The following is a 256,024-nucleotide window of genomic DNA, read 5'->3' on the forward strand; positions in this document are numbered from 1 at the left end:
AAAAAAAAAAAAAAAGGAAAGAACCAGCCCGCTAACTTTTTGCTGCTCGTCCAAAGTCGCGACCACAAAACAGTCCGCCACTGTCAGTCCTGTCCAGTTCAGTTCAGTTCAGTCCCGAAGACGCACCTGACTGCCTGCCCTGTCCTGCCCTGTCCTGCCGGGTAACTAAGTGCTCACTCACCTACACACTTTATTCTCCCCTCCTCGCGACCCATCGCCAACTTCATCGCGACGGGATCGGTGAACTACTCCCCTTCATCACGTCTCTCCCCTCCACCACCAATTCTTCTAGTTCACCCTGAACCCCTTCCATTCTTCCGTATCATATCAGTTGGGTCTCGCTTCAAAAACACGATCTAGTCTAAGAAGAAAAAAACAAGATATAAAAAAAAAGGATAGAATTTTTTTTTCTCCTTCTTCGCCTAGGTCATCGTCGCGACATCCATCTAATATCGATCAAACCTTTTCATCATCATCATTCTTTCCTATTGACGGGCGTGTTTCGTTTCTGTCCATTCCTTAATTTCCCTCTTCAAGTCCAATTAATGCCCTAGGGACCTGCGTTCGTATCTCTCCCTTTCACCGTTGCAGTCCGACACGTCGTACAACGCTTCGTCGTCTCGTCTCAGCAAACAGCCTTCCCTGTAGGGCTGGGTTGGCGGGTATAACTCCTCCAATCGCTTTTTGAGATGATGAACACCGGCCAAATCATGGCCACCCAGGTCCACCAGCAGCCTCACCAGCTGCACGGCAATGGCGCCGCTCCCCATGGTATGATGGGCCTACAACAGCCCTCGCGAGAACAGGTCCAGCAGATCTATCAGGTACGTTTCTCATATCCTCTTCATTATGTCTCGACATATGCCTACCTTTTGCTTGATCGGTCATATATCGAAATGATCTGCCGTATATTAATCACCTCAATTTCGCTTCACAGAGATGGCAAGCAATGAAATCTGCCGGTGCCACCGATGCCACAAGCCCAGAATTTGCCCAGATGTCCGCCTATCTGAGAGCGCTCAGCAGTCAGCAGAATAGCATGAAGCAGCAACAGCAGCAGAAGATGCAGCAGGCCCAGCAGGCTCATCAAGCCCAGCAGGCTCATCAGGCCCAGCAGGCTCACCAGGCCCAGCAGGCGCACCAGGCCCAGCAAGCTCAGCAAGCTCAACACCAACAGTCCCTTCAAAACCAGGCCAATGGCGTACCAATGCAGGCCAAGGGCAACGGAGTCCCCGGCCCAGTTCTCAACCACTCATCTCCTAATAATGCTAATCTCCAAAAATCACAACAGTCGCCACATCCTCCCGTTACACCTTCAAAACCAGATTCTGCGGCTTCTAACGCCCCCGGTCATCCTCCTCAGACACCTGGAAACCCTAAAGCTCCTGGAACCGCCAATCCTTCGCCATGCTTCACCGGAGAACAGCTGAATACTCTCAAACACCAGATTATGGCGTTCAAACTCTTGACCAGAGGCCAGGTGATCCCTCCCAACCTGATGGGCATTATTAATGCTGCCTCTACTGCTGGCAAGGTAGCCGCTTCCATTGCTGCAACTCCCACCCCTAGTACAGACTCTGCAACAAAACCGCCTGCCGCCGAGAAGACCGATGGTGCTCTTGTTCCCGTCAGAACCGGATATGAATCATTCACATCTCCATATACTTTGTTCCTACCGACAATATCGCATTCTGATCATGGAATCCGCGCCAATCGTCCCCTGATCCCCAGTATCATGCCTACTGGTATCGAGTTGGGGCGTCTCAAAGAAGAACGTGACAAGGCCATTGCCAATAGGATCCAGGCTAGGAGAGCAGAGCTCGAGGCTATGGATATTAACATCGCCACCATTAACCGGACGACTCTCGAGACTAACGATACCGAACGTGCCCGTCGTATCATCGAATACAAATCGCTCGCCCTCCTGGACATGCAACGTGAGATGAGAAAGCAGATGGTTCAGAATATGGTTCACTATGACAGTCTTGCCATGACCACGAACCGTTCGATGTTTAGACGTATGAAGAAGCAGTCATTGCGCGAAGCCCGCATCACAGAGAAGCTGGAGAAACAGCAACAAGAACAACGTATCAATAGGGAGAAACAAAAGAGAGACGAATATCTCAAGGCGGTTCTCACCCATAGCAAAGATGTTCTCTCCGCCTCTACCACCGGCACCAAGGCCCAGAAATTCGGGAAACTCATGGCTGCACACCATCAAACCATGGAGAAGGAAGAACAGAAGAGAATCGAGAGAACTGCCAAGCAGCGTCTACAGGCTCTTAAAGCTAACGATGAGGAAGCCTATCTCAAATTGCTCGACCAAGCCAAAGATACGCGTATCACCCATTTGCTCAAACAGACTGATGGTTTCCTTAAGAACCTCGCTCAGGCAGTTAGGACGCAGCAACGAGACGCCCGCGAAAAATATGGTCGTCCTGATGGATACATTTCTGAAGAGGAAGAGAGCGAAGATGAAGAAGACGAGGAATCCGGCAAGAAGATCGACTACTACGCTGTTGCTCACAGAATCAAGGAAACAGTTTCAGAACAGCCTAGCATCTTGGTTGGTGGCAAGCTCAAAGATTACCAGCTCAAGGGTTTGCAGTGGATGGTTTCCTTATTCAACAACAATCTCAACGGTATCTTGGCAGATGAGATGGGTCTCGGCAAGACAATTCAAACTATCTCTTTGGTTACTCACCTTATAGAAAAGAAGAATGTCACTGGACCTTTCTTGGTCATCGTGCCATTGAGTACGCTGACTAACTGGACTCTGGAATTCGAGAAATGGGCACCGTCCATCAAAAAGATCGTCTACAAGGGACCTCCACTCGCGAGAAAGGCACACCAAGCCCAAGTTCGATCCGGTGACTTCCAAGCTGTCCTCACGACCTACGAATACATTATCAAGGATAGGCCGGTCTTGTCGAAGATTAAGTGGGCTTACATGATTGTCGACGAAGGTCACAGAATGAAGAACAGCGAATCTAAACTCAGCTTCACTCTTACCACCTACTACATCTGCCGCTACCGCCTTATCCTGACGGGTACTCCACTCCAGAACAATCTGCCTGAATTGTGGGCCCTTCTCAATTTCGTCCTGCCGAATATCTTCAAATCTGTCAAGAGTTTCGACGAATGGTTCAACACCCCCTTTGCCAATACTGGTGGTCAAGACAAAATGGAACTCACAGAAGAAGAGGCATTGCTTATTATCAGACGTCTTCATAAGGTTCTAAGGCCTTTCTTGTTGAGACGTCTCAAGAAGGATGTCGAGGCAGAACTTCCAGACAAGGTCGAAAAGGTTGTCAAGTGCAAGTTTTCAGCACTACAGGCCAAACTTTACAACCAGATGAAGCAAAGCGGTGCGATTTTCGTCGCCAGCGAAAATCAGAAATCAGGGTATGTGCTATTCCTATTTGCTTCTGCAAATTAATGAATCTGTCAATCAATGCTAACTCACATTGCTTGTTTTCTAGTCGTGTTAGCATCAAGGGCCTGAGTAACATGCTTATGCAGCTTCGAAAAATCTGTAACCATCCGTTTGTCTTCGAGGATGTTGAGAATGCAATCAGTCCCGGGCCGCTAGCAAATGACTTGCTGTGGCGTACGGCTGGTAAATTTGAACTTCTCGATCGTTTGCTTCCAAAATTTTTCGCAGCGGGCCACAGAGTAAGTACCCAAAAAAAAACAAAAAAAAAAACAGAAGAAACAATCTACGATTGAAGATATAAAAACTAACATTTTTTCATAGATTCTCATGTTTTTCCAGATGACGCAGATCATGAACATCATGGAGGATTTCTTGAATTTCAGAGGCTGGAAGTTCATGCGGTTGGACGGCTCAACGAAAGCCGACGATCGTAGTGTAATGTTGAAGGACTTCAATGCTCCTGGTTCGGACTATTTGATTTTCTTGCTATCCACCCGTGCTGGTGGTCTCGGTCTTAACCTTCAAACTGCCGACACGGTCATCATTTACGACTCCGATTGGAATCCCCATCAGGATCTCCAGGCCCAGGATCGTGCCCACAGAATCGGCCAAAAGAACGAGGTGCGAATCTTGCGTCTTATCACCAGCAATTCCGTAGAAGAGAAGATTCTATCGAGGGCACAGTACAAGCTCGACATCGATGGAAAAGTCATTCAGGCTGGTAAATTCGACAACAAGTCTAAGGACGAGGAGCGAGATGCTCTTTTGAGATCTTTACTTGAAGTCGACGAAACTGAGAAGGATGACGGAGATGAACAACTAGATGATGATGAGTTGAATGAGGTCTGTGCTAGAAATGACCAAGAATTGCAAATGTTCAGGCAGATGGATAAGGACCGAGAGGCAAATTCACCATACGGAGAAGGCAAGGCATTGGCTCGACTTATGGAAGAATCCGAGCTTCCTGCTGTTTACCTGCAGGAAGATATCGGCCCAGAAGTTGAAGAGATTGTACCCACAGGCCGTGGTGCACGTGAGAGGACACAGGTCAGATACGATGACGGCCTTACGGAAGAACAGTGGCTCGATGCTATGGATGATGACGAGGATACCGTCGAGGACGCAATACGCCGGAAGCGTGAGTCTCAAGCTAAACGAGCTGCTAATAAGGCTAAGAAGCAAGGGAGCGGGGAAGGCGAAGAAGAAGAAGAAGAGGAGGCACCCCCGACACCAGAGGAGATTCCTGTTGCGACACCTAATAAGAGAAAGCGTGGTCGTCAACCGAAGGCTGAGAAGCGTAAGAGGGAGGAGGAAGTAGTTGAGGAAGCACCAAAACGCAAGCGTGCAAAGGGCAAGAACAGCAACGCAGACCCATTGACTAATAAGGAACGCGCCAATCTGCAAGAGGCGATGGTCAGAATTCATGCTGCGGTGATTGATCTCCCCGAGGATGAGGAGTCGGAACGAAAATGCTCAGAACACTTTGTGGTTCTGCCGAGCAAAAAGTTCTACCCAGACTATTATAAGATAATACTCCGTCCGATATCGTTTGATATGATAAAGAAGAAGATAGACCGGGAGGATTATATGTCTTTGAACGACTTCAAGGAGGACTTTTTGCTTATGTTCAGGAACGCTAAGCTTTACAACGAAGAGGGCAGCATGGTTTACGAAGATGCTGTTGCTATGGAGGTAAGACAAGCAAAAAATCCTTATATATATAAATGAAGACGCTAACGAAGTAATTCAAGGATGAATTCCGCTCACAAGCCCAGAAAGAGGCCGAGAAGTACAATATGCCACTCGACCTTTCTGACCCAGTGGAAGTTCCTGCAATCGACAGCGCCCTACTCGGTGCCATCGCCGGTGAAGCTAAAGACGGATCCGCTGCTCCGACTGGATCTGTCAGCGGGACGCCAGCAGCCAATCCACCACCTGTCACACCTAACATTAAGCTCAAGTTCAGCGTCAGCAAGAAACCACCCCCGGAGGAAGAAGAGGAAGATCATGGAGATAGTGGTGATGAAGGCGAGGACGACTAAGACCCGTCAAACCCATCTTCATTTCCCTATTCGGATTGAAAAGAAAAAGAAACAAGGGAGGCCTTTTTTTCGATTCCTTTTTGCAGACTTCAAAAATATTTTATTTTTCTCTTTATCTTTCCTGACGACTATACGTTTAATGATCAGACAGGGCTCTCTCCCTGCGTGTTCCCCTCGAACGAAATTCTTTTCCCCTTTTTCTCTCCGGATATCCCGTACTCTTTTTTGAAAAACAGACTACTACTACTCTTACATTACCCTCGCCGAGTGTGTTAATATTCTACATAACTCTCCATTATTTGTTTTCAGCTCGTGTATTGCTATTGGGCGAGGCGTTTTCCTTTTCCTACTACTATTACTATATAGTCCTCCTCCTTTCAATTCGCTGAGACTTGCAATTGCTAGCTATTAGCAGTCTTTGTCCGTTTCTCTTCCCCCTTTAACTTCTCTTACCTTTGAGATCGGCTTTGTTCGTTTTTTCTTTTCCTTTCAAGTTTGTTAGAAATATCCCTGGGAGAGAACAAGAAAAGAATTCTGTGCTTCTTTTGCTTCGCTTGTCTTACTGTTTTTTTATTTTCTCGTTTTCGCCCTAGGCTATATATATTACTCACTAGTAGCTTACAGCCTCGTTAGCTTTTGGCGTTCTTCGTTAGTATGGAGAAGTAAATAAAGAATCGTGGTAATTAGTAATCATATCGTCTCTTCCAATCGACGTAGATTCTCAAAGATGTGAGGCCGACATATATTGAGCCCCAAGTAGCAGTACCCCTGCGGGTTTTGCGGGGCCGAGTTTGAACGTTTTGCAATTTTGGGGTCCCGACCTTTTTTTTGGCGAAAAAGGTTTAACCATCCCACCTTTCACCAAAAGACACACCCCGCTATAGTTATAACATTCTCACGCGCCGCGACGACGACGACGACGACGACGACAACCATTCTAGTACCTCCAACAACCGGACATACGAAACGAGAACGACGTGGAACGAATTTCGCTGGTATCTGAACTTAAAACACAAAGGCTTTGCTACAGCAATTCGCTCAAATTCCCAATATCCCAACAGCGTAACGAAGAGAGGGGGGTTGGATATAGTAAACCCACAAAACCGCCAAGATGGGTATTTCGGAGAAGATTAAAGAGTATGAGAATTTTTGTTTCCTCCTGGGGTTTTCAGCTGGGCGTATGGAATTCCGGAATTGGATGCTGACGGGGATTGGATTCGGTTGATAGGATTGAGGATGAGATGAAGAGGACGCAAAAGGTATTGTTTCTTTCTCCCTTCTCTTTTTTTTTATGATCTTTATTTCTTTTTTATTCAATTATATCTTGGAGTTTCTGGGTAGAAGGCTAATATATGTCATGGAATGTTTAGAATAAAGCCACAGGTTCGCTATTACTCCTTAAACCTACTATGTTACCCTTCTCGCTGGTGGGAAAGACGGGATTGAATAACGATTTATATTCGAGAGGATAGAATATCATTTGGGTCTATTAAAAGGGTAACAAAACCCCTCTCTCTTACCTACGAGAAGACCAAAAATGAAGATAAGAAAAGAGAGGAATCTAACGGATAGTACCTTTTTTTTCTTTCTTTCTTCACAAGAATAGAAAACTAGCACGACTGAGAGCGCAATTGTTGGAACCTGGTCCGGGATCTGGAGGCGGTGGTGGGAGTGGATTCGATGTTAGTAAAAGCGGAGGTACGATATTGTCAATTACCCCGGAGTTTTTTTTATCAAGCAATCGCAGGGTAGAAGGCTGATGGTGTATGATGATATATTATCACAGATGCAAGAGTATCACTCGTCGGTTTCCCGTCTGTCGTATGTCCACACCTCTCTCTTTCCACCGACTACCCCCCAAGGATAATAATAACCTAATGGTGGTGAGAATACAGGGAAAATCCACCCTCCTAACCAAAATCACCAAAACCCGTTCCGAAGTCGCCGCCTACGCCTTCACAACCCTCACCGCCATCCCGGGAGTCCTCGAATACGAAGGTGCCGAAATCCAAGTCCTCGATCTTCCCGGAATCATCGAAGGAGCCGCCGAGGGCAAAGGTCGAGGACGACAAGTCATCTCCGCCGCAAAAACCTCAGATCTAATAGTCATGGTCCTCGATGCCACAAAAAAGCTAGAACAACGTACACTACTAGAAAAGGAATTAGAAGCCGTGGGGATCAGATTAAACCGAGAACCCCCGAATATTTATTTAAAACCGAAGAAATCCGGAGGCATGAAGATCAATTTTATGAGCCCCCCCAAGTATTTGGACGAAAAGATGATTTATAATATTATGAGGGATTATAAGATGTTGAATGCGGAGATTTTGGTTAGGGATGAGAATGCTACTGTTGATGATTTTATTGATGTCATTATGGCGCCGAATAGGAAGTATATTAGGTGGTATGTATTATCTTCCCCCCCTTTTATATATTGGGAAGGGTCTATGGAGGCTGATGATTCTGGTGGATGGGTAGTTTGTATGTGTACAACAAGATCGATTGTATCTCAAAGACATACCTCAACCAACTAGCCAGAGAACCACATACCGTCGTCATGAGCTGCGAGTTGGATTTGGGGATTAAAGACGTCGTAGACAGGGTCTGGGAGGATCTGAGGTTATTGAGGATATACACCAAGAAGTACCCACCCCCCGCCTCATTCCATAATAAACCCTCGAAAAAATCTTTCCTAATCAGTGTTAACTTCTTTTAACATTATAGGAAGGGAAGCGCCCCAGACTTCTCAGAGGCATTGATCGTGCGAGACGGCAGCACGATTGAAGATGTGTGCGATCAGATCCATAGGACTATCAAGGAAAGGTTTAGATATGCGCTTGTGTGGGGGGCTAGTGCTAAACATTCGCCGCAGAGGACGGGGTTGAATCATTTGGTTGCGGAGGGGGATGTTGTTTCTATTTTTACGAAGTAGAGTGTGGGAGAGGTCTAGACTTTGTAAACTGTCTCCTTTTTTTTGTTATTAGAAAGAGAGGCTGGTTTAGATGGATCTCGATGTCATGGTTCTCTTTTTCTTCTTCTTCTTTTTTCTTGCATAGCTGTATGTATTACTTATGATATTTCTTAGAGCGAATTTGAATGTTAATGTGGATTTGATTATGTGTCATTGTGGTTATTTTGCTTCCCTCTATTTGAAATTCCTTGGGCTTTTCCTATCTCTCTATTTTGTGTTTATTCTATTTTACATGAGAGGGGAGTAGACAAGAGTTAATAAAACTCGTAACTATGGAAAGTGTGCTGTACATACAAAAAAAAAGAGGATCAATAGTTTTATGTCTTAAGAAGTCAAAAAACATTCTTAAACAAGTATCGATAACATAAAATTTGCTTTCTCTTTTTTTTTTTGTTAAACCCCATTCTTCAACTGTTTTCCCTTCCGAGAGATCGAAGAATATAGGAAGCAGAAGATAGTTGAATCAATAAAGGTTGCTTAATGCTAGTCCTTGTTAGAAGAGACATAAGCATTTTCAAAAAAAAGACGAACTATATTGATTTTAACATTTGTTTCTTTCTTTTCCTGCCCTTTTTTCCCCGACTCCTTCTTCTGACGTTGAATATTCGATTGTGGAGGAGATGTTGAGGATTTGTTTTTGGAAAAGAAGGAGAGGAGTGGTCGTGATAGGCGTAAGTCGGAAGAAGTCGTCATCGTCGTTGTCGTCGTAGAAAAAAGGACATCATTGAAAAGGAAAAAATTGTTCGTTTGTTCGTTCCTCCTTGAAGATGGGTATTGATCTTCGAGAAAGGGAAAGAAGTATTGTAGAAGAAAGGAAGATATCTTGTGATGAAATTTTTTCTTTCTTTCTTAAAGCTTGTTGAATTTTTGCCCAAGAAAAAAAAATCAATCCCAAGATGAAGGAGGGGGGATAGTAGAAGGCAAGGCTAGGAGGAGGAAGTAGACAGGATGGAGGGAATAGATTTGCCTTGTGATCGAGGAAAAGAGGTGAAGGATCATAGGAAGTATGTATGATCCTGCAATTATGTCGTTTTTTTTATAAACAACATTTTGAATAGCAGCTTTTTCTGTAGATAAAGGTGCTGATAGTTCGCAAAAAGGTGTAGTGGAGTGGAGATATATCAAGCTGGACATCAAAGGAGTCCTGTGGTGTGAGAAAGATCCAAGGCAAAATATCTCTCTCATGTAGTCGGAAAAAAAAGAACCAATAGTAAACGATAAAGGAAAAGAAAGAGTCGAAAAAACAAGGGAATGCAAGCAATGATAAGAAAACAATACCACAACTGGTATTGCAAATAGAAAAAAAAGAAAGATACAAAGCCTTTTGATCAAACGTTGAGGATTGTTGAATGTCTCTTCGTCTTTTTGTGCTTCTGAATAGTTGGAATGTAGGCAAAAGGAAAAACTAGTGAGAAGAGAGAAAAAACTCACTACTTCAACAGGAAGTTGAAGCCGACACCAATGGCAATACCAATAGCTAGAGTCATAATGTGTGGGAATAATTTGAAGTTCGATTCAGCTCTCTCTCGTTGTTGGAGGAGGCCTGGGGCTTCTTCAAATATGCCGGTCTTTTCAATAGACTTGGGGGGAAGCTCGTCGTTGGCCTCTTCGACTGTATCAATGTTGTCTATGGGCTCGAGGAGAGGTTTATCGTCAACGTCCTGGGTCTTGATTTGAATCTCATTCTTCCTGGCTTCGAATTGGTTGACCTTGATGTCCTGGGTCTTAATCGGGACCCTACTCTTCCTAGCTCCGAGTTGGTTCACTTTGGTGTCCTGGGTCTTGATCAATACTGGAATTCTAGTTTTCCTGGCTTTAAGTTGGTTGACCTTGACGTCCTGGGTCTTGATTGGGATCCTGGTCTTCCTAGCTCCGAGTTGGTTCACTTTGGTATCCTGGGTCTTGATCAATACCGAGATTCTAGTCTTCCTGGCGTTAAGTTGGTTGACTTTGATGTTCTCGGATTTCTCTGATCCGTTGGATGATTCGGATGATGATTCTTTTTCATCGGAAATTTCTTGTGAGGATTCGGATGATGATTCCGCGTCGTAGAAAATGTCTTCTGAAAACTCGGAAGATTCTTGATCTTGGGAAGATTCGAGTGAGATTTGATCAAGGGAAAAATCGGATGACTCTTGATCCTGGGAAGATTTAAGTGAGACTTGGTCAAAGAAAGGTTCGTATGACTGTTGATCTTGGGGAAATCCAAGTGAGGCGTGACATTCATCGACGTTTTCATCGTCATGCTCCTCTCCTTGAAATTCGTCGTCCGTCTCGTCGTAGTCATCGTCATCGTCATCATTCCCATAAAATTCATCGAAATGTGCTGGTAATCTAATCGGTGCCATGATGATACCGTGCTTTTGACGAAGCTCTTCTTTGATCTGGCTGTACGAGTCGACCAAGGCTCTCAAACTCCTAATTTCTCGTCCCATCTTGCTGTTTTCTTCACGTTTGAATTTCCGAAGTTGTACTGGATCGTTTCCGAGGATGTTTATCTCAAGCCACTCTGTTTCTTTCAACAGTAGTTCGAGGATATGAGAAAGAATGCGAATATCTGGGATGTTGTTGTTTTCCGCGTGGACACCAAAGGTGGTTAGAAGGTCTTCCGGAGTATCTCCAGGGAATTTCTCGATGTAGATAGAGAGCGTGCCAGCAAGGGTCAGGCGATTGAAACGAAGGTTAGCTAGATTGATGTCAGTAACTGATTCTTCTTGTTCGTTAGAGTTAGTGTCGTGAGAAGATGTGGAGGAAGGGGTGATGGGGTCCTGAGGGTTCGGAATCCAATGCTACAGAGGCCAGGGAATTGCGAGAACAAGATGGAGAACCATGAGGAGCTTCAGGAGCCTGAAAGGGCGATTGAAGCTCGTAGTTCATGATCCTGGCTCTAGCTCTCAAACTGTTGATTTGAGATTCCGTGAAGAGGGATGTATTGATGGGGGTAGGTGCAGGTTCTTCATCCTGGGCATATTGAGGGATTCGAAACGCTTCAGCAAGGAGAACAGAAACGGGCTTGTCAGAAGGAATGTTTGGGGCCATGATGAAAGGGTAGTCCAGATGACGGGGTAGTGATAACAATGGTTAGATGCTCGGAGAAGTGTAGGTGGTTGATGGAGACGTTGCTGTGTTAGGACGCGACTTGGGGGAATCAATCTTCGTGTACCTTCGAGTCTCAAGAACGCTGGTGCAGTTGAAGGATAGAATGTTACTTTGTAAAGAGAGAGATGAATAGAATGAAGTTTGTTTTATTGAGAATGGATGGATAGATGAGAGGTTGACGTGATGATTGTGATTGATTGTGATGATGGGTTGGGAGGTGGATGAGGATGGATGAGGATGGAGGAGGATGTTGATGTCAGGAGGATGGAAACAGTGTGACGGCCCTTTTATAGTCAAGTTGATTTCAACATACCCCGCGTCCATCCTCGACGCCTTATAGCTTAGCAAATGAAACAACCCTTCATTTACCCCCAAACCACCACTATCTTCTCGACAATCAATCGAAACAATTGTAAGTACCACTCCAGCGAGCTAGATCCTTTGCTAAAAACTAAATAATAAAAAAGAGAAACAGGGCATTCGAGTCCGGATCAGATAGCAAAGAGAGTAAAATACACCCATATGCTGAGCCGCGTTTAAACAACAGTATCATCTCCTTCCCCAGAACCATCACCTCCTTCTCCGGAACCTCCATTGTCATTGCCATTCTCTCCACCATCGTTAACACTACCTTCGCCCGACGCTTGCAAAGCAGCCATAAAATGTGCAATGTCATTATTGACAGAGGCGAGTCTTCGATATTCGCCCTCGAGACGCTCAATCGTGTTATAGGCGAGCTCCGCTATCTCGATAATACGGTTCATATACTCATGGTACATGACCATCTGATCAGCTAAGCCAGGTGGAAGAGCTGAATAGACGGCATCGACATTTAAAGGTGATGGGGTGCGGGTGGCGTTTATGGTTGGGCTGGCTTGGCCTTCTACAAACTCTGCGTGCTCTAGATAGTTGTCTGAAGCTTGGCTGGCGGGTCTATTAGGGAGATCTTGGCCGTTGGGAGTGTCTAGATTGAAGTTTACTCTATTAGCGGTATGCTCTCTATTTATAACCATGGGTTTACAAGTATAGCTTTGGCGGGTTTACTTTGATCAGAATAGCCCTGCGAACTGATAGGATCCATGATTGATTGGTTGGGATAGAAGGATGGTATGTTTCTTCAGACGAGTATTTTCAATGATATGACGACCTTCTGACAACAGCTTTCTGCTTCCTAGCTGAAGACTTTTCCGTGTTTGGTGGTTTGAGAAGGAGGAGTGAAGGGAACGGAGCAAAGAAAGAAAGTTAGAAATAATTATGGTGATCGAGAGAAAATATTCGTGGAGGGTGTTCACAGCGTAGAGCGTACAGACAAGGGAAGCAAACTCTTCGAGGATTCCACTATGATCAGGAGCGCTCTAACTGTATCGCCATATTTACAACTGAAGATCAGTAGTCACCCGGACGGCATCGCGGTACCGGTTTGGTCTTAGATATTATCAAAGGCTATATGCCTCAGTGATAAGAGATTATACATGTCATCTATATTTAAAGTTTATCTAAATATCTTTACCCAAAAATGTCTAGACAAAAGGCAACTACATTAATTTGGAAAGGATACTTCGAATACTCGATATCGTGAGAATTACGGGGTCGGCGTGTTGTATGAGGTTGCATCTGTTGCATTTTTGTGCGTGTTCCACAAAGATATAAACTTGGGTATTTGGGGACGATCGATGTTACACAGTCTTGGTCTACAGGGGCTGGAAGATTAAATTATAATGTTCGAAAGCTACGAGTCTTGATCGGGATTATTCAGGGATGTTCAATTTAGAGACAGAATGTAGATATACATTGCAAGAAACGCCGTTCCAACGAGAGAAGGATAGAAAAACAACCAGCTAAAAGAATGAAGTTATGACGCCGAATTGGTCAATATTGTATGAATTGACCATTACCCCCCAGAAAAGCGCCCAAATTAAGATCAAAAGTCGTTTGTGCATGTAATATAGTATGTAAGTACCCGGCCAAACCGTCTTGCGAAAGAAGCAAAGTCCCTTCACACAATATTACACATTCCCTTCTTCTCCAGAGCACTAATCCGTTCATTCAAGGTTTTGACTTCCTCATCCTTCATTCTCTTCTCATCCCTCAATGTTCTTTCCATATCGCTCAAAAGTTTGCCGTAGTACTCTCTAAGTGCTTGAACGGCCGCTTCATTCTTTTCCTCCTGGCTCTTCATAATCATTTCCTTCATTTCCGTCATCTCTCGTTGATGCTGTTCCTTAACTCTCGCCAGCTCTTCCATGATTTCCCTTCCCGCAGAAGTGTCCTTGAGGGCTTTATTCCCTTTCCCCATCTCCTCTTGCAGTTGTAGATAGAATGGTTTATTTTCCATCAACAAACCTGCAACTTCCCTGGCTGACTCCGAAGTACCCTTATACTTGATAGTCTTAGCCTCAAATGCCAACAAAACCTTCCAGAACTTCTCTTTCAACTCCCTCTCCCTCCTAGCACCTTCTTCAGCAGTAACTTTATCCCACATGCTAGTCGTCAAAACCACGTTCTTCAGATTTTTCTCCCCCGTGAGTTTCCTGAACATTTCCAAATTCTTTGTAGCAGGGTTTGTCATTCTGTTTTCAGAGATAGGGTGGAGGTAAATGATTCCGTGAAGCTTCATGTCTTTACTGTATGCAGCGGCGAGGTAATCCGCGATCATCTCTAGGACTTCAGTGTCCGAGAGATAAGTATCGCTAAAACCGGGGGTATCGACGAAACGAACTGTCGTTTCACCGATTTTCGTCTCGTGAACTGAGACCTCGCGAGTGCAAGATTCAAGGCTGTGACCAATTCCGAGATCGGATTTCCCGGTGACTTTGGAGATGAAAGTTGTTTTTCCAGCACCGGTCATTCTATTCGTACCATATTTAATTAGTATAAGTAAACTCTTAACATAAAACGCAAGCGCGTGTGAAGGTGTGGATTTCATACCCCATAACAGCAATCAAAACGACTTTCTCCTTGTTCCAACCAATATGGCTTTTCAACGATCTATAGGCCTCCTTGCCACCAGAGTAGAACCCAAACCCTCCTTCAGTATTCTCACTAGCATTCCCCATCGAAACGAACGAATCTTCCAAACTAGATTCTCCCATTTTCTGCGATATGGAATCCATCTGTGGGACGTAGCTTGCAGGCTTTGGAGGAATAGGTGGAACTATTGGGTCTTTCTCTCTATGGGTAGATTCGGAGAGTCCTGGAGGATTCTTATCTGAGACGACAGTGGGAGTGTCGGAGGTAGAAGCAGAAGAGGAAGGAGAAGTCTGCGTTGGAGGTGTTGGTGGCGGGAGTTGCATTTCAGTGGCGTCGTTGTCGATGATGTCGAAGTCGTCCTCGTCTGGAGTGGCGGTACTGTACTGGGGGGCTACTGGATTCCTGGTCATCTTGGAAGAATCTCTTTTTCAAAAAGAACTTAATTCTGGAAACACCAGAAACGGAGAAATCTGTGAATCTTGTGTAAGTTAAGTACTAAGTAAGTAGGTAAGAAAGAAATGGAAAGGAAGAAAGGAAGAAAGGAAGGGAACAGAAGAGCTTAAGAGAAACAAAAAGGACTGGCCTTACTTCTCTTCGCCAAAAGCGTGGTGGCCGTGTGGGTTGGTTTACAAGTGGCGAAGATGTCCCGCATTTCAGCTTGGCGGGGTCTTTTTGAGAGCTTGCGTGTCGACCTTGCACCAATAACATCCACACCATCCACGTCCACTCTCATCTCAGGGAAGGCTGCGGGAAAGGGAAAAAAAAAAAAAAAAAGGGAAAATGGAGATTGACACTCAGCCACCCGTCGCTGAAGTACCGGCAATTGCAAAGGCAAAGAAGAAACATGGGGAACAGCGATTTACGGTTCGAAAACCCGAGTGGCAATATCTGCATCTGAGAATGTATGTATACGTTTTCTTCAATTATTATATTACACACGAACATGGACTAATATAATCAACTATGTTATACAGGACCTTCGATCCACCCCATCCGCCAACATATTCATCACCATCCTATCCTCCCGACCTCCTAACCTGGAAAACACATCTTTCTACTGCTCTAAACCAGTTTTTGGGAATAGCTGGCACTGCCATCTCCGTTGATTTCCTGCACTTGGAAGGACCAGAAGTCTGGATCCGACTTCCAAGGGAAGACTCGACAAGGTTTATAGCAGCAATCGGCGGATGGGGATCGGAGGTTGAAGGCCGAAATGTCGGCTTTAGAGTCCTAGCAAGCACTGAGTTTTTAATGGGAATCGTGGGTGGCGATGGAAGGGATGTTTTTGTGTGAATTCTTTTTTCTTGTTCTTTCTCCCTTTGGCCTCTTCGTCTTCTCTTTTTTTTGACGACAAGTTACGATGCAAGGTCATATTCTTCGACAATTGGGGTGGTGTGTGATTATTGCGATTGGTATTGAATTAAATATCCTATCGTACAGACATACAGAGACCGCCACTCCATCCGGGACTAGTCCTTCCCATCCGACTTATTCTTCCGCCATCGAGCAGCAGCAGCAGCCTCTTCAGAGTCTATATTGGAGGACCCAGAACTTCGAGCCGTGGTCTTCGATTCATTAGCGGGCTTTCCGGCGGCCGTAGTGGTGGTAGTGGAGGATTCTTCACGAGGTCTCGAAGCCGTATCCGGCGGCGTGATATTATCCGCCGACATTCGCTTGACTATAGTTAAGATAACCCCCACGGTTAGCCTCCCATATCAAATATCAGAAACACTCTGTAAGAGAGGGAACGGAGTAGGATAGGACATACTATCCTGCCCGAAATCCAGAAGGTCGCTATTTGTTTTTTGGGACATTGTGCTTGTGTGATCCGAAGTATTCAATAGAATGTAAACTTAGGTGTTTTTGCTACTAAGCTACGTATATCGTAGAAATGGGTTATCAGTATAATATAATAATTTTTTGTTTAGTAAAAAGGGATCCGAGGGAAATAATTACAAGCAGTGTCACGTAACTCCCATCAGTTTAATATCTAAGTATTTACTAGTAGGTATATATATATAGATTTGCTGTTTGCCTCGAACTTTGCGAGCACATAGCTATCTTCGACGTCATATGCCGCATCATACCGCCGCATGCCTTCATGGCCATATGAGGCTTAATTGGATAAAATTGGATCACTAACATCGGAGACGTCATGACTACATTAAATTATATAATCCCCCAGACTGGTTCACGCGGTGATCTCAGGTGCTTTAGATTAGATCTCATTAACCTGCTTAATTAATACATGTACATGTACACTTCACGTACTTATAGTAGTCAAGTTGGCCCGTTAAGCCAACCAACGCATTGTGCCCATTTAAGATTTTAATTTATCTAATATAGTAACTCAGAAAGACGAGCAAGGAATCCATAGTTTAGTATAATTATAATATTTAGGAGAAAATATATTGAGGGACGTAAGGAAGAGTTGTTTGAATTTTGGATAATGAGCGATATAAGATCATCAATTCATATATTGGTTCGTAGTCAAGTAGGTTGTAGTTGAAAGAAACCGAAAGAGAAAAGAAAAGCCTGTACTCAGTATGATATAGAAAGTAGTCCAGGCCACGAGCTCAAGGGAGCGCAAAGGCATCATCCGTGTCTTGTCTATTGGGAGGTCGACAGGCGGAGAATAAAAGAGAATGCCAACCAAAGAAAGTTGCTAAAACGCAGGAAAGAAAATTGAAGAAACGTCAAAAGGAAGGTGTGCTCCAGCAATATATGCAATATATGTAGACAAAGTATGTCAAACTGAAAGAAAGAAAGAAGGGAAGCAATAGAAAGCTAGTTTCGTAGGGTAGCAGTACTCCGGCCATTTTGTTCGTGCAATTCGTATTTAACTAGAAAAAAAGAAAAAAGCAATAAACTGGTGATGATAATCACATGATATCCATAATAAAAACAATTGAATGCAAAATGATTTGCTTGTAGTCTCCCATCATAGCCTTTTAGAATCTCGAGGTGATTTCCTAAGCGACGACCATTTTCATAAAAGGGAACCCAAGGAGTTCTTCAGCAGTTGGGCGCTTAGTATGATCGATGATGAAGGTCTTCTCCAAGAAGGTGGTTGCCTCAGCAGAACACTTGGCTGGAATCGTCGGTGTCACTGACAAACTTCCGATCTTGAAGATAGCCTGGAATTGTGAACAGCCAGGGAATGGATGGTCTCCCGTGAACATCTCCACTATGAGACATCCGAGGGACCAGATGTCGGCTTTGCGAGTATAGGCTGTCTGTTTGACGACCTCAGGAGCCATCCAGAAAACAGATCCTTGCATCGACGCCCGGTGGCTCATAGCCTGCGACATCAAACCGGATTCAACTTTCTTACTGATACCGAAATCGGAAATCTTAATACCGCCGCGGTTGTCGACAAGAACATTGGCGCCCTTGATGTCGCGATGGATGATATCCTTATTGTGGAGATAATTGAGTCCAGTAAGAATCTGACGAACAAAGTTGCGGATCAAAGGTTCCGGGAGAGGGCCGTATTGGCTAAGCATGGCAGCCACGGATCCACCTGGAACGTACTCAAGGAAGATATTGAGGCAATCGGGTTCAGAATCGGAACCAAGGTATTGCACAATGTTCTCATGTTGAAGGTCCTTGAGAAGCGCAATCTCACGTTCCAAGGACTCCATCATAGACTTCTTCCTAGATTCTCCGTGTCCGGCATTCGAGGGGACTTGTTTGACCGCCATCAGGGCTCCACTCATAGCATCCAGAGCAAGGTAGACGCTTCCGAAGGAACCTTGACCGATCAGAGCACCCCGGATCCAACGCATGCCATTCGAGCTGGTGTGAAGATTGTCATCACCTTCGCCCTCGGCATCTTCATCATCATCTTCATCATCATCGTCGTCGTCATAGTCATCTTCATCCTCCTCCTCCTCTTCCTCCTCATCGTCGTAATCGTCTTGAGCACTCGATACGCTGAGCCTCTCAGCAGCAGCATCTGGAACATCATCTGACTTAGCGGTAAGTTTCTTGATCGTATCGGGACCAGCAGTATCCTCGTCTTCTTCATCATCGTCCTGAGCATCCTTGTCCTCGTAGTTGAGGAGCTGCATAAGAAGATTGTGGTGTTGCATAGGCGAGGTCTTAATCACAGGTGGAGCAGGTGCCAGTCCACCAGCCCTTGGTTCTTCGGGTTCTGTATCCATGTCGGTGGTGCTGGTGTTGTCGCTCTCATCCAGATACGATTTCGAGTCGTCGGTATCGGCCTCGGAAAGCGTAGTACTGAAACGTGGGCGCAGAGTCTGGCTTTTGGGCAGACGAGGGGTCACCACTTCCTCTTCAAGCATGGACAAACTTCGGTCAACCGAATAGTTCGAGACCGGTCGTCTAGACATCGGTCGACGCTTCTTACCACCAACATCAACTCCAGCACCGCTCTTCGAGGCATTGAGCCAAGCATCGCCGATACTCGGAACAGGTGGGGCACCATTAATAGAATCAGCAAAGCTCATGGTAGTGGCAGTGCTCATTCTACTAGCGGTGCTCATTCGGCTCATTCGGCTCATGTGACGTGAGTGTCGCATGGAATTTCGAATAGTCTTCTTAAGGACCTTTGAATCCTGATCAGGGAAATACTCAGCCAAGTTGGAGCTGATGAGTTCGCTGGGTGGTCTTTGCCCAAAGAAATCTTTGAGTGGTTTCGGTACAGCACTATCCCGAGAGGCGTAGGAGAGGGCAGGTGATATGGGACGGGAGTTATTGGCTCCAGGTGGTTCCAGTAAGTTTGATTTCGAAGATTCCGACTTCAATGCGCCCGGAACGTCATTTTGAGATTGTTGGGTGTCATAGTCGACGATCTGCTGTTGCAATACCTGCTGCTGCTTCGCAAATTCTGCTTGTTCCTTTGCGATCTCTTGTGCCCTTTGATATTCGGGAACTGTGGGTGCTGATGGATAACCATTTTTCCTGGGTCGGAGAATCAACCGTTCACGCTCTGGTCGGCTGACATCGTGGCAGATCTTGACAAGTTCTGCATCGGAAAGGTATCTTGTGCTTTTATCGGCTGTAACAAATACAGACCAATTAACTGGATTTTCGTCATTCAACCCAAACTTCTTCAAGGCTCTTTGCAAGATCAAATCGGCTGTCTTAGCACCACTGATGGCAACAACTCTAGTGCTGCCCTCAGAGCCAATGAATTTTACGTAATTCTAAAGTCGCCATCGTTAGTCATGACCAGCAGACCAACATAGAAGACTAATAAGAATCAAAAGGAGAGCAGTACGGGTTGTACGTTAGGCATCTTCATGATACCGCCGTCGATACTAGGCTTCGTCCCATGCTTAGGGATGAAACTACTGGATTGAGTAGCGGATGCAAGACCGGCAGACTTCTGTCCATCGGATATAGCGGTTATCGGTCGAGTAGATCCTGTCACCGAACTAGCACTGTTTGGTGCATATTTATAGGTATTCGAGCGGCCGAGGTCTCCCTTGGACCTGCTGGATCGGAACTTGTCATCTTTCGGGCTCTCCTCAGCAGCGTATGGGTTTCGTCCGAGACCAGGAGACGAGCTGGAAAAGCTTCCAGTTCTCGGGGCTTCGTAGGAAGGGCTGATAGATGGGAGAGTAGCAATACTATCGAGGGCAAGAAGTGTTTTCTGAAGTTAAATTCACTGTTAGCGCGACCATCCGAACTCTCGTTCTTTGTAAGCGAAGAAGCGAAGCTTGTAAGACATACTCTATTTCTGTTCTTGATCGAGCTCGCTGTGATCTTATTTCGAAGGGCCTTGATCGCAGCATATATACGGACTCGGTCGCCGACCTTTGTAATTCCAAGCTGCTTGAGAATAGCCTGGTCGACGTCAAGCAAAGTATCACCGGTGATATTGTTTCCTGGAAGGAAAGGGAAAAAGAGAGCGAGTCAGCAACACAATCGGGTCCGTCCATGTGGCCGTGCAGGACAGCATGTATGCCATGTATGCCCCACTCCAGGCAAAGCAAAGGACGTTACAGATACAACTTACGTCGAAAGATGCCTTCGTATTGAGCACAGTTAATAGTTCCTAGCCATTCGCCGACTCTGAGTTCGTCCCAGTTTCTGCGATGAGATGATGATGTGATGAGTTGAACTGTCCTTTTTTTTCCAGGAATTTTCGGTGAGTAAACCAAGCAAAGAAGGCCGACATACCTAACATCATCTGGGTTATGGAAGTGTTCTGAGAACTCTGAATTTGTCGGAGACGGTCCTGACGGATGATACGGAACGGAAACATATGTAGGATTGTGAGTATATTGCGATTTCGAGGCGAGTAGCGCCATGGTGTGCGTTCGTCTGAAGGGAGTAGGTATTTAGAAGTATCTAGTCTATAGATACAGGTTCCAGTGCTGGTGTTGGGGAAGAATGGGAAGGAGGTCGGTGTGGTGTGGAGCAGTGTGTTGTTTATGAGTTGAGGAAGAATGTGATGAACAAGAATGAGAACAAGAACGAGAGCAAGTCCAGCTGGCTGGTTCTAAGAATAAGACCGGACTAGCCTATACAGTGCCACTTAAGGGACCGGGATTGACGGTATAAGATATATTAAAGACGACGACGACGATGGCGACGACAATCAAGAAAGAAAGAAAGAAGAACCGAACGAAAGAAAGAAAAAAAGATGGGTGGGTTCAAAAATATAAAAAAAGAAAGGCCTCGGGGGCAGCCAGGGTCTTCGGGGTATGTATAAGTCTGCAAACTACAAAACCGGGTCTCCAACAGCCAACATCCTTCTTTTTAATATTATATCCTGGGACTTCTAAGCATAGATCGAATGCCTTTTGGTATGTGTGTGTATGTCTGTATGTATGTATGTATGCTCCTTTCCAACCGAAGCACTTTCAACTAATGTGGGATTATATGATATGTAGGTAGTATCCCCCCTGTTTCGTTTCTCAGGAGCAGATCAATCAACTCCGGGTGAAGATGCAAGTATCGACGTGGTTGCAGTAACGTTGTGGTTGTATGCGGTTGTATGTGATTGTAATAGGTACCTGTGCTGTCCTGTATTATATTGTGCGTATGTACTGTACTCTTAATACACCTTCATCTGATGGACCCTGCAGTGCCGTCCCTTTTTATTTATTTACTTGGTATGTACTGTACTAACAAGTATTCAGGTAATCGGATCAGGGACTTCCAGCTGATGAACGAATCGCAAAATGAAAACCAAGAAAGAAAATAACCCGAATGGCCTAGACAAAAGAAGGATCTCCAGTTTGAACCCAGCAAACAGGTGTCATGCGAATGGGAAACTCTCCTGACGAAAACAAAAGGTCCTCGCCGTCATCTTATTATCACTCCCCCTGGTGTCGAGCAGGTATTGGTGACCTGAACGTTACCTTCTCACAATCGGGGTATTCGGGGTCTTCTGCCTGTCTTGAAACGACCTTAACTAATACGGATGCGGGAGGCGAGTAAGCCTACCTTCAACGAAACCCCGAGGCACCTAAAGGCCCATTCAATTCGCCTTTTGGGGCCCTTCATGGTCTCAGCTAAGGTATCAGCTTGCAGCTGGGCCCGCCGCGCTACTGCATGACTGGCTGTCGTCAATGGCTTTTTGGCTTTAGCGGCCTGGGGCTGTCAAACGACCACTGGAAGAGAAAGTGGGCCAAAGGTTGCAAAATGGGTCCATCCTTGTCTGCGTTCGGGATAGCGCAATCTCAGCCAGTCACAGAGGAACTGTAGCCGCTTCATCTCACTGGTCAGTTGCCTCATAATTACATATAATCTGTCCAGGTCCAGACGAAATTATCGTCAAATCTTCTGAAGCCCGAAGGCAATCACTCCGATAGCCGGTTTATTGCTACCGTACCGCCCGTATTCACAAGTGGTCGAGATGAGCGATCAGGTCTAACCAAAGCCAAAACTACCCAAGATTTATCCGAGTTAATAGGACGATCGTTCCTACGAATCCGACGGGTTCCTCAGCAGTTAAATTGGACATCGTAAAGATGAGACAGGGCCTAGCAACAAGGATTGATTCCATTTTCACAGGCGAATGCCACCAACGAACTCCGAACGAACAGCAAAAGCGAGAGCATGGCAGAGTTAACCATCGGGCGACTATGCTTAAGCACCAAATGCTGCGCCGGGCCGTTGCCTTGCGACGGTTAAATTTGACAATGGAAAGAAAGAAAAAAAACTTACTCGCCCGCACTTGCATTAACGTTCTATTGTTTGCTGTTCCGTGTTGACGCATTCAATTCACGAACTAATTGTCTCCGCAAGATCATATGTCTCTTGGGAAGCCTTGTACTTCCAGGTCGACTGTACCGTCGGTACAGTCGCTGAGGGATCTTCATTAGTCACCCTTTTGCAATTGCCAGTTATCCCGAACCCTGCGTGACAGTTCCAACTGCCTGTATGCTTCTGAATTCCTAAACCAGATGCTGCAACAAACTGCTACCTTGGAACAAAACCACAATCAAGGCCCTAGGGAAACGTTAGGAGCCTCAAATCCTTTCCCTCTCCTTTCATTTGAAATTCGTAGCAAAAAAATAAATAAACTATCTCCATCTTTGCCTCGGGGATCGGTTTCTGGTCTTAGAGAATCTGTTTCCGGACGGAGCGGCCCAAACGCTGAACTACTCTAGTTGAATAGGATTAACATTTCTTGGGGAAGAAACGAAACGGCAGCGAGACAAAACCTTCAATTGATATTCCTCAAGAATCTCCGGATCAGGTTACTTTTATACGAATGATAGTATTCCCAAAATTCGGTTTACTACCTAACTCGGATATACTTTTCAAACTTGGATATTTTCTCTTTTTTTCTCTTCTGACCTCTTGTTTCTTTCTCCGTTACGTTACTAACCTCCTCGAAAGTACGGAGGCAATCAGGGTAGCCGTTTCAGTTTCAGTTCACCGTAGACAGTATTTCACCCTCTTTCAACACATGCTTTAGGTATGGTTGGTTTGCGCGTGTGTGTGTGACGAACGCCGCATTTGCCGGACTCGTGGGGGACGGGGCAAAGCCACAGGTTTCGGAGACTCGGTTGGGGTTGTATGGCGTTCAGTGGATCCCGGGCCTTTTCGTTGGACTCCACTTATGCAAGTGCAAGTTCACGATGAGAAGGTTGAAGCGGCAAATACCTTGACCCCTTCTTGCTTTTTAGTTATAGGAAAAAAATCCTATAGAGAGACTTTCTTAGGGTAATCGATAGAGGAGAAACATGGCTTAGGGAAACGGTAAACTAGCCGTTGATGTGACTTAGAGCTTAATCGATCATTAATTTAGATTAGGGATGTTTGTGGTAAAAGGTTTTGGGAGATTCCTAAATAAACCACTAAGTATAGCATTAAACAGTTTTTATCTGGCGAAATAGCGGAATACTGATCCAAGGATCGATATGCGACTGTTTAATGCCAAGTGGCACGTGGGGATATATATCTCGGATAGCAAGCAAGAGGTTGGTCGAAGTTCGTATGCGCATGATTGAGGCTTGTTGCCTTTGTAGGAAGCTGTATGATATAATACTGCGCCACTTGATGCGTTTGCGCGCATGCGGCAATTGTGACATTGGTTTGAAGATACCTGAGTTGAAAGAAGCTCAAGGTAGGCTCTGTGAACTTTGAATGATCATGCGTGTACATACCTAGCTACATACATGTTGGATTCACATATTTGATGTATGAAGATTAGGGCGCCGGGCGAAGTATGCATATTTTGTGGGTATTCGAGTACCTATGTCCTTAAGGCCTTGCTTTGCTGTATACATGTATGTCAATGCAATGCCTGGTTAATTGCTACCAAGTACAGGAAATGGACGCCCGAGGTGGTACACGATTAAAAGAAGGTCGAGCCTTGCGTCTGGATTCGTTCGAGCCAACTTCAGTATCAATTCTTGAGTCATGTCCGGCTACGATATTAATATATTATAAGGTAAACTCCAAAGGATGCAGCGCTGCAACCTTTAAAATCTCAAACGACCAAGAGATCCACAAACTCGATTATGAGAAGTACCCAGGTACTTAGCTGCTTTTAGTGTTTGGTATATGTCCAGCCGTACAATTGTACAAATAGCCGCAAATAAAATGTTACGAAAGAACGTTTTCCAACATAACATCACTACCTGATGGTTCCAAAATTGACGTGCATGATTCCAACAATAAAAATCTGAAACCGAGGTCGAAGACCAACAATTCTCCAAGGCACAGGATTTGACAGCCAAAGAAATGTAACAGAGCGGTTTCAAGTATACGTATTATATATAAGCCAGCGGTTTGACAGGGTATCTGGTATCCGAGTAGTTTCTGATTGTGAAAGATTAGGCGGCGGGGGTAGTGTTGACGTTGTATATCGATAAAGTTATGATATGGCTTGGTTAATCAGCCACCATAAAATGCCCCGACAGCCAAAAGGCTACGGTTTCGTATACGAGAACGTTGGAGTATCAGATGGGATGTGTGTATCAGGTTCAGTTAACCCCGTGCTAAGGCTAGCAACGTTGGATGGTTTTATAAGCACAGCGGCTGTCATAGCTAGCTTCAGAAAAAAAAGTTTTGTGTATGAAGGCGATGTTGACTTGTTCGTGATTCTAAAGAATAGCTGGCTAGATGCGTACGTAAAGGCTATATATAAAATACATAGACTGTTGGGAGGCTGGGGAAGTGCTTTGTGGTGAGCTCAGAAGACAGACTGTTGGTGGAGTCGAGCAGCTAGTGAAGAGCTTCAGGCGAATTAGTGGGGACATCTGATGATGTCGAGATATCACATTCAATAGTATACTTGGGCTTGGGGCACCTGCTTCGGGCTTTGGATACTGTAGAGCTTATAGTAGGTACTAGTAGTTAGGTAGTAACTAACAGCCGAGTTACAGTAACGATATGTGTATGTTCACCCAGTACCCGTGTACACTTGACCGTGCTGGAAATGACACAGTCCTTTATATATCATATTTTGGTTCATCATGGTAACCAAACGAGAGTCCCGGAATGACCAGTTGGTCAAGCGTGAGCTTGATCACTCATCAGCTCGAATTCCTCCCAGGATAACTGATCGCGTAAGGTAGTCTAGGGGGTCTGAGTTCGAGTTACGCTACGGGTTCGTGGTCGCTTTTTTTTTTTTTTTCATTTTTTTTTTTCAATTTGGGTACTCTGATATTCTAAAAAAGGAAAAAAAGGAAATTGGCGCCAGGTCTGTTCGAATTCGAGACTATGTTTGTCTGTGTATATAAGATTGATATTCGATTGCATAGTAGTATTGCTATTAGCAACTGCCCTATGCCTTTAGTAAACCGTCTGTCGTCGTCAAACAGCGAGGAGGATATGCTTCCCTCAGACTACTAGTTATCGATATTCTCTCAAGATTGCTTTACAACAAAAGGAGTCGTACTATTTATTTCGTTTTTGAAATCCATTGAGCAATACCTTTTCTCATAATCTTTGTAATGAAGCAGCCATAACCTTCGAAATATCTTGAGACCACTTTATAGCCGGATATGGTAGTTTGTCGAGTTTGTGGTATTCTGGATAATATTGTGTTGGGGAGACCAAGCCGACGTTTAAGCGACGTTGGTGGAGCGTGACATCGTCATTGCGCACGCTGTTTCCAGGTGGCGCGTCCACAAACTGCAGCTTACGACTTCCCCACAGTCTCATCAATCAGAATAGCAATGCCGTAATCTCGATCGCAACTTCCCATTCTCACTATATCCGAGCTTCTTTCCTTCCAAGATGGCGTTCAACCCAGACGATTTCAGGGCCAGCACTGCCTACGGTTCTGGATTCGTCGCACAAACATCCACGACGACCGGTCTTGAAGACCTCGAAGACCCTAACTTGCCAATCTTCCGGGTGGAACACGTACAACTTCAATTCCCGATAGCATCAGACTTTGTTGCAGCTCAGGTTGCGAATAATGTCATCGTGCTAGCTTTGGCTTCCGGGAGATTGCTTCGGATTGATCTATACAATGCAGCGGACATTGATGGTGAACCTCAACCTTTTCTGGCTTTATTAAGGTTGAATGGGATTTAAGACTAATTCTGGAAGTACTTTGGAACTAGAATAGACATCGATTTACCAAAGAAAGTAAACGAAGTTGGATCCATCAGGAAGCTGTTTCTTGATCCTACCGCCAGCCATCTCCTCATTAGCACTACCCAGGGCGAAAACTTCTATCTTCATCAATCATCACATAAAGTTAAGCATCTTGCTAAATTGAAGGGGATTTTTATCGAATCTGTGGCATGGAATCCAGCGCTACCATCGGCATCTACTCGAGAGATTCTCATTGGTAGCCAGAATGGGGCCGTCTATGAGATATTCATTGAACCGACGGACGAGACCTTTCGAAGAGATGAACGGTACATGAAACAAGTTTATCGAATGCCAGATGGACAGCCGATATCAGGGTTGTTCGTAGAGCTAGTTCCTGGGTCGTCGGATATGCGGAGAGTAATCTTGACCACACCAACAAAGATGTTGCATTTCATCGGAAGGGTTGCACGGCATGGTTCTTCAGATGCCACCTCGATATTCTCAAGATACTTTGAAGTTGAAGCTCCAAGTATGGATACCCATCCATTTATGACGGATTTTAAGGGTCCATGATTCATAAACTGACATTGAACAGCTTTCCAGGAACATCCGGGGAGCACCTATAGTACACTATCGATATCTCCAGAATCGGAAGATGATATTGACCCTGAAAGAATATATGCATGGTCGCATGGTGTCGGTGTCTCGTATGGTAGACTGTATTCCGCACCTATTACATCGGAACTCGGAGACCTGGTCTTCAGAGAGTCTAAAATCTTACCAATCACAGCACTTCCTCATGGCGGAAGGGATATTACATCCATTGCTCTCACTCAATACCATATTTTGGCGATGTGTAAGGGTGTGCTTTACGCAGTAAACCGGTTTGACGAGTCTATCGTTTTCCAGGATGTTATCGTAAGCGGTCTTGATTCCCATATTCATATAGTCTGAAGACTGAACCTTATCGCTTTTAGGGTAATGATGACTCTAAGATACTAGGTATCCGAGCAGACCAAAAGTTAAACACCTTTTGGGTCTTCACAACCGACACGATATTCGAGGTTGTTTTAAAGGACGAAAATCGTGATGTTTGGAAGATTATGCTCAAACAGAATTTGTTCGACGCAGCTATGCGATTTGCTTCGGTATTATACCTTGTGTGTAAATCGGGTCTAATATATACTGACAAGATCTCTAGAATCCACGACAAAAGGATCAAGTCTCGCAAGCATCTGGCGACTACCTTGTATCCCAGAAGAAGTATTTCGAAGCCGCCAGTGTATACGGAAAGAGCACAAAGCCTTTCGAGGAAGTTTGCTTGATCTTTCTTGAAAGCGGTGAACATGCGGCACTTAGGAAATATCTCCTAGCGAAGCTTAATTCCCTCCCTAAGACATCTATAATGCAACGGATAATGGTTGCAACATGGCTCGTGGAAGTCTTCATGTCTGCTTTGAATACATTAGACGATAAGCTCTCCGCAAAAACGGAAGCGAATGGCGAACAAGTTAACAATACAGCCAGTCAACTTGACTCTGTTCGGGACGAGTACTATGAGTTTATCTCGAAGTTTAAGAATGAGCTGGACAAGAAGACAATATATGACGTCATTAGCAGCCATGGTCGAGAGGTCGAACTGCTGTACTTTGCGTCGGCTGTTCAGGACTGGAGTTATGTTTTAAATTATTGGGTCCAAAGAGAGAACTGGAATGAGGCTTTGACGGTTCTTAAGAAGCAGGTGGACCCGGATATGTTCTACAAATATGCTTCTGTTCTCATCTCGAACGCACCAGCAGAAACCGTCGATATCTTGACACGGCAATCCAATCTCGAACCGAAGAAACTGATTCCCGCCCTGTTGACCTATAGCGAGAAGTTCGATAACGTCCCCCACACCGATAACCAAGCCGTTCGTTATTTGCTCTATGCCATTGATCGCCTCGGTAACACCGAGACTGCGATTCATAATGCGCTTCTCAGTCTCCTCGCTGTCTCGAAGTCCAAGGATGAGTCTCAGTTACTGTCTTTTCTTCGCCAACACGAAGCAAATCCCCGCTATTCGGTCGACTTTGCTCTCCGCATATGTATCAAGCATGAGCGTGTCCAAAGTGCTGTGCACATCTACACTCTCATGGAGAAGTACCAAGAAGCTGTTAATCTCGCTCTTCGTCACGGTGACACCGAACTTGCGAGCATAATCGCTAATAGAACGGAAGATGACCCGGCACTCACGAAGCAACTTTGGTTGTCTATTGCTAAGACTGTCATCAAGCAAAGCAATGGGGCTATCAAGCCTGCTCTTGAGGTTCTCAACGAATGTAAACTCCTTAAAATTGAGGACCTCATTCCTTTCTTCCCGGACTTTGTCGTTATCGATGACTTTAAGGAGCAAATTTGCAATGCTTTAGAAGACTATAGTTACAAGATCGATAGACTAAAGAAAGAGATGGATGATTCCGCCCGAACAGCTGAGAACATCAGACATGATATCGAGCTGTTGGATCGGCGTTATGCGATCATTGAACCTGGGGAAAGATGTTATGTCTGTCAATACCCTCTGCTATCAAGGCAATTTTTTGTATTCCCCTGTCAGCATGCCTTTCATACAGATTGTTTGGCCAGCTGGTTGGTAAAGAAAACAGGGACAGGGCTGGGAAGACGGATCACCGATTTACAAACCGAGATTGCAAACGTTGGGGCCGGGTCTGGACGAGAGAAGCTGATAGAAGAGTTTGATGGGATTGTTGCTGCTGCTTGGTGAGTTAATATCAGGTTTTCTTCTGGGTATTCATGGTGCTAACTACCTATTTTCATTCATCAAATAGTATTTTATGCAGCGATGTTGCGATCAAGCAAATTTCAGAACCATTTGTTACCCAATCTGATGATAAGAGCGAGTGGGCTGTTTAATTTTGTCATCCTAAGTCGATTTGCCACATACTAAACATAGCGTTTTCACTGTACGATACCATGTTTTCTGCTAGTCTTCAATGTACGCGGTATGGATTATGCTTTAATACTCATTGTCCTTCCATGTTCCTTTTTGAGGATAACATCTGCTACGATTGAATTTTTAGGCATCTATGATTTCTTTGTGATGTACATACACCTATAATATTTGAACCTTGAGGTTCATTAATGACTAAATAAGTTATCAAGAAGTTGAACTGACTTTGGCTATGTTCGGTAATCTCCGTTCTGTTCATGGGTTAGTATTGCATCTACAAATGGCATTAATATTGATGATGCGGTTAAGTTGATGAACTTACGATGGTTACGTATCTATATTATTCAGAATTAGAAATTGACACGTACGGAGCAAAATTGGAATGGATTATGACTTACTCATGAGAAAAGTCGCAAGTGTAATATACTGCCTCTTGACCACCGCCAGTGCCCAAGCTGACTCTAATTTCTAGGTCTTCCATCTCGAGGATCTCGCTCTGGGCGTTGGTTAGCACTCTGTATTTTAAAAGTAAAGGGGAAGAGCTCCTACTGCTCTGGCTTCATCAACATTCTCGGGTTCGCCGTTTATCAAAAGTTTGAGTTCTGCGCTCCCGTCTGTTGGAATGAAGGAAACATTCGTTTTTGTGGGTTCCACAGATGAAACACCAGCGTACCCGGTTGCACAAAGGATTCGGCCCCAATTTGCATCACCTAGGATGAGGGTTATTAGATCCCACTAGAAAAAAAGATGGGGGTTGGAGCTCATACGTCCGTAAAGTGCAGTTTTTACTAGTGGTGACCTTGCAATTGTCGAAGCTACTTGTTTCTAGACGAGGGCCACATATCAGTTTTCCATGCTAATTTTTCAAGGTTTACTTTTGGATACTCACGGCATCCTCGAAAGCTAGGGCGTCGACGACTCTAACGGTCACAAACTTGGTAGCACCCTCTCCATCCCTCACCACAAGTTTTGCCAACTCCTCCGCGAAACCGGTAACTATGTTTCTCAGTTCCTCGAACCCAGGACCGTTAACATCGATCTTCTTCCCGTCTTTTGAAGCGGCACCGTTAGCCAAAAATGCTACAGTGTCGTTTGTACTCATATCTCCATCAACGCTGATAGCATTGAAACTCCTATCAACAGCGTATGTCAATATTTCCTTCAAGGCCGCAGGTGTAACCGGGGCGTCGGTCGCCATGAAGCCCAACAATGTTGCCATATTGGGATGAATCATTCCAGCTCCCTTTGCCATTCCAGCGATTCTATATTCCGCTTCATCTCCAGGGAGCTTAAAGCTCTGCGAAGAAAGTTTTGGAAATGTATCAGTTGTGCAGATAGCCTTAGCTGTATTCAACCAGCCTTCATGGTCTTGACCCAAAAATTTGAATCCAACTGGGATACCATCCAGTATCTTTTTGATAGGAAGTCGTTGACCGATAACACCGGTGGACATGATGAATGTACTCGGTTGCGATTCTCCCAATAGCGTATCTACAGCTTTACCCATCGCCTCGCCGTCTTCCATCCCACCTTTTCCGGTTACAGCATTCGCACAACCGCTATTTGCAACTAACGCACGGACACCATCGCCATTTCGTGCTTCGAGCATTTGTCGCGATAACACAACTGGAGCAGCTTTGAATACGTTCTTGGTAAACACTGCAGCGCCAGAGGCTGGTAGAGAGGAAGTGAGTAATGCAAGATCGAGGGATTTTCCATCTTTCTTAACACCGCAGTGGCTTCCGCCTACGGAGTATCCTTGTGGGTAGGTGCCCGATTTGGGGACATATTTCCATTTTGGATTTGATTCTGAGAGAACAGTGGCAGCGTAGGTTCTACGGGATGATATGCTGAGGTATTGGGATGTAATAGGGCGGTAGGTTGCCAGACGGTGGAGGGAATGGCGGGATTTGGAGACTAAAGACGACATTGTGCAGCGCGTGTTGTTTGTGTGGTATTTTTAGGGGCGAATTTGGAGGATTTTGGCCGGTGCTGACGGGCTATCAAGTCAATGTTGGTAGACGAAGCCGTAGATTTAAAATATCCGAGCTTAACTTAGTCAATTGACCGAGAAGATATCGTGAATTGCCGGAATAGTTCGGCCTCACTCTCGAGTTCAAAAATTTGATAGAAAGAATCAAAAAGCCTCAGTCCAATTGGAAACAAGTCAATAAGTTAAGAGTATGAATCACACGGACTTGTCGCGCTCTGCCTTAAAAACCAACTGCAACCGCAACTGCTAAACTCAATTGATATCGACCGATATCGAAGCGACCAGTTTGGTGGAGTTTCGAGCGAGACTGATCCTTGTTCCCCGGTTCCGGCCCGGTGCCCAGGGGTAAGATGCGCCAGCTCGTCCCCGGACTCTAACCTAAATCAACAACCTTGGAACGAATACCAAGGTGTAGCAACCAACTGTACCTGAATGCGCGAACTCAAAGACACATTATTGGATTCCGACTTAATTTATCAGCAATGAAACGCAAACGCGAGGATATACCGCCTCCACCACCGCCAGATGCTACTCCATCTCGTCGGTCGCGAGTAAGAGATATCACCGTTGATCCAAGCACACCTTCAAAAGCCAATGGCACGCCGCGAAAGGCAGTCTCGTTCCTTAACGAGCCTTCAGCAACAGAGCTCGGCAGGTCGCCGCGTACACCCAGACAGAAGCAGATAGACGCCAACGATGATGGCACTGCAGACCCGCCGATTGTGCGGAACGCGAATCGTTCTGCGAGGAGAAAGAGTGTGAGGAATATGATACAGAGGAGTATTCGTGAGGATTTAATGGACGAAGAGGATGGATTTGAGGAAGAGGATAATCTTGCTCAAAGGATTTTTGACGATGAGGACGCTGGGAGCTCGGAGAGCGAATCTGATGATGAGAAGAGTGCTGGAGCTGGTACCTCAACGCCGGCGAAGAAACCGCGTGGGAGACAAAAGAAAAAGAAAGAGAAGTCTCCACCACCCGTGGTGGCAATCGAGGGACCGACTGCATACTTTGAACAGAACAGAGCCAGGGCGAGGCCGTCTTCTACGACTACGACATTACCACCGCTTTCGCCAAAGACATACTTTCGACTTCTGGAGCAACACGACGATAAGCATGCAGCCGATATCGAACATTTGAATTCATTGCACCAAGCCAATTTCGATCAATGGGTATTCGAGCTTTCCCAGGGGTTCAATATTTTGTTATATGGATATGGGTCGAAACGGAAGCTATTGATGGAGTTCATTAAGAAGGAAGCTGCATTAGGGAACCATGTTGTGGTGGTTAACGGATACGTTGGAGGTTTAACAATTAGGGATATCGTCAACATGGTTGTCAATGCCGTATTAGGCATGAACCACGGTGTGAGGTTCGGAGTCAACGTTAATGAAATGATGGATAGTGTCCTTCAAATTCTTGACGAATATCAGGAGAAGGATGAAGATAAATCGGTCACACTATTGATCCATTCAATCGATGCCTCAGCGCTACGAACATCTCAAGCACAAGCTCTCCTCGCACAATTATCATCACATCCAGCAATTCGACTAATCGCATCATCGGATAATATCCTCTCCTCTCTTCTCTGGGACTCATCAACATTAACACTTTTTAACTTCATTTTCCACGATGCAACCACCTTTGTTCCCTATGACCTCGAAATCTCCGCTGCAGACGAGTCAGAAGGCATAGTTGATGTTATCACGGGAGGAACCGCGGGTAGGAGTGGAAGAAGTGGAGCTAAGGGTGTCAAATATGTGCTTGCCAGTTTGACGGGGAATGCGAAGAATCTGTATAGGATTTTAATTGCTACACAGTTGACAGCTATGGAGGACGATGGTGCTGGGAAGGATAAAATGGGAACGGAGGCTTATGGAATTGCTTATCGGACTTTGTATCAGAAGGGCCTGGAGGAGTTTGTGTGTTCAAGCGATTTGGTATTCAAGACACTCTTGAAAGAGTATGTTCCGTCTCCCTTGAGAAGACATATCCATGCACATATGCTAATGTACTACCACTAGATTTTACGACCATCAGATGGTGACTTCGAGAAAGGACTTACAGGAGAGCGAAGTATTATGGGCACCGTTCCGCAAGGAAGAATTGGAGAGCATATTAGAAGACATCATGCTGGGTTAAGCCTAAAAGTATGTGTCGGTTGGTGTTTACGTTTTTCAGTCCTGCAGTTATCTGCATGGATACAAGTTACTAGTCAAGTCATGTATTTTGCATAAGCATTAGCGGTAGCTATAGCATATCCTACATATCATAATTTACCCAAATTAATGACAGCAACGATATACATATCTTAAGTTCACTCTGCCCTGAATGGCAGGATTTGAGAGGTGCTAAGTTACATGTTACATTGATCGGAGATATAAATCCGTGGAACCTAGAAGAACTAGCCGACTTAGCCTAATTGTTTTTTAGCGTCGGTCCCAGAAATTATTAATCCAAACCTTGAATGATGTATAATAAGCTTCGAACCTCGGACTGAAGCCGGCTATAATAGGCTTAGAATCAATTGGTTTACGAAATATGGTTTGCAACAGTCGGCTAGACTTATTAGTATGATCTAGCAACTTTAATTGCAATTGAGCTACCTTCGTGGTATATGTCCGACGCGAGCTGCATGCTATGAGAAGAAAACGCCTAGGCCCGCGCGCCTATAGCTAGCGCAGTCCAATCCAGATAGATATCTTATAGATATTGACAAAGTTCAGTCCATTGAGAGAGAGAGAGGACATGTCGTTTGAATTCATTGCGAGATCTTATTTCAACCCAGATTGCGATAACGATCCAAATGCTTCTATCCCTCGCACAGTCTGGCTTGCGCCAAACGAAAGAAACTCTCCTCAATACGCACTGCATATGCGCATGCAAAACGGTTGGCGTCGACCGCGACCACCACCAATATAATATTCCTTTTTATTGCCCAGCCCTTTCGCTTCTTAGTTCTTTCTTTTTTCGATGATCATGATCAATAGACAAGAAAAAGTAAAAGCGTGGGATGCGTTATTATCACACAAAAGCAAGTTAAAAGTGATCTCTCGCTGTTGCTTTTTCTTGAACCCAGATTCCCACCGGTTTGGTTTCGCCGTTCAGGTTTTACTTGTTTTTTTCTTGCTTTTACACTTTCAGCCAGTTACAAGGGTCATGAGAATCGAGAATTAACCCCCTCCATTACAAGATGCCATGTGGAGGGAGATTTCATAGTATTACATATAAAACAAATGGCACTGTATTGGTTTCAGGAAAGCAGGAGGAGTGAGAGAAGGAAAGCAAGAAGGAAAGAGATTTAAAGGGAGGAGGCGTGCGCAAACGAAGAATTCCAAGGCGACGCAAGTTGCATAACCAGAATTCGAGTAAAAGGAAATTTTGTTGAAGGAAAGTCAATAAAACGAAAAAAAAGAAGAAGAAAGAATCGCTATGAAGATTGCTGTAAGAATAAGATGATAATGTAACATTCGCTCAATTTTGCGTGTATCATAAAAAAAGAGACTGTCTAACGGATGATGTGGATAATGCCCGAAAGCCTTCAGTCGGCTTCAAAATCCAACATATTCGACCGTATACGAAGCCAAAGGACCAAAAATATAAGTCCGAAATTTATATGGGAACTTTCCCCCTAAAACCTAGAATTCCAAAAAAACCTTGTGAAAGCAAAAGACGAAAATTCCAAAAATATAATACCGTCCCAATGTAAAAGCAGAATCAAAAAAAAGAAATCAAATCCGTGGATCCCTTGCCTCCTCCATACAATTGCAATTGAATCCCCATCTCATTAAGAATTAATACGGATATAAGTTCCATCATATTTCGACGTAGAGTATCTAAATTCCCTCCAAAAGGAAACAACAAAGCGCACAGACTTCCGTAAGCCTTCTGAAAAGAAAACGGTCATGGCAGAAGCAAAAAGCAAAAGAAGAGCAAAAGGCAATCTAGTGAGCATTTCCATACCGGTTCGGCTGCTGTTGAAACTGCGGATTCCTCGACGCAGATGCCGAAGACGCAGGTCCCATTTCTACAGCTTCATCTACATTCGATAACCTCGTCGATCGGAACGCCGTGTTGACGTAGTACGATTGTTCGGATGGCTGGGCTGTTATGGGTGATATCCCACCGTTTGCAGCAGTCGGACTGGTGGAACCGTTTGTATGGATGGCAACGGGTTGTTGGGGTGGTGAATGGCTGACAGAGGTGATTCGAGTAGTGCCAGATTGATAGTATCTACTATCATGGCGAGCCGGGTAAGCAATTTCGGGATCCGGGCTGGGTTTCTTTCGGGCTGGGATGAATGTAAACCATGTCTTGAAGTCTCGAGAACGCTGACTTCGGGGACGAATGGCGTAAACGGCTCCTAGGACTAGGATCAAGGCAACGATGCCACCGAGGATTCCACCAACTATAATGGCTTTAGACTGTGTAGGGTCGCTCCCCGGTTGGAAAGGTGTTCCTGGGGGTACAAGGGCTTCCTTGTCGACAATCGGTGGGATCTTGCTGTACGACGCGGGAAGTTTGGATGCTCCAGTTCCCGAAATTTCGGCATCATTAACGCCGACTTCTTTGATGGTGGAACCGGTAGCGTTAATTACCGCCGGGGCGATAAGGGTTTGTCTATTTGTGTAATCGAAGACAGCATATGCCCCTCTAAGAGTTATGTTAGACTAGTTTTTTTCCTCAAGTATATTTCCCTTAAAAACAGCCGTTCCACTATGTCCCCAAAGCCTTAAGAATAATGAGATCCCCTGAGACCTACCTTAAAAACGGGTCCCCGAATCTGAAGAATGGAGTGCGATCGTCGTAATTTTCAGTGACGTCAACAGCGAGGAACCGAGAACACTTGTCGCCGTCGTATTGTCTGTGAGATAGCAACTGGCGAGAAGATATGTTATAGAGAACATTTGCAATATCGAAATGGAGGAACCCAATGTCGATGTCTTCATTACAATCCACCCAGTATAGCCCATTCCTCTGTTCCGTGGGAAACTTCGCGACAAGTCTATCGAATGCCTGTTGCGGTAGCCCGAGAAATCTGTGTCGTTGTTAAGTTAATACATCAACATCTGGAATCTATCAACCGTTTCTCGATCTCGGGGTACCAGCCGAACTTACGTAGAACCAAAGGATACGCTACTGGTGGATAAATATTCATTATCTTCCCGATTTGACTGTACCAGCGATCGAAAAGACCCGTTCCGAAAAGACCACCATGCGCCATTAACTGGAATATGGCTTTCTAGCCCGTTGTCCAGGTTGTTGAACCTTTGAAGGTTTCCGTAGAACTTCGTTTCATCGACGGCACCGAAATATATGTCTCCTGTTGAGTGCATGTCGTTCAAATAAAGGCTGTATGCTAGAGAATTTATTTTACCCTCAGCTTGGAGATGCTGCAGGAAGGAATTGTGAGGGTATGCGTCTGTGTCTTCTGGCATCCCGACTCCAAGGGATGGAGATGTCTGAAAGCTATAAGCTAGGCCCACAGTCAAATCAGTTATTGTCAGTTGATTAAGCTGTAAAGTTTCTGTGCCGAATATTCCTCGAGTCTATAGATTCAAATAATTATGTTAGACCCTGTCTTCTTCGAGATTCTGTCAACCGTCCCAAATTTGAATTCGCTATTACCTCTGATTCTCCATAATTGATCTTCAACTGCGGGCTTTCCGTAAAATTTGTGAAAGTACTTGAATCCAACGGGTTATCTATGAATCGTGTCAGGATTTCTTTCCCAGGGCCATCTCAAGCCTTTGCATATTGAAGATCCAGTCTGGTCTCGAAACTTACATAATCCAGAGATGTTGGCAAATTTGCACATTTCGCCGTTCTCAGCTTCTGGATACCGCCTGGCGCAGTCGTTCAAGTTTGTTATCCTCGATAGCCACGGTATCCATGTTTCGCCTCTATCCTCAAGTCGTAGCTTGAGCTTCTGCGGTGGATTGCCTAGAAGATTTCCCGAATCAATTTTATAAACTTCAACAGTTCCCTTCGCATTTGCGTTGTCGGCTGTTGGCGGTTTGAAGCACTTACCAATATAGACATCGACGTAGTACCAGGGAGTTTCCGATACCTAACACCAAGCCCAGGCCATCGCGATCAGTTCACCTGCCCGATTCTTCTAGCCCTTGCGCAATTGACCGCAACAGCCCATAGGGCGCTTACATGTAGTATGTCCGACGATGCGAAGTCTCTTCTGCCCAGATTCGACCGGGCTTCTATCGAATTCCTTAATTCAAGGTGAACATGTCCAGCGGTAACTGCCTCCACTGCCAGCAAAATCGCCGCCCAGAAGTTCGCAGAGACCGAGTTCGTGAGCATTTGTAATATGAAGCCTCCGAGTCCTCTTTCTTTTTCTCTCTTTATTTTTCTTTTTCTTTCTTTTTCCTTTCTTTTTTTCTGCAGCTATGTCGGAATCGATATTGTGCAAAAGACGGGTACCGGATGCTGGTTGGTTATATGACGCCCTTCTCCTCACAACGATACATGAATATCGACTTTCGTCTTGAGCAAGGTCGAAGTTCTACCCTATGGAAGAGGGTCACTTGAATATATCGATAAGTTGCATTCTCGCAAATATGATACGACTTTTTTAAGAAAAAAGAAGGAATGGAGGGCGGAGCCTCGCTTTTATTCACTCCCTCGAAACACAAGGGTCCATCGACGGGGACACTTAGAGGGTGGTTCCGAAAGGCTGGGAAAAAGCACCACTGCTACCGCTGCTGCTGCTTTTTTCTCCTACGGCTGTAATGCAATAAGTGTGGGAAATTATTAATATCTGGCTCTCATCTGTGTTCGCTCCAGCAGAAAGAACGACCAGTGGGTACTAGCGGCAATAGCATATGCGCACCTTCAACATCACGTCCATGACAAAAAAAAGTCTTGGGTGATTTTGCCGTGACTACTGCTCCGGACCTTTCGCATAAAACCCATCCACCCAACCCGTGTGGTGGGTCTCCACCGCCATGCCGGGTCCCAAAATTCATCTGGGCGTTTTCTCAGCCGTTTTCATTGTGAGGTCGTGACATATATTGAGCGTCTTTATTGGAGGATTCCAGAGTTGAAGATTCGCAAGCTTGCTTTTCACTCGGATTTCCTGCGCCTGCAACCGCCACTACTTGATACACTCAGACAGTTCTTGGGTCACCTTCGAGTGGATCATTAAGCTACCCATCTATCGGGCACGGCTTGAAAGGTCTTGAGCTTCATCTGCAATTACAGGTGGACATCACTGTTACGTTTCTTGCATCAAGAATGGGGCTATCGTGACCTGTTGGGCTAGGCGTAAAAACCGAAGTTTCGTAGGATTTTGGATACATGAAAAGTACAAACATAAGGTTCTTGAGGGCTTACGGGATTGACGACTCTATCATGTCCGTATATGCAATAACAAGAATCTGAAATCAATCGGATTGTATGACAAAGTTGGCCGGAATCCGTATCCATGCTGTGTGATAAGAACCTAGACGGAAAATCCTAGTAATACAAAAGCTCATATTGAATCCGCACATATGGAAGGATACCCTTGAGTTTCCGAGGTCTTTGCCGGAATTCAAAAAGTCCTGATATTTTTTGATAGATGAGCGACATAAACCCTCCTGAAACTGACTTACCTGGTTTTCCGACGGTTTTTGTGGTGGAGAATCTGATAGACCAGTAGATTTGCTCCCCACGCCCACGAGGTCCTGCGGTTGGGTTCTTGGCTTACCTAAATTGTCTTAAGGTGTATGCGCGCGTGGGGTTTTTTATTTCGCGCGACAGCGGCCTCAACACCCGTGCTATTTTTTGTTCTAACTTGAATTGATCCGGAGAGTTGGCGAAATTAGCGGCATCAAGTGGAGGCATGTAACTACGGTACAGTCTGGTCCATCATGAACGGATTTCGTTGCTAAATCTGGACAACAAAGCACAGCATCAGAGGCGGAGCAAGTGCTCTGCTGAGAATCTTAAGATACATTTTGGCTGCAGGGTTTTTGTATCTTTAATATAGCCCTTCGTGTAACCGTCGAGATTCTTGTAATTTCTTAATGCCGGTTAAATATCTAGTGTGTCGGTAGAGTTCTGAGTGAATGAATGTCGAAAGCCTTCAAGACGCGGGAGATATGCTTACATATGCAGCGAGCCTCTGTCAACTGCAACTGTAAGTGTGCATGGTGCCCCTTACCCAAACCTTAGGATTGTGAATGAAATATATCCGAGGCATGTCAGTATGCAGGTGGACTGCAGTCAGATTCGAATATTGAACACCCAAAAGAAAGTTCAGCAGGATCATACCATATCAAGCAACAAGGACCACGGGTCAGAATAAGACAATTATGTTCCCGTCTGGTACATAGTAGAGTATAAATGGGCTTCTGAGCGAAAGGGTTTGACACCACGTGGGGTTCGAGTCCTGATACTCTTCTTCCTTGTCGAGGTTCTTGCTTTGACCCCTGGCAGTTCACCGGTTCCGCTGATCAACCGTTTGGAGACATACGGGGCATGGTTGAGGTCCGATTCGACGCCCCGCTTTCTCGGTTCCAAAGGCGAGTTATTGAGGATCGAGATCCGGGACCGTGGGGCCCTATCGATATCAAGTTCGTCGCTAAAGCTCCAATGAAACTGCAGGACAGGCCCAGATAAGATCGGACGTGCACTTGGCTGCCTGAAAGTGATACCGACAGATTATATTAATATGGTATCATGTTCGTATGTAGCTTGGGGGGTTTATTATCGTATGATTTATATATATCCTTGTAGAAATTTTATCTTTTTTTAGGGCCCGAAGTTCCTGATACAACCTGATTTGTGTGCTGTCGATGGGCTTGATTGTATGGATGTTAATTCGTTTGTGATTGATGGGCCGTTTGGCATGCATGTGAACTGGCCAGTTTCAAGGCATTTTTCAGATTCCCTACGATCGGTGGCTTGAAGGCTACCTGCGTCCTAGGATCTTTGGGTCTTTGTACTACATATAGCCTCGAATCCCTATGAATTTGAGGAAGTGAGCTTGATCGACATGGTCTTTTGTGTTCAGCAACGCCCCCGAGCCGCTGGGGTGGCCTCGACCGAATCGGATCCAAAGGCTCGTCCCTGAGGCTCGAAAAATGGAGGTATATTGCAAGGAACGCAAAGCTCGCCCTTGGGCCAAGTATTGCAAATTGAGTTCATTGATATACGGTAACATCGAGCAACCATATGCCAGCCTGTTTCGAGATTCCGCATTCCTTCATCTCCGACTCTGTTGCACCTTACCAAGGGCTCAACAATGGCCGTTAAACAAGCTTTCATTCACCTCGATAAGGCTTTCTCACCTGCCAAGGATGGAATGAATTCTAGAAGGGGGGCAGAAAGTAGGATGCTGAGCCGGAAGTGAATACCTCATCCACGGAAACGGGGAATTGTGTATCCTTGAGACAGATATTTCATACCTGCCTATTTCAACCCATGGAGAGATCCACCAGCGATAGGCCTACAGCTTCATGATGTAAAATAGCGGCTCTTCAACTTTGACTCAGCAGGCAATGGCCGACGTACGAAGGAAATAGCAAACGGAGAAGGCAAAGCTAAGCTCAAGTGATACCGATTCTGAGTCACTTATCTTTTGGAAAGGCTGGGATCAGGTATAAATTTTGGTTGTTGATCGTGTGCAAGATTACGTTATTCGTCGGTGGGACGAAGACCCGGTCAATGCTGGATTCGAAATGATTGAATTTGATCCGCGAGTCCGGTCTAGGCTCGCTACAGTTGCAGTGTGCAATGCAATACGCAGTGACGGGTATATCGACCATGCAGATACCTCCTATGGTAACATATGCCAACTTGCAGGAGCTCGGTGATATTTTTTTATTAAATTGCATGTTGTTTGGACATCCACTTTGAATTGGGATCGGGTATCGAATTCTTGTATCCTATACGCATTTGCAATCGGCTCTTGTTTTTTCCCTTTCGTGATACTGAATCCTGATCATGATACCCCATGCATCGAAACCCTCAGGCGTAGACTTTCCGCTAGTCTGTCATCTTATCGATCAAGATATCATGGGTGAACCCCACAGCGGGCTTGTTAACGTTCGTTCGGCCGACCGAGCTCAGGACTAATCCATGCGATTGTGACAGATGCCAGGGTTTCCCGCCTGCAGGCTAACCATTTGCCAGCAAATCCGCACCGTATTGAGCCAGACCGTTGCGACCTGCTTAAAACTTTTGGTTTCTCTGATTCATAAAAAAGCATGCTAGGAGGGCCGGAGGGAAATGTAAACGGCCTAGAATTGTCCACATTCTGGTTAGTGACCCGTTTCCCTTGAGAATGCACCTGAATAATATAATGGTAGAGGAGGAACGCGGCTCTATTAGATCTATAAGAACGAAAGTGCAGCCTCGATGTAGTCTGCGGACTTACCTTGCCTTGCCTTGCCAAATTTCTTCGATGCCTGTCTCTTCTGTTCGCATTAGCATAATATTAAGATTGTAGAGGTGAGGTCATCCTACATACTTTGTACTAGCTACTAGTACAGACATCACTCGTTTTATAAAGCGAAGCACCACGAAACGAAACGGAAAAACGGGGCCTCGCCGGCACGGCGTTTTAAACCGCGAGACATAACAGAAAAACTAAGAACTTCCTCTTCTTCCACCTCCGCCATCGCCATAAAACCCTCCACGACTGACGGAAACCAACATTAACGACCTTCTCCTTGCCAGTCTCTTTAGAGACACCGGCTTTTTGCGATGCAACGACCTTACGGCAGCCAGATATTCGTTGCATCGGCTCTTGCCGACGACAAGCATGAGCCTTTTCTGCATTGTCGCACGCCGCTGTGGGACATCGATAACTTTACCACATGCTTCAGAAAAGAGTAGGAACCCGCCTCCCTTACAACTGGTTTAGGGCCTCCTCGAAGGATCTATGTTTCTTTCCTTAGTTCCCATGCTGTTTTTGAGTGTGATAACTAATTTTATACACTTCTTTCTTTCTTTAGCTACCTCCAGGTTCTATTTCCAATAATCATTATCGGCTCTTCCTTACTTATCATCTTCTTCGGATCAACCCACGTTTTGTACCAGAAATGGAAACACTACCGTCGAACGCCACTCGCACGACGAGGCTCCACTCACCATGACGACGACCACTCCGATACGAGTTCTAACACCGACAGCAGTGCTGAACTTTTGGGTTCTGATTCCGAGAATGAATTTGAGGAGGATGATTTGGAAGACCACTTGGCTCTGACTAGGACGATGAGTCGGGCTTCGGTTCAAGAAACCAAAGTTGACCGCCCGGTGGGAGAAGTCTGGTGGGTTGCATTGGAGGAAATCGCTGTTATGGCCCAGATTGGGCTGCATTTGACAACCTACTTGCATCCAACCACCGATGACTGGAGATTTGGGAAGTTGCCAGCTCTCGTGGGAGCAGTTGTTTGGGTGAGTACCTGTGATCAGGGTGTTAATGGCCTGCCAATGACCATAAGACTAAACTAATTCATATAATAATAATAGGGCTATACATTAATCCTAACTACGCTTCGTGTATCTCTCCCGCGAACCAAGCTGTACCCAATGCCTGTTCTATGGGATCACACCGCAGCTATATACCTTTCCCAATTTGTCTTATATACCGTTGTATTCCGAACCGTCCTAATCTACGACCGACCATCTCTCAACCGTGCTATCGTATTCGCAGAATTCTCCCTTGTATCGCTGCTATCGGTTATTGTTCTTACTACTCGGAAAGGGAATAAACCCGTAAAGCAAGAAATCATAGATGGACTCGAACCTTCCCACGAGCCTCTTGCCAGCTTGTACTCCCTTGCCAGTTATAGTTGGATCGATCCGTTGATTTGGGATGGATATAGGTCGCCACTTGAGATGAAGAGGGTGTGGAACCTTCGTAAAGATGACCGTGCAATGGTAGTGCTGACTAGCTTCAGACAAACAAAGTAAAATACCCCTCGGGATCGTGTATAGCGATTGAATTTGACTAACCGTATGTATAGGAAAGTAGCAACGTTGACCTGGAGACTCATTGGCTTCTTCAAGGGCCTACTTGCTGCGCAGTTCGCCTGGACAATCTTTTACTCTTTCCTCACTTTCGCACCTACATTGCTTCTCAGAGCCATCCTCGAATATGTTGAAAACCCAGACAAATATCCTCGTAATGTAGCGTGGCTTTACGTTGGACTGCTTTTCGTCACCGGTATTGTACAAACGACAGGGTCAGGTGTTGCACTCTTCATCGGGCGCCGCATTTGTATCCGGCTTAGAGCCATCATCGTCGGGGAAATCTATTCTAAAGCTTTACGTCGTAAGGCTGCAGCTGCTGAACGTACACTCGGCCAGAAGGATGAGAAGAAAAAGGAAGAAGATCCAAAGAAGAAGAAGAAGACTACAGATGAAGAGCAACCTGCCTCTAAGGAAGAAGAAGAGAAGGATGAAACGCAAGCAAACGTTGGTGCTATCATTAACTTGATGGCTGTGGACTCTTTTAAGGTGGCCGAAATTTGTGCTTACTTGCATTTCCTTGTCGCCTCTACTCCTGTCCAGCTTACACTCGCTATTGCATTGCTCTACGGAGTCATGGGCTGGAGTTCTATTGCTGGTATTGGTGTTATGATCTGCCTGTTCCCGATCAATTACAGCATATCCAGAACATTCAGCAAGATTCAAAACAGGATTATGGCTATCACCGACAAGCGTATCCAGACTACGAACGAAGTTCTCCAAAATGTTCGAATCATCAAATATTTCGCATGGGAACAGCGTTATGAAGGTGTGATTTCGGAACCCCGAGCTCTTGAACTAAGGCAATTGCGAAATCGGTACATTCTCTGGGGTGTTGCGGCAAGTTTGTGGTATTCTACTCCCATTATAATCACCTTCGTCTCGTTTTGGCTCTACACTGTTGTTGAAGGGAAGGAATTGCGAGCACCCATCGCTTTCACGGCTTTATCACTCTTTGCGGTCTTGCGAACACCTCTCGACCAACTCGCAGATATGCTCACAAATGTCCTTCAAAGTAAAGGTATGATTGTCTCGAATGAATCAATAATCTATAGGGCATTACTAATGGATCTGGCTTCTAGTATCGATCGATCGTGTCCAAGAGTTCCTTGACGAAGAGGAAACCGAGAAGTACAAGCAACTAAAACCTAGTGACACTAATGAGGATCTCCTCACTCCGGCTATCGGTTTTAGAGATGGTCATTTTACATGGGGTAGCAAGAGTCTCTTGGGTAAGGAAGAAGGTGCAGGCTCATTCCAGCTAGTTAATCTCAATCTCGAGTTCGTTCCTGGCGAGTTGAATGTCATTGCTGGCCCCACAGGTTCTGGAAAAACTTCGCTTCTTATGGCTTTACTCGGAGAAATGACCCACGTAAGTGGGCGTGTGCACTTACCTGGATACCATTGCCGAGAGGATCTCTATCCTGATGAAAACGGTCACACCGAGAGCGTTGCTTATTGCGCCCAACAACCATGGCTAGTCAACGACACGATCAAGAACAATATCATCTTTGCTGGAAAGTACGACGAGGAGCGGTACAAAGCTGTCCTGTTCGCTTGTTCGCTTGAAAGAGATCTTTCGATACTTGACAAAGGTGATTCTACCGAAGTTGGAGAGAAAGGTATCGCGCTTTCCGGTGGACAGAAACAGAGAATATCTCTTGCCCGAGCTCTTTACTCGAATGCCAAGCATGTATTACTCGATGACTGCTTGAGTGCTGTTGACTCCCACACCGCGAAATGGATCTACGACTACTGCATCATGGGACCATTGATGCAATTCCGAACTTGTATCTTGGTAACCCACAATGTAGCCCTATGCGTCCCACGAGCCAAGTTCGTGGTCGCGATGAAGGGTGGAGAAGTTCAAGCGCAGGGAACACCGGAACAAGTTGTCGCATCTGGTGCCCTTGGAAAAGATGATCTTTTGAAGGGTCTAACATCACGAAGCCAGTCGGCCGCCGTTTCTCGTGTCGGGTCTACCACGAACCTTCGCAAGAATACCAACGCGGATGGAGAAATCATTACCGACGAACCTGTCAAATCCCTGGTTACCGCAAATGGCACTGCGAAGGCAGATGATGCTAAACAGAAGGAGACTGGGGGATCAAGCAATGAGGAAACTAAATCTGAAGGTGCGGTTGATTGGAACGTCTATAAGCTGTACTTGAACATGATGGGTGGGTGGTTCTTTTGGGTGATGGTCGTCCTTGCTATCGTACTTCAACAACTTGGTTCAATGGCTACTTCGATTTGGATTCGCCAATGGGCTCTCCAATACCAAGACCAGGATATCAAGAGAACAGCATCAACCCATCATGCTGTTAGTAGTAGGTTTGGCGGACTTGGCTCTAGCAATTACTGTTCCGCATCTGGAGTTTGTGCCTGGAATTTTCCAATTGGCTCAGAATCCGTGAACGTGAGCACCCTCAACGGAGGCTCAGACCAACCACACCACGTCAATGTTATGTATTACCTGAGCATCTATGCACTCTTCGGTGTTCTCTATGCCCTAACCTCCGTTTTCAGAGAGGGTGTCGTTTTCGCTGGAAGTTTGAAGGCCTCAAAGAGAATGCATGACAGGTTGCTCCACAGCATTTTAAGAGCCAAGTTTAGATTCTTTGATTCTACCCCATTGGGCCGAATTATCAATCGTTTCTCAAAGGATCTCGAAGCTGTCGATCAAGAAGTTGCCCCGGTAGCTCTCGGAATGATCCACTCACTTGCCTCCGTCATTTCGATCGTCGTTTTGATCAGTGTCATCACTCCTGGTTTCCTTTTCGCTGGTGTGATCATTTCGATATTGTATTGGTTGATTGGTATCTTTTACCTCCGAGCATCCCGAGATCTCAAGCGACTAGAATCTATCCAAAGAAGCCCGCTTTACCAGCACTTCGGCGAAACGCTTGCAGGAATCACTACAATCCGCGCCTACGGTGACGAGCGACGCTTTGTTAGGGAAAATCTGCATAAAATCGACAATGCTAACCGCCCATTTTTCTACCTCTGGGTCGCGAATCGATGGCTCTCATGGCGAGTGGATGTAGCTGGTAGCTTGGTATCTTTCTTTGCTGGCGTATTCGTAATTTGGAATATTGGAACCATTGATGCTGGGTTAGCAGGTCTTTCTTTGACTTATGCCATCAGCTTCAACGATAATGTCCTATGGGTTGTGAGGCTTTATGCTATGAATGAACAAAACATGAATTCGTAAGTACTCTCTCTAGAATCACAAAATCCATCGAATCCATCATCTAACAAATAATGTCTAGGGTTGAACGGCTTAAGGAGTACCTCGACATCGAACAGGAAGCCCCAGAAATTATCCCAGAGAACCGCCCAAGCGGTGATTGGCCATCTACAGGTGCTCTTAGCTTCCACGAATATTCCACAAGGTATCGTGCGGACCTCGATCTCGTCTTGAAGAAAGTTAGCTTTGATGTAAACCCATGCGAAAAAGTTGGTATTGTGGGTAGGACTGGAGCCGGGAAATCTTCTCTTGCGTTGGCGCTGTTCCGTGCGCTAGAGGCCACGGAGGGCAAGATCTTGATCGATGGGACTGATATCAGCACGCTTGGATTAAAGGATCTTCGAGAGGGAATTACGATGGTTCCTCAAGACCCAACATTGTTTACCGGAACTATTAGGAGTAACCTTGACCCCTTTGGTATCCATACCGATGAAGAGATCTTCGCCGCACTTCGAGAGGTTCAGTTGATCGGAGAGGATGAAGAAACTTCATCTCAAGTCACAGTGACCCCGTCCGATAGCCGATCCGAAATCTCTATTACACCTGGCGAAGAACCCACATCTCCCTCTGCCACGATAGCAGCTGCATCACCAACTAGTCCAACAACCAGACAGACAATAAACAAGAATATCTTCCTGAAAATTTCCTCGAAGGTAGCTGAGTCTGGTAACAACCTGTCCCAAGGACAGCGTCAATTACTGTGTCTCGCCCGAGCACTTCTTAGAAAGCCAAAGATCATTCTCATGGACGAGGCAACTGCCTCCATTGATTACGCCACAGACGCCAAGATCCAAGAAACAATCAGAAGCTGGAACAGCAGCTCTGTCATGACAATTGCGCATAGATTGAACACTATCGTCGACTACGATAGAGTTCTCGTCTTGGACCACGGCCAGGTCAAGGAATACGACCACCCATACATCTTAATACAAAAAGAGGGCGGTCTATTCCGAGATATGTGCGTGGACAGTGGAGAGATGGAGACCCTAGAGAGAATGGCAAAGGATGCGTGGGAGAGAAAGCATCCGAAATTAGTGGATGTCTAGAATCTTCTTTTTTGGATTGCGCATTGGAGCGATTTCTGTTTTTCTTGTTATTATTATTATTATCGATATCTTGGGGCTTCTCTTGGTTCCTTCGAGACCGTTTGGATATTCCCTGCTCTACCAAAAGTAGGCTTTTGGAGCTGTAATATAAAGCGTTTAGACGCCCAGGCGCCTGTGTAAACGATATGTGCGGTTGATTTGAATCGAATTTGTACATTTATGTAATGGGTAGTTTAACAATCTAAAAGTGTCTATAGTTATAAAGCGGATCTAAACTTGACCTCGAGACTAGATCTAGAGCGTGACTTACGCAATTGCGACTCGACCCACGAGCTCACCGGACCCATTCTACCTAGCCAACTGGTAGCTAAGTAGCAGCTAGCCGTTAGTTCGATGAGCGAGATGTTGTATTTTTCACGGCAACAAATTACTATATTCAGTTCAGTTTCCTGAGTATGTACATGCATTAGGTACTTATGTACAACATATTGTAATGTCAGAGGCAGCATCGTTACTGATAATATTAGTATAGTATTAGAATAAATGCCGATTGTTTCATAGCACCGTATTCTATAAATATTATTTTGATATCAGTCAATTTGATGATTTCATAAGCTTTCCCAGAATTTGGTCTTCCAGGCGTAATTCGCAGGCTATAGTACCATGCATTGTCTGGCTAGTTAGGATGGAGAGTGTAGTGGGAGGGTCTTTCTAATATTCCTTGGGATTAGAACGTATAGCTATATAGGTAGAAATCTTGTACGAGTTTCTAACTCCTTGTATAAGCTTATATCCATCTTATTCAATCTATTTTTCAACAACCTCACCAGCGCTGCAGCATCAAGGCTTCCTCTCCGATTTTCGATCTCAAGTTATCGAAGTTTGGTATATATATAAAATCATTCCCGTCCTCATCTAGGACTCTCAAAATGTCGAACAATACGACCATACTAGCTACGAAAACCGACGATGATGATGTCTGGCAGATGCAACTAACCCTAGTGGCCCTTCTGATAGCCATAGTGGCTCTCTTCATCGCATTCTTCCAAGTTCTCTTACAATACCTCAGTTCCCCTCAACGTGACAAATGTCTAACTGGAGCAATCGGGACTTGGTCGAACTTCACCAGAACTCGCTGGGACCTCTCAAGATGGAGGATCAGAGTCAAATATTCAAGGATCAATCTCTCACCATGGATGATAATTCACATCAGACAATCTCAAGAGGCGGAAATCCTCAAATGGGTACAAGAACAAGGCCGAGACTATCATCACACTTCAATTGGTGGCTCTGGCATTGGAAGGTTCGATTTAACCCACGGATCCCTCGTTCTACACTATCCTGATGATCCCCAAAACACATTATCATTCTGGATGCTACCCTTCAAAGAAAAGGTAACCTGGACCTACTTTCGCATATGCCACTGGAGATCATGTCCAGGATTTGCGAGAGCAGGTTGGGTCAACATTCTATCCGCCTTGAATGTCTGTCCCGACAGTCGACTCATGGATGGATTGCAAGACGCGGATATCATCCCTTCCGCGGTCGACGCTCCATTCCAAGTTGTGGATCTGAACACCCTTGGTCTCCTCTGTTATATGCTCGGTCTGCGAGATGTTAAAATCGACGAAAGTTCCGGAACAATCGATGCGAGGAATGCATACCTTCGGGTGCAGACCTTAACTATCCCCGCCGTAGGTCAAGTAGTAGCCATCGATGGTGATTTTGAAAGTCTTCGGAAACAACTACATACCGTCAACTCCGAAGAACTCATGTCGGTGTTAAGATCGGCAACGGGGCATATTCATGTAAACATGTTTCAGCCAAGTATTCACTTTTTTGATGAAGGTGCAGGACTTTATGGACTCTTCTATCGTTGGAATAGTGATATGTGGGAAAGTTACCGTATATGGGTAACCACAAACTTGATTGTTCAGAACCCCAGTCATGAGATAGCCGTTAAGGCTTCCCTAACTGCCCAATGTACGGCGTACAAGAACGAAGCTGCCCTTATGATTCAAATCGAGGATTCTTGGTCTGCAATCTGGAATTCCTTGATTGGAAGTGCAACCCCCACGATCATCAAGTACATGGCATTTCTACCATTCATGCCCATATGGTCAGCTCAGCCCGGGGAGTCCTTTTTTGCTGCCTATAACAGCTATCTGAACAAATCCCGCGCCAACTATATGAAAAACCTTGGTCGGAATTTCGTCCCAAATATCGAATTCCACGCCAAAGTGGAATTTATGTTGGCAACGAACCGTGTACCATTTATTCGGCCAAAGTCTGAATTCCTGTTAACGAAGGATACAGGAGCAATGCCTGATGTTTCTAGATCATGGGCTATAGAGCCTAGCATCCCAATTCTTAGGAGCTGGCCCGGTGCGTGCGACGTGGTTGATCAAATCCTCAACCCAAATCTCCCTCTCCCTCTCCCCAATGCCGTCATCCAACTCCTCAAGGGAGGGCCTATGCAAGAAGTCCGCACGGGGCTAGAGCAATACGTCATGGAAACCGAAATTGCTGGATACACTCTCGAGAGTACCATCTATCTAGCCCTCATGTTTCTCGACGCCCGCATCCAGACCTTGTGGTGCAAAGTAGAGGGTGCAGATGACGGCCCACTAACCGGCTTTTACAAAGTCCCCGAGGTGACACCTTCAGAGCAGTGTAAGCTAATGGACCACATTCGATTCCACCCATCAGCTGCAGTCGTAGACTTCCTGGGATGTTGGATGGATGTCTGTACAAAAATCGATGCAGTCGGTGATACCATCCTCTTAATCGAAGCATTCCACGAAGTTTTGGGCGAGTGGACGACCGGAGACGAACATCTCTGCTACTCAATCATGGATGGGTTCGTGCCAGACCCATCTCCTGAAGAGACAATGCGTGCCAGCTATCAAAGGATCGCTATCAACGATCGCGACCCTAGACAAAAACATATCAGTCAGGTATTATCAGGAAAGTGTCGATCAGGCCAACCGATGACGAAATCAAAATTCGCCGAATGGGTTAAAGCAGACGAGAACAGACTCCGAGAAATGGAAAAGATTCTGCCGTTGCTTCAATTGAGGATTTGGTTGATGCAGCTATGTTATGGGTGCTATGCGGACTCTCCAATGGTTTGTAAAGCAAGAATGAGGAGGGGAACAAGGGTGGAAGTCAGGTTGATATGAATTTGGAGGGGGGTATATGGCGATTTATATTATACAGGCGTACTTTCCATCAAACATTTATACTTTCGAGGGGAAGAGCGTGCAGCATATTAGGGCTTACAATGTATTTATGTTTGATATGCATTGTGCTATGTCTAACTTCGAGACTAGTGCCATGTATAAAAAGAGGGTTTGGTTGCACCCCAGCTGAGACTTCTCTGTATTGATCGTGGCCCCGGCCACCAGACTAAATTCTGATCTATATAAACAGCGCCTCCAGATAGAAAATAAGGTAAACCCCATAATGATGCTCCGCTAAAATATATACTTGGTAACTCCATGGTTTTAATGAAAGAAAAAGACAATGTTATACAGAAGAAAAAAGAAGTAATAAAAGCAGTTAATACCTTTAGTATACAAATGAGGTAGAGGGAGGGCGTAGATATGATCCTTCTTTCAGATTCGCTCACTCGCCGATGTATATTTTTTCAAAATACAACGTCGTCCCTTCCTCCGAGACTAAAATCATCCCAATCTTCGACCGGCCCGAAAAAACCCTCCAGCATAGCCCCAAGGCCAGGCGGAGTCTTATCCAACATAGAATCTGCAGCCAACAGATCATCATCACCATCTGGCAGAGCCCAAGCATCGAACTTCGCTGACACAGAATTAAGAGCCTTCGAGACATGGTCAGTCGCAGCCTTGACCTTTCTTCTCTTCGAGTCGGTAATTTCTTCTATCGATATCCGTTTCTTGAGCTTCTTTTCGTGCAGCGTCGTTTTCTTAGATTCATCCTCGACAGTCGGCAATCCGTAGATATGTGCTGGCGGTTTTTTGAAATCCGTGTACCGTCGTCTCTTCACAGTACTTTTATTCTTAGAACTACTCTTGTCCCCATTATTTGGGGTTTCACTCTTCAATAGTAGTTGCGCCGTTAGAAGTTCGTCCAATGCGTCTAAAGATCGTTTTCGGCGCACAGATGAAGTCGGCTCGTCGATGACAATAGAAGAAAGCGCAAATTCTTGTCTCGCTTCTGCCGCCTCTGCCGCCTCTTGTTCCTTTCTTGCCTCGATGCCAAACTCCTTCACAACCTTGTCTAGCATCTTTAAATCTGCCAGTTCTTCTACTACCAGAACCTTTATCTTGACTTTACCCCCTCTTTCGAGTTCAAGCGTGCCTAAAGCAGATCTTATATTCTTTATTTGCGCTTTCCTCGATGCGCCTTCACCTGTATATGCAAGCACCAGAACCTGAATCTTGCCTTCTGGAGGCTTCTTTAGTGCATTTTGAACTGTTCGATGTAGCACACCCTTGTCATGCGCCAGTATCTTCTTCCATCCCCTGCTTGAACTCGTTGCCGTGCACCCGAAGATAACCCCCCCAATCATGCCATCCTGTCCTCTCATATGGGAACTGGCCACATGCTCGTCTTGATATGTATCCTCTCCATCCCTCTTCACTAACCCCCCGAATTTATTCATGAACCACTTCAATGATTTCTTCCTTTCATCCGCACAAACAATCTGCAGCTGCCATGTATTCGGCGGGCTCGCCTCCAAAAGTGCTGGTATCCCATTAGGATTACATTCCGATAATTGAAGCTGGTGCCACGCAGAGTTCTTCAGTTCCTGACGTAGACTAGCGAGCTCCGTGATGTCGGTATATTGGAATTTACTCAGGGAATCTATTCCTGGATACCAAGGTTCGGCATCACGTTTCGCATCAAATTTTCGGATGAATTCATCTGGGATTGGCCTAATTACGTCGCGCCATGTCAATGCAGTTGGAGTTGGAAGATTTTCGTCTTGTACCTTGGCATCCTCAGGGATGGGAAGCCCTGATGGTGCCAGCCTCACCCTTTTCGGCGGTGGGACTTCTTCCTCGGTTGAATCTAAATCTTCGATAATCTGTATTAGGGGCTTGGAGGTGTGGGATGGCGGCTGATCTGAAGTTAGCGGCTCCTTTGGTGTCGATTGTTCGGAAGTCACTAGAGGTTTCGGTACAAACGGTGTCTGAGTGGTGTTCTCAAGTACACTTGAGCTTTTAGGTGGAGCTTGGTCGAAAATGGATGTTCCTGGGGGAGGAACCTGCGGAGTAGTCGTTGGTAGTGCGGGTGGAAAGAACGACGGCGGCGGAGGAACCTGAGGTGTGCTGGTTAAAGCTGGGAATTGTGGTACAGCTAGTTTTGACGCTTCGATTTCTGGTGCACTCGAAGGAAAGAAGCTGGATATGGGCTGCTGCGGTGCTGTGTCGAATATCGATTTGGGAGGTTCTCTAGCCGGAGTTGTGGAAAATATAGACGGCGCTGATGGCTGTACTGGAGGAACAGTTTTTGCTTCTGGTACTGGTGCCGGAAAGAAGCTTACAACAGGCTCTTTAGGCGGCTGCGAGTCAAATATCGACGGGCCAGATTCTTGGGATGGAGTTGGCTTAGGTGCATCAAACACTGAAGTTACAGGAGGTTTAAAGGCTGGTGCCCGGCTTGGAACAAATGACGATGCCCCGGGGTTGAGAGAGGAAGTGTCTGCAAATGCTGATGGCGAACCTTTGGCGATAGCGTCCGCGAATAGCCCTTGTGATCCAGGTTGGCCTGTAGGGACAGCGGCTTGTTTTTGATTAAACAAAGATACAGGTGTGGGTTTTACTTCAATATTTGACGGACTCTCTGCTGACTTCAGGCCAAAGACTGGTGCATCTACATGAGCCGTAGGCTTAGTGCTGAATACTGACACCGGCTGCTTTTCGGAACTTTTATCTAATGGTTGGGCTGGCTGCTGTGATGCAAAGGCGGAAACCGGAGGCGCCGGTGGGTGGAATGCGTTTGTAACAGATTGGAACACGGACTGGGGAGGTGGCGTGCCTGACGATGCGGTATTTGGATTCTGGCCAAATGCCGGGGCTAGCGCCGCCGCGCTCTCAGGCAGCTTCTGGCCAAATCGAAGGGGGGCTGAAGTACCAACTGGTTTACCAAATGCAGGAGGTTTCTCTGATACTGCAGTGCCAAACGCAGGCGGAGGAAGGGCCGCTGGTCTCGGTCCAAATGCAGATACGGGTTGAGCCTGCCCGCCAAATGCCGAAACTGGAGCACCAAACGCAGATACTACGGGGGGCCGAGTACCAAATGCTGATACAACAGGAGGTTGAACAGCAGGACTCGACTCCCGTGTCGTTGTTTGGGATGGGAAGGCAGGCGGGGCCACCGGAGCTTTGAACTGGCTGGGGGGCTGATGTAGCGGGGTTGGAGCTGTGCTATTACTCGTAACCCCGGCTTTTGTAAATCCTTGGAAGGGTGATTGCTGGCGCTGTGCCGGTTGTCGTACTGGTTGTTTCACAGTTCTAGCCGGGGCTGTCCTATTATTTTAGCAAACATTGAAATTTAAGTCACCGGGGATCAAGTATACCTTGTGAAAATGTATGCTTTCCGAATTTCTTTTTCTTCTTCGCCATTAAAGCGACTACATCTTGGGCTCGGTTCGCTGGAACTCTGCCATTCCTGGTATTGGTTATCAAGTCAAAGAGGGCACTCTCTGCATAGTCTTCATCCACCACATCCCGGGGGTCAGTCACAAAGGTTCCAACCGACTCCCAACTAGACGCAAATTGCACAATATGCGCCGGCCCATCTCTTGCCGGTTCTTGCGCCACTGGGTCATTGTATTTAATGTCGACTTCTTCCTCGCACAGCTGGCTAACCACACGGCGATAGCACCCTGGTTCATCGATGAAAAACTTAGCGGGAACGAATTCTCCATTCGCATCTTGTCCTCTCTTGATCTCAACAGTCAAGGGAAATGGCGGTGTGATCGGCGGGGGTTGTGCTAATTCTATTAGCATAAGTATTTAAATGATGATTTTGCGATAAAGATTACCTATCCATGTAGATCGCTGGCTCTTCCGCGGACATACCATGAAGACAGCCCCGTCATGTTCAGAAGTCTTTAAGCCATATCTCTCCACCGCACTTTTGATATCTTGCTCTGACGAAGCGTCCACCAAATTTTGTAGAAGGGTCAAACGACTAGCTTTCTTCTGAGGTGGGAAACCTCTTTCAAAGGTCTTAATAGCACCTTTCTTGACATTCATGAATTCGAGGGCTGCTAGACAGCCTAGGAGATATGGTGTCGATGGATCGTATACCAGGTCAAAGAAGTGAGAGGACCAATTGAGTGTGGTCCCTGACTTTGATGTATTTCCGAACAAATTTCTGTCATCGTGATTCGCCCTCTGGGCATATTTGAACAGCAAAAGGGCGATTCTAAAAATTGGGGTCTCGAGTAACCTAGGTGGCAGTTGAAGGGCTCTGGCGATTTGTAGTGGGTTGTAAAGATTTGATACAAGAGTGTAAGCCCGGAATTCAGATTCGAAGTCAGTCTCGGCATTGTACTGCCTCTTCCCTTGTTTGATTAATCGCCTCCGGTCATCGTATAATTCGTTTAACGAAATCAATGTTTTCGACAATTGCTCTAGTTCCTGCCCTCGCTGGAAATTCTCGTTATGTGACAGTTGCTGCAACGAAAATATATGAAAGCGTCCTATCCTCTCATAACATTCTATCACAGCATCCGAGTTCAAGCCCTGGATCGAACAATCCTGGCGAATCGACCTTGTCCTATCCCAAACAAAGTTTTGACAGTTCGAGAACGCCCATTTGTTGACAATATCGTGCACAAGGTAGTCCATCGTCTTCATCAAAGTCTCTTCGGTTCGGAGGTCTTCAGGGAGGTCCTCTGCATCCCCGGCGGCAGGGCGATGCCAGGACTTGACAGCTCGGGTTTCACCAAAATAACCATTTTCGTCTACTTCGTATGTGCTGATAGCGGATTTATTGTTGGCGCGGCGTAGGCGATCCCATCGAGGGCACATCTGAATACAGATTCCGACCAGCTCTTTATGGCCATCGATGATCCGTCGGGCCGCATTAAGGCGATTTCGTTCTCGTTCTTTGTCATACTCCTCCACTCGTCGTTTTCGCACTTGTACAGCCTTTCAGAATCCATTGCGAAGAGGGAGGTAAACATGGTCGCGTTAACAATCCGTAATATTGTAGTAAGAGGCTTCGACTTGGAAAAGTAATCGCAGCCGGTGGTGGTAATCAGAGGTTGTGGTGAGTATTATTATCTTACATCCTTGAACATGTCCTCCTCCGATATATTCGGGTGCTTTAACTCATGTCGGAGAGTGGAGAGGTTTACTGGCGGTTTTGCAGGCCGCCGTACTTCGAGTTCGTGTCGTTGTTGAACTGAGGCCGACTGTGTCGCCCGAACCGGCACCAGAGCTATGAAATCGCTATTTCGCATGCCTTGCACTTCCCGCTGGTGAACGGCCGTAGGCCAGTCTTCGTCGAGGCCCTTCATTGTCGCCGACTATATAGCGAGTTCCAGTCAGATACAATGAGCAACAGCGACGTTATGCAAAGTTCCACCTTACAGGTTGTCGTGGAAGAGGGTGCGGTTTGACAATATGATGGCGAACCCACCGAGGTGGTCCTCAGTGATGTTGCCTTCGCTATAAGTTCGGTCTCATTCGGCTCCAGTTAGGCCGACGGATTGATTCTATAGAATTTAGTCTGAAAGGATCGTCAGGTTTGAGGTAGGTTGGTTTGATGTATGTTGGATGATGGTGATGAGGTCGTGATGTGAGGGAAGGCGAGTTTAAAGGATGGTGAACGTGGTTAGGAAATGTTTAGCGAGGGTTTAGATCGCGTCGGAACACCATTCAACGGCGACACCAGGTCAGACTTGCCTCGTGATAGCGGAAACGCCAGCGCTCAGACAATACACCACACTTTCCTGAGAAATAGAACAAAAAGGTACATATGTATTTACGGTGGCTGGCGGTTTAAAAGGTTTCATTGCTATTGAGTATTGTTATAGAGCGGCGAGAATAATAAGACGCTACGAAAAACAAGAACGTTGCTACCAGGAATCCAAACTACCCTTCCATATAATACATTCCGTCCCACCGCAAACTTTGCAAAAAGGCCGGTTCCCCAAAACGCCATGATATCGCATTATCCGAGAAGTTACTAGCTTTGGATAGAGGTAACGTATACAGTCCCCTCGATATTATGAAATAAACACTTTTCGAACATCTGCCCTTTCAAATTCTTCGCCCGAGATCGGGTCTCTGTACTTCCCACTGTCGAGGCCAAGCTTCCCCGCTAAGTCCGAAAGTCGTTTTGTTCCATAGACCCTTCCGTTCGGCAGCACTATGAGGTCATGGTCTACCCAGCTAGTAGTATGATGCCCATATGGTACCGGTTTGGCCAACTCGTTGAGTTCCGTAGAACAAATTGGGCATAAACTCGTAACGCTACAGGCAGTATTATGCCTTGTCGATAGAGTAGAATGGCAACTTGGAGTTTTCAACGATGATAGTCCGGCAGCAAGAGCAACATGGAGTAGAGGTTCTTGGGGTAGGTTGTAAAGGCTATGGTGGGTCGATACAAATGTTTTCACCAAATGGTCCCAGCGACCCTCAGCGTATAGGGCCTATCCCAAATCATCGCATTAGCAGAGCTACCCCGCCAATGATGCAATATGGTAACTTACTTTATATGGGCCAGGCCTTTCAGGAGGAAAAGCCAGTATGCAAGACGCGCGAAGAAATTCTGTAGTGTGGGTGTCGCAACTGCCAGAGAGATACTTCCGCGAGTACGTAACTGCTTCTTTTAACTTCCGTTCCCTCACATATTCGATGTAAACCTGCAGACGCAATTCAAACTCAAGGGTACTCTTGATTTTCTTTAACGAGTTCTTGTTCTCCGCGCACCAAGCTAGGCACTCGGTCGTTTTCTTATTCCTCAAGCTCTCCTCGATAGTCCAGCATTGGACAAACACGTCTACATCCACCAATTCCTCAATACCCTGCTTTTGGGCTAATTGTTTTGCGCTGTTGCTGTATCCATTCCGTAGCATGTAGTCTACCATAAACCGGTCTAAACGGATTTTACTCCACGATTCGTAGCCATCTTCTAGTAATGACGAAAGAGAATGTAGATCATTTAGATGCGAAACACGTTTCCGAGATTGTGCGTGTACGACCTTTTCCTCTTCATGAAGAGTTTCCATCTTCCGTTTGAGAGTTTGCATGCGGGTAATCATAGCGTTGAGACTCTCGAGGGACGCCTCTTGTGAGACCTGCGGGGCTTTGGCACCGGCATCTCGGGCAAGCTCGGTAAGCTTTTTACCATCGTTCTCGATGTATCTCTGGGAGGACTTGAAGATCTTTCGGAGAACCTCGAGGGGTAGTCGAAGAAGAGGTTCTTCCTATATGCCATCACCAATGTTGGGTGTTAGTAAAAGTCGAGATCCACTCAAGCTTAGACTGTTGGGAACATTATTGCCACTAACGAGGAGAAGGTTATTATCGGCACTTAGAATCGCGGCGGACTTTGTCGTCATGTTGGGCTAGTGGCTCCTTGATGAAAAGTCGATGAGTGATATTGGTAGGTTTGATCACAGAGGTATCATCGTATGGCTGGATAGCTTAGTGGCCTGGGATGGTGTCGGGTGATAGTGGAGCGGGATAATGGCGACGGTCAGCCAAGCTCAGGTCTGGGGTACCTCTAGGTTAGCCTGTTTTGGGCGCCGGGTCGCATGGGCGCCGACAACACAGTTACCATGTTGCATTTTCGTCCGCATTTCTTTCTTCGACGGATATTCATGATCCTCGTGATATTCAGCTATTCAGGGCTCTTAGTTTGATCGGAATGATAGGCTAGGTAAGCTAGGTACTTAAGTAGGTATTTAGTTAAACTATCTTAATTAGCTTAAGATCTTTGTATCAGGTTCATTTAATACAAAAAGCTCTTACGAAATACCCTATACAGTTTAGTAAACTGGTAATATTAAAATATCATAATTCTAATATTCGAATTCGGGTACCATCGACCAGTACAGTACAGTTCATCTCGTAAACCAGAATTAATTGCTGCTGCGACGTGTATAATTAATTTCCGAATCCACTAGTCTCGGGGATAAAACTGGACTCGAATTATTTTTTCTGGCCCTTTCCTATACTATAACAAGATTATATACGCATTCCCACCATACGAAAATTAATTTACTTTTGAATTCACTAATACAAATCCGCCGAACTGTTTCAATTGTATTTATTACAATCCTGTCGCATATATAGCCTCAGGCTTGTGTGCCCTAAAGTTGAGGATCTTTACTCGGTGAAAGGTGCCGTCTGTTTAGGTCAGAGGTTAACATTTGTTACATACCCGAACACGGGCTTATTTAACCTACGAGTGTGGAAAACTCCCCAAGTTAAGTATTAATATATTGGTTATATATAGTACTAAGTACCGGTCATGCATGCATAGCGACCAGAGCTTTATTCAGATGATGTTTGCAAATTTAACAGTAGAGTAGTAGAGTTATTAATATTATAAATATTAGACCTCGGCCCCATGTTCCAGTGAGGTGGAGCTTTGGTCCCAGCCTTGAATTCGAAGTCGGAAGCATTGGCCTAACTCCGGCCTGCTCGAGCGTTTCCATGGAGCTTTACAGCGACAGCTAAACTAGATTCATATCCCTTTGGAAGAAATGATGCCAACTTTTGATCAAATATTGCAAAGAAAGAGGTTAAATCATGAAATTAAATTAACTAAATTAGGTATAATAATACCAATCATTTGTCTCGTACCCAGTAAAAACCTTAAAAACTTTAAAAATAATAAAATGATGATTAATAAACTCTAATCTACTTGATTAATCGATTTCTATATATACGAAGCTAGGGAGAATTCACAAGTTTACCTAGTACCAATTGCCTTGGGAAGTTTGGGTGGTGTGTTAATGTCTGGACCATTCTCACATCCTATAGCCCTATCCAGAGATTATAATATTAGGCATTTAGTATTCGCGGCTATATTAATGTTATAATAACACCGATGCCTCTCAACATACCATTTTAGGAAATTTCCGGATATTTAGATATCTCGGTACGAATGTTGTAGTAGGATGGATTATATATTGGTAGACAACGCTGGGCACCACGCTACTGTAACTAGTTCCAAGACGATTACCAACTAGCTCGCGTGGCATGATAATGGAGCAAATTCATATTAACACGCGCACACGTACGCCTCTACTTCCAGAGACAGACTTATTTCGTGTGCAAAATGCTCCTGTGAATGGCGCATTCTAGATGATGATATTGAAGTTAAGGGTTCGAAGTGTGTATCACGTAGCAGGAGTTTAACAACGCCGAATATGCAGTTGTCTGTGTTGCGTGTGTGGTAATTGTCACGATGCATTGAATATTTTATTCTGCCACAGTATCCAATATAGTATCGTGATTCAATTCTGCAGTGCGATGAAGTAAATATCCTGTCCCCGGAAAAAAAAGCATGAACTCTCCCTATTGAGATATGAAGCCGTTCAGACGTATTCTACGCGATCCTACTGGACAAAGATTAGATAGTGTACAAGATTCTAGAAATTGTGAACGCAATCTGGCGTTCGTTTCGAGCGCCCAGAACAGCAAGAGGCAGGCCACAGGACAGGGTATTGTTTAGGGCGCCCAAGCACACAAAACAAGTAAAACGAGTTACCGTGTACTCAACTACAACACCTAGCCAACCCCATTAAGAGGCTGCCTTCATGACAACATTACCTCGTCCGACAGTCCCTTAACCTTAACCTTAACCTTCACCCTCTTCCACTTCTTTCTTTCTCACGACTCTTCTAATAACAATAACCCTTTACGACGACAAGGACTGGGCGAGCCATTGTCGACAGCCAGACCAACGATACTCTTATTCACCAGGCTTCACTGCAATTGAGGTGCAGGAGCCGAATTCTCTCTTCCTCTTCATCCTCATCCCGCCACCTACCCTGACTCCTATATCGCCACCATGAGTAGCTGTACGTCTCGAACGACCATCTGGTTTCATTTCTCTTAAAGGATATCTTCTGTAACTGACCATGCGACTGGCTTCATCTAGTACGATTTCTCGATTTAATTAAACCGTTCTTGCCCCTCCTTCCGGAGGTGGCTGCGCCAGAGCGAAAAGTAAAGTTTGAGCAGCGCCTGATGTGGACAGGTGTAAGTAAACGCTCATGCCCGTCGAATACGAGGCATTAATGTATTAGAGAAGAGATCGAGGTTCCTGACCGTATTTCTGGAATAGTTGACACTGCTCATTTTCTTGGTCATGAGCCAGATGCCGTATGTCACCCATTTCCCCACAATATTGCACATAACGTGTATTTCAGATGCGTAAAGACAATTGACTAACTGTGATGGAATATTTAGTTTATATGGTATTGTCTCGTCAGATGTTAGTACAATTGGCACGAAGCCTAGAAAATCTATACAAATAACACGCTCTAACCGCTCTCTAGACATCGGATCCCTTATACTGGCTCCGTATGATGTTGGCTAGCAATAGAGGTACATTGATGGAACTCGGAATTACACCCATTATCTCCTCCGGCATGATCTTCCAGGTATGATAGGAACGACATTCAAATACAAGTTTGAGGCAGTCGCTAACAGACCCTTGGTAGCTCTTGGCTGGTACCCACATGATTGATGTTAACCTCGACTTGAAGTCTGACCGTGAATTATACCAAACCGCCCAGAAATGTTAGTCAAAAGCTTGATAAATATGTGCACGTGGCTTCTATTATCTATAACACCCTGCTAACTATGATCCATAGTGTTCGCTATCATCCTGTCACTCGGACAAGCCACTGTCTACGTTTTGACTGGTCTCTATGGTCAACCAAGTGATCTTGGTGCCGGTATTTGCATCCTCTTGGTCGTCCAGCTTGTCGTCGCCGGTCTCATCGTTATCCTCCTCGACGAACTTCTTCAGAAAGGCTATGGATTGGGATCCGGTATCTCTCTCTTTATCGCCACCAACATCTGCGAGAGTATCATCTGGAAGGCTTTCAGCCCTACCACTATCAACACTGGCCGTGGACCTGAGTTCGAGGGTGCTATCATTGCCTTCTTCCATCTCCTCTTTACTTGGCCAAACAAGCAACGTGCTCTTCAGGAGGCTTTCTACCGCCAAAATCTCCCCAACATCATGAACCTCCTCGCTACTCTCGTTGTTTTCGCCTCCGTCATCTACCTCCAGGGATTCCGTGTCGAAATCCCAGTCAAGTCTTCCCGCAACCGTGGTGCTCGTGGAACTTACCCAGTTCGTCTCTTCTACACCAGCAATATGCCAATTATGCTTCAGTCCGCCCTCTGCTCCAACGTCTTCCTCCTCTCTCAGGTTCTTTACTCCCGTTTCTCGGATAACCTCCTTGTCCGTCTTCTCGGTGTTTGGGAACCAAAGGAAGGCTCCGCCCAGCTCTTTGCCACTTCAGGAATTACCTACTACATGTCCCCACCCCTTAACATCACCGAGGCTCTCCTGGACCCTATCCACACCTTGATCTACATCATCTTCATGCTCACCGCCTGTGCCGTGTTCTCGAAGACCTGGATTGAAGTCAGCGGCTCTAGCCCACGTGATGTCGCCAAGCAGCTCAAGGAACAGGGCCTCGTTATGTCTGGACATCGTGAGCAGAGCATGTACAAGGAATTGAAGAGGGTTATTCCTACTGCTGCCGCTTTCGGTGGCGCATGCATTGGTGCTTTGTCTGTTGCTTCTGACCTTTTGGGCGCTCTTGGAAGTGGTACTGGTATCTTGTTGGCCGTTACGTAAGTCTTTTCCACTCGGTTTAACAAATCTGACGCAAACTAACATACGTTCTAGCATCATCTACGGTTATTTCGAAATTGCTGCTAAGGAGGGAGACGTTGGCAATCAGCTCGGCCAGATGATCGGTTAAACGATATTAGCTTTCTAGTGGTGGGGAAAAAAGGGGTGGATTGTTGCTCGGAGGTTTATCTTTCAACATTCGCAGCAGCGGATAATAATATCTAAGTGTTATGTTGCTCGGAGCAATAGTTTGGATACGAATTGTCCAGAGAATATGTGGAGAGAGGGAGGAGTGATGGATTATCCCTCATAAAATTTCATTACTTGGTTTGTAAATTAAATTAAAATTATTCTCTTTTTTTTTTATCATTGTTTCCTTTCTGCATGTCTCCTTTTACTTCTCGTGCACATAATTTGCTCCGGTTTCTATACTTGTTCTGTATGGCTACTTTCCCCCCGATCGTCGGAATTGTTTTTCTTTAAAGCCTTTTCGAACTAAAAAGAAATACAATAATGTCATGGTAACTTTCGTAATGTATATCCACGTGTATAAGGGGCCCTTTGATCTTTTTCGTCGTATATGCGTGACAATAATACCGGTACCGGTACCGGTCGTCGTCCCCATTTTGAGGTTAACAGGGAGGGTAGGCGACCTGCAGGCCTGGTGAGCAGATTCCAGATCCCTTGAGCCAGTTTACAGGACGCAAACGTTAAGCATCAATGGCAATTATAGATTTATAGCTATAGAGCTCGAGCCTTGAAGCCAGACGCGCCGAAAGGGGAATGTATATATTATATGTGAGGAGTTTCTAATCAATAATACCGTTGGTAGTTATACATGTTGGCTCGAGGGTATATCGATAAGGATGAAGATGATGTCACCCCAAACTACGGCATGCGTATTCCAACTTACATCGATATTAGCAGTATTCATACCAAACGTATTTTGTCGGTTCGTTAGATTCACCTGGGGAAATGGGCTCAAGCCGTCGCTTTCATATACCGATATCTATGATATCAATCCGGGATGGATGAACACTAAGTGTTTAAACTTCCCAACTCCAGATCCAACAAGGGGGTTAATCGCTGTGGAGTATTATTCTGGACCTCCTATAAATCGTAAGACGCTAGTCAATTGCAAGCTATTAGTTAACATATTATACAACTTTTCCAAAAAGTAATTGACATACTAACCTCACGCTAATACCACTAGCATACCATCCCTACTTCCTAAAAGCCGTTATCATATTTAACGTCCTTGACTGTCCACCTCCAAGTGCCAACCCTCGTCTGCACTACCTTCCGCTCGAGATACTAGATGAATCTGAATTCCCAAAGCATTCTCGTTCAAAATGGCTTCAAAACACAAATGCTCAATACCTCAATCTTGATCGGGGCGGTGAGGAGCCCGGAGTAATTGCTCCAGAGAATTGGGAGGATCTGCAGAAGTTTAAGGCACCCGAGGGGTTTGAACAAGAACCGCATTGGATTGATTATAGCACTTCCGAAGCATATTCTATTGATATTGAAAAGATGAGGACGGGGGTTTCGAGGGTTAAAGGTGATGAGTATGTTGAACAACTCGCAAGGTCGCTACAGGATGGGCAAGCCGGTGATCAGATACATGAAAAGGCAGACTCTTCAGAAAACAAACCCAAGAGCTATAGAGAATCTATGGAGGATTCTCAGTGGAATATTGTATATATGCAAAATGCTTTTGAAGACAGTAAAAATCAGTTTTTGGGGAATGTTAGTGCGCTTTTGGTACCGGATTATAGGTACGCGCATGTTATAGGATTGGCAAGAGAGTTTGATGAGTATGCGAAGATTGGGGAGAGAGTTGAGGGGTGGAAGCCCCCGGCTGAGTGGAAAGAGGAGATGGAGATGGAAGATGAAGGGTTGACGGGGATGGGGTCACCCGGGTGGGATGGAGAAGAGATTTGACCGTTTAGTCGTTCCTCACGACTTCAGTTCTTTTCACTCTTCTTGTATTGGTACTGCTATGCCTCTATATAAAATAGCCTTGTCTCGAATGTCTGAATATATTAGGAACGAGACTAGCGAATTCACGACGTCTCCCGAATTCGAATAGACCTAGACCCCGAGAGATGATTGATGAGTCCAGAAAGTAGGTGCAATTTGAACTGCCATTTCGGGACCTCGGGCCTCCGGCACAATCCCTGGATTACCTAGCTAATTAGCTCCCCAAGCACGACTACCCAAGATGCATTAACGTAGCTAATACAATATGATTCTGGCAGTTGGAAGAGCATGCAAGTGTTCAGACGAAAAATGCAACACTAGGCTGCGTTGGATATCGGAACCATAGCCGATATTATATAATGGATCGGGCTGGGCGTCCGCGGGGTCCCTTTCGCTTTCGGCACCGTACTGCAAACGACGAGCTACAAGCTACAGCTAAGTCTTGCAGCAGATGTACGACGCGATGGTGGATGCAATGCAATGAAATGCAATGAAATACAAATAACAAAGGCCACCGACCCCTCATCCTCGTCTTTATCCTCACCTTTATCCTCGTCCCCATCCTCGTCCTCCTCGAAGCAGTAACTGAACAGAGAAATACAGCACTGCTTTAAAGATATTGGCGCTGGGTCGGTGAGGACATGTGTCTATAGGCCGGCATTGGGCCTCCAGGACGGGCTTGGCAGAGTTCTTGGCCTTTCTTGGTATCGTATCATGACATTTTCCCTTCGCACAGGCTCGCTCGATGGCGGGCAACTGGAGCTCCCAAGAAGGGAATCCGATGGATGGGGCCGGCTGTATGGACGGACAAACACAGCCTCGTTTTGTTTTTCTGTCTGAGTGAAAGTATAAGTAGAGGAATTAGGGTCCGAGTTTCTTGGAAGCCGAAGAGCTTAGGGAAATAGGTCATGTACTTACTTTAGTCCTTACTTACCTACTTACTTATGCTGCGAGGGTGGTCTTTCCTTTACATACGTATGTAAGTACATGTATGTAAGTACTTAGGTAGGTAGTACTTAGTGTAGGTCAGAGGGATCGATTGCATGGAGGTAGCTAAGATCGAGCTTCAGCTTGCAAGTCAACAATCGAATCATACTACATCAGCACTACAATGCACGCACTCGCACTGCACTGCACCTGGAACCGAATCACTAATTAATCAGATCAATCAAAGCCCGGGCCCTTCTCTGGCTACCGGCTAACCTTCTCTCTTCTTCTACTTCTTCTTCCTCTTCCTCTTCTTTCCGCTTCCTCTTATTCTCCTTCGTCTTCATCTCTGTATACAAACTACCCCCCATCGTCGTCTTCGTCTTTTAGTATCAGAAGCATCAGCGGTTCTTGCATTGTTCCCGCTTCGACTTCGCTAATCGGATTTCTTCCTTTCCACGCGGGCCAGAGACATCTTGTCTTTCAATTTCTTGACCTGTTTGCCGCTTACTTAAGCCACTACACCAAAAAAACCTAGCCAACCTTTCCACAGCTGCACAGGGACTTAGATACCCAAAGAAACAAAGAAAAACATCCCGTTTACCGAACAGCTAGGCTTACTGGCTGTCAAATCATTCATGAGAATATGGTGCCTGGCATCACCGACGACGATGCCCCACCCCCGCGGTCTATAGAGGAGGTTGAGGGTCTGATCAATGCCCTGTACAGCCCCTCCACAACACCGGACAACGTTCACGCTATAAACCGAGTGCTGCAGAAGCTCCAGCGTTCCCCAGAAGGATGGCTCTTGGCAACCTCCCTCAGTAATAGCTCCAATGAACATGTCCAGTTCTTCGCAGCTTCCACTTGGATGGTCAAGCTTAACACCGACTGGTATGTCCTGTCTTTCTTTGCTATCTGTTATGGCGAAAATGGTTTTGAGCTTCTATTAACTGTATCTTGCCTTTTTGCAACTTTAGGCAGGGACTGTCGGAACATGACGCGCTCGCACTGCTAGACACGCTAATAACCTGGTTAATACGGGTTGTCGACGTCGGATTCAAGCCGTTTATATGGAGAAAGATCTGTGTCACGCTCGTCAACTACTATATCCGATTTCCTTCGTTATGGACATACTGTATTCGACATCTCATTTGTCGGTTCGCTGGCGTTACATCCGGGGTACAGCAAGAAGGACTTCATAATCTTCCACCCACGTCCACCCTACTAGCTACATTCAGCAATTTGTCAAAGACCGTCATTGTGGGTTTCACTCGTACTTTGATCGAGGAAGTTGGAAAGATTGAGTCTCGGAATAGTAAAGGGTACTTTATATCTTTACCGTCGCTACTATGGTCCCTAAACTAACAGTACTGGTAGTCATAAATATTTCGAAGGAATGAACTTGAATACGCCGGATGCAGCTAGCGTGGTAATGACCGTTCTCATGGAACCCGGTAAGTGGTCGCACGAATTATGGTTTTTGTTCTGCATCCTAACATCTCGATCCGCCCAGGTAGTCCGTTAAGCCAGCTTAGTGTGGAGCAAGTTACACTTGTCGAGGAAGCTCTAAGATGCTATCAGGTATTTGCTAACTTCTATTTGTGAATCTATTTTCTAAGATATTGCTGACTTTTCCCAGTCTTGGGCGACGTATTCAACCCGCGAGGCCAGCGAGGCTCTACAGGTTTTCCAACCAATCACAAGAATCACATTTGAATGGCTGGAGAGCCCACAGATATACCGGATCTCTGCTGAAACGGTAACAGAGATGTTGACTAATAGCTTCTACTTCTACACCGCCGAAGACAATCATGTCCTGGCTGAAAGGATATCTGGCACATGGGGTCAAACGAAGTTTTCGCAAGTGGTACCGAAGGAGCATGATGATTACGATAGCGAAGAGACAGATGCTTTCGCTCATCTGCTGGTGGCATTTGCAGAATCAAATCTCAAGGGATTAGCTCTCTCGGTGGACTCGCACACCTCTACAACTATCCTGGAAATGCTTCATGGCTTACTACGATTGCCAGGGTACCCGATTGCCGATGAAGAAGTTTCCAATCTCGAATTCGAATTCTGGTCATCACTTACCGAACTTATGACCGATTACTACTCCAAAGAGGATGAGCAGAAGCCACCATGGTGGAATATTTGTCGTGGTCATCTGCTTAGAGCTGTCCAAGAATACTGGATGAAGATTAGGATCCCTCCTCCAGATGTCTTGGCAGAATGGTATAAGGACGACAAAGATGGGTTTCAATCATACCGGAAGGACTTCGCAGATCTGGTGGAGACGGCGTATCCTGTTTTACAGGCTGAATTATTTGTGGAATTGGTCCAGCATGCATTAAACCAGGTCAATACGCCAACCCCCGACTGGCAGGAAGTAGAGAGCTGCCTTTTTTGCATAAACGCACTGGCAGATTGCCTTAACACAACAGATCCACAGGAGTACGCATATCTATCTGCATTGTTCCAATCCCCTCTCTTTTCTATCCTTGCAAACCCGGAAAACTCTGAGCTCTCGCGGACAAAGCTGTCGGCCATTAGCGTCATTGGTATGAATATCGTTGTTACTTCTTGTGTATATTGGGTCCACTAACGAGTCTACAGGCAGCTACTCCGAATATTTTGAGAAACATACCGAACTCCTCCCCGGTGCTCTCACATTCCTATTTTCTTCCCTCACTATTCCTAAACTCATCAACCAAGCCTCTAAATCCATTCTCTCTCTGTGTTCCTCATGCAGAACTAAGCTCGTCTCCGAGCTTCCCGCCTTCATCCAACACTATCAAATATTTGCTTCTCGCCATCCCAATGAAAGCCTTGGCCGTGAACGGGTTCTTGGTGCCTTAGGCTGCCTAATCCAAGCCCTTGACCGCGAAGAAGACAAAGTTGGTGCTCTCGACCCCCTCCTCACATCAATTTCTGGCGACCTTTTCGCAGCAAAACAACTTTTGTCTGCTAGATACGAGGAAGAGGCGAAGGAGCGCGCTTTACTCGCACTCAGGTGCCTTGTTAGTCTTGGCAAGTCTCTTCAAGCACCCGACGACGGTCCCATAGTTATCGATGAGATTAGTGGCGCACATAAACCACGGACTATATGGGACGACGGGCCTGGCCACCAGCTGCAGATATTCCTTGCCCAAACCGTCGAGGATATTTCAGGTACTTTTCCTAAGGACAGGGAAGTTACAAAGGAGGCATGTGATGTTTTTCGTTGTGGGTTCACAGAGACATCTCCCGGGCTGCTGGTTTTCCCGCCTAGTCTGGTAGTTGGCTTTTTGTTGTCGTGCGGTGCGAGGTCGATGTTCTACGATATTGTCATCGGAACAGCAAGTGCTTTTGTCAACTGTATCAGCCCGGAGGGATATGATGAATGCAGGAGATTAACTGGATATGTGTTTGGGCTTATCCAGAGTTTAGAAGGTATGTCATATCGAAATTGATGCTAGATGACTATTATTGACTAATGAAAAAAAATATAGGTCCCGAAACGGATCCAGAGCTAGCGCATAATATCCTTGAATACGCTAATAAGTTATTAACAAAGCATCTACACCTATTCCTGGAAGTCCAAGAATCAGTCCTGGGGCGAGTTTTGTCCCTTGCGCTCACAAGTCTCGTTTCTAAGGAACAGTTCCCCAAAAAGACAGCATGCACGTTTTGGACAAATCTTATTACAACAGCTGGCGACAGTGAGGAGCAGAAGATGATGATTGAGATGATTCTACAGCAGACCGGAGAACTACTGGCGAAGAATCTCGTCATGGTAAGACCTTTTTCTCGAACCTTATATAGTCAAGGTTGATCAAGGAGCTAATCTATACATGCAGGCGATCGGTGGTGGTGCGGCACGCAGTGAACTCGACAATGTTACCGAACCCCTAAAAAAGATGGTATTCAAACAACTCCATGCTCGTAAATGGCTCGAGAATAGTATGTTCTCCAATGGCGACGCCTTCCCCTCGCAGAAAATTAGCGTGGAGGATAAGTCTATGTTCCTCAAGAAATTATTCACTTTGAGAGGCGGGAGAGGAACGAATGCTCTAGTCAAAGAGTTCTGGCTGGCGTGTAGGGGGACCGAGTTTACTTATGCGTCATAGTACGACCAAAAAGACTTGAATGACGACGCGCTGTTGCCGGAGAATCTTGATGATCAAGATTGATGTGATGGTGTTTCTTTAAGCCTTTTCTTTCGATTTTTTGTTATCCGGAATCCTTTTCTTCTTTTATTACTCCTTTTTCTTCTAGCATAGGGTAGACATTGATCTTTGGCTTTAACTATGCATTTTACGGGGGTCTCAATGGGTATGTGATTTTTAGCATGGTGGGATGGAGGAACTTTTCTATCGTTAAGAAGGAAAGGTTCTACATGGATATATGATGGGGCATTAACACCGAAAAGAAATATAAGATCCCCAATTAACGGGATTACGATCAGATCATTGAATTTATTCAAAAAGAATATCTTGCGCAAACTGTAAACTATAGCTGGTAAGACTCTCCCAAGGGTATCTCCTCCAAAAACGCCAGGTTCAAGACTTTTTAAAACGTAAAGGAAATCGCAGGTAAAACAACCTTCTTTACTCCTTCTATTAAAGATCGTTATTGTCTGAGGTATGCAAAATCTTCTATACTTCCCATTACGACCTCACCGCTATCGCCACTCTGTTTTGACACGAACTTCCCCTTGCCTTTCTTGCTCCTTTTACTAGAGTGCAGGTCGGGTTGATGGCTGACTGTCGTCTCCCCATTGGCTGCCTTCGCTAATTCGGCCAGAGCTGCTTCGTTCCTTTCCTTTGTCAAAGCACTATTTTCTGCTGCGGCGGCCTCCATCCCTTTCTCATGCTCTTCTCTAATCTTCCTTAGTTGGCTCTCTACCTCTTCCACATCACCAAACTCCCTAGCTGCCAACTTGGAGTACTCCGCCATATCGACAGGGACCTTTTTCTTCAAGGCCGCAGTGATTAATCTAGGGTTCCTCCTCTCTTCCACTACAAACTTATTTTTCAACATCCGCCGACTCCTCCCCATGAACATCTTGCTCATCATCTCAAAGTCCGTTCCGAACATCCCTAAAGCCTGATAAAATCTCTCGGTCTCTTCGTCGTCCCATCTTTCGGTCTTCTCGCGCTTACTCCATGTCGCAGAGTTTACCCGCCGTGTTAAATTCGATTCTTCAATAGTTTCCAAAGGTCCATCGGCGCCCACATCTCTTTCTCTTCTATCGACCTGCACGGAAGTTTCATCCAAGACAAGTTGCCCATTCACAATTCTCATCTGCGGCGCCATGCCACCAGCGCCCCCTCCACCTCTAGCAGATGAATTCTCCCGTCCTAAACGATCGAGCCTCTGCTCGACAGTTTCAAGTTGTACATCTTCACCAGCGGCCCGACGGGCTTCGATTTCTGCTTTCCTAGCACGTTGTTTTTTCACAACATCCAACCAATCAATTTTTTCGATTTCCTCGTAGAGTTTCGATTTCTTCCCAATGAAGGTGTCCCGGCAAAGGTCAGTCATGCGAACAACTGTGGGTTCGATTTCAAGATTTTCGGCATTCTGAGGAGTCGTTTTGGGCTTTCGGCCACGTTTTGGGCGGGGGTTTGATGCTGCAGCGGGGTCAGCGGGGTCGCCTTCGGGGTTGTCGGGTGCGGGACGTTTCCGTTTTCGAGGTTTGGTAGCTGATTTTGCGGTGGTAATAGTAGTGTCGGTACCTGGTGCATCTGGAATGACGGTTTCAAGTGTCGGAGCTGAAGCTGGTGCAGAATGAGAGGCCTTAGGAACAACAGGCGAAGGTGCCGTTGGTGCTTTCTCTTGGCTGACAACGATAGCGGGGATCGGAGTTCGGCTCTGATTTCTCGACCTAGTCTCTTCAGAACGTTCGCGACTCGGTTCTCGAGGCACGGGTTGAATTCTATGCACTTCTGGAGACCGTGGGCGGGTAGCTGGCATAGATATTGGGTTTCCACGAGATGCACCAGGCATGGATATTGGGATCCCAGCGGCTCGACGAGGTGCTGCAGGTTTTGGCCGCTGTAGCTGTGGGCTTGGAGGCGGATTTGATACATCTCGTCTTGTAATTACGGGTGATAGGGATCGACGGTGCGGTTGTGTATCTGGGGTGATTGATGGGGTGGGAACGGCTGTAGAAATAGCAACATCTTCGGTTGGAGGGAGGGGTTTTGTGGCAATTGTTATCGAGGGTTTAGCTGGCGATGCTCGAGGCTCTGGATGCAATGTAGTAGATGTGGCAAGTGCTGGAGGAGCAGGAGCAGGGGAGGCTGTATGTTCGGTGGATGACGGGGTGGTCGAGGAGGGATTGAGAGAACTGGCACCGCCGCCACGATTTTGTGGCTTCTTGGGAGCGACTCTTTTGCTGGATTTATCTAGAGATATCGTGAGTACTATGGCGACGACAATGACGATGGATCGGGCGAGGAGTATGTACTTATGAAGCTCATGGTTTGGGGTCATCCATGGTCCTGGTAAAAAAGAGTAGAGGTTGATGTTTGTGATGAGAAGAAGAAGAGGAAGAAGAAGGTGAGTCGGAGAAAAGTCGCTGCAAACCAGGCTAGTTACTGGGTTGAGTAGCCTGGTGCTAGGGACTTGACCTGTTTGGGTTAGTTTGATGCCGATCTTGATGAGACCAGGACGTGTTGATTTCAGCCGAGGTGCGCGGGGGGCCACAACACAATTGGCAACACAAGAAATCCCTGACTAAGACAACCGCCAAACAGTTGCTTACTACGGACGGACGACTTTTGAAGAACACCAACAAAAACCACCTTCATCACCATCACCACCTCTCCTCCTTTCTCCCGTTCACGACACCTATTGCCCTCACTTCATCCCCCGACTTCCTCCTCAAATCGCTGCTCGAATTCTTTGAATTTCATTGTAGCGTGCTCTTTACGTATTACTAGCTCTCCCGTGCCGGCTAACGTCTCCTTCAACTTCTCCTCCGACTTCTCTCACGACCAGATCACGTCCTGTCACGACCTCACACGGCCTCTACTCTCTCCCTTCAATACCCATAACCGTTTTCTGGATATCATAGCCCCTTATATTCTCCTCTACCCTGTATCTGGTTCTTTATACTTTCTATCCCCTTTGGATTCTCCTCTATCATCTGTGCTCGCTTCTTCTATACGGTCTCTCTAGACCGTCCCATCACGAATTCATCATTACCCTCGTATCTCTTCTTTAGAGGCCCATGACGGCGGCTATCGCCGATTGCAATTCCTCTTTGGCAGCTCCTTTACGGAAGCAGCCCGTGATGGAGGACCGTAAGAGGCCTCTCGTTGACGGTGCATCCGACGAAACCCCCCCAAGTAAACGACAAGCCATGACGTCTCCAGACGAACCTCAGAACCAGGAAGAGGTTGTGGTAAGTTTATAAGTCTTTCTGATTTGGCTGGCTAGGTTTTCCATTCACGCCAGCTTTGCATCTCCCTGGTGTTGATGGGTTTTCTTGGCCGGGTGGCAAGGCTCGCTAACGTCTTGATATTCAATGTTTAGAACTTCCAAAAAGAGGCCATTTATCGTCAGATGAAGGCTTATAAACGGGAGAAAGAACTTACCGAGACCCGACTTGAAGAGTTGCAGAAACGTTGCATCTACCATGACGACCATATCCGTGTTATTGATGTTTGGCTTGACCAGGTAGGATATAGGAACACTTATATTTCTTTGGTAGATGTAGTGTATCTGATGTTAACGATTCATGGTTGGGGAATAGTTGCTGGATGAAGTCCGAATTATGGTTGACGCTGACCTTCTAGAAATGGAACATCAGCAGAACGGAGGTAGGGGTCTTCTTTAAATGGATAAAATGCCGAGAGCTATATTGACATTATATGATAGAGAAAGAGACACCTGCTCGGATTCCTTCGTCCCTACTTTCTGCCAATGTAGAACTTTTTTCCGAACACCTTGATAAGAAGAGGAGCTTGATTAAGGAGTCATTGGCGCCATTGCTGAAAAGAATTGGGGAAAGCAAAAATGATGCTTCAAATGATAAGACTATTTCGAAGCTCAAATCTGAGTTATCCAAGGCATTGGCAGCCCACAGAAACAGTTCTGTTGAATTGGAACGCCTCCGACAGGATAAAGGAGAAGTCGACGCGCAACTTACAAATGCTGCTATTCGTTATCTCACGTCTGAGAAGAGGTTGGATCGTCTGAAGAGCCAAACGGTCGCCAAAATCGAGCAACAAGCAGTTGCGACATCCTCATCCTCGAACGGTGCCTCGCAAAAAGACGCTAACTCTTCGAAAGCGAAATTCACCGATGGACAACTTGCCGACGCCGAGCTCGCACGAAAAGAGGCGGAAGCGATTGCCAGCAAACAAGAAAAGGAGATCAAACAGCTCCAGACGGAAATATCTCGCCTCCAGGAGCAAGTTACGAGTTCCGTCCTCAAGGTCAGCCAAAAGATACCAACCCATACTCCCTCCCTTTATACGTACGCTCTTTCGGGAACCGAAGACCTCCTTCGCGCGAGAGAAAGTTGTTTGTTTGCTCGATACACGCAATATCTACAATTGGATGAAGAATGGGATCTGACGTGTGTTATTTCTGGACGCCAATAGCTCGGCAGGTTATCCGAGGAGGACATCCAACAATGCGAGACATACAAAAACGCAAAGTTGCGACTTGAGGATGTTGTTGCGAAATTCAACCATATTGAGGCCCATCATACAGCTACTCAAAGGGATAATGAAACTTTGCAAGCAGAAAGGACGGCGTTCAAGAAGTTGGTCATCGATGAACAATCTATAGCTATCGCCGAGGCTCACACTCAACTCGCGAAGTGTGAATCGGATTTAGCACGCATTAGAGCGTTCCGCGACCAACTCCATGGCGATATTCACGCCCTCAAAATTGCAGCCGATAAACCGGGTATCACCGATCGCACCGAAGAACTCAGAAAACTTGTTGAATCCCAAGTACAAAAGATAGCATCTTTGGAAGGCGAGGTTCAAAGGTTACGATTGGAGGCCGGGAATAGTTCGCCACTCCCTGCCTCCGAGGATATTGCCGGGTTAAGTCACGAGGAGTTAATCGATGGTATGACGAAACTCAGAGCTTCGCATAATATCTTGGAGAATGAGTTTAAATCCATCGAAGAAGCTTGGAAGAGCGCCCATGATGTCAGCAAGGCCAAATTTGACGAGCTCAAGTCTCTGCAAGAGTTAGTCATCAAAATGAAGCAAGATGTAGGGACTCGTCCTGTTTGGGAAGTTTTAAAGATCACGTGCTGACTCAGGTGACTATCATAGAAACTCAAGAGTGAACAAAAGGCATTCGAAACCGGCAGATTAAAGGAAGGTGCTATGGATAAGGCCCGAATGTGTCAAAATCAACACGATAAGGCTTCCGAAATTATCATGAATTTGAAGAATGCGGACAAAAAGCAGACCTCCCTCATCGCCAATCTTGAAAAGCAGCTTGCGGAATTAAAGGTTATTAATAATCAAGCCATCCTTTCGCAAAAGTCTGCCCAAACGGCCCAAGCGGAGCTCAAGAATACTGTTGAAGCGTTGAACAGACAACTGAATAATCTGAAGGAGAATATTAAGAGGTCTGAGGATGCGGGCAGATCTGAGAGCAACAAAAGAAGAACTGCCGAAAATGAGTTGGAGAAGGCACTCGTTCGTGTCAATTCGCTTGAGCAATCAGTCAAAGCACTCAATAATGAGGAGGGTGACGATACCGCGCTGGAGGGATTCAGGGTATGTTTATCTTATCAGAACCTTTGACTGATTACCGTTCGATACTAACGCTGCGTTTATAGTTGATGGTTCGATGTGGAATTTGCCCCACAGCCCGTTTGAAATCTCGAGCTTTGAAAACCTGCGGGCATCTCTTTTGCAAGGAGTGCATTGACGAACGTATCTACTCTCGCAACAGGAAGTGCCCAAGCTGCTCTCGAGCATTTGCTGCCGCCGACGTCCTTCCAATTGTTCTTTGAAATGGATTTAGCCGTGTGTGCCCATTTTTTTCCTTTTCTCACCATTCCCGGGCGTCATCCCTTTACATTATCCTGGACAAAATTCCCTTTTAATAAACTCTTCACCTGAATAAATTTCAAACCTTTCTCCCCTAATCATACAAAAATCCTGTACTACTGGCTAGAAAGTTAGCTGATCGCCAATGTTTTTCTCTTCTCTGATTCTGGGGCTTTATCCCTCTTTACCTAATTGTACCTGCTGGGTAAAAAACAAAAAACAAAAGCAAAATCATCATCGGCAACACCTTTTCATTGTTCTCTCTCTCCCTCTCCTCGCACACTAACTTTTTATTATTATCATCATCGACCTGGCGTTCATGGGGCTTACGTACTTAACGCTTTTCTTGTTCTATGCTTTTATGTTTTCTCTTTTTCTTTTTTTAACGACGCACGTTTTTTTATTTCTCCTTCGAAGGCGAAGCGAAAGACTCTTAATGTCTTTTATTTTTCTTTTCTCTGAGTAAATACTTTTTTCTTGTATGAACAGACAAGGTTGAATGAGGAAAGAATAACATTATTAAATAATCCTAGTATACTAGTATGGTACACTTTGAAATTTATCGAAACGGTTGTAGATGGGAAATATAATTAGAAACGGGGGTATACTAGAAGTTTCTCCCGAATATGCAAAGTATACTAGTATCTACTTGTGTACACTTAGTGTGCTGAGATTAGGGCAATGTTCAATCCGACGTCAATACTGCAACTTAGATACATAAATTTTCAGCTTCAGTCCCTCTTTACGACAGATCAACTAACTTATAACTTTAAATCTTGTACTATGAGTACTCTTTACTATACGAACAAAAAATTTTGGAAGTTTAAAAGTCTTCCTTCGGCATTACATTCCCAGTTTGAACCAGAATAGCATCGTTTTCCTTTTCTACCTTTAGAATATATTCTGTAACCTCCTTTTCGTCCTTCTCAGAGATTGCGTCTTCTGAACTTTCGAGGAAATGATAAAATACTTCCCTCTCAATATCCGCAACCGCTTGTTTCATCGACCCGGCGCCCTCATTAGGGATATAAGATTTAGCTATCGTTCGACAATGTTGGTAGTCTTTCTCCGTGACTAGTTTTATGTTTCCTAGAAGATTTCTCCTGTGGCCATTTGCGAGGCTAATGGGTCTGAGGAGTCGAGATCGAAGTTTCCAGAGGGCGCGGTGGGCTAGGGCTAATTGTTCGTCTTCATCGAATGGGAAGAATGGGATGATTGAGTCGACATAGTCGGCGAATACTGACTACAAATGGAGGGGCATTGTTAATTTATCTTTGAATACGTAACGTCCTCCATCTTGTTCGACTTCCAGGGTCGCTAATATAGGGATTGATACTTACTAAGCTTGTAGTACCTGAACGAACGAATTTTTTCATTGCTGACATCAGTGCTCGACTTTCTTTCCCCGTCATTTTTTCGGGTGTCAAGGGTCGATGTTCCTCGTAAAATTCTGTGATCATAGGGTTAAGGATGTTTGTAGTCACCACCCATATCGTTTTTGTAAGATCGCGGCAGGTGAATCCATCTTTATTCGCCTTGATTGGTCCTATTTCGAAAATGGGATTAACAAAGTTTACAAGTTTACTTCGTGTATACAAAGTCTTGGTGACTTACCAGTAAAGAGCGAATTGAGGGCGCCACTACTCATTTCTTCAACGTTTTCCAAAACTAAAATGCAGAATTCGCTGACTTTGTCAGTTTTGGTATTGTGTCCTGCTTGTTCATCTAGCAATGATTCTAAAAGGTTAGTTTTTCCATCGGGATCCGAGCATAGAGTATGATCTAATTCACTGAACGGGAAGAATGGAATTCCGAGATTGTGTGCAATTTGAAAGACCATTTTTGATTTCCCATGATCTTTTGGGCCTATATATGTACCAAGTGACACCATTTAGCTACGTATATCTATAGATATCATATACTGCAAGACTAACTGCAACCCGGGTTCTAGACTGATATGAATTTGTTGCGAACTTACCAGCAAATATAAATACGGTAGGACGAGTGGATCCACAGGACGATGAGCTACCTTTCCTCTGCACCTTCTGTCTTAACAGCTCTTGGATAATCTTTTTGACGGCCAAATCCTGTCCTATAATATCAAAATGAAGCTTGAATAACGGTGTGTAATCCATTTTAGACTGTGGGTCTTGGGCAAGTTGCCTCTGCCTTGCGGTTATCTTGAAAGTATCTGCCTTCTGGAGGTCATATCGGATGGATAGATTTGTCGCCAGTTTGAGACGATTGAAAGCTACGGCGTCGGTACACCATTTTGTTGCCTCATCTTGAGAAATTTTTTCAACGAATTCTTTCGTGATCCCTTCTGGAGACTTGGAAAGACGGTATATAGCAGGCTTTATAACGGGAAGTCTGAGGATACCTGGAATCACTAATGGATTCGCTCCGAAGGTTAGGAGTAGTCGGACAATTTCCGGCTCCTCCAGGAGGATGGCAAAGGCTAGGAGAGGTATTTTGACCGGGATCGGTTTATACCCATCTTCCTTGGAATCGAAGAGGTCCTTAAGGTCAGCAACCGACTTAGGATCCGCTCCTTCTTTGAGCCATTTCTTAACCTTTCCCGGATTTCGAGAGTATACAGCATAGAATATTGTCGGGGTGCCCTTTATTCGGCTATCTCGATAGGCAATTAAAGGTGCCTGAACTTCGCAATACCCAGAATCTGCAAAGCAGGGGAAGGATAGTTGGTAGGCGACTTCTTTGACTGAATCATCGTCATAGATGTTGTAATAAACTATGGTGCTTGAGAGAATCAACCTATTTGAGAAGAACCACGGCAACCTGCTTTTTCCCGCCGAGGCCTTGGATTTCTCGTAATCGCGACGAGATTCGACTCCGGGTAGCTTGATCTGGCGAGTTTTGTATTCCTGCATGGTCGGGGGGTTTTAGATTAACGACACGGATATACGATTAAATATTAAATTATAATAGATATTTTTTCTTGCGAGTAGAGTCGATATATACTCACGGCGATGGACCGGACCTCAGTGTCGAGTTCATCTTTCTCCGGCTCCTAAGCGTTTTCGTTAGCTAAGATAGAGAAGATGGGGGATCGCCCAAGAACATTGGCTTACCACTAGTCTCTGATTTGGCCATGATAGATCTGTACTAGGGGCTAGCGGATCCCTCAGATCACTGGTGCATATGGTGGTTGGCGAGTTGGGGGGTATACGTACTGGTTCGGCGGTTGTTTTCGAAGTATACCCTTTCTTCTCTCCCTTAACCCTCTTTACCATTTTGTTTGTCTCGCCGCCAGACTCCTCAACTGTGTTGGCCATATTGTAGAATATTGCTAATTTCGGTTGCTCGTTTATAAGGTACCTAGGTATGGGATTGTATATGTATATTGGTAGCGGTTACTTGTCTAGTTAGCAAATACTACGTGTGCAGATTCGAGAATCGGGGAAAGGTATTTATCCATGGCGGGGCTTTCTCTAATCCTTATGGCGATGCTCTGCTGCACGAATTCAATGCGGACGTGCATATTTAATTCAAATCGTGCCTGAAATCCATCAATTGTCATCGCCTTTAAATCCACTAGCACACTAAGCGCCTAATTATGTATCCTGTATAGAAAAATAGGTGAGAGGCACATTAAGAAACAACAAACGATTTGGAGAGTAACATGGATACTTAAGTGTTGGATCTGTTGGATTTCCATAAACACTTTTACAACATTTACAACACTTATTTGAGAGTCTTAATAATTAACTTTGAATCTGCTAGCTGCTGCTAACATGCCAGCTGTACTTTTGTACCGGAAAAATGCTCAGTTTAAGCTTGTATTAAGTTATTAATTTAAATAGTTTTATGGCAGTAGCCCCCCCTTTCTAGGCTAATATCAGCGCTAATCTAATATGGGTAGGGTTGGTATTCGTCCCATCCATTGTAAGCTAGTCTGTTTGGTGACGGTCCAGGGGATTTGACCAAGCCCTTCTGAGAGTAAGTAATGAATAAGCTGTGAATATTGAGTGGGCTCTGCGAAGTAGTCCTGCTGCTGATAAAGTAAGCCGCAAGGCCTGCGACGTGGGGCGAGGCCATCGAAGTTCCATTGTCCAATCTGGATGCGGTGTCCGAAGTAATATCCGCACTAAGAATATTAACCCCAGGAGCAAAGATATCGACTATGCTGCCAAAGTTTGAGAAACGTGCTCTGGTATCGGTTTCGTCGGTCGCTCCGACGGTGATGGCGCTGCGTGCTGATGCTGGGGAAGAGAGGCCGGCATTTTCCTAAAGAGTTAAGTATATTAGAGACTGACGTGACACGGCTCAGACAAAAAAGTAGGGTCACATACGTTTTCGTTACCAGCGGCTGCTACAACGACGATTCCCTTTTTGTAGAGGGCTTCTACGGCAGCATTGACGGCTTCCGATTTCGGTCCACCAATGGACATGTTGACGACGCTCTTGCCAGGTTTAGCGACCTTCGAGACTACGTGAGTAATTTTAGTCAGTTATGTTCATCGACTGTAGATACTTGTATCCAAAATCCAAGTACTAGCTTGACTTCGTTACTTACTATAGTTCAACCCAGCAAGCGTATATGAGTCTTGACCGGTTCCATCATCGCCAATGACCTTTACGGCGACGATTCGAGCATATTTCGCAACTCCGTATGTTTTTCCAGCGGCGGTACCGGCGACATGAGTACCATGGCCGTGATTATCCGTATTAGGGCTGTCGGGGACGGCGTTATAGCCCCAAGTAGCTCTTGCTTCGAATTCCTTGTGTGAGATACGGACACCGCTATCGACAATGTAGATGGTAGTCCCTCTCCCGCCCCATGTATTCTGGTAGCGATACGAATATGGCGCCTTGGGCAGAGTTTTCCACGAAATGCGAGAGAGGCCCCATGTTGAAGGTTTTTGTGTTACCTGGACCTTTGTCTTGCCTTCTTGTTCGACATATTGGACCTGATCTGTTAGCCCGATGCTAGGGTAAAGCATACACATACATACGCATACAAATATTGATGGGAGGCAGAGGGGATATATGTATTTCTTACTTCTGGGGAGGTAAGGATTTGACTCAATGTCCCATGGTCACACTCAACAGTGTACCCCTTAACGCTCTGAATATCAAACTGTTCACGAATACCAGTGGTCACACCACGCTCTTGAAGGCTTCGACGGGTATGATAATTGCTGATTCGCTGGGTATGTTCTTGAACCTGAGCCTGATTTGTTGAAGGTTTAAGTACAACAATATAGCTGTTTGGGATTTTATCCTTAGATCCAGCACCGAGGACAGTTAAGTCAGCGGCGACTTGGAGGATGAGACCCGCAAGGGGAAGAAGAGAGGCAAGAGGTATAAAGTGCATGATGTAACAGAAAGAAAAGGAAAAAATCCCCTGCTATAGAAAAAGCAGTTCAAGATATAGCAGTATATGTCTTGATCGAATAATATTTTGTGACACTCCAGACCGGATCTTTATATATGGTACATTATATGGAGGCTGGCCTGCTTCGGGCTCAAATTTTGCGCTTTCTAGGCTCTGCAATGAAAGCGAGTGGGCTCATACTGGACCCTAGTGATGCCCTTGACTAACTAATCAGGCCACAGGCCGACTCCACGGTCCGGAGCCTTAATTGCCTCGAAGATTTTTACTCCGGACCCACAGGACAGAATCGTATGTATGCATAAATGGCAGAATGATGCATATTACACAAGCAAGACTAACCGCGGTTAGCCAATGAGATCTTAAGAAACTGTGCGGGTGTTAAATCCGGTGTCCAGGGCCTTCCTGAACCGTGGATTTCACTCGTATTTTGTAGGCCATGCCAAGTTTTGATGTCACATTTGGATGAGGTGTCGAAATTTGGGCGTTCAGGGTCCTGTCCGTGGCGTCGAAGTTCACCATACATGGTGTGCGGCTGAGAGCTCGCTCGCGGTGATACAACTAGCCGGGAGGAGGAGACAAATGCAGATAAGCGAGGCACTGAGCACAAATCAATCGTGATGATTGCTTCAGGGGCATGCAAGATCGTGGGTTACCTGCAAGAGTTATGATATTGCTAAATGATAATTGGTTCGCCAATACTGTCTGAAAACTTACCATGAATTGCGTTCAAAATCGACCCATGTTCCTTGTGTCAGTGACAACGGACACATTACACATCTTTGTTAGGTAAAAAAATGGTTGGATTAGTTGAGGTTGGCTTAATTAGTGATCTATTGAGTTCATAATATTCGCTTATAGCGAGGTAAATTTTGTGAGACCCTGGAGAAAGCTTAGTCTGGTGGGTCCCAAGGCCTGCCCTGCATGAGAAAGCTTATATCCGTCGACACATTGAGTATAGTCTTTAGTACGTATAGCCGACGCAGTTTTTGGAAAACTTCTTGGCATGCATGCCAAAATGTTCTCCGAGTGAGTGCTTTTCTTGCATAGAGACTTTCCGTTGACATGTGTGGATGGTTCGAAATTTTTGGCACCGACGTATGTGATAGAACCCTCAAAACACTCTGCTACATAGCAGTCTGCCAGCCTCGGTGCGAATTAGCAGTGTTTTATAGGTTATAGCTTCCGGGTATTAAGTTTATACTTTTCCGAGTAAAGCATATATTATTTTAACGTTATAACATACCTAGCCCACATGTTACATTGTTTCTATCTCATATGATCATTAGATTTAATTTAAACCCGTCCTTGTTCCAGGGTAAGTCACAGTATGCTAGCTAAAGAACGCGTGGAAGATGATAATAACCAGGAACTCAGTAATATTGATAAGATTGATTGTTAACGACTCCTACTCTTCTTCTTTGCTACTAGAACCAATCTATTATCTTTTCATTGGTTGACTTCAGCAATGCAGTACGAGTGCGAGGTGTACTGATACTTGTCAACAGACTAGTTAGCTCTACAAGAAAATACTATGACACCTAAGATCCCAATCCAAAAGATTGAACCATAGTATCATTGTGTGCGTATATATATATCCAACTTTAGAATCCAGCATCGTCATATAATGAGAACTCAAATAATATAGACAAGCGCTGGCCATGGGACCAAATATGATATTGGAATGAGTTAAAACCTCCACCATTGTAGTGTACACATATAGATGCTAAACTCCGTTCTAGATTAAGGTTATCTAAAAATTCTCAGATCGATAGGGTTCGGGTAAATCGTACAGCTGCAAAATACATACTCCGAGTAAGTTGGGATTTATGGGGAACTCGGGATTCCGGGGAGACCGCGACAATGACGTGTTTACTTCTAAGCCACAAACTGGCCTCCCATTTAAACAAAAAGAGAATTTCCGCATCTATAAATTTGCGAATGGACTGACCCATCATATGTACGAAGCATTAACTACACTACATACGGAGTATTACTAGGATATTTGATGCCAAGAGTCCTTTCCGCGGAGAAACATGGCCAAGAGAAATGCAAACGAGGCATCGATTCGAGGCTTCGGATTTTGAACGCTGTGTGAGGCTCCGGGTTTTTTGGGACGATACATCCCAAACCAAAATTTTTGCAGGGTCCAACGGAGTAGATTAATGGCCCAAGCTAGGCAGTTGTTGCATGGGTACTCGTGTGTCTTCGCGTAATTAATTGCCTGAAGGCAAAAGACTATACGTATACTTCAATAGGACCTACCGAGCCAATGGTCTAGCGAGGTTTCATCTTAGTATTCGTCCCGAGAGGGCTATTCCTAACAAGGAGAGTACTGCAGGAGTTCCTCGCTGAGGGTCCTAAATATTATTAATATTCTATAGAATTGGTCTAAATTCAATTTTTGAATACAAGTATTATTTGCTAGCTACACAACCATTGGCTGCAGGTATTGATTTTTGAAATTTTTGGTATAGAATTTGATTGGGCTTTTAGCGTACCGCAATTGAGGGAAACTTTACGGCAGTTGCATGCGGTAACTAGCTAGCTGTAAGATTATATAACCGTGCTGGGAACCCATATATGCCGTGACTGCAAATACAATTCCTTGATTTCAAATCTGTGGCGTTTATAATGTTTTGGTACGCGGCGCGCTGGCGCCTGGCCCTGAGACTAATGGTTTGGCAAATATGCAAATGCAGATAATATGTAACTCAACAGGGGGGATAAATTCAAAATATTGGACATATCGCCGCCTTAGTTTTCCAAGACAAGAGATACAGTCGGGGTTGCATTCTAGTCCCCCCATTAATTAAGCATGTATACTTAGAGAAGACAAGTAGTGAGGATACTATATTAAGTGAATTCTGTAATAAGGGAACTTGAATAATATATGAAGTGAACTTCATCGCTTATGCCTGACGGATCACCGGGTGTTTTGCGTTCAAAGAGGAAATCCCGAATTACCAATCTAACCGAAACCCCAAATTTGCAGGGAAAGGGATAGTGCCACCAAATTTCTCAAGGCTCAAAGTAATTAAATAATTATGCCCACCCATCAGGATTTAATCTTTTTCTGTCACTCCGAACTCTGAGAATGGATTCGATCATTAGCAAATCCATCTCGCTTGGTCACAGCCCCAAAGATGATTAATAACACTTACCACCAAGGACTTCTTTCAATCCAACACCTCGTTCATCAGCAATCATTCCTATAAGATGTAGTCCCACATCTCTGATTTCGTTGAAATCGTGGAGGAGTTTTATATGTTGTTTTATTGTTGCCTTTGGAGGGTTTCTATTGAAGTCATCAGAACCATCAATTATGTTCCGCCAAAAGGGCAGAATAAAAGAGAGAGAAAAAAGGGAAATATAGGAGCTTACTCGAGTTTTTCAGTGGTTGAAGAGACTTGGGAGTTTAGGCTTTCTAGTTGGGACTCAAGGGTGGAGATTTGGGTGATGAGTGAGTCCTGTAGCTTCAATCGATCATGCGCCATGATCATTTCAGACTTCAGCAAAAAATTTCTTGATTGTTGCACTATTATATGTCGTTAGTAGGAAAGGAACATACCCGGTATTTTAACTCCTTTGCGGACAACTTGGCATCTTCAGAAGATGGGACCGAAGGCGGGGACTGTTGGGATGCCATTGTAATATATTTAATGCCTACTGGATACACGCCTAGATGCAATGCAATGGAGTGAGTTCGTGAAGTTCCAGTTTTGCGTTGGAGCTGTTATCATTTGGTCAGGCACAGTGTCTTGCTGACTCAGCCGGACGGACATTCTCGGTCTTCTAATTCTAACTATTTCGAAATTCGCAACTTCAAAAAAAAACTTCCAAGTTGAATTCTCTAGTCTCCGTCGACTTCCAAAAGACAGACCATGCGATGAAACATAAAAAGCACGTCCAAGGCAAACGAAAGCCTTCACATCCACTAAAACCTCACCATTCCTCCAAAGTCGCAAAATCTTCATCCAAAAATGGACCGAAACCAAAATCTTCGTCAGCGACTTACTCCCATCGTCCGATAGTCCCATTCTCACCAACTTCCTCCCTCCTCTTAATCGGCGAAGGCGACTTCTCGTTCACAAACTCCCTAATAACCTCCACTTCACCGCATATATCCCCTTCAACAGTCATAACCACCACCACAAATGACACCGAATCCGTAACATACGAAAAATACCCATACTCCGAACAGACAATCCAAACTCTAAAATCCTTAGATCATAAAACCCACTTCTCGATAGATATCACAAAGAAACTTCCAAAGTCCTTATTAACAAATAAATATGACTGTATAATCTTCAATTTCCCTCACGTCGGCGGCCTATCTACCCATCTTGATCGTCAAATCCGTTCAAACCAAGAACTCATTCTCGCATTTTTCAAAAGTTGCATTCCATTGCTATCGGTAGATGGGGGTATGGATGATGGATCGGGGAATATAGTTATCACTTTGTTTACGGGGAAACCATATGATGATTGGAATCTCAAGGAGTTGGCTAAAAGTGTGGGCTTGGAGTGTATCAGGAGCTTTAAGTTCGATGCTAAGATCTACGAGGGCTATAAACATGTGAGGACTATTGGGTTTCGCGAAAGAGAAGGGGATTGGAAGGGAGAGGAGAGAGGAGCTAGAAGTTTTATTTTTGGGCTTAAAAATGTTGGAAGGAGGGGGAAGAAAGGCGGAATTCCTAATAAGAAGGAAGGAGGAGAGAACAAAGGCGGCAATAATGGTGGAAAGAAAGGGAAGGGTAAGGATAGTGACAACGACGACGACGACTATGATGATTGATCGTGAACTCTGTATCATAAAAGTATTTACCTGGGCAACTATACTGGAGTTACGTGATGCTGGTGGGCTATGGGATTTCCAATGGATTTGTATAATAGAAACTAACATTGCAATGGTTGGATTGATTTCTATAAAACTCTAATAACAAGAGTTGTGGGGCGAGGGTGAAATATTTACAAGAAGCGGCTGTAGCCCCAAATCCAGCTTGATCCATAAAGTCATCCCCCCGTCATTCATGGACCCGAAAGAAGTGGGGAAAGGGTGTATAGGAGTAAAACAACATTGAATTTTTTTCATTACAAAAAGCATAATAGTAACGTAAAGTGTAGAAAAAGGAGAAGAGAAGTGGCCCGGCTGCTAATAGACAGAAAAATAAGTTCTGTAGAAGCTGACTGCAGAGGTGATCTGCTGAATATTAATATAAAATATGCAAGATGTATTCTTGTTCAAGGGCAATAATGAGAAAGGGGAAGAAGGGGAAAGGGGGAAAGGGTTAGAGGTATCATATGGCTGCCTATCCTACTCCCAAAAGTAGATTCAAAAGGCATACGCTGGTGTAAACACAAAACGACAAAAACGCTAAACCTCATCAATGCCAATTGCAAACTTTGTGCGCGTGCAAGACTTTTATTACAACGTTAAAGCAAAAGTAAATCGCCATCTTGTGATTCTTTTCAATTCTTCCATTCCTCTTTTTAGTTCGTCTTCCCCAGTCCTTGCAACTTGACCAACTCGGCATATCGTCCCTTGAGCGCCATAAGTTCTTGATGTGTTCCGGACTCAACGATTCTGCCTTGGTCAAAGACGTAAATGACGTCGGCGTTCTGGATGGTACTGAGTCTGTGGGCGACGCAAATGGTTGTCCTTCCTGCGCGGGCGTTGTCGAGGGCGGCTTGGACGACCTTTTCGGATTCACTGTCGAGTGCGGAAGTAGCTTCGTCGAGGAGACTATCATAATGTTAGCATTCTTGTTTGTACAAACTCCTAAAAAATTTCGAGGGGAAGATGAAACATACAGAATCTTGGGGTTTCGGATCAAAGCTCTGGCGATTGCAATTCTTTGTTTCTGGCCACCAGACAACAGAACACCTCTAGAACCACAAACCGTTTGGAACCCGTCTGGCAGAGACATGATAAAATCATAGATATTGGCATCTTTGCAAGCTTTGAAGACATCTTCATCTGTGACATCATCTCGGAGAGCTCCTAGAACGATATTGTGCCTGATTGTACCTTGATACAATGTTGGTTCTTGTGATACCAATGCCATGTGAGAACGGAGATCCTTGATGTTGAGGTCGGAGATTTCTTGGTCGTCGAGAGTAATTGAGCCGGTGAGGGGGTTGTAGAAACGTTCAATCAAACTGATCGTAGTCGACTTTCCGCAACCACTGGGACCAACGAGAGCGACGTATTGACCTGGTTTCACAATCAAAGAAAGACCACGAAGGACGGGCTGAGTAGGACGGGTCGGGTAACGGAAGTGGACGTCGGTGAATTCGATTGTTCCTTCGACATGTTCGAGTTTCTGACCTGCGTCGGACCAGCTGTCGATTTCAGGCTTGCGGTCGAACAACTCCTTGAGAGTCTGTGCTGCGTGCTTGGCTTTGCCCATATCTGGGGAGAAAGAGAAGATTGTACCAGCGGATTGAGCACCGAAGATGACAGCGGTGAAACAGACGAAAAACTGGAAGATAGTTAGTTCATATTTGGAGATCAAATTTCCACCCCACCAGAAACCCAAGGCGACGCAAAGGAAGACAAAGGACTGGGACATGGCGTATAGGGAAGAAGATTTGAGTGTGTTCTTGAAGGATCGCTTCTCTTGGGCGACAAGCTGGCTATGGTAGTTTTTGAGGACATCTTGTTCACGGGTCAAGGTAGCCACAGTGCGAATGCTAGAGGTAGCTTCACAGGCGTAGCTAGCACTCTTCTCGTAGGCAGCTTTGGCGGTAGACTCGAAGCGGGAAAGAATCCAGAAGCGAAAGAAACCACAGGCGAGCAGGATAGGAACCGTAGCAATGACAACAAGGGCGAGTTTCCACGCAATGGCTAGAGAGAGAACAAATGAGGCAATCAGCGTAGTCAGGACGATACTGATAGTCCCGAGTGTGGCGCCGGAAAGGCCTGCAAGGAAAGTCGTCTCAGTCGAAAGAAGAGTGGTAAGGGCACCAGATGTATGGCGTTCGTCGTCAAAGTACGAGATGTCCTGGCGCAAGAGGGTCCTGAAAGCTTGGGTACGAACACGCTTGACGAGTTTCTCGGAACAATACGCGAACGCGACACCTTGACCAGTGTAAGAAATGAGCTGAGTAGCAGCAAGCATGATATACATTGCAGACCAGAAATTGATTTCCTTTTCAATCTTGTCTCTTTGTGTCTTAGGATCGAGGGAGAGAGCGCCAATAGACTTTGCAAAGAGGACAGATTGTACTGGGTAACCACCACCAGCGATGATACAAAGGAAGACACCAACGGCCATGAGGAGCTTTTCAGTCTTGTTGTAGGAGCCAATAAGTTTGATCAATGTCCAAAGGCTGTATTGAACGGTAACTTCGTCTGGCTTGGCGGCAAGGGCGGCGCTGGCGGCAGACCTGCTGGTATCAGCACGGTTCAAACGGTGGGCCATTTCGAGATCATCAGGGTCAACTTCCGCCATGCTAGCCTTAGTACGGGTGCGCTGGAGCTTAAGTTCTTCGGCAGCCTCAGCAAGTTTTTCGTCGTCTTCATCCTCGTCCGGTCGGCTCTTGGTTTCCTGGAACTTCTGGGCTTCGACGAGCATGTAGTATGGTCCTTTGGCTTCCAACAATTCATCGTGCTTGCCTTGTTCGACAATGCGGCCTTGGGACATAACGACGATGTTGTCTGCGTTTTTGATAGTGGAGAGACGATGTGCAATGATAATAGATGTACGATTCTGAGCAGCCTTGTCGAGAGCAGCCTGGACAATACCTTCACTTCGAGTATCCAAAGCGCTGGTAGCTTCATCCAAAAGCAAGATCTTAGGGTCACTGACAATAGCACGGGCGATGGCAATACGTTGCTTCTGACCACCAGAGAGAGAGAAACCACGTTCGCCAACATTAGTTTCGTAGGCTTCGGGAAGAGAGGTAATAAACTGAGCAGCATTGGACATCTCGCAAGCCTGTTCGATAAGTTCGCGCTTCTTTTCATCAGCGGCATTTTCGTACGGGGTACCGATGAGACCGAAAGCGACGTTGGCATAGATAGAGGCGTTGAAAAGAACTGGTTCTTGTTGTACGAGCGAGACGTTTTCTCTCAACCAACGAAGATTGAGAGTCTTGATATCGTGGCCGTCGAGAAGAACTTCTCCCCCAACTGGGTCGTAGAAACGCTCAACGAGACCGACTATAGTGCTCTTTCCGCTACCAGATGCACCGACAAGCGCAGTAGTCTTCCCAGCTGGAATCTTAAGATTCATGTCCTCAAGGACCACAACCTCAGGGCGGGATGGGTAGATGTGCTTGATACCGACGAGTTCAATGTCACCTTTGAGGCTCTCGATTTTTCCGCCATCATCGGAACTCGAATCCAATGGAGATTGACGATCGATAGTTCCATAGATTTTAGAAGCAGCAGCGACGGCAGTAGTCATAGCTTGGACATGTGGAGCCACACCACCCAAGCTGAAGGCACCGATAATGATAGCCATCAACACGTTGACGACATCGTTGAGTCCAGCGTCACCTCTGATGTAGAATCTCGAACCCTGCCAGAAAGCAAGGCCATAATTGAGGTAGATAATGGTCATAAGGGCACCCAACATGAAGGCGAGGATACCTTTGTGGCGCTTACCCCAGTGCTCTGCGACATCGAGGTATTCTTCATACTGCTCTGCGAGCTTGCCTTGGGTGCCAAATGCGACAGCATTTCGAATAGAGGAAAGAACTTCTTCGGCTACAGTGCCACCTTTGGCGTAGGAGTCGATAGCCTTCTTGTTGTATTTTACCATAAACTTGCCAGCAACACCAAGGACCAAGTTGATAGCCACGACGGCGGAGAAAAGAATGAGCGTGAGTTTCCAGCTTCTAACGAAGGCGATAACGAAGGCCGAGACAAAGGTGGAAAGAGAGTAAAGAGTCAATGAGACTTTCTCGGAAATACCAGCGTTGATAAGAGCAACGTCGGCAGTAATTCGAGTAGTAACCTCTCCGGCACCGAGTTTGTCAAAAAATCCGATATTCTGACGAAGGATAGCAGCAAGGAACTGCTGACGGATACGTCCAGCGATTTTTTCGCCGACATGGATGGAAATCACGGTGGCGGTGTAGACCAAGAAAAATTCACCGATACCCATGTAAACGAAGTAAAGAGTCAGTCTTTCGACAGTATCCATGAGTCTGCCTGGAGCGCCGGGGTCTGAGATAGGATTTGACATGAAGAAGTCGGCGAATTCACCAGCGAGATTACCAAAGACGACAGTCATCAAGGGGAGAACGGCACCGGCTGCAATAGAAGCAAAATGGCAGATGAAAAGGAGCGTAAGGTCTGATCTGTTAGCATATCGGTAAAGTGAGAAGTAGTTTATCTTAGGTTCCGGAATGGCGGTCTGTCTCCTGATAATTTCGGCCTCATGAGGGGGAAGGTGAGCCAATGGGTCTGCTTCCTCCTCGGGTTTGACAACATATTTAGAGTCGAGCTTGTCGAGCTTTGGATGTTCGCCGGAGTTTTTAGCCGGAGCAACAGCTTTTTCGACATTGTCACCAGAGACAGTAGGCGTATTAGAGGAATTTTCGCTGCCCGCGGTTTTGGGCTTTTCGTTTGAGGAAGACATGGCTTCCTCGTGAAGTTGATATCAAGGCAGAGAGAGTAGAGCGGCGATATCTCAACACAGGAATCTATTGTGGTAAATTGTACTGTTAGCGTATCCTTGCCACTACGACAAATCGAGAATTCAACAAGACAAGCCAGAAGAGGGAAACGAGAATGATTCGAAAGAGGTACCAAGAGGTATTTAGATGTAATAAGGATGGCTTCAAGAAATATATACTCACAAAATTAATTTAGTGTGTTTCTATAAGGTCATATTAAGTTGTAGTGGCCAGTGGCGAGTGGTGAACACGAGGTTTTATGAATTGAAATGAAGGCTGAAGTTGGTAACAAACACTTTTCAGGTCGTTTATATTTGTTACTGTCCCCACCACCACTACGAATGAAGCGGTCTGGTCTACGGCGATGATGATGAAGATGGTTACGATGAGGAAGAGAGGGAGAGGGAGAGGAAGAAGGAAAGCCGCGACGACAAAACGGCTGCCTTTATATTAATATTAAGGCCGAATCGAACTGTAAGTTAGTATAAAGGAGGGTGACGAAGACCAATGACGGCCCTTTTCTTTTTGTGATTCCTCCCCGGTACCAAGAAGTAATTATAAGTGCCACAGCAGGGAGAAAACCGACGAAGCACCAGATGGAAGGACTTCTGACAGGGATGCGTATATCTGGATCCAGAAATAAGATACGGAAAGTCAATATGGCTTACGTCTATGGGATGATTAAGCAGCGGGAGAGAAGAGGTTTTAAAGAGCCTCCCCAATCACGGCGCACGTCAAAAACATCGTCGGCCAGATAGGTGTGGATTATACCCCGGACACTACCTAACTTGACCGGATTTCATTTGGACTAACGAGAACCCATGCCATTCCATCGGCTTCTCAGAGATCCGGTCAACTTTAACCACCTGAATGGACCTCTTTCCGTCGCAACGTGCCTTTGGATCTAGTCAAAAAGCGGCTAGTGAGATAACAAAGGGGTTCACCCCAAACAGAGGTCGGAGGTCGGCTGAAAATCGAGACCGGCATGAGGACTGCCCAGGAATACGACCAAAAGGGGGTTCAGGTTTTCGTTAGGCCCCGAACAGCACTGAAGCGCCCGAGCATGCTATCGCTGGCAAGCACATCGTGAATTTGCCAACCGAATGCCGACTTGGCCCCCATCTCAGATCCAGACAAGCTTTTTGGGAGAGGGGTCTCGGCCATCCGTGGGTAGCGAGAATGACTCTTTCAGATTCTGTCCCAGTCATCGACGGAATGCATGATCGGGGTAACGTTATGCATAAGGGTATCCTTTATCGAAATTTGGAAATAAAAGACAGGAGGCTTCACCCGCGGACACCGTTATTACTTTTTTTCTTCTTCTTCCCATTATGATTCATTTAAATCATGGACACAGTAAGCCAAATAAGCCAGTCTTGAAGCCGTATGTATACTTACATGTACTGTGTATGTACTCCCATAAGCCCAACGATCGCTGGATGTTGTGATATCATAAGAGAAAGTTTATCGGAATTCGGAATGTCGCTGCTTATTTTCAGCCGTCTTCAGCATATGTCTATCGACATTTCATACTTGCATACAATGTTACCCAAGAAAACCAGAACTAGTCATCTTTGGAGAGCCAATAATACATCCAATCCAAGACTTTCTATTCCAATTCAACAAATGCCGTTTTCCCGGAGTTGTGCCCTCCTTGCAGCAGCGCAATGACCAGATCTCATGTGGCCACATGTGGCCCGGGCCGCCTAGTCTCGTTGGGGCCCAGAGCAACATTCCTTTGCCGTACCACGTGATTGTCATGCAAAGAGTTGTTTTAACCTCAAAGTGTTGTTTTCCGCTTGTGATGTTTGCTCCGGAACTAAATTACCGTATTCGGAATGAGGGCTCGAAACCTATCTGCTTGTTTGCCTGTGTTGCTCTCGCTAAGCCTGCCACTACACCGAAATCTTCACTCACATACTAGCAGTACCCTCATCATCAATCTCTATTCGAAGAACCTCTGTATCTCGAATTACTCGACAGACATCATTCACAATGCCAGTACGTTACCGACACCCTATTATTTCGACGATCTTAGCTGCTCGGAATCGCTGTAAATGAGAAGAGATGCTGGAAATCACACGACATTGAAGATTGGACAGGAAGGACTTGAGATGATGGTACGATTCTTGAGAATCATGGAAGACGGGGCAACATCACCACCGACGGGACAACCTCTATTCCTATCTTGACCATCTCCAACCTTTATTTACAGCGATTTCCGGGTTTGCTAGGATCGGTCGAGATCCTAGACCTCTAAAATGACGGATCTGGAGTAAAATGCTGATACCGACGGTGAATAGAGCCAAAAATCCTTCCGCACAAAGGTCAAGTTGGCCAAGGCCAAGAAGCAGAACAGACCCATCCCACAATGGATCAGATTAAGAACAGGCAATACCATCAGGTGCGAATTGGAAACCATACTCTCGCTCAAAAATAAGTTGAAATCCGAAATCTAATATCAAACCCCAAAAACTCAGGTATAACGCCAAGCGTCGACACTGGAGAAAGACCCGCATCGGAATCTAAACGATCTCCGTTGCGATTGCTTTTTGCTTTTACCCATCGTCCTCTTGTCCAATACCCAGTATCCTTCCTATCCTCCCCGGAAGAACACCTCTCAATCGAAAAACCAACCATCATATAATAATTCCGACCCTTTGCCCTTTTTTTACTCGCCTTCATAAACATTTCCGACCTGAAAGCATTGAAAACCGATAGAAGGATTTATGGTGGAAGCCGGGAGCAGGGAGGTTGGCGATTCGGATTTTACTTTTTCCTTTTTTTTTACTTCATTACTTCGGTGTATTTATGAACGAACTTCCTCCTTTTTTCGAATTGAAATGGGCATGAGACTTCTGTGCAATGGGGCCATGTCGTCATGAAACGAACATATACGTACTTCCACGTTTAATCCCTAGGTGCATGGGGTCATCCATATTACGTTACGAGAGTCAGACTTTTCAGTACCAAGCTGTCGGTCAAATAAACTGCGCATGCTCTAGATCTGCGGCGCTTATATCGCTACGGTGATATAATTTAGAATGCTTCTCTTAATATGTGCATCAACCAGCATCTTGACACTCCATTAACCCCAATCGGTGTTGGTATACATGGCCACTATTTTATAGTCCTAAACCTACAACGCTAAAGCAGTAAGACCGCTTTATAAAGATTTGAGGCATTCCTATCTCTGGTCATTTGTCACTAACGTAACATTAACCCCAAACCATAGACCGCTACGGTCCCGTAACTAGGATCGCTACAGTCTTGTAGCTACAATCCCTATCGTCTATTTGAATGAACAATTACCCCGCTATTATAATCTACTCTACGGTAGTAACGAATAGTTTTTTTAATGGGAAATCCTCAGATATATATATATAGTATGTATATATGTGACTACTACAGAACTTTTGGAAATGTATGAATACGAATATAAAATGTCTTATTTGTTAAAGCTAACATTGCTTATACTTCTGATGCTAATATATTGATATTTTTTAATTGTAGAATGTTAATTTCTAACGTTAACTTGCTATAGCTGCCCGCCAATAATGCAATGGCACTAACGTTATAACTGGGTACGAGACCAACTGAACCGAAGGGATGATTATAGTGTTGTTGCTGTTGCAATTTGTCTTCTACTGATTACGGCAGCTACCAAGATTATTAAGGTGGATTCCTTTAAATGAAGCTGCACGACTCCGTAAAAGGACTAACCCGCGATAGTTCTTCAGGCTAGAAAATTTCACTCGGTGGCCTCCTCCAAGAATTGCCATGTCGAGAAGACAGGCAAAATGTCAGTTACTGTAGGTTGCACATGTTTGGGGGTCAGTTAATTGGGCTTCGGATCCAGCGGGTTTGGGCTTGGCAAGGTCAGCGACCAGTCAGAACAGCCGGGTTTCAGTTTAAGCATTTGCATTGCGTTCATTCAATTCCGGAGTTACATTTCTCCACACTCTTTTTTTCTTTCTTTCTTTTGGTTTTACTCAGCGGATGCTTGAATTTTCTGTTCTTCTTCCTTGTTCCTTTCGTCTCTTCTTGTAACTTAACCTCTTACCCTGTATATAGGTATTTCGTGAGGAGGTAGTTCAGCCAGCTCTTTGGGAGCCCTTTGCGACGCTCGTTCACTCGACTGTCTGTGGGGGTTATTTATTACTCTCAAAATCCTCAGCGCTCAGCCCTAACCACTACATCTCCCAAAAAAAACCTCACCCGGTATTCGCCCTCGGGAGTCCTCGGAGTCTTCCCATCCTCAAAAAATGGGTCGCGTATACCAATCAATAGCTTTTCTAGCATTGATAGCCTTAATCCCATTCTCCCACGCTCACGACCACAAGGGCGACGAAAGAATCAAAGATGGCGAACATATTTCTTACGAACCGATCGATACGATCCTCTGGTTGCACATCCTATCCATGATCCTCGCCTTCGGCATCCTTTTCCCGCTAGGAATGGTATTAGGTCTCACCCGGAACCGGTTTCATGTTCCCGTACAAATCAGCGCGACATGTATTGCGATTATGGGATGGTTTTTGGGTCATGGACACGATGGTAGGCAGTTTGAAGATTGGAATATACATAGTATCTATGCGCCTTTTCTGGGACTGCTCGTGGTATCTCAAGTCGGCATGGGGGTGTATTTGAAGTTACATTTGGAACGTGGGTGGCATGGACGGGTAAGAGGAGTTGTGGTACGGATTCATAAAGTTATTGGGATTATTATTCCGGTTGCTTCGTGGGTGCAAATGATATTTGGTGGCATTACTGCGTATGTATTCTTTTTTTTATATTTTTATATTTTTAAATTTATTAAGAATGTGTATGAATTTGGGGGGCACGCTAATGACTTTTTGGGTATACCCAGGCTCGGATTCTGTCATACACATCATTTGGGACAATGTTTGGCCCATTTTATTATGGGAGGATCATTTATTGCTTATGCGATTGTCATGACTTTGATGACCTTAGTTGGACAAGCATGGTTGAGACGACAAGGACGGGCGCCTGAGTTTTGGGACTCATTAATCATTGCGGTTTGGGGATTCGTGAATACTTGTGAGTTTCACCCCCCTCTATCTGACTAAGCCGGATAAACCTCTGACTATGGTTGTTTTTGTGGTTGGTAGTTACGGAACATCGCTGGGGTCAAGAGTGGAGCCATGGGGATTACCAACATACTTCTATGGGGATTGTGTGGTGGTGCGCTGGTTTACTCGGTCTGTGGCTTTCGAGGGGTAGAAACGGAGAAGCGAGGAGAAATCTTATTCCTTCTATTGTGATCTTTTTGACTGGTTGGGCTATGGTACGTCCCTAGAGCACATTCGAAGGATAGATATAGGTGGGATGGGGAAGCTAATATAGGAATATATAGTCATCCCACGTTCAGCACCTTGAGTTTTCGACAAAGGTACATGCCGTATTCGGTTATACCCTCATGGCAGCCGGTCTTTCAAGACTCATCGAGATTGCATTCGTGTTGAGGGATCGAACTTCCCGACCGAATGGAGAGCCGTCGACATTTCAACATTTACCACCTTACGTACGGATTCCCTCTCCCCTAAATCGAGTTTTTTTGAGGTTTTCTAACAGGGGTTTTTAATAGTTACTCATTGCCTCTGGCTTCCTTTTCATGGGTGCAAACGAGGAACAACTACAACTCCTGTTCGACTCGGGTATCGACCACGTTTCGTACTTGCTAGTACTCTACTCACTTGCATTTTTGTTATACCTTTTCGTACAAATTTTGATTTACATCTACTCCTCAAATACTGCAGAAAACAAGGCCGCCAGAGGCGGCAATGCGGGTAGGAGGAGGCCAGAGTTGGCGCCGATTGAGACTGGGAGGGACGGAGAGGAGTATGAGTTGGAGGGATTGATTAGCGACGATGAAGAGAGGCTGGAGAGCGCATTGACGAGAGTTGGAGAAGGGAGTCCACCATTGAAGGAGGGAAGAGCATAATGAATTTACACCAGTCGCTGGATTTATAGGGGGGTATGAAGGGGTGGATATATATAATTATCGGGCCGGTGAAGTTACCATGGATTTTTACGGGCTCATGATTAATAGACGTCTTGCCGTTTTAGCGGGCTTTCTTTTGGTGGCATATTGCCGGATTGTATTCTATTGGATTGGATTTGTACATCACTTTTTCTTCTTCGCCGATGGCGTATATAGAGCGAGTAATAGTAATTATCTAGTTCTTATCGACACATGTACAGTTGGAAATATATTAAAACAAGGATTTTCATACTTAAACAGTCTATACTAATAATACAGGGTATCGAAAAGGTAAAAAAAAAAACTTTTGTGAATCTAAATAGAGTACATCTATCGGGGTATCAAAAACGATTCCAGAACGCCTTGCTCCTCTCTTTCTATATATATTACAAACCATCCAAAATACTTTTTTAAAAACTCACACCCATATTGTACACCGCTTTTCTACATCGAACATATAAAACAAGAAGAAAGGAAAGAAGGAAGGAAAGAAAGATAACTTTTACTTCAACTTGCCAGTTCCGATATCCTCGATCATCTGCAAGACGACAGGAAGAGCCTCTTCAATCATGAGATCCTTCTCCCTACTCGACATTCTCCCCAGAACATACTCCGCCACGACATTTTTATCTCTGCTCTCCGGTCGCCCTATTCCCAGACCAATTTTATGTATTGTAGTCTTCTGTCCAGCCAGACTATCCCTTATAGAACTTAAGCCATTGTGTCCTCCCGCAGACCCATCTTTCTTATATTTGACCTTCCCAACAGGTTTTTCAAGTTCATCGTGAAGAATAATTAATGTCGGATTAGGATTTGATGGAGAAGATTTGAATAGTCTCCAAGCCTTTGAGACTGCTGGGCCGGACACATTCATGTAGGATGTTGATTGGAAGATTTGAGTGGTATAGGTTGAACCTGATGGACCCGAGGCTGTGGGGCCGCCGTGAGGGCGGGATAGGGAGAGAGGAGTTGTGGTTAGATGTGGGAGGAGGATATGAGCCGCTGAATGGCGGGTTGTGAGAAGAGATCCTGGATTGCCGATTGAGCAAAGAAGAAGGGAGCGGATTGTAGACATTTCTGATTCTGGTGTTGAGGTTGAGGTTGAGGTTGAGCTAGAGGAAGAAGGAATTGAAGCTGAAGTTGAAGATTCTGCGCTTGAGATTTCAAGGTCTGCAGTGTTTTCTTGGAGTTGAATTTGTTGGTGTTGTTGTTGGCGGCGCTGTTGTTTTCGCTTGCCTTTGATGCCCATTTTGGCGGGTATCGAATTCGAGTCGATCAAATTACGTAGATTAAAAATTAAAAATTATTAGGTTTATGAGATCATATACAAGTCTCTTTTTTTTCTTCTGAGGGGTATCTTGAAGTAAATACAATAAATATGGGTATCTTGACTTTTATTTTTTTTATTTTATTCAAAGGAGAGGGGGTTTTGTTGAATTTATATCTCAAAATTCTTGGGGTTAATCAAGCATTTTGTTTGTTAACGCCGTTTGGGAAATGATTAATAAGGAAGTGGTGACTCGATCAACATTAGTAAGGCTGTGTAGGCTGACTAGAGGTATGAGTCGTACCTAAGCTTGGTGCGACACCACAGCAGCGCCGGCGCAGCCGCGGGGCGAAACAATGCGAATTGTACTAGGGCGTGCCTGATGAAATGGCACTTTTTGTGAGATTAGGTTGTCTGAGATTCCTTTATTTTCTTTTTCTTCTTTATTCTTCTCCTTCTTTTTTGTATTTTAGCAAGGCGGGTTTTATTTTGTTTTGCGGCCGCGGGTTTAATTGGGCTTCGTGGGGTTTGGTTTGGTGGATCGTGAGTGTTCGACCTCATAACTGGTTTGACTTCGAATTAAGAGGATTAATTAACCGCTCTTGTGGTCGGCGTATAAGAGATGTCCACATGACTTTCAGGCTTTCGAGCATAGTATCGATCAGATTAGTAACTCTGAAGTTTAATATATTGACGCATTGATGCAGGAATCTGCCTCTTTATGCATATATATGACACATTTATTTAATGTTCAGGCTTTGCTATTGATATCATGATGTTTCTGGAATCGAAAGGAGGATAGATTGTGGCGAATTGCGACTGATTTGTCAGGATCCATGGCGCTGGTACTTGTTTAAAATCGATTGGTGCGTATATGATAGCTAGGTTTAGTTGAAATTGATACATTGATATTATACCAATTCGAAGATCGATATTATGGCAGCAAGTCGGTGATTGCGGTTTACCGGATTTAATAAATTTATGCTGGTTGTTTTTTATTCCTCGGACTCTCTCGCAATTTGAACCGTACTTTCTTCTTTTTCTTCTTCGACCCAGAATCCTCTACCGCTTTTTCAAAGTCCTCTTCCGCATCGCCAGGCTTGGAATGGGAACTAGAATCCAATGGCGATCCGAACCCGTAGGAATAAGAACGGGAAGTATACATCGAAGGTCTTCCCCTGGTTTGTTTCCTCTCCCGATGGAAACGATCAAAGACCGCACCTATGACGCAGAGCGAGACCCAAAGGAGAAGAAAAATTATCAATATTGCGCCCCATACTTTTCGAGCGAAGGGTGTGCCTTTGGCCGATATGATCGTTTTAGTCAATATATCGATTGCCATTTTGTTGTTGTCTGTAAACTGGTGACCCGATTACTAGATACGATGTATATATAAAGGGAAGTATTAAGTAGTTGTTAGACGAATAGATTAGATGAGATGTAGTATTTTTATATTGGGAAGATGGTGATATCATGATGTCGCCGATTGAACCCGGGACGATGGAGCTTAAATAGGATAGAGTTCGCGAGGATGGACTCGACGACCCGGGTGGAGATGGAACCGAGGTCTAGATTTTGATTATATGCTTTTTATTTGCTTTGACTTGGCCTTTCTTGCCCCACTGTCACTGCAATGTATATTTCTTGAGATGGAAGTATATCGATATCGATATATCTCAACATCAGGTCTTTTGTCTTAGACAAAGGGAATAGATTCGATCGAAGGGGAAGAGAAGCTAGAAGAAGCAAGAAGAAGCAAGAAGTGTTGCATGTGTGGTCACCAGCCACAGATCAACCGTCGTAGCTCAGAGTGTGGCTTAGTCCAGCTGTTGATCTAGTTACTGGGAAAGCTCCCCTTCACCAGGGCGGCAGCCACCAATCTGTCCATCCGTCTAAAAGCGTCTGGATTATCTTCAATCAATTCGACTATCTCCGTTTCTCGTCAACCATTCCCTGCTATTAATTAAGTCCTATTAGGTACTTCACTACGGAAATACACCAACCGCTTCACGACCCCTTTACCACCGCCAACAGACTTCCCAATACTGTCGCCAACATCAATTCCATTCTCGTATTCCAACCAACAACCTAACGTACCTCCAAGCTAAGCTTCCCCTAAACGCTTCCCCCAGCCGAATTCAAAAGAAACAAAACAAAACAAAAACAAAAAACCGGGGAAAGAAACAGACATCAATCCTCACCCCCCCGTTCCACCGGGAATGGCAACCCTACAAAACGGTCTCCCGGAACGGGACCCCCGTCGCGGCCGTGACCCTTACCAGAGGGGTGGTCCTCCTGCTCCAAACGGTGGAGCCTACCCCTCAGGTCCTAGACGACAACCTCCTCCTCCCGCTGGATATGACGGTCCTAGGATTGATACTACTCGGAGGGGAGCTTATGGTGATGGACAGCTGGAGCCGCCGTTGACACCGAGGGGATATGGTAGCATGAGTGGACAAGGAGGAGGAGGGGGAGGAGGAGGTGGCGGTGGCGGTAGTGGTGGTGGTGGGAGAGGTTACGAATATGCGGATGTTAGTAATACGGGACGAAGACCCTCAGAAGCTCCTAAAGATAGATCGAAGTCGAGAAGGCGGGGGGAACCGGCTTATCAGGATATGAATGGGTCGGCAGAGGGAGTAGCTAGGTTAGCTGGATTGGCTGGTATGATGATCTAGCGGTTCTCTAGAACTCGGGGTTTAAAATTCGGCATGGAAGGATGCTAATCTTGGGTGATTAGATGTCTTGGAAACAATACGACGAGATTGGGACTTCATGACTAAAGAAGAATGCATACCGGTACAAATTGCTCTGCAACTGAACGACCCGAGTTCTCTGGGTAAAGCAAATCGACTTCGCGACTTCAGGGTCATCAAAAAGAATCTTGAAGGCGCTTTACAGGCTGTCGTCAATGGTAGGTGCCTTTGGTTGGTATGCACCATGCGACATGGGTACTGATTATGCTGCTTGTTTAGAATACCATCAGGGGTTCAATAGCTCGATCGGTACATACCATAGCATCATGCGGCACATAGGCACATCAGCGGCCAAAGTCCAAGACCTAAAACAGCGAGTCTCGAGTGCTAAGAAAGACTTAACATCTGAGAAGCCCGAGGTCAAGAATTTGGCGGTTGAGAGTCAGATCTACGAAAGCATGCTCCAGACACTATCGCAAATGTACGTTTGGGGAGCCATTTCAAGACAAGCCAAGCTAATGACTCTACGAACAGTGAACACCTCCGCGATGTCCCTGAGAAACTGGACCTAAGGATGGGCGAAAAACGCTTCCTGACTGCTGTCGATATTCTTATGGAGGGTTTGAAGAACAGCAACAAGCCGGACTTGAAGGGCATAGGAGCACTACAAGACCTTCGACGGGGCCTTCTAAACCAAGAGACGTCACTGGCTGAAATTCTGGTTGAGGAACTACATTCACATCTCTATCTAAAATCGCCATACTGTGACGGTAGATGGAAGTCATACTCGAACCAGAAGGACAACAAGACCTCGGATCAGCTGCTGGGAGGTGGTGTTATTCCACAAGCGACTGTTACAAAGCGGGCACTCGACATTTTCTTGGAAACTGAGGATCTGACGAAGGAGATGGTGGAAGATGCTTCAAAGAATATAGAAGCCGAGAGTTTGCACTATATTCGTTTACTCATCGAATCTCTTCACAAACTTGGAAGATTACCCGCAGCTTTGGAACAGATTTCTCAGAGACTGCCGGTTGAACTGAACAAAGTTGTCGAAAAGACGAATCTTGAGGTGGATTCCAGACACCCCGCATCCTTCAGGGGGCTCTCGAATCTGAAAGACGGTAAAGCTATTGATGCTGTACTATCGGAAAAAGATGAGCGGGTTGAGGTTCTTAATGATTTGTTATACACACTATTCTCGAAGTTTGAGGCGATTTTGGAGGGCCACAGGGTTGTACATGATGTTGTGAAGGCTATCAGCAAACGTGACTGGTCTAAGGATAACACGACGACGCTGTCTGGTGGATTCATGGAAATCTGGAAATTGTTGCAAAGTGAAACAAGGTCGCTATTGCACGACTATATCACTGCAAACGAGAGCAGAGCCGCAAATTCGAACGCTCCCAAGGCAGCACAGAATTCTGTCAATACTATCCTGGCTGCCAACTCGGCCTCCCAGAAGAAGAGGGTGAGTCGCGGCTTATTTCTACTAGGCGTGGAATGAATACTAACCTTACGTAGCGGATGTTCAAATTTGGTGGACCTGAAAACTCGGACGCCTTGATCAAGGCCAACCAAGACGACTTGGAAGCTATTCTCAAGGCAAACGTACCCGGACTTGTACAAGACTCTGCTGTTCCTGTTATTAGAGAGGCCGAGGAAACACAGATTAGCGATGGGTCGGCTACGGGTAGGAAACTGCTCGTCGAATCGACGGTTTTTAATATGGGCCACTTGCTTTCGCCCTCGCTGCAGTTTCTGAAGAACGTCAAGGATATTATTCCCCCAGGGTAAGATTTCATCCAATGATGAATGGTGTGTACAGCCTGCTAACGACCATGTAGATTGGGTGTCGCCCCTAGTACTTTCACATCCTTCCTCGATGACTTCCTGGTCAACGTCTTCCTACCACAACTTGAGGATACGCTACGTGAGCTCGCTGCGCAAACAACAGGAGAACTCGATGCTTTCCGACAAGACACGCAGTGGAAGAATGTTGCACAGCGTCCGGTCATGAAGGGAACTTCTGGGTTCTTGAGCCTAGTTACGGCGATTTGTCGTATGCTGGACAGTTTACCGCACGACCAGTCGTTTAGTCAGTTGATTGTGGACCTGCTCACGGACTACTATGAGAAGTGCCATGCGTTCTTTAGGAGTAAGTTTATTCTATTTCCGAAAGTATTCCCTAATACTGACTTTTCCAATAGCACTTGTCCAGAAGGACCCGAACACTCTCAAAAAGAGCGCCCTCTGGGTCGTCCCCGGAGAACTAGAATCTACAATGCGTGAAATGTGGGCCGACCCTACCGCATTCCACGATTTCCTCAACAAAGAAACCCTCGTCTATTCCAAACTTAAGGGCACAGAAGGTGTTAGCTTCGAAGACATCATCTCCGACCGTAAAACAATTTACACCCTATGTATCCTGTACAACAGCATGGACTGGTTCTCTCGCAAACTGAAGAAACTCCGTCAAGTCACCGACATCGAAGACCCCAGCAAGGACGAAGGAACTCGGAACCGACGGTGGAACAATCTCAACTCCCAACTCGCGAGAGACTCAGCTTCTCCTGTCTTCTTACCTCTTACGAAGGATCTGGCCGAAGCGTTTGATGGGGTTGTGAACACTTATTCGGAGTTAACGAATACTATCTTGTTCACGCTGAGAGCTGAGGCTAGGACTCATGCGGCGCATTACATCGATCTTGCAGTTGAAAAGACTTCATGGGTTTTAGAGAATGAAGCCCCCGAAGCCGATCCTCAGATCTTGACATTGAATACAGAACTAGTATGGTTCGACCAGGACGTAACCAGCTTGCTTCGATTCGAGGAACAGAGGTTTATCAAAGCTGGATTGGGCGTATACCTTGACCACCTGCTGATTAGAAGCTGCGGGAAGATCAAGCAGATGAACCGTAAGGGTGTGGATAAGATGTTGTTGAATATCTTGGTCTTACAACAGAACCTGAGGAATTTGGTGTTAGAAGATGGAGTTGTTGGTGATGGAAGAGATGAGCAGAACAAAAAGGTTGTGGCATTGAAGAGGAGTGATGATTTTTGGAAATTCTTCAATACGGGACCCGAGGTAAGTTACTATCCCCTCTAATGGTGGTAGATCTATGGATGGATGCTAACCCATTTCTTTCTTCTTCTTCTTCTTCCTCTTAATTTATAGGATGTCCTTCAACGAGCCAAAGACAAAACCTTGCCTTACACATACGATGAAATGAAGGATTTGGTTACATTATGGTATTCGGAAACTTTCAAGACAGGAAACAGACGAGAGTCGACGATAGCGGCGCGACGAAGCCTGAATGATCATTTGATCCAGTTGAGTGAATTGATGTGGGAGAATTAACCGTTTTCACATACGCATTGAGGGGGGAGATTCTGGGCGGCTCGTGTGGGATATGGGAATCGGTGGTGTATCATATGGTCTCTTCTGTTTCCTTTTTTTTATTTTTTTGTTTTGTTCCCCTATACTTTCCTTGACGTGGACTCCTCCTATTTTGCTTTTTTTGGCAATGGCTTTTGTTCTTTCCCTCTTTGCTTCTTCTTGTTCTTTCTTAACCATGGAAAGAAACATAATCTTTTGTGTACTTCGATCGGTTAGCAGGCATGTATGTATATGTTCTTTAGTCCAAAGTGACCATGGCGGGTTTCCATTGAGAAGCTAGCCTTTATTGTGTTTCAGTGTTGGAGTGCTACAGTGTATATTCTAGAAGCTGTTGAATCTAACGAAGGAACGAAATGATACGAATTTCTACTAGAAGGGTCTGGAATTGGCGTATAAGACCCCGCGGAGAGGTTTAGTAATTCCAAAATGCATTCATTAGGATAGTAGCTATAGTTAGCCCAAGAGTTAGTAGGACCTTAATTCCGACCTATTTATGTCTTGTAGACCTCCTAGAGCTCCCACGAAAGATGAAATACTCAATACCCCCATAGAACGCAAAGTTATCTCGATACCTTCGCTTTGTGGAAGTAGTTAATAGACTACTCTAACTACCAAAAAGGGGTAAATGGGGACTCTAATAAGGTGCAGTCTCTCTTTGCAACCACTTCAACGCCCTCTGATCGCCGCTCAAGAGCGGACTGGTTTTCTCAAACACTTCCTTATGGTACTCATTCAAATACTTTTTCTCATCTTCGGTGAGGAGACTAACGTCTGTGAGGCTACGGCACATTGGTACCATAGTAACAGTTTCAAAACCCCAGTACGGCTTCTCGCCGAATTGGTGGTTCGTCTTGATCGGTACAACTAGGATAATATCTATTTTATTTGTCAGAGTCAGTGCTTAACGGATACAGCATATACCTGTAAATACCAGGGAACACTTACTCTCAATTCGGATTCCGAATTTTCCATCTTCGTAGTACCCCGGTTCATTGGAAATGACGTTCCCTAGTTCCAATGGGACCTCAGAGTATTGAATTCTAGTACCAATGCCCTGGGGTCCTTCATGAACGTTCAAAAACGAACCAACGCCATGTCCTGTACCATGACGGTAGTCCAATCCCTCCGACCAAAGGAACTGGCGAGCTAGAGGATCAAGTTGATACCCACTGATACCCTTAGGGAATACAGCCTGCCCAAGGGCGATGTTGCCTTTCAGGACTAGGGTGTAAGCCTTGATTTCCATTGGTGTTGGGGTTCCGAAGTGGAGGGTTCGGGTAGTGTCAGTTGTGCCATCATAGAATTGAGCACCGGAGTCCTAATGATGTTAGATCGAATTACTTGTGAATTCGCTAGGCAGGTATCATAAACTTACACAGAGGTAAATAGCGTTAGGGTCAATCTTGGCTGCCGTCGGACGTTCAGGGTGGTAATGAATTACGGCTGCATTCGCGCCTGTTGATGAGATGGTACCGAACGAAAGACCGACGAAATTCTCCTTTGTTCTAGGTTGGCTGTTAGGCCTAGATCTCTAATATACTGCAGAGGTACCATATAACATACTTTCTGTACTCCTCGAGCTTGTCTGCTGCATCGACTTCATCAAGCTCGACACCACTTTGGAGCTGTTCCTCGAGCCATGCAAAGTATCTAGATAGGTTTGTTAGTATTTTTGATCTACAAATTTTGAAGGGCATAAACCTACTCAATCAAAGCGACACCATCACGAATATGACATTGCCTCATTCCTTCCAATTCGGTTTCGTTCTTGATCGCTTTTGCGACAGTGACCGGGGATCTGACTTCCTCAAGTCTACCTTCCCCAAGAGCCTGTGCAAGAGCCCAGCTAGCATTTGCAGGGAACAAGAACTTCTGGGGTTCCGCTGCGTTTTCATCGACAGTCTTCTCGCTAAGGGCCGTGAGGGTTGTGAGGACATTATCGTAAGCAACTAGTTGGACGTGCTCACCAAGGTGGGCCTCGAGTTCGGAGCTTCTTTGTTGTGGGTTAATGAAGAGTGTAGTAGCAGTTGGCGTGACAGTAGCATAGCAGAAGAAGACAGGGTTGAAAGGGATGCTAGGAGCCGAATTAGTATATTTTCATAAACTGACCCTTTAAACGATTGCAGAATACATACTCGCTGCCTATATATAAGGTAAAATTTGATTAGGCCTCCTTCACTCTCATAACGTTGAATATTGGGATCACGAACCTCTGATGTTGAACAACCACATAATCTCGTCCAAACCTGTTAAAACCAAACCATGGCTCTTCTGCTTGGCTAACTCTTTCCTCAAGTCTTCAATCTTCTCGACAAAATCCTTGCCGGCGAACTTCTTATCAAGGATGATAACTGGCTCAGCTGGTCGAGCTGGCCGTTCGGAACCCCAGACCTTGTCGACGAGGTTTTCGGTCATTCCAACAAGATCACCGCCACCCTTCTTCTGGATCTTGGTTTTCAACGATTTGGAGAATGCTATAAGCTTGTCAACATTTGTTGCAGCTCCCGTAATCAGAACGCATAACCGACATACCGTATGTGAGGAGGGAGGCATCGACACCGACGTTCTTGCCTCCCGTGGCCTCTGCGGCGACCCATTCACTCCAAGTTGGGACATCGGCCATTCCCTGCTTTAACAAAGTCCAGTTTTCATCGAGCTGTTGTTCGGCCTGGTTGAAGTATCTGCCGTCTGTCGACAAGGCAGCCTTGTCGTGAGTAATCAAGGCCCAACCAGCAGAACCGGTGAAGCCAGAGATGTACTCTCGACGGCCATCGCATGGCGAGGTATATTCGGACTGGTGAGCATCTTCGGAAGGTACGACTATGCGACATCGATGTCAACATCAGCATACATCAAAACCGCAAAGACAAAGGTGACGAAGCAACTCACTGTAAACGTCGATACCATTCTCCTTCATCAAAGCCCTAAGGGCGGCAAGCCTTTCCGTTGTATTGACCATCGTGTGCTGTGACGTACGTTCAAGAAGTGTGGAGAATAGTCGCCGCGGAAGGCCGAGAGTTTGAAGAGGATTTGGTAACTTCGGCTGTTGATGGTATATAACGGCTAGCAGAGTCCCTGGTGACGGGGTTTGGCGGCTATTTCTAATTCTAGTGGAGTAATAGTGCCGGGAGATACAGAGCTGTGATCGTGTCGCGGGGCGAGCACACGACAACGCTGGTTCAAGGCTGTTGCTAGCTCGAGTCGGCAAAGACCGAAGAACGCGAAAGGCTACACTTTGCATAAGGCTTGACTCCAGAATTCACAAGAATCCTGTGGGGTCTCTTATAGGCCTTGGAATTGAACACCTGACCAAACGCTAGTCTTTTATGTAACAAGATTGGACGGTAATGGATACTTGAAAAAGGAGGTCTATGATATTCTAGCAACCCCCACAGCGCTCGTTCGAATCAATTTAGGGCGACCAAATCTCAAATTCTACACACAGATTCATGGATACCTTGAGCGCAAGTGAAAGGATATTAAATACCGCAAACTTTCGGATTTCCAGCTGACTTGAAAGCAATGGGGAATGTAGTTAGCAATTAGCACGATATGGCGACATTCTAGCTCAGAGTTTTGAGGCTATCCAGGCACCTTCCTGATATTCCCAGGTCCCCTTGTCTGGAGTTTCGTCAATGTGGGGTGGTTCTAGATAGGAACGGTGTTGGACAGACAGTTGTAAAAATATTTTAAGACTAGTCGACTAGTGAGATAATATAATTTAGGCTAGTGCACTATTGTGCCTGAAAATTTGACAAATTTATAAACACGGATTATACTCAAATATATATATGATGTTTATGGCTAGATTTGATTGCTAGGACCGTGAACAAATGGTATGTCGTAGACAGCGGTGGGTAGGTTTGTTACATAATCAACTATAAGAAACTTTTCATTGATTCTCAACAGAGCGCCTCGCTTCCAGGTCTCGGCTAAGCTCGGACCATGGCCAACCCCTCCCCCGGGGAGTTTAGTGTCTCCCCGAAGGCCAATTGGTCCTGACAGGGGCTCTCCGGGCCGGACTCGGAAATGCAACAGCTCGGACCTTCTTTCAACACGGAAGGGAAAGTATTTAAAATCCAAGACCTGGAACTACTCGGCATTTCTTGACTCACTCATCCTAGATCTCTGGGTATAAATTATCTTGATATTTGCTTTCTTCGCATCTAATCGAGTATTGCTGCCAGAACCTTCAGGTCTTAATCCTTATACAAGCACCATACGATTTTCTCTTGAAAATGTCTCCTCCAAACCCCCTCCTCAGCGACAATGTCCCCTCCCACATCCTATCCCTCCTCGATCGTCTCCATGAAGCCTCCCTCAACCAAGAGTCTAGCATCACAAAAGCTGACTATGCAGCATCGGTCATCCACGAAAACATGAAGGATAAATTTATAGCTCTCGAACAGGATAAATGTCACTTTGTGTACCAGCTCGCCAAAGCTATTGGCGCCAAAAACATCGTTGAAGCAGGAACTTCATTCGGTGTCAGTACCATCTATCTTGCTTTGGCAGTAGCGGCCAATATCAAAGCTACAGGAGGGTCTGGGGTGGTTATTGGGACTGAACATGAACCGGAGAAGGCGGCGAAGGCGAGGGAGCATTGGAAGGAGTGTGGAGAAATTGTTAGCGGACTTATCGATTTGAGGGAAGGAGATTTGAGGGAGACTTTGAAAGTGGCACTTCCAGATACAATTGATCTCTTGCTATTGGACAGTAAGTACTCCCACTTATCTTGTTTAGCTAAAGATTGTTATTTCGACAACTAATTATGGTACAGTCTGGACCCCAATGGTGGTTCCAACCCTGAAATTGGTGCAGCCAAAATTTAGGCCTGGATCTGTGATCATTGCAGACAATACGGTCGGGAGTGCTCCAGACTATCAGGAATTTTTTGATTACATTCGAGCGCCAGACAGTGGTTTCACGAATATTACACTCCCATACCACAAGGGACTAGAAATGAGCGTTTATTCCCCTAAATAGATACGGTTTTTTTTGTTCGTGCTATCTAAGGACTCTTTATATAGTTTTCTATGTCGAAAGAAACGAAATAACTCGATGTCTATGTCAAAGATCTATAGCATGCGAACTCTGGCCGCAAAACAGGTCTACTATTACCATCGGCTAGGCTATCGATCGTATAATAAGGGTTTCGCACTCCCGGCGTTCAGGTCCCAAGCATATAAAAAAGAGATATGATTCTATGTTAGCCTAGTTGTAACTTTGGGGTGGTCTTACCAACATCCACTCGAACCATGCCCTGGGTCTTGTCGGCCTTGAGGGTATACTCAGTTTCGTTATTTTGGTCTTCTTCTGTTATTGCATCTTCGGAGGCATCAAGGTACTGGTCAAAAATCTCCTTTTCGAGGTTATCTACCTCTCTTTTAATTGACCTCACGCCCTCTTCGACCATATATGATCTTGCGACGATCCTGCACACTTTGTAGTCTTTCTCCATGCTCAGGTTGATATTACCGACTAATTTTCTGTTCTCAGGATCAAGCGAGATTGGTTGCTTGAACTGACTCTTCCTCTCCCCAATTTCGAGGTCAGCAAGAACGGCTTGCTCGTCAGGAGAGAACGGAAAAAACGGAACTATCAAATCAATTCTACTTGTAAAAGCAGCCTGCGGGAGAACTTGGTTAACCGAGCTCTTGAGTCACACATGCGTAAAAGTGGGTCATTACGTACGCCGAAAACGCCATGGAGAGTCTTCCTCATTTTGACTCCAAACTCCTGTCCTTCTTTTGCCATTAACTGCGGGGTAATCGGCTCCTTATCCTCGTAGAATCCCATGATTGTGCTGTCAAGAGCATTTGTCGCAAGAATCCAGATTACTTTAGATATATCCATTTTGGAGCTACCGCCTCTTCGATCCGACAAAGTTGCTATGGATTGTAAATTTTCAAAATCAGACACTGTAACCTCTAGGTATTTTCAATTTCCACACTCTGCGATGCATAGACTTACCACCACGCTCAAAAGGTACAAGTAAAGCATTACGTATATCGATGCCTGTTTTCTCTACTTCATCGAGAAGAACAATACACCTTTTACCGTTATTGTCAGCAAGGAAGTTATTGACTGGTGAACCATCTTCCCACCCCTTGTACGGTTTGTGGGGACCAAAAAATTCGTCCTCTCGCTTTACACTTGCCATGTTTTCGGAGTGGAATGGCACTCCGAGATACCTTTCCATTTGCTTCGCTAGCTCAGTTTTCCCATGACCAGAGGGACCTAAATGATTGGAAAGTGAGTTTTCAAAGCTCTAGGCCTGGAGAGTGAAGCTGTTACTCCGCGGAGACTTTAACTACCTACCTGCAAACAATAGCACCGTCGGTTTTACCCCCCTGTCCGGCTTTTCCGTCATCATAAGGACATGGTTCAGTAGCTTTTTCAACCCGAACTCCTGGCCGACAATATCAAAACGTGCCCGGAACAAGGGCGAACAATCCCATCTTGGACTTTTCGCAAATTGTTTGTGGCGTTCTGTAACTTTGAAGCTATCACCACGGTGTAAATCGTATCTCATTGATAGATTTAAACACTTACGTAGCCTATTGAAAACCACATCGTTGCACCACTCCGTATCCTTGTTAGTGGTTACATTATCTAGAAACTCCCGGCGAACCGCCTCCCAGGACTTCAACTGAAATATCTGCGGTTTAATATATGGAAGGCGGAGAACACTTGGAATAACGGACGACTTTGCACCAAAACCGAGCAACATACGGACAATCTTTGGTTCTCCAAGGAGGGCTGCAAAAGCGATTACCGGAAGGTTATTAACCGGGAAAATGCATTGTCTGGTAACAAAAAGTGCCGCCGATATATTTGTGGCCAAATTAGGGTCTGCCCCCTCACGTAGCCATTTCTCAACCTTTCTGACATCCCGAGAATACACGGCATAATATAGCGTTGGAACGCCATATATTTGGGTGTCTTTGTAGACATTTCTCGATTGGAGGTCATCCAAATAGTCATCTTCCCTATTGCCGCTGCAGGAAAGAAACTTTCCTAAAGACCGTTCTAACCGTTGTATGTCCCATTGTCTTTTGATATCACAGTGTACTATCATATTGGCAGTAAAATCTCGGTCTTCTTCTTCAAGATCCCAGTTATGACCGAGAGCTTGACAGACTCCGTTATATCCTGCCCGCGTGAGGATACCGTGCATCCAAAGTGTGTTATCTTGGTATTGCTGATATAAAATATTATCAGTTGACAAGATAAGACTATCACAATGGGTTCATAACTTACAATAATACGGGATTTGTCCCATAGGTAACTTTCTTCGACAGGTATGCACTCCTGCTCCGTCGTTTTAATCAATGACAACGACTGGTCTTTTTTATCCTTGCTATCGCTATGACCTAAATTCTCTGTATTAAGTCCAGCTTTCGAATTTTCCTCGCCGGATGCTCCAGACCCTTTGGCTTTGTTCAAGGGCGGACGGCCTACTGGTCGCTTCTTGACATCATTCCCAGTATTAAGTTTCTTAGCTGGATGGTTCGAGTTGCTGCTACTATCTTCAGCGCCGCTAGAGTTTCTTTTTCGGTTCTTGTTCTGAGGGTCACCATCGTCCGATCGCGACATATTTAGGACAAGAGGTTAACTCAAGATATAGGGTTAACTCAAGATATAGGGTTAACTTAAAAATTTCCTTCTTTTAGAATTTCTTAGATTATAATTAGAGTTGATGTGCGAGAAGAGAAAGATACTATCTCGGCTTTCAAGGAGGGATAGGATCGGGTCATATTTATACACTATTAATTCCATACCTATCATCAAATTTATATTCTACTTACGCCGGTAAGTGTATATGTCAGCAGAAATGAAGAACCTAGTACTTTGGCGAAAAGGCGAATGGGTACTAAGATAACCAGATATATTCGAAACCATAATACTGGTATGGCCTTTAGCAAGAATCTTCGCTGTAAATTTAGTCGATACCGGGTCTTCCAACGTTCTACAAGCCGGGAGAGAATAGGTATATAGACTAAACCTTCGAACTGGGGACGTTGAGAGCGGTATTCTCGATGGGAATAAAAGGGACTACTAAAATTAAATCTTCACCTGGGTTTGGGTAGAGACGGTTTTATGGTTTGAAACCTACTGAAACAGATACCAATGTAAAATGCAAGTGAAATTTCGTGAAGTTGAGAAGGAAGGACAAGTGCGAGTTAAATGTTCCAGAGAACCCCATACAAAATACAACAGTTTCAACACTCCTCCCCTCGAAGTTGGGTAGTGCAAACTGCACGCTTGAAGTGACCATCTTAAGAAATACCCAAGAGAATCTTTGCAAACCCTAGAATTATGTGAAAGCTTTGAAATATTATATAAAGGGGCTTCTGACTTTTAGAATCGTGCTTGGAAGGAGAGTAGCTTGTGCGGAATGAAGCTTCTACAAATCTGCTGAGCAATGGCGAGCTACTAACATCTTGTTATTCTTCGTCAACATCGTCAACATCATCACATTGCGACATCGCCCTCCAAACTCCTATCGTCAAAAATGTCAGAAGCTTCTCATGGCCATCAGGCCAATGAAGCTGCCACTCCCATCCAGTCTCCTACTAGTGGGAAGCTAAATATTCACGAAGCTTCAGGTATTGCCTCTAGAAGCGAAACTTCTTCGCCAGAGGCTTGCAAGGCTAAGGCCTCAACCTTTTCTGTCCTTTCACTTGATCAACCTCGCCGTCGGGCCCTGTCGCCTAATACTTTTGATTCGAATGCCATTTCTTATCCCCAAGTCTCCTCTGGAGCTTCTAATCCTACCATTCAACTCTCTCATGACTCTCCTAATCATTCAGTCCGCAAATTATCTGCAACTTCAGTAGGGGAAGCGTCGGAACAATCATCTCCTCCCCAAAAAGAAAACCAAAAATTTAGTCCGGAGCTGAAGAAACAGCTCGAGAGCTTAATAGCTCCTGACTCGAGAACAACCCCACAGTCCTCAGCACCGTCCACTGTTTCGAAAAGCAGTAGACTTGGTGGTTGGTCAATTGGTACATCCTCGATAGCCCTCAGACCCAGTGAACCGGTCCCAAGTATCGTTACCACCCAACTTTGGGAGCCAGAGGGAACCCCGGAAGGATCCTCAGAGAGCACCGAGTCTGATAGAGTCCCAACACCGCTGTCAATGTCTGGGTATCAGTCAGAATACATTTCTTTCCCATCATTTGAGTCTTATCCAAAAAATCCACGCCCGGGTCTACGTTCCAGATGCAGTGATAAGTCCTGGCATCTGCTCCAGAAGCTAAAGGGGAAAATCGTGGAAATGCACAACGCTGGTTTGCATTCCAGTCGTTCAAGTAGCCGAAACTCGATTTCTAGCCGAAAATCGAGATCGCCAGCAAGGCCACTTGCGGAGAATCAACAACCGCGCACGCGAGCTGCATCAGAAAGTGGTGGAAACCGAACACGCCTCGACCCTGGCCCATCATCTCGTTCAAAACTTAAGGCTGCCACTGTTAGCGGTGGAACTTTGAGGACCTCCGCCTCGAACTTGAAAAGAGTTTCAATCGCAGAACCAAATCCTACTCCAATACCCATTAATAATCTACAACGTCGATCTTCTACTCGTAGAGCCACTATTATCGCTGTAACTCCGGAGAGAGGTCAACACACACCAAATCGATTAAATCAGGCTTCGGGACAGACTTCAGAGGGGCAGAAGGAGCCCACAGGACTTTCTGGCCTTACACGTCCCATTGAATTTGCATCTAATATCTTCCAAAGTCTGATTACAGTTGCTTCCGGCGGTTCACCAAAATCAACCCCGGTTTCCCCAGACCGGGGAGGCGCATCCGGGACTAACGTCTCTAAGCTTCAAGACAAAGGGAAATCCCCCCAGCTCACCAACCAAGATTCTAGCGAAGATGAAATGACTTTTATGGAGTACATTAAGAAGTTTTCAGATTCGTCCCCTACGGGAACTCCGAAGTATCCCCCGTTTTCGGCGCCCAGTTGCGACATCTTGGCTGCAGAGGTCCAGCCTGAGTTCTCAAATACAGTTAAGCAAGCTGCTCCTCGAACTGTCACATTCAAAGATCCAATCTATGACAATATAAGACGTGGAGCCGCTCCTATGTCCCCAATTCAAGAGGCTGAGAGCAGCGAAGAAATCCCACCGGAGATCGCCCTCGATCCCGGTACTGGCAAAACCCTCATCAAGTACACGGCGGACGACTATGATGCTATCACCAATTACTTCTACAATGTCCAAATACGCGTTTTGAAACAGAAATGGCCATTTCTGTATGGTAACGAAATCAAATATCTCATTGACAATAAGTGGCTTGAGATGGAATGGGAGGATTTGGAGGATTGGGCACAGGAGAGTGCTCGCCATGTTGATGACGAATATTATGTTGAAACTGATCTCTTCGAAGATTTGACTCTTGTCGACCCTCGTGGCCCTGGCGCTCCCCGACAAAGGTCAAACTTATCTTAGGTTGGGATAAACTATTCAACCATGGAAATATGCTTGGATGGAATGCCATTTATTAGATCAACTGTTTAGACTCTGTGTATTCTTTTAATTCACTACACTTTGTTTCACTCCTAGCGATTTAGTTATCTTGCTTCAATAAATCAGGGATTATTTCTTTTCAAAGTTCTCCCATTGTCCTATAACCATGCCCTTGTTTGTGTGGTTACCCAATTACCCTACATCCCCTTAATTAGCCTGATACCGCTAGAATGATGTTAATATCTACCCGTAACCATTCTTACAGCTCCGCCTGGACCCTGGAGTACGCGGAGTTCAAAATTGAACCCATCTACTCTTTCTATACAACTTAAAACTACCAGCTTTGGGACACCTTGGATTATTCGTGACGCTCGTTGAAAGAACTGATTTTGAAGGTCGGCGTTGTGGAAAAAACTTTCATCTGGTGGAACTGGTTGGACGCAGTCGAAGTGCAATGTACGTAAATTAGTGAATGGGAGCCGGTGGTCTGAATCTGAAGAGCCCCTCATGTTGTCCTAAAGGTCTTGTGTTAGTAAATGCTTCAAAGTTTACAATTGCATGGCGATTTGGAAATAACATACTAATATGAATTGGGCTTTGGTGTATGCAAAAACTCTCAAATGCCTCAAAGATGTCAGGTCGGCTACAGCCTGGAGTGCCGGTTCGTAAATAGAGACATTCATACCGTCACGAACGACATATTGGAGGAGATCGGCCTTTCGAGAGCGGAATGGTGTTAAGTTTAGCGTCTCGCGATTCCTTATGTATGGGAGGATTCGGAGGTACATTGCAGGATCACAATATCCCGTGAAAACCTCACGAACAGCGGCTGCCGAAGTATCTGGCGGTGATTGCTGGATACAGAAACTTATCCCATCCAATTTTGCCCCCGTTTTATATGTACCATTTGCTCTCAAAACCTCTGCCGCTCTACTTGCTTGATATACTGTTCGTGATTCGTAGGCCGCGAGTGGATGGCGTAATTCAGCGATATCGAGGGTCACGTGGGAAAGTCTGTCTTTTGTTCGCAGAAAATACTTCATGAGAGCCGAAACTTCGACTGGAGAGATTGGGGAGTCAAAGTAAACGGTCAATGCAGTTAGGCCAGTCATCTTGTCGAATATTTCAAATGGATCAATGTACTCGTCCTCATTGCGGACGGGTTCAACCTCTGGTGGCATATAGATAATCAACTCTCTATATTATGAAATGTATATTAGATTAAGTTCTAATTTTTAGGTTGGGATATTGGACAACTTTTTTTTACTTACCTTACCATGTGCCCTACGAGCTTCAGTGTCTCGTTGAGTGGCCGCTTTTTGATTGGATATCTCACCATAGCGTATTTATACATCACTGGTAATGAAACCGACATAGCTCGTGCGCAAGTTGCGCCGAATCTCAATCTGTCCCTATCATCTAGGATGCTTTGATCGATTATGAGAGCGAGGACCTCGACTGGGAGGCCCATCAGAGCTAGAACCCTCCGTGAAGTTATAGTGAATGGAGGATCATGCGTTCTCGGATCATCTCTGCGTCCAACATATCGACCCCAGAGCCTTCTTAGGCCTATATTTGTAAAAACACGAGAGAACCATGAACCCTGACCAGAATCTACTTCGATATCAATATGACCGTCTAACAGCCGAGAATGACGACTGAAATCTCGAGGCTCGGGGCGTTCCGGACGCGACCGATTTGCTGGCAACCAGCGACGCAACATGTTCATCATATCTTCGTATTCTTCGAATAAGGAGTTCAAGGTCTCCGTGATTGGTATATCGAAAGATTGTATATCAATATCCAGATGTTGCGGGTTCTGATGTTCACTATTTGAGTATCCGAAAGGTTGAAACGCCCCATCTTGAGATCGTAGTTCTTGTTCATTTTCAAAGCTGGTTCTAATTGTCTGAAGACTATAAACTTGTTGCTTTATAGAGGAATTTGCTATATTCAATCTCTCAAGTATCCCATCAATGATCAAAATCGTTTCAGACCCTTGGAGTGTAGAACGTGGTATTTTGTGTGTTGTTGGGGGCCCCTGGTCGCTATCATCTGGTGTTACACCACTTACAGAGGGACTTAGCAGGGGACCCGAGCCTTGGCGAGGCCGGCCCGGAAGTGCAGAAGATGAATCCATGGTAGCTGGGAGCGGTTCAGTCTTGTTCATCCTTGAGGCCTTTACCATCTCCGCAGTGTTCGATCCAAATCGTAGGGACTATTACAAAAGTTACCGACGGTTCGGTTGGCGATATAGGCCTCTATATTGATTCGAGTGCATTACTTTAATCAAGTCTCGACTATACAGTACCTATTTGTAAGATAAGAAGCCTAGAACTCCCGGCCCCACCTTCGCCCTTTAGTATCCGGATCGCGAAGTCAGCTTTCGTCATCTGGCATTTCTTGGTAACGTATGACAGCACAATCAAATTTGCGCGCCTGTTGAATCTCGAATGAATCACAAGGAAAATTACTAAATTTGTACAGCGCTTCCTGTGGCCCAAGAGGAGAACTTGTTTTTTGTGATTATTACCTTTCCAAGTTAGTCGTGCTGGCAGCATCCTAGGATGGGTAACACAACATTACCGATTCCAATAGAGATTACCCTTGACATTCTCCAACGTTGCGGTCGGCATGATGTATATAGTTTTGCTAGGACTTCGAAAGGTAATTATGACATATCGGTGCATCTCCTCTATAAACACATCGACCTAGTCATAGCTCTTGAATCCGAAGCGTTAGAGCGCCATGAAAAGTACGGCGTTTATGATTTTGTCCAGTGAGTACAGCCTGGTCTGCTCTTTTCGGTAGACAGAAGCATCCACCCAAACATTAAAAAAACAAACCGAATTTCATAAATTTAATACCTATTTTTCTCAGAATCGTGGACCTCCCTATTGGATTCTCTTGTCCAGAATTCTTCACCGACCCCCTAACGGACGATCCTACATCTGACATCCAAGAGGCACTAAGAAAATTCAAAAATATCCGAGAGCTCCATATCATAATTGCCGAGGAAAACTACTCAAAAACTTGCCCAACAGCTAGAATCCTCCGTTGGGTCTTTTCCGATTATGTGTCTCGATTATCAACTCTTTTCTTGGAGATATACAGCTTCTCTTCTCGTGACCAGGAATTCAGGGATTTATTAATGGACGTTTCGACTTTCAAAAATGATCCATTACCAACTCATGACAATCTAAAGACAATAAAAACATGGGTCACAGATTCCCAACCAAGAAAACTCATGTCATACATTTCGCCACTTCTTTCGCCGTTTGTTTCTAGTCTAGAAACCATCGAGATAAGGGTACGACGCAACTTCGACGATGATACTGAGAACGACTTGTCGGACTTAGTTTTTGATTATACATATCTAAATGGTCTCGGGTCTGACAACATTACTTCTGCATTTATCGAGGATAAGCAGTTGAGCTCCGCGGGGTTAGCTTGCAAGTATATTGCGAGAGCCTGGCCAAATTTGGTAGAGTTAGATCTCGATCTTGGGATAGACCAATTCATCGTAAGTTAAATTTTATTACTTCTTTAAACTCATATGGCGTCAAAAAAACATTTTGTACTAGTGAGTGCCATTGGGGTATATAGATCTGTAGTGTCGGTTTTGTTGACTTTAGCCTTGACACCAAAAGGAACATTACCGCCGTCTTTCACACCTCAAAAAACTCCAAAAACTCAGTATAATGTTTCCGTACCGCTCCTGGGAACTAGCCGACATACGAGAGAACATGGCAGAGGAAGCGGAATGTCCTGCGACACTATTGTGTATAAAAATCACCTCTCTTCAAGAAGTATCGATAAAATATTTGGGGGGAGACTGTTCTATGCCCCAAACGGCAGTATTTGATTGTTTCCGCACAGAACAGGGTCCCGATGAAAATCGGCCAGCGGCTGTCGTGGTTGGTCTGAGAGAGTTATGGGGCGAAAAAGGTGATTATCTGGATACGATTGAGGTAGTGGGATTGATAAGAGAGATGAATAGTCCTGTAACAGAAGGGTTGAGACAGAGATTCGAGAAGTATATTCTGGTTGATAAGTTAAAAGAGGTAGATCTTAAGATACCGGAAGGAGTCTCCAGCTTCCAACTTAATTAATGACGATGCATGATATCGATGAATAGGAAGTTATGATTTTTTTTATGCACCTGAATCAATGACTTGAGGCAATTCTTCCGGGGTGTTCACACCCTGTCCCCGTATCCTGGTTCGCGAGTTCGGAAACCCGATCGGACTTGATTCAGAAATGATAGATTATACCAATTAATTAAATGGTCGTTCCTCTACTAGGAACAAATGTTGGCCCAAGTATAATTAAGCCAGCCAACCAGCTATCTTCCTACACTCTTTTGATGGGAGGGGAGGTGTGTCTAACCTAATTTAAACTCTTGAAGAAGATCAAGATAAACATAATCTAATACGGGTATATGTGGGCCATGGTACTAATTAACCCACGCCTGCTCGGAAAAATACCACATCTCAATGTGTTGATAGTCACAGCGGGTCGACTGGAGCGAGTACCAATTTGTAAAATTTATAAAAGCCCTCAAAGAAACTCAAGAGACCTGTTCCTGTCCTAGCACTTCGAGATTACATAGCGTTTAACAAGGTGCGAATTTTGATTCCAGGACCCTTGGGTTTCTGAGATCGTACTCGGGCCCGTTGGCCCTAGCTAAGAATGTTGCTAGAACTAATATCGGTACCCTCGGGACAGTTTCTCCTTCTAGCCCTTTATCTTTGGTTATCATGCTTTGACTTTGTTTCAGCCCGGCGAAAGACCCCTACCGCAGCAGCGAACCAAGACAATCCGCCATGGTACCACCCACCAGACTTCTATGTGACGGCCCAAGAATGGGATGACTTTATCAAGCCTCCTAAGGACCATAACTACCTCGAAGACCCCGTATGGTATATCTTCCACGGCGGATATATACTCCGCGACTTCTCTAGACAACAAGAAATGCTAGCTACGATACTAGCAAACTATACGGGCGATAATACGTGGCTAGATTTCCGGACGCAGTATTTTAAGATCATTGCGCCGTTGACAACGGAACGGTATCCTATCAACTCTGAGGTGGATGGATACCCGAATTATATGCAGAAGGAGTGCAGAGTCACCCGAAGGAAGCTGAAAAACTCTTATAAGGAGAAAATAGAGACACATTTGACTATCGATATCCACCTTGAATTATGGATTGCGGGGGGTCGATGGACACGTCTGCCGAGCGGGACGACCCTCGTAAAGGGGGTAGCAAATTAGACCCACCGGAATGGTTGTCTCGATTCCCAGGACAAAAACACTTTCCATTCCCAAGAGACTCTATATCAGTCCGCGGGATGTTAAAGGATCTTTTCAGTGCTACGCCTCAGATCGATAAAAAGACAGGAGAGGTTATGGTCGGAGTCTCTCAAGCCGAGTTCGCGAAAGATTGGGATATTATATTCCAAGTGATCCGGCAACTTGGAGCGTTCATGAAAAAAGTTCATGAGAAAATAGACGAAAGAGTTTTAAAACCGCTGTGGTCTGAAGGCCTAAACCCAACCGTTGATAGACGTCAACGCCAAACAAGGATATTCCAACGCGAAAAGATTGGCTACGAAGAATATTTTAACTTGAAATTCGGGGGTACGCTATCGCAAACAACGGACCGCGTCACTGACTCCGAATGGATTAATCCTGCCGCCCTCATGTACAGTTATCTAGAAAAAGGTGCGCCCGATCTATTAGTCACATATGGGAATATCATCAACATTGTTTATCGGGGTTTGCTTCCTTTAATTATGGACATGATGGCGGATATATCGGTCAAAGCAAATGATTTGGCAGTTGAACATGCAGAATGGCCTGAAGGGACACCCATACCAGAGCAATACATTGGAAAGTTACACCCCCTTCTTAGTTGGGGGTTTCCTAAGTTCGTCGAATTTTTTATAATAGGTGGGGTCATGAGGCAGTGGCCGGAGTGGACAGATTATCAGTATAGAGTCGAGCCGTGGCCATTAAAACAAGAGGAACTAGCGGATGGGGTACAGAAAATGGTGCTGGACAGTCGGATAGAGGAAGCGCTGAATTATTATAATCCATTCCCTTGGAGGGGTACGGTGCGGCAGTATACCGAGCAACGTAGCGGATCAACTGTGTTTCTGCCGTGAGTTCAAACATATTGAGAGTTAATATCAGATGGACATGATCATAGGTGTATAAATTTACAACTTAAGACCCGTACACATCCAAATGGAGTTCTGTTCCGTTTGATTTGACGTAATTGACCCATTATACGTTTAAGAAATGAACCGACAGGACTGATTGACGCAATTACTAAGCATTACGCTTTTAGCCCATCATATTATTTGCTTTCGTGTAACGGATGTGGTTTCGATCCCAGTAATTAGGATCTGTTCGTGCGTCTGGGGCCGGGCCTTCGATCTGTGATTTATTGGTACCAATCGACGCCCATGTTGACATGTTGTGGCTTGAGCCTGCGTTATAAAGTTCCACAGCCAGGGCTAATGCACGGTGAATTTAAGCTTATTCATGCGCAATGGCATCATATCGGCTGAGAGCATACGTTTTTGATCCTATGAAGCAAATGTTTGTAGATATATTTCCCCGCAGGCTTCCTTAGATCCTGCTTGAACGCAAACTATTTTCGCGCTATCCGGTGCAGGGCGATCGATCTCACACGTACACTTAGATCTTTGAACCGATCCGCGGTGCACGGTATATATCTAGATCGATGTTACTTCATTTTGTGTCACAATCCTATTATTGATACCGTCAGTGACTTGATAAATTGATGCATCGAAAACAAATTAATAGGGCGAGTTCTTATAAAATCAAAAGTCACCTTTCGCCCCAAAGTTTAATACCATGTCATGAATAAGGGCCAGCCAAAAAACCTTCGCTAAGGCCAGTACTAGCACGAATCGGGACCAAGCCCATCGACGGTCTCGTTAGCGAGTAAAAAAAGTGGGTTCCTGGCCGGGGTGGACCAGCAAGAAATCCGCGAGTCGACGGCCAGTTTTAGCAGCCTTTCGCAGGGGCAGAAAGTGAGCACATGGCCCAAACCGGGTTGGTCAACATGCATGACTTGGAATTTCGATATCCAGAGGAGTGTGCAGAGTACGTAGATCGACGAGGTATCCGTTGAAAGATACCGGCTAGGCTGCGTACCTCTACCCCTCCCCATGCCTTTGCATGCTTTTGAACAACGTAGAGCTTTTGCCCAGAGACCTCTTAGCCGGGTTGAATGTTACGACCATCGGTAATAGGGCGCAGGAATCGAACCAACCGACAGCTAGGAGCTGAGCTCTCACGAACCGATTCAAAATTAATGGGATCCTGCCGTTCTGCGAGAAGCCGATATCGATATCGACGGAGGTTTTGCAGCCCAAGAAGAAAGAAAGATAAACCCTATTTTCCATCCGCCGAGTCATCACCACGATCGATCTGTCCTGGATAGCTCCGAAGGTGAAACCACTAAAAGGCGGGTGTTTGGACCGAAAGCCATTGTTTCGAGGAGATTTGATTGTGCTATCGTTTGACCAGGCCGAAAAAGCGGTCAAGTCAAGTCAGGTCAGGCTCGTAACCTGTTTGGGCATCCAATCTTGGCTGCTTCTTCCATGTTCCAGTTGGATTTAACGACAATTCCAACTTTTGCCTCCTTTCTCTTAATTCTTTTCGATCGCAAATTTTCTTTTATCCTTTTCGAGACGTTCTCAACTGTTCATTAATCAGGAGGCCATCCCGACTTCTTATAGATCTAACTCGATCGACTTCATATATACCCGCCCTAACATTACCGTTTTTCTCGCCGGATGCAAATATTAAATGCGTTCTCCCCGACTGGTTGAGTATCCTTGACAGCTCGCTAGGAAAAAATCAAGTAGCGTCCCCTTCGCTAGCATCGAAAAAAATCCCCGCAGTTGACAGCCACCGAGTCGACTGTGGTGGCGGGTGTGTGTCTTCTTTGAACAGAAAATGATTCTGCGACCGAGGAATACGGATACTGGTTTTAATCCTTCGCCTACACAGCCAGGTTATCCGTCGCCGGCAATTCCATCTCCTTCTGAGACTACTGGTAATGAGGCGAATAGAGTAGCTCATGTTACGTCGGCTGTGATTGGCTGTATTTTGGGGGCTGCTCTAGCTGTATGTCTACAACCCTAATAATATCGGTGATCTATAATACTCTTGTGGATTTATCGACTATCATAGCTTCTATTTTGCTAATATAATCTTATATTTATTTAGGGAGCGATATTCGCCCTCGGTCTGGCGCTCTACCGATTCCGTCGTCGCCAAAAACTGCGAAGACGTCTCTTAGAAAGAATAACCGTCCAAATCGAATCGGAACATGTATCCGACGATCCACCTCTCGACGATGAAACCCGACAGAGATTAGTCGCCGAACGATTTCACGTTGTCGCGGAGAGATACTGGAGACAGCAAAGGAGACTCTATGCGAGAAACGGTCGGCGACCGACAAGACGAAGAGACGATTTGAGGGATATGGCTGGTGATCTATATCGGAATCAGACAAGCGGGGTCAATACAAACAGCGGGGCAAACAGCGAAACGAGAGAGTTAAGAGAACCGGAGTCCGTGTATCTGAGGTTTGGGGGGACGAATTATATGCCGATATACTCGTTTTTGGGAAGTGGAAGAGATAGAGAAAGAGAAGGGGGGTGATAATCATGATAATGACACGTATAAACTGTCTTCAGAGTTCAATTGCATCAACTACGGCATTCTATTTGATTATAGGTAATCAATAGTTTCTTTTTGGTTTTTCGAATCGTGGGACAATGGCTTGGCCTCGAATATCCGGTTTCTCAAGACTTTGGCGATCAAGTTCTTTTTGATACAATTGGGCTATTCTATATATTCTATTTGGCGTTTGTTTCATTATATATTACCTATTGGCTTACCTACTTCGAACGTTTTTCTTTAGAGTCTCGAACTTCTCGTTTCCTGTCTCGTTTACATGGCATTGACCTTGTCGGCTTCATGTTTATAATGGCTCTCCTTCGTACTTTTTTCTGCTATAAAGAAGCGATAGTTACATAGTGTATGGAACCTTGCATGATAAAGGCAACAGACTGATAATAATGCAATGACGCCGGCCATGAAAATTTTGATCCTTTCCCCTCCTCCTCCTTCCATTTCGCGGATAGGATTTATTGCTCGCTAGGCATATGTGCATGAGGCGAGCGCCTGGAAAACGCATATTTATTGCTGGAATGCAAGGGATTACTGCATTCCGTTCCACAAATAAAAAAATGAAAGTGTAAAAAATGTAAGGAAAAATCTGGAATAAACCCCGCTTCCCAAACGCCTCGATAATGCATTTTTAGAAAGGAAAAAAAGAAGAAGAAGAAGAAGGAGAGAAGAAATATATATGGGCTTCTTTGGGAACCTCGTGGTGGGATGTATTTTAAGTGGCAGCTGGGTTGGTGAGAACAATGTCTTCCATACTGTTTCCTTTCGCGGTCTCCTTCTCCGCTTTTACTTTCACTTCTTTCTCCTTCTCAACCTTTTCCGTTTCTTCTGTCTCCTTCTTTGCCCTTTCCTTCTCCTCTTTCTCCTTCTCCAGCTTAATCTCGTCGGGTAACTTTGTAATCTTTGATGTAACGACAACCCTGCGCGCTTCCTTGATCTCAACGTGAAAGGTAAACGAGTGGATTGTCATGTTCTTCAAAGGTTCAAACCTCATTACCTGTACCTCTTCCAATTCTGGCATCTCACCATCTAAGATCCATCGCCTGACTAGAAATTTGGTGTTCTTGAGTATACTGTCACGGAGGTCAATATCATTCCGACCATAACGAACACCATGTGAGTATGTGAGTTCGACGAATTTTGCGCGGGAAAAATATCTCCAATCGGCGTATTTTTCCTAAAAAAACCGAACACCATCTTAGAGATTGATCAAGCTGGGTTGAAGGATATAGGGAACTTAGCTAACCATAAGTGTTGCCAAATCCGCGCCTGCCCAAAGAATCCCACAGGAAGGTGCAGTAAGAATCAGTCTCTCGGTATTAGGGAACTTCTTGGACAAATCTTTTGCACAATTTCTATCATATTGCTCTTGCCTCGCGTATAGAGTCGTGACATTTGGGCATGGTTTTAGACTGAAATGATTGTACCAGGCCCCGAGATAGGCTTTAGCTGTAGTGACGGTGTCTGAGTTGGCATCGAAGACCTTCATAGGATCGAACGCTAAAGTTTGACCCGTATATCTGAATTCTAGATTTACAGTAGTCAAACCGGTTGGGTAGGAGATGGTGCTGTGAGATGGGTCCTTGTTTACAGTGCTGTTGAGAGCACTCCAGCGGTACATTACATTGATGTTGATAGTCTTAAGCCTCTTCGGCTGGTATTTTGAGAGGGTGTTGATTATAGTGACAAAGTAGTCTGAAGCGGCAGGCTCGTATTCAATGGTGAATTCTTGAAGGCCTGGGAAATAGTTTCTGGGGAATCGAGTCACCAGACGCTTGGCGACGCCAGAGAATCGACTTCTATTTGGTGCAGATTGCTTGCGAATGGCAAGGTGTCTGTATCATTCTTTGGTTAAGATAGGATATCCGACATGAACGCTTTCAATGGGAAATGTAAGCAAGTTAAGTACCTGACAGCAAGTCGCAAGTCTTCATGCTCATCCAATTGGTCGAAATTCTTAATATACGTTTCGACAGGCTGGGTTTCCCACATAATCCTCAAGGATAGTTCTCGGAAATGATTCGAAAGTAATGAGAAGGCGGATAAGGTTTTCGAGTCACAAAATCCCATGATCCTGAGCTGAAGCTCCGACGGGAGCTCGGTGAAAGGATGGATCGCATCTTTACGAGGTCGTAGAGTTCTGAGACGTTTCTTGGACGCTTTGGGAGAATCGAATGGGTCGGTCATAGTTGCCTTACGTTTTCTAGTTGACGGGGCCATATTTTTATAATGGTACAGGATATATGTATATGTGTGCAAGCAAGGGATATTAGGGATGGAAGGAAGTCAGATGGATATGGGTTGCATTGAAGAGACGATGGAACGGATTTAAGTTAGATTTGGAGATGAAAAAGGAAATGAAAGGCGTGATGAGGGCGAGTTGTCTTTATAAACCTTCGAGTACACATCGGACTTGCAGCGGATTAATACGTATTATTATCTGCAGGCCTCCGTGTAGCTGGTCATACCGTATTAACATGTATTGTGCATTGATACCTTTGGCTTTCGGCGCTGTACCAATTCAGCCTCGACTTTGCCAATAATGCCAAGAATACAACCGATTGGACAAAGAAGGGCCCACCGACAAGGGTTTGAAGAGTCACACAAACTTGATGAGTAAGAACAAGGTCGCCGGCACAGGTTTCCTGTGATTCGAACAAAGGAAGCTTCCGAGTATTGTCAATGTTGCATCGCGGACCCGATCTAGCTCGCCTGATCAGGTGGATTCGTGAATCATTCGGGTGGAACATATGGCCGCGCTGTTTTGCGAAGTTAGCACACACCTTCTCATGTTCACCACTTCAAATTTCATAGGTATCCTGCATGATGGAATGCGGATCTGAATAACGTCAAACTAGCAAACGAGAAGTTAAACCACGAACGAACTAAAAATTTCTCAGGCTATAGCTATCGACCCAAGTTAATGAATAATACTGGTACCGAGATCTTTGCATTTGTTTAGACCCGAATTTCCCAGAAAAAGAAAAAGCCTCTAAGAAGTTTCGATATCTGCTGCCGAGGGTGGAAGGGAACAAACGACTGGTGGGTTTTCTACTTTTATCTTAAGTTTTAGTCAATACACAGGCTATATAACCTTTATTCATAAGGAAATTAGAGCGACGAAACTTATCTCCACCTAGATGACATCTTATCATTCTCACCACTTTCAAATTGTGGTTTGTAAATCCACACCACACGAGTTTGGCTAAATCAATTATTCCTCGAGGGCTCACTTTCCATTCTTCTGCTAGTTTCTTGTTTCTCGCGGAATAATTACCTCGGAAATCGCAATCAGGTACTATATACCGGCATGTCCGTGAAAACGTGAGCTCTGCGGGCGTGGTTACCAGTACGCCTGAATTGACACTCTTTTGTTGGAAATTGACAACTTTTTGTGTTGCGAGCAGCTGACGGCGGGGCGTCGACGCGATGGCGATGTCAATGCAGTCTTCGACTGCCAAAAATATATATTGTCAAATATGTAATTGTAAACTGAACTTTCTACTATAGAATGGTCTAAGACCAGGGCCCTAATCCGCTTATTTATTGTGATATTGTCATAATTGAAATTGGTATCGGTGTTAACGTTAGGGAATCCGGAATCGGAATATATATAGAATATCCTCGTATGATTTATTTAATTTGGATAAAAGGAGAAGATTTAACTTTACAGTATCACATATAGAACATATTCCTTCTTTCTAGAAAATCGGTATATATATCGAGATATCTTATTTTTGGATGCGCATACATATATGTCCTGAATCATCAAAATACTGACTCGCCTGGTCTTGTTCTCAGACGTCACAAAGGGAGGCATGACTCGCCCATATGTTGACTAAATACCTGCCTCTCAAATATTATGCCGCAAATCCAAACCACTTCATATCTTCACCACCTTGGGTAAAAACTGGATGGCCAACATTTAGAGCCCAGATTCCCTGAAGTTTATCACCCAAGACGTATTTCGTCCAACCCTGGACCGGGTTGTTCGTAAGGACCTCGTCAGGAGTGGTGTCATAGCCAAATACTGGTGCCCAAGCCGCAAGAGTCGTATTAAAGGCAGCAGAACCAATAACAGTATCTTTAGAGCCCAAATATAGCTGTACTTTCGGGTAAGTTCCAGTATACCCTGGGTACATACTCTTAATTTTACCTCTAGAACCTGCCGAGTAGATGATTGCTGCTTTGAAGATATCGGGATAAGTTCCGGCCAGTGTGTTCTAAAAGTTTACAAATTAGACACTAGGATGTCCAAGGGGGTTGCAGAGGGATACTTGCCGTCATGGCGCCGCCAGAGGAGAGTCCAGATACAAACACTTTATTTGTGTCGGCGCCATAGGTTGCAATGGCGTATTTCACCATGTTTGCAATCGACTGGCTATCGCCACCACCATCATGCAAAATAGACTTTGCCGAAGTAGCGTCCCAAGGACCGGGTGGTGATTCGGGGTAAATGGTAATGAAACCATATTGCTCACCAAGAGTGGCGTAAGGCGTATCTTGGAATTGCTGCTGGGCATTTCCAGATGCACCATGCAGCGAAACAATGATTCCTGGAGACCAAATGACTGCGCCAGGAACGTAGATGAACATTCCGAGCCCAGTAGGGTTGTTTCCGAAGTTGGTGACTTGGGTTAAGGCAGCGCGAGCAGCGAGTGCTGTCGCTGCAGCTGAAGAAAGACCAGAAAGAAGGCTGGCTATCGTCAAGATGTGAAACTTCATTGCGTGTATATATAGAAATTTTGTTATCAGGAATAGAGGGTGTAGTTAATGAAGTACGAGTATCCTCACAGAGAATTCTTGGGCGAAGTTTGAATCAAGATCGAATAATTATCTATATTGTAGCTGACCTCGTCAATCGTTTTATCAATGGTTTTATATCACTCTATATCACCCAGTCACATGACTGCCATGGGACAGTTTTGAACGTTCCATCCCCGCAGACTATAAAACACTCCTATATCATTAAGGGTTCGCCTAAAATAAGGTTACTAGCATACCCCGCACAATGTCCCAGCTTTCTGCCGTCACCTGGTTATGGAGACCCCGCTGGTATGGTCTTCGGATCCTAGGAACTCTACCATTTTAGTTCTTCCCGCGGCATCTATACTCTTATTAGAATATCCGGGCTTCTGTATCCGGGCCCACATTGTGTGGCGTATTATATTCCCCACAATTTGTTTCGTCAACGTAATCAAATTCAAACTGCGACGACTGAACTTGCCTTCCGCAACCAATACAATTTTTGTCGTCTCGCACGGTGCTTGTTACAAATTAAATATGCGTTACCTCGATATCTGGCGAGACTGAACTAATGCAATATTAGTCTCGTAGCTGGGTGGACACCTGTACACCAAATCAATGATATTCTTTTGAGGGCCGCTTGGAAATTTCTCAGATTTCAGTTACACACCCAAGCGCTCTTTACTAGCCCCTCGGCTTTCATTCATGGTGAGTAATTAAGTGTAGCGATTTTAGTATCATGTGATTGTGGATGATTTGGTTCCGTATTATCTCTCACTCGATAAAAAATATTAAATTCAAGTTTCTATTACAAAAGATTCGAAGATAACTAGACAGAATTCAGCTGCTTAAGATATCTTTGAGATTAATCCCCCACGAACTATCTTCCCAAAAATCCACATGACATAATAAAGCCGTTCTAACAGCTAAAACCCACCAAATCCCGTTTCAATAACCCGTTATAACATTGATAGCCCATTTTTTACAAATGATATCTGAAGGACTTGTTCTGCCGATCCGTCAGGTCCTCCAATCCGTGAGCAATATCAGGAGTGCCGTATTTGATATCGCGTCGTTTATTTTCCTTTACTAAAATCAATCGGAGTAATTCTGAACAGATGAAACAGAGTACGAAGCAGATCATAATGCCGATGAAGCTACGATCGTAACGCGGGGCATATGAACTATAAATTTTGTTCTCATTAGTATATTTCTTACAAAACAAATGATCCGAAAAAATATTTTTTTCTATGGCAGGCTTGAAAATCACTTACGCATCAAACATCAACGGTCCAATGATGTTACCGAGGGAGTAAGCAATGAATGTGACGGCGGCGTAGACAGCCTTTTTTGTGTGCCCAGCGACGTTAGAGGTACCAAGGCCGATGCACTGCGTCCAAGCCGACGAGAAGAAATTAATGAGATAATATCCGACGATGCGCCCGGCCCGGTTTGATGAGGGGAGCTGCCACCTAATATGGAATAATAGATAAGAGTTAGTAAGACATCTTACCTACCACAATATAATATGGGCATTAGAGTGAGAAACTTACAGCAAAGCGCACCCTAGAATGACGGGCAGACATGCAACCGAGATGATATGAAACCGTGCATTTGGAATGTGCCTCCCCAAGTAGCCAGAACCGAGGATACATATAAATGCCAGTGCGCCAATAGGTAGATTGAGAAGTAAGGACTGAAAAACCGTGAAACCCATGCCGTTGAAGACAATGGGGGCAAATGCAGTGATGGCGCCCGAAGCAGTGCAAGAAGAGATGGACAGTATAGAAATACCCCAGAGCTGATAGTCTTTGAGAGCTTCAATCATCTGATCTTTCTTGAAAGTTTTGTTCTCCGCGCCGGCATTATTGCCACGCACACGCTCTAGAAGGAGAACTCGCTCTTCCTCAGTGAAACCTTTGGCGAATTGCGGCGTGTCTGGAAATAGCCACCAAAGTGCTACCCCCCAAAAGGCGGTGACTCCTCCCGCAATAAAGTACATATACTGCCACGGTTGCAGAGAGCCACCGGTAATATGTCCGAGACCGTAGTTAATGAGTGGCGATACAAGGAGAGAACCGCCGCTGAAGGAGTACCACCAGCTGGATCGGGAAACTTGTTCTTCATGTTTATACCAGAGACCAACGACGAGCATGAATATCGGAGATACACCTGCTTCGATAAGACCGAGCATAAAGCGATTGGCGAGGAAACCTTCGTATGTCGTGCAGGCTGGTGTCGCTAGGACTACGACCGACCAAGCCAGTGTGATGGCAGTAATAACGATACGGGTTGGATATTTCTGGGCCAGTAAGGATATGGGATATGTGCCGACTATGTATCCAAAGTAGAAGATTAAAGAGGCCCATGAATATCTCAAGCCACTCTCCAAATGTAGGTCCTTTCGAAGCCCAAATATGGCCGCTTGGCTGAGAAGAGCCTTATCGTAAAATTGGAGCGCATACGTAAAGCACAACTACCATAGATCCGTTAGAAACTACTGCCATACTTGAAATAGAGCGATGAGAAGTACCACTTACCACTGGCATAACACGTCGATCAATGCGCTTGAGGAGCCGCTGATTGGTTTTCTCATCTATAACAACCCCAGTGGTATTGGATACAGTTGATGCATTCTCTGCTTCAACCCAGACTCCCTTGCCAGAGACCGGGGTCGTCGCACGGGTTTTTTCAGGGGCGACTTCCATGTCTTTTCCTTCGACCACGCTCATTGTATACCCAATTAGATAGTCTCAATGATTAGACATGCACACATGCGTTGCCGACTCGTATAAAAAGCTTAAACGGAGAAAAAAAAATTGCTGTCCCATGGAAACATCCATTTCGAATCTGAAGGATGAAAACCAGCAGTTTAAGTATGGCGACTGTCGCACATAGCGAGGCCAACTAGCCGAGCTTAGGCTAATGATTCTGCCCCATGCTTCCGGGGTCCGGGGTACAGCTGTGGGGTACGCTCAAGCCCTCATCTGGATCGATTTCCATTTCAAGCTTATCCGCGGGAGCTAGACCTGGAGAGGAATATCCGACGGGGAGCACTGTGTCCTGGTTCCGACAATTTGATTAATTCGCCGGTTGCGTCTGCGTGATCTTAACTTCTTGGTTAACGGTGGTATCGCTATTTTAGACTGTCAAAGCAACACTGCGCGACAAAAAACTTAAGCTAAGGGTGCCTTATCGCATTAAATCATATTTTTTCTCATATCGATATATCCCGAAACCCCCCCTCGTGCAATAATCTGACTGCATTAAAGGTTACGTCTACGAGGTTTAAACTGCGGTTACCAATGAGAGGGCATCTACGGCAGTTGTTTACGGCTTCGAAGCGCATATCGTTCGCAGCATCTCTACCGCGGATGAAAAATTCGGGAAATGCAAAGCTTATTTATGCTGCTACAGGGACTTTGTTTGGAGCAGCAACCGGAATTGCTAGTCTGAAGAACTGGCCAGATCAAAATCAGCCTTGGGCACTTACACAAGCTGCGATACCCCGCGCGAGGTTCTATGCTGATGAGGTCACAACTTTGAAGGTGAGATTGAACCCTACGATTAATTACTTGTTTTTCAATATGCATATGTACAGTTTACGGCTAAAATGTGTTTGATTTGTATCTTAGGGCCTAGAAGAAATACGTCGAGAGATTGGCGACGACGCTGTTAGTACTGACGGCGACGATTTGGAGGAACATGGTCATTCGGAATGGTCCACCTCAAACACGGCTGTAAGGGCTAAGGCCATCGTTAGGCCTTCAAGTACACAGCAGGTATCTGCAATTGCCAAAATTTGCTCCAAATATAAGATTCCAATGGTGCCGTACGGAGCAGGCTCAAGTGTTGAGGGCAATTTTTCCTCTCCCCATTCGGGGATTTGTATCGATATGTCCCAAATGGATAAAGTTATCGAATTCCACCCGGACGACCTAGATGTGGTGGTTCAGGCGGGCGTCAACTGGACCGCTTTGAATGAACAGATCAAAGATAGTGGTCTCTTCCTCCCGTTAGACCCTAGTCCCACAGCGCAAATTGGGGGTATGGTAGCGACAAACTGCAGCGGAACGAATGCTATGAGATATGGTACAATGAAGGACTATGTGCTCAGCTTAACGGTTGTGTTAGCCGATGGGTCAGTTATAAAGACAAGACACAGACCCCGAAAAACATCGGCTGGCTATAATTTAACAGCCCTATTCACAGGATCCGAGGGAACACTTGGGATCATCACAGAAGCAACGCTAAAGTTAGCGATCATCCCGCCTAGACAAAGTGTAGCCACTGCTTCATTCGCTACAGTAAAGGATGCTACAACAGCGGCATCTAAAATGATTCGGGAAGGGGTAAACCTTGCTGCATTAGAGTTGATGGATGACCTACAGATGAAAGTTGTCAACCTAAGTGGAGGAGCTGATGGAAGAAAATGGGAAGAATCGCCGACCTTGTTCCTCAAGTAAGAACCCAAGTCTTCACTTTTTTTTACAGACCCCAAAATTAAGTCTAAATAAAACTCATGACAGGTTCTCCGGAACGGATCGAGTTATTAAAGACAGCATCGACTCAGCGAAGCGGGTGGCTAGATCTTCCGGTTGCCAATCTTTTGAGTCCGCTACGAGCGAAGAATCCATGGCATCTCTTTGGTCCGCCAGAAAGCAGGCACTATGGGCATGTCTCGCAACGCGACCGGAGGGTACCGAAATATGGTCTACGGATGTCGCTGTGCCAATTTCACGAATGGCTGACCTGATAGGTATGCAGCCCTATTCATCCATATATTGTGGCCAGGTCACCTGTACTGAAAAAGAGTACTACAGACGAATGCAAGAAGGAATCCGCAAAACTTGGCTTATTCTCAAGTGTGCTTGGTCACGTCGGCGATGGTAATTTCCATCAAATGATTATGTACAACCCCAATGATCCAGAAGAAACACTGAATGTCAAGGAATTCGTCGATGGCATGATGCAAAAAGCGGTGCGTATGGAGGGCACTGTTTCGGTAGGGGTACACTTCCCAGATCACAAACTACAGGATCTCTAAAATTTTCATAGGGCGAACACGGCATCGGACTTGGGAAGAAGGTAAAAATACCAAATCTTTACAAAAACACTGTTCCTGATGTTATTGAAAGCTAACATCATATTTAGCATTGTCTTGTGAAAGAACTCGGGCCGGAAACAATCGGAGTGATGAAAGCTTTCAAGCTCAGTGTGGATCCGCAGTAAGCCCACCCGACATAGTATATATCGTACGTGAATTTTACTAACACCGCCCCGCAACCAGTTGGCTTCTAAATCCAGGAAAAATATTTGATGAATAGAATGAGGGGATGTAGTGTATCTATGTATTATAAATACCCAGTGGCATAGGTTTATCTTAAAAGTGTAGTTTCTGAGATAAGAGGTATTCGGTTTATGTATGTATAAGTTGCGAAGGGAAAAGAAAGAACGAATAACATAAAGCAGTGAAGATTTATGACATCTCTAAATTTTCAAAACACTTCTCGTAAACCCGATTGAGGTCAATGTTAAGACGTTCCTTTTTGTCCTCCCCGCTCTTGCTTTGTATTTATCTCGGCCTGGCTCGCCTGTTTGTTAGAGGTCTAGAGATGGGGGCGTCTAGGTATCTCAATTGGTATATATGTGACACATGTGATTGAGATTGTAGCTAGCGAGAACAGGCCGGGCGCAACATGCTAACATATAATCTACAGCGCATGCTCCCCGATAATTTGATACCCCAGATCTGGAGCATACCTAGTATGTACCCCACAGTTGTGCGAAATTAAACTAAGGAGCTAACTTGGGTCGGTTACGTCTAGTTTTGTGCGTCCCGTGTTACACTTGTAGCGGATTTTCTCCATGGAAGCATTCCGGTCTTTTTAAAGGCACCCTAGCCCCCAAGCATCCATCCGACATCCGCCCAGAACCAGAACCATAATACCAGCTAACTTAACTTACTAAGAATAATATAGCTCGAATGGCAACTCCTGATGGCTCGAAGGCGGGGCGGTCGCTCCAGTTTTTGCCAGTCAACCAATTAGGTTCTCCGCCCGAGGTAAAGCGCCGTAGGGCCTACCAGTCATGCGAGCCATGTCGCAGGCGCAAGTCGCGCTGCGTGCCGGAAAAAGCAGGTCAACGACAACCCTGCAAGAGGTGCGTTGCCGAAAACCAACAGTGCGACTTCAGAGACACAAGAAGTGTCCAGCGCAGGACTGGGCGCGCACAAGGCGGTCGCTCTGAGGATGCTGGCACTTCATCAGCTTCTAGCTTGCCGGCACCTGTTTCGCATGAAGTTGGTGTGCCTCAGGGCAATGTGGACGTCGAAGTCAACTCCGCGCCTTGTAGCAATTGGTTTGACTTAACAGGGAATTCAAATTCAAACCCAGGCTCGGATCCGGACATACATATCCCGGTGCCAACGCCGATGCAGAAGCAACAGCTATTAGTGGGCTCTCAGGACCCGGATACAGCGTCAAATCATTCGTCGCCTTCAACCAATCCAACGGCTCGTAGCAGGATTATCTCTGCGCAACTACATAATACTGCTGATGCTCTTGACCTGCTGACTTTTACGGCCGCTGGAGAGCGAGAGAATCCTCACGATGGGTCTTCCAGGATCGGAGCAACGCCATCAGCGAACTCTTCTGACGGATTGGGTTTACGAGGTGGTGCCAGTTGGGATTGGGAAAAATTCGTTCTAATCAAAAAAGGAGTCATCACTAAGAGTGAGGTCATAGAGTATCTGGACCATTATTTCGCTGTCATGTGGCCGTTACGCCCAGTGGTTCATCCGTTATACAGGGACAAGAATCAATATACCCAGTTGCTTACCGAAGAGCCTCTACTTTCAATTAGCCTCATCACAGTATCTTCTCGATACCATCCCCTCTCAGGCTCTCATGGCGAGATAAGATCCGAACGTATTCATTGGCAATCTTGGAAATTTCTTCGGAAGCACATTCAATCTGCGCTCTGGGGGTCCCCATACACTCGGTCACCAGGTGCCATTGCTGCTATGTTATTGATGATCGAGTGGCACAGTAAATCCATTAACAATCCCGTTGAGTTCTCTAAAGAGGAGGATCATGATATCCTCAGCAGCCAAATCCAACGTCAGGCGATTTCCAACACACAATCAGGCCAATTAACCTCATTGACGAGTCAGCAAAGATACGGGATGACCAACCTTTTGGAAAGTTTGAACATAGTTGCGCCAGCATACCGCAGTAACAAGATGTCATGGTTAGTCCTAGTCGCAATACTTTTTTTAATTTCCTTAATACTAGAATCCTCATAATTCCCAAGATCCCCAACTCCTACGATACTAATTAGGAGGGTTTAGGATGCTTCTGTCTACAGCAATTGCCTTGGCGCATGAAGGTTGCTGCTTTGATCATGAGTCTCAAGGCCCGGGTTTCCAAGCCTCAGAAAACGAACTACATAAACAGCAGTGGAATCAACTGCTATGTGTCTTCCTATACCTCACAGATGAGAACCTCGCGATGCGTCTAGGGCTAAACCCTCTTCTACCAGAAAAGTCGAGTGATACCGTCCAGAATCGATATTCAACAACTTTTGCCAGCATACTCCCGGACACTGCGATTTGGGAGAGCTATTTTGACCTTTCAACCGAAACAAGAAAGGCCAGGTCTCTACTTCAATCTTTGAAAAAAGGTGGCCTTACTTTTGCCAGTGTGAATATACTCCCTGAACTAGCACATATCGAAAGAGCTCTGGCTCGTTGGAAGCGACAACATGCATGTTTAAACTCAAGTATGGTTTTTTCTAGCTTAAGTAAGTTTATGAGAGTTATACATACTGAATGGGGATACAATAGGCGAAACAGCGCTTCTCGGTGCTTGCTTAGACATCGAGTATCACTACTCCGTTATGTACAGTTTTGCTCCCGCAAGTAATGTACTTCACCATGTCTCGACGGAGTCAACTGAAGGGAAGGCAAACGACGTAGAAGTTGCGGCCTTGATAAAACTAGCAGATCAGGCAACCCAAGCGAGCCAACAAATATTATCAATCGTCGTCAACGTTCTCCAGCCTTCCCAATTGATGAGATATCTTCCTGTTCGATGCTGGGTTTTCATTGTTGCCGCTAATATCCATTTACTAAAGGTTAAATCATTATCCTTCGTTGAAAATACGTCTCCTGTCACTCATCAACTGATAAATAGTATGCAAATAGAGTGTTTTGACTGGAAATCCTGATGTTACCGAGGCTGATGAGAACATGCAGCTCATTCGAGCATCGATCATAGCCATCCGCAATGGGTCTCCCGATGACACACACATGGCAGTTCGTTATGCGCAATTCCTTGAAATCCTCCTAGATGCTTCGCTGCGCTCCTCTAAAGCGCAAAGCCCAGCTGGAGAAAACATAGGCCCGGACGCTGCAGCCGCTACAGGAACAGAGAACGTGGATTGGGGTTACTACACGACGTCAATATCAGCGATAGATAGCTTGGCAACCTTCAATCTTTCAAGTGGAATAGGGCCTCAGATGGATTCTCTTCTGTGGTGGGATGGTGCCTTTGGATTGACTGGAAATACGGGATTCTATTAATTGTCGGACGAATTTCTTGCACCGTTTTCTCTGTCAAGGATATCATCGATAGCCCAAGCATCAGTGATAGTTATTTCGCTTAGAAATCTCGAAACCATATGTATTAAATTATGTGGTTCGCTTTACCCATGAAGCGGGATTGAAAAATCTCGTTAGTCTTCCGCCCCAGCTTGCCAAGCCCCTTCATTGTTGTATTTCCAAATTAGGCAGTTCCGACGAACCGGCAATCGGATAGATCGAGATAGGAAAAGACGACGGGTGCAACACATTTACATTTGCTTGGGCTCACCCTGGACCTGTGAGGCTTCAAAATCCCACGAACATGTCGATTCCTTTTATTGGTAGTGTCGTCTTTTTTTCTAGCTTTCACTTTCATCATGGTTACTAGCATGACTACTTCATGGATGCACATATCTGTCGATTCACCCTTTTCTATTCATAATATCCCTTTCGGTGTCATCTCTTCTGAGGATAACCCTACGCATAGGCCTGGTGTCGTTATTGGTGATTATGTACTAGATCTAGCTATTTTCACCGCTAACAGCGGCTTTTCCAACCTCGCATGTATACAATCTCATTTAAATGTATTTGCGCAAAAGACTTTGAACGACTTTGCTGCCCTCGGCCGCCCCATTCACAGAGAAGTCAGAAATTACCTTCGTTTGGTCTTCCAGCATAACGGCCCCTACGCCTCCGTCTTGGAAACAAACGCAACTTTACAGATACTAGCTCTCCTTCCGTTGTCTACTATCCAGAACCATCTCCCTTTACAAATTGGGGATTACACGGATTTCTACGCTGGTCTGAATCACGCATACAACGTTGGTGTGCTTTTTCGTGGCAAAGACAATGCTTTGCAGCCTAATTACAAGCACATTCCAATAGGATATCATGGTCGCGCTTCTTCTGTTGTTGTGTCCGGTACCCCAATACACCGACCAAATGGTCAGATTCTTCCTGATTCAGTCCTCACTCCGAAAGTTCCCACCTTCGGCCCATGCAAGAAACTGGATATTGAGCTTGAGCTCGCGGCATTTGTTTGCATCCCTACCACGCTTGGGCAGCCAGTACCTGCAAGTTCAGCCGAGGAATATATATTTGGATTCACTTTAATGAATGATTGGAGTGCGCGGGATATTCAAGCATGGGAATATGTGCCACTTGGGCCCTTCACATCGAAAAATTTCGGCACGACCATAAGTCCATGGGTTGTTCTGGTCGATGCCCTAGAGCCGTTTCGGGCACCGAGTTCCCTTTCCACCTCAATAGAGACTTTATTACCTTATTTACACCAGCCAAATCCGAACACGATGTTTGACATCAGCTTGACGGTCGAGCTACGCCCATCTGGCTTGAGTGAGAAATATACAATTGCAAAAGCAAACTCTCGAGATCTTCTATTCTCTTTCGCTCAAATGCTCGCTCATCATACTGTGACAGGTTGCAATATGAGAACGGGAGATTTACTCGGAAGCGGTACGATTTCTGGTCGTGAACCTGGAACTTTGGGAAGCCTCCTGGAAGCCACCAAAAACGGAAAGGAGCCATTAGCGTTAGGAGAGGGGTTGAAGCGAACCTTTTTGGAAGATGGAGACGAGGTGATCATTTCCGGCCGTGCTGGAGTTCTGGGACGCTACATTGGGTTTGGAGAATGTAATGGTATTATCTTGCCAGCACCCAGCGTATAGTTGGTCATACGGAAGTCACTGCTGGTAGATCACAATTCTAAACTCTGAATATAATCTTCTCTCTATATCATCTCACTAGCTCGAATTGTGTAGCATTGTTCATATTCTGAAATCTTATCAGGAAACATAGAGAATAGATTTAACCATTCAACTTTATTAAAAGGTTTTTACACGCTTATAACCCGGCTATACTTTGAAACCATTAAGACGCTATTACCTGTCAAGTAGATTTACAAATTAATATTTTCTGGACACAAAGATGCAGATTATGAAACCACTTCTACAGTTGGTCCCCCCAAATGTCAATTTACATTACATAGTTCAAGCCGTAACAATCCTGTGCACCATAAGTATTTATAGTGTCGCCGTACTTTGACACGAATCCGATCTAAATGTGCTAGGCAAATTGGTATTCCCTTCGAGCCATTTAGCTTGTAGAAATTAGTTCTTTTTTTTGGCCAAATTCGAATATGGAAAGTCCGGATAACACAGGAAAGGTAAGCTTCAAGCTCACAGAAAGTGGGAGAGTACTAACTGGGCCCTTGTTTTCCTGGGAATATGTATTCCGTAATTGAGTATGCAGACTGAAACCCCTTAAAACGATCACAATTTCTTGCCGGTGCTGGTAAAAGTCCATTGAATTTATGTTCACGCCACCGCTATCTCAGTGATGCATCGATGCTTGATACAAATATGATATGGGTAGGATTGTCACGCGGGACCTAAATGACGAGAAATGAAATCAAAGACATTAACCCCAATTTGGTGAAGCTGACGGCAGGTCCCTAGAGTCTTAACTTCAGGAGGCTGGCTCGAGATACTCTTCCTCAAACCTGTTCCAGGGCGACATGTAATAGTATAAAAATACAAGTTACGCCTGTTCTTGGGCCTAAGCTAGTATGTTATTATCAATCAGTTTACAAACCTCCACTCTCATTCTCTTGAAATTTGCTTCGTCTTTTGATCTGTGATCAGTTACACTCTTTTCAGTTTATATTCATTCATTCATTCATTCACTCATTTGTTCGTTCTAATCGCTCAGGATGCGCGTTTCTTTGACTCTCCTGGCTAGTGCTAGCGTCGTGTCCGCATGGACAGAGCTTCTCCATAAGACAATAATGCACAAAAATATCGACGCGATAGTTAGTCCGGGTGCCTACACTTCGCACATGCACACTTTTTTCGGCAGCGACGCCATCACTAATGTTATGCCTACGACGGAGGACTTGCAGCAGGGCTGCTATAGCGGTTCGAATCCGAACGACTTCTCTGCCTATTGTATTTATATTCGTTCTTCCCTCACCTTAATTACTCTCTGTCGACACTTTTAGCTCACTAGATCTTATAGGGATCCCTACACTCTACCACGTTGATGGTGACAAGTTCACTGAAGTGACTCTTTTCACCTTCGGCACATACTACACCACCGCCTACGCCGAGATCCCTATCCCGAAAAACTTCTCAATGATCTCCGGCAAAGCATCCGCTAAAACCCAAGCAGAGGCCGACCATCCTGAGAATGGCTTACAATGGTACTGCGAGGAGTCCCCCGGAGTACTGGAACCGGATGCCGCCAAAATGCCCACGAAAGCCTGCCAGCAGCATCTTCGGTTCTCACTGTTGTTCCCCAACTGTGTAGACCCAAACAATATTTCTGCCTATGGCTTTAGCGATTCTGCTACAAACAATTGTCCCGAAGGGATGAAGCGAATGCCCCAACTCCGGTACTCCGCCCGTTATGACACCAAGAAGGCCGCACCTAATGGCTGGAATGGTCCCGCACCATTTCAACTTTCCTGTAGTGACACCCCGGGAGATGGCTATTGTTTTCATGGCGACTTCATCAACGGCTGGTACGAAGATGCCGCCTTGGACATGCTCATTGGTGATGGCAACGGCCGTGATGATGGTCGCTTCATCTCAGGCTCACACGGTACCTCTGCCATAGCGGATAATTGTAATCCTACCGATCAGGACCCTGATAATGGGACTAGCGATTATTTGACTAGTCTTGAGATGAAAGCAAATGGTGGAATTGCCGCTCTAGATCCTGTGGTCTCTACTCCCTCCATTACATCTAGTACGATGTCGACTTCGGTGACTGCACCATTGGCGACCGAGACCGGACAAAAGCGAAGAATTGGCCAAAAATCGAAGAACTCTGCCAAGCTACGTCAGAGGCTCTACGCTGACTCCTTGTAAGCTATAAGGAATACGAAACTATGTGGGGGGTATTCTTGAGGAATCGATTGCTTGAGCACCAACCATCTACCTGCAATTCAAGCTGAGGTCCTGGGAATGCCCGTGCGAACGAAGTCAATACCTCTAAAACCCTGATCAGCAGTGCCTTATTTTTTTTCTCAATATATCTATCTTTCATGTCTACTTAAATTTAATACTATTATATCTACTCTAACTTTCCCCAAGAAGCTTGCTGTGGCATGTGGGGAAATATTCGACTCTAAAACCCAACAAGACGATGTAATATTTTCCTACATGACTAATATCTGATTTTATATCTACTTCCTTTGCTTCCTACCTAAGAGGTAAGCACTTAAACAAGTCGGTACCTAGTAATCACTTTTCAGTCTTGTATTAAAACGCTTCAGCACACTGTACTCACTTTCTAGGTAGTACTCAACGATTTAGCTATTTAATTTAGTACCGAATTAGGAAGTAGTTCGATACATCCTGACCAAGACCCTCTATCGCCGTGGAGATGTTGCTAGGGGAGAATAGTTTAGATAGTCTGCTGTGGTAGTTGACTGGAGGCGCTCGAGGCCCAGCCATGTTGCTATCCAAACACGCAACTTAAGCACTCAATAGGTGTAGATATTAGATCTGCCGAGTAATGCATAATACTTTTTGACGCACTCTTAATCATCTACGCGTATCTCGTCGCTTCCTCATCTCATCAACCCCATCTCATCAACCTCATCTCAGAACATACGTATACAACCATTGTAAGTAAGCAGTACCAAAGCCAGCCTTTCACGCGATATATGGTAAACTCTCAGGCCTAATAGTTCACGAATAGTTTTGGATTCTCTACGGAACACCTGCCGGTATGGAGCTAAATGCTAAAGACGCCCTCAAAAGCGACGATCCTACGCCCACTGCATATACATACACGTGCAAAATCTCACCCGCCACATCTCCAGCTGAATCAACACTCCCCATCATACATACGCCATTAACGGGCTCTGAAAGTGAAATAGAGAATTTTCCCGAAGACGCTATTATCATCAAGAAGGGAAAAGAAGAAGAACAGTCAATTAACGGCGAAAGCATCGAAAGCCTAGGTCTCGAGACGATGTCGCTTACTAGCGGTAGTTCTCAACAGCAAACCTCGCTCAAGAATCAAGAATCACAACGGCCAAAGAGCAAGTCGTTGTTTCCATTTCCAGCTGACGTTACTCAAAGCATCCTTGAGATGCTTTCTCCAGCTGATATCCAAAACTTTGCTCTCTCTTCCAAAGCAAGTTGTATAACTGCTTTGCCAATGCTTGTTCGCTGTGTCACATTGCCCCTATCAGACGACAAAACTGGCTTTGGGAAGATTTTAGGTGTCAATGTAAAAAACTATATTGGGTATAATCTACATTCAATCAAGCTCCTATCAGATCAAATTGATGTGTACTAACTGGCTGCATGATATCTAAGAACCGCGATCGTGGATATTTCCAACCCGACGTTCTGGACCACTAACTACCCCGGCCACCTTACCATCGGTAAAACCCTTCACGAGTTCGAAAACTTAAAGCACCTCATCATCAAGAAATCTTCACCATACGTCAGTGATGCTGTTCTTGGCTCGGTCCTCCTCTTCGTTGTCGAGCAAAATGTTCTCGAAGAACTTACAATAGACTTTGCCTTCTCGGAACAAATTGCCGGGGTTAAGGCCTTCAAAGACAGGTTTCGCCAATGTTGGCTAACTATCCACGAGGGCGCCTTTCATTCCAAGCAAAGGCAACTTACAATTTTGAACATCAAGATAATAAATCCCAACCTTGAATACGACGGTCTCAATGAATGCCAAGAGTTCTGGGTTACTATAATGCGTACAGTTCAGAAACTTAGGATTGACCTCAGAGGTGTTCCAGTTCCAGAATATGCACCAGACAAATCTCTCATATGGACCAATTACTTGCAAATGGTTTCATCATGTGGTGTAAATGATATTGAAGTGGTATTTGACGAAGATGTTAGCCGACACTACACGGAGATCGGTTCTCAGTTTCCCAATATAGAAAGACTCAAAGTGGGCTTTACAGGGCACAGTAGAAGCAGGCCATCGGTAGGTTATGGAAAGCATCAAACAGGACCCTTAATGGTGTGGTACATCTAACAGGTGATTTAGGCCGAGCTTTCGGGGCTTGGGCGAATGAGATTTCTAAGATCAGTTGATTTGCCATGGGCCTACGATAACATAGTCAGTGACTCCGGCATTGTTGGGAACATCTACAGCAAAGCAAAGGAGAGGGCCAAGGAAGTTGTTCGGGCGAAGACGCCAACAGAATCAAAGGATGAAAAAATGAAATTGCAAGTTTTGAAGCAAACAAAAACTGCTTTGGCGATCCAAAGCCTCACATCTATTAAAGATGTAACCTGGAGATACGTATCAGAAGAAGACGGAGAGGAAGTCTTGTTGAAATTATCCATCCATTGGACTGGCAAAGAGCCTCGCGTTACAGAAGTTGGATTTGGCGGAGAAGAATAGGTGTAGCTTAGCTCCACGTCCCACAGGTGGCGCGCGTTTTCCTGATACGATGTTGGTTACGCTTTTGCACAGAGGTCAACTATACTTTGAGACGGGTGGCTGTTACTGTTGGATTGCAACAACATTCACCAAATATTTCTAGCTGCGATTTGCTGCATGGAGATGCCTTGCACGAGGAAATGACCCGAAACCTTAACCCCCTTTGAATTCCTGTAAAATAAGTACTCAAGAACTATTGTGCACACGAAAGAGATCTCACAGCCCGCGAGCTCGGATCCAATGTTTTGATTTTTGTGAAATTTATGCTGTGGGAATAGATGTAGGTAAATAATTGCCTCACATCGCGCCGCAACTAGTACTCAAGCTCATAAGCCAACCAACGGTTTCGAATATATTCTGAAACTCGATGTTGTGATGGCAGAGTCTCCGCTGTGGTAGGCCAAAAATCTTGCAAGGCTCTGGATACTTCGTTGAATACTGCGCTTTTGCATGCTGACATATTAATGCATCTTCATCCGTGTAATTGATACCTCCCAGCGGTACCATCCAGTTCCCTCAACTTACATGAATCCACGATCAATATTTTCACCACCTTGAAGATCTTTTTCACTCTTTTTCTACTATACCCAAAGTCTGTTCCGCTCAGTCGAAGCACCACATACATTTCATCCATCCAAGATTAGCACAACCCAAGGGCGACCATTTCATTTGTTGAATATAAGGTCGCAAGAAGTTTTGACATAGGTATTATGCGGCTCCATACTGGGCTGATTATACTTCTTTATGCTGTCAAGCAATCCCTTGCCTTAAACGACGATGATAATCACGGCAAAGATAAAGTTATGACGAGGCTCTCCTCAATAAACGAGAATACTCCTGACCTAGAGGAGGTCACATTCACTTGGACCGGCGTTATCAAGAGCATGTTTGCCGACGAGAAGGATACGTGCCTCACTCTTGACATCCTAGGCCTCGATGGGCCCGGCATGATAAGGTACCCCCAAATTGGGACTCGTGTCGGTGTTTATAAATGTCCCTCGAGCGTTGCCAACGCCCCGGCTTATCAGAAATGGTTTATCAAGGGGAGATTGGTTGAGGGTGTCGATGTCGAACCTGTCTTTGAAGGATTGATTCGGACCAACCAAGTAACTATGTATGGCAAACGGCTTTGTCTGGCGGGTCGTATGGACCCAGGGAGGACGCCTCTATCACTATACGATGCAGAGGAACGGCACGCACAGGCGAAGTTTTTCAATTGGGAAGATATGCAGGGTGTTGATGTACACCCAATGTTCTGGAATCACAATAAATGGTTTACATCATGGGGGGTGGTATACGTCGATGAATGCCGGCCAGGTGACCACACACAGGCTTGGCATATTGGGTTATCACCGGACAGGGATAACAGAAGAAGGTACCCCGATGACCCAAAGAAGTGGACTTGGTAAGTTCTTCACCAAAACCTTTTATTCAACTACTCAGAGTGAACCTTCAACTAACACGGTATTACTAATAGGATCCGGCCCAAAGGGATGCCATCGACCCCGTGCGAATCACCTCCAAACCGGGACCCAAGTAAGAGGGATGGAGAACAACCTGAGGCCCTATGCATTCACCGAACCGATTCTAAATGTAAACCAAACTATCCTTATCATCCGGGCTTGATGCGCCCATATATCGCACCAGAAAGAGTTAAAGAACAAGAATCAGTCCAATGGGTAATGCTCGGATGCTCCCCTTCGAATTGGATGCTTCAACATAACTTTGCTTTGTTGGATAGTGGATCGGGCGACATTAGAGATAGCGTGATAGGAGACAGAATTAAGGATCCTCGTATTCCACCAAAGTACGTTGATGCTGACTACCTAGATGTTCATCTCCGAGATGGCCAAGGCAGCTACTCGCCTGTTGGAAAAGAGCATCCGAACTTCCATAGATTTTAGTCTTTTTTTGTTTTTTTTTCTTAGTCAGCTAAGCTAGTATTGACTGTTTAAACTCTTCCTCTTTTCATACTCAGACGTGATGATCGATAAATGATCGCACTTCACTTGGTTAATTGATCTTCTTTCTACTCTTGTCTACATAAATGGTGCGATTTCCTCCTTGCTTCTTTCTTACTTTCGGTTTCAGTCTTAATTTTTACGATGGTTTCTCTCAAATATATGTCCGAACTCCCATCCTGTAGATTGAACCACACTGGCCTGTGTTCGATCAGAAGCTTTGTGTAAATCGTATCTATGGCGTTTAATGTACTTATTCAGAATGTATCTATGCCTGCTATAAACAATCATTTCTATATTTTCCTATATATATATTTCTTCCTTGTTTTTTGTTGCTGAGGCACAGTTCTTCGGAATGGACCCCTTCACTTCGCATAAGGGTATCGACTGTTTAATTTTAGTTTCCTAATGGTAATGTTAAACCAGATAAATTTCCTAGCTTCCACCTATACCCAAAATTAGAAGGCTACATTATATTAACTCATTCCGTGGAAACTTGCAAATTCCGCTGCTATTATAATATGTTATATAGAACAAATGTATTGGCACACCTGCCTAATACTTCGACAAATTACTTTCACTCTTCCCTCTAGACTTTCGTAATAACTGAAAAAATTCCGGCCAGCGATACAAGGCCCCGAGTCTTTTTTCGGGATCAACTTGAAATACGATACTCAATAAAGCATATAATCAAGCTAATGGTAAAACTCTTTTATTTGCACCTAGATTCAGAAGGGAAACAATATATACCAAACAATACCAGAGTTATGGTTACACAGTGCAGAATTTGCGGAAACATCTCTATATGCAACCAAAGAAAGCTATATTATAAACATGCATAAAATCGCAATACTATAGCGAAACAAAAGTGCTGGTAATCAAAATTTAAAAGCAAGACGTGGTTTTTGCAACAGAAAAATGGCGTTGCTAGTGAATTGACGGTATTCCCTTATACACTTTCTTATCAAGATCCTTCGGAAGGCCACCCTGAATAGCTAAGCGTGGCAATTTAAAACCAGCGCCCGCGCCTATTATTATGGTAAAAATATGTAAGTCTCATGTAATTATCCCAAAATGAACGTACGGATCTTAGCTCTGACTTACCGATTACATCACTAAGATTACCTTTAAGCGCTGAGGAAAGCCCAGCCTTCTTTTGGCTCGGGGTCTCAGGTTCCAGAACTGATGGCTTAGGACCGGGTGCCGGCTCCTTCCGATTCGACCCTTCCATAGCAGTTCCCATGAGACCTTTAAATTTTCCTTCCTTCTGTTCAAGCTCTAAATCTTTTTTATCCCCGAAGGATGGGGCTTTCTCTAATCCGAATATGTGGATTTGTGCTATAGATTTTTCTCTCGAAATGTTAATCAATCCTCCGAAATCCCGCAAGATCACTATAATATTAGAAGCAAACAATCAAAATGGGTAAACTAACCGACTGCAAGGGCTGCTATGGCATAGTTTTCAGCAGTCCTGGTGGACTGGTCGGCTGACTTGGAAGCAAGGTCACCGCTTCCAGTTGGATTGTAGTAGCCTACAGCGTCCCCGATATATAGCGACGGGGTAGGGGCAAATGGCAAATGGAGTCTACAAACAAGTTAAATTCCGTGAACTCCGAAATTGGGATCAAATTTGGGGGCCTTTGTTTTCCAGTTCATACTGTAAGTGTAAAAGTGTGGATGCAATATTTGGATACAACGCCCAAATATTTTGCTTGATTTGGTCAAAGTTAGGCAACTTCGAGTCAATCAACTCTTCAGCCCGTTCTAGGGCCGTCTTCCCTTCGAAATATTTCGAGCATAAAACTATTGCATATGTCACCTATTTTAAAAGAGAGTTATTGAATTAGTATTCTCTGTTTATTAATCAGGGTGTATAGATTTGCGTCAAGAAAAATAGTACCGGCATCACGCCTTGTTTCACATAGAAATATCCTCCTTCTCTCCCATCTGGACTACCATCGCAGCAATTAGTTTTCCCGCAGGCAGTTAAAATCCCCTTGGGAGTGTCGGTCTCGTCACAATATATTTCGAGCTTCTGTTTGAATCCCTTCCCACCAGAATGGAGAGCTTCAATACGCGCGAAGTTATCTAGTAAAAAGTAATTCTATGTTAGCATTATCTAGATATTCACAGCAACATCTACAGATGTCAATACTTATGAAGCTAAGCTTGTAGGACGTACCTGTAATCCTTTGCGCAAATCCATTGGTCTTCCATGCATGTCCCAAAAAATCACCCAATGCCCGTTCGTATCTAATTTCCTCAAGACTCATTTTGAACAGTCTAGTGAGATACCCAGATTCAATCCATCCCTTTCGAAACCTGGTTTCTTCGTTTGCAGAGCATTTGTTTGAAATCCAGACTCCTTTCCAGTTATCCTTTTTTGCAAATTCCAAAATGTCAAGAGACTCTGGGTCGGCATTTTCGGCTGGAGCTCGCTTTCGGAGACTTTCACGGCTGGTGAGCAGATGTTCCGATGCAGTTGAAGTGGGTACTTGGAATGTTGGTTTGAGGATCGAGTCTATGGTGCTCGCAGAGGAATGGAAAGTGTAGATCAATGACACCTAGAAGATTAACTGAATTAGCATTTAAACTCTCTACTTCTTACGCAAGGAGTGTTTGAATTTTAAGCATACGGGAATCAATACAAAAAGGCCCGTTGCGACCAACGATTTGGTTGAGATGAGCGGCATCGCAGCCACTATTAGGTATATCACTAGGTATACAAAAGGTTTATAGACGAATTTCTAGCTACTATAGGTCGACTTCCCTCTTGCTATAGGCGAATTGGTTTACTGATAGGATTACTGCTCAAGGGTCAATGTATGAACTGTGCCCAATTTCCATACAGATTGAAGAGTATTTCCAATCCGGATGACCAGGGCCGAGAAGATTCATAAGGTCATACGACACATGTACAATATTAAATTCTTACGAAAAATGCCTATAGCAACAGTTTAAAGATGACACTACCGTTGAAACTAAGGAGGTCTAGAATCCTTGAGCGTCTCAGAACTTTCCTGTCCTTCTCAAATTTGAAAAATATTTCTGGGGTCAGAATCGATTTGTTCCTCCAACCCTAAAGTTTGTTAGTTGATATTAGTTGATGTTGGAGTTTTAACATTTTAGAGATCGAGAGAATCCCAGAGAGCTCGAAGTATAGATTCTCTAGATCAATATCTCGTACATACCGTAGCTTAGACAGAAAAGGAAGTTGGAGCTATCTAGCTCCGCGCACCACATCCAACCTCATATGATCATACTTAGTAGCACAGAGCTAGGGTAATTTAAGGCAACCCAAGCCAGTCTTCGACAGCGTGGTACCCAGTTATAGTTGGCTCCGCCACATGCTTGCACATGTGCCACAACCTTAGGTGCAAGGTACCGATGTTATTATGGCACGACGCAAACTCTTATTCTCAGGATCCGTTTCAAGATGCGTCGATGGTAATTTTTTATGGAGTATACGGAAACCTTAGCTTAAAAACAAGTTGCAAGTCCAAGCTCAATCAAACAGCCTGGATTGTGGCAGTGCTCAATTCTTTACTGACAGCTTGCCTTAACCGTTTACCGCAGTAATACTTCTATAGCTATCTAGGCCTGCCCAAGATCAAGCCTTAGCTAGTTTCTCTCCTAAACTCTTGATCAATTGACAGGTACATATACGTCCTACTAAGTCATAGTTTGCAGTGCAATTTGTCCAACACAGTACCTAGCCCCGCATTTCCTTTCATATAGAGTTATGATCGATCATGTTACTCAATATTGATCAATTCACGATCACCCTTAGTATTCTGTGAAGTTATGCACTTTCAACTGCACAGCGGAATATTTCAAAGATATTTGGACTACGTAAATCAGTGTGCCACAATAACGTTATAACATTTAGGACCTCTCCTCGTTTGATTAACGACAACTGAGAGTGACATTGCGCCAATATATCAGGTGGCAAAATCAGAAGCCTTAGCCGCAGGACTTACTATTCTAGTTCATCCAGTTCATTAACATAGCTCTCTTCGAGAATATCTAACCCAACGGCATCTTCCCGCTCAGGGTCGCTCCCACCAGACGTCATACCCCCTGACCTGAAACGGTAAAGATCTAGTGCATCTAAATCCGGATCTGCAGCAGCACCAGCATTGCTCTGAGCCCAAAGTTCCGAGGCATCCTGCAATTGTATCGTGTCTCCCTCCTCTGAAGATGAGAGAGGCAGTAACGGAGGTAGAATACTCTCATCACTGTCCTGATTTTCTTTGAGGAACACTGAAGTCGGTTTATTTTTTTCTTTTGGAAGAGGTTCATCGAATGGATTATAGACTGAAAACTCAACCCCACCTTCTGGCTTGCGGCGACCTGGGCTGACAGTCTCATAACCATCCGCATCAATTCCCCCGGTTGATAATAAAGCAGAGTTAGGTGCGGAGTTAGTATTCACTTCTGGAGCCCAGTCTACAGTGAGATACTCCAACCCAGTTGTTTTAACGCGTGGCTTCAACTTGTTGGGACCACCATACCCATAATCTTCCAGGCCTTTCCATTTCTGCCTCATAATTTGCTTTGAATCCAAGGCATCATCAGCCATATAAAATTCAAAATCATGCCCAGCCTCGACCACATCTTTTATATATTGTTGTGGTCTATCACCGTTTGCAGTCAGGTATGCATCCCCAACATCAGTGCGAGTAGGAGTTAGTTTCTCCCCAGACCCATTGCTACCAGCTGTCTTGTCAGAACCTGTGCTACCTGCTGGCCTTAGAGATAATAGTCCAGGATTTGCCTGTGTGCCCCCATATCTTGTCTTAGGTTGCACTGGTACTTCTCCGATGGCAGCGGACCACCACTCACTGTTCACATCTAACTCTTCCCATGATTGTGCTCGTAGAGTTCCAGTCTCCGGGGATAGTTTATCCATGGGTACAACTTGGCTGCCTTCACCATCAAAGTACCGAATGACCGCATCTGGGGTATGCTTATTCCCTTTAGACAAACAATCTCGTCGTGAATACAATGCTATCGCTAGTGGTGGAGGTCCAGCCGGGCCGAGGGTTTTCCAAGCCTCCGGATCAAGCCGTGAAAATATAGTTATCTCAGTAATATCCACCTCGGGAAGTTTCGGGGCGACCAGAGCGTTTAAAGGTAACCTCGGATCCCATTCTGGAGGGTTTTTTGATCGTTGTATGGGATTCAAAAGAAATGGTGGAGGGAAATATTCCGCTACATCCCCCTCCCGGAGATTATTTATCTTGTAGCGATCCTTCACCACCACCTCTGGAGTCCTTTGGGTGAAGATGGGTGGAATGATATTGAAGCATCTCTCACGGCCGACTGTCCCAGGGATAGTATATCCCATTGCTTCAGGTACCCTTTTGACATCCATTCCATCCCAGTCAACTTTGAACGGCTCTTGAACTTTTCCTAATTCTAGACCACGAGCCACATACGCTTCGTATTGTTCAAGAATATGCATTTCTATCTCCACCCTGCGGATTTCAGAAACGTTTTCAAATCCTAGAACGTTAAATTTGATAGTGTAGGCATTCGTAGCGGCAATATATGCCGAGAAAAAAATGGCCTTACTATAAATCATATTGAGTGATATCGTCTTCGAAATGCCGTAGAATGGGTTCTTAACATATATCGTTCCATATAAGAGGTTGCGTACAGAGAAACCAGCTTCCCGGCCTCGCATAATTATAATACAAGTCCACGTGCGGATATTTTACCTATACCTCGTGGAAACAACACCGCTCCCTCCATGAAAAGATAATTTGAGCCCTTTAAATGCCCAGAACATCCCACGCATACTTGCGGACCGTACTGAACTCGAACGTTCTTACTTTAAAGTTTTTATAAAAGTCGCAATTTCGGAATATAGCAAACAGCAAGTAATTCATGTCATACGGCCTCCGTCCAAATCATGATACGAGTTTGTATGCCTATAGCTATATAGCTATGAGCCTTGAAACTCCCGAAAACCGAAGTAAACTTATATATATCTCGTAAACCCGGATTTGATTCTGCTGCGAAAATGGGGACCGGGTCGACCCTGGTCCTTGGGTACACATCAATTCTGACTTTTTTGATATTCTCCACGGAGAATTTCTCGATATAAATATTAGGTGGCGCTAATTTGCAACGGCTACCTAAGACGCCAACATGGAGCTGTCCCAAACTACCAAAGTTATCCATTGTAGCAATTTACTTACTCGATATTCGAGACAAAAATTCTTCATAATAAACACTCGAATTTTCAGTTAATTCCAAGCAAAGTAAATAACGAGCCATATTCCAGTGCGTAAATCTATAAAGTAGGTAGTATATACTAATACCGATCCTGTGTCATGCCAGCCATGTCTCTGGTATTCCCATGGCTAGCTCTTGAAAATTATCTGAGTCCACAGGAGGGCTCACCATTTCATGATGAAGGCTCCCATAAATCCTGTCGCCAAACGCAGCGAATACCTCGAATACATCTCCCTCCACCATCCCTTCCCCCAAAACGATATTTTCCCATAATGGCGACTCCTCATTGATCTCTTGGAAGGAGCGAGCACCAGTTTCAGAAATACCAAGGGCGTAATGGTCAATATTTCCATACTCTACTGGCGAAAATGACTCAAGTGTCTGCGTACCCGTTTCATCCCAAAGCCTTATAACTGCAATGGGGAGTCCATTATTCGACAAACAACCAGGGAGCTGCCATAGTGCTATCGCACGAGGAGGATAACCTGCATATGTCGGATCCTCGAGTTTGTTATAGTCCAAAGTCGAGGTCAGGCTAAATCCAGTAGGTGTCCATTCTTGCATTTCTCCATCAGGGCTCGGGATGTGAAAACAATCGAGCGGTATTCCGGGGATATCGGTGGTCTCTAAAGTATTGGTTTGCTCGCCATCAGGATTTATCCATGTGAAACCCCATGTTAGACTGTACGCATTTGCTGCAGATAAGAAATATAAGAGTAGGGCACAGAGATACCGTATGCCCGCCGCCATTCTTGATTTATAGGATTTGAAACCTGAACTTGTAGACGCATGTTAGAGAAGGCCCGTGGCATTTTGACAGGCCTCCATGTTATAAATTCCCTCCAATAACTCAAATATGCTCTCTCCTGTAACATTAATATTGCCAGCCCAGTGTACCTCACGCTCTGAAACAACGCAGAAAATACCACACGGCCAGCATTCCTGAAGATACGCTGTACATCCCGAGAAAGTCGGCTATAAAAACACAAATACAAGTCCCCCTCGGGTCCGTAATTTAAATTTAATTAAAGACCCAATGTACTCCAACAGAATTAACTTAAGCTCACTAGATCCTATGATCATAAACCGAAATATACCAAACCAGCCTGTCTAAACCTTGCTCCAGCTATCATTCTACTCAATATTACGATTTTCAGTGACGATATCAAGTCTACTCAGATCCCAAGCTTATCACCGTGGCACCGGCTCCTGCAGCCTACTTTCCACTCATTTACAAGTATACTAGTAATACAAGCTCTTAATTAAGCATCCGATCCAGCTAGAAAGACCCAGTACCAAATCTCCAAACCGCCTACGCACTACGGCAAACTCGAGCTCAAGGCACTATGACATTTGAATTGATCATCATTGGCACCAGCGCTGCTGCATTCCTAAGCGGCATGCTTGCAACCGAGGCCTATAAAGCTCTTGAAATGATTTATCTCGAACATCGCGCCCGAGTCAACCACGAGATCGCTAAGTTCGGACGCCCACTCAAACGCAAGGAACGAAAGATTATGAAGAGAAAATTTAAGTTGGATCAGATGGCTGCCGCTCTCAGTGTCAATACCTTGAATTCCAAAAACAGTAGACGTTCCGACCACGCACATACGCACGGATCCGGTTCAGAAAGAAGATCCGCCCCCAGAAGCAACTATTCAGATGTACCACAGCCGGCGCCACCCCCCTTGCCTAACCCAAAACACGGCCCGTTCGCCGACCAATCTCATGCTCTGTACATCTACGACGGATCTTCCAGCCCAGATAAGGGACTCTCACCCCGAGATAGTGCCCAGAAGAAAGAATAAAAGAGCTAAAAGAGAACGATGGTTGCAAGGAAAGTCAGACTGGTCTTCTGGTTTAGTTGAGATGGTCACAGGTCTTCTACGTGAGATCAATTGATAAGAGAATCATTCATTATGCATTACACTATACATGGTTTTGAAGACTCTATTCAGTTAATGATAGAATAGAGCAGGGAGATAGTGGCTTATTGAAGGTGTACAATAGCATAGAACTGAAATAACATCGGCTATCGAAGCCTACAAGTTATATACACTGCCCAGTTGGGAATTTGATTGATTCATGCTATTGAGTTGAAGTTGGTTGATGAGCCGAGGCTCCCAGACCCTGGTCCCGTGACCTCCAAAGCACCACTTGTAGACACTTATAATGACCATAAACATAGCTGGAGCCTCAATAAAGAACCAACTTCTTTCATCGACACCTCCCATCGCCCTAACCTCTCCCTATATCTGACCTCCCAAGCCAGTTTTCATTCAGCCTCCCAACATTACTCTCTCCATCTTCTTGTTTCGGGCTCTCCCCTATATACACCGTTTCTATTCCTCCTCTTCCTTGTCGCTTATAAATATAAAGAGCTCTCACAAGTGACCAGTTCAGCTCTTTCTCAAGATGGATCCAGCCACCAGTAAAATCCAAGCCCCAGGAAATCATGATTCGGCCATCTCAACCAATACAGGGCCTAGCAGCCCATCTGCTTCAACCAATACCAACTCAGATGGTTCAGCTGCTCCGATCAATACCAAATTTGACGAGCCAGCTAAACCCACCCTCCTCCGTCGCATCACCGACAAAGTTGTTATCCCAGTTATTGCTCTTGGCCTTGCTACGCCAATCATCTCCCAGGGCATCTGTTTGGTTGGCTCGAAGATTCTCAAGCATAGAATGGATCGCGAGACCGAGACCATGATGGCTAGGGCTCGTGCTGGTGGTAGTTCGAATATTGGTCGCGGTGATCCAATTGCGCTTTCGAAGGATGAGGAAAATATGCGAAAGGCCGAAATGTCTGCTATTAAAGAACATTTCAAGCGTCGCAAGGAGGATGCAAAGGTTCAAAGACGGTTGTTGAAGGCAGAGAAAGCTGCTATACGTAATAGTGGATCCATCTTTGCTCAAAAACTCAAAAAGAAGCCCTCGCCATCTACCACCACCACCACCGCCACGGCAACCGCCACTGCCACCATCGATACAGCTAACCGCCAACCCGTCATCGAAAACCCAGACCCTCCAACCTACTCAGAGGCTATCAGCCGTGTCGATAACTTGGTTCCTGAATGGGGGCAATCCGACCCCAGCACCCTTCCGTTCCAGATGTCAGCTACTCCTATCAACCCCAACTCAGCTACTAATACCCCAGCTCCTTCCAAGTGTAAGGGTGTTCTAAATTGGATCCAGGACAAGAAGTCAGCTGCCTACCAAGGACTCAAATTGGACCAAAAAAAGGCTGCGTTTAAATCAAAAGTCAAAGTCACCAAGAAAGCTGGTCTCATCTTCGGTTTCGGCTATTGGGGAAATTACTAAGTCCTTCTTTTTCTTCTCTTTTATCCTTTCGAGATTTCAGAATTTCCAACTTTCCAATGATTGTCTCTTGCTGCTCTTGTAGTCGATTGGACATCCTTCAAATTCGTGAAAATTCCTAATACAGCTGCTCCATCCGCTGTTGTAGCGTTTTTGTCTTATTTTCTTATCTTTTCTAACTGTCTATTCCCTTGGTTAAGACTGCACAATGCATACTCGGTATGACCCAGTTTCCTTGTTTGCCTTTAGTAGAAGGAATATTTATTCGCCGTTGGAGCCAAATTTCTTCTTTTCACGCAACCTCAGCTGTATAGGGCAGGCTAGAATACAATGTCAATAAGCCGAAAATCCAAATGAATTTCTTCGATTACTAAGCTTTATCGAAAATCCAGATCGCTGAGAGACTATCCGGACGAGCATATCTGAGTCTGGATTAAGTAAGATATAAACCATACAGCCAAGGGATGTATGAATATGCATGCAAATCCCTCTATCGTCCTATACAGGAACGTAGATGCTAGATTACGCGCGCTTTCTACTGAATACACATCATATCAATTACACCTACACACAATATAACAGTACTGCTTCTCTCACAGCATTCGGCAGTTGAAGAAGCCAAAAACGGACGAACTTTCATTCCGAATTTCTACATCAACACTCATGAATTCGTACAACTCCTCTACTCAGCTTATACGCTCCCTCCAATAACGACATTCTTTAGTTATACACGTTACGTAATATCTCATCATGGCCAAGGTTTTAAAAGCCATCGGCGGCATCGGCGACAAGATGACATCAAGAGGCTTCCTCATGTCCGCGCTAGGTACTTCAACTTTCGGTTCCCTTCCAAGCCTCATCATGCCCTTCCTCGGCGGGGCTATGGTCGATCCTATAATATTCGGTACCATCACATCTGGCCTCATTATCGTCATCAGTGCGATTGGGAGCATTGTCGTTTACATTAAATCCCGCCAAAATTCCCGTCGTGCGATCGAAAAGTCAGCATTCGGACGAATCTTGACGGATAAAGAACGCAAAGAACGCAAAACAGAGTACAAAAACGCCAAACTCAAGGCTAAGCTGGATAAAAAGGCAGAGCAAGCACAGCTGAAGGCAGAAGAGAAAGAATTAAAGAGCGAACAAGCTAAATTGAAATCTTTAGCGAAAGCCGAAGCGAAGTTGTTGAAGAAGCAGACAAAACAGGTAAAGAAGGAGACGCTCCAAAAGAAGATTACTGGCTTGCCCTTGAAGATTGTTTTGGGAAGTGTCAAGTTTTTGAACACTCTCGCAGTAGAGATTCCGAAAGCCAGTGTACCGGATGTTCCCACTGACGCGGTGCTGGGTGCGGTGCAGGGCGATATTTTGCCAACGGAACCGACCGATGCAGTCTCATTAGCTAAGACTCAGCTAGATGTCGGTGAAGCCAGCGAAAAGCTACCATCTACAGGTCTTGATGAAGCCGAGGGGAACTTGCCAGAGACAACTCTTGGTGAAGTCGATGAAAAGCTATCAGCGGTGGACCCTCAGACCGGTCCTGTGGCACCAACCCCTCTCGAGCTCACAACTACACAGCCAGTTCCAATTACTCCTATAACAAGCGCCCCCGGGTCGACACCGATGCCTATCACACCAATCTAAGCTAGTCCCGTAGTAATGTGGGTACAAAGTCGAACGAATAAGGGTGCGAGGCCTTTTCAGTTTTATTCTAGATTAACCATTCATCGATTCAACTTTCCCCTCCAATCAATTTTGCACTGTTAGAATCCCAGAAGAGCATCAGCCCTACCACAGCTATGGATCCAAATTCTTTTATGTAAAGACCTCTGGACATGGTATATATATATATTCAGACTATGAAAAATGTCGTTTCTCCGCTCACTTCCCAATCAACAGTCGCAGTCTCAAAGACCTCCTTTCATCGGAGTTTAGCAAATTTCTGTGTTCTAGCGCGTATATCCCAGTCACTTAACTTGGTTGCATTTGATAAGAATGAAACGAACGAAAGTAAAAAGTGAATACACTCAATTGCTCAATTGCAAAGTACCACAAACGAAGAAACAACAGAGGAATATAAAATCAATGAGCTGGACCACATCGCCACAGGAGCTTCAAGGCTTCAATAAATCGCAACCTAGGCTTAGCCACTAGTGATGTAATTCGAGCCATGCCGCAAGTTCACCAATTCCGAGTACCTTACTGCTGTTAATCAAGCACCACCGCCCCGACAATTCCAGCCTTAGTCATCGCACATGATGGTAAGCGTCATAATTCGGTGGTAATTCATATTCCTCAGGTATGTCCATGTCCCGAACGCGTGGAGCATACATTCCTCTTTCCACGTAAATATTTCTTTCCCGCTTTGTCAGCTGCCGTCCGAACGCACGTCTCTCGTATTCGGCACGAGTGTCGCGAAATGAATGTTTTTCATACATTTCGCGAATTAATTTCGTTAAACCCCACGACACCATCCCGGTAACTATTATAACAGCAGGAGTGCAAACAATAGCAATGTCACCGCCGCTGATCATTGTAGATGCGATTGGAAGGACCCGGGTTCGGAGACTGTTGACCGGGTGTTATTTGGGCTTGGGGTTCGTCTGAAGCTCTTGCCGTTCAAATGATTGATAGAATTCGTTCGATAGATATAATTGGGTGGCTTTTTATATTTTTTAGACGGTTCGGTAACCGGATCCGCGATTTATACCTGATGCTAAAGCGGGTGTTAGAAAAAAGGCTGTGATATCTATATACTTGTCCCGTACCCGGGTTAGAAGTCTATGCATGCATAAGAGCGGTACCTACTGAATGTGACCTTTCCTTGACTTGTATCTCAGCATTGGCTTGTAGAGTGGAAGGTTATATTTAGATGTCAACCACAATGCACCAGTGTACCGACTTTTGTGCCGTAGCGGTGTCAAGATTCGAGTTTACGAATGTATGGAGCGAGTGTAGTGTGGGTAAGCGATGTCCGAACGTTCTATTTGCTATTGAAAGACAAAGATATATCAATACAATCGGATACATACAGTCTTAAGTCTTCAGCTCCAAGGCCTGGGTTGTCTACAGAACTAGTGAATATCAGACACTATTCACACTCTGTCTGTCTGATGTATTCCTGATTTCCAGCAGATCCCCAAAACGACAGACAACACACTGCGTTGAGGATGTTGGATTCTAACATGCTTACCTCATCGAGCGATTCCCCATTTCGTCCATTTGAGGGGCCTAACTTCTCGGTCAGCCCAAGCGGACGATTTCCTCATCTAGACCACAAACAGGTTCCATGGTAAATTGAATGTGGATAACTTCATTACACAGTGTGCCTAGCTCCGATCTTCATTTGTTCGGAGGAAATTTAAAACTCAACGGATATATTGTTTTCGCCACCGAATTTCCCCCCAGGTCCAGACCATGGTGCCAACCATCGATCCTGTTCGCGACGTTTTTTTTTTGGTCTCGCTAGGCTTCAACAGGTATCTCGCCTAAGACACAATCTTCAGAAACCTCATTTCGCGTATTGAATGAGACCTCTTTACAAAACAGTGTAGTGTGGATCCTTATGGCGATCCGTGCTACCACGGGAGCCACACGCATACGACAAGTTAAATCTCTCCAGTCCCAAGATGCAGATTTGACCTCGTATCCATTCGTCGGATATTCGGATCGGGATCTCAGCTTTAAAAAAACAAAGGTGGTGAGGTCACCAAACCATCCTGCTCGGGATAGGAGCTTGCAGAAATTAACAATATCGCAGTCGGAGCTTAAAAAGCAATGGCAAAATGACAATCACATCATGACATGAAGGAGTCTTTCTTGCTCGGAGATAACACAGGGAATGTGAACTCGTATCCGATCTGGTCGGCCCTGATGGCGTTTTCAAGGACCAAGACCCCAAAACGGTATTGAGCGGCGGCTGCAAGAGACACGGGAAGCTTAAGGAGGCATATTGCATATATCGACTTTGACTTGTTCACCTATTAGATAAACTATGCAGGGTCGATTGTGGACTGAGACTCGCAGCTCATGCTGTGATTGTTTGATTTTTGCGGAACTCGGGAAACCAGGTTTTTTGGGGTGCAAGAAGCAAACCCGACCCAAATGTGACGGGTTTGCATGCCGAAACCGTATCCGCCTTCGGGCGGAGAATACAGCTTTCGATCCTAACCTCAGAGCACTTTCCACGAAATAATTTGTTATTTTCGACGTTACAATCTGGTGTCTATGGAGATGTCTTGATAAACGTATGCTTGAACGCCCCACCCGATGTCTCTCAACACTCGCTAGATGATACTCTGTCCCAATGGGATATCATCTTGGTACCATGGTATCCATGCTTAAAACTGGCGATTATTGGCGAGATGGTCAAATATGTAAAGTTACACCAAATCTTCAGCCACATACGGAAGGCGACTTATTTTTTTTATGTTCAAAATACTCGAATAGACTACTCCAAATGACAGATAGTTCCCACCACAATCTACGCATTATCATTGTCTCATAAATTGCTTATGGCGGACATCATCAATCCGAGAAAAGCTAAGACAACAAAAATACTGTTAATCGTGCCACCTATGAAAACACGGGAAGAAAATATATCACATTTCTAGTACGCATCCTAATCCACTCACGCTGCAGAAAAGCGGCCAAGCAGCATTTGCCTAACCTTTGCCATTGCCTCGGAATATGCAGTACTCAGAGGAATTTTGAACCGTGCCATAACAAATTACAGGCTTCAAATCTCCATAACCTTGAGAATTCGTGATTGTCAGGTTTATGTACACTTTGATAAATTGAGACACCGGCAAGAGTCAACCATCTTTGGTCATCGATAAGTGATAGTGTAATGTACAAGCACAAACTCAGCCTGCCAACTCGCAGAGGGTATATGTATAGCATGTAGGCGCATGTCTCTCTATGCGGCGAGGCATGTAGATCCCCAAGTATATACATATTCAAGCTCAAGTATGTTTCATATTTTCTTTTCAATCAGAAAGATGATTGGTTTTCTACATCCAGAAAAGCTAATACTCATGACAAATTATATTTTTTTAGTTCTTAGTGCGGGGGAAGTATAGCATGCAGATCAGATCAATTTTCGAGAAAATAGATTACTACCCATAAACTTCGTGTAACCACAACGGGTAACCACCGGTATGCCGCACACACGAAAATGGAATGCGGCTGGATAGGCGGCCGACAGGATCTTCTCCCAGCCGGTGCGATGGACAGGAGGGCCCGAGAGAGTCGGCTTCCCCCGTAATTCATGCCAACGATCAAAGAATGTAAACGCATATATCCACTCTTTTCGCAGAAAGCCAGAAAGACAGAGTGCTCGGCAACATGCACTTTCAAGCAAGAGATCGTCGATTCGGTTCGGCTGACAGGGTCCGATAGGTCTTTTTTTGGTTAGCATACCAGAGGGGTATTTTGAGTCTTGCTCTCACGAGACCAGCCGCGTTCAACCAGTGTCTCGATGGTGGTTACCCCTTCGGTTGCGAACCGCATGACACATTTGGTATGAGTGGTTCAGCTTGACGAAAATAAATCGTATCTATGTAAGAACGAAGTGCCAATCGACGGGAGCTGACGAGATCAAGTGACGAATCGAGTCCGTTAACGGCTAAGGCCATGCGTAAATGATGCAAAGGGGGGTTCAGGTTCGCCAGTTTGTTGTAACGGCGGCGTTAATCAAGTAAAACGTCACAATGAGAGACACTATCTGACATGATCACAACTAAATCAAGCTACACTCTTCAACGCCAAGTTAAATCAGTAAAGCTTCGTACCTAAGATCATAGTATGTTTGTGATACTATATCGGTAAATTTTCCGGTAATATTAGGTCTCTCTAGACAACCTAATCTCAAAGAAATGTGGTAACTAAGTATTATTGGTATTATTGCATTGCTGTTATATTCTATGCGGCGCTAGAATGCCCTCAACCTAAACGACATGTGGTATGAAGAAGATCAGGGTTCAAGTTTGATTCTGGCTAGACGAAATATCTATACCCAGCATGATCGACCATTTACAGAAATGCCGTTGCATTAGTGCCATGTAAGGGTCTAATTGGATAGATATTTAGTTTGCTTTAAGGTGCTACTTACATGTACCATGCGAAATAACAAACGCTCCTCGAAGCGACCTCGAAAGAGGCAACGACTTTCGCGCGGGGTGGAGACCCTGCACGGTGTTATTTTGGGTCTGGACTAAATTCGTTGCATTACTTTTTTAGCTCGATGTCTTGATTGGAAATCTGATGCAAGCCTCGTATATGGCGCACGCAAATGCACTGAGATGCGGGGAATACCGTTGGGCTTTGACTCCACCTTTAGCTCCAGCTATTCTAATTTATTTCATGAGAGAAAAATAAAATAAAACAAAAATAATTTATTTTGAGAAATCCAAGAAAGTATAACGGTGGGAGCAAAAATATGCACCAGCCTCCTATGCCAATGAAAATAGATTGTGATACCAAATGAGTGGCTGTGGAATGGCCCGGTTAAAGATTCATGCCGTGTAGGTGTTTGCGGCGATACATGTATTGGGAAACAGCATTGAGAAAAAAACATACAAGCCTGGTACCGAGTGTTGACTTTGACAGCAGGCGAGTCAAGGAATACATGTTATTGTACTGGCTTCGATACCACAAAATGGTAATGGTAGCCTAGTTAGCCTAACTTGCAGATTGATTGAACAATAGAATAACCATCTTATGCTTTCGATTTAACTCGCCGTTAACTACTCTAAGGCCACACATGCATCGAAATATCAAAGTTCGATTTTAGAGCTGCAGTTTGTGCAGGCCCGGCATAATTATGATGCATGTATGTGTATGATAAGGAGAACTGAACCACGAGTGCATATCACAGGTATCAGATAGCGATGCGCCAATGAGAACAGCTAGTTTCAACCAAAAAAATAAACCTTCATTTCTCTTCGCTTTTTATTCGTTTTCTTAACCTGTCGTCGAACCAAAGAAGATGAAACGTATATACATGAAAAAATTTCGGAATCGCAACCAGGGAGTGAACATGGTTGCGCAGTTGCTAGAGGGTTGTTTTATTAAAAAAAAATTGAGGGAAAAAATTGAAGCGCAAAAGAAAAGCAATAAGATGACCCCAAGGATAGTGAATATGCAGGAGACGGACCAGGCGCTTGCATTGGGGTGGTGGTGGTGGTGGTGGTTCAACGAGTGAAATTGAGGTTTGTTCCACCGTTACACCTTGCCAAAGTGCCTGAAAGGATAAGGTTGTGCCCGGTTGTGTTTCAGAACAAAAGGAGGGATTGGACAAAACGAGCAACCTTCTAGAAAGAACGCATTGGAAACAGCAAACAAATAAAAACGCCTGTGCTTTTAAAAGTCAAAAATTAAAGTAAGAAAATAGACCGCTAATGAGGCTTTATGAAACAAAAATAACGAGTAGAGAGGGACTCTAAAATAAGATATGCTGCCGAGTGGTTGAGGATAAAGATCGAAAAGTGTAATTAGAGGGTGGATGTTGGCAGTTCAAGTAAGCAGTAACGCAAGCTGGAAAGATATCGTGAGACCAAAATGAGAAGGAGCAGAAGAAAGTCGCTAAGAGAACTTCAGACAAATCATAAGGCGGAAAGACATGTAAGGGAGCTTTTTAAAAGAGAATATCGGATGATGTCCGAGAGGGGACAATATTTACAACCGAGTACGATGAGTGAGCCATCAAAGCAAGGGGATGTCTGCACTGCATCTCAGCCTCAGCGAATGAATGGCGAAGAGGGACAGAGGGCTGTTAGAATTGGAAGATGTCGATGAATGCAGGCGAGGGTTTCTTTGGTGACCACCAACCGCCCTGTGCGGGGACGGTCTTAGTTCCCGTCGGCATACTTCTCGGGATGGAGAGCTGGCGTCGTTTCATGCGCATTCTCTTAGACAGACGTAGGCTGGCTGATGGCTTGAGAATTGTTACCCCGGAAGTACTTGTCACACCGGTACCACTGGTATCCCTTGGCGGTTCTGGTTCACTAAGGCGAGGCCTTTTTGTGGGAGGCTGAAGAGATGCAAGTCTCGTCTCAAAGCTCTCATCGTCCTAAATGAATATGAGCGGTGATTGGTTAGCGATCGTATTTCCGAGGCCCTTGTGAGCAACACATTCCATTCGAACATTCATTCCCTGCGGTCCATTTCTAGACAACTGGATTTCCAATTAGGGAAACCATGGCCGTCTTACTATGGGGTTCAGCTGGTTGCAGCGAATCTACGCTGCAATGAGGTGGAGCCAGCAAAGTAATGAAGTCGAATACGAGGTTGTGGGTTGCGAGCACGAGATTGCTGAAGGAATAGCCCTTACCTCGGTGAAACAGCCGCTATCATAAGCTTCGTCGACAAAGTCGTAATCTTCGTCGTCGTCGTCGCTATCCTCTTCCCAGAAACTCTTGGGCTCTTCGTTATCCATGCTCATCTGTTCGTCGACTTCGTATTTGCGGACAATAGATTCGAGCTCTGATAATGTATCTTCCAGAGTCATTGCTTTTCTTGTTGTAGGGCTGAGGGGAAGTTCTTCTGCTGAAGGAGAAGCATAAGCCGAATCGACAAAACTCGAATCGAAGTATGAGCCGACGGAAAGGTTTGGTGACATGCTTCTTGGTGAAGGGAGATATGGTTCCAAGTGCTGTCCGGACCAGATCTTGTGGGATCTTATAGTTGGCGTAGGAGAAGGAAATCGGAAAGCTTCCAGCTGTTGTCTTACGGAGTCCAGTTCTGTAAATGAATTCATTTTGATATCGCCCTTGAGATGACGGACGCTGTTAATTTGTGGCTTTTGTCGAACTCCGAAATACAGAGGAGCCAATGTTATTGGGAGTAAAGTGTCTCGACAGGTAGAAGGGACAATAAAGAAAATTGAAGTTTCGAAATCGATGACCTGCGTCGATATATATATAATTATATTCTGATTCGGAAAGTGAAGCTGCAGTACTAAATATGAATCGTATCGAAGCGTTCCAGTGTAATTCTTGTCATAAGCAAGTTCGAATAGCAGCAACAGAAATGATATAATATAATACGATATGATATGCGCTGAGTAATAAGAATAATAACAAGGAGCGACTGATACGTTAACGATAGAAAATCTTCTATTTGAGGCCTAAAGATTTACGAGTATTGAAAGCAGAGGCTGTGAATGGAACTCCCATGAGCCAGGGAAGATCACGATATATATAAATCCTTCCTGGGGAAATTCATATTTTAATTTAGAAGGTTCTTATTATGGGAAAATGCTGCGTCCATCAGTGCATACTGCGGGCATGAGCCAGGACCTCATTCCGGCTTAGGTCGTTGTTGGGATTCGCTTGAACATGGGTCAACCTAAAAAAGATGTTCGCAATTGTTTCTAATATGACATGGGAGACCTAGAACCAGCGTCACCAAACCACAATGCAAAGATGAGCTCCAGGTTGCCCAAGGGGTGCCACACACAAGATAATGAACAAGAGGGTACAAGCCTCCTTCTCCAGCTTGTTTTGCTGTCGTGAATAAGGCGAAAGACGGGAAGTTGGGAAAGATAATTATTATTCGATTTATAGGACGCGATATTACCAGAACTTTGAGACCTGCGGGGAGGCGGATCCAGACAAGGCAGTAACTTTTCATTTTTCGTGTATGTATTAATCCCTTCTGCGGCGGCCTTCATGCCCCCCGATGATACTCAAGGCAGGAGCTGGTTATGCCCGGTCTCCAGCCTTTCCTGGTCGGGGAATATCCTTCACAAGACATGATTCTGCATGATGCCTGCTACTTTCAAAATTGCTACCGCGAACCTCTAGCGATAGACATTTCACAAGACAATATCGCAGGCAGGTTTCTCAAGAAGTATTAAACGAGCTCACTTAATTAATTTTAACCTTAATTAATCAAATCGCTCTCGTCGGCACGAAGACAATATTATACTGTATAGACGCTTGGATAAACGTCGAACGCATGTTTCAACTGTACAGTTTCGAAGCATTATGCAACCGAATTTCCCCTTTGGCAACGTTGAAATATCCGAATTTCCCGACCGACGGTCGGGAAAATATTAAATGTCGCTGCATTCAAGCATTCAAGCGAGAAGCATGCTAGCTGGCAGTGATGTGGTGTTACACACCGACAAGATCCAAAAACTGCCTGACCGGGACAAATTTCATCCTTAAAACCTTTGAGCAAGCAGTTCTTGCTCTGTCCCCTTCATTCGACTTTTTCCGGTGGCCGTGGAAGGTCAAAGAATACCACTAGAATGACGATGGTATTTTCCGAAATATTCAAATAGATTAAATAGATTTCCCCATCGAGAACCCTCAAACAAGGGGAAGGATCGGTACCTGAACTAGGCCAATAAACTAACGAACAGTGCGTAAGCATTCCCGGCTGAATTAACAAGATCAATCCATCAACTCACCAACCTAATTGTGGCTCTGGCGATCGTCAGGTACCGGTTTCGTCCGGTAATTTTTGTCTGTAAGGACATACTGTACGTGCGTAGACACTCGACTCAGCTCAGTCGGGGCGTCACTAGTGAAGCACCAATTTATTGATAGACCATGGCCCCCTATAGCAGCCGTCTTATCAATATAATCTAGACTCCTATCGGCTTGTCGGACAGGTTGCATGAATACTGTTTGTGCAGCTGCGCAGCTTGCCCTCGGATTTCGAGAATGTGAATGATACAGACGCCGGTTTCATGTGTACAATGATATGGATCCGTGGAAAACCCGCGCCGATAGCAGGAAAAAACGAGGCTTGTGAACAGCAGCCTGAGGAGAGTATCAGGCCTCCCATCGGTCTTGTTGGATCTCCGTGTTCTAATCTGCATTCGGCGGGCTGTCTCAAAACCTTGAAGCCGGGGATCACACTCCCAACAACATGACGGAGCAAGCTCTTGTGTCACCGTACCAGCCTGGCAACACACCGCACTGGCACATACTACTATTATCCATATTGCGCTTTGGCAAACTGCGCTGCAACCGCGCAGACAGGTGCCGGTTGATGATGGCCTGCCTGAGCTCAAGGGCAGCAATAGATCCAGGGTAACTACCGCACCGGCCCCAGGCAACTAATCTCGAAGAAGGCATCTTACTCCTGAGGTTATTTCGAAAGAGGTATCTATGATGAGGGATTTCACACTTGGAAAGAAATATAATATTTTGGATGAATATTATAAATCATCAAAGCTTTCACAGTACTAGTGCTATGTACGGAGATGCAGAGAGATGTTTAGAAACCAGCTAGAATTTTCCCTGGAAATATTTTGCGACTCGCGACACGCTAGACCTGAAAGGCTATTATTTCCAGAATCAATCAACTATATGACTAAAGGGGGCTACAAATCCTCGAATAGCAACCTATAACATCTTTCTCCAACGTTGAAATCTCGGTGTGTTCTCCTATTTTACATTTAGAACTCCGTACCTGCGTTCGCTTAGGCCAAAGCGAAGCGAAAGGGCGGTGGCAGTGAAACCCCGAGCTGTCGACGGGCGTAAATTAGGCATCCACTTACTTGTTCTTGAGTGAACAAAAGGACCTCTCGCTCAGGTGAGCCATTCAGTACTTCGTTAGGACTGGAGATGACATGTCAAGTGTGTCGCGCCCTGCAGGATACAATATGCCCTCACTTTTGAAACAATATCAAGGGTCTGGTTGGAGAGTCTTCTGCCAGTCCCAGGGCTGCAGCTGAGAGTGGATACTATCATGTCATAGTCAAAACTGCCACGAGCGACGCCGAAATGGTCTAAATTCTAGGTCATGGAAGATCTCAATTGCCGTAGCTCCGACCCGAGGAGAGAATCCGATCTCATCTCGTTACTTGCGTCTCCTCACTGGTGGCTAACGGAGGGGCTTCGGACGTCGAGTGGCTAACCAGCCAATAGCATTGCGAAACGTAAAATCTAGAACGATTTTCGTGGCATTCCGGGCGGTCCACGAGATCCTAGACGCCACCACGTTGTCTTTGATTAGATCTTTGCATAGATTTATAAATCTACATCGCAGACGAGCTCTATTGAAGGCTTGATCACAGGAATGTGGCTGCAGATACAATGTCCCAGTGGGGTGTAATACGTATCTTCAAATTACCTTTGCCGATGATGTCAGACGATGGGCTGACGGAGATGCCGGTTGTTCGACGCCTCAACCAGCTCCGGAGATATGCTTTTAAACACCAGACCCTGTTTTTAAGGCTTGAGGAAATTTCATATCAGGTAAGGGCGGCGCTCTACGCGGAGAAATGGCGCACGCGAAATGCAGAATTGCAGTTGTATTCCGAGAACTGGCCGTGGAAAATCCCGTAGCCTTTCTCCATGTTTGACGAAATCATGAAGAATTGTGAAAGTTGCACGCCACATATGCACTCTCGCGTGCAGAAGAACCTCATTTCAATCGATTAATCCTGTGGCAGTTGAGCTGACGAGCCAGTCAAGTACTCGGCGAGTTCTAGGCCTTTCTCAGCCGAATGAACCAATTCGAAAGTCTCGGTCTGCAGATCTGGGGTTAAACGGCTTTTGCATCCTCCTTACCTGTCAGCCGATAGGATATGAATCGTAGAGTAGCCGACACCAGTAAACGCCGATGCAGGACTCTAGACCTTTCTGCAAGATGCCGTGCAGTTCTAAATTCGAAGCAACACGGCCGCAAGCTTGTGGGTCATTGTCTGCGGCATTGCGTGATGCGGTCAACCTACCTAGACGATGCAGCTCTAGTCCGCGCAATATGATCCTGGGCCTTTATATCTCGAAATTCAACATCACTATGACTTCAACATGGGTTCACAAAATAGTTTTCTGGTCTCCCCACGCCTTTATTTTCGTCAATATCAACATCTCGTGGGGGCAACGGATCAATTGACCTTCACAAGTAGTTTTCCACGAGTCAGCTTATTCGTGCGAAGGTGGGGCACTGAATTGCTGACCCGGGTAAATAATCGAGGGTCCACTATCGCGAAAATCACAGGGCATATCGGTTATGATAAAATTCCGAGCATGGTTAATCCCACAGCCTCGGGTGTGCAAATATAGTCTCAGTCCTTGAATGTTTCTACTAACTCTTGAGCCGCGAGTTCAAAGGATATATTGAGAACGTGGGATGGTCCACAGGTGTTCATGTGGCCTGGGTGATTTTTGGGGGTCACCATTGATCAATTGAGACGGCCTGGCTAATTGTGTATTGAAACGAACACCATGTTATCCGAATTTTAAGCCTGAATGCATAGCGTATGTGGTGTCATTTTTGTTGGATTGTATGGCATCGTGATGATCCCACTTATACAGACTGATGGACTTGGGTGTCGTCTTGCAGGAGGAATGCTTCAAGGTCCTGATGCAGCATATATACAAATTATATGCAACGATGTTAAAACAAGCTCGCCGGGGTGCCGGAAAAAGCGTGGGGGTTGGACATCAACTTGGTGATGCCGTAGACACCCCATCTACAAAACACATGATCTGACGTTGATTCTATAGCACTTTTGATATCGACGAGGTCCTTAATTGAGGGGTAGTACATATCTGCAAGAGTAGTTGGCAATGTCCTAGCGCCCTTTGCGGAGACAATTCCCGAAGACCAAAGATAAACTCGATCATTTCGAAATTTCTTTGATGAAAAAGAATCATAGTTAGTGCAGGTAATTAAGCTTCCGCTACTCCGGCGCTGCCGACGGTCGGAAAATATCAGAGGCCAGATATCGATGTCTTGTAGTGACGATATATATTCACAAGGCAAAAAACTTTTTAAAATTTTTTTCCAGTACTGCTGTATATATTCAAGTGATGTTTTTTTTTGTGTGCGACGCTAGAGAACAGATGAAACCAACTAGTTATCTCGCGATCAAGAACTTGAACAGGGGTAAATCTTGTCGATACTTCCATAGACCCGCCCAATTAAAGGTTGCACACGATGCCACGCGGAAATTATAGTTAAGCTATGATCCAAGGCCCATCGAGCGAGCTCCGACGACACGGTAGATAAGAACATTGAAAAAGTGTGGAAAAAATTACAATTTACCCAGAGCTGCAGAGATAGGGTAGTTTCGGTGGCGAAAGTTGCCCACTTCCCAACGCAATTCGGATACATGGACCTTATCTTCTTAGACTACTTCTTAAACAATTCCATTGTCAAAAACTTTGGAAAGCTTCGACCCTGGTCGTGGTCGGGGCGCATCCCTTCAGCTCCAACTAGCACAAGTGTCGAATGAGACAGAGGATATCGGTTTTGAGCTCCCGAATGCGAAAGAACGTTGAGGCCAGGGTTCTCCCAGTATGTGAAAGGGTATGCGGGGATTGCGGACGTTTCTAATTTCGAATATTTTGTACAACTAGTGTTAGACCCTAAATTCTCCTATTGACCGTTGCGACCGGTATCGAAATTTAGCTCCTGAGCAAAGCACTCACTAAACTCAAGAACTAGATCCCTAAATTATAAAAGATTGAGGTTAGAGGATGTAGGACTTAAAGTGGATCCTAAACATATTAGAACATATTAGAATATTTGTCCATGCATATGCACGCCAGCATAACGCTGCCTGTGAAGGGTAGTTTTCAATAGGAGTTCTTCAATATCTAGCGGTGTGAAACCGCCTCCAACATACACATTCGCAGGTTTTGGTAAAATTCTAGAAAGTGGATATGGATCCATTCTCGCTTGCCCTATCTTGACAACTTTCCTCCCAGGATGGGAAGTCTTACCCGGATCCGAAATTTCATCGGCATGCCGAAAAAGGAGGGAGAGTATTCCGACGCATGCGCAGCCTACCGGAAAGGAAATTCTGGTCGGCCCCTTGCAGACGTCAACTTCAAACGTCCGTTTGATCGTCGACCGTCTCAAGGTTGGACGGCTGCGGTTGTAACAGCAAGGCAGTGTGTTGGCGAATGCCCTTTGCCATGCGGAAGAGGGCTATCAAACAAAGACTTGAACCGGCTCTTTTGCGGCCTTCTAGAATGATTTTCTTGAAACTTTGTTTAGAAGGTACTGGACAAGGGCTGCCATTACTCTTTTCGGGTGACGGACTCTGGGGTGAGCTCGATCATGCACGCATGTCATTATTCTTGTTTATTCAAGCCGAGGGTATGCACGGATTGATATAATATTTGCTGGAACGGCATGAAAGGCGGATCTCAATAGCTCTGTTGGTAAGGCAGATCAAAAGGTCCTTCCAGAAAAACAGTCCAAAGATTCCCTTGTTTATGGGAGCTACAAGCCTCGTTGGCAAGGTTGTCGGTGTAAAAACTATGCATGCGCACGCTAATGTGAATGATACAGTTGAAAGAGCTCGCAAGCTAATGGAATAATTTTCAGTCGATTCCCCGGTATGGTCGGGTTCCAACCTAAACCCAAGCGTTTCGGGAAGCTTCGAAGCTTTATGGCTGGGATCCTCAAGATCTCCTAGATTATATGTTTCGGGTTCGGTACGAATGGTCGACGCGACGATCAACAACCAGAACCAGAAACACAATGATGTAGACGGACTCTTTCCGATATTACTATCAAGCTAAATAGAGCTGGGCTTAAAGGTATACACTATCTTGAGGTTGGTGAATGAATCTCTTGGCTAGGTGAAGTTATTTGTGGGGAATGTTTGCCAGGTGTTTGAGGTTCATAATTATGACATGCGATGACGATGCTCTCCAATTTTCCTTTCCACCAATAGCCTTTGCGATTTGGTAGCGGTCGCTTAGGCAGCTGGGCGCTAAGAAGATAAGAAGCCGGTTCATGAATATCGAGATCATCCGGTCTGCCTGAAGGCCTTGCGGAGCTCCAGCAGCTATGATACGAGGAATGTGGTGTTACTGCCCATGCGATCTTGTGACCCCGACGGACGTCTCGAAGAGCAAGTATCTAAAACGGGCCTGATATCATAACGCTGAATCATGAATATGAATGCATTCCAGGAGCAAATCATCATAAGTACGCGTAGACTCATACATCATCCAGGATCTACAACAAACATGCTAATATATTTTCATACAAGCACCTGAACAAGGTATGGCAAGAACAAAGTTGTGAAATTGCCAGGCACCTCTGATTGGAAGCCAAGACTCGATGCTGCCAGGTACTGGACTATTTCGTCAAGGAACCAATGAACAAACAAACTTCTGTGCCTCATGAGGTGATGACAGCATGACCCTTTCGCGCTAAAATGTTCGAGAAAGAGGTCCCTTCTAGTCTATTGTTCCAGTCTTTGGGCCGGAGGCAAAGAAGTCCATACATGTCGTACCTGGCTTTCCCCGACGAAACGCTGGGCGATTTTTTGGCTGGTGATTTGACCAGAGTTCCTTCAGAATCCGATGTTTGCCCTGCGGGCCCCTTTCATTCGATTTTTCGCAGCTACCCGGGGTCGGTCGAGTGAGAGGAAAGGAAGAAAACCTGAAATGCTAGCTGGCATTCTTTGAATGCAAGGGGAATTTTAATTTTCGTCGTCAATCCTATCACAAAAAAAGACTGCCAGCACACCCATTTGGTTTGATGTTTGATGCGGCATTTGAGAGGCATCACCATTTCCCTACAATAATGTGCATGCTACATCTCGATCCCCTTCATGTGAGGGGTTGAGCTGGCCGCGCGTGGGCGACGTTGATAGGGAAAAAGGGCTTCCTGGATCCACATTAGGTGGTCTGCTTTGCCCCGAATGACCTCAGGATTTTTGTGCCATCTGGAAGACTAAGCTTCTACTGGCCCTTCTACCTGATTTCTGAAACTCACCACTTGGTTAGCTGATGGACAGGCCTCGGAGACAAAATTTGGGGGACACAGCATCATCACACCAGCAAACTCCTCATCTTTTTCTTTCCTTTTTTTGATGGGACCCCTGTGCGCTAAGCCAAGTGCCAGGCACAAGGGCAAGCCAGGAAAGGTCAATGGATGCATGTTTCCCAATATGTATGCCCCCAAATTTCACATTTCTTTTTCCAATAGCCAGGCGGATTTTTCTTTTTCCTTCTGGAGGAGCTGAACCAATTTGCAATTGCTGGGGGGCAGTAGCCTGGTTCCATCGGATATTGCCAAACACCAGCAAGGCTGTGGTTTAGTATATATCTTGACGTCCCACCCTTCGATTCTTCAGAATTAGATTTTGGAATTCAGCTTAGACTTAATAATTGAACGAGGTTTCACGATATACACTTAATATTCTTTAAAACAACAAAATATCTACCAATACTTTCTATAGATATTTACTATTACTTCATCTACTCTATATATACGACCAATCAATACACTCCGAACCATACACATATCACACAAGCGAAATTCAAAATGCGTCAGTCGACATTAACATCCGCCGCTGTCGCCCTCTCCACAGTCCTTACTTCTCACAGGATAACACACGCATTCTTCGGCGGTTGGGCTGTCATTGCCAAGGGAGCCGACCGAGAAAGCAAGGACCTCGATGTTCTAGTCAAGGGCGAGAAGGACGCCATCGTTGATCTTTTGACGAACGATATCAGAGGACTAAAGGGTGAAGATGTTGGATCTTGGATGGTGATCCCACAGGCCAGAAATGATTACGTTGCTTTCTTCTGGAAGCCAAGCCCGTCTTCCAGCGAGATGGTTCTTGTTGAGCTTTTCATTGGTATGTCAAAAGTCAATTAAGCTCGAGATTCTAAACTTCAGATAGCTAACAGATTTTACAGGTCCAAAGACAAAGATTCCACCAACTGTTTTGCTCCAAGTTGACTCGGTACACGCTGTGCCAGTCATTGATACTCCCGCTCTCTTCCGCGGCAAGCTGGCAGCTTGTGCTTCCCGCTCCAAGCCAAATGACTGCTCTGATGTTATCTTCCTCGCTACTACATACTCCTCTCAACTCCCATCCGATACCATCAAGAAGATTGACACTAAAGTCATCGGAATGGCTGTCAAGAAATACCCTGAGCTTATCGACTCTCTTGAGGGTCTTGGAATCAGCACCCGCAAAGCTATCAAGAAGGTCGGAAGCTGTGACTCTCTATCCTCCAACTCCTCTGGCTTCAGCATCAGCGGCCGCATGAATGAGGGAGAGGTCCAGCGCGGGCTCTTCTGCTAAACGATACGCCATTACCGCCGATCACGAAGAGAACGACTTTTCTTATTTTTTTTTAATCTCCTTCTTCTTTGAACATATATTTTTTTTACTTAATCAGTGTGAACAGTTCTTTAGCGTTGCATCATTCGGCCCGCATTGCTTATGGAAAGCATCATACAGGAGTTTTTTTTTTTTTCCTTTTTCCTTTTTGGTTCGGCATATATAGACACCTGTTTTGCATATAGAGAGAGATACCTCGACGAGTTTCATTTGTGCGATTTTACCCTTTACTAATCATATTAGACTTAATGACCTTTCATGGCCTATCTTCTTGTATATATTTTTATTTCCTTTGTCTTGTTTTTTTTGAAAAAAAAAACCGTCGGAGTTTATTGTTAGGGATATCATGGTACATCTGGATGGCCGGTGGTGCCCTGACCTGGGATAAGAAAGGAAATCAAATTCAAAGGACAAAAGTCCTAAATTGGCTACAATACCAAAACCTTTTATTATTTTCTCCAGTTGTGCAAATCGTCTTTTAGTTTGCGAGTATGCCACAAAGGAAATTCCAATTTTCAAACTTTATTTGCTTCCACGATGTTGAGGAGCCTTTCATCTAGATTAATTCCATCTTGAGTTTGAATTTTAACTTTAACTTTGGCTACTATTGCCGATGCTTCCTTTCGACCTCGGTTTAGACTATGCTACTACATCCGGGGTTGGTGGTGATATCGACTTGTCTGGTCTCACATTACTAAAAAAAACATCCCAAAATGAGCAACTGGAGTGTCATTGATGCGCATATGCTTCGTATATGAGTTAGTGTGTCGATAGATTTTTCTACAGGGTTGGGGTCCAAGTTGACAAGGGCAAGTAATTTGCATGTCCACTGAAGTACCATCAAACCAATATCAAAGGGACACCAGACCACCAAGTGTTATTCACCTACGAGTCAATAAGAATTTTCTAGTGAGGTCAACTAGCCTTCCAAGAACCTTGCGACCAGTCTTGTTAAGGGCTAGCTCTAAGACCTTTTGCGAACAATTTTGTCCTGAATCACGGAACTACTTACTTTATTCTTACACGAAGACCCGACTTTTGCTAGTATTAACTTTGTCTGGCGCCTTTGAGCCAAGCTGATTGGAAATAATTTTATTTTTTTATTTTATCATCAAATTTTATTTTTGATCAGATCATTCTCATATTTGAGCGGGGCACATGCAGGAGCTCTCAGTAAAACCTACACGAAGGTATTCCGGTAACACAAGCAAACTGATGGTAGCTAAGGCTATGAGGTCGAGATCACCATACTTCAAAGGCTTTCTTAAATAGGGTGACGAATTCAAAGGTTAATATCACCCCACCAGATACACGATAAGATCAATCGATCGATTGTTGTTTAGCCGGCCGAGCCGCGGCGTTTCTGCAGCGTTTCTGCAGCTCTCCCTAGGTAAATACCACGAGGCAGCCTCCCACCCCACACATAATCAAAGACAAAATTTTCTGCATAGTAAATTTTTTTGATGCACGAGTGGCTTGATGTTTCTCTATCATGATATTACTTTGCCTTCGTTCTGATATTCATCTTCTACAACATAACTACAAGATGCGCATTCTGGGGTTCTATACATGATACTAGGGTAAGGCAATTAGATGATAAGTCCCTTGAAATTTGCGACGTCGATTTATTTATAATATCTGTTTATAGAACGCTGGAATCGCCGTGCATATGCTTGAGGAACTGGGACTCAACTCTAAAGCCCATTTACGCCGACGGGTTTTTGCTACTAATGGTAGATCTTATCATTTTTATGAATTAATATCACATTATATTCTTTTCATGATTTAATCAAGGTTTACGAAGGGGACAATATGCATGCATGACCACGTAAACAGACAGTAGCTCGAATATTGCATTTTGACATGTATATGTCGACTGAGTGTTGTTTTTGTTGCAGTTTAGCTGTAGAATTGTTTCGGCCTTAGACAATTGATTGCTCACAAGGATGCCACGTCTAGTCTGCCGAATAGTATACATGGTACGATGTCACCAGACCAAGATTCAATGAACGAAAATAGGACTGAATTGAGATAAGGCCCTTGTAAAAAATGATGATTGCTCGCAAAGTTACGTAAACAAGAATACGAGCGCCACCCAACCCTGGGTGTCGAAATTTTTTAATCTGAAACGCATATACCAGGGCAGACCCCAAGCTGCTCGCTCTGCTGACCCACCGATTCGCTATTCCCATGTCCTTCAAACACATTTGAATTCAGCCTTAACGATCTCTGATTTGGCCTGACGTAATATAATTTTTTCACCTCGTGGCAGTCCGACAAGCGAGGTTGCATTTGCAGCTTACACGCCATGGACGAAGATCTCAAACAGGACAAATGGATGTTTCAGGCATTAGGATCCTTTAGAGGGTGTGAATGACAAGAGAACAAGTCCATTGTAGGGTGACGAAATCATTCTCTTTCGCGACAGCGGTTTCATTTTTGGTCATTTTTTCTTCGGATGTATAGAGAAAAGTGCCCGAAGGATGTCATCGGCGGCCGGCGTCACCGGTGTACTGCGGCGTCGGCATTAATTAGGACAGTCCGTCTTTCGTAAACTCCTGCCCGAGCTTACATTAGGCCATGGGAATAAATGCCTGTTTGATACGTCAATTATCCTATTAGGTGAGGTTATTCAAGCCTGGTTGTTGATAGCTCCTGTAGAGGGAACCAAGACGTCATAACTTTGGGAATGTGTTGATTGAGGCATGCGGCAAGAATACCATGTCTCAACTGCCTCTTGTTTTCTCGTTCTTGAGCAGAAGTCGGAATGAGATTCTTCTATGGTAGAATTTTGAATTCTGCATTGATATGAATAGTTTATTTCTAGAATCAATGTCGAAGGTTGGTTCAGAATGGAATCCTAATATCCTTTCCATTTTGATGAATGGAGCAAGTCTAAACGGCGGGGGGGGAAAGTTTCAATGCAATGCGGTATGACTGACCGAGTCTAAACGTGATCTTTATCGGACGCCGCTGTTAAGGCTGCGCCCTTCATGCAACCGTAAGTTCATGCCAATTGGATTCTATTCAAGCAAAAGGGGCCAATGTTCGCCTAGATTTCATTACTGTGACTTACTTATCTAGGGAGGTGAAAATGTCAACCTTCAGATGCAGATATATATTCACCACTAGCTCACTTCTTGATGAATATAATATTAGAAGTCAAAATCTCCGCACTAGGAAGTCGTAAAACTCAACTATGAGGTTATTACGGGGTCTCCGTAAGGATACTGGGTGTCATCTGACTAGTTGATTTCTGGATCTTAGACATCAAAGCTGAGACTTAATGATCAAAGTGGCTTGGTCTGCTAACGCTCCACCGTCTTAAACAAAGTTTGAGCGCTTGGTCCGAAGATGTGGCTTTAATGATTGTGTTTGGAAAGAAACTGTCCTCAAAATGAACAGTAGCGTTACGTGGCTAACCAAGTCGTGTATAGTTATTGCTGATGGATGCCACACTTTCGTACCCCAGACCGGGATTATGGTTAGTCAATCGTTTTAAACGTTGTCTGAGAGCTATTTTCTATTATCAAAGTGCCTTTATAAATTACGGAATGGGCCGGTTTTGGTAAAGTGCTTCGGGTTTACCTCGGGTAAGATTGCGACCGCTTCAGAGGTATGACATCGGGTTTGGCTTTGAGTAATCGCGGAGCTCGTCGGGTGGACTGGTCATAAGACCCTATGGTGTCTTTTCATAATGCAACTGGCGAGTTAATCCTGAAGTGGATTGATTTTGATGAATTGATTTTTGTAATTTGTATACATGCAGCGATACGTGAACGTTCGAACCCGAAAAATATTCGTGGTGAGAAGTCAAAGCGTAGAACCATTCTGAGCGCCCCTAGTGCTGTCTGATCTAGTCTGGGGATGCTCGGTGTGATATACTTGAACTCGGTGTGATATACTTGAATTGGATAAGCTAGAAAGAGCTCTAACGAAGCCGAACATGTGCAAATGCTAATACTAATTTTTTGTCTTCAAATTTCTTCGAACGTCAAGCTGCAGTTGCTAATTGCATTGAACTGAACTGAACCGGGAAACTGATGTGTTGTGGAGGTCGACGGTAGACTGCTTCATTGGGAAACGATAGACGGCATATTTCTCGTTTTGGTTTAGCAATGTTACACGAACTCCACTTGCAAGAGGGAAGCGAAGGCCGTGAAGGGAGCTCGAGATCCCAAAATTAAGTAGCAAAGGTGTTTTTTTTTTTTTTGAAAATCTTTTTTTGATATTTGATATTTTTATTTATGTTTATATTGTATTCTGTATTTCATTTTTAATAAAAAAAATTAACAAGTTATTATAGTTTTATAGTTATAGTTTTACAGTTATACAAGAATTACAAGAAGCGGGAAGATGTTTGTGAAGTATTGCATACAGAAGATATACTATTTTCGGATAAATGGGGCGTTGGGTTATTCATGCTTATAACGTTAGCCGTTTAACTCTGTGCAGTAAGCATTACAAAACAAAGGAAGACAGTATACGTATACAAGAAGGAATACGAACGATCGAATGTGCACGTGGGTTCAAAGTTTATCGGGTCTTAAAACTACACCCGGAACCCCATAAGTGGAAACATGAACAACAACTGCTATCGAATGCTTTCCAATGCATTCTCTTTCCAGTGCATTCGTTGTAACCCGGGTACCTCGGTGACAGATTTGTGTACCACATGAACATGTTAAGAATGTCGCTCTCTTTGAAAAATTAGTAGTAAAAACCTTGTTCAGGACATACTGAATTATCGTCATATGACTGAAAAGAAAACATGGCATCAGATAGTGTATTAGCTATAGGTGATCGCCGTGAGTTATAAATCTGTCATTTTCGCTCTTCGAAAGGCCAGAGCTCCCCCCTACTGCCCCGAGCGTCTGTGAGAGGCCGGAAAAATCCATCCCATTTGGTATGAAGCCGCCTCGGAATTGGCTTTTCCAAACGTTCAAAACAGAGCCTGGGGTATTTGCACCACATGAGCATGCGGTCTGATTTTGATGCTCGGACTTCATCTCGCAGCGTAGTTCTATCTCTAACTGAGCTCTTATATTCACGGCATGGGCCTTCATTGTGTTGGCGTTTTTGATGATACTCTCTCCACCCTGTCGTAAGATGTCTGCATTTCTTATCATAAGCTCGAGGGTGTCATAGAGAGCGCTGGACATGTCATGGAATATTGCATCATCAGGGAGGTTCTCAGAGGAGGGGCTTTCTGAAATTGTCGAACTGAGACCTCGATCAAGAAGGTCTTCTTCGTCAGCTGCATACACAAGCTCCATGCGATGTCCAATCGCTGACTTGAATTCGTTGTGGGAATAGAAGGGTGGTCCTTGACCCTCATTGGTCGTGTTATCTTCGTCATCGCAAATGTCAAGGAAAGAGCGACTAGAGTTTGAGTAGCTAATTCTCGGGGGCTGGCTGCTGGCCCGAAGTCGTTTTTGAGAGGGGTTCTCAACGGTACCATCAAATTCCGAGCGACGCTTTCTTGGATTGCAAGAATTTTCGAGCCTCGAACATGAGTTTTGAGGAGCTTGTGGTTCAATGGGTGAGCTCGGGTCCTGGGAAGGCTCGCTGACGTCAGATGGGCTAGCAAATATTGCGGGTCCCGAAACACCAATCAAACCCATTATAAGGTTTGCAGTCGAGGCATTGTGTGTCTGCATGGTGTTTTGAGAATGGGTAAAGTTCATTCTGGTAGCTAGTTTGCTAGGGTAATTGAATCTAGCTGAGATACCTTGCCTGGTAATGTAGGTAGAGGAAATATGGGCAGGGTAGTTTGAGCGGGTCAAACCGTAGAAGCAAATGATCAGATAGTATGTTTGCGGTATCTCGATTTTAGTAAGACCAAAAAGTTATATGGTATTGGTACGGTATTGGTAAATTGGTTTATAAAATGATAGATTATGGCTATGGGGAAAAGCTTTAAAAGTAGCACCAAGTAGGCTTGATATTTTACACCTTGGGCGGAATATATATCGTTGTGTATTGAGGAAAGCTATTTTATGAGGCTATTCTGGGATCTGGAGGGTATGCTTACTCGAATTTGGGAAGAGAGTGGGCGGATCTCAGCCGGAAGCGGGAGAAATATTCAGAACTGACCAAATGGAATATATATCGGTACGTAAAATGCAAAACGATGATTGTTTCCTGCTATTCAGCAGAATACCAACAGCTGTGTGCAGTCTGTTGGCAACCTGTTGCGGCTCGGTTGCGGCTTGGTTTCAGTGGCTGAATTCATGAAACGAAACAAAATCCAACATAATGTAACCGAGTTTGGAGTTTCTAGAACTGGGTTATGTTGGTTACAATTATATACCCGTAACTGACAAAGTGGATGCAAAGGGTCCTAAATTTAAAAGCAGCGTGGTAATAGGATGCACGTGGATTTTTTACTATCGAGCTTCTTAGCCTCCAACAAGAAGTATACGTAGTGGAAGTCTTGCGAAGTCTAGGTTATGTATTTGTTTTACTGATTACCATCTAGAGAAGCATTAAGCTGGGGGCTTCAAGTGGGCTTTTGGGCGCTTATAGAGGTGTTATATACATACAGTTTACAACATTCTCCAACACATGCTCTAGCTGCTGAGATGGGAACGGGTTTAAATTTGGTTCTACGATCAAATTTGCCAATTGAATGGAATCTGTTAGTATCGTAGAAGATGCATCCGAACACAACCCCTCTTGGTTCACCGAGATAGTCTTCTTGGATCATAATTCGACAACAACAGAATCTCTCAAGCGAAACGCGTCGTCGCGATCTAGACTGTGATCCGCAAATAATAGTACGATGGCATCAGTTAAGGCCCGAAGTGTCCTTCTTCAAATTCCTTGCCTCTTCTTTGGTCATAAAACCCTCTATGTGACCTCATTGAGGGAACCGTCTATCAGAAGGGCGTCCAGCCTCGCCTCTGACACCCAAGGCCAGCCCAGTGCAACTAATTCCAACAATAAGTTGCCTGTTATTCCGCAAAGTCGGGAAAGCCCCAATGGCACTACCACCAACTCTGCTAGTGCCGATGACATCTTCCAACAGGAGCTTCAAGGCATGAATAAGACTACGTTGAATGGTCTTAAAATTTCAAATTATCCCCGATCTCAAAGGCGTTTCATCGATCAGGAACGATGCAAACGCCGTGCTGAGGGAAACACCGCGGCAGCAAACAAGCAGGTGCCAAAGCCACCACCAACCTTCACAGCTTCAAACGGTACATCTGGCACGTCAATAGCAGTATTGGGACCAAGTTGCTCAAACGATGATACTTCTTCAAAACATACCGAAGAAAGCCCCAAGATCTGGTATATGTTTCCGGAGCATCATAAATTAGTTGTCCAACTGGCCCCGGGAGTTCGTTTTACCGACTCGGACGTTGATGGAGCTCACGAGTGGCAGACGAATATATGCGGAACGTTCAGATGCTCGAAGAAAACATGTGGAAACAAGTGGGGAAGCGGTATCGTGGCCACGGTTATTCGTGGGTATTTGTTCCCCGAGAAAGACCTCGCGTATAATGCCAAAGTTTTCAACCAAAGATGCAAGGAATGCGACTCCCTTGGGTATATGACCATTAGCCGACATACATATCTCGGGAGGGTTATCCGCCGATTGAAGATCTGGCGGAATGAAAAGGTTGATCAACTACGACATGAAAACTATTGGACTGGGCCACACAAGTCCGAGCTTTGTGAAGGCTGTAAGGCGGGGAAATGTGGCCGGGAGGGAGGATAATGGGCTCTATTGCATGCGTAAGAGCTGATCATAGCGTTTGGATAACAGCCAATATTAAACTGTAGAACGGGGGCTTTTACCTTTCTTACTTGTATGTGATTCAAGTAGATTTTTATGTCGTCCTTGGAAATTATTAATTATTATGGATTTGGGGTTAATATGACATTACTAGTACTCCTTAACCTCGTAGAAAGATTATATATAACGTAGATCAGTAGGTGATTGTATGGTATTAATTGCAATCTGCAATGCCGGACAATCGATGTTAGACTGATTTATGCCGACCTTTTGATGCGTATTAATTTCGAAGCATCGAAACAGATGGAAGAGCTGAGTTAAGCAAAGTATAAAGCCGCCGAGGTTTGATGGGGTAATGGCTTTATGCGATAAGAGTATAGATTTACGAGACTAGTATAGATCCATTTAATGAGTATGTTTTCTAGACTTTAGAATACATATGGACCTGCGAGTCGGGATCCGGTCAAGGAAACATTGGCATGTTGACTTGAACCTGGTACATCCTCAAACTGTTCGCGAATTCGAGCCCCCACACCCGCCCTATCAACCATGCTAGGACCTCTCAGATAGTCAATCCAGACCTTCTCATTGGCAAAATTTCTGATTTCAAAAAATATAAACTTCGCTATCGCCCCACTATTTTAAGCACCCCGCTATGGCGAAATTTCCGCCAAGATTGCGTGGGCTGGCTGTTGTCGGAAATATCCAACGTCCGATCTGTGTTGTTGCCATACATTCACTGTTTCTATTCCACTTGTTTCCTAAATGGCGACGGATTCGATGAAACCTCGGGTTAAATAGTTTACGACGGTAGCAAATTAACTATAATAGAGCTTGTAAAGATGGGGTAGAGACATCGAGCTTGTCATTTACCTTTGAAATTGCACCACAGTGGCTGAATGTGAATGCCGAACATCCGCGATGAGAAAGCACACCCGCCGTGCGGTTTTGGTGTCTGTAGGCGTGGTGCGTGGTAAGGCGTCGTATAGGGGAAATAAATGTATATATAAGAAGGTATTCTGGTATCGTTTTGTTCTGTCACAGATAAGGCAACGGGTTCTCAACCGCACATCTCTGGTAATTTGAAACGGGCTGTTCGAGCGACTGGATCATCACAACATTCATCGACACGATTTTTGCATAATTATAAACTCTCCGAGTCTATTTTGAAATAAAAATAAACCAAAATGGCACCATCAGCTGTTTCCGGCGAAGCCGTTAAGGAGGTCCTTGTTGGAAAGAAGTCATTCCCGCAACCGATCCGGGTTCAAGGAAACTTGAATAAGTTCAAGTCGGACGATCTCACCCCAGTCATCGGGACCGAGTTTCCTGAAGTCAACATCGTCAATGATATTCTAAATGCTCCCAATGCGGATGAACTGTTAAGGGATTTAGCTGTTACGAGTAAGACATTATTGATAATATGTCCTTTTCATACAGTGTATCGGAGAATAATTTGACTAAAACTTTGTGAATAGTTTCTGAACGAGGTGTCGTTTTCTTCCGTGCTCAAGACAATCTCACAAATGAAATCCAGAAAAAGTTTATCCATAGACTTGGAGAAGTATGCTATTCCGTCTATCTAATAGTTGAATACCAGTTTTGGAATGAGTGGCTAACTTGGCTCCAAAGCTGACCGGCAAACCGGCCGACTCCACCCTCCATATTCATCCTGTTCTAAACGATGAACGGGAGCTCGGTGGCTCCGACCCTGAAATATCTACTATCTCATCTGTTCAGAGGAAACAACTATATCGCAAGCCTGCTGAAACCTATCGGAACAAGGCTGCCGTCTGGCATTCTGATATCTCGTTCGAGCCTTTCCCAGCCGACTACACGTCTCTTAGGCTCGTTGAACTCCCACGAACTGGTGGCGATACTCTCTGGGCTTCAGGTTATGAGCTTTACGATAGATTGTCAGAACCGTATCAGAAGTTTCTGGAAAGCTTAACGGCGCACCATTCTGGATCTGGTTTTCATGATATTGCAAAGGCTGAAAACTTGCAGCTTTATGGAAAGCAGAGAGGCAACCCGGCAAATGTGGGAACTGATTTGACTGCTAACCACCCGGTATGTATAAATGCATCCTTTTATATACCTAAGCTTGTTTCTATCGTGTATATATGGGTTATATGATTAACATACCATATAGGTTATCCGGACAAATCCAGTGACAGGGTGGAAGAGTCTATTCCCGGTTGGAGTTTTTCCCAAGCGTATTAATGAAGTTACATTGGAGGAAAGCGATGCACTTCTGAATTGGTTCCATGATTTAATTTACAAGAACCACGATCTCCAGGTCCGTTTCAGGTGGAGGAACCCGAATGATATCGCTATCTGGGACAACCGAAGCGTATTCCACACAGCGACCAATGACTATGACGGTCTTGGCAATAGATTCGGTAACCGTGCCGTTGGTATCGGCGAAGCACCCTATCTCGATCCAAACAGCAGGTCGAGAAGGGAGGAATTGGCAGAACGTGAGGAAAATGCCGAGAAGGCTTAATTGCCCATCAAATGCCTCGGTTTCAAGAGGTGGAAAATCAGAATCAGGATTTTGTAAAGAGCCTTGCTGTCTATTTTATGATATGGAATTAAATAAATTCACGAACGAAAGCCTCCCTGAGTGAACTACGGGCAAAAACCGAACCTTGCAAAAAGCACAAAAAAACTCCAAACCCCAACGTAACCCGACTTTCTCGATTCTTGAACATTTTATGATGGAAGCGGCGAATCTACAGAATCATATCCATAAACCAAGAAACTAAACACCGGCGAATCGCTTGCATTGAGCACCTGGAAATATGCTGCAACGTACTTATTCGCCGTGAACATTGTGATTCCGTCTGAAATCAACTGTTTCAAGACCTTCCCATTGTCTCTCTGCCCTTCTACAAATTCCTTCCAGCTTTTTTGACCACCACGGAGCTTGATTCCTAGTGTCACGACACTAACGTGTGTGTTCCCTTGAATCGGATACGCGTTCCCAAATACCAGATCTGAAGTATCCTCTCTTGTAAAATGGTGCTGGAAGAATTCTCTGGACCGCTGGTAGAACATGCTGTTGACCTGCGGTGAGCTGGGCGCCAGTCCTGGAACCCCATGTGCAGATACCATCATTAACCGATACATCTCTCCGTTATTTCCTTTCCTTGCTGCCATCATCTCTCCGTTTCCACGACGTTGTAGATTACTGCTCCCACCCATTTCTCGCTTGAAGTTCCTGAATGAGCCTGACAGGGCCCGTTTTATCGATCCCATTGTTCGGTCTTTCATTGATCGGGCGTTGTTACCACGTTTCCAGCTTGCTGATCCCGATATACCTCCGGATACCGTGCCACCTCTTTCGGTAAATGTACCGTCCTGGCATCTTGAGCCGACTTGTGCGAACGATAAAAGTAAGGCTGACCCTTGGACGGACTTTTCGCCTCCTGAAGCTCGGACTATGGCCTGACATCTGCTAACTGTGTGCATTATATCGTCGTTTGGGATGTGTGTCTGGCCATCGTTCCGGGTAAGGGAGAGAATTAGTTGATTGGCAGCGACTGCACAATCTTGATGAAACATATGTGATGTTTGAGATTTACATTGAAAAGTCGTGCCGGCAGAAAGGGCGAGAGATAAGAATGGGAGGAAGGCGAGGAAAGATGCGGGGCGGAAAATGTTCCGTGTTGGCATCGTGGTATTTCGAGCTCGCGTTCAGCCGCGTTCGCACGCTTGGGATTGCAACGTTGAAGATCCGTTTAAATGGTGATAGAAGGTCGGAAAGCTCGTTCAGAGTAGAGGAGTAGCGAAATGAAGGAAGACGCTAGAATGAAGAAAGGGATTGGTAGATTATCTATATAAACTGCCGCGACAGGAAAATTTAGAATTCCAGATATTGAGGATTACAGCTGGAGCAAGCTCCGGTTCGAGTGAGCCGCCAAGTTGGCCAAGGCGAGGGCTGAAGACCGCCAAGGGGCATTCTTGGTATATGACTAGTCCTTATATGGCTTAGCGCTGATCCTGGGCGGCGGTGTATTTGAGATTTCTGTGGGAGGTGATATGGAGCTTTATATTTATTATACACACTCCCTATCTCGTTGATTTTTTCAGCCGCTGTTATCAAGTCTCATGTTTATATTTATAGTCATGCTTTCCATCCCATCTGCAAGGTCCTGGAGGTTTGCTTCTTGGCAGTGTCAGGTATCGTAAAGCGTGATTACTCGGGTCGTAATTGCAATATGTATGTACTGTCAAGCCTACTATCGAAGTTTCGAAGCCTTGAATCCGCTCTTGAATTTTGAGTTTCTGCCTATATGTCTGTGCTTCGTGACTATTTACAAAGCGAGTACCCCTACATATCTTGTAGCTACTTTTCGTTCTACTTGCGGTGTCACGATCGAAACCTTATAATTAAGCTGCATATTGCCCGCCAACAAAGCTTGTTAGCTTAACTGATCCACCAAGTGCCTTTGTTGCGTAGTTGAAAATCCCCCATCTATAACCCATAAAGTATGCCCAATTAGTATACAGCGTAAATGGGGTCCCGAAATTAGTGAAAGTAGTGCCGTCGGTGCTATACGAGAATTGGACGAGTTTGGTGCCAGTGGCCCTAGCATCAAGGTTACCTCTGAACCAAATCTTCCCACTGCCTTTTGAGATGACCGTCTGAGAATCTACGGTGCCATTGCTGGAGGGCGTCCAAGTTTCCTCGGAGAGGATAATGCTATGGACAACGGTAAGTTTATATTCGGAACCATCACGGCTGATTCCAATCCAGGCAGTTTTATCTCTGAAAGCAGCCAGGCCAGCACGGTCTCCATCAGCCATGTTGTTGAAATCTAGGGCTATAGTACCCTGTGGAGTGGGGCCATAGAGACGAGTCGTCAGAGTATTCCTCGCGGTAAGGATATTTGTCGTGATAGAACAAGTATTGAGGGTAACACCGCCAACTGCAACTGAATACTTCGTGTTATCCGGGTTATGGTTGAACTCCCAATGTGGGCCTAACTTGCTTGCAGCAAAGGTATCGGTACGGTACCAATTTGGAGTAGAAACCGTGGGGAGAGGGTTTGGATAGGTGAGACCCCAGCCTCCGCTATTATCGGTAACCATGCTTGCGAAACCGTCTGAACCCCAAGTTATTGGGGCTAAAACAGGCATGCGACCTGCGGGGTAAGCCCAGGTGAAGGAGACGAAGTACCATTTGTCATTACCAATATTGACCAAACTTCCTTGATGAGGAGACCCGCCACCGGCAACTGGGCTGGTAAGCCCATTGTGAAGCTGTTTGTACTCCCAAGGGCCCCAGGGACTAGCCGATTTCCAGATATAAGTGCCACCAATATTAGGATAATCGTTCAGGATATAGTAGATCCCATTGCGCTTGTACATGCGGTTGCCTTCCATACCACTAACGCCAGAGGGCTGATCAAAGATGAGTTGTGAAGAGGCCTCTCCAAGTCCATCTACGGTCAGTTGGGCGAGGTTGATGGAGCTGCCGCCGTAGACGACATACATTTTGTCATCATCATCGATAAGAAGGCCGCAATCATAGTAGCATTTATAGATCGTACCAGACTTTGTCCAAGGGCCAGCAGCGTTGTCTGCGGTATAAATAAAGGTGACCCAGAAGTTCATGCACCCGATCCAATACCATTTGCCATTACTGGAACGGTATCTCATAGTAGAGGCCCAAGTACCACCGCGGTAGGCGGTGCCTCCAACCATGTTATAATTATCACCATTGTCAAGGAAAGGAACTGAATGTCCAATAGGCTCCCAGTTCACGAGATCGAACGACTTGAGAATTGGTGCCCCCGGTGAAAAGTGCATGTTGGAAGATGATAGATAATAAGCACCATCAGGCCCTTTAAAAACATCATTGTCTGCATAGTCCGAATAAACAACTGGATTCGTAAAGAGGCCTACAGGGGCGCTCGAGGTTGTAGACCTTGTGGCGGTAGACAAGGTGGTGCTTGAACTAGTTGTTGTTCGAGTAGTTGAAGGGGAAGTGGTATCCCGCGTAGTAGTACTAGACGACCGTGTCGTGGTTCTAGAAGTAGTCGTCGAACTTGATGTTACTAGGGTAGTAACAGGCCTGGTAGTGGTAATGGATGGTGATGTGGTCTCCCTGGGCATCGTAGTACTCAATTGCCTCGTCGTGGTCGTCGTAGCGGTAGCGCAACTTCCTCCAGGAATGCATTGGTAATACCAAGGGTTGAGAGAGGAACAGCAGGAGCCGGCCGTACAAACACTCGGTCCAGTCCAATCCTGCCCCCCGCCTTAGATGAATACAGAAGTCCGAGTGAGTATTATAGTTTCAATTGGATACTACAGTTTTGTAGACGAAGGCGGAATACAAAAGTTACTACTTACATTGGCCCCAAATCGCCTGTTGCGCTAAAACCGCGGGTACTATGCCCACAATGAGGTAGCTTGACTTCATACCGGATATGATGAATATTTTCTCATAAAATACACCAATTGATGGCTGCCTAAGGAATTCTCTTCAAGGAGCCGGACAAAATAACTTGGCTTTATACATACTTATGTTGAGAGACGCCTGGGCCGTCAGATGCACAACCATGGTAATCGTAGCGAACGGGTCGACTAAACTTGCCCTTGTTCCTGCATATAAAGATTTAAAAGTATATATATCATGACGCTACGGATAGGCGGCGCGACCCTCGGTAAGGTCTTAAGCAATTAATGGGTTCTGTATGTAGATTTCGAACCGTGGGTTGGTCGAATGAACTTATCACATTGCATAGTCGAATATAGACTCCATTATAGTCGAGTAACCATTTAAATTTCTGTTAGCCTAAATAAGCGATTCCCGCCATTCCGTTGGATTTTGTGCTTAGAGTATGGTTTGGACATAATCGTTTTTGTTCCGGATCATTTGATCCTCGCAACTATTGGGGGTTTGACTCGAAGCCTAAAAGTACGTTTAAGTCGTGATTTCGCTCGGAACCTGACCTCGAGCTCCGTGGGCCTTGACTGCGCGATATTTTAAATCTTTAGATAATCAAAGCAAGGCCTGATTTTTGAGTAGAATTTGAGCAGACGATTGGTCCTGGATGCTGGAGATACATTCTCCGAAGCTTCGCCGATTGTTTGGTATCACCGAATACGCGGATACGGATCAACTTCCCGGAATCCGTTCCGGATGAAATGTTTGCTACAAATTTTGTTTTCTAACTAAGTGCACGTTGAAGCACGAACAGGTTTTAGAGTTTTTTATCGTTTGTATGCCTTGCGGATAATTATAGGAGCAGGGGTTCAGCGGTCGAAGCCGATTTCAAAACCTAGAATGCTGCCAATCATGCATCTGCCAGGATCCCAGGTCGCGAGCACACCTTCGATTCGGGTCGCTCGCTTGCGCTCGGTCTTGGCCAGTATATCCCCATGTAGAAAGTCTTGTTTTTATATCCAAATTTGACTATTCCATTGAAATGGCGACATTGAATCGAAAGAAGTTCAACCGTGTTATATATACGACGGCGAGAAACACCGACACCAATACGCATCTTGCTTCTAATCGGCAGGAATCCAAAAACTTCGCGGGAAATGGTCAGGCTAATGACACTTCCTCCTCGTCAACTGAACGACGGGCCGCGGGACAGGTCAAGCCGAAAGTTGCCAGTTGGCAGAATTCATCAACTCATGCGAATAAAATTTAGTGGTATTGGATTTAGCAATTAAAGCGGGACCATGAATTTCAGGGCTACAGGGCCGATAAATAGATGATATTTGCAAAGGCATGTCCGGACGTCTAGTGCAGTGGCGATGTTCAGCTTTGTACATTAATCACAAATCAGCGAATTGAAAAGTTAGATCTCTTTCTAGGCTATGTTCAGAGGAGCATCCGAGGCCTTTCTACTGCCTTCGGGGACGGATTCTGCGTATGCACGGTATGGGTGGCTGTTAACCGGAATGGTGGTGCGGGCGCGGAGCGAATCGAAAACCAGGATTTCCCGGGGATAGACTATTCATATTTGGGATATCTCAACAATGTAATGTCGTGAAAACTGCCAACAAAATGTCAGGGAAAAATAAAAATTCCTCCGGTGATCAGTCTTTAAAGCAGGGGCACTTAAATTTAATATTTGGAGCCTTTGTAGTTCATGGAAGCTTTGGAATCTTGAAAACGTTAATGAGACAAGCTAGCTAGGTTTGTCAAGGAAGACTAGAAGCAATTATCGATATATCGGCATTCAGGGGCGAACAGGAGTCGGCAGAATTGAACGCTGCCCGCATGCATAATATCTTAAGTATTTTGAGCAATAAAAAAGAATAATAAAATCAGATCTGCAGACTGAGCAAAAATTGCCAAAAGCGGGCTTTATGTGATACAATTTCTAGTCTTACAATAAATCAGAATTGACGGAAAGACCTTTTCAACTATGTCAACCAATTCCAAAGGATCGCGGATTTTTCAGCTTAACTAATGTACTAGAAGCCTCTCATCATGAGACAAGATCATTTTTACCCTATGCTCGATTGTGATTAACTCTAATTCACCTGAGCCACCTTCTTGATCAATCGTTCAATCTTCCAGGTTGAGATCTAGTTGATTCGATTTAAGCATTTTATGAAGTTTGCTAGCCGCGCTCTTGTTCAAATCCCTACCACCGAGTTCTTTGAAGCGCCAAGCATAAGCAAGAGCTCGTTCTGTTCCGTCGATATTAGCAACGGCTTGCTTAAATAAGAGCTTCTATGCCCCCATATTCCATGTTAGATTCCAACGTTTTGATGAACTTTTTTCATTTAATAATTTGGGTTCGAACCTCAGAGATAGTAAGATCGGTATCACCAGCTCGAATCTTTGTCTTCCACCTCATCTGTAAGCTATTCAGCGTTTTTCCATTTTCTGGGAAGAGTTTCGCAAATCCCTCGTATATTTCATTCCAGGCGGCCTTGACTTCATTACCGCCTTGGTCCTTGGTAATCAGGGCATGGAGAGCGGTATCCTGCTCTTCAGTCCAAACTCCTTTCTTGCCTCTGCCATCGCAATTTTCGGTAGCTTGAGCTCGCTTTTCTTGCTTGAGTTTCGTTTTTCGCTTCTTAATTTTGGGAGGTTCGGATTTTTCCGCACTAGGTTCACCTTTAGATGATTTGTTTTCACCCGCTGTCTGAGTCTCACCCAAAGGAGAAGGGGAAGGTGATAATTCGCGTTTCAAAGCCATAGTAGTTTACCGCTCTCAAATTGAAAGTTTTTACTGTTTTAATATAGGTTCTAACTGTGGGGTGGGTATCGAGGTTTAGTGGTTTCTAAATCTTAGGGGTAAAAGTTATTAAGATCTAGATAGACTCATAACTAACTATTTAGTATCTTTGTTGAGCTAGACACTTGGAGAAATTTATAGGTAGCTCTTGAATTTCTGGTTACTGGTTTCTACGGTGTTCCACAATTATGCAATATAATATCAATAACTGCACTTTAGTGAGCTAGGAGTTACCAAGAGCTTCTCAAGGATTTAGTCTTTACTTGAACGCGGCACCAATAACTGAAGGAAAATATAGAATCAAAACATAAGAGTTTGTAGGTATAAAGATTTAATTAAGATGAGGAAAGGACGACCAGGTTGTAAAGTTGAATCATGAATCTAGATATCTTGCTTGTTAAGCTAGGCTTGATCGATTTTGAAAAGGATACGGTATATTGCAGTGTATAACAACCATCTTCCCGCTCCAATATTTGACCGTGGTTTGAGAGTTTGACATCTGCAGGGCCGTATTGTTGCACCGACTCGATGGTATGACCTATAGTGTAGCACGGCCCAAGGCCGCCCTCAGCGGGCAGTTAAACTCCATTAATCACGCGGCAAATCTCCCTTTTTCGATTATGGGCTGCAGCTTTAGCTGCCTATCCGGATGTTGTCCAAAATTATGAGACCGACCTAGCCCGGGCCCTGCCTCCATATTGGTAATATTACTTGAATCTTACTTATTCAAGTGCCCATATTGATGCTGATACTATCAGATTGTATTGAGAACGAAGCGGCGCCGTAGCTATCGGACGAAATTCAGAGTACGATGCATAATTCTAGCTTAAAATGCGAACCTTTTCCTAAAATACTTGGATCGATGAAAAAACTATCATACTACGAAACCAATAACGGATTTTCCAAATCTTAGACATCTGACGATCGATAGTGATACTAAATCATGAAGAAACCCCTATGATATTTAATATTTTAAAAAATCAATTCCACTGCTTTTGAGACGATATACTGAGCCATTTGATGACGTCGGAAATCGTCGCAGGGGCTTTTCAGGAATGCTGGCTGACGAGTTTTATGATTTCGCTCAACAAAGTTGTGGAACGGCTCACCGGCCTCGCTTGATTTTCGAAACTTTGAGACATCTGAAGGAGCTCATGGACCACTTGCCGTCACAATGCATGTCTCGTCGAGTGGGAGCTTAAGAGAGAAAGAATAAAAGAAGTAGAAAACTAAATGTGTGTCACCGCCGTACCAAAGGGGCTCTGTACTATGTGTAATTGTCTAATGGTGGTAGATCAATATTTCTACAGCATTGAGCTTACAATATCAATAACTCAAGGCTGCCACTCTTATATAACTATGAATTTTAGAATCTATGGGAAGGACTAACCCTAGAAAGGATGAATTGTTGGATTCATAGTCGGATATCGTACCGGAGTGTTGCTAAGATAGAGAGTATTAGATTCATCAAGAACAATCATTTCGGCTTATAACTTAAAATCTTATTCTATCAGAGTTTAGAAAGTTTCGAGAACATAACCCTGCCACGATTGTTTAGAGGTGGGAAACCTAGTACTGAGAATAAAACGTTTTTCTCACTGAAACGAACTTTGTGTAATGATTTTGTTTCGTCTCTCGCTTGTGGAACCAAATGTTGGTATTGATCTACTATATTACCGATACTTGCTATTTAGTGTCATATTATCGGGTACTAGATTCTTCCGGCTATTTCTCTCAATCTTATAGAAATAGCAATAAACTTCCAAGGCAGAGGTGAGCGTCCCCCAGACTAACTTCTGATAGGATATCTCAACTCCAAGCTTAGTTAGGGTTGCTTTGAGGTCTCGGGTAGGTAAATTAGGTAGCCTTAGCTGGTTCGTTCACATAGAATTGATTGTTGGACTTATATGTAGATCATCAGTATCAGCCTTAAAACCATCTCTCGTCTATCGAATCGAGATCCCACTCGATGAACTAGGTCCAGGGGAGCCACGCTAGTGTCCATCCAGTAAATTCTAGTATCCACTGGAAGGTTTCTAGGCGTTTTATGTTTAGCAGGGATCGGTCCTTCGGTTCGTTTTCTGCAGGAACCTTTTGGTTTGGAACTAACTTGTCGTACAACAGGGGCAGCCAAAGAGCGGGTAAACTCTACAAACTATCGCCACCAGCTTGGTGTACATAGTTTGCGATTAGAATTTTGAATTCTGTGTCTTCTTAAAAGCACAAGACATGGACGCTCTTTTTCGCCTCATTGTCTATTCCTATCTCTTCTGGTTGCTATCCCTTTGGGTCTCTACCATACACACTCTTTTAATTTCTTGATTTATATTGAGCGGCATATTTTCGCCGTATACGTTCCTTAGAGTGTGACGTCAGTTCTTTATATTATATTCCTAAATCCCTTATTTAGTCGAGACAATCGTATCTTTCACAAGTGTATTTGTATTTCAGAGACCATACGTAACCATTGAGCTTTGGTATGTCTTCAATCAGTTCAGTTCGAATAGCAAGTTTGTAACAAGTTTGGACAAGGCCAATGTTCAACGGCCCTTTCCGAAACCTCTAGATACTATGTAAGTCATCTTATATAGAAGCTTCGAACCTGTCACCGTTTTGTACTTCTTGAAGGATTTTCGTCGGACGCGGCTTTTTATAAAGTTTATGGTGTCTATAATGATATCAGTGCTGACCATATCATTAGACTGGTGCGTAAGACCGGGAAACCCTTTCGTGCTCCACGGTTACTATAACTGGGATTGATCCGACTGCGTCGTTGAATGCTTTGTTGCTATTTGTATCCTGCTAGCTTGAGAGGCTATCGACTGTTAAGCTTCAGATATTGAACTAAGAGGTGAAGTTTGTAGACTTATTTCAAGTTTGTAGTGTCGTCATCGCTGTTGCTTGAACGAGGGTCGAGGAGTAGTTGTGAATATAAAAACCGCCCTCTGCTGTGCAAGATCACGTTCTTGCTTCTTCTTACCACCACCCATAATCTCCTTTCGACCAACCCACAACCACATCTAATTTACTCTCATCGCAAAAATCACCATCAAATCTCCCAAGCCCATTCCATCATTATACGGTCAAGTATTCACGATGAAGGGCGCTAAAGGTATTATTCTTATTGTTTCTCTCCTTTCCAACTGCGTCTCAGTTGGGTTTGCGACTTCGGTCCCCCTTGGCCGCAGGGACACAGTCATCTTGGCTCCTCCCACTGAGGCCATCCATGGCAATCCTACCTGGTCTGAGAAAGACTTGGTTACGGGTCCGGCCTTCGATGCCTCAGAGCCAGATGTTCCTACGTTCACCACGGAGGCTCCTACAAAAATCATTGGCCGTAAGGCCACCCCTAATGCTTCACCTACTTCTACTGTCAGCCCTACTCCTACTGCTTTCACCTCCCGCGAGGGCAAGTTCTCTCGTGATATGTTGAAAATCACGAATGATCTCCGCGCAATCCACGGCTCCCCACCCCTTGTCTGGAATAAGACTCTAGCCACTTACGCGTCTCGCCAAGGGAGAAAGTGTGATTTTCGTCACTCTCATGGACCATATGGTGAGAACCTGGCTGGTGGTGGCCCCATGAACAATCCTGTCTGGTATCAATGGTAGTAAGTGTCTCAGTATCCCAGTTGGCGGTGATGCTTCTATAAAGAATCCAACAAGGTATTGTGTTGGAATATCGATGCTCAGATACTAAAAAATATCTCATCTGTTAGTCTTTACACTGAGGTCAGTAACTACGACTGGAATGAACCTGGCTTTGCGAAAGGTAGGCTTCTACTCTCCTCTCCTACGCTATAGTGATCACGAACTAACGTTTATTTTCTTTCAGACACCGGTCACTTCACCCAACTTGTCTGGAAGTCGTCTAAGCAAATTGGATGTGCTTGGATTGCGGGTTGTTCCAAGTAAGCCACGCCCTATTTAATGTGCTTCTTTCAAGCTAGAAAAGCAGTTGCTGATGCCTGAATAGTTTGGCCTACCAAGTTTGGTGCGAGTATACGCCTGCCGGCAACGTCTCTCCGGTCATTCACTACACCCAAAACGTCGGTCGTGCCAAAAGTAGTATCCCAGAGGCTCCTCCAACATACGATCCTCTTTACAAATGATCAACTTTTCTAGTCCCGTGTCTTATCTCCGGCAGAAAGGGCACTTTGGCTTGATGTTTCTTTCCCTCTTTTATACACTGATTACACGTCTACTTTTTCTTGGACTATATGTGTCTAAGATTTATGTATTCTTATTATTATGGCTCTATCTTCAATTTGATAATAGTAACAATGGGGCTCCCTTATCGTGTTTTTTCAAATAACTGACTTTGCTTCTGTGTCTACACCCTCTAAGGAATACCCTTTCTATTATGCACATCTTTACGCCCTTCCTCCTCTGCAGGATCGGGTTCTGTTTACTCCTATCTTGTATTGTCTGGAGCTTGAATCTGCGTTGTTAGAATTCTATCGACTATGATATGCTAAGCGCCTTATTCCTTGTACCTTCTTACCGCAGTTGTACTTCGTATTCAAGTTATGAATAGAGGAAATTGAATCGAGTGCAAACCTAGCAGATCCACAGACTGTGTATCTCACGATATCTTGCCCTTATTGTAGGCTTTGAAATCTGGAATTGTCGGTCGTGATATGGCGGTGCTCGATACCCCTGAGTGTATCACGTCTGCAATACCAGACTACTTGATAATATGGCAATCTCCGGCCGGGGAGGTCCGTAGAGATCCCAGATATCGTATAATGGCCAGAAATCATGTGAGCTTTTGAATGTTTGTCCTTGACGGTACTCTGGGAATATGCTTCAACAGCTCACATTGATAGGTAGAGACATCCTCTACTATTGCTCATGTATTCCTGCGGTTTAGGAGATTTGAATTGAATCGTCCCCTTCCAGTCTTGTGGCCAGACCTTTTTCTTTCAATGTAATATACTAAGTGAAAAGATGATGCAAAGGAGACGGAATGTAGTCTTAGGGTCTTGTAGCTACTGACGTCACCTCAATTTTCTTGTGATAGAACGCTGTGTTGACGGTCAATCTACGTTCTCATGTCAACGCTCTGTGTACTGTATAGCTCAGCAACGTGAGTTGTGCTCCCTCATCCCGTCTCCCAGAATTAAACACCAGCTAAACTCAAACGTATCCATCGCGTCTTCACCTCTTTTACCAACCCTCCCGTCTCACCTGCCACAAGACGATCACGCACTATCGTACTACCCTTACTGGCTACCCCCCTGCTTGTAGGCGCCATGGAGGAGGAATCTACTCCAACAAAGGCCTGGGTCCAGATCACCATCACAGCTGATAACGATTTGATATCAGCAGTGACTTCAGTGCTGTATTTCTGGTTTCATTTCTTACTTTGGTTCCTGCCTCCTTTCCAAGACAAGATCCATATTCTCATTGGCCTAGAGAAAAGCTGCCCCGACGGTTTGAAACATTTCTCAGCGCTCCCCAATTACACCGTCAATTTGTTCGCCCAGAACGGTCAACCTAACACCATCGGCCTCTCACAAAAGGAAGATACAAGAATGTTCATACGGAAGGCGTACCAGAGATACTTACACCGGAAGTATTCTGAGACAAATCAACACGATATGCCCTTCTCAATTAATGACGATGGAGTAATTCAAAAGGTATTCGAGTGGCGGACCCTTAAGCAACGAAGCGGATCCTCAATCTACAATGCTCTTCAGAACTGTACCTTGAAGAACTTGGAAACATCGATATCACTCATACTGGTATGGCAACTCTGCAAAGACTTTGGAACTTTCAGTTTCCCTTGGACGGACAACGACATCGATTCTAGTACCTGGCGACAGTTAGTAGAATACTCCTTTTTCGGTAGCGATCGAAGTTGGTCTCCAATCTCTTTTAAGAAGCCGATAGAAGAACTAGGTATTTGTGAGATCAGAAACAGGATCGCGGTTCTTGGGGAAAGCATTGGTTGGTCTCCGGATATCGATGAAGAAATCCCGGATTCTGAAGAAATCGTTGCATTCAGGCAAGAAGTCGAGGTCACTTGCTTCTTTTGCTATGATCAAAAGCCAATGTGGCAAATTTGCGTTCTTCACTGTGAACACGCTAGCTGTCTTGATTGCATCAAACGAAATTACCAGATGTGTCTGAAAGATACAAGCCGATTACCCCCAACCTGTTGCAAGAAATACCCGCTCATTTACACAAGCGTTGCGGCCGATAGTATCGCTGAAATCTACAAACTCGCCCGATGGATTGCTACCGGAAGCAACCCTTCCCCTCTTGGAAGATGTTACAACTGCGACAAGGATATTTGGCCTGGGGCTGAATGTGGAGATATTGGTTTCTGTATCTCTTGCGAAAAGAGAACGTGCTTGAGATGTAATATCAAGTGGCACGATTTTGCAAGAGTTGACTGTCGACTTGGACAACTTGGTGGCTTTGTCGCTATGATTGCTGCTAATAAGTGGGCCCAGTGTTATCGATGTGGCCTTGTGGTTGAACGCAGAGACGGCTGTGCGCATATTAAGTGTCGTTGTGGAGCCGATTTCTGCTACTATTGTGGTGGAAAGTGGCCGAGATGTCCATGCAGAACGGACGGGAAAAAGGCAGAAGTTAACACTAGACGCGATCAACCTTCTGAAGATAGTGGAGAAAGATACACGAAGCGATTGAGGGCTAAGCATCACTCAAGGGCCTTTACCACCGATAAGAAGTTTAAGGAGGTTGCGGATGCGTTGCAGTTACTCAGGATTATAAAGACGTACCAGGCAAACGTTGTTAGGGAGATAGGTAATCTGAGAAAAATATTACTTATTTTGAGAGAGCAGGAAGAGGACAATCTTGAGTATGATCATGTCAGCGCCGTGTTGAATGAATATATGGAAGGGATGATGGAGACTTGGGCATTGGATGGAGCGTTGATATAAGACCGGTACTGACTTTCATCGTTTGATTTTATAGGCTTCATCTTCACGAGATTCCAAACCAGGGTAATGTACATAGCACCAAACTCCCTAATTCTTCGGTGGGCGCCTCCTTTAAAGAACCTTTGTCCCTCTGATTTTATGGTTCTTGTCGATTCACAGATCTAAAGCAACAACATTGGAAAGAGACAGGGCTGCATTCCTGGAACTACTAGCATGAGGACAGGAGGCGATTGAAACTTACTTTAATCGGAATAAAACTCTCCACTTACTTATTTCTGCTGATTATTCAAGTATCGGTTCGTGTAGATACCTGTGACTAAGACCGCTACGGAATGAATTCGCTGTTAAGTAGAGTAATATATGTACCTCAGGCGGTACTATTGGCTATCTGGAAGCCTTTATGGGGCCTGGCATCTGGGTGCCGTCGCGTTTGGAGTTAGTCACTACATAGCTATAGCTGATCGAGCAGCGAATACTCATTGCCTTCGACTAATACGTTCCATCCTCCCGACGCGACCATAATCCGATGCACGTGCGTTGGCTCTGTTGGATTAGTCAAAAGATTCCGTATTTGGGCTTATCCTAATTTGGGCGAAAGTCCAAGGCTAATCCAAATTAAGATATTCATCAATCAGTTTGGCTTGGCTTTGACAGGGGCGTTGGCAGTCAAATAAAACTACGATCGTGCGGTGCATCATAATTCCAATCTGTGGTTCCTATCCTCAAAAAGGTCCGCTTCTTCAAACCGAGATTTTGGCTAACCTGACCCCCGGACGAGCAACTTGAGCAATTCGTGATCGCGAGAGAATGCTTTTCCCCCGATCGTATCCCATTGGCGGGGAAAGATTTCGAAACAACGAAACGAGCAGCGAACACTGCAGTGACGGATCCTGCAGGGCTGCCTTGGCGAGGCAAGTCGCCCTTTGGAATACCATCACAAGACTCAACCTTGAAGCGATCTAGTAACTAGGGCGGGGAGTTCAGATCTAGAGTTGGATATCTCGCAATCGGGGATCCTGCTCAATTTTCGAACTTGGAGCTAACGAAGCTATATAAGGATCTCACTACCGTCCTTCGAGAGCTTTCTTCCAATCGGTGCCGGAACCTCAAAGGCCCTCTGGACGGTACCGTAAGCGCAGGTTAAGGCGGCGAACCAGCTGGCAGCTAGTGCAGTATTGATTGCATTGGATTCCCTGGCAGACCATCTAGGTCCGATTCTCACATCATAGAGAGCAATTTCTTTTTAGTCACTTAGCTTCGATTACTCGCCAGCCCAAATCAAAATTTCGACCGCATCGACTGCGGCATCAGCACCGCAGCACCAGCAGCATTAGTTCAAGATGGAGATCATCGACCTTACCATTGATTTTGAGGAGGAAACGGCATCGCGAAGGCAGCAAGACAGGCAAAGCAAGGAGCTAGAACCGATATTACTCCATGATTCTGACGAGGCTGTCTCGTCACCTGTCAGGCAAACGCCAGTGAAGCTGCCGATGTTAACGCCATCAACTAATTCGCCCAAGTCAACCCCGGGAAACAGCAACACAAAGAAACCAAAAAGCACGGGAAAGAAGATAGCTTCGATTCACACGGGATGGAGAGCTGGGATAATTTTTGAGGAAGTTGAGACGAAAACCTCGGTTCTGACACCTAAGGAGCAAAAGAAGCAACAGAAGGAGATAGAGGAAAGGGACATTGGAAACAGAATTCAAAAGCTTGCGGAGAGTGTTGGCTGGAAACAACCCCACCGCAACGACAACCGAAAGACAAGAAAGAATTCAACGGCGACACCATATCTATACAATGAGGAACGTCTAGCCACTTGCGATATATGTGGCGAAAAGGCACACATATTCGAGGTGACAAAACTAAAATGCAAGCATCGACACTGCAAATCCTGTCTGCAGCTGAATTTCTTGATGGTGATAAACGACCCCAGTGCGTGGCCGGCAAAATGTTGCAAGCCTCTAGAACAGGATTTGGCCTCGAATACGCTTTCCGAAGAGGAGTTCCAAAGATACTTGGACGTGAAAAGGGAAAAGGAACAAACTTCGTCAACGAACTGCTTCAAATGCAGCCGGCCTATCCCCAGCATCAACGTTATCGGAAGTAGCACTGCATTTTGTGCCAAGTGCGAGAGGATAACTTGTGTCCATTGCACGAAAGCGATGCACGAAGGTGCCTGCCTCCTGGATCCAGAAACGGAGAAGCTGCTCAATATGGCACAAGGAAAGAAGTGGAGCAAGTGTCCAAAATGCTCGAATATGGTGGAACGAAATACAGGTTGCAATTCAATGATGTGCCGGTGAGTCTTTACAACGATGTCCCAACCGTTATGCATACGAAGGCACTATGGATACTGATTAAGAGCTTTATATATAGTTGCGGAATGAATTTTTGTTACAAATGTGGCCGCGAAATGAGTACTTGTAGCTCTAGAGGCGGATGCAATCAAATCGCTTTCCAATCAGGCATGTGGCAGAACCAAGCACCTCATCAGCCAATGCAAATAAACCCAGATATGATCAATGGCTACCGAGAACGATCGATCAAAGAAGAAGACCAGCTAAGGATGCAGCGCGAGTCTATGGCACATGAGAACGCGAAAGCGGTTGGGAAACAGCAGGTGGTATCGGAAATTGTCGCGCTCCGGGCTAAGTTGGAGAATAAGCCCGATAAAAGAAGCAGCAGCAGCCCCAACCCGAAGAAATCATCAGCATCAACCACTCCCGCAGAGAAGAAGACGCAAATGGGGATGGAGGGCTATAGACAATCATTCCCAGCGCTTATGAAGGTATTCGAGGAATCCAAAGCTCAGAAAGCCTCGCCTCCACCGCAATATCCATCCCCATCGCAACCTCAACCACCACCATTAGAACCATTAAGTTTAATAGAGAGATATCGGAAATCTTACCCATCTCTTATGAAAAATTATATACCAGGCCATGCTCCCCAGGTTTCGGCTACTCAACAGCGGCCCCAAGATCCTGCTTCGTCTATTTCGACGAGGGCGAATGGAAACACACAACTTCCAACAGGCGAGTTCGTACTTACCACTCCACAGCCGAACCCATTTCTTCCAACATACGATTTCCGCAATTATCATTTTAATTTTTTGGACGAGGAAGACCTGCTCGGTGGCTTTCCCGGCTCTTTTATCTAAATTTTACCTTGTCTATTTTCAAATCTCACTATAGCTTATTAATATACAGAAATGTCTCCCAATTCTAACCGAATTCACAGTTTATTACTGCATGCATACTTTCTCCCTCTCTCATTTTCTCCTTTATTCTGTATTCTTTGTTCTTTGCCTCTTATTCTTTATTTTTTTTTTTTTTTTGATTTTTACTTTTTATGCTTTAGGCAAAATATTTTTATTTTTTCTAGTAGGTTTCCATGGAGGATTTGGTCTAGCATAGTGGGTTTTGGGAGTTTAACTAAATCTTGGGGTTCATTATTATCATGTTGGTGCATATACATACCTTTTCGACAGGCTTGGCCTTTTATCTCATCTGCATTTCATATTTGGATTCCAAGGATTTTGTACAAACTGGTTATGTTACTTTAGATCCCATAACTATCGGTGTATTGATTCCCTGGAAACTCTCTAGCAAGACTGTGAAACAACTCGTCATTGCGGGCAGGGACCTCTCGAATTGAATTGGGCGGATACTTGATCCTGAGACTCACAATTGCAAATATCCTGAGATGGGTATCGGTAGTCCACTGGACAGCAAACAGAGAAACCGTCAAGTGCAAATTTGCGTCGCGAGTGTAGCTAATGTGGAGGCCCGCACGGTTTCTCCAGCAAGTCCCCGCATGTACCCAAATGTCATGTCTCTGACCACAAAAAGCTACGACCCGCAGGCTGTCAACTTTAGCCATCGACGTGTTCGCAGCAAATACACCCAATGACAAAGAGTGCCTGAACATACCAATCTTGCCACCTGCAGCTGCAGGCTAACTTAATCGACGCCTGATTGGTCAACCAGCCATCGCGATCCAGGCGTGTTGGCCAGGTCAGTCAGTCCTGTTGTCGGCCAATGTGAAGACGCCTCGAAACGAAAAATTATCGCATGGACGAACGAGATTTAGGTCCACGATGTTCACCGACCATAATCGGCCAGCCCTCATAAAAGGCTGAGAAGGTTCGAGTGCTTCCCCCGCCCGGCGAAGAAACTAGACTTGACTGCAACTCGATCGAGATCCTTACCTTTTTATATATCCTTTCTTACCTTTTGTGCCTTTGCGCATATATTTTCTTTCATCATGATGATCGAATCCCCTCTTTCCGAGGCCATCGCCGCCCAGATTTCAGAGATATCTATGTCGAAGTCACACGGTCATGGTGACGCCGACTTTGAGTTCGCAGTTCGCTTACTGCAGGAGGACCTCAGAACGCTTCAACAAAAGGAGTCTGATCCGCGTGTGCCCCGCAGTTCTAGGCGGGGAGGCCGCCCCGATGTAGCAGCATCTTCAGGTCGCGACCGAAGGAGACCTTCCAACGACTTGCCACGTAGAACGACTCAGGACTCGGTCAAGCAAGCACAGATCAGGTCAGATCGTGAGCTCGCCGAGGCGCTGGAGCGTGGCGAAGACCCTTTCGCTTGGCCTAGGGGAACGTCCACGACGTCAAACATCCAAGATGAGCAGGAAAACAACTCTGAGGCGGGTCCCAACAGTCGTAAAGTCACGAGAACCTCTAGCAAAGCTGCTGGGCGTGCACTGCCCAGAGGGCCGTTGTTCGGGACCCCCCCAAGTAAGTTACCTTTGTGGAAGCATTTATGACAAACCAGCTAAAATTGTCCGACCCCTGGCTGTAGCTTCGCCAACAACAAAGAAAGCGCCTTCACAAAAAAGTAACGGTACCTCACAAACGTCACCAGAAAAAAATAAAGCTACAAATCGAAAAGGAATACCCCCGCCTAGACCGCCGAAGACCAAGTTTGTCGTAGTAGGATCTTCTAAAAAAAAACCAAGTTTAAAGGGGAAAGGCTCCGCTGTCAACCAACAACATCGAGATCCAGAACAAGAAATCTCAGAACTCAAAGATATCCTCCAAGCTCTAGCCGCAAGTATAGGATGGACTCAGGATTGGGAAGAGGATGCGCCAACAACTTCAGCTTCGGCATCCCTCAAACGATACAAAGAAGAACTTTCCTCTATTTGCAACATATGTAACGAAACTTACCAGAATTACGCCGTATTCACCCTAAAATGCAAACACAGGTACTGCGTGGAATGCCTAAGAGATCACATCCTCCATGCCTTTGGCCAACCTGGCAGTGAGCTCCCTCGATGTTGCGGCGAGGCGCTTCCATTGACCTACGCCGGCGAGGTTCTCATGGAAAGCGAACTAAATCAGCTGATGGACCGGCGAGACGCCCAGGAGTCTTCGAAACAAATCTCATGCGTGGGTTGTAAGAAAGATCTTCTACAAGGCAGTATAAAGGATAACTCGGCATACTGTATCGACTGTGCCAAATTCACCTGCATACATTGTGCGAAGGACTTGCATGACGGAATATGTCCAGAGGACAAGGACATGGCGATGCTGTTGGAAACGGCGAAGAATGAAGGTTGGAGTAAATGTGGCAAGTGTAACCATTTGGTTGAGCTCACAATAGGGTGTTTTCATATGACTTGTCGGTATGTGATGACTACACTGTCCTTTTACCGTCAACCTTTTTTCTTTTTTCTGAAAGCATAAACATTAAACGCTAACACTGCTGGAACTAGTTGCGGTCATCAATTTTGCTATTTATGCGGCGTGGAATGGAAAACTTGTGGTTGCCCGTCGTCTTCTGAACACAGCGTGTTGGGACGTATCAGGGAAGCAACAGGTAAGGGCGCAGAGTTATTACGGCAAGGTTGGGAAAATTCGAAGGCATATGTTTTAAGCAAAGAGCAACTCGATGCGTTCAAAGAACAGGCCATGGAATACCATCGTGAAAAAATGGATCTCAGGCAGTCATTGCATCGCCTCAGGGAGGAAAAACAGTTGGAGCGGCAAATTGCGGAACAAATCATCCTGCTTCGGACAGAGATTTTGGAGTTTCAAGGACAAGTTGATCATGCGGAAATGAATCGGAAAAGGCGGCAGATGAAGGAACTAGAGGACGGCAAGGCTTTAGGAGAAAAGATTGTAGCGAAGGGACTCAAGACAGCGGCGGTGAATAAGGCAAAGAAACCGAGCAAGAAAGGGAAGGAAAGAGCGAGAGATGTAGAAGGCGGTGACACAAAAGTTATCATGGCAAAGATCATGAACTATGTTAACACTTAGCACGGTGAACCGGTTTGGGATGGACAAGCGGATATTCTTTGACTAGGTTTATGACAAGATTCCTGTTCAAGCTTTAGGGTTCATGCCTCTTTCATTTAACCTGTTGCTGTATAGTTTAGCAGCTGCACAGTTCTTTTGTTAAGTAGGATTTATATTAGCTATATGTGCGCATTATAATGTTCGTTAGCTAAGCGATGGTGGCTCCGTTAAATTTGCATCCAGTAATAGGTACTTTATTGTACTTTAGTCGTGGCAGGTTTGAATACTATAGCATAGCTACCGCTAGATCCAGCCTTTTATTTCTAGCTCTAGCGCAAAATCCTAATGGACCGCGCGAATTAGGAGCCCAATTAAAAACACCGCTGAGAGATATGTTCACTGTATCGATATGGCTACATTCGATGCACGCAAATACTACCAACAGTCATTTGGCCCTGGCGGTTTTAAAAATGCATAAATGCACGATCGATTGGTTATACGAAAAGGCAGTTCAGTTTGGTTTCGAGGGTATATGTTGGCATGTTGGCGTAAAGTCTCGCGAGACTCGTCAGATCCTTTAGTTGGTCGAGATCGATCTTCCATACATGTAATTTCTAGAAGCGCTATATAACTTTATAACTGTATCATTTCAGGCTAGCTAACCCATAAGGGATCAATCATGCCGCGAAGGCTTAGCCGAATAACTGTCATGTCAAACAGAAGCGGCACATGCATGGAGGTTTTCAAACCCCCTGCCTCAAATCTATACTGCCTACAACAACAAATCTGTAATGTTGTGTTTTTTCCAACGGTGAGTTTCATATATTTTAGACTGCTCGTATACAAAGGTTGGTTGACTAGCAAACCAATTTGGCCGGAATCTTGAAATCACAGAGAACAAAACGGCCGAAGAGGAACGATTTCTTTGCTCTTACAGTAGACAAATCTTCATCTTCAGCAATTCTGGTATCCAGGGTGTATTTATTACAGGTAATATATCCGTATGTGCTTACTACACCAAACCTAATTCTTGTCGTCGTTATCTTCGTTGTACCCTCATCAAACCTCAGAACGCGGGTGTGAGCAACCGGCTTGTTCAACCATTCGACGAAAATGAGGCCGGCTTCAATAAATCGGGTTATCCCTTCCCTATTGCTCTTTCTTCTTGCTGTCAACGCCCTTCCGAGCGGTGAACGCCAAGACGACGCTCCCCCAGAGGGAGATCTAGACGTCTCTAAGGTTAAAGTTACTGCTGGTGGCTTTCGTAAGACTCTAGATAAGCTATTCGATGACCTTGGGGGGACGGGGGATAATGGAGCCCCGAAATCCGTTCAAACCCGCGAGATCAAAGCCCCCGGACCAGCAACATTCCACGCATTTGAGGCTAGTAAGCGAAGTGGGTTCGGCCTAGCCAAGGGTTATGATCCTTCGGACACATATCTGAAGTCTCGAGCTCCAGATATCAAGCTCCCGGAGAAACGGGATCTTGAGTCCAAGGATATTGAGCGGAGGGATCCGGGAACCGATCGTGTAGAGAGGCGAGGAACAGGACCAAGCGCCGATGAAGAAAGCTACAAGAATGTTAAAAGAAGTAGTGAAAGCCAAGAGATGAAGGCTAAACTCCGAGCTAGGGCTGAGGTAGAACGTGAGAAGGAGGAATATGAGAGCGCAAAACGTAAATGGGAAGAGCGATCGGCCCACAACAAGAAAGTTAGACATCATAATATGAAACGTCTCTTCCAACACGGCTCGCCATTCCAAGAGTATCATAATACCGTTCCTATCTCCGCTTATGCCGCTGATGACGGTTCCTTCGGACACGCTCTTCCAGGGGTTCGTAGAAGCCCCATAGACAACACAGGAAAAGTGCAGAAACGGTCTCTGGACACTTCCACTCTTGAGGGGGAACTGAAACGTCGCAAGCTGATTAAAGCTCGTCTCCAGGAGCTTGGTTATGCCCCTAATGATGATGAAAACCCCAAGTCCACTGATCAGGCCGAGAAATTGAAGAAACGGGGTGAGGGCTCTGACGCTACATTCAGTAAATGGAATCGTTCGCCCCTTGCCAAAAGAGACATATCACACCATATCGCATGCCCCGGTACGGGTCTTATGTCCGCCTATGGCAACGTCCTTTTTAACTCAAATAACTATTTCACTTTGACGGCAATATTTAGAGCCGCCTGCTTCGGTTGTGATTGTAGGGCAACTGCTACTGGGTTCCATATGGGGCCTCGACAGGAAGGTGGCTGTACTATACGACTCGTGGAAAACTGTCAAATGGCTGGATGTCGGTGTCTAGACACCTATAGTACATCGGATCCGGTTTTGATCAACAAGCCTCAATGGGAAGCAGCCAGCAAAAACACCCCTGCCACCTATAGCGATGTTACATACAATCCTCAAACGAAGACCACATACAGTGATAAGTACGCTGCTGCTGCTCATATTAATGAGGTGACATTTGATGGGTTTTCTAAGGTGAAACGCCATCTTCAAACCCCGAATTCTTCTCATGTAGGCGAATTGTTCGCCGGGAACAAGAGGAGCGCTACAAGTGAAGCTAGCGAAGAATTGGTTAGTAGAATATCCTAAGAGACCTCCACAACATCAATAAGAGGAGATAGAGAGAGAGAGTCTAACCGGTATAAATAGGCGCACAACGTTGTGGGTTAGCTAGTAACCACAGGGGGGTTGATGAGGGGAGAGAATTCTCAGTACAAATTATGTTTATACCTCTTGATTTTTAATATTGCCTAATATAACCAGACATCTTGTTGTGTTCTCTAGATGTGATCTCATTTGTGTTTCAATGGGTGTCTTTGAATATGTAGGTCCCAGCACTAGCTTTATGGGATATTCATTCTTCATGCAGTTTAACGTTTTCGTCGTTGGTGTGCGTTCCATGTAACTGCTTCTTAATTTCAGTTTCCTTTATTTATTTCAAGTCAGAATGTATATAATCAGGTGCAAGAAGAGATCATCAAATAAGTCCAATCGTGAAATCTGTCCTTAAATGACGTCGTCCTCGTGAAGATAGCGGCATGCATACATATGCATATATGTATGTATCTCGTCGGAAGAGAATGGCTAGATTATGTGTTGAGATGTGTCTTTTTATTAGGACTTCCTAAAAGGGTAAGGGAGTCATCAACCCAGCCACCAATCAGAGGACATTCCGACAGCCTTTCATGACGTGGGTTTGTCCCTTGACTCTGATCAGCAGGTCAGTCGGCTCGACACTGTGTTCTGTCAACCCAACTCTGCCTACTCAAGTCAGTACTTAACCTCCTGCACAGTACAACTAAACATCTTCATGGTTTTTTTATTTTAATTTTATAAGCATAATCAGTATACTTATGAGCAAATATTTGTAGCGACTTGCGACGCCGTACTCTAGCATGAGTTCACCACTTCTCAAACCGGCGGACGGTAAGAACGGCGATGAGTTCAGGGGTGGACGCAACCTCAGCATTTCCGCTGGAACGTCTAGGAGCATTACAGCATCGCCGCTCTCACCTCAACCTAGCGAAATTCTTTCAATACGGCGTCGCCAGCGACTTAAATGGCAGAGATATTCCGCCGGGGCCTGTGCTCTGGTGAGCTGGTATGTTCATTCTGTTGTGGTTTGTACGGGGGATCAGTCTGTCCGGACCAGAACTAACTTCGGGTGCATAGTCTGTCCGCTGGATCAATTCTATTGTATTCGCTTTATACTCCACTGTTTCAACGTCATTTGCACTATAGTCAAATGCAAATTAACGCTATAGCTATTGCCGCCGAACTCGGAATGTATCTCTTGGTCCCGATCTTCGGTTGGATTTGTGACAACTACGGCCCTGATCGACTTTCTATTGTATCAATTTTCCTATTCGTTCCCGGATATCTCTCGGCGGCTTACTGTTACAATAACCAACTCCCGTACATGGCTATGTTCTTTTCGTTCTTGCTTATCGGTAGCGGAACCGTTAGCATGTACCTAACGGGGATTACAACTTGTGCGAAAAATTTCACCAAGAAGCGCGGTCTAGCACTGGCGGTCCCAATCAGTGCTTTTGGGCTGAGTCCATTGTGGATGAGCCAAGTCGCAAATTCTTTCTTCCTAAAGGACAGTGATGATGGGAGTGGGACGAAGGAACTAGATATTAATAGGATATATACCTTTTTCGCCGTGTATCTCCTTGCGATTGGATTACTCGGATCTTTCTTCCTCAAGATTTATCCTGATCCAGATTTAGATGAAATTACCCTTCGAGGCGAAACTGCACCCTTATTGACATCGTCACCGACCGCAGCCGAACATGTCGAGTACGGTGCCGCCGTCTTGTCAAACGATCCTAACGATATACCCCCCGCCGTTAAGCGAAGACTCCTTAACGACGATACTAGAAACTTTCTATCCGATCCTACTATGTGGTGGTTTGCTGCAGGTGTCTTCCTTACTGCTGGGCCTGGCGAGAGCTTCATCAACAATATGGGGGCTTTGATAAAGACAATTCAACCAGTTTCAAGGTCGCTAGGAAGTCCGACTGGAGATGAGACAGCTACCCATGTTGGAATTATTGCCGTAACATCGACGGTCGCTCGGCTATTTTCAGGCTTTCTCTCAGATTACCTTGGCCCGCCGGTCGAACCTGCTCCTGTTCGCGATGAGCAAGAAAGCAAGCGATTTCGTATTTCCCGGATCATGCTTATCATCATTTTTGCCGGGTTTATGCAGGTAGCGTATCTCATTTTATCATCAGGATACATTCAGCTACATCCACAACAGTTTTACGTTATATCTTCACTCATCGGAATCGGTTATGGCGCGGTATTCACACTCTCGCCAACCATTGTCTCCGTTGTCTGGGGTGTCGAGAACTTAGCAACAAATTGGGGTATTATAGCGATGTTACCTGCCGGTGGTGCTTCTGTCTTTGGCTTCTTGTTTGCAGCAGTTTATGATTCCGAGGCCAAACGCCAAAATAGCGGGGAGCATGGGCTCGGAGATGGATTATGCTTTGGGTTGCATTGTTACCAGAAAAGCTTCGCAGGTATGGCAGCCAGCTGCATGCTTGCGATGGTACTTTGGGCATGGGGATGGAGAGGTCGGGGCGGCTGGGTAGCCCGTGGCGTAAGTGTTTGAGTGATACCCGTCTTTTGGTTGATATGGAGGTGTTTTTGCTATGTGCTTTTGAACGGTTTTTTGGGAGATCAGATTGCGTCTACGACTCATTTTATTTTTATGACATATGGGCGGAGGGGGTTAGGTGTACTACTACTTGCTTATATCCTCATCTAGGCTCCTGTTGATGCCATTCTGCACAATGTTGGGGATACATAGCCATTTGCTTAAGTTTGTTGGGGATAAACCTTGTGATTCTTTTTTTTGCATTTTGATGGATTGCATACCGGGGACATTTGGTCTTTTTTAGATTGTAGTACTAGTTTTAAACGACTTTAGCTGTACGGTACGTGTTTTTTTTTTTTTTTTAACAGTCAAATTTGCTCTCTACCGGGTTCAGTCTTCATAATTTTCCTTTCAAGTTCGCAGCTCGCTATTGCAAATAGACTTGGACATACATTTTTATTAACGCGAGTGCTCAAGTACGAGAGGCAAAATTTACAATACAGATAAGGGACGCGAAGGTTATTTCTGTGCAATAACATATCGATGCTATAGTTCTACTTAATTGCTTGTGCCAATATACTCAGAATTCAATACAGAATGATTGATATTCATCAGTACATTTAAGCTGGGAACGATTCAACTGCTTAAAGATAACGTGCACATTCTGTGAAGCTAGTCGATTTATCGTATAGCAGTTTTAACTTTACGATATATTATCATACCTACAATAACAAAGATATTCATCAAATCGAGCAACCGGCCTTTGGTTTCCGAATTCCACAACCAACTGACCTGAACGGATCTTATGTCCTTCCTGATCAATTAAAAAAAATACGCCTAGTCCATCTCGACTCTCTTAAATTTAAATAATTCAGTAGGAGGAAATCTTGGTGGGTATGATGGCTGTACAATCAAAGGGCGAACCGCAATCTATTAAAAACAGATATTCATGTTAGATATACGCAACGCTACTTTCTCATAAGGGTTAATGGTATTCCGTACCGGCTTTTCCTCACCGTCTTCGAAGGAAACGACCCAACCGATACCGTTCCCATCTGCCTTGATGATGCTAAATATTCAATCCACTGATCAGCTTCTGGAATATCCTAAGGTCCATAACAAACCCGTGATATTAGAGATGGATAGGCTGGAATCCTTACGTGTAACCTCCCTGGGCCTGCTTTTCAATTTTCCATGGGGTTGGCGGTGGCTCATCTGTCAAGACGGCGTACAAACGATGGTCATGGACTGCGGTAGGAGCCCCGTGACATTTGAGAATATACTCATTATCTTTTACTTGGTCGATCTGCCAAATCTAGATAGTACGAGAAAGTCATGAAATCAGTATTACATTGTTCCCTTCCAAAAGCTCGAGGATCCTAAGATATGGATCGTAGCTAGGTATATAGATTCAAGGAGAATATGAATATAAGTAGAACTAGCTTGGTATATGGTTTATTACGTACTGTATTTGGCCCAGTCTCAGATGGTGGGAGGGCATAAACGGGCTTTGGGCGAAGGGATCTATCTTCGCGAGAGTTTCTGCCGACGGTGAGATCGTCAACTGTGGTGATTGAGTAAAGTCCTGAAGATAGTTGTTCTTCCATTGTGATGGTTATAAACTAGTATACCGATACGAAAAGTACGTATATATAGATATGATTGATATTTCAATATTTGATCGATGAAAAGAGATGGATGGAGCTGTTCGCAACGTTGTGGATATTCAAAAGAGAATGAATCTGATTATTGACAGTGAATGACCATCCAATTTATAGACTTCAATTGATCAAGACTGAAGGGAATTAGCTATGTCTTCCCAGTATATACGCATAGTTGATACTCCGATCTCGCCTTGAGGCCTCAGCCATCGACATCGATATCCTCTGGCTCTGTAATTGTAACTCTGTATACGTATACATGTAGCATTCCAGACGTACATGCATGGCTACGGCTATGAGATCCGATTGGCAGGCCGTGTAGTCTTGGCGCGCAGATCGATCTACAGTGAGGGGTAGATATTATTGACCACTGAGAGCAAAGAATGGGACGGGATCCCGGGAACGATCCGCGCCCAGTGCAGTAGTACGGATTCTTTGTGACGCTGCATTGACGCCCTTCACTAGCTGGTACTAGCGCTGTCTAAATAACTCAACATGATTTTCTTGATATTGTCTCTCTCGTTAGGTTTCCAGCTCTAGATCTTCGAGTTTCGTGTATTGAAGAATTTCGAATCGGATTTTAACCTATTTAACTAGCGCTAGCGTACATCGTGCGGAGGATTTATGAAATATAACAAGCGATGCACATTTATGACCCACGATGGTCAAATTGATGTAATGGCTAGCTAGCGTCATATATGTGTTTGAGAACCAATGGGCATTATTTATGAGGTAGATTCGGCATGCCCTGTTTTATATGCATGGTTTGCAACGTTTGTGCAATTGCGATATATAACCACAATGGCCACGCGAATCGGGTTTCTATAATGTCCATATAAGCTATATAAGTATTTATACATAGCTAAGTATATATGTACTTAAGTACTTATATTACGTGCTTGCATCGGAATATATAAATCAGGATTGTCGTACATCGGGACAAGTCAACTCCCGTTAACCGCCCACAAAATGGCTGTTGTACCAATTGATTATTTTGCCTTGAGTGCTTCGTCATTTGAGGAGTATGATATCTCCTTTATAGATCTCTTACCTAAGTTATACCGGTATTGTCATAAAAAAAAGCATATCAGTCCTACCCACATTAATATCCAGTAACTAACCAACAATTTTTGGTAAAAAAATAAGGCGGAACCAGTTTTCGGATTCGGGGAAGCGGTTGAGTACATGCATATTCGCTGCACGTTCCGAATGTAGTACGAAGGCTGGTCTCCCAGCCTTTCTTCTTCCCCGCTTTGTGTTCCAGAACCTTGATCAACGACGCATGTGCGTCCATTCCTGGGTACGAGATAAGTGCATTGCCGAAAACACGGGTGTTCCGCTTGTCATTTAATTCGTCACTAAATTCCGAAACCCGAGGATATGGTCCACACATATAGGAATCCGTTATCCTATACGTTCTTGATTCTCAGCGATGCTCTAACTCCAGGCAAACGGCAGAACGGGCTTTTGGCCCTTTAAAAAAGTCAAATAGAAATGGATGTATAAATTAATGAATATGTACATGAAATTTAGATGTTTTGGTTAAGTAGGTATTAAACAATATTCATGAGATACACTATTTGCGAGGTATCGATGCAAAGGTAGTGGTACTATGGAACTAGGAAATATATATTTATTCGGGGGCGATTTCCTCTGTTAGGGCGTTAACACCCTTCAAGAAGACCTCCTTCGCCTGGAATTGGGCCCATTTAACTGGCTCCACCTCCTTCGCAATGACCAATTGGTCAGAGTCTGTGCGATAACCGAACGACTTGAAACGGGTGTTTTCAAGGACGTATAAATTTCCAGGGATGAGAGAAAACCTCAATTTAGGGGCAACGTAAGCTGTGCATAGAGCCTCGGACATAATACGGACAAAAACGAAGTCACTTTCAATCAGCTGGGTGCAGATGAATCGTGGTCCTTCGGCAGTATCCATTTTAACTTGCTTGGTGGCTGAATTCCAGAAGAACTTTGCTGCTTCTGCCTGGTTGGATGTCCAAACGATACGAGATATGCCCTCTGGATCCACAACGGTTGGGTCAACCTTCAAATATTGGTTTGCCTTGTTCGCATCATTATCTCGGCCGGCAATATAGACAGCAACCCAAGTAACGGCTGGGGCAAGGGTTGTTGAGGTTACAGTGGTGACCGGGTTGACAATGGTGGTACTGCCGTCGGTGACAACATTGGTAATAGTAGTGACCGTTGGAGAGATGGTATCTGTAGTAGAGATAGTTCCAGTGACAGTAGCAGTGACCGTAACGGTAATAGAAGAAGTAGAAGTAAATGTCGACGTGGACACAGATGTAGATGTAGAACTAGATGTGGCTGTGGATGTGACTACATCTGTTGAAGTAAATGTAGCTGTATTGATAGTAGTGATGGGGCTCTCGACAAGGGTGAGACAGGAGCAGGCACTCGAATAAGCAGCCTGATCAATGCATGCTGTAGCATAGGCGGGCTGCGTGACTTGACGTTTTCCAATCATTACATTTGGCAAGGCGGCTGTAGTTGTTTCAGTGAGCCCTATGGTCGTTCCGACAACAGTAGCATCTGATGTGAATGTTGCTGTATCATAAACAGTATCTGTGGAAGTTTGCGAGTCGGTGTGTGTAAAAGATTGAATCTCTGTCGACGACTCCGTCGATATATCTGTATTTGTAGCCGTATCCGTTGAAGTCACAGTCTCAGTGGCGGTTTCGACCACGGCCACGATTTCAGTTGCGGTTGCAGTTTCGACGACAACAATCGTTCTGAATGTGGGGAATTGAGTCAGCGTTCAGTTCAATCCTTTATAGGTACTGTTTTTCTCCGATTTTGAGATACATATGTATCCGGTGCACTAGTGTTGAGATATATGGATTTAAGGGAATATCGGGTCCAGGATTTGAACTTACGTTGAAGGACCCCCTGGAGCTGGCCAATGGATTGCACAGTCCGCTGCAGCGACCACGTTTCGGCTAAGGAGAGCTATTCCGCGAATTTCGATTAGCTTCATTCGCAGGATTGGGTGTAATATAAAGTATTAATTATTTGGTGGCTAATTGCCAGCTTAGAAGCTTACCTCGTAAACAATTGTTATGACTACAACCGTTGTGTCGACGGTCAAGGGCAGCCGCCTCCGAGAGCGCCAACAACCCAAAAATGGACGCTATTTGGAACTTCATGTTGTTCAATAACTGTGTATAGAGCCTGGGTTTCGGGGTAGGCAGAGGATTGAATATGCGACTACAGCGAACGGGTGGCTGATGGCAACGGTGCGGATGAATACTCAAGTCCGGACTACAGAAGAGAGAATATTTTTTAACCACCAGCTGGCGTTCGATTCTTATATAGCATTAAACTCAAGAGGCTCCAGAGGCCCACTATAGTTGTCCAAGTGGTCCCATTGCGATCTCAGCCCTTTCGCCTCACGATCTCGGCATAAATTGCGTCGACAATTTTGCTTAGATTTCTTCGGCCTAGCCATATGCATGTGGATGTGTGCATAAACTTGGAATATCTGCAATAGCAAGATTGGAGATAACGACGCCTTAGCGGTTACACGCTAACCACTCCATGAACCTCGCTAAGCCTAGTTGCCAGAAACGAAGCTTTTCTCGAAAAGGATTTGCTATAATTTATTGGCTTGCGCCCACACCGAAATTGATTTGTTGGAATTTGGAAAGTCGTCGTGTTGAAGCGGATGTACGGAGCGGTGGTTGCTTTTATTGCTAGCATGCATATACGATGGCTGGAACACGCACACTTTCCCCTGAGAATCTTACACATACGATTGAAAACATTCCCGGATTACATTTTGCATAAGGGACCTTACGGGACGCCAGTGGGTCTCGCTATACCAAAGGGTTTGGCCCTGGCTTCCATGCCGTGTTGAATTATTTACAGCTTAACGAGTTAACTAGTATGTATACTATAGATTTTGCTGTACAACAAATGCCCCCATCTACATAGGAAGTAAGTACTTAGCTGACTTTAATAGTGTGGTCTGATATAAGTCCCAGTTATTAAGACTCGGCTGGGCACGTATTATACTATTACTCCTCGTCTAAATTAGCTATGGTTTTGGTTGAGCCCCATAGTTACACCGAGCGAAGCTGGCCTCGCGAACCCGTGCGAAAACGGAAATTATCGGCCTGCTGAGCATCCATGGCCCGCATGCACTGATAATTAAACTTTTATAATGCCAAGCCCGTCTTCGAGGCCCAATATCGATAACCAGGCCCACAAGGTTGTACAAGGGCCTGATTCCGTCCCACTAATTGAAGAATTTTCCCCGGATATAGTCAAAAGGGGTTGTATGTAAAGTCTGGTAGCCCCCTTAACTATGCACATCTTGCCCTCAGTTGGATTTTGGATGTGTAATTGCAGGGGTTTTGCAACTTTAACTTGGCGTCCTTCCATTGAACTCGCCATGGATCAGTGGAGTCTGAATTCGGCGCTATAATTCTATACTCCTACCGGATTTACCACGAGAAAGAAAAAAAAAACGCTAGTTATGTCGCTATATCATGATTTTCATTTAATTTCCAACGGGATGTTCGAGGTCGAAAGCGACGGAGATAATGTCATATCGTGACAAAAGTGAACTTGGTCAAGGGGCTTGATTAATCAAGACGGCCGGGTATTCGGATGCACGAATATATTTAGATACTTCCACATGCACAAGACAAAGATGGCTTTGAGGGCGTATCAATTACGGTACGGAAGTCGACGTATGTGCATATGTCAAGTATTCGTTCACACTTTGGATAGTCATTCTGACTTGACGGTAGTTCATATTCTCGTTCTGCATGCGTCGTGACAGATGTGGATATACCCAGTGCTTGCAGCGCTGTGCAGAAGTCATTCATCGGCAGGCGCCATAAGCAACATATCTTTTTACAATGTAGTCAATACGCTCCCTCTCAACCGACGTTGTAGAAACTGCCTATTAAACTCAAACAAGGCAATAATTTATGTGGCATCGTAGCCTATAGAAATATGGGTGGTTGGTACGTGCACTAGGTAACGAGGTATCGAATTTCAACCTTCAAACCCAGTGGCCATGGTGACGGGGTGGTCGAGTACCTATCTGGGGTTTTGTTACAAGATCTAAAGGTTTCCCTTGGTGAAACTTAAGCTACCTATTTAAACAACCCTCTGACGCGTGAAGCTGGAGATATCTAATATCTTATCTGTCATCAAATTTAAAACACCCTCGGCCTTTTGGCTAGCTAGCTCCTGGCTCGACTATCTTCACATCATCGATTAAATAGATCTACTTCAACCCATCAGTGACTAGAATCTGAAGTGCTAGTTTATTGATGCTTTCTTCCTAAAGCTCAGTTCTTTTCTCAAAAGTACAGTCAAAAAAAGACACTAGCTCGATATATATTTCGTGGCTTGATAACTCCCCGTTTCTGAGCACCCACAAGCCTATCTAACTTTCTTCTGAATATATACGTCACTCGTGACAATTGAACTAAGGTTGGTTCGCTTGTACTTCCCAAAGTCTCCCGAACCAGACGGCTGGACGTAATTTATTCTGGCGCTCCACATTAACAAAAATCAGGTATTCCCGACAGCCCAGAAAACCCAGTCAGCATTTTCGAAATGGCTGGGTTTTCCTCCCGTACTGTTCAATTTCAAGATCTCATTCTACAAGCGTTCAAGTTGAAGCTAAAGGATCTTAGCTCAACCCGAAATGATGGATGTAGAGACATTGACGAACTCTCCTCGCGGTCACGAAAACAGATGGAAGATATTAGGGCCATAATCTTACGAGGCGACAAACTGAGCGAGGAGGCAACTGCCCCGCTTGACTTACAAGGACATCCTATCTACACACAGGTTGCGCTCTATAGGCTCGCCGCTGCCAAGATATTTCATCTTGCAGAAGTTCTAATAGAGACCATTGAGAAAGGCATCAAGGTAGTCACACCTCATGGCCCAGATATAGTCATCGTTCCAGCACAGCGGCAAGGGTTGTCGGATGCGAACGAGGGAACAAGACCAAGTTTGGAAAACAAGGCAACAACCCCGAACACGGAGCTAAATATCGATACCGACAGCTTGAACCAACCAAGAACCAAAATAGGGCCCTCGTCAGGCGCATCAAGACTCTACAAACTGAGAGAGATGAGCAAGCGATTTTGATCTCATCACTTCGTGCAACGACAAACGCGATGATTCTGGGGCTTTGCTTATTGATTGCCGTTATTGTCCTTGTATACATCAAGTTATACTCTGGGGTATATTTCCATGGAGTCGGGCCTGGATCGACTCCTACTTAAGTTAAGGGTTTCAAAACTCGGGTGAGTATGTCTCTTCCACATCCTCTCTAGCTCTAATGTATTCTAGGGATCCGACAAGAAAAAAGCCTATCGCACAGATGAAATATTCTTGGCTTGTCCTCGGATTTCATACTTTCGCCTTTCATCCCTACTAGGTTTGCTTGACAGGCGACAGTCTCTGTGCAAGGCATTTTTTGTGCTTTGCTTGCCTTCTCTCTCTCTCTTCAAAGACGACATCCCTTTATCATGTTGTTAGTTTCTATATCTCGCTAGGCTCATCTGCGGTACTGTCAATTCCCCTAACACGATAAGTCCCCCTACAACGAGTTGGGGCTTATCGAATTCCGACTTTGGTGGGGAGTGAATTTTAAACCCTTTTATCTCCGGATTGAAGCCTGCAGCATGGATATACAATGAACGCTGAAGCACACTAGCCGTACTATGCTCTCAAATGGTCTAGAAAACCTTCGAATATTTCCCCTATCAAAGAAATATACCCAACTCCTTATCTCGTAAACCAGAATTAATTGCCAACTCCTGATAAATACAGACCAAGTATATATTATAAATGGGTGACCAACATGCGCTCTGGACCTGCGCTTGCATGCAACTGGTCTCGTTCCTAGCAACACGATCTACTAGTCTCGAGGCTAAGATCGAATAGCAGAACACAGGTGCACGCACTCGTGTATATCCTTAGTCTAGTCTCGAGGCTACTACATCTGTCCACCATTTGCATTAACCATGAACTCGCTTTCAAATTAGCTTTTATATAATTCTTAATCTGGTATACTCAATAATATAATATAACATTCTAGCTTGGGATTGTGACAAATACAATTGACTTTGTTGTATTTTTGGCGCCGGCAACTTCAATCCGTGTGTTGCAAAAGCTTAATATTTACTTAGGGCCCACAGGAATCCCTGCGTCTCGATGATCATATTCCGTTTTGTACGACGCGGGCTATCATTGGCTCTACTTGCACTCGTACGAGTTTCATTTGGGAAGGCAGCTTTGGATTTTTCAGCCTCAGAGCTTGTAGTCAAGGTTCCCAAGGGGCTTTTCTCAAGACTCTAGTTTAAGCTTGCGCAATTGTCAGTTTTTTAAGGAACGTTGTCGCAATCCAGTCTCCCAAGCTTCATCCATCTTTATTTTCCCGAAGCTGTTTAATTATATCGAGACAATTCAGCGATTCAGCCGGATTCCATTTGACGTGTGGCGGATATATATCACCCTAGCTGCAAGTTCCAGGAATCCTACAACATGCGACCGTTTGCCGAATGCGTTCTTGTCATCTTGGTATCCCTTTTCACAGCGCAGGCACAAGACTCTGTCCTGCCAACTTGCGCTCAGCCTTGCATTTCCGTCGGACTTGGCCAGACCTCCAACTCGACGTAAGATGCCTTTGCCAGTCCTCAGGTTACATCAGTACTGTCACGACTTGCGTCCGAAGTCTCTGCAATGAATCCGATAGACAAAGGGCGTTTAATTACTCAAAGGATACTTGCTCAAGTGTAGGTATTGAAGTATCAATCCCTGGAATCAGCTCGACCAGTTCGAGTACTGTCAAATCCGCCACAGGGGCTGCTACACCAACACCTACAAACCCAAATGCTTCTTCGACATCGCCAGGTGGGAGTGCATCAAGGACGCGACCCCCTTCGAGCACAACGGAGACATCGGCAGGGAATCAAAACGGATCTGATTCGGCCGATACTCCCACACCAGCGTCAAATAATAGCGGCAGCTCAGCACCAGTTGGTGCAATTGTAGGCGGTGTTGTCGGTGGGGTCGTCGCACTCGTCGCTGTCGTCATTCTGGGTACTTGGTTACTGAAGAGAGAGCAAAGGAAAAAAATGGAGATGTAATTGGCTGCAGGAAATTTTCCGCCAAAGGCACCAAAGCAACCCGATCCGAATTCCCAAGGAATCTGGGAAGGGAACAATGCATACAGTTGGAATCCACAGACGAATGTGCATGATGTTCAAGGAGGTGTGCCAAACGCAGATGGGCGTTGATCAAATGGGGCTTCCATGTCAATAAAATAGAAAATATGGATTACAGAAAACTCACTTCTTATAAAACTCAAGTATTGAGCGGGGCTTATCCTTGTAGACGGATACGAAACCTTTCTTGCATATATAACACAGGCTGATATCCTGCGTTATAAAATATCCACTCGGATTGATAAGCTTTCGACATCCATCAAAAATAGAAAGGTTCTCAACGGAAGAACAGGATTTTCCTGTGAGCGGGGTCTTGGCTGGCAGTGAAGGGGAAGTTTATCCTTGGCCTGCAGTACCAAGGCTTGCTATGATTCGTTCTCGAGACGAAGGTCCACCCATCCCGCGTCGCACAAAGAATGATGCTATGGAGGTCCTGTCGAATTCTACCGGTGAGCTTCTCGTTCAAAAAGGTGCTGGGCCCACATTTCCTGGCACTTTGTCGTGCCACAGCACAGTATATACTAGCATCGACATCCTTATTTTCATGTCGGCATGATCCGACCATCTTACCAGATATTGAAGCCGCCAATTTGGGTTATGCCCAAAAAGAACCCCGTTTCGGCTTAATATATATACTCTTCACGATATATATTAATTATCCTTACCACCGAAATCATGCTTTTCCCTTTCGTGTTATCATTATTTATCCTACCTACCAATATCTTTAGAACGGTTCTCGCACAACCCCCCTGGCTAACTGGCGATGGTTCGTCTGATTGTGGGCAAGGGTGTTTTTTCCAAAACCTTCGCAATTCGGGATGCCAATTTCCCAACATCGGCTGCGTCTGTGAGACACAAGGCTTTATTCCAGACCTAACGACATGTGTCAATGGAAGATGTAATGCTACCGAAGCAGAACAAGTTTTACTAGCTGCTAGTTCGTTATGCGCTTCTGTGGGCGCGTCAAGTTCAACCCAAGTATCAACTGCATCGGGTTCGACATCAACTCAAACGTCGACGTCGCAAGTATCTACTAGGTCCGATACTTCGCGATCAACATTCACGACTTCGACTTCAAGACCAAATACATTATCCGATAATAGATCAACAAGCTCCAATTCTCGTACCCAATCCTCAACCGGGTCAGCGACTGCACCACCATCAGAAACTCAATCGGAATCTCCACCAACAACAGATGGGGGCTCAACACCTATAGGTGCAATTGTCGGTGGCGTCGTAGGGGGCTTTGGTGGGGTCTCTTTGATTCTAGCAATGGTTTGGTTGATAATGAGGGAGAAGAACAAGGGAGACACGATAAGAGCACTTCCTCCTTTGATGCCAAAACCTCATACCGATCCAATAGAGCTAGAGGATCAACCGTTGCCAATATGGGATGGGCAGCAAGTTTTCACATGGAATCCACGAACAAATTCTGCAACGGAACTCCCTGCGACAGAAATCGTGAGACAAGAGCTTCCTGGAAGTTGAGCTGGGCAGATACGATGGGAAGTTATTGCTATTGCTATAGATTTTTTTTCTCTACTATTCATGTACCATTCACTAATGTTAATGAAATGATCAATGATGAAAGATTTACGCAGGGAACTCCACCATACATCCATTTCATGAATTGCAGCTAGTATCTCCGCCCAGTTCGCTATGTATAAAGCTGATTTCAATGAAGAAAAAAATTAAAATCCACACTCGAGATCCAAACAATTAGAAATAAATCTGATCGTGTCGCATTTAACCGGTCGCGGCCCGCCCCATAACATCTTAGCCGTTCTTACATATTACTCGTCATTGCATTGCATTGCCACAATGCAGCTATCCCACCGGTTGTATGTCTTCGGCCGATAGACTGCAACATGTTTCCGACAATTAGTGCCTTGATACATGTAAGTACACCGCTTGCCCCACATCGAATCCTGACTGCAGAATCTCCAGGCTCGTTAGGCCAATGATTGGACTTCTTGGTATCTTGGTTGTGTAACCGAGGCCTAAATCCGTTCCTAAGCTTATAAGCAAACAACGTACGGTGCCTGGAAGATGGAACGGACAGGCGCTTAAAACATCAAGCAGGAGGCGGCGAGGTTAGAACCCTGCTCATTATGATTTTCATAAATTATTTTTGCGTAACCTGCCAACGAGGTATTTGAGTTTGGAATTCCTTTATCCATTTAAGTTTTGTGGCCCTTTTCTTCTGTAATATTACTGTGTGTTATTACGGCATCTTTAGACTGCTGACTGTTATTCAAAGCTTACAAAGGTATCCATCCTTTTGTCCCCCCATGATAATATATGCATATGATATTAATATACTAGCTGTTTATACAGAAGCTCTTATCGGCCAGAGTAAAGCTTAGCGTCAGGACAAATAAACTTCCGACCGGAACATTTATAATATTCATCTCTTCTACAAAATACGAATACGGGGACCCCGGCACATCCACACAATGCTCTGGACGAAACCATTTATTTTATTTTATTTCTTCGCTCAAATCCCTTCAGGGGGCCTTTCCCAGTCCACAGTATCGGCAGATATCCCTGGAAACGTCAGGTTTCGGATTCCCAAAGACTCTACCACTCTCCAGACTTCAACTATAACTTCTAGTACTATTACGTCGTCGGAACTTCCTTCAGATCAGTTGCAACCCACCGTTAATGTTTCACAGGGGACTGATAGTTTGGTTCCTACCCCTTCGTTACAGGACAATAATTTGGGGGCACAAAGCAAACCCGTGAACGCTGGGGCGATAGCTGGCTTGGTTATTGGTGTGGTCGTTTTACTGCTCGGGACGTTGATTGGGGCGGTCTGGTATTTACGTTCAAGAGGCCGGAATAAGAGTACCTTCACGAAAACCGCAATTGAGAATCAATCTGAACAGAAACTTCCTCCAACAGAGACTATCTCTAAGGAGACCATCCAGAAACAAGAAACACAGACGGTTGAACCAAAACCCAAAACACCACCGGCTCCGAATTTCGATAAACCGTCTCAAGAGGCCCAAAGAAGATTAAGGTCATCTTTCGGAGGGCTGTGAAAAAAGAAGTTTTGGGCAATTAGTAGAGGGGAGAATTTGAATAAACTTTTCAGTCGTGGGAATGTCTCAGATTCCTTTGTAATGATTGTCCTAGATCAATTCCAAGCTGGGTCCTTGGACGGTCCCTGCATATCTCTAGAGTATTAGCATGTTTGTTTCAACAGTATCTGCTAGTGTTTCTTTTATGAATCTATGATATCATATTTGCATCGTCACTTAATTTTTTTTGTAGAATTAATTTTCTGTCAAGTTATAACATATGCAAATAACTAAACTTATAGAGAAATTTTGAATACTATAGGCAGCCCCTACAATATCATGCAATATTAATAAGTACCATGAGTTCCTGTAAAAGAATAGCCTTAACCGATAAGACCTCTCCTTATCCGCTATTTTTATCAACTAGGCTCCCTAGCGGCCCAGTGAAGAGCAAACAGCTCGGCTTGAGTAGCTCCGTGTGCTGGTGTCACAAACTCGACCGCGATCAGGATCGCGATATACAGTCGGCGAGTTAAATTACGCTGATCGAAGTGATAACATTACACCAAATATATATAACTGACATTGCTCGAATAGAACCTTTTAACAACATTCAGATAATGGATTGAACCAGAATTTTGACCTGACGAAGCCAACAATTGCACAAAGGCTCTGATTAAATCACAAAATTTACAGCGTGTTAACAATATTCCCGTCTTATTCGGCGAAACGCCTTTGTACTACAATATGAGCCGCCTAAATTCATTATCTATTTACAATAGGAGTATTGTTTTCAACCCTAGCAAAAATCACAGATTCCTACATTTAAGTCTACAGGGTTAAAGCCCTTCAAGTTACACATCTTGATCGCGTCGAGTTCTAACGTCGCATATAATGCACATATCCGTCTATACACCCAGGCCCTAGTATATATATAAAAAAACATCCAAGTTATTCTATAGATATCTAGATTGCTCGAACTATGCATATATGTCACGAGTCAAGGTGGGATGGGTATGAGCATAACATGAGTCTACACAGTTTCTCACTATATGCTGGCGTACACTCTCGTACTCAGATTTAAAACATTGGTACTTATATAATATATATATGTATATCATATAACGTTCGTAAATAGCAGCTTCCGGATAGATATATATCAAATCTTGATAAATTCAAAATCGAAGTTGGTATTAATATATTATAAGTGTTAAAATACATTTCCAGGCTTCGAACTTCGAATACGAGCTCCAATAGCGCCCAGCATCAAATAAAAACCTATTTCCATTAAAATACCCTTCAATTCTAATAATCGTAAGCAATAACTCATATACCTCCACACTGAAAGAATCACTTTCTAATAGTTGTTTGTAACGTTTAACGTTCTTGTTAACCTTACTTAAGTAGATATACTAGGTTTATCAATCGCGATCTTGCAATTGCGCTTGAAAGCAAAAAGAAAAACCATGGATCCCACATCCAGCCGTCTTTGCACCTGCTCGGCAAGTGCCCGGCATGCCGTCAACCCGACGAAGCTTAACCACGGAGAAATGGTTGCCCTATTGATAGCCTCTCTGGTTACCCTTGGTGTGTTGCTTGTTTTCAACATTATCGTTTTGGTAGTTGGGCTATGTATTTGTATGCGTCGGAGACGGCGCAGAACTCTACAAAGTCGAGATTTACGGCAAACTGTTGACGAAATGAGGAGCTCATGAAGATTCTTTGAGCTTTCTAAGATGTCATGCATTGGCAATCGATATTTCTTTTGTGTTCACTAGAGTTAGGGAACTCAACAATTCTGACACAAGGCTCATATCCTGCTTTGTTGCAACTGGGTTGATCAGATATCTAGATGATTTTAAAGGCCAGATTCCCCATGTACTATGTACCTAGATTGATCGATATATCTTGAGTGTAAAACTGCATTGCCAGATCATTGCATTGCTCCGTTTTTAAGATATCCTTCTTAGGCCCATAGGTAAGGTGTTTGTACAAGCAATTATAGTATTAAGGAGTAACGTTTGAAAGTGCTCGTTGAAGTTTGCATATTTAGATATCTGTTTTGCCGCACAATCATATCAAGATTGTATGATCATATTTTTATATCTTGATCATTGAGACAGCCTCGCAAAACACGCTTCGGACAAACACCATCATAGGTTTTCCTGGTAGTTAGCGCCCTCTGGATCCTGTATCGCAATCGCTGTATACATTTCTTAATACGGTAAATTCTGAAATAAGAGCCTCGAAATAAACCTGGTTTGGTTTGGCCTCTCTCCTAACGTTTCAAGATCGCAGTTGATATTGAACGCAAATGACAGCAAATTTGCAATAAAGCAAATGTGAGCTAGGAATATTGCGGTATTGAAAATTTCTGCTATGAAGCTTCATTGCGTAATTTCTCGCCTCAGTTGAAAATGAGTCCGTAAATGTATGTGTAGGCTAATGATGGTAGCGACAACAGGGCTTAATAGGTAGATTCGATCCACTATCCAAACTTCAACGTTGCACGAAGTTTGCTTCCTTTCCAAATATGGCGATATGAAAACAGTAGGATACTTTAGTGTTTATCAAAATGAAGCCTTCTGAAAAGAGGCTCCGCTTTTCGAGGTTCGAGATGTAATCAAGTCAAAATGTATATATAACGAGCATTTGCCTTCGAAGATCTCTTCTCACGATCAAATATACTTTACATTACTAAGAACAACCAGCGACCTCATATATATATGCATAACCTAAAATGGTAGAAAACCATATCTCAATGGCAATATTTATGCTGCTCAATCTAGCTTTTAAGCTGGCGGACTGTAATTCGGTCCATACCCACACAAATAGTACTAGTACTTCCCTGAATCCGCGCTCTCAGTTGACGGAAGCCCATAAAACGAAGGATGGGATCCTCGTTCTACCTACTATCTTGAACTTGCAATCCGTAGTCGAGATTATAACTACTAGTTCAAGAGAAATTATTGAGATACTTCCCACACCACAGGTTAGCATCTCACATGTCCAACAAAACAATTCGGCACAAGTGTCAACCCGAGGCCAAGAATGGTCGCGATGCACGATGTCAAAGTGTCAGAAACGAGCGTCTATCACATCTATTCACACATTTGAGTCACAAGAACGACCCCCGAATATGACAACCGTGAAAGCCCCGGCACGTCCGACAAAAGGTATTAGCTTATGTTTTAAGTTTTTATAACAAGATGTAAAGAGAAACCTCTACTAACCTAGTCTAATATGGCAGATGCGATCCACACGGAGCTAGTTTTTGTACCAGAATCACAGTATTTTAAATTCGCGGGTGTCACCGACACTATAAAAAGAGAGTGTATATGCCCTAGTACTGGTAAGCGACGGTCTGGACTAGGCTTCCTAGCGACGGTTGGAGTGATCACTTGTATAGTAATCCCCATCGTACTGCTCATTTTCATTTTAAAGAAATGTCTCCAACGTCGCAGCCTCTCTCGTGTACTGCGGATCCGGAGTCGATCTAGGCCTTACGAATACGACGATGAGAGGTATATTTTCGATGTAAGGGATCTCTCTATCTCTAGCCCCGCCACTTTTGCCCGACCTCATCAAGAATGAACAAAGAGTCGACTCGACAATTTAGAAAACATTCACAATCTTATCAATAATATGGCGCCATTAAGCGAAGGGATTCTATTGAATTTCAGCAAATATAAGCAGCGGGCGGGGCGCTAGAGGCAATACACGATTTCTTCTTCATTGGGCCTAGCAAAAATCCGTCTCAGGAATGCGCAAAACGAGAAATACGCCCGTCTGTACTTCGACGACCCACTTGTATTATTCCCTATTATTGTTATTACTATTACTAAGATTCATGTTTTTCCTCTTCATATTTCTGACTCTGGATCTCGTTTTTTAGTTTTCGTTTTCATGGTTGATCTTCCTCTCGACGTCACCCTAGCTATCTCCAGATTCAAAATCTCCAGCCTCCCCAAAGACTTGTTATTCACCGGCGTACAACCACCCCTTTGTTTAGTTTGTTAGTTTGATCATTTGGTACCGCCTCGAAACCCCCCGGGCTTTTCTCCTACTCATCCATGTATTATTCAAATATTATTCTTATCACAATGATTGGAGTGCCTTGCTACGCACGGCGCCTACCTAGCCAATTGCCTGGATGTCTGTAGTGTTGCTGCGCGTACTGGATCTGCAAAATCCAACAAATTTCTTGTGTTAGCCCCGTCCTGGGTTTATTTCTGGTACCAACGAGGCTAGTTTATACTATTCATCTTGTTGTATCGAGATCCATAGCTATAGATCTAGACGTCGACTTCTAGACCTAGATTGTATTTTTTATTTAACTCTGATAATATATAATAAATAACCGTCGCGGTTGGTATAGCCTCCTGAATACCGCCGCTCCTCCAGAAAGTGTAGCCTGGTTTTCTCTCTTTCCAAGGTTAAATTCTACAGTACAAACCAGTTGGCCGTCCGCATGATACACTTTCAATTGCCATTTTTGTTGGCACTTCTGAAACTGCGAAGCCTAAGATTCGCGGCACAGACTGAGGAGACTTACCGACCACCATCCAGGTCGAGAATGCTGTACCAGAATGCTGTTTCAGAATTTCAGGAATTTATTTTCCAAAAGAAGTATTATTGGGTATTATTCTCTCCCCAAGGGAGGAATATCTTCTGAACAGATAAATTGCCTGTTAGAAACTCACTTTTAACACAAGAAAACCCGTGCGAGCCGTGGAGGTGTTTTTTTTCTTTCTTTCGTGAGACCTGTTTGATCGACTTAGACTGTCTGAGTATTCGAATTCCGACATCCAACAGGAACAATATGTCGCGCGCGCGGCGACACATGTCATGATGCGCCACCGAATAATGCCTATTCGAAACGATAACACCAACTTTTAAGAGGACTACGAAACCCTACTTCGTTGTAGAAGTAGTTATCATTTTCACAAATTCAAGTTTCTTTGCTGTCTTTTTTTTTTTTTCCTCTTTAGTTTTCCTTTCTGCTTGCAAGCTTGAGAGCACAGAATTCCCAACTGTTAATTCAGCTCTGCCCCACACTCCGCCTCAAGAAAACACATGCCAGTTGTAAATTAAATCATTGAAGTTGAGTGTGCTGGCAAACAAATAAAGGCGGCGATACCACTTCGTTTAAAAAAAAAAAAAAAAAAAAAAACTTGATTGCAATTTTCATAATCCCTTCTGAGCTGGACTCTTTCTTTTCTTTCTTTCCCACTACCGTCCCACAGAAAAGTTGGAAGTTATTGTGCTGTGCCCAAAGTTTCTAACCAGCCTCGTTGGTGACAGGTGGGGATATCAGTTTCATTCTCTCGACAAGCAACTGGACTTGGACAACTTGAGGCCGGAATCCTTAAATTTTGTTATGCTGACCTTGTTGACGGCACGGTAAACGTCGACTCTACACAGCCTTCTCTTCTCGCCTCTCACGAAACAGGATTTCGTGTTTTTTCTTATACTTTTTATTTTTATTTTTTCTCTATCTTTTTCCCTGGGTGATTTTTTTTTTTTTTCAACTGTTTAGTATCCTCTACTGGCCTCGGATATCCCTAGCCGGATTGTCTACACTCTTTCAAATTCATCTATACCTCAGGTATTGTTACTCCAATTTTTTTTAAATCTCTATTCCAGAAAAAAAAAAAGCGAAAAAAAAGAGACAAGTTAATTCTAAGAACCCTTTCATGATGCCAGACGTTGAAGCCCACATTGATAGCTCCAGCTTGCGACCATACGTCAAGCCCATCAAAGAGCTCCCAGATCCTACCATATCGTCCCCAAACGTCCCAATAAACATTAGTAGATCCAATCCTACATCTACACCCACCAGCGCCACAGAAATGGAAAACCCAGACATGAGGGAATCTCTTCACCCCTTCGATCCAACGACGGAGGGGGTCACAACCACCGGTCTTGAAAACGCTCGCAAAACCCTTATCGGACTGAGCTTGGGGATTATCATCATACTCATCCTGTTGGGGGCTGTCACCGGTTTGATGGTCATGAAGCACAGGAGAGCTAGGGCGAAGGACTTGGAGGCTGCTGCTGAGGCAGCAATAGCAGCATCTGAAAATGGAGGGAAGAGTGATCCGGATGTAGTTTCTCCTGCACCACCGAGGTATTCCCTGGAGGATCCTGCGGCTGTAGGAGTGGTGGCGCTTCCTCCTGGTTATTTGGAGGCTAGAAAGAGCGACGAGAAACGGGAACAGAGTTCTGAGAATTCTACGGTGGAGGAGGAAAAGACGGACACTAAAGTTAAGAAAAACGGGAGCTTGAGGTCAAGCCCTGTGAGGAACATGAGGATATTGGTCTAAAGGGACGTCGACCAGATAGGATACACATTAGATTCTATGGAGGGTTTAAATATTCCTTTGTATTGCGCTTTCTCCTTTGTATTGCGCTTTCTCCTCTAATAGTCTTTTGCTGAGAGGCTACTCTTCATTCTCGATTTCATGTAGTTATATCTTTCCTTTGTTGTATATGCTATTGTTTTCAAGGTGCTTTGTAAATTAGTCGGTTTAGGTCTTTGGTGCATAGTTGGGTCCTCTTTTTTTTATGGTTTTTGGGTCTTCGGAGTTCATCTGTATTTCATGTAAAGTTTTTATATTCCTGGTAGAATATCATCTCGTAAACCAGAATGGTCATATCTATACTCCTAGTATACAAAGTAAAAACCGTCATTTGATCCTACTGGACCTCCGCTTGGCTATCGTTTCGGCTACCACCTTGGTTTCGGAAGCTATTGACCCTATCACCTTTTTTGCCCGCTTCGCGCGTATCGATTTGGACGTCTCTTTCTCGCCATTGGCTGTAGATTCTAATCCCAAGCCATTAGCAAGAGACTCCTCCTCCTTTTTAACATCCATTTCGATTATAGCTGCTGCTTTCTTCGATGAGACCTTCCTCGAAGGTTTTGGTAGCGCTTCTTCTTCTATCTCTTCTATCTTGACAGCTTTCTTTCCTCTCTTCTTAGGGGCCGGTTTCTCAACGCTATTTTCGACTTCACTCTTCTTCGCCCTGATTTTCTTCTTCGGCTTTAGATATTCTTCCAAACCTTCAGGCCAATAAACCTTTCCTTCCGCCCCTCCCATAGCCAATTCATTTAGCTCAATATTACCGTCTTCCGCCATACCATCCGTTCTCTCGTATGGTATAACATCATTTACCTTTTCCCACCCATCCAACTTGAACTTCCTCATAACTTCAAAAACCGCCTGTTCTTTATCCTTCGCCTCGATCATTAAGTCCATATCATCCTCACACGGTGGTAAATCCCAAACTCTCGGTGAATGCCTCCTTCTGTCCCTGTCGGTGACGCTTCCTACTCTGGGCTCGCTATAGTGCTGTTTTTGTTTAATACCCTTCTCAACCCAGGTATTTTTAATCCTTTCTCCATAAACCTCTTTCACATCATATGTTCCTTCCCTCAACTTCCCATGAACGATATTATTATGATGCCAATCCAGCACCATTGGAACCCCTAACTCCTCGCATATATCGATTAAATCCTCAACACTCCAGCAAACGTCATCATTCTCCAGCACCAAACGCCTCTTAATCCCTTCCGACAAACGAGTGGTATATACCGTTCTAAACCGGTCCAAAGTCGCAGGTTTATCTCCAAACGTTCCACCCATGTGAATAATCATCACAGCATCTTTATCAGCTTGTCCAACCAACTGTAAACGATCTAATAACTCGCAATGATACTCCAAATCCCTAATCGCATTATCCACAACTTCCTGTTTTGGACTGGCTAGTTGCGTATATTGTCCCGGATGCATAGTCAACCGATGACCATACTCCATCGCCAATCTCCCAGCTTCTTTCAAAGGTTCCGCGGCATGTGCCAAATCATAGCCGTATTTGGAGTGACTCGCGAAGGGGAACATTTCGGATGAGATACGTAGGAATTTGATATTATATTTTTGGTTCCAACGGATCAAGTGACCGAGGTCGGTGGCGTTTTGGAAGCCGAGAGACTTTACGTAGGCTAGGCCGCCACCGGGACCGGATTCGGTATCATGTTTGTGGATTGTATCGAGACGACAGGTACGGGAGCAGAAAATCGGAGGGTTGGCTGAACGGAGGTAGGTGTTCAAGCAGGCCTACAAATATTAGAAATCATTTTATCAGCAAATGTATGATATAGATTAACTTGGGAAAGGGAGAGCTTACAAAGCCCAAACGACCTTTGAAAGGAATCGGGCGATATTCATCGTTGACGGGAGGTGGACGATTGACGGGAGGTGGACGATTGACGGGCGCCTCGTCACTCCCTACATCCTCTGGCTCAAATGCACCATCATCTGATAAAGCCTCAACGGCTTTTCTCTTCCTACCCGGCGATTTCTTCGCGGTTTGTAACGTCTCTTCTTTTACTTCATCTGTCTTCTTCTTTTTTCCAGTGGGTTTTCTTTTCTTGATAACCGGTTCATCATCGTCCACGGTATTAACGAATGCAGACGATAATGCTTCGTCTTCTGTAGCCGTAGGAGACGCTCTTAATGCATCTTTGCCGTCAATAATTTCAGAATCCGGCGGAGAAGGTAAATCGACGGCATAATCAGCTTTCGCAGAGATGGTCCTCTTCGAACGACGCTGGCCTGCTACAATATCCTCCGTCGTATTCGATGACGGCAAAACTGAATTAGATGCCTTTCGACCACGAGACATATTTGTATATTCCAACGCGGTGTAGCTGATAACTCCTGGTATCGATTGAGGTACTATACTTGGCAGTCGTAGTCGCGGTCGTAATGGGAATGATGATAATGATGATGATATTAAACACCTCGAGCTAGAGGACAGCGACAAGATACTCCGATTAAAGCTCTTATATCGCCAGAACATAATCGATGCTATCCCTCCTCGAAGATAATAATAAACCCAAATTCGCCCCCTGAAAAGAAGAAGTCCATGACCTAAACGGATGATAATGGGGATTAGATTGGATGTTAGAATGCTCATGACATAACCTTTAGTGGCAAGCCCAGGAACAAGCTTAAATTGGCCGCTTCGTCAACGCGTTGGAGATCGATCGAGATCGGTCGGCGCGATCGGGAAGGTTGCACAAGCAAACTAATATGGCCTCAAATGTGTTGCTCTGATCTCACAGACAGATAACTTGGTGTAGACCAGTCTCGTAACCAAACTGTAAGACTGGGTGTAGACGTCTAGACTCTAGGATGTTTATCTTATTTACTGGCTTTAGAGCTGACAATGTCAATTGGTGCATTGCAGTTCGATTCTGCTAGCTATATTCCTATACGAGGAACTACCCGAAGGGGCGATGAGGTCAAAATGACCGGTGCGACAAATAACACCAGAGCGCTTCCCGAAAAACGTTTAAGCGTAAGCAAAAACCCATAGAGGATCCCATAAGCTAGGCCCGTCCTAGCTAAACTATGCAGGCATGTAAAGAGAGTATGATATGTAATGGACAGTAAAACAGGGTATATGAATCCATACAAGTGTCATAAAACAGAAAGAAAACGTGAAAAACTCCCGAACATTCACTCGTTAAGCCCTCGAGACAATCAGAGTCTTGACTCCCAAGTCTTGAAATGCGCTTCCTGTGGACTTGCCAGCGGGCTCGCAACTTTCGTGGCAACTGTTGAAGCGGTTCCGTATTCAAACTCGTTATCTTCACCGAACCCCCTTGGCAATGGTTGAGCTGTAGGACTCAACGGTAACTCAATGTCGCTCTCCAGCTTCTCCTTTGGCTGGCTGCGTCCGATGCTACCGATACCACTGAGCACACTGCTTCGTCTGCGTTCCCTTCGAACGCCAACTCCGAATACAAAGAAGGCGAGGGCGGCCACAATGCCCACTATTGCCAACATGATAATTGCACCGATGACTCCTGCGACTGCTGGTGCCATACCATGTCTTTGAGTTGAACCCTGCTCGTCGTTCTCTCCATTGGTATTTGAGCCAGTTGGCGGGTTCGCCGGCCCAGTGCCCTGGCAGAAGTCTAATTTCGCGGAGCATACACTGCACCATTGTCCCACGCTTCTGACAGCAACTTCATCCAACTTCGCCAAAAACTCTTGATACGGCATACCGAATTCATCATCGTCTTGGTCGAATAGTGGCCAATAGGTAAGTGTATCGTCCACGGTAGTTCCGTTTCTAAAACCAAACGCCACTTTGATCGACTGCTGATCAACGATGTGATCAGTACTGAGTGTTTGATCGTCCGTGTAGAGTTCGAAAACCATGCTAGATCCTAGATCCGGGAGTCCGAAGAAATCAGGACTACGGGATGGAAGGTTCGCGATAGCAAAGAAAGATAGCATGATATCGTAGTCTCCAAGAACAAAATTGAATTTACTCGACCAACCGCCTGGAGAAGCTAATTGCTCACGGAAGGTACGAGCGATTTTATTAGCCATTAGACGACCGCCGACGTCACGAAGGTCTTCGGTAAGGTCTCCACTTGTCCAATTGGGGTTCACGGAGGTAGTGGTATTGCCGTACATGTTGAATTGTAAGTGATTAGCATAAATATGCAACTGTTGGAAGTCCTCGTCGGACATTTCAAGGAGAGTGGAGTTCCCGGCTTCACGGTTTTGGTTGACATAGTCGTAGAGGGTGTAGGCATAATAGAACACCATATGGAAATCCTCAAAGACGCCTTGGAAATATGGTTCATAGAGGCTATCGTAGAATGGTTTGGATTCATCATAAAGGGACTTGTAGTCGTCCGAGCTGTAATACTGTGCAGAAGAGATTTTCTGATTGTTGCACTGCTGAAGGTTACCTGCCACCCAGACGGATTGGGGGTCTGTAGAGCGATATGTGGTGATCGGGGCGTATTGGAAGCCATTGAGAGGTCCGTTTGAAAAAGTGGAGTTATCGGCGGCCAGAATATCATTGCCACTCGTGATGGTGTTTTGGTATGCAACGGGTCTATAGAGCCCCTGCAAGAAGGCCATTGCTAGATATATCATGTTAGACCCACCAATTGGTTCAATTATGCTTATACTGGACTGATCAATAGAAGGTTATCAAAACAACTTACCGGACTGGATAGAAAGATCCATGTTTGGAACCTCAGCATTGACATAGTCGGAATTGAATATCTGCGAGGTTCCGTATATCTTCAATGGAGCATCCTTTCTAAGATACTTGTTCCAATAATACGCCCCGTCTTGAAAGCACATTGTAGCACCCCCAGCGCCAAAAGTACCACCCTGAGTGCCATCGGGCAAGATGAGCGAGGTTCTGTCGCAGTGGTTGTGGAAAAGGAACACCGAAAGGACGGTCCCGTTTGACGTTACGGCTGGTGACTTATTGGCCTGCGCATATGCGGTAGCAGCCAGCAAGCTGAAGCTCGCGATAATAGATGACACCTTCATTTTGCTTGTATTTTCTCTCTATCTGTCTATCTTCTTTTCTTCCTTTCTTCCTTTCTACTCTTATTCCCTTGCAGTCGCACTTGCGAAGAAGTGAAAGAGCGGGGTATTTCTCAGGGCCACAGTCTCAGGTCTTTGGACAGACAGGGCAGGACAGGGCGCGGTCAGCTCAGTTTAAAGCGAGCGAGCGGCTGACGCAGAGGCAGAAAAAAGTGTTGCCGATAAGCAAATAAACTGTTTCCGCCCAAGATTGGCCAATGCAATGGAATTTGGAACCCCTCGGCTGACGAAGGATAAGGCGGGCGCACTGAAAAGATATGGAACTGAGCTGAGAAGATATATTACAATCTCAGATTCTTTTGAGGAGCAAAGGAAAGAGAGAAGGAGAGAAGAAGGGGGGAAGAAAGAGGAAGAGAAGATGTATCTTCCAGCAGGAAGAGTACCTCTGTTATAAAGCATCTATCCACTGAATCAGGATGGATGGCTTGCCTGGCCGACTCTTCCACTGCAGCAGTTCAGTCGACACGGATCGTATTCTCCGTCTCGAGAATGATCGCCAGCGACAAGCTGCCCACATGCGCCTGCATCGAGCCTACACCGCCAACTCTTTTTTTTTTTTTTTAGGCTCGCTCGCTCGTAACATGCAGGACGCATTCCGTTATCGATGGATGCATGCCGTTTGAACCTTTTTAGTGTGGTCCAACTTCTGCGGACTTCTTGGAGACCACCATAACCACCCCTTGCCAACTTCTTGGTATTGTAACTGGCCGACTTGGACCGAATTGGCCCTGTGACAGAGACAGAATTCTCTCTTTACCACCAAATAATCTACCAACCATTACTAACTTGGTGTGGTACTTTGGGGGGGTCGGGAAAGCGGGGCTGTTAGAACGGCTCTTGGATGGTTAAAGATTGTCGAAACTCGACGGCCTAGAGTCCGTGGCCACTGGGAATAGAAGGACCCTCTTGCCAGAAGTGTGATCCATGTCCATGTCCTTGCATTGAGATATGCTCTGCACGGCCGGTCACACCATTAACACCAATACTTCTCACCGAAGTAAATGCCGGTAGAAGGATACGGCTGACAAGTACGGTGGGTGCAAGTAGACGGTACAAAAACCGGTCCATATGCCCTGCGCGTGCATGTCAAAGGAACCGGTGAGATCTTAACGCAGCGAGCGATAAGACTGTTCCGGCCTAGCAGCTTATGTTCTCCACAAACCACCACCACTATTTGAAGTAGTACTAACCGTCTGTCTTAGGTTAGAATTTGGGCGACCGACCGACCGTTTGTTCGAACACAAATGGCATGCATGTTTGCAAAAGTTGGGTCGTGAGACCTTTGGCTGAGTATGTATTAACTCCGCTGGTTTCTTACTGGCGGGGAAAACTTGACGTCTTCTAACCAACTCTTTTCGCTATTTCTATTTTAATTCTCGCTTTTTCCTCTTTGCATTGACCAAGTCTCCATATTTTGCAAGGTTCGGGAAATCTAGAGCGAGGATGAAGGCGGGGAGGTTGGAAAGGCTGAAGTGATTACATCGATCGCCTGCCAAGTTGCAAGTTTCCGTGAGGAGGTGCGGGATTATTCACACTAACTTATAAAACTCAGTACCTCGTTCTTGCATTCACTAGAACTCCGAGTACTAAGCTATAAGGTGGTAGGTGGATGAGCATGAGCATGAGCATGAGCCTCATGCATGAGCGCGTGGGACAAGACAGAGGACTAAGTTGCATTTGAGTAACGATCGAACGTCGGTGACGACATTCAACATACATAGTACTGACATGATTTGATATCGTGATTTCATTGGAATTGGAATTAAAAACGTACACGAAATAACATAACGGACAGACAGGAGACATTTATTTGACAGCCGACAATGATAAGACTAAAAATACTAACTAACCGTAATACCAGACCCCCCATAAGGATTATGTAAGTACATACTAGCTTTGATAGTTTTTACAATCCGAGTTCATCACAAGAAGAATGGTGACATCGAAACATCCGAAATCGGTAGACACCTCATATAATCCAAAATCGCATTTCAATCCTTGGCTGTAATGGTCATTTTATTGGAAAATTGAGGGTTCTCCCTCTGCCAAGACCGTTTGCCGGGTTTACTCGGCAGTGTCCGCGGTGTCGAGTTCGAACTCTCTGGTGCGCGGTTTCCCGTCGGAGTGAGCAATCATCCAGTATGGGCGTGTGTAAAGTTGGAGGGTATTTGTGAGGGTGGAAACACCGCAGCAGGCCTCTTCACCAGAGAGTGGCGTCAACACGATAGCACCTGTGGGCATTTGGGTACTGGTGGACGGGAGGTTAGGACTCGAGTCACCAATTTATTTTTTTTCAATTTTATCTTTTTTTTGAAACCTTCAGAACTGATGTCCTTTTTTTGGAATTGAAGATGGACGGAAAGGGAAGGTTTGCTTGTTGTGTTGCTGTGTTGTGTCGTAATTACTCTTCGCCAATGCCATAACCGTAGCTACTGTAGGGATTACCTAGGCTCTGTCGACCAGGCATGCCCATACTGTCGAACTCATCACAATCATCATCGTCCATCAACATCATATTTGGGTCTCCCATGTTATAATCATCTTCATCACCATATCCATACTGTTCGGGAGTAGGAGGGCGAACTCGGAGAGCCAATGGTCGAACATCTGGAACTGGGTTGGCAGCAACTTGAATTCTTGCTGGACGAGCAGGAGGAGGAGGACGAGCCTGCACTTGAACTTTGGGAGGAGCTTGAACTGGAACTTTAAGTGGTGGTAAGGCCTGGGCTTGTACCTTTCTCGGTGGTGCTTGAGCCTTATCCTTTGGTGGAGCTTGCAATTGAGACTTTGCAATTGGTGGTGCTGGTGGAGGAGGAGGTGGTGGGTTCTGATCAGCAGCATCGTTCTCATGCTGAACTTTCATCTGACGGGCCACTTGTTCCTCATAGCGGCGACGGTTCTCGTCTTCATCGTCTTCATCAATATTCGCGTCCAAATCCGAATCCGAGGAGTCTGGAACTTGAACCGCGGTGACTTGCAATTCAGCTTCATAGCCCGTACTTTCGACACAAGCATAGAATGGCTGATAAAAGCGGGAAGGTTTGAAACATGGACGTCCGCTGGAAAGGTTTTCCTCTTGTTGGTGTCGAAGTTCGTTGACATAGAGTAAAGCCGCTTCCTCGCTGGCTTTGAGCTCAGCGGTGGCTGGTACGCCTTCCATCTGACGGTTTTGGAATTCAACGTTTAGTTTTTGTTCAATCTGGAAATTTCATATATGTTAGCTTGTGATATCAAGAAATAACCGGGGGAAACGTAAGACTGACATATGAGGGGTCTACGAATAACCTGAGATAAGATACGGCGTAGACCACCAGGGCGAGACTGAATTCAATCATATTGCCGGCTTGGTGCTTGGTAGCTTAATAGCCCCTAATGTTATGTTATGTATAAACTAAGTATATTTAAGAAAAGGTTGAACTAGAGCGGAGCAAATATCTATATGCAAATCTATGTTCCAAGAGAAAAAAAGAGAAAACCAGGATTAAGATATATTGGAGGTGAACTCAATGGACTCTGCAAACTCAGAATGTCAAGAACACTATACTATGTTGCTTATCAATCGAGAGTATGTCTACAATGTATGGTGAAGAACTCAGGACTTTCTACCCATGCTACTTGCTTCAGACATATATACACTCGTGCACTTGATATTCCTCACCACGGACACCATTAACAATAACACTAAAGAGAGTTAACTGTTAAGTTACACCAATTATGCTTCATATGCTTCGCCATGGCTAGGGGTAACTACGAAGGAATATAACGTTACTCATCTCAAACGCTCTGTATAACTTCCTAGACCGTGGCACACAGTCGTCGCGGTTTCATGATATGTAGGTAGGTAAATCCGGTGTAGTTAGAAATATGGTATAGTCTAGAATTCGAACTGCACATGCTTAATATCAATTCTCAGAGCTACATCTAGCTACCTAGCTAGCAAGATTAAAGTGTGAAGGCACAATAATCAAGTTGTTCGTATTATAAGTAACAGGTGTATTAATGCACTGCTGGTTGCCCTTATCGCCCCGGTCATGCATGCCCAACCGGACTACCGCTATAGCGAACTTTCAAAATATAATACTGTCTTAGATCTTAGCTTTCTATAGACCCAATACAACATTCGAAATGCTAGATGCAACCAACTAACCTACCCTTTGCTGTAAATATTAATAGCCGCGCAGCGCAAAGCACTACATTGCATTGGTATGGTCAAAGCCTATGGGTAGTATCTACGTATAGAGGAACAGAGGTCTAATTCATTTTCAATTATGAGGCAAAGACTGGGCCACTGTGTCGAGTTTCTTGCAACTGAGAGTACGCGAAGTTGGATTATGCATAGACGCACATGCCACGACGGTCCGCAACATTAACAAATGCATATACATTGCTTCAAGTTGAAGGCTTGATCATTTACAGTCCAAATGAATGGAGTTCCGGAATTCCAACTTCCAACGGTGCAACTAAATACCACACATTCCAATACCTGCGCCAGCGCTGCAGCCAACACTCAAAAAGTATTTCGATCAGTCTAATTGATTCATTTTGGTGGGAAACCTAACAATCCAACTTGAACCCAAACGAGGGCTGCTTCAAAAGTTAGAAGGGAGTTGGATTGCGGTGCCGTGCATGTAAGAACGACTCCTCAACAACTAAGGATATAATCAGCTTTTAGAACACAAGCTTTTTACCATTTTGCCACTTCTGCTGCTTTTTTTTGTCTCAAACTGTGCAAGAAAAAAAGAGAAAGAAAAAAAGAGAGTTTAAGGTGGTGCACAATATTAGACGCTCGGAAAACGGCATACGGTATCGAAATATTTCATTTCGTGGTGTATATTCTTAGAACTTGGGAAGCTTCACTAATCGTACGCCCAGCTCCGGATCCGAATTCTTCCTTACATGTGACTTAGGTTCACCCAGAAACTAATGTGTCAATTTCCCAACAGCGTAGTATAATCAAATAGACTCCGAATCAGATTAATAAATGTATTATTTGATTAGCCCCCCTCACATGACCAATAATCTGTATTTCCCAAATAGTTACTATGAATGGCTCTATTATCATTTATATAAGGTTACATATCTCAGCTACTTAGTATATATATATATATATATATATGTATACAGTTCACACATATGTATACGTCTAGATGTAGTCTGCATTTGTCCAAGCTTTAGAATTTGAATAAGTATAAATTATAACAACTGGGTAACATTTGGCTTAAATTCGCCTGATACTAATTGGTATATATATAACTCGAGAGGACACTTTTTCGAGTCGTATTGTGGGGATCTATGATATGAGTCTCTAGATCTTGGTCAATTGAAGCTGTGCGTTACGCTCTAGGATACTCTTAACGTATCCTAGGTGTATCTCCGCCGCTATTTCCGGCCTGCGAACTACTCTAATATTAATTTTACATGATGTCTAAATTCTAAGCCAAATGCCGGCCGTATAGCTTCTATCAAATGCTCGAAAACAAAAAAAGAAATATTCATAGTGGGGTATTTCATGCGCACAGCTGGCGCACCTGACTCTATAGATCTAACTAGAAACCGCTTTTCTAAGCTATCACAGCCCTCCCTTACCGCATCTACCGACCTTTAACACCGTTGTTCAACATAATTTGACCTCCGTTTGCGCCTCCAACAACTCCATTGATCGCCATGGACTGGATGTGAGCAATCATGCCACGGGGATCAAATTTGAATCTGGGATTCCTAACAAGTTCAAGTGCAATGACGCCGCTAACAGCTGGACAAGCCATAGACGTTCCCTGCATAACCTTTGTTCCCCTAGTATAGCACATCAACAGTTAGAGATGAGATTCCAACACCCATATGGATTATAGTTGGCGGCTGAGTCGACAACAGAGAAACTATCGAATGGCAAAACTTACTGGGCATCTTGGTTGTTCGTACTAACAATCTCAACACCGGGGGCATGAATATTGACACAAGCCCCATAATTGGAAAAACTGGCTCTGTTGTCATTGATATCCGTGGCACCAACGTTGAAAATGGGAAGTTCTCGCGAATATCCTCCCGGGAAAGCTGTGCAAGCATCTTTATTGTCGTTCATGGCTGAGAGTGAAACGTGCATGCCAGCTTCGGTGATCCGTCGCAGGACATCAAATTGTGCTTGGGAGCCTCCGCCACCAATAGACATACTTATAATGGATCCTGCGAACCCTGGAGCGTTTTTACGTTGTAGGTGGGAGGCGAGAGCAGCTTCCATTCCTGCGATGATGCCTGTGTTGGACCCACGGTTGTTGGAATCGAGGACTTTTATTCCCATGAGGTTGACGTTTTTGGCTACGCCATAACGAAGGGAGCCGACGGTTCCTGCGGTGTGCGTACTGTGTAAATATATTATTAGCAATGTGTTCTTAGGTTTAATATCGGGCCGATATATCTTACCCGTGTCCGTGGTCGTCGCTGTAGTTCTCGCCGAAGGCCGAAAATATCATACGGGCCCGATTACCGAACTCGGCATGCTGATTGATACCTATTGGGACGAAAGTTAGCTATCTTTTGCTCCGCGGCTGAATTTTGAAACCTCATATGATGATGCTTACCAGAATCAATCATATAAACATCCACACCAGTACCAGCGGTTCCATCGTATATATAGTTGAATCCCAAGCTTGTTCCACTACCAGAGTTCGGAGCAATTCTATTGACCTCTGAGATCCTTTGCAAGTTCCATGGAGCTCCAGATTGCTGATAAAACTGACCCACTTGAGGTTGCTGCGGTTGCTGCGGTTGCTGCTGCTGCTGTCTCTTCACATGTTTACTCTCATGTTTAACAGTCCTATCAACCCCACTATACTGACTATAATAACCACCATCTCGAACAACTCCAGCCTCATAAATCTGGTCCTTTTCGATATATTTCACATTCTCAAGAGTACCCATACTCTCCGCCTCAGACTCCAGCATCTCCAAGGTAAACCCACGAACATGAGTTCCGAATGCTTTGATATGAGATCCATCATCTATCTGGAACGTTCTGAAACTTTGGAAAGTGTGGTTCCCACTCGCACCGTGAGCCCTGAAGGAACGTTTGATTTCTCTTGTGCTGAATCCCATATCTTCGAAAACTTCTCCCCATTTACGTTGTTCGTTATCCTTCATTATGATAATGTATTGGGCGCTCGGGTCATCCTTGCCTCCACGGGTAGAATTTGTGTTTAGGATATTGGAGCCGGTAGGTCGGATTGGTAGTGTTTTATTGACGGGGTACCATTCGGGATTTAATTTGCTTGCAGATGGAATGACTAGAGCCGGAGCTGCTGGAGCTGCGAGAGTCGTTGGTACTGTGACCATGATAATGGAGGCTGAAAGTATAAACGCCCTCATTTTATCTATTGAGCAATCTCAATCACAAACTTGATCAATCCAACAGATACTGATAAAGTTAATTAAAATATTTATGTATATAAAAAGAGGGCACTTTGATATCGAAAAAGATAATGATAAAGCTACACTTCGAGTGCGCTTAGTGAACGGGTCCGGCCCTAAAGAGGAAGAGAAGAGAAAAGAAAGATTGAGAATTGAAGGAGCGGCGGTCGTTGAAGGCTACGGAACAAAAATTCAAAAAGTTCGGTGCGGGAGGGAGTGACGATATATACTATACTTTTTAGTCCTAAATTTTTTTGGTACCGCTCCGTTCTCAAACGGAGTCCCCAAACCTGTTTGGCTTAGTGTCACCGAAGGTTGATACGAAGCCTCAGAACATGGGGCTAGTTAAGTTCCAGAAGCCTTTGAGCTTCGGTACTTGCTCCGAGAATGCTTGGATTTGTGGTAGGGATTCATGAATCTGCTTGCCATCATGATATCGGAGATGTTTGATAATATAAATTTCATCAGGCTTCGATAATACATATCTCACCCCTATCCATGGACCCACGTCATGATACAATTATGTATTAGCATCCCATCGTAAATTAAGATAGTACCATAGGAACAATAAGCAAGTTAATATAACGGCGTCAAGGTTTTGAATAATTAATTTCTAACACGCATGACAGTATTCAAAATTCATTCCGCCCGACGTTGAATATCTATATGGACATAAGCTACTATGTACCATCAAATATCGAATTTTAAAGTATTCTCCTACAGAATCTCCTCATATTTTCACCACTGATATCGCTTGGTCAGTACCCAAAATATACAAAAGTTTGACAAATGAGGAATACGGAGAAGATGCGACGTTTGGTTCTGCAGTCTTCGTAATCAATGGGGGGTTTGTGAGACGAAACGACACACCCCTCACATCCTTGGCGCCGCATCCTCAGCCCATGCTGCGGCTCCCCGGGCGGCGCTACCAGGTGTTTATCATGGCCGCAGCGAACATATATGCAGAAGTGCATTTTTCGAACCTTAAGCTTTATGGAGTAGTTTTTCGGTATATACGGATCTGTATACTGTTGGGAGCCTCATCAAAGAGATATGTGAGCTAGAGGTATCGTATCGCTCCGGTATTGATATGTTAATATTTGTCCGTGCAGTTGCAACCGGAATAGTGTTCTTAAATTAAGAAGTTCAAGAGTGTGGCCCAAGTCCCGGGCCGAATGGTCGCGGTCGGTCGCGCAACTCCACAATATTTAAGCTACAATGCTGCGCCTGCACGGGTATATAGAAAAGCATCATCTACTAGAATCCCTAGCTAGATTTCCGACAAATATAAAGTACATTGATTATGACGCATCGACACTGCACTGTACCTCAAGCCCGGGCCTGCACTATCTCGAAAGCTGGAACAAAATGTCACATTTTCAACACAGATTTCAACATGATATTATCGGGCCAATGTGTTGTATCAGTAGTTCAACAAGGCCGGCTTGTGCAAAATTACAATTTAAAACATTCAAACAAGCACAAGCTATTTAGTGCCGAGTCGTCGAAATTGTATGCTAAAGATTTACCTTGATCGGAGGGTAATTTGAATATAAAGGGTCATATTTGAAACTAATCTCTTTCTGGAGCTCACAGTGTCGCGATTAACAGGAAATGAATGACACGGACAATAAAATTTAATTAAATACAGATGCATATGTATAGGTATATGGACGGCGTAATTACTTAGTCAGTATGCATAGTACTACTTAGACACATATTGATAAAAATGAATCTCAAGACCACAACCGAGTAACTCGAGGTTGACAACACTAGTGCTAGTATCACGCAGGTCGGATATAAGCAAGAGTATGGACCGGTGGATCAACTAAAAAGAAGTCACAAGCTCAAGGGTTAGTTTCCACGATTAATATTCAAAATAGCCAAAGCATTGTCTAGACCATCACTTGGATAACTTACAGAATGTAGGATCTGCAGGATCAAACGGGAGAGGTGTGGGGTTTGCAGGATACTCTGGGGGGTCTTCTAAAGCCACCGCTGTGGCCGTGGGAGCGTGAGCTGTCCGCATAGCTTCACCTATGGCCTTAATCAGTCGATCTAGGAATATCGACTGCACACTGGACTTAGTACTAGTTGGTGCCGCCGTAGTATCCGATTTGCCCGATACAGGCGTTGCTTCGTCTCTCCGCGTAATAGCCGGAGTCTGTTCCGTGACCCGCATCTCTGAGGTTACTGGATCTGGTTGAGCAGTCACAGGGGTTGGGGCCGGTGTACGGTTCGGCTTAGCCGGCAACTCTCCCATTGTAGGCGCACGGGGAAGGTCAGTAAGGTCCCCTGGAGGAGGGCCTAACAAATCGCCCCAATTGTACAGCCAGATCCCGGGATTTTCATTGCTATATTTCTTCCACTCTTCTAGATTGAACGCCATCACATATTCAGCCTTTTGCTCGTCAGTTCCATCCTTCGGCGGACATCCCTTTTTCTCATAGCCAAACCGAAGATCCCAAACCGACCGCCTCATGTATGCAGAGGCGATAAGCCTATAGTTTTCATCCTCGACATTATGAGGTGTGATATTTTTCCCCTTCCCATCTTTAATCCCGTTTTGGAGCTTCTCAGCGAAAGTGATACCGACATACTGACACATCTCCGGCTTAGCGGTACCCATATATCGCGTTCCAAGACGAAGCGAATAACCATTTTCACAAGCAAGAATCCTACTTTGCAGATACCCAGTGATATCAGCGCCGGGGAGGTACTTGCTCGTACGATATTTTGCATAGCAACGTCGCTCCTCGCCGCCATAAATATTCTTAGCTTGAGAGATCACCGCCCCGAGAGAATCAATATCTTCTTCGGAATGGGTTCCATAAAACAGGATATGTTGTCCCATAGTCGAATATTCAAGCCCTGGCTCCATGGGATCTCTATATCCGGGTGTAGTGATTGACTCTTGCGCTGCAAGTACCTGTACCAAGGTACTAGTAGGCTTTGCATCAGTATCTGGGGGCCGGGTTACTGTTTTTAGAGTAGTGGGCATAGATTTGGTGGAGTATGCATTCGGGTCTGTCAAAAGACCCGTCGGCCTACTGGAGTAGTCAGCCCAAGATGTACTGAGCGTGACGGTAAAGCGGGCCTCTAACTTAGCTTCATGGCCGGCTTCACTTGTAATGGCATCTTGGGCCTGTGGATTATAAAGCGTTGTACAAAGTTAGCTGACTTTCAGTAATAGACAAAAGTTCCAGTATACCAATCAAGCCCCGGATTTATGATAGAACCCCGGTAGAGAACTTACAGTAACCAAGGCTACACATGGGACTAAAAACGATAAGATACGTTGAGATCGCATATTACAATGCCTTATGCAATGATCATTCCTTATTTGTCCGTAGTGTGTATGGGCCTATCCTTGAGCTATGAACGGAGGACAGCAGCTCAAGAATTAAATATAATTTATTGTTCAATGAAAGGAGTGACCCAGATAATAGATTCGGAGGCGCGCGGCGCCTGTACCGATTTATAAAGATAAAGGAGATTAACTTCTCTATATGACCCCGAAACGTCGTTTAACAAGTCCAGAAAGGTATTTTAGCTAGGATTTCAAGGCGGAAACATGACCATTGAAATATTTAGAAAGTAATTAACAAGGTTCTTTCGATATATCCATATTCAATTACCTACATTCAGAGGTACCACCGATGCATTGGGAACGATCGATCGAGTATGGTCTAGAGCCCCGTGCGCGTGAATTTCTAGTAAGGAATCCAACCACACGTATCCCGAAACATATTGACGCCTAGATTCAACTGGAAACAAAACGAAGGCTTCCATGCTACAACGAACAGAACCCTCCTCGAAGGTTCAATGCCTCAAACTAGTGTTTTATTTCATCACATTATTACTAATATGTCGCTAACTATACAGTGGTATTTGCTTCAAATATCTAACCTAAGGTCATACCAACGGCAATACTTGTACCCAAGAACGTGAAACGGCACAGCTCTATATAATAACGTATATGGTAATGCGAAGCGTCTGTTGACGTTGGATTAAAGCCCAATTAACAACGAGTAATCTCGCGGTCGGCGGATACTACAGGCCCTGGGGCGTCGAATGTGGACCAAATATGAACCGAGATGTTGGAATTAAGGACGGGGGTATATATTGGAGCAACATTCTAGCGCCACAACAGAAGACCCTGTGTAATGCACAGCTACGTAGCTCCTTTCAAAGAGCCTCACATGCATAAGTGATACAAGTTCTTGGTATAACACTTTGTTTCACAATTTTAGCTATTAGTTTGCACGGCGAGGTTAAGTGGAACATTCAAGGATCAATTGCTAAAGTTACAAATCGCTAATTGCAGGAAATCTATGTACAAAAAAGGCACAAAACGAACCAAGCAAATGGGGTAGTAAAGTAACCAGGCAAGAGTAATTTGCAACAGGCCGTGATATCTAGCTAACGTAGGACAGTAAAGCGCTCAAAACAAAAGCGTTTAGACTCTAAAGCTGTGTCTACGTCTTAGGTGAAATTCCTTCCCAATCTTGCTTTCCCAGCCCTTAAGTCTCTCAAAGCCATTTTTATGCTCCTGGTAATCCTCAAAGGTCTTGTAAATATCCCTCTCCGTGAGCTGCACAAATGGGCCATATTGGACAATGGGTTGGTCTGCGGGTTCTCCGGCCAGGATAACGAAGTCTGCTGCCTCGGTTTCGCTGGGATCGACAGAAATATTGACTCCGCTGCCGTCTGTGCCGAGAACAACGTTGTTGAATTTCTCGACACGTTTGGTGTTGTTGACAGTGATGGAGCCAGACATGGTATAGATGAACGAGTTCCAACCTTTTGGTAGGCTTTGCGAGAGTTCACCACCTGGCCGCATGTTAACGTGTAGCAGCCAAACAGGGGTATAGGCTAAGTCTTTAACTGAATCAATACCGCAGGATTGACCAGAAATGACCTTGACGTCAACTTTGTCGGAAGGGTGTGCAATGGGGATTTCCCCAGCACGGAGGTCGCGGTATCGTGGATCACAGTTCTTGAGACGAGCTGGAAGATCGACCCAGAGCTGGAGGCCAATATTGGCAGCACCGTCTTTTGGTTGCTGTGAGGGAATTTCGGCGTGGACGATACCCTTGCCTGCAGTCATGAATTGGAGGTCGCCAGCCTGGATTGTGCCAGCAGAACCGGTGAAGTCCTCATGGTTGGTGGCACCGCTGAGTTGGTAGGTAATGGTTTCCTGCCCACGATGAGGATGGTCTGGGAAACCTGCTCCGTCTGTGAGGAAGAAATGATCCAACATCAAAAATGGAGGTAGTCGGCGAAGTTGGGGGGTGCCAATGCTTCGGCGAACTCTGGCACCATCGCCCTCCGCTGTTTCTACAGCCGGGACGACCTTGGCAATTGAGCGAGGAGCATTGAAGATTTGGTCGACAGAAGACATGTTTCTGCTAGTCATCTTGAGCAATTGGGTTGGTTTAAAGGATTTTGCTACTCGTGAAAGAATCTTGTCGGTTGTGTATGTAATGTAATCGAATTCAATTGAATTGGAGTACTCGAAGTGAGTGATGTTTTGAAGCGACTATGGCTATTAACTTATAATATCTGCTGATGATATGATGTTGTTTGAAATGAAAGGAAATCGATTGGAGTCGTCTGGTTCAGGGTCTTTATATACCCCCCGCGATACCTGCCATCGGGTACCCACATTGCTAGCGAGTTTAAGCATATTTGTGATGCTTACCAAAGATCCAAAGGACTTTACCCGGTTCGTCGACAGCCTTCTCGTCGTTTTTCCAAAGTCAGCGGCTTAATCATCCTGACACAACTGACTAACCGCCAAAACCTTCCGCTTTGGTGGAGCCCAGCTTATACATTCTTCCATAAGCAGGTGACGTACGCCAAGCCATTCCTATTTCTATAATGCAACAATAACAACGCAGCTTCAACCCAAATTTAGGTCGATTGCACTGAATAGTCTACCCATAATAGTCTCGGAGCCTCTAATATATTGGGCGTAGTATATAGTCCTAGTCTAGGTTAGTGTCGAAACTAATAAGTATCTACTTATCTACTAATTATATACTAACTTCAACAGCTACATACTAAATTTAACCCCTTTTTTACAATACAATATCCAAAAATACAATAACATATAATTATATATAAGTATATAATTATGACGCGAACGATGGAAAAAAATTAAGGTAAACTCTCTATCATGTATATAAGGAGACTCGGACGGGTTATCCGTCAAAATTTATCCGGAGAGGGCCCAAAAAACATTAGTCTGGATGTGACTTTTAAATATTCTTCCTTCCGGTTGGGAGCTAGGATAACAGACCCAGTCCGCTTGACAAGTCAAACGTCTTCATTATCGGATAACCTTTCCCCCGACTGCCCAGCTTCGCGTTTGACAACTTGTCCAGGAGACAAATTCGGAATGCCATATCCCCAAAGTCCGAGAGGCAAAGGCCCAGATGATACACCATCATTTTCGTCTGCAGCTAGGTCCGGACCTTCCAAATAATAAGGCTCAGCGGCATCTTTCATCAAAAACCTCCGCCTCGGTTGAATCGCATAATCGCCTTTCGACATCTTCCAAGTCAGTGTCCTCATATTCCGACCTTGTCCCACGTCTATCCTGAAGTCCCCCACCCTCCCCCGGACCCAGGCAGGGACTCTGTTAAATGCACGTGCAAAAGCCTCGAACGTTGACAAACTCAACCCCTCGGGCTTTGAATCCATCAGGATATCACAATGGCATTCAAGCCAGTACTTACAACGCTTTAAAACGTCGAGTGAGTTACATCTTCTGCGTTCTGTTATCTCACTCAACATTGCGAGGCCACCGTCTTGATATGTACATTTGCACTCCTGGCATACCTCCCGCATTTCTACAAACCAATGCCTAGGGGTTGTAGAGCTTAGTTTCTTGTAGTAAGAGTCTAGGGGGATAGAAAGAAAAGAAAATCGAAAATGAGATTTTCGAGTAGTTGAGGTAGGGTAGCTATTGATAGAGGAAAGCTTTAGGGGAGAACTTACGTTGCCCATACGTATTCAAGTGCTGGGTCTGGTCTTTTATATGGACGAGTCAAACATGTGGGGTAGTTATCGGGATCCGTATCCATATCAATCAGCGCGGTAACAGACGGACACTTTACGTCAGACAGTGAATAGAAAACTGATGGCGGCAGTTTCTCAAATTCGTTCCTATTAAGAAGCCCCTTGCGATTTTGCTCTTTCCGTTCCCCGACAAGTTTTCCGGTAACTTTCATCTCGTCCATTTCTACTGCTTTAGTAGAATTCGTTAGATCCTTTCTTTGGTCCCCAATTGTAGGATTTGCCAACTCTAAGCTGTTATTCGGTGGTGATTGTATAGTGGAAGTAGAAGCGGCCAGAACGATTGAATTAAGGCTCTCGCCTGGAGTAGTAGTCGGGCTAGAGATGGTTGAACTAGAGTGTGTTTGAGAGAGAACGGTAGTTGGCTCGGTATTGAGACTACTCGATCGTGGTGGCATTGTCTTAGACGTAGGACCGGGTTCCTGGGGGAGAGCCGTAGTAGTTACGGTGAAACTCAAAAACAAGTATAAAAATAAGAAGACATTCTTAGGACATCGACAACGATTCATTTCGATTGACAGGGGAATATGTTCCATAAAAATAAGAAGAATCCAAAAATTGCATAAGCTTTGAGGTATGTACTTGCTTTAGTTTTATTTATTTACAGCTAAACTTTGTCCTTATACCCATATAAAAGATGAATGGATGAATAAGTATAGTAGTGATGTAGTCGACTCGCGTATCGATCTTCTCCTAATATTCATTGTTGAGAAGTCTGGTAACTGTAGAGTTATATATAGTAGCGTTAATTAATGCAATACTATAAATTGAATAAAACAACATATAACTGTATGCACCTGTCTCGTAATCAGACCTGGAAGGGCATGCACACTTCTATTACAGATATCCTTTCACCTACAGCTAGTACGCCGCCTTGAGACCAGGCTCAGCTCATTTGGATCGAGGCTCAATTGTGAAATACATTTCTGAAGCCGCTAAATGTAGATCTAGATGCCGCTCCTCGTCACCAGACTCTTCAACTATTCTAAGTTTCATCCGATATCCAACAGCTCCTGGCGGTTTTCAAATGTTTAAATCAACACTCGGTCGATCCTCCTTTGAGCGGAAATGTTGGTGTATGTGCATGAATTCACAGTACAACTGCCAACACGTGTGCACTCGTAAATTTATAAAATTAGAAGAATTCATGAAACGAAACAGTGAGTTAACTTGTGCACGAGTTAGTGATGATATTATAAAATCTTCCCCACCAAGACATAGACCTAGAATAAACTTCTCAGTTTTAAAACCAAAATATAAAACCTAATTTGTCCGAGGCTACGCAATTTATTAGCCTCCTACATATGTAGTAGGATTCAAACCTAGTCACCATACACCCACATAGTTTTATATTAAAATAATACATTTTGATCGCTGCTATCATAATAATTCTACTGCTTGTAGGTTAAATTTGGGAACGGGATGAATCATAGACTGCCTGCCCACAAGCATACCTACGAGTTTGATTTCAGGCCTGCTTACTACCTCCTTTCGGGCTAGCCTACGAGTTTGCCTATTGGCATCCGTATACGCGTATCAAAATTTAAATACTATTTAATTAATTACTAGATCAAAAAGTTATGAACCGAAGGGTCTACATCTGCAAATCATTTGCAAAGATATCAAAACCATCTATTTCGTTTCAGCGACAACTCCTGCCCACATGCTTATTTGAATTACATGAGAATATAAAAATTTAGAAATCTCCCTTATAGCATGGCCCAATACCACTGCTATAGTACCCGGCATCCGTATTAACCCGATCGGTTCCCGTACCAGATACCGTAGATGCTGGCGAAATTCCCTTGGGACAAGTAGTAGAAACGCCGGTTTCAAGAGCCGTGTAGCCTCCAACGAGTTCGCAGAATGCCCCGTTAGCGCTGTCGAAGTAACTATTACACAAAAAGTGAAACCCATTAGCTTTTTAATTCTTTATACAAAAGTAGAGATATCTCCTGCATAGTTAGGACATGAAACTACGGGAAAACTTACTTCCACAAACTGCAATCTGGAGTGTTATAACAGATCTGACAGCACATGCTAAGACCCTCTTCTCCTCGTGGTACACTTGGGTTGCCAAGACCGGCATATGTCCGAGCTACAACAAGATTTCCATAGTATACGAGCTTCTTCTCCTTCAAGATATTGACGCAATATGGAGTCTTGAACGGGAGAGAAACAGTCTGTGTGGTCGTAACTCTAGGAAGAGTTGTAGTAAAGTAGCTAGTAGTAGTGCTAGTCGAAGTAATCGTCTTGGGATCAAATGCGGTAGCCTTGGCTATCTCAGTAGTGCTGAGAGTGAGAGTTACGGGAATGGTATTCGTATGGGTTTTAGTAACTGTTGAGATGACCGTGCTGGTCTGGACAACTTGGACAGTGGAAGTAGTCGTTGGAGTGGTGAGAGACAGACAATTGCATGCCTTCGAGATTGCAGACGAAGCATATTGAGTTACAAATGGCGGAAGGACGAAATTGACTCCTCTCTCTTCTACGGCAATTGAACGACGGGCAACTCCAGCTGGGGTCGTATAAGTGGTCGTATAGATAATAGAAGGGTTTGGAGTGACCGTAACAGTGAGCACAGTAGTAGATGGTATAATCTCAGTGGCTACAGTAGTAGGCACAGTAGCATCGGTGACCGTATTAGTGAAGGTCAGAACCCTATCAGTCAAGTATCAGTTAAAATCATACTCTGGCCGACCAACCGACTCTGTATCTATTGTCCATGCCGAAAAGAGCGGATTCTTACTCAGTCTTAGCAGTCTCAGTAATAGTGGCATAAGCGCTTTCAGTGAGAGTAGTGGTAGTGAGTACCGTCGAAACTTTGGTTGTAGGAACGGTCTGAGTCTTGATACCCAAGAATGTGCTACAGAATGGAGTAGCCTTATTGAGCTTCAAGATGCTAACAACCAACTGTACATCCTTGCAGACATTGGTATTACTACCACGTTTGGAGATTAGATCCCAACTGTGAGTGATGGGTTTCGCAGATGCAAGAGGCACAAAGCAAGCCGCTGCGGCGCTGAGTGCTGCTAAGCTGAATTTCATCTTAACACGATCGAAAAAGAAAACCGAATTATTACAAGAAAGTATATATAACTATAAGTATAAAATAGCAAGAGAAAATGTAATATTGCGAGATGAAAGATGCAGCGGATGTTGACCGAAGCTTGATTAGAAAATAGTGGAAAGAACGGTGATATTTGTGCAATATATATATCGATCCAGGATCTGGATCAATCACAAGCATCTTGTGGAATCTCTAGCTATAGGTTAGCTACTCAATTTGATTTTGAGGAACTAGTGCGTATGGAATAAACCGAACCACGATCACTGTAGTGTAGTTCCCAACATGTGAATGTATGTACATGTACATGCAGTTCGGAGCCTCTTACTGGCGCCATCACGATCATGATCATGATCGAAAGCGTGTTGTGTGCAACGTAACGTCGCCTAAATAATTCATGTACGCGAGGTTCGCGGAATGGTTCCCAATCGAGACAAACTTTCCAGCCGACCCTCACTAAATAGATACCAACAGGTCAAAAGCCAGCGTAAGACAAGGGTTCTCAAAAGACCCATTTCCGCGGGCCCGGATTTCGTAGAATTTCTCAGCCCTTCGCTCATGTCCTTACGTGGTATTATTTTTAGAGCCCCGCCCTTTAAGGCGAAAGCTGGTGCATACAGTGCCGTTAACCTGGGTAGATCATAGAATTGGCACGGCCGCAAACTTAAACAGGGCTACGCATATGCGGAGGCCTAACTTTGATAAATTTGATTCAGGTATAGTGATATCATTGATTTCTGGCTTGGTGAACATACCCACGCCCAATAGCGAGATACCGATTTGGTCTGGAGGTAGCCAATTAACCCCAGGAAGCATATAGTACGGCTAAGATTGAAGGCTACATCATACCACTCATGCAGCTGCAGCTGTGTGATCTTTACAGTAAGGCTTGTCTAATACGGTGGAAAATCTACTTGTCTATTGTATAAAAAGAAAATTATGTCCTATCATTATAAGAAGCACCGGGCACAGACCAAGAGAATCACAAAAGAACAAGAGAGCGAGAGACGGAAGGAAGGGGGAAAGAGGAAGGGAAGCAATGAGAAGAAAAAAACAAGAAAAAAGAAAAAAAAAACAAGAAGCTTTTCCGTCAATGAAAGACGCCATCAATTTATCGTCATCGTGCAATCAATCCATGGTTCCGTATTTGTATAAATATTTCCGTCCCATGGTTCATGCCGACTTTTTTTTAAACAAAGAAACATAGAGCAAAGAGCAAGGCAACGGAAATTAACAAAAAGCAAAAGGCACCGGCGAGAACAGAGAACAGAGGACAAATGCGCGATGCTAGAGAGTCGAATATAAATAAAGAGTATCGCAGTCGTCGTCATCAAGGAGAGGGTAGAAGCACCCACCTTAGGCAACTAGCATTACCTATGGGACATTAAGTTGAAAATAGAAAAGTCAAAACGAAAAACGAATAGAGAAAGAAATCGCAAGCAAGAGTAATAAAGCAAGCAAGTATGTACAAACGCCTGCTCCTTACCTCCAAATATACACCCCGTGGAATTTACGTGGAAACATCACCATCATTATCCATCCAGACATCCTCAATAGCCCTACCTCTTCCAAACATCACCACGTCGCCCCTCTCCTCTCTTACAGTTGCTTCGACAGTTTCTTTCCATATTTTAGTAAAATAAACACGCAAGGCTCTTAATCCTCTAAGATATCCTTTGTCCACCCCATTCCTTTCCTTTGGTGGACACTTCGTCTCGGGAGGCAACTCCTCGTCCGTAACACAATTGGCGAAATCCACAATTCTCATATCGATTCCCGCGCCTTTGCCTCTTTCTCCGGCATCGTAGAGCATTAATAAGCTCGAGGCATAAAACCTATACCCGGGCAAACCCTTAATGATCTCTTCCAACTCAGCCAGTTTCTTTAGGATAATAGGAACGCAGCGTTTGATGTTCTCAGGGCTGTGCAGGAACCTAGCAAGAGCAGTCTGGAACTCTGATCCCGCTTTGATATCCCGGCCCTTGTACTTATCTTCGAAGTGATATGCATGTTTGTCTTCGTTCCACACTTGCATGCCGCAGAGCCTAACACCCAGTTGTCGTGAGGTTGTGAGCTTGCATTTCCTCCTCTGGGATGCGCGTTTCTTTTCATCTGCATCAATACCGTACTGCCGTGTTCCCATCTTCAAGTCAAGAACACAAGGATGTTTCATCCCAGCGGTCAGGTCCTCTAGTAACAAGAATTTTTCAACTCGATCAACGGGTGCTTCGGGGGTAGCCAATGCAGCTGAAGTCGGTTCCGGGTTGTCAACGGGTTCCTCTCGTTTCTCGGGCTCAGGTTGGGCATCTAGCTCCGGTAGAACGGTAGGAATTTCTGGTGTTTTACTGTCCGACGGCCTTACAGCTGGCGAAGCAGGGGCTGTGGAAGCTCTCTTATCAAAGAGACGATCCGTCCATTTTGGCTTGGCCTGAAAACTTCCTACATGATGGGATTCCTCATCAAACGAAAACACTTCCCCTCCTTCTTCCATATCACCTTTATATCCTTCGTCATCGTTGCCGTATGAGAAATCGCGCTCCGCACGTCGCAACCCGGAACACCGCGTCTTGGATAATCTCCTTCGGAGGGGTTGCTCGGGCTCACTTTCGCCGGCAATTCCGCCATGGATGTCAGTTTCGTCCTTCGAACGTGTTTTTCTCAGATCTTCGCCACCAACTAAAGCAGTATGGTGGACGTCCATGTCAGTGCTACTACGTCTCCCAGCGCTCCTACGAACATGCGAAATCGAGGAAGAGGATCGGTGCCGTGGATGCCCGTGCCGGTGGTGATGATGGTGATGCGATAATGGACCCCCAAAAACTTCTCGTAGAACTTGTTCCTGCAACTTTCGGTTGACCGTAGTGGCGCCCGTTGATGCCCAGACACGTTTCGGGCTGTGGCACCCAGTTCCGCTCAAGTCCAAGCCTGGCGACCCAGGATCGGCGACGCCCTTGATGAAAGTCGTTTCGTTATGATTGGTCGAAGTTGCATCATTGTCGTCGCCCATACCCTTCTGCGACGGTGCGCTGCTGGAGAAACGGAATAGGTTTTCCGGGATTATGTGTCGATTGTTCTCCAGAACGACTTGCGGCAAGGGTAAAGCTTGCGCTGAAGTACCCGTGTCCTTTGAACCTGCAGAGTCGCCATGGCTATTAAAAAGACTCAGCTTCTGGGGAGGCTTCTGGGCTTCATCTGTCGCCTTTTGATCCGGCTTGGTTTCAAGCTTATCAACACTGGTACTCTTGTCCGTTTCTTTTCGTGTCTTCTTGCGCTTTGGTGCCTTTCGGAAAGTAACATTTAAGACGCCGATATACCTGTGTATTTATATTAGTGATAGGAACAAATTTCTGGTGCATTTCCGTGGTCATACCTAGGCATGAACTGTAAGAGTTCTTGGTGGGTTCCTTCTATTGCCTCATAGAACTCATTTTCGCGATTGTTCAAACTCTTGCAAACGGCTTTTCTAGAGAAGCGATATAATGCTGTGTGCCCTCCAACCTGGTGATTATATGGCTTCAATTCGACAGCTCCGAGTGGTGGCGGCGGCGGGATTTGGGATTCGTCGGTAAACGTCCGATGGTGATGATGGTGGTGGTGGTGGTGTCGATGATGTTTTGACTGATGGGCCTGTTTGGGAGTAGCGGTAGGCGTATTAGCATCGTCATGGTCCGTCGAGTCGTAAAACTCTGTGTCAGAGTTTCGCCTTGACGAGAAGGAAGAGTAGCCAGATTGAGTATCGAAGTCGGACTCGAAGCTATCATGTCGACTCAGCGAAGACGGTTCCTGCGTAATCCCGCTATCAAATATGGGGGTCTCAGTGGTCAGGACTTCAGCAACAGATATTTCATGCTGGTGTTTGACTCCATGTGCAGGTTGATCCGTTGTTGCAACGATTTTCACCTCAAAATCTGCGCTTTTCCCATCAACAGTATGTCGCTTGCCTTTCAAATGCGTGGTACTGCCATCAAAATCAAATTCCGTTGGCTCAGTGTCGTCAAGATCTAGTTCTGAAAGGCGTAGTCCGGGCGATGACGGACTACCCTCGGACAAAATCTCGCCATCATGATGAAAAGAAAGTCTTTTGGGGTCAATGGAAGGTGTTTTGTGAGGGATGTACAAGGCAGAATACAACTGTTCTTTCTCAGAATCTTCGTCCTCATCCTCATCTCTAGGGGACGCTTCGGCTTCTTCTTCCTCTCGCGTTGAATCAGAAGCGCCACGTGTCTCTCCTTTGGGCCCAACTTCTTGTTCAACCGATGTCGTTTTTTCAACGACAGCGGAGGGAGAAAGCTGATAAGGATTGTTTAGATTAGCTTCCAACAGGGACTGCTGTCTAAGGCGTGTGAGTCCTCCCGGAGGAAGTGGATATTGGACTGGTTGGAACTTGGCGGCATTGTTGGCGACGTCAGACTCACCAAACGACTGTCTATTCACGGGCGATGACGACGGTGGCACAGATGCATGAGATGGTACAGCAGGAGCAGTAGGAACACGGGTATCACTGGTTTGAGGAGCAGGGAAGGTATTCTTTTGAGAACTATCAGATATACTTGCAGCAGTATTAGGTGCAGAAACAACGGTAGCTTCAGGTTCACCACTAACGGGTGCCTTTTCCCATCTCTTGCTTGAAGATATTTCTTCAGTTTTGGATAAATATTCCTGCGATTGGAAGCCTGAGTGGAGTTTGGGTCGGGAGGTCTCATGTGAAACGTCGATTGCTTCCTCGGGAATATTGAAAACATCATCACGAGATTTTGAAGCTTCACGTAAGCGCTGGATCTTCTCTCGCTCCTTACGTTCCCGGCGCTCCCGATCATCGACTGGATTTCCCTCTTTAAACAATCTCAATGTTTGGCTGGACTTTCGGCTGCGTGAAGTCGTTTCCGACTTGGCATCAGCGATGGCTTTTCCAACCATCGATTTCCTCTTTTCGGAAGCATCTGTTCGTTGACTTCGCCTTGAGCTATCCTCGCTAGCAGCACGGCTAGCGTAATCAAAGCTAGACGTTCGGCCTGAAGACCGTCCATCCTTTAAGGTTTCCTTCGAAGAGATACTTCGCAGGCTTTCGGTGCCACCGGCATCAGGTGTAGCTACCCGATTTGGGCTGTCAGCCGGGCTTATAAAGGGTGGCAGCACCTTGTGAAAACCTTCACCCCCGATATTACCGGCCAAAAGGCCACCGGCAGGGTCATGAGTCACCGACGACGGTAGTATGAACCGCGACATAGACTTCATGGACTGGGAGGATTTTGGTTTGCGGGGTGAAGTAGAGTCCTCCATGGGCATAGATAGGGACCGGCGGGGTACCGACGGTGGAGGTGATATTGGAAGGTCAAAGTCATGCGACTCTGTGTTGGAAGTTCGTGTAACCACACCTGAGGCTTTATCTCTGCCGTCTCTTTGTGTAGCTGCAGGTAAGGAACCAATAACACCTGGAGAATCGGTGTCGGTATCGGATGGCGGTGTCGTAGACACGGTTCGGAGCAAACTAGGACGGGATATGATGGATGTAGAAGGAGGAAAAGGCGGCTCAGCAACGGCAAATAAGTCACCTCGATCGGAAATAGGTGTTATCGGGTCGGCTGACAAGGATAGGGGAGAGAAAGAAACTGTTGGAGGGATAGTAGTGGTAGCGGTGGTGGTAGTAGTGGAGATGATGGGGGTAGGAGTCGTGACGGTCTCCGTTGCATGATCGTATTTCTTTGTGGAGGAAGTGGTTGTGGTTGTGGTTGAAGTAGTGCTGGTACTGCTCCCCGGCTTCCATCTCGCGACATTGGCGAAGACAGAAAACACCTTAGAAGACGATTCGGACGAGGAAATCGAGGATCCAGACGACGCTCGGGACTTCAAAGGGATTCGGTAGCCATGAGGGGCCGTGTGGTCCTTTGGAGATTTCGGGGAAGGGTCAGGTTGCATCAAGGAGGAGGTGTCATTTGTGAGCAGACGAGCAGCAAGTTTTCGTTCAGCGTATTCGGGAAGGATGTATTGAAAGAGAAGGATGGAAACCTCCGAGAGAAAAATATTTGCGGCTGTTGGTGCTTGCAAGCTGCAAGCTAAATTAACATGAATCGAGCTAGTGGCCAGCCGAAAGTTAACTGTTTCTTGGGAGTCAAAGCAAAGAAAATTTTGCTTTCTTTGATGAGAGACAAAAGCCAGATGATGCTTGTTTGCAGGGGCAGAATGTGCTCTTCCCTTGGGTGTGTGGTTCTTAGTCAGCAGGGCCAATTGACCAAAGAAAGCAGGTTGGCGGAAGGGATGACGACAGGCTTGAACACAAAAAAAGTTAAGTTGGGGGAAAGTTTGGTGATAAAGTTGGTGAAGTCGGCGAAGATGGTGAAGATGGTGATGATGATGGTGATTGTAGTGATGAAGGTGAAGTTGAGGTTGAGGTTGAGGTTGAGGCTCTGCAGATTAAAACGTGTGTGTGTATATATGTGTATATGTGCCCAAGTACGTGGGGGGACGCTTTGTCTCGAGACTGTCTCTCT

At 44.9% G+C, this 256,024-nt stretch overlaps 84 protein-coding genes across 84 annotated transcripts; 44 read left to right on the forward strand and 40 right to left on the reverse strand.

Moving 5' to 3' along the window:
- Window positions 1-710: 710 nt before the first annotated feature.
- Window positions 711-5,478, forward strand: AOL_s00215g680 (uncharacterized protein; the record flags this gene model as incomplete). The annotated part of the gene is made up of 5 exons (XM_011129882.1): window positions 711-824; window positions 938-3,405; window positions 3,483-3,675; window positions 3,758-5,128; window positions 5,188-5,478. The coding sequence occupies 5 exons, from the start codon at window positions 711-713 to the stop codon at window positions 5,476-5,478; spliced, it is 4,437 nt and encodes a 1,478-aa protein (XP_011128184.1).
- Window positions 5,479-6,589: 1,111 nt separating this feature from the next.
- On the forward strand, window positions 6,590-8,410 carry AOL_s00215g681 (uncharacterized protein; the record flags this gene model as incomplete). Its single annotated transcript, XM_011129883.1, has 9 exons — window positions 6,590-6,615; window positions 6,707-6,737; window positions 6,849-6,861; window positions 6,951-6,975; window positions 7,085-7,176; window positions 7,265-7,299; window positions 7,374-7,882; window positions 7,957-8,121; window positions 8,203-8,410. 9 exons carry the CDS (start codon window positions 6,590-6,592, stop codon window positions 8,408-8,410), a joined length of 1,104 nt encoding a protein of 367 aa, XP_011128185.1.
- A 1,469-nt stretch (window positions 8,411-9,879) lies between these two features.
- AOL_s00215g682 (uncharacterized protein) lies at window positions 9,880-11,488 on the reverse strand (the record flags this gene model as incomplete). Its single annotated transcript, XM_011129884.1, has 2 exons — window positions 9,880-11,162; window positions 11,278-11,488. 2 exons carry the CDS (start codon window positions 11,486-11,488, stop codon window positions 9,880-9,882), a joined length of 1,494 nt encoding a protein of 497 aa, XP_011128186.1.
- A 596-nt stretch (window positions 11,489-12,084) lies between these two features.
- AOL_s00215g683 (uncharacterized protein) lies at window positions 12,085-12,561 on the reverse strand (the record flags this gene model as incomplete). The annotated part of the gene is made up of 1 exon (XM_011129885.1): window positions 12,085-12,561. The coding sequence occupies one exon, from the start codon at window positions 12,559-12,561 to the stop codon at window positions 12,085-12,087; it is 477 nt and encodes a 158-aa protein (XP_011128187.1).
- A 983-nt stretch (window positions 12,562-13,544) lies between these two features.
- Window positions 13,545-14,928, reverse strand: AOL_s00215g684 (uncharacterized protein; the record flags this gene model as incomplete). The annotated part of the gene is made up of 2 exons (XM_011129886.1): window positions 13,545-14,397; window positions 14,477-14,928. 2 exons carry the CDS (start codon window positions 14,926-14,928, stop codon window positions 13,545-13,547), a joined length of 1,305 nt encoding a protein of 434 aa, XP_011128188.1.
- Window positions 14,929-15,298: 370 nt separating this feature from the next.
- Window positions 15,299-15,811, forward strand: AOL_s00215g685 (uncharacterized protein; the record flags this gene model as incomplete). The annotated part of the gene is made up of 2 exons (XM_011129887.1): window positions 15,299-15,420; window positions 15,493-15,811. 2 exons carry the CDS (start codon window positions 15,299-15,301, stop codon window positions 15,809-15,811), a joined length of 441 nt encoding a protein of 146 aa, XP_011128189.1.
- A 176-nt stretch (window positions 15,812-15,987) lies between these two features.
- Window positions 15,988-16,332, reverse strand: AOL_s00215g686 (uncharacterized protein; the record flags this gene model as incomplete). The annotated part of the gene is made up of 2 exons (XM_011129888.1): window positions 15,988-16,196; window positions 16,287-16,332. 2 exons carry the CDS (start codon window positions 16,330-16,332, stop codon window positions 15,988-15,990), a joined length of 255 nt encoding a protein of 84 aa, XP_011128190.1.
- A 1,158-nt stretch (window positions 16,333-17,490) lies between these two features.
- AOL_s00215g687 (uncharacterized protein) lies at window positions 17,491-20,799 on the reverse strand (the record flags this gene model as incomplete). The annotated part of the gene is made up of 4 exons (XM_011129889.1): window positions 17,491-19,689; window positions 19,773-20,138; window positions 20,219-20,373; window positions 20,505-20,799. The coding sequence occupies 4 exons, from the start codon at window positions 20,797-20,799 to the stop codon at window positions 17,491-17,493; spliced, it is 3,015 nt and encodes a 1,004-aa protein (XP_011128191.1).
- A 5,392-nt stretch (window positions 20,800-26,191) lies between these two features.
- On the forward strand, window positions 26,192-29,410 carry AOL_s00215g688 (uncharacterized protein; the record flags this gene model as incomplete). The annotated part of the gene is made up of 6 exons (XM_011129890.1): window positions 26,192-26,447; window positions 26,529-27,026; window positions 27,093-27,415; window positions 27,475-27,645; window positions 27,699-29,257; window positions 29,338-29,410. The coding sequence occupies 6 exons, from the start codon at window positions 26,192-26,194 to the stop codon at window positions 29,408-29,410; spliced, it is 2,880 nt and encodes a 959-aa protein (XP_011128192.1).
- Window positions 29,411-29,677: 267 nt separating this feature from the next.
- AOL_s00215g689 (uncharacterized protein) lies at window positions 29,678-31,377 on the reverse strand (the record flags this gene model as incomplete). Its single annotated transcript, XM_011129891.1, has 6 exons — window positions 29,678-29,698; window positions 29,770-29,782; window positions 29,846-29,943; window positions 29,997-30,157; window positions 30,215-30,272; window positions 30,337-31,377. 6 exons carry the CDS (start codon window positions 31,375-31,377, stop codon window positions 29,678-29,680), a joined length of 1,392 nt encoding a protein of 463 aa, XP_011128193.1.
- Window positions 31,378-31,922: 545 nt separating this feature from the next.
- On the forward strand, window positions 31,923-33,582 carry AOL_s00215g690 (uncharacterized protein; the record flags this gene model as incomplete). The annotated part of the gene is made up of 2 exons (XM_011129892.1): window positions 31,923-33,403; window positions 33,465-33,582. 2 exons carry the CDS (start codon window positions 31,923-31,925, stop codon window positions 33,580-33,582), a joined length of 1,599 nt encoding a protein of 532 aa, XP_011128194.1.
- Window positions 33,583-35,384: 1,802 nt separating this feature from the next.
- Window positions 35,385-37,758, reverse strand: AOL_s00215g691 (uncharacterized protein; the record flags this gene model as incomplete). Its single annotated transcript, XM_011129893.1, has 6 exons — window positions 35,385-36,093; window positions 36,203-36,478; window positions 36,559-36,989; window positions 37,069-37,145; window positions 37,228-37,510; window positions 37,603-37,758. The coding sequence occupies 6 exons, from the start codon at window positions 37,756-37,758 to the stop codon at window positions 35,385-35,387; spliced, it is 1,932 nt and encodes a 643-aa protein (XP_011128195.1).
- Window positions 37,759-42,147: 4,389 nt separating this feature from the next.
- AOL_s00215g692 (uncharacterized protein) lies at window positions 42,148-47,712 on the forward strand (the record flags this gene model as incomplete). The annotated part of the gene is made up of 6 exons (XM_011129894.1): window positions 42,148-42,275; window positions 42,399-42,840; window positions 42,916-43,355; window positions 43,413-44,437; window positions 44,499-46,626; window positions 46,689-47,712. 6 exons carry the CDS (start codon window positions 42,148-42,150, stop codon window positions 47,710-47,712), a joined length of 5,187 nt encoding a protein of 1,728 aa, XP_011128196.1.
- Window positions 47,713-48,641: 929 nt separating this feature from the next.
- AOL_s00215g693 (uncharacterized protein) lies at window positions 48,642-50,894 on the forward strand (the record flags this gene model as incomplete). The annotated part of the gene is made up of 1 exon (XM_011129895.1): window positions 48,642-50,894. One exon carries the CDS (start codon window positions 48,642-48,644, stop codon window positions 50,892-50,894), a length of 2,253 nt encoding a protein of 750 aa, XP_011128197.1.
- A 467-nt stretch (window positions 50,895-51,361) lies between these two features.
- AOL_s00215g694 (uncharacterized protein) lies at window positions 51,362-56,227 on the reverse strand (the record flags this gene model as incomplete). The annotated part of the gene is made up of 4 exons (XM_011129896.1): window positions 51,362-54,219; window positions 54,275-54,691; window positions 54,743-55,856; window positions 55,997-56,227. 4 exons carry the CDS (start codon window positions 56,225-56,227, stop codon window positions 51,362-51,364), a joined length of 4,620 nt encoding a protein of 1,539 aa, XP_011128198.1.
- A 711-nt stretch (window positions 56,228-56,938) lies between these two features.
- AOL_s00215g695 (uncharacterized protein) lies at window positions 56,939-58,276 on the reverse strand (the record flags this gene model as incomplete). The annotated part of the gene is made up of 3 exons (XM_011129897.1): window positions 56,939-57,364; window positions 57,425-58,141; window positions 58,226-58,276. The coding sequence occupies 3 exons, from the start codon at window positions 58,274-58,276 to the stop codon at window positions 56,939-56,941; spliced, it is 1,194 nt and encodes a 397-aa protein (XP_011128199.1).
- A 2,462-nt stretch (window positions 58,277-60,738) lies between these two features.
- Window positions 60,739-62,674, forward strand: AOL_s00215g696 (uncharacterized protein; the record flags this gene model as incomplete). The annotated part of the gene is made up of 8 exons (XM_011129898.1): window positions 60,739-60,748; window positions 60,829-60,929; window positions 61,015-61,052; window positions 61,140-61,164; window positions 61,229-61,333; window positions 61,394-61,472; window positions 61,547-62,543; window positions 62,599-62,674. The coding sequence occupies 8 exons, from the start codon at window positions 60,739-60,741 to the stop codon at window positions 62,672-62,674; spliced, it is 1,431 nt and encodes a 476-aa protein (XP_011128200.1).
- Window positions 62,675-63,410: 736 nt separating this feature from the next.
- Window positions 63,411-64,488, forward strand: AOL_s00215g697 (uncharacterized protein; the record flags this gene model as incomplete). Its single annotated transcript, XM_011129899.1, has 2 exons — window positions 63,411-63,663; window positions 63,758-64,488. 2 exons carry the CDS (start codon window positions 63,411-63,413, stop codon window positions 64,486-64,488), a joined length of 984 nt encoding a protein of 327 aa, XP_011128201.1.
- A 1,612-nt stretch (window positions 64,489-66,100) lies between these two features.
- AOL_s00215g698 (uncharacterized protein) lies at window positions 66,101-69,563 on the forward strand (the record flags this gene model as incomplete). Its single annotated transcript, XM_011129900.1, has 8 exons — window positions 66,101-66,348; window positions 66,435-66,779; window positions 66,835-66,911; window positions 66,971-67,038; window positions 67,097-68,015; window positions 68,071-68,886; window positions 68,946-69,229; window positions 69,294-69,563. The coding sequence occupies 8 exons, from the start codon at window positions 66,101-66,103 to the stop codon at window positions 69,561-69,563; spliced, it is 3,027 nt and encodes a 1,008-aa protein (XP_011128202.1).
- A 502-nt stretch (window positions 69,564-70,065) lies between these two features.
- On the reverse strand, window positions 70,066-71,934 carry AOL_s00215g699 (uncharacterized protein; the record flags this gene model as incomplete). The annotated part of the gene is made up of 1 exon (XM_011129901.1): window positions 70,066-71,934. The coding sequence occupies one exon, from the start codon at window positions 71,932-71,934 to the stop codon at window positions 70,066-70,068; it is 1,869 nt and encodes a 622-aa protein (XP_011128203.1).
- A 739-nt stretch (window positions 71,935-72,673) lies between these two features.
- On the forward strand, window positions 72,674-75,433 carry AOL_s00215g700 (uncharacterized protein; the record flags this gene model as incomplete). The annotated part of the gene is made up of 7 exons (XM_011129902.1): window positions 72,674-72,847; window positions 72,979-73,122; window positions 73,199-73,265; window positions 73,324-73,883; window positions 74,052-74,678; window positions 74,742-75,194; window positions 75,257-75,433. 7 exons carry the CDS (start codon window positions 72,674-72,676, stop codon window positions 75,431-75,433), a joined length of 2,202 nt encoding a protein of 733 aa, XP_011128204.1.
- An 860-nt stretch (window positions 75,434-76,293) lies between these two features.
- Window positions 76,294-78,766, reverse strand: AOL_s00215g701 (uncharacterized protein; the record flags this gene model as incomplete). Its single annotated transcript, XM_011129903.1, has 7 exons — window positions 76,294-76,713; window positions 76,811-77,016; window positions 77,085-77,195; window positions 77,262-77,336; window positions 77,449-78,355; window positions 78,457-78,501; window positions 78,563-78,766. 7 exons carry the CDS (start codon window positions 78,764-78,766, stop codon window positions 76,294-76,296), a joined length of 1,968 nt encoding a protein of 655 aa, XP_011128205.1.
- A 574-nt stretch (window positions 78,767-79,340) lies between these two features.
- AOL_s00215g702 (uncharacterized protein) lies at window positions 79,341-80,808 on the reverse strand (the record flags this gene model as incomplete). The annotated part of the gene is made up of 4 exons (XM_011129904.1): window positions 79,341-79,718; window positions 79,784-79,920; window positions 80,008-80,401; window positions 80,494-80,808. 4 exons carry the CDS (start codon window positions 80,806-80,808, stop codon window positions 79,341-79,343), a joined length of 1,224 nt encoding a protein of 407 aa, XP_011128206.1.
- A 3,083-nt stretch (window positions 80,809-83,891) lies between these two features.
- Window positions 83,892-84,475, reverse strand: AOL_s00215g703 (uncharacterized protein; the record flags this gene model as incomplete). The annotated part of the gene is made up of 4 exons (XM_011129905.1): window positions 83,892-83,917; window positions 83,991-84,124; window positions 84,211-84,335; window positions 84,398-84,475. 4 exons carry the CDS (start codon window positions 84,473-84,475, stop codon window positions 83,892-83,894), a joined length of 363 nt encoding a protein of 120 aa, XP_011128207.1.
- A 240-nt stretch (window positions 84,476-84,715) lies between these two features.
- AOL_s00215g704 (uncharacterized protein) lies at window positions 84,716-85,624 on the forward strand (the record flags this gene model as incomplete). Its single annotated transcript, XM_011129906.1, has 1 exon — window positions 84,716-85,624. The coding sequence occupies one exon, from the start codon at window positions 84,716-84,718 to the stop codon at window positions 85,622-85,624; it is 909 nt and encodes a 302-aa protein (XP_011128208.1).
- A 695-nt stretch (window positions 85,625-86,319) lies between these two features.
- Window positions 86,320-90,419, reverse strand: AOL_s00215g705 (uncharacterized protein; the record flags this gene model as incomplete). The annotated part of the gene is made up of 2 exons (XM_011129907.1): window positions 86,320-86,572; window positions 86,641-90,419. The coding sequence occupies 2 exons, from the start codon at window positions 90,417-90,419 to the stop codon at window positions 86,320-86,322; spliced, it is 4,032 nt and encodes a 1,343-aa protein (XP_011128209.1).
- A 2,032-nt stretch (window positions 90,420-92,451) lies between these two features.
- On the forward strand, window positions 92,452-92,985 carry AOL_s00215g706 (uncharacterized protein; the record flags this gene model as incomplete). The annotated part of the gene is made up of 3 exons (XM_011129908.1): window positions 92,452-92,457; window positions 92,760-92,860; window positions 92,937-92,985. The coding sequence occupies 3 exons, from the start codon at window positions 92,452-92,454 to the stop codon at window positions 92,983-92,985; spliced, it is 156 nt and encodes a 51-aa protein (XP_011128210.1).
- A 1,736-nt stretch (window positions 92,986-94,721) lies between these two features.
- AOL_s00215g707 (uncharacterized protein) lies at window positions 94,722-96,421 on the forward strand (the record flags this gene model as incomplete). Its single annotated transcript, XM_011129909.1, has 5 exons — window positions 94,722-95,230; window positions 95,327-95,517; window positions 95,589-95,764; window positions 95,834-96,001; window positions 96,065-96,421. The coding sequence occupies 5 exons, from the start codon at window positions 94,722-94,724 to the stop codon at window positions 96,419-96,421; spliced, it is 1,401 nt and encodes a 466-aa protein (XP_011128211.1).
- Window positions 96,422-96,962: 541 nt separating this feature from the next.
- Window positions 96,963-97,709, reverse strand: AOL_s00215g708 (uncharacterized protein; the record flags this gene model as incomplete). Its single annotated transcript, XM_011129910.1, has 1 exon — window positions 96,963-97,709. The coding sequence occupies one exon, from the start codon at window positions 97,707-97,709 to the stop codon at window positions 96,963-96,965; it is 747 nt and encodes a 248-aa protein (XP_011128212.1).
- Window positions 97,710-99,946: 2,237 nt separating this feature from the next.
- Window positions 99,947-103,781, forward strand: AOL_s00215g709 (uncharacterized protein; the record flags this gene model as incomplete). Its single annotated transcript, XM_011129911.1, has 8 exons — window positions 99,947-100,388; window positions 100,465-100,638; window positions 100,700-100,901; window positions 100,955-101,891; window positions 101,945-102,213; window positions 102,268-102,578; window positions 102,631-103,508; window positions 103,599-103,781. The coding sequence occupies 8 exons, from the start codon at window positions 99,947-99,949 to the stop codon at window positions 103,779-103,781; spliced, it is 3,396 nt and encodes a 1,131-aa protein (XP_011128213.1).
- Window positions 103,782-104,454: 673 nt separating this feature from the next.
- AOL_s00215g710 (uncharacterized protein) lies at window positions 104,455-106,779 on the reverse strand (the record flags this gene model as incomplete). The annotated part of the gene is made up of 9 exons (XM_011129912.1): window positions 104,455-104,696; window positions 104,766-105,138; window positions 105,196-105,325; window positions 105,384-105,470; window positions 105,526-105,894; window positions 105,956-105,962; window positions 106,031-106,294; window positions 106,353-106,640; window positions 106,710-106,779. The coding sequence occupies 9 exons, from the start codon at window positions 106,777-106,779 to the stop codon at window positions 104,455-104,457; spliced, it is 1,830 nt and encodes a 609-aa protein (XP_011128214.1).
- Window positions 106,780-108,058: 1,279 nt separating this feature from the next.
- Window positions 108,059-108,806, forward strand: AOL_s00215g711 (uncharacterized protein; the record flags this gene model as incomplete). Its single annotated transcript, XM_011129913.1, has 2 exons — window positions 108,059-108,536; window positions 108,601-108,806. The coding sequence occupies 2 exons, from the start codon at window positions 108,059-108,061 to the stop codon at window positions 108,804-108,806; spliced, it is 684 nt and encodes a 227-aa protein (XP_011128215.1).
- A 223-nt stretch (window positions 108,807-109,029) lies between these two features.
- AOL_s00215g712 (uncharacterized protein) lies at window positions 109,030-111,419 on the reverse strand (the record flags this gene model as incomplete). The annotated part of the gene is made up of 5 exons (XM_011129914.1): window positions 109,030-109,449; window positions 109,515-109,711; window positions 109,794-110,060; window positions 110,142-111,024; window positions 111,084-111,419. 5 exons carry the CDS (start codon window positions 111,417-111,419, stop codon window positions 109,030-109,032), a joined length of 2,103 nt encoding a protein of 700 aa, XP_011128216.1.
- A 919-nt stretch (window positions 111,420-112,338) lies between these two features.
- Window positions 112,339-114,279, forward strand: AOL_s00215g713 (uncharacterized protein; the record flags this gene model as incomplete). Its single annotated transcript, XM_011129915.1, has 1 exon — window positions 112,339-114,279. The coding sequence occupies one exon, from the start codon at window positions 112,339-112,341 to the stop codon at window positions 114,277-114,279; it is 1,941 nt and encodes a 646-aa protein (XP_011128217.1).
- A 176-nt stretch (window positions 114,280-114,455) lies between these two features.
- Window positions 114,456-116,467, reverse strand: AOL_s00215g714 (uncharacterized protein; the record flags this gene model as incomplete). The annotated part of the gene is made up of 4 exons (XM_011129916.1): window positions 114,456-114,494; window positions 114,561-114,812; window positions 114,879-115,494; window positions 115,569-116,467. 4 exons carry the CDS (start codon window positions 116,465-116,467, stop codon window positions 114,456-114,458), a joined length of 1,806 nt encoding a protein of 601 aa, XP_011128218.1.
- Window positions 116,468-118,989: 2,522 nt separating this feature from the next.
- Window positions 118,990-119,574, forward strand: AOL_s00215g715 (uncharacterized protein; the record flags this gene model as incomplete). The annotated part of the gene is made up of 1 exon (XM_011129917.1): window positions 118,990-119,574. One exon carries the CDS (start codon window positions 118,990-118,992, stop codon window positions 119,572-119,574), a length of 585 nt encoding a protein of 194 aa, XP_011128219.1.
- Window positions 119,575-119,651: 77 nt separating this feature from the next.
- Window positions 119,652-120,467, forward strand: AOL_s00215g716 (uncharacterized protein; the record flags this gene model as incomplete). The annotated part of the gene is made up of 1 exon (XM_011129918.1): window positions 119,652-120,467. One exon carries the CDS (start codon window positions 119,652-119,654, stop codon window positions 120,465-120,467), a length of 816 nt encoding a protein of 271 aa, XP_011128220.1.
- Window positions 120,468-122,295: 1,828 nt separating this feature from the next.
- On the forward strand, window positions 122,296-123,006 carry AOL_s00215g717 (uncharacterized protein; the record flags this gene model as incomplete). Its single annotated transcript, XM_011129919.1, has 2 exons — window positions 122,296-122,466; window positions 122,569-123,006. 2 exons carry the CDS (start codon window positions 122,296-122,298, stop codon window positions 123,004-123,006), a joined length of 609 nt encoding a protein of 202 aa, XP_011128221.1.
- A 745-nt stretch (window positions 123,007-123,751) lies between these two features.
- On the reverse strand, window positions 123,752-125,256 carry AOL_s00215g718 (uncharacterized protein; the record flags this gene model as incomplete). Its single annotated transcript, XM_011129920.1, has 3 exons — window positions 123,752-124,213; window positions 124,283-124,871; window positions 124,946-125,256. The coding sequence occupies 3 exons, from the start codon at window positions 125,254-125,256 to the stop codon at window positions 123,752-123,754; spliced, it is 1,362 nt and encodes a 453-aa protein (XP_011128222.1).
- Window positions 125,257-126,896: 1,640 nt separating this feature from the next.
- On the reverse strand, window positions 126,897-127,761 carry AOL_s00215g719 (uncharacterized protein; the record flags this gene model as incomplete). The annotated part of the gene is made up of 2 exons (XM_011129921.1): window positions 126,897-127,259; window positions 127,351-127,761. 2 exons carry the CDS (start codon window positions 127,759-127,761, stop codon window positions 126,897-126,899), a joined length of 774 nt encoding a protein of 257 aa, XP_011128223.1.
- Window positions 127,762-128,764: 1,003 nt separating this feature from the next.
- Window positions 128,765-130,514, reverse strand: AOL_s00215g720 (uncharacterized protein; the record flags this gene model as incomplete). Its single annotated transcript, XM_011129922.1, has 4 exons — window positions 128,765-128,966; window positions 129,057-129,254; window positions 129,336-130,258; window positions 130,323-130,514. 4 exons carry the CDS (start codon window positions 130,512-130,514, stop codon window positions 128,765-128,767), a joined length of 1,515 nt encoding a protein of 504 aa, XP_011128224.1.
- Window positions 130,515-131,087: 573 nt separating this feature from the next.
- AOL_s00215g721 (uncharacterized protein) lies at window positions 131,088-133,109 on the forward strand (the record flags this gene model as incomplete). Its single annotated transcript, XM_011129923.1, has 7 exons — window positions 131,088-131,330; window positions 131,418-132,244; window positions 132,312-132,541; window positions 132,606-132,763; window positions 132,841-132,870; window positions 132,937-133,010; window positions 133,073-133,109. The coding sequence occupies 7 exons, from the start codon at window positions 131,088-131,090 to the stop codon at window positions 133,107-133,109; spliced, it is 1,599 nt and encodes a 532-aa protein (XP_011128225.1).
- Window positions 133,110-133,768: 659 nt separating this feature from the next.
- Window positions 133,769-136,366, forward strand: AOL_s00215g722 (uncharacterized protein; the record flags this gene model as incomplete). The annotated part of the gene is made up of 4 exons (XM_011129924.1): window positions 133,769-135,033; window positions 135,134-135,564; window positions 135,629-135,918; window positions 135,989-136,366. The coding sequence occupies 4 exons, from the start codon at window positions 133,769-133,771 to the stop codon at window positions 136,364-136,366; spliced, it is 2,364 nt and encodes a 787-aa protein (XP_011128226.1).
- Window positions 136,367-136,743: 377 nt separating this feature from the next.
- On the forward strand, window positions 136,744-138,054 carry AOL_s00215g723 (uncharacterized protein; the record flags this gene model as incomplete). Its single annotated transcript, XM_011129925.1, has 1 exon — window positions 136,744-138,054. The coding sequence occupies one exon, from the start codon at window positions 136,744-136,746 to the stop codon at window positions 138,052-138,054; it is 1,311 nt and encodes a 436-aa protein (XP_011128227.1).
- A 1,043-nt stretch (window positions 138,055-139,097) lies between these two features.
- AOL_s00215g724 (uncharacterized protein) lies at window positions 139,098-140,256 on the forward strand (the record flags this gene model as incomplete). Its single annotated transcript, XM_011129926.1, has 2 exons — window positions 139,098-139,332; window positions 139,403-140,256. The coding sequence occupies 2 exons, from the start codon at window positions 139,098-139,100 to the stop codon at window positions 140,254-140,256; spliced, it is 1,089 nt and encodes a 362-aa protein (XP_011128228.1).
- Window positions 140,257-141,121: 865 nt separating this feature from the next.
- AOL_s00215g725 (uncharacterized protein) lies at window positions 141,122-142,774 on the forward strand (the record flags this gene model as incomplete). The annotated part of the gene is made up of 3 exons (XM_011129927.1): window positions 141,122-141,645; window positions 141,718-142,351; window positions 142,415-142,774. 3 exons carry the CDS (start codon window positions 141,122-141,124, stop codon window positions 142,772-142,774), a joined length of 1,518 nt encoding a protein of 505 aa, XP_011128229.1.
- A 749-nt stretch (window positions 142,775-143,523) lies between these two features.
- AOL_s00215g726 (uncharacterized protein) lies at window positions 143,524-144,717 on the forward strand (the record flags this gene model as incomplete). The annotated part of the gene is made up of 2 exons (XM_011129928.1): window positions 143,524-144,218; window positions 144,291-144,717. 2 exons carry the CDS (start codon window positions 143,524-143,526, stop codon window positions 144,715-144,717), a joined length of 1,122 nt encoding a protein of 373 aa, XP_011128230.1.
- A 984-nt stretch (window positions 144,718-145,701) lies between these two features.
- AOL_s00215g727 (uncharacterized protein) lies at window positions 145,702-147,467 on the reverse strand (the record flags this gene model as incomplete). The annotated part of the gene is made up of 7 exons (XM_011129929.1): window positions 145,702-145,802; window positions 145,879-146,112; window positions 146,208-146,359; window positions 146,433-146,593; window positions 146,675-146,862; window positions 146,957-147,338; window positions 147,411-147,467. 7 exons carry the CDS (start codon window positions 147,465-147,467, stop codon window positions 145,702-145,704), a joined length of 1,275 nt encoding a protein of 424 aa, XP_011128231.1.
- A 1,286-nt stretch (window positions 147,468-148,753) lies between these two features.
- On the reverse strand, window positions 148,754-150,361 carry AOL_s00215g728 (uncharacterized protein; the record flags this gene model as incomplete). Its single annotated transcript, XM_011129930.1, has 1 exon — window positions 148,754-150,361. The coding sequence occupies one exon, from the start codon at window positions 150,359-150,361 to the stop codon at window positions 148,754-148,756; it is 1,608 nt and encodes a 535-aa protein (XP_011128232.1).
- Window positions 150,362-151,113: 752 nt separating this feature from the next.
- AOL_s00215g729 (uncharacterized protein) lies at window positions 151,114-151,767 on the reverse strand (the record flags this gene model as incomplete). The annotated part of the gene is made up of 1 exon (XM_011129931.1): window positions 151,114-151,767. The coding sequence occupies one exon, from the start codon at window positions 151,765-151,767 to the stop codon at window positions 151,114-151,116; it is 654 nt and encodes a 217-aa protein (XP_011128233.1).
- Window positions 151,768-152,363: 596 nt separating this feature from the next.
- On the forward strand, window positions 152,364-152,825 carry AOL_s00215g730 (uncharacterized protein; the record flags this gene model as incomplete). The annotated part of the gene is made up of 1 exon (XM_011129932.1): window positions 152,364-152,825. The coding sequence occupies one exon, from the start codon at window positions 152,364-152,366 to the stop codon at window positions 152,823-152,825; it is 462 nt and encodes a 153-aa protein (XP_011128234.1).
- Window positions 152,826-153,432: 607 nt separating this feature from the next.
- AOL_s00215g731 (uncharacterized protein) lies at window positions 153,433-154,341 on the forward strand (the record flags this gene model as incomplete). Its single annotated transcript, XM_011129933.1, has 1 exon — window positions 153,433-154,341. One exon carries the CDS (start codon window positions 153,433-153,435, stop codon window positions 154,339-154,341), a length of 909 nt encoding a protein of 302 aa, XP_011128235.1.
- Window positions 154,342-155,088: 747 nt separating this feature from the next.
- AOL_s00215g732 (uncharacterized protein) lies at window positions 155,089-155,979 on the forward strand (the record flags this gene model as incomplete). Its single annotated transcript, XM_011129934.1, has 1 exon — window positions 155,089-155,979. One exon carries the CDS (start codon window positions 155,089-155,091, stop codon window positions 155,977-155,979), a length of 891 nt encoding a protein of 296 aa, XP_011128236.1.
- A 6,130-nt stretch (window positions 155,980-162,109) lies between these two features.
- On the reverse strand, window positions 162,110-163,093 carry AOL_s00215g733 (uncharacterized protein; the record flags this gene model as incomplete). Its single annotated transcript, XM_011129935.1, has 2 exons — window positions 162,110-162,406; window positions 162,668-163,093. The coding sequence occupies 2 exons, from the start codon at window positions 163,091-163,093 to the stop codon at window positions 162,110-162,112; spliced, it is 723 nt and encodes a 240-aa protein (XP_011128237.1).
- Window positions 163,094-171,594: 8,501 nt separating this feature from the next.
- Window positions 171,595-172,363, forward strand: AOL_s00215g734 (uncharacterized protein; the record flags this gene model as incomplete). Its single annotated transcript, XM_011129936.1, has 2 exons — window positions 171,595-171,910; window positions 171,972-172,363. The coding sequence occupies 2 exons, from the start codon at window positions 171,595-171,597 to the stop codon at window positions 172,361-172,363; spliced, it is 708 nt and encodes a 235-aa protein (XP_011128238.1).
- Window positions 172,364-177,195: 4,832 nt separating this feature from the next.
- AOL_s00215g735 (uncharacterized protein) lies at window positions 177,196-178,062 on the reverse strand (the record flags this gene model as incomplete). Its single annotated transcript, XM_011129937.1, has 1 exon — window positions 177,196-178,062. One exon carries the CDS (start codon window positions 178,060-178,062, stop codon window positions 177,196-177,198), a length of 867 nt encoding a protein of 288 aa, XP_011128239.1.
- A 1,124-nt stretch (window positions 178,063-179,186) lies between these two features.
- AOL_s00215g736 (uncharacterized protein) lies at window positions 179,187-180,125 on the forward strand (the record flags this gene model as incomplete). Its single annotated transcript, XM_011129938.1, has 1 exon — window positions 179,187-180,125. One exon carries the CDS (start codon window positions 179,187-179,189, stop codon window positions 180,123-180,125), a length of 939 nt encoding a protein of 312 aa, XP_011128240.1.
- Window positions 180,126-181,330: 1,205 nt separating this feature from the next.
- AOL_s00215g737 (uncharacterized protein) lies at window positions 181,331-182,649 on the forward strand (the record flags this gene model as incomplete). The annotated part of the gene is made up of 4 exons (XM_011129939.1): window positions 181,331-181,547; window positions 181,622-181,707; window positions 181,776-182,213; window positions 182,296-182,649. 4 exons carry the CDS (start codon window positions 181,331-181,333, stop codon window positions 182,647-182,649), a joined length of 1,095 nt encoding a protein of 364 aa, XP_011128241.1.
- Window positions 182,650-182,858: 209 nt separating this feature from the next.
- AOL_s00215g738 (uncharacterized protein) lies at window positions 182,859-183,710 on the reverse strand (the record flags this gene model as incomplete). Its single annotated transcript, XM_011129940.1, has 1 exon — window positions 182,859-183,710. One exon carries the CDS (start codon window positions 183,708-183,710, stop codon window positions 182,859-182,861), a length of 852 nt encoding a protein of 283 aa, XP_011128242.1.
- Window positions 183,711-184,538: 828 nt separating this feature from the next.
- AOL_s00215g739 (uncharacterized protein) lies at window positions 184,539-186,266 on the reverse strand (the record flags this gene model as incomplete). Its single annotated transcript, XM_011129941.1, has 1 exon — window positions 184,539-186,266. The coding sequence occupies one exon, from the start codon at window positions 186,264-186,266 to the stop codon at window positions 184,539-184,541; it is 1,728 nt and encodes a 575-aa protein (XP_011128243.1).
- Window positions 186,267-188,676: 2,410 nt separating this feature from the next.
- Window positions 188,677-189,316, reverse strand: AOL_s00215g740 (uncharacterized protein; the record flags this gene model as incomplete). The annotated part of the gene is made up of 2 exons (XM_011129942.1): window positions 188,677-188,844; window positions 188,918-189,316. The coding sequence occupies 2 exons, from the start codon at window positions 189,314-189,316 to the stop codon at window positions 188,677-188,679; spliced, it is 567 nt and encodes a 188-aa protein (XP_011128244.1).
- Window positions 189,317-192,451: 3,135 nt separating this feature from the next.
- AOL_s00215g741 (uncharacterized protein) lies at window positions 192,452-193,467 on the forward strand (the record flags this gene model as incomplete). Its single annotated transcript, XM_011129943.1, has 4 exons — window positions 192,452-192,966; window positions 193,075-193,127; window positions 193,191-193,266; window positions 193,332-193,467. 4 exons carry the CDS (start codon window positions 192,452-192,454, stop codon window positions 193,465-193,467), a joined length of 780 nt encoding a protein of 259 aa, XP_011128245.1.
- Window positions 193,468-194,610: 1,143 nt separating this feature from the next.
- AOL_s00215g742 (uncharacterized protein) lies at window positions 194,611-196,269 on the forward strand (the record flags this gene model as incomplete). Its single annotated transcript, XM_011129944.1, has 1 exon — window positions 194,611-196,269. The coding sequence occupies one exon, from the start codon at window positions 194,611-194,613 to the stop codon at window positions 196,267-196,269; it is 1,659 nt and encodes a 552-aa protein (XP_011128246.1).
- Window positions 196,270-197,609: 1,340 nt separating this feature from the next.
- Window positions 197,610-198,578, forward strand: AOL_s00215g743 (uncharacterized protein; the record flags this gene model as incomplete). The annotated part of the gene is made up of 1 exon (XM_011129945.1): window positions 197,610-198,578. The coding sequence occupies one exon, from the start codon at window positions 197,610-197,612 to the stop codon at window positions 198,576-198,578; it is 969 nt and encodes a 322-aa protein (XP_011128247.1).
- Window positions 198,579-198,688: 110 nt separating this feature from the next.
- Window positions 198,689-199,432, forward strand: AOL_s00215g744 (uncharacterized protein; the record flags this gene model as incomplete). Its single annotated transcript, XM_011129946.1, has 1 exon — window positions 198,689-199,432. One exon carries the CDS (start codon window positions 198,689-198,691, stop codon window positions 199,430-199,432), a length of 744 nt encoding a protein of 247 aa, XP_011128248.1.
- Window positions 199,433-200,538: 1,106 nt separating this feature from the next.
- AOL_s00215g745 (uncharacterized protein) lies at window positions 200,539-202,552 on the forward strand (the record flags this gene model as incomplete). Its single annotated transcript, XM_011129947.1, has 3 exons — window positions 200,539-201,028; window positions 201,264-201,918; window positions 202,009-202,552. The coding sequence occupies 3 exons, from the start codon at window positions 200,539-200,541 to the stop codon at window positions 202,550-202,552; spliced, it is 1,689 nt and encodes a 562-aa protein (XP_011128249.1).
- Window positions 202,553-203,644: 1,092 nt separating this feature from the next.
- On the forward strand, window positions 203,645-205,126 carry AOL_s00215g746 (uncharacterized protein; the record flags this gene model as incomplete). Its single annotated transcript, XM_011129948.1, has 1 exon — window positions 203,645-205,126. One exon carries the CDS (start codon window positions 203,645-203,647, stop codon window positions 205,124-205,126), a length of 1,482 nt encoding a protein of 493 aa, XP_011128250.1.
- Window positions 205,127-205,932: 806 nt separating this feature from the next.
- Window positions 205,933-207,659, forward strand: AOL_s00215g747 (uncharacterized protein; the record flags this gene model as incomplete). Its single annotated transcript, XM_011129949.1, has 2 exons — window positions 205,933-206,138; window positions 206,210-207,659. 2 exons carry the CDS (start codon window positions 205,933-205,935, stop codon window positions 207,657-207,659), a joined length of 1,656 nt encoding a protein of 551 aa, XP_011128251.1.
- Window positions 207,660-208,481: 822 nt separating this feature from the next.
- AOL_s00215g748 (uncharacterized protein) lies at window positions 208,482-209,251 on the reverse strand (the record flags this gene model as incomplete). The annotated part of the gene is made up of 4 exons (XM_011129950.1): window positions 208,482-208,574; window positions 208,647-208,713; window positions 208,805-208,959; window positions 209,111-209,251. The coding sequence occupies 4 exons, from the start codon at window positions 209,249-209,251 to the stop codon at window positions 208,482-208,484; spliced, it is 456 nt and encodes a 151-aa protein (XP_011128252.1).
- Window positions 209,252-210,938: 1,687 nt separating this feature from the next.
- Window positions 210,939-212,475, reverse strand: AOL_s00215g749 (uncharacterized protein; the record flags this gene model as incomplete). Its single annotated transcript, XM_011129951.1, has 3 exons — window positions 210,939-212,061; window positions 212,206-212,278; window positions 212,373-212,475. 3 exons carry the CDS (start codon window positions 212,473-212,475, stop codon window positions 210,939-210,941), a joined length of 1,299 nt encoding a protein of 432 aa, XP_011128253.1.
- A 2,428-nt stretch (window positions 212,476-214,903) lies between these two features.
- On the forward strand, window positions 214,904-215,446 carry AOL_s00215g750 (uncharacterized protein; the record flags this gene model as incomplete). The annotated part of the gene is made up of 1 exon (XM_011129952.1): window positions 214,904-215,446. The coding sequence occupies one exon, from the start codon at window positions 214,904-214,906 to the stop codon at window positions 215,444-215,446; it is 543 nt and encodes a 180-aa protein (XP_011128254.1).
- A 1,401-nt stretch (window positions 215,447-216,847) lies between these two features.
- AOL_s00215g751 (uncharacterized protein) lies at window positions 216,848-217,452 on the forward strand (the record flags this gene model as incomplete). The annotated part of the gene is made up of 2 exons (XM_011129953.1): window positions 216,848-216,978; window positions 217,014-217,452. The coding sequence occupies 2 exons, from the start codon at window positions 216,848-216,850 to the stop codon at window positions 217,450-217,452; spliced, it is 570 nt and encodes a 189-aa protein (XP_011128255.1).
- Window positions 217,453-218,205: 753 nt separating this feature from the next.
- On the forward strand, window positions 218,206-219,018 carry AOL_s00215g752 (uncharacterized protein; the record flags this gene model as incomplete). The annotated part of the gene is made up of 1 exon (XM_011129954.1): window positions 218,206-219,018. The coding sequence occupies one exon, from the start codon at window positions 218,206-218,208 to the stop codon at window positions 219,016-219,018; it is 813 nt and encodes a 270-aa protein (XP_011128256.1).
- Window positions 219,019-219,986: 968 nt separating this feature from the next.
- On the forward strand, window positions 219,987-220,574 carry AOL_s00215g753 (uncharacterized protein; the record flags this gene model as incomplete). Its single annotated transcript, XM_011129955.1, has 1 exon — window positions 219,987-220,574. One exon carries the CDS (start codon window positions 219,987-219,989, stop codon window positions 220,572-220,574), a length of 588 nt encoding a protein of 195 aa, XP_011128257.1.
- Window positions 220,575-226,252: 5,678 nt separating this feature from the next.
- Window positions 226,253-226,879, forward strand: AOL_s00215g754 (uncharacterized protein; the record flags this gene model as incomplete). Its single annotated transcript, XM_011129956.1, has 1 exon — window positions 226,253-226,879. One exon carries the CDS (start codon window positions 226,253-226,255, stop codon window positions 226,877-226,879), a length of 627 nt encoding a protein of 208 aa, XP_011128258.1.
- A 363-nt stretch (window positions 226,880-227,242) lies between these two features.
- Window positions 227,243-229,241, reverse strand: AOL_s00215g755 (uncharacterized protein; the record flags this gene model as incomplete). The annotated part of the gene is made up of 2 exons (XM_011129957.1): window positions 227,243-228,673; window positions 228,744-229,241. The coding sequence occupies 2 exons, from the start codon at window positions 229,239-229,241 to the stop codon at window positions 227,243-227,245; spliced, it is 1,929 nt and encodes a 642-aa protein (XP_011128259.1).
- Window positions 229,242-230,104: 863 nt separating this feature from the next.
- Window positions 230,105-231,928, reverse strand: AOL_s00215g756 (uncharacterized protein; the record flags this gene model as incomplete). Its single annotated transcript, XM_011129958.1, has 2 exons — window positions 230,105-231,507; window positions 231,592-231,928. 2 exons carry the CDS (start codon window positions 231,926-231,928, stop codon window positions 230,105-230,107), a joined length of 1,740 nt encoding a protein of 579 aa, XP_011128260.1.
- Window positions 231,929-234,049: 2,121 nt separating this feature from the next.
- Window positions 234,050-235,320, reverse strand: AOL_s00215g757 (uncharacterized protein; the record flags this gene model as incomplete). The annotated part of the gene is made up of 3 exons (XM_011129959.1): window positions 234,050-234,233; window positions 234,391-235,184; window positions 235,249-235,320. 3 exons carry the CDS (start codon window positions 235,318-235,320, stop codon window positions 234,050-234,052), a joined length of 1,050 nt encoding a protein of 349 aa, XP_011128261.1.
- Window positions 235,321-237,576: 2,256 nt separating this feature from the next.
- Window positions 237,577-239,311, reverse strand: AOL_s00215g758 (uncharacterized protein; the record flags this gene model as incomplete). Its single annotated transcript, XM_011129960.1, has 4 exons — window positions 237,577-237,778; window positions 237,883-238,341; window positions 238,403-238,490; window positions 238,561-239,311. The coding sequence occupies 4 exons, from the start codon at window positions 239,309-239,311 to the stop codon at window positions 237,577-237,579; spliced, it is 1,500 nt and encodes a 499-aa protein (XP_011128262.1).
- A 1,859-nt stretch (window positions 239,312-241,170) lies between these two features.
- On the reverse strand, window positions 241,171-242,696 carry AOL_s00215g759 (uncharacterized protein; the record flags this gene model as incomplete). The annotated part of the gene is made up of 3 exons (XM_011129961.1): window positions 241,171-241,214; window positions 241,307-242,531; window positions 242,643-242,696. The coding sequence occupies 3 exons, from the start codon at window positions 242,694-242,696 to the stop codon at window positions 241,171-241,173; spliced, it is 1,323 nt and encodes a 440-aa protein (XP_011128263.1).
- A 1,149-nt stretch (window positions 242,697-243,845) lies between these two features.
- On the reverse strand, window positions 243,846-244,805 carry AOL_s00215g760 (uncharacterized protein; the record flags this gene model as incomplete). The annotated part of the gene is made up of 1 exon (XM_011129962.1): window positions 243,846-244,805. One exon carries the CDS (start codon window positions 244,803-244,805, stop codon window positions 243,846-243,848), a length of 960 nt encoding a protein of 319 aa, XP_011128264.1.
- Window positions 244,806-245,707: 902 nt separating this feature from the next.
- Window positions 245,708-246,978, reverse strand: AOL_s00215g761 (uncharacterized protein; the record flags this gene model as incomplete). The annotated part of the gene is made up of 2 exons (XM_011129963.1): window positions 245,708-246,257; window positions 246,392-246,978. The coding sequence occupies 2 exons, from the start codon at window positions 246,976-246,978 to the stop codon at window positions 245,708-245,710; spliced, it is 1,137 nt and encodes a 378-aa protein (XP_011128265.1).
- Window positions 246,979-248,165: 1,187 nt separating this feature from the next.
- On the reverse strand, window positions 248,166-249,517 carry AOL_s00215g762 (uncharacterized protein; the record flags this gene model as incomplete). The annotated part of the gene is made up of 3 exons (XM_011129964.1): window positions 248,166-248,361; window positions 248,462-249,130; window positions 249,219-249,517. 3 exons carry the CDS (start codon window positions 249,515-249,517, stop codon window positions 248,166-248,168), a joined length of 1,164 nt encoding a protein of 387 aa, XP_011128266.1.
- Window positions 249,518-251,046: 1,529 nt separating this feature from the next.
- AOL_s00215g763 (uncharacterized protein) lies at window positions 251,047-255,452 on the reverse strand (the record flags this gene model as incomplete). Its single annotated transcript, XM_011129965.1, has 2 exons — window positions 251,047-252,850; window positions 252,907-255,452. The coding sequence occupies 2 exons, from the start codon at window positions 255,450-255,452 to the stop codon at window positions 251,047-251,049; spliced, it is 4,350 nt and encodes a 1,449-aa protein (XP_011128267.1).
- Between the last annotated feature and the right edge of the window lie 572 nt (window positions 255,453-256,024).

The sequence above is a fragment of the Orbilia oligospora genome (assembly GCF_000225545.1).
Source record: "Orbilia oligospora ATCC 24927 unplaced genomic scaffold scaffold00215, whole genome shotgun sequence".
Lineage (NCBI taxonomy): Eukaryota > Fungi > Ascomycota > Orbiliomycetes > Orbiliales > Orbiliaceae > Orbilia > Orbilia oligospora.